This window comes from Anas acuta, chromosome 5 (assembly GCF_963932015.1).
Source record: "Anas acuta chromosome 5, bAnaAcu1.1, whole genome shotgun sequence".
Classification (NCBI taxonomy): domain Eukaryota; kingdom Metazoa; phylum Chordata; class Aves; order Anseriformes; family Anatidae; genus Anas; species Anas acuta.
In genome coordinates this window covers 8,959,127-9,191,789 of record NC_088983.1, presented here as the reverse complement: position 1 = coordinate 9,191,789, position 232,663 = coordinate 8,959,127, and the positions used below count along the sequence as shown (strand labels likewise).

General features: G+C 46.0%; 4 protein-coding genes and 3 long non-coding RNA genes across 23 annotated transcripts; 5 read left to right on the top strand and 2 right to left on the bottom strand.

Moving 5' to 3' along the window:
- Nucleotides 1–14,429: 14,429 nt before the first annotated feature.
- LOC137856820 (uncharacterized) lies at nucleotides 14,430–30,196 on the bottom strand. Of its 2 annotated transcripts, none has more exons than XR_011096814.1 (3): nucleotides 29,896–30,196; nucleotides 17,598–17,724; nucleotides 14,430–16,131 (listed from the first exon to the last, which is right to left on the bottom strand). It is a non-coding gene; the product is annotated as an uncharacterized lncRNA (long non-coding RNA). The 2 variants fall into 2 exon arrangements; XR_011096815.1 differs by lacking the exon at nucleotides 29,896–30,196 and adding an exon at nucleotides 28,282–29,575.
- Nucleotides 29,456–38,583, top strand: ZBTB42 (zinc finger and BTB domain containing 42). 5 transcript variants are annotated; one of them, XM_068682594.1, is made up of 3 exons: nucleotides 29,456–29,980; nucleotides 30,479–30,592; nucleotides 31,312–36,063. In XM_068682594.1, exon 3 carries the CDS (start codon nucleotides 31,326–31,328, stop codon nucleotides 32,751–32,753), a length of 1,428 nt encoding a protein of 475 aa, XP_068538695.1. In that variant the 5' UTR covers nucleotides 29,456–29,980; nucleotides 30,479–30,592; nucleotides 31,312–31,325; the 3' UTR covers nucleotides 32,754–36,063. The 5 variants fall into 5 exon arrangements, 2 of the variants coding, with proteins under 2 accessions (XP_068538695.1, XP_068538696.1); XR_011096813.1 differs by lacking the exons at nucleotides 30,479–30,592; nucleotides 31,312–36,063 and adding exons at nucleotides 36,207–36,342; nucleotides 36,943–38,583 and having other exon boundaries at nucleotides 29,841–29,980; XR_011096811.1 differs by lacking the exons at nucleotides 30,479–30,592; nucleotides 31,312–36,063 and adding exons at nucleotides 36,207–36,342; nucleotides 36,936–38,583 and having other exon boundaries at nucleotides 29,841–29,980.
- Nucleotides 38,584–70,190: 31,607 nt separating this feature from the next.
- Nucleotides 70,191–126,224, top strand: CEP170B (centrosomal protein 170B). 10 transcript variants are annotated; one of them, XM_068682570.1, is made up of 22 exons: nucleotides 70,191–70,314; nucleotides 70,614–70,723; nucleotides 71,365–71,500; nucleotides 82,204–82,293; nucleotides 85,027–85,107; nucleotides 87,625–87,681; nucleotides 89,004–89,142; nucleotides 96,832–96,933; nucleotides 98,062–98,538; nucleotides 100,896–100,958; nucleotides 101,791–102,554; nucleotides 104,608–104,796; nucleotides 104,992–105,100; nucleotides 106,553–108,319; nucleotides 111,628–111,877; nucleotides 114,222–114,381; nucleotides 117,978–118,016; nucleotides 118,568–118,711; nucleotides 119,544–119,632; nucleotides 120,175–120,268; nucleotides 121,271–121,322; nucleotides 122,061–126,224. In XM_068682570.1, exons 3-22 carry the CDS (start codon nucleotides 71,396–71,398, stop codon nucleotides 122,294–122,296), a joined length of 5,007 nt encoding a protein of 1,668 aa, XP_068538671.1. In that variant the 5' UTR covers nucleotides 70,191–70,314; nucleotides 70,614–70,723; nucleotides 71,365–71,395; the 3' UTR covers nucleotides 122,297–126,224. The 10 variants fall into 10 exon arrangements, with proteins under 10 accessions (XP_068538671.1, XP_068538674.1, XP_068538670.1 ...); XM_068682573.1 differs by having other exon boundaries at nucleotides 106,550–108,319; nucleotides 111,733–111,877; XM_068682569.1 differs by having other exon boundaries at nucleotides 106,550–108,319.
- Nucleotides 126,225–128,559: 2,335 nt separating this feature from the next.
- On the top strand, nucleotides 128,560–146,121 carry PLD4 (phospholipase D family member 4). 2 transcript variants are annotated; one of them, XM_068682566.1, is made up of 12 exons: nucleotides 128,560–128,675; nucleotides 130,810–130,982; nucleotides 133,628–133,717; nucleotides 135,517–135,719; nucleotides 136,417–136,600; nucleotides 137,402–137,522; nucleotides 137,906–138,033; nucleotides 138,208–138,408; nucleotides 138,784–138,923; nucleotides 140,565–140,730; nucleotides 142,873–142,969; nucleotides 144,412–146,121. In XM_068682566.1, the coding sequence occupies exons 2-12, from the start codon at nucleotides 130,980–130,982 to the stop codon at nucleotides 144,612–144,614; spliced, it is 1,536 nt and encodes a 511-aa protein (XP_068538667.1). In that variant the 5' UTR covers nucleotides 128,560–128,675; nucleotides 130,810–130,979; the 3' UTR covers nucleotides 144,615–146,121. The 2 variants fall into 2 exon arrangements, with proteins under 2 accessions (XP_068538667.1, XP_068538668.1); XM_068682567.1 differs by lacking the exon at nucleotides 133,628–133,717.
- LOC137856813 (uncharacterized) lies at nucleotides 133,724–135,043 on the top strand. Its single transcript, XR_011096808.1, has 2 exons — nucleotides 133,724–134,899; nucleotides 134,931–135,043. It is a non-coding gene; the product is annotated as an uncharacterized lncRNA (long non-coding RNA).
- A 3,509-nt stretch (nucleotides 146,122–149,630) lies between the features above and the next one.
- AHNAK2 (AHNAK nucleoprotein 2) lies at nucleotides 149,631–222,741 on the bottom strand. Of its 2 annotated transcripts, none has more exons than XM_068682563.1 (7): nucleotides 222,672–222,741; nucleotides 176,775–176,845; nucleotides 175,905–175,994; nucleotides 175,093–175,149; nucleotides 174,358–174,499; nucleotides 173,421–173,602; nucleotides 149,631–172,669 (listed from the first exon to the last, which is right to left on the bottom strand). In XM_068682563.1, exons 1-7 carry the CDS (start codon nucleotides 222,724–222,726, stop codon nucleotides 149,735–149,737), a joined length of 23,532 nt encoding a protein of 7,843 aa, XP_068538664.1. In that variant the 5' UTR covers nucleotides 222,727–222,741; the 3' UTR covers nucleotides 149,631–149,734. The 2 variants fall into 2 exon arrangements, with proteins under 2 accessions (XP_068538664.1, XP_068538666.1); XM_068682565.1 differs by lacking the exon at nucleotides 222,672–222,741 and adding an exon at nucleotides 201,888–202,120.
- On the top strand, nucleotides 215,862–219,322 carry LOC137858146 (uncharacterized). Its single transcript, XR_011097516.1, has 3 exons — nucleotides 215,862–216,028; nucleotides 217,787–217,859; nucleotides 218,048–219,322. It is a non-coding gene; the product is annotated as an uncharacterized lncRNA (long non-coding RNA).
- Nucleotides 222,742–232,663: the final 9,922 nt, after the last annotated feature.

Genomic DNA, 232,663 nt, shown 5'->3' with positions numbered 1-232,663 from the left:
AGCATAATTTTAATGGTATCTGCTTGCACAGAAAAACCTGCTACAGTTTGAATCACCTCATCAAAATTTTATAGTTTGGAAACTTTTAAGGGCAGAAATGGCCATTCCAGTATCATTCTGGGCTGACCTCCCAGCTCCTGCAGCCATAAAATTGCACTTAGTGATGTCTCCATCTGTATTCACACCTCGTGGGTAAAAGAGATGACACTACCATGAACCAAATAAAATCAGAGAAAGAGAGGAAAGGTAAATTCCTATCTTTGGAGCTCTCTTTACTCCAGAGCCATGCTGTGTCTTTGTTTCTGCAGTCAGACACCAGCTGAAAGACAATGGGCTTGTGGAGCAACAACAGGGAGAGGAATTTCTGCTTTATTTATTATACAAGAATCTGTCCTGTGAAAGCAAAGGAAAGCCCCGGTAACACGATACCATGTGGGACAGTGTTGTGTTGGCTGCTTTTGTAGGTGTCCAGTAAGTGCGGATTCTGCTCAGAGCATTTTTGGGTGGGTTGGTTTGTTTTCTTTTTCAGTTTAAGCTTCTCTCCCCTCTAGTTCTTTGGTGTCTAACCAGGTTTGACCTCATACTGCTGCTTGTCCTCAACGTGATTACTGAGGTATTTCCTTCTGCCTGACTTCTTACTGTCACAAAACTCTTGAAAGCTTTTGCTGACCTTTGGCTCCATCTTTGCTGTTTTTGTTAGCCGTGCCTACATTTAGGTTTGTGGCTGTAGCATACTGTGGCCAGAGCGAGTTAGTCTATCCTGCTTTTAGGGGCAGGGCTTCTTTCCAAGCCCAAACCCTCTTCCTCTCCCCCCGGCCTGAAGCTTCCTGTGGGTAACGAGGCGAGACGGCTGGGTCTGCGTGAGCAGTGGTGGCCCTGGAGTTGCCTTCCAGAGCGACCCGGCTGGTGTGGAGGACCCTGTGTCTACACAGATGGTGTGTTGGCAAAGGGCGATGCTTCAGATGAGTTGTAATTGGGTCCCGTGGACTGAATGCCTGGCTGTGGTTGGAGTTCACACGAACTGGAGGACATCTCTGCTGTGGATTAGCTGGAGGGGAGCCCAGCTCATGCGCTCCAAGACCGGCCCACGACATGAACTGAAGCACAATCAATTGCCATGATCTGGAGAATCGCTTTCAAAGTGCGTTCTTGATCCAGCCTAAAATGCTAATGTAGACCCAGCCATTGCAAAGTCTGCTGCTGCATGAACTGAAACTGTCTAGAAATCTAAGAAGGTATCGGGAATGAGAATCAGACACATGCACAAACACCGCCAAATTCAGGCTGAAAACAACCCACTGCTATAAAAAGTTATCCATTTGGCTGTTCCTCACCTCTTGCCATGCTCAGTCCCTAACAACAGTTTTCTCGGTCCCTGAGTCTGCAGGTACTGCCTCGCTGCTCTCCTTCCCATCCCAACCTCAACAGGACAGCTCACACGTTAAACTGGATCCCCCAGGAGCCTGTGCAAAGCAAAACCATCCCTTCGGGGCTGTGTGGGACAGGCTGTCCGTGTGTCCATGCGCAGTGCCTCGCACGGCCGCTGCAGGAGCTTCTCGGTGCCCCTGTGGCATGCGTGCTCCATCTTAAAACCGTAAAGGCAACTGCGAAAGGAAGCCACCTGTTGACCTGTCTTGCAGTCTTTCCTGCCCTCAGGCTCGTCATCTGCATTCGGCTGGAGAACCGTGTTGCCAAAGCTCCTCGCCAGGCCGGAGGGAAGCAGGCCCGCTGTGTTTCTGTGCCGCATGCAGCCTGGCTCTCGCACGGCATTCCCGCTGCAGCCCCTGAGCCTGCCAGGACACGCTGGAAGCCGTAGAAAATGATGTCAGTGCATGGGCAGGGCTTCCTCGCCCCCGATAACATCTCGGCAGATGTCCTCCAGACGTACTCTCGGTTCTTCCCAGGATAGCATCGTTATTTCCCATTTACCGTTCCCCCTTCCACCTTTCATGTCAGCAAAGAAGTGACTTTTTGCTAAAGACTGTTCATATGAAAACATGAAAAGGAGCTTTGCTGCAGTTGTTTTATTTTTTTTATTTACTTTTGAACAGGAAAATGTTGCAATTCAGTAAAACACCAGTACTCAGCCACTTAAAAGCACCTAGGGACCAGACTCCTGAACTTTATGATTTTCCTTTGTTCATTCACCCTCTTCCAAAATAAAACAAGCATTAAACAAAGTTTCTACACTGCATACATTATGCAGGCACCCCAGGGATTCTGTTACCTATAATCCAGCAGGTTTTACTCCCACCTACTGCATCTTGTCCGTGTTTTGAAAATCAGATCTACCCCAGGGTACCCTCCTGGATGCGTAGAGTTCCCCTGAAGTCAGTGGGGGTCTGCTTAAGGACATACCTGCAGAGAGTATCTGTTGTTCTATATTTACACGGTACCCCACATAATAGACACAAAACCTGATTAAAGCTCCAAATGCTACCGCCGTGGAAATCAGTCTTGTTATTGACTGATGACTCAACATGTCTGAATTTAGATGGAAGAGGGCTACTTTCAATTCCCAGCTCTTTTATAGGCTCTCTGCATAACCTAGCCAAGTCATTTAATCTCTGTACCTCAGACATTCCTGTATTTAATACAGACAAAGTCAATAATTGATTAATTCCCTTCCCCCAGCCCTTTCTTTGTTTTTTTTGGGGAGAGGTTCTTCGGGGCAGACACTGCCTCTTGCAAGGTGCCAGGACACCACGAAGTACAAGGTGGCTCTGGCAATGCCGTAAATGATAAAATAATTTGAATGTTCAGTAGCAGCTGTGATTGCCCTAATATTTGTCCTCACAGAATCACTTTTAAATCACACCTGGGACAATTCAGTTCCAGAAGAGGCTCAACATGATCCTGGGGTTATGACAATCACAAAATAACCTGAGCTGCAGCATTTCCTCTAACAAAGTAAGAAAAGGTAAAATGAAAAAGAGGCATCTTTTTTTTTTTTCTTTTCTTTTTTTTTTTTTTAATGTAATGCATATGGATTCCAATCTTAAATAAAATACCATCAGCCACACAGCTTTCCCTCTTCATGAGAACAGCTGTGGAAAGCTATTATTATAATTTGCAAATAATGTTACCCCTTTATGTGTGTCAATGGAGCTTTTTTTTTATGGCATGTCTTCAGCTAGACGGTTTCTTACATAACAGTATTATTCTTTTTTTATTTCAGACAGTTGTTAGGTGATGGTTTTCCATGTATAGGTTCTGTTAATGAATAATCATCAGTTACACAGCTAGTTATCTCTAAAAATAATTAGTATTTTGAAATTGGGAAGATACATCCCAGGTTAGAATATGTACTAGAAGTAAAGCACAGGAGCAAGCACATATCCCTGCAGGTACACCATACAACTCGGGCAGTCTACCATTATTAATACAAATCGCTTCAATTAAAATTGACATGTCAGATAATTAATAGCATGTTGATTGATAAACAAGCCATCGCTCATTTTATCCCGGCGTTTGTTAATTACCTGATGCTGCAGCTGACTGGAGAGGACACACTTCTGCCCTGGGAGCAGAGCTTTTTGTGTGTGCTTTCCAGTTTACCAGTGATTAGCTATACCTGGAAAATAACAGTATTTTTGAGCTATGGGATATGAAGTTTTGCATCTCCCTGCATCACAGCTGGCACACAGTGTGCATTTGTTTGTGCACAATAAGGTAAATACTATCTGCCACATGATGCTATAGAAAATTCTCACTTTCTTTCCTTACTATGTGCATTATTTTTCTTTTTGCTTCTCTCCTGTATTTCCCCCCACACGTTAGACAGCACTGGTAGCCTCCCCTGCAATCTGTAAGAGCGAGCACACTGCGACACTGTTGCAGGGGTTCCCTACAGCAGCGCTTCCCAGTGCCATTGATCAAGCCAGGAGCACTAGTTAAGCAACGCAAGGTTGCTCTAATTCCCTGACTCATCTCCTGTTCCCCCTGGAAATCATAAACGTGGTGCTGGAAACCGAACCGCAGTCCCCTGACTGCAGCAGGACGAAGTAACTTGGATTGCTGAGTCACCACGTTGACCCACATGGCTCAGATTTCTGTTTATAGTTAGCAGGAGTCGAAAATGCTCATTGTAATCTTATCACGGTGGAGGTACTAACTGCACATTCTCCAAAAATGTATTCAGCCTGGCTCTCTGCTTGGGGCTCAGATTCCCCAAGCCACTATTAGCCTAATATTTACAAAAACACATTTCATTTTACCGGCCTTGAGTTATTATGTTCTTGGGGTCCTTTTTTTTATGCATATGTCATCTTAGAGCTAATCAGCATTCTGCTCTTGTACTTGCAACTGCTGAGAAAGTCAGATCTTAAAAAGCCATAACTCCCCGACAATTTCTGCCTGTCAATAGCTCATAGAAGCTGCTTGGATGTAGTAAGTAGTGTGGAGGAAAACCGAAGATCAAATTATTTTCAGGTACGAATTAAATCTCTTTCTTTGAAGCAGCCAATGTGTCTTCTTGCTCTGCAGGGTGAAATTCTCCTTGTTATGTACTGCATGCTTTTACAAATGCTGATATTCTTATGAGCACGCCATCCATTTCTCAACATCTGATAGATAAATGCCTTGCACTACACTTGCATCCCTATGCAGTACTTCTGATACCGTTAGCTAACGAGCCCCACCGTTTTAGATAGAAGCCTTTTGTTCCAGTCTGCAACGTGACAAGGAATGTATTTGACGTGCGCTTGACTGCAGAGACGTGGAAATGCAGAAACGCTCGCATGCTGCAGTTTGTTTATAAAATTGATCTTGACCAGTCAACATAAAATGCATCATGTCAATGCAATTGCCATAATGCTCCTTCATTAGGAAAAATGACTCCTCTTGCACACAGCGCCGGCAGCAGTTGAGTGGGGATGCCTCAGCTGCCCTTTCACACTGGCTAACCCATAAAAGTCAGCTTACAAATCAAAGCAAGAAATGAAAATAGATCAATGTAAATAAAGACGAAGGAGGAAGAGACTCACATCAGAGAAGACACAAATGAAAAGGCATGTGACCGGTTTAAAACACGAATGAGCTTCTGTTAAAGCAGCTCTCTTCAATGACCTTCTTTCCTGCCATGTGACCACTGTAAAGTGAAGGAATGCTAAAATTGCCTTTATTTTCATTTCTGATCTGGCCGTGTTAGCATATAGTTGCTGTATTCATCTATAGCCCCAGTAATCTCACTTTCTGCTGAAGTCAAAGGGAGTTGTTCTCCCAGCCTCCCTCCTGGCTCTCCACACTGCAGCGCAGTGGCTGCCCTTTTAAAACCCCGAGGGCCCGGGGCCAGCCAGCTCCCTGCCCTTATCAGACCCATCTGGGAAGGGAGCGAGCGATTTTAAAGCCAGCAAGGGACTGTGGAAGAAAGCTGGGCTCGGAAAGGTCCTGCTCTGAAGGGCACACCTCTCCCAGAGCCAGGCCCAGGCTGTGCAGAGGGACCTGGTCTCAGGGGTTTTTACCTAACCAAGCCAAATGCCCTAAACCAGGCACGGAGGGGTGCCCAGGTAGCTACCCACATATATAAAACCCTCTCCTTTCTCAAGCTCCACGCTGAGTGGCAGCCCCTGAGCTGGAGGCAGCACTCACGCAGTCGCACCCGGTGCCAAATGCGGCAATATGGTAACTCCTTCCTCGCCCCCCCACCCCCCGCTTACACTTCCAAGAATCACAGAAGAATTTCTGACGTGCTCCAACATTGAACAAAGCAATCTCTGATCTTAAGAACGAAAGAAAAAAAAAAAAGGGTTCAGTTTAATACAGGCAACTGGCAAAGATTCAAACTGCATCTTACTGTAGCCAAAGCAGTTCACCAATCCCGAGGAAGGATGCGAATTTGCAGCTCAAGTCAGATGCCTAATTATTCATTTCTCCTTATCTCGCTTGTAAAATCTCGCCAAGACTGCACCCATCCCTATATCTCTAGGCATGTGAATCCCGCTCCAGAAGAACCGAAGCCTTCAACAGCAGGCCTGCTCCCAAGCCGCCGCGTAACCTCCGCATGCTGACAACACGCACCTGGCCTTGGAACGGTGCTGCCTCTTGCCCGGAGAGGTACCACGCCATCCCCGGCACCTTTAAGGCTCCCCTGGACTGGTCTCACCAGGCAAGAGCGTGCCCTGATGCAGGGATGGTTAAGCAGAGTTACCGGGTGTGACAAATAATGTCATCTTTTTCGCCTCAGGCAGTGCCCGAGATGGAGTAGGCAATCTGTTACTGGCTGCACAGAAGGGGCTTCCTCAAACTGCTGAGGCAAAAAAGAAAGTGAACCGGGGAGAGGGTAAAACATGCAGGTTGTGCCGTGTAAGAATAGGCGTTTCAAACACAGCTTTGCTCCCTGTTCTGTTTTCCTCCCAAATTTGTTCCCCACCCAGCTTCCTCATCTTCCGTTCACTCCCCACCCATCCCTCCTTCCGAGATGCCTTTTGGAGATGCACCACATGCAGGTTTTCTTCTGAGCTTGACTTTGGTCCCACTGACGTCTGTGTCAGTCCTGAAGAAGGACCCGAGAGGACCACATCTGAGTCCCAGAGGAAGGACAATTTGGCTTCTGGCAGGGCATCAATTATAAACCCAAACCAGGATTTTTTTTTACATGCTACCTGCAATTAAGTTGTAACAGTGCCTGGAAGGAGCGACCTGAGTGATGGATAACTCTTGTGTAGGCTTTCCACGGGGACCAGTTTCAGCCAGGTAAGAGTTAGCCCCACTTGGAGAGACTGCTGGCAGCTGTATGGCCTCAGAGAAGTGCTGTGCAAACCACAGGGTTAGCTTCTTAGCATAAGGTGTAAGAGGACACTATGGTTTCCTGCATCATCTCCCACTTCTAGATTTGCTTATACCATATTAATTCTTAAAGTGATTATTACTTCATTACCTTTGGCTTCAAAAAACCTGCAACTTTGGAGCACAGGACAGGTTGAGAATGAAATTTATTTCAGTGCTCTCTCTTTTGGCAGTGGCTTTGTGCATGGTTTGGGCAAGGGATGTTTAAATAAAATTCCAGCTGCCTAATGCAGAACCAGTGATTTATTTTTTTTTTTTAACCTCGCAGACCTTTCTAAACTGCAGCATTTTGCATGATCCTTGAAGAGTGTGTGACACCAAAGCCCCTCTCTGAACAGCCTGGCTGTTGTTTCTCTTACGCTTTAAGACAGAACAGGCATCAGTGACATTGATACATAATTTAGTCACCACCTTCAGGGTACGTTAATTTAGCAAATTCTCTAATTTGCTAGGAATTCGCATAGACGAATTGATGATTAAATAGGCGATTGAACCAAAGAGCCCAAACGGAGCAGTTTGTTGCTAATTTAAATGCCGTCTATGTCTAGACCATTCTCCTTGTTACATTTTAATTGACCTAATTATTTCCAAAACCACTCTTTTTGTCGCTTCTTTAACATTTAGATCGTTCTGTATGGGGGCTGGATGTGGGAGGAGAGCAGTTCTGGTGTATTCCAACAGCAGAGAGTATTTTAAGCAGCAACTTTGGGTAGCAGCAGCAGTCACCGGTTATGAAGCTGCAGGGCATAGAGCTGGCAAGAAGATTGTGGGCTACCTGCTACAACTTCTTCACCACATCCACTTTTACCTTGTCTTACGAATGAGTGCATCCCCAAAGAGATTATTTTGGTAGGATTTCAATGTTGGTGCTCAGGTATTCGACTGAGGTGCTGCAGTTTGGCGAGCTGGTGCCCGCCAGCAGAACCCAGCTGCTACAGCCCTGTGCATGCTTCATCTCCCGTGCACGTGGTGGGCTGGCACTTTAGTTCGTGGTAGTGAAGAGGTCAGGTGTTGGAAGAATAAAAACCAAATGCTGAAACACGGTTCTAGCCCTCTAGGGCATGTATTTTAATATCAGAAAACTGCCCAGGCTTCCTGTCAATATTCTGCCTGGAAAACCCACCACGGTCAGTGGTAAGATATTATATGTAGTTCATCATCTGCCCTAAACACATGCTCATGAATTGAGGCTGAACTGAAAAAGGCTTCTCCTTTCAGCTCCTTTGGCTGCTGAATTATCACCAAAAGCTACATGCAATCATTGGTGGAGCTAGAATGGCCATAATTGTGTTTAACCCTTCTAGACTGCACTGGCAGATATCAATGTGACCAAAGCTGTCTCTTTTTCCCTCTTTTTGAGAGAGAAACTGTGGTGAGGGAAAGAAAATGACTTGTCCCAGGGTCACACACAAAACCAGTGACAGTGCAAACAGGAGAGCCTGGACGGCCCAGCTCCGTGCTTTTAGCTTGAGGCGGCGATGTTTTTAACAGATCTCATACTGTCATCAGCCTGCACCTCGCTGACTTTACCTAAATTATCCCTGGCTCAGTTGTGGTAGTTGTGAGAAGAGAACGAGGCTTAAGATGCATAAAAAGGCATTTTGTTATCCCCGTTGGCTGCTTTGATATTTCTCCGTTTTCTGTAGCTGGAGACATGTCAGTCAGATGCTGTGCCAGATGTCTCCCACAAACTGTCACAGAAAGGCAATAACTGGAGTGAGATAGGGACAAACCCAGCCGCCCAGATGGTGGCCAGCCTGGCCAGCAGAGGCACTGAGCTGCAGCCACTGGGACAAAATGGCTCGAGTGGTGCCCCTGAACCATACTGCTTCCTTCCCTCCCTCCCTAGTGGTCAGGATTTGTTGGCAGGGCCAACTGAACAACCAGCAAGAAATAGCACAAATGTTGTCGATGTGAATGGTCCTGCTCCAAAAAAGCCTCCCTATGTCTTCCATGGTGACGTTTCTCTTCCAAATCAGGAGTGCTGGATGGGTGTTTCCTCTCCAGGGCTACATCTGAATCTGGGGCTTTACAGGACCTCTTCAGCATACAGAGCACTGGGTGTTTTTTGTCAGGCCAGGCCATCAGAAATTGCTGTTTTGTGCTCATTTCTCACATTAAGTACATAAAACCATTGCACAGGCAGCCAAGGCTCACACAGATCCAGCTACACACTGACAAAGCTTCACACATTGCCACTGACCAATGCAGTGGCAGCCAAAAGTCGCATGCTAGATCCAGCAGCCTCCTCCAGAGCTGGTGCACCATCCACAGTTACAGGACTTTTCCCCTCTCCCAAACGCCACATGGCTGGGGTCTCTCCAGCCTGGCACACAGATTTCCTGAATTCACTCTGTTAGGTCAACAGCAGCGCAACAGGGCTTCTCCTTTGATAGAATCATAGAAAAATTAAGGTTGGAAAGGATTCCAAGATCGTCTGGTCCAACCATCACCCTACTACCAACATCACCCACTAAGCCATGTCCCTAAGCACCACGCCCAACCTTTCCTTGAACACCCTCAGGGACGGTGACTCCACCACCTCCCTGGGCAACACGTTCCAATGCCTGACTGCTCTTTCTGAGAAGAAATGTCTCTTACTTGTTTTAACTGTTGAAGAGTAGTACTCTTTGTTCTTTTTTTGTTTGTTTGTTTTAATGTTGAAGAGTAGGGGCATGACGTTTCTCTTTTTCCACTCACCAGTGACATTGCCCGACTGCCAGGACTTTTCAATTATGATGGAGAGAGGTTTGGCAACTCCATCAGCCAGTTCCCTCAGGACCCTGGGATTCATGTCATCAGATCCTGTAGACTTGTACCTGTTCAGATTCACCAGGTGGTCTCAAACCTGCTCTTCATTTACAGTGGGTGGGACTTTGGTCCCCCAGCCTCCATCTACAGGTTCAGGGAAATGAAAGGCTTCGGAAGGCTGTCTACCAGTGCAGACAGGGGCAAAGAAGTTGCTGAGTACCTCAGCCTTCTCCATGTCTGTTGTTACTAATTACTCAGATATACAAACTCACTCCTAATATAAGAAATTAGCCACCTATAATTGCTAACACACTACTATTTTCACCCCTCAGTCTATTTTCACAAATGTTAAAGGCACATGGTGGCCCTTGGGGACTCCTCTTGTCACCCCAGCGCAGCAGCCTGAAGGGAGCTGGGTCCTCTCTTGTGCTCTTCCTCAAGACTCTGTGAAGAAGGGCTGCCATCTCTCGCACAAGGGCTGGCAGATGGGAAAGAAGCACTTACACAACCCCTGAGAATCGGCAAGAGTTGTTTATTGCCGGGACATCCTGCAGGCAGGCCTGCAGGATGTCCATGGTGTTTGGTGGCTCCAGGCTAATGCCTGGGATGGAGCCTGCGTGACAGCGAGTAGGGAGCTCGCCGGGCACCACTGAGAAGCTGGTGGAGTTCCCTGACGGCACGGAGCAGAGACCTGCCGGCGTAGTCCCAGGTCTGATCTGGCTGAGGTGGGTCCACTTCCATGGGTTCCTCCACCTCTCCTTGTGGACCCAGCTCCATGGGCTCCACGGTGTTAGACAGGAGGACGAGCCAGTCCTTGCCTGGGACTGCCCACACAGACTGCCTCCCATCAGGAATATTCTCCGGCCACGGTGCTGCACCAGGGGGTTGCCCAGTTGCACGTGTGGACCCCATACCACTCTCCAGCTCATTTCTAGGCATGAATTCAACGCTGCCGCCTGTTTCAGGGCTGTGGCTGGGTCCCACTTTGCACTCTGGCCGACACGCACGCCTCTGCTCCCCATGGCTCCCCACCTCACGCTGCCGCCTTTGCTCCACGCCACCACTGCACCGCTGGTTAGGCCCAGGCCCCCTGCTGCTGTATGGCTGAGGGGCCGGCCTGTTCCCCGCATCACTGCGGTGCCAATGATACTGATGATACACATCTGTGGGCCGGGCACCAGACATCCCCCAGGCACTGGTGTCTTTCATGCCGGAGGTGCTGTCCCTCTGCCCACGACGCATCCTCCTCTCAACAGCTGCTATCCCTCTCGGTGCTTCCTCAGACCGCTTCGCTGTCCTCACACCGAGAAGGGCTGCCGCTCGCCTTGCTCCTTTCTCTAGCCTTCTTCCTGCCTCAGAGGCTCTCAGAGGCCCGAGTAGCTGAGCAAGTGGCGGGCCTGTGGCAGGGGGCCCCTTCTATAGGCCCCGGGGCAAAGGCGGGGCTGTGGTGGCCACTGTGACCTCAGCCAGCCTCTGTGATGGAGTGTCCCACACGTGGCTAAAGGTGGCCGTGTTGGGAGCAGCCTGGGAGATGCCCTCACGTAGACAAGGAGGAGGGTTGGGGGACGGAGGGCCACTTTTCTGGGGCTGGCTCCCCTGGGCCATTTGGCTTGCCAGAGAGAAAGGCTGTCCCTCGGCCACAGGCACTGCCCTCCACCTCCCATCCTGTGCCCTGGGTTTATTTTTAACACTGTTTTTAGGTAATTTCAGTCTATTCTTTACAGAAAATAACAGAAGCAAGGTGCATCTAATCCCTAATCCCCATGTGTGCTTTGTGCTCTGAGTGAAGAATTCCTTGCTCCCATCACATCACATCTAATCTCCTCTCCATTTGTTCAAAGCCATCGCTCCTTCTTCCATCTCTACACTCCCTGACAGAGTCCCAGTCCAGCTTTCTTTTAGGCCATTTTTATGGGTTAGGTTAAGTGGCAAAACTACAGGGCCTTGAAAATTGCAGCCTCATCTACCTTGTTCCACATCTTCCACAGGACATTTTCCAGCTCCAGCTCTAGCCTCTCCTCAGTAACATAGAATCATAGAAGCATTAAGGGTGGAAAAGACCTCCAAGATCACACACACAGCTGCCTTCCCTCCCTTCCCACCCTTGGATGCCCCAATTCTCGTGGATTTCATCCAAGACATGGTTTAAACATCCTGGTTTGGAGAATTTAAAGATGAAAATCAGTGTTACAGCAGCTATGTCAAAGCAGCTGTCCTTCCAGTGCTCTCTGTGTTATTATTCACTACACCTTTGGAAGTCCCTTAGAAAATTTGTGATTTAGGAAATCTGCTGTCACTTGAAACAATATCCCACATAAACCCTCTAACTGCATCTGTGATCTCTGCTCTGCCCATCACAGAACCTTCTCCATTTTTTAGCACTTTCCTCTTTTCCAGATTTTCTCTGTTAGTCCTGTGCTCATCTGCTATGATCCAATTGCCAAATAAATTGGAGAAGACATTTGTGGATAACTTTTTCTTTTTTTTTTTTTCACTTCAAGCATGAATTTTCATTATTTTTTTTCCTAAATCCTAAGAACTAACATTCTTTTTATGTTCGCACAGTACTTTTCTCTGAAAAAATATTCTGCATGCAATTAAGAACGCTCCAATTCTATACATTTTGTAAATAAAGCCTCCAGACTTATATTTAGATTACAATGATCTCTTGGGCAGGAACTGTCTTTCCAGTCTCTGTGAAGCACACGACACAATAGTAACAATAACAACGATGTCATCTAGCTTGGTTCAGACAGCGAAGATCTATTAGCCGCTATATCTGGATATCCTCTTTTCATGGATGGTGTGTGAAAAACAAAAACAAAACAAAAAAACACTTCTATGAAAATTTCTTACTCAAAAATTTGATTTTCAACAAGGAAAAATATTATTGAGAAATTTCAGTCTCGCTCATTTTGTCATTGTTTTAAACGGAAAACCAGGCACCTAAAATCCCTCACAAAAAGTTCTATTCAAACAAAACTTAGGGGTTTGGCACATTAAGATAAAAAAAACTTAATTTTTGGTTTCAACCCAAAACTGCCAACAACAGAGGACATTTTTTAATTAAAAAATCAAAATATTCTCTTGCTATTCTTTCATTTTTTCAGCAAAAACTGCCGAGCAATATTTTCTTGCCAATTCTAGTGAAAATAACCTCTCTCCTTCTTTTGACAATTTCCTTGGGATTATGCTGCTCTATTTCAAGTTCTTGTTTTCTTTCCTCTACCTTAATGCCAGCATTGGCACTGAAGCTTCCCTTAATGATGACATATGTTCCTCACTCATTCAGAATATGATCTAACTCTTTATATAGAGCATCTGTTTATTTATCTGTGGGACATGTGGCTAGAACATAAACTTGAATGAGCTGTGGGAAAGGCCAATTTTAAATATGAAAATAGACTAACATTGGTATAGTTAAAGACACTTTCAACTCCCTAATTTGATTACTAGTCACAGAAAACGCTTAGACATTCACATGGCAATTAGTATAAACATTATTCTTTCTTCTGGAAAAAAAATATTATCATAGCTAGAGAAGTATACTGACCCACAACTTGAAAATGAATGTCATTTTAAAATTGTCTTTGAGAGCGTGATTCAGAAGTGGTGCTTAATATTCTCAGCTGTCAATAACCATGCACTAATTACTTTCAGTTCTAATGAATATGTATTTATATGCTCAAAGCATAAGCATTGCAAATATCATATGTATTTGACCACAGTTTATGATGATGATATTGTATGATTGCATGTATGTATTCATTATTATTACATGAATATTTTATAGATCGGTGTAAAATGTAATTATACCGTTGCATGTTTACTTAACATTGGTGTCAACAGTTGGATCGAGATCAGCATAAGACAAAGTCATCTTGTCAAAGGGAGCCTAAATTGGAACCTATCTCTGATAGCAGGACCAAAATTTTGGGGATCATAAATTATAGCAATGTTTTCAGGGTATTTGACATTTTCTCCAGATGAAATCCCTTGATAGATTTCTTTTTCAAGTCAAAGGCAAACGTAGGAGAGGGGGCAAAAAGCATGCTTAACTTTCCTGAATGTCTAATCCTAGAAGAATCAGTTTCACCGATATAAGGCATTTACTTATAGAGTGTGATGCAAAGATTTGCAGTTTATTTAAACAGACACATCCAGAGTTCATGCTTTTTCAGGGTAGAGTCCTCAATATAAGAAATCATTGTATCCTGCTGTCAGAAAAAAATAAGATATGGTTTCATTGCATGCTAATGCCTGAACACTCTATTTTATCAGTTGCTTAAAAATCTGCCTTTTGTCTGAAGTGTTGGAAGTTCTCCTTAATCACAACTATCACCAAAAATGAAAGATCAGAGAGAAAATAAACCTCGCTTTCTATTTTTGTCGGTGTTTACTTTGTTCAGTTGTTTGCGTGTTGTGCATAAACCCCTTTCTGTTTCCTCTGTCAAGACAGTTTCTCTTGCAGTTTCACTGTCTTTCTTACAAAGCAAGAAGCAGAGAAAATAAGTTTTAAAAATAGGAAAATATGATTGTAAAACCACAAACTTGTGTTTTGTAAAGAGGAGAGGTAAAGATGGTCAGAGAGAGGTACTGCGCAGAAATCCCTGTAATCTAAGTTTTGAATTGACAAAGTCTTATTAAATATGAAACTCTTCACTTTTATACTCACACTGACCTTGGTATCATAACCAGTGTGCATTTGTGTGTGGGAGACGATTTTGTGATATTATTCAGCTACATGATTTCCTTTTTATCTTGTGATTTCCCATTTTCATCACCTTTCATTTGATGGTATTGCTGCCCAAAATTGTCAATAATAATTTCTGAAATACTCGTATGAGATTCTAAATCATGGAGATTTCAGTTTGTTATTCCTGTAGTGCTGCTTTTTACTTTTTTTTTTTTTTTTTTTTTTTTTTTTAATGATGGGATGCAGGGGAACATGAGGTGGAAATGAAACCATTTCCATGGACAGGTTCACAGACAATGATCCTTTCTGAGCCCCTTAATTATTGTGAAGTGTGTGCTGACGTTTTCCATGAGTTGCTCTTGTAGAAATACAACAGTCTCTGACTGATGTATATTGTTTTGCCGTTTTGCTCAGGGCTTGATGTTTGCTAGCTTTCCCTGTGAATGAGGCAGAACTCAATGTGTTCTGCAAGGCAAAACCTGCTTATGCTACTTCAGGTCCCGTTCCCACGAGTGGTACAGACCCAGTGCATGCATGAATTTCATAGGAGGTGGGCAGCAGGGGCATGGGAAGGGCTTCTGAGGTTCAGAGTGCTGAGAAACCCATAGAGGGAGTCATTTGATGTTAGAAATCTCTTATGACGGTGTGAGTGGTGTGCTTTTTGGAAGAACTGATGGATTTCGGTTGCTTTTGAAGAATGTTTTGGTTTGGAAGATTTCTGGAAAAGGAGGTAGGATTGATCCTTGCTTGAAGTCCTTCTACATCATGTTGGCTGATGAGGTTGAGATGGTTCCCAGGTGTTCAGACCAAAGCCACTAGCCAAGGTGACTGCATGCATGCAGCTTGTGACAACATAATATGCACAGTGCCTGGCACAGGTGCAGCAACACAACCCTCTGCTGAGACATCACCCAGACCCAGTGTCCCCTCTACATCCCTCCAACAGGCCACCAGCCAGCAAAGCCTTGAAAAGTGCTTGGCAGAGAGGTGACAAGAGCCACAAGCTTTCCAGGCACTGCTGGCCTTGGAGTGGTGCAGCACTCTGTGCTTTGTCACATGCGGGCTGCTTTTCTTGGTGCAACAGGTTGATCTCAGCGCTTTGCAGCCTCGCTGGTATCAGCTGCAAAACCACTGCACAGCTAGCACCGTTGTAACCTCAGCTGCTGAGCGCTCGCCTCTTCTTGGTTCTAATTTTCCTATTCTTTTCCCCGTTTCAAATCACAAAGTGTTGTCCTTGGAAAGAACGGTCTTTTTCTCATTGTGCTACTGCTTGTTCGGCAGCTGAATCTTTCCATGATGTTTCCCTGGTGCTTTGCATCTCAGGCACAATACAAAGAAATGAAATGCAATGTGCTCACTCCTTATTATTATGGATTGATGTTGAAAGGAGTGCTGCATGTAAGATTTTAATCAAGAAACTGCAGCAAGTTTATGGGCAATATATATCTCTCTTAATTTGGCCAGCAATGAAAATATGGTTGGCAGGGGAAAAAAAAAGAAAACTTCTCCTCTCTCACCAATGTACTTTCCAACATGAAAAAAGGGATTTTGAATAAAGTGGCAATATGGATGCATTTGAATCTGTGAAATGTGATTCTTAATTGCTCATGATTGTCTCTCAAACAACTGGTAGGTTAACCACGGCAGGCTGACAGTCTGTACTAACTGACAATCAATATTGTTGAAACGCAGAACCTTTGCCTGCAAGACACAAAAACATTTCATTTTCAAACACTACAGGACATCTGCTTCTGGAGAGAAAAAGTTGCTTCTTCTCGGCAATCTGCACCAACTTGTAACTTATTTTTTCTCCTTGCTCGGAGGAAACAAAAGTCTTCTTTATACCGTATCCTTTCCACTAATCTGGCAGCTATCCAGTGTGGGTTTAAACAGATGTTCTGGAAAAAAAAATATGGCATATACAAATGAGATGGAATCCAGCAACTCAGTCATGGATTATTACAGATATAAAATACTAAGGGCTAAATTCTTCCCAGATACACGGTCTCTATAATATTTGGCACTAGATGTAAGAGTAGCACACAAACAAATCATTAATACCCTCATTATAATAATTATTATATATTTAGCACAAAGACCCCAGGCTGGATCAAACCCTTTGCATTAAATACTGTGCAGATGCGCGTTCAGGCTGAGGAGTTTACATTCAAATGGCTGTATGCAGCAAGGACTTAGATATGTAAGTAACTTTACTTTTGCATGTTTGCAGGATTAAGCCCCACGTGATTACACCATTGGCAACTACGGGCATTTCTTACTTTCCATGCTGCAGCCTTTGAATAAATCACGCAGTAATGAATGATTTGATGCTAAAAGGAAAGAATTTGAGTCTTGCTGTGCGTAAGTCTACTAAGCCTAAGGGCTGCCACAGGGTTATGAGCTCAGTGGTAGAAAATATATGGATGTACACACTTCCTAAATATATATTACACACAATGCAATGAAACTGATAAAAATTATCATTTTAGACCTAGGAAGAAACGTTTCCTTGCATATGGGGCAGCCCCACCAATTCTGCTAGCTGAAAAACACCTCCTTGCCTTCTGCTCCTCAGCCACACAATCTGTGCACTGCAGCGTAGCCTAACCCAGGAGCCAAAGCAGAAACCCTGGAATACATCCCCCGGGCTCCTGAAGGGCAACCCCCTCACCCAAGAGCTCCAGTAATGCCACTGGGATGACCTGTAAAAGCAGCTGGGAGGAAGAGCTTGGGTCTGTGATGGGTCAACCAGGAAGCGGGAATGAGGCATTTGGGCAACCTTGGGAGATCCCCCCTCCCCAAAATGCCTTCAGCTTCTACTGGTATCGTAGAGAGAACATGGTCTGATGGGCACAGTAACATCTAAAAGCAGGGGTATCTGCATTGTCAGGGGAGGCCCAGCTCTTCCCACACCTCTGGGCAAACTCCTTGTCTTCCACATCCAGCCTGAGCTCCTTGACTGCCCTTTCTGTTGTACCTGCAATAATGTGCTTTTCTGCAAAGCTTTTTTTTTTTTTTTTTTCTTTTCCATTTTTCTCCAACTACTGTTCTCCTACCCTCACCTTAATTCTTCTGAATGTGAAATGAAGAAATGAATTTGCTTCAAGCACTCTGTTGTCCTTTCAACTAAATGTTCCCCCAGAAATCAAACTCTATTTTTAATTGTCCTGAGCCTGTATAGTAATAAAGGCCCAAACTCCAAGACATAATCTAAAAATTCATTCTTAGAGCATTACAGAGGACATTTGATTACTTGATAAATAATTCTGATTCCTATTGTTGCTACCACTGAACAAAATAAAATGAAAGATGTTGAGGAAATACTAAGGTGAAGATTAGAAGGCATCTGTTTGTCCCCACTTACCTCATTGCTTTTGTTTTTGGTCTCTAACTTCTCATCATTTCATCAGCCTCAGAGAAGTGACAGAGCAATGGAAGCACAGCAAACTCCAGCTTTTCTACCCCCATACTGTTTGAGATGAGAGCTCTCCCTATGGGTCACAATAGAGAAATAATCAGAAAATGTAAATGTGGGAGACAGAGAACTGGACAGGTTTCTTTTTTCCCCTGGACTCAAGGTGAAACACTAAGCTTCAGAAATTTGGTAAGCCCAAGGAGATCAGAAAATTATGATCCAAGAAACATCACAAATGTTCCTGGAAACACTGCTGCAGCTGAAACACAGTTTAAAAAAAAAAACAAACAAACAAAAAAAAAAAACCACAGCCTGCACTTTTCCCATCAGGAGCACGAAAAGTGTGCTCTTCCCTTCTGCTGCCCTTGCTGAAAAATGAAATTTTTGGGTGAGGGCTGCCAGGGGCCAGGCTCACGTGGAGAGCAGGGCTGCTCGCTGCAGGTTTTGCAGTCCCAGGGACAGAGGTCCTGGCACTGGGCAGGTGAAGGTGCCAGCAGTGCCCAGCTGGAATCCACACGTGCTTCAAGCCTCTGCATGTGCTGGTGCACGGCCATGCAAACACAGTTTCGTTGCGTGCTCCTGAGCAATGCTAATCGTTTTAACTGCAGATAAAAGAGCTGAACTGAACACGCAGGCTGGCTGCTGCAGGCTGCCTGGTTCTAGTTACAGGCTCAGGGAACCAAGAGACAGCGCGCAAAGCTGAGCGCAAGCTCTCCGAGTGAGTGAGCAGCTCAGACTTTATGGGTTGTTTGATGACATGTGATTCTCCCTCTATATGAACAACATCTGCAAATACACAGAGAGTCTTTGGAATTGTTTTTGGTTTAAAAGAATTTGTTGTTCAGAGCATCTCAATCAGTCACTCCCCGGCTTGCTGTTTTGGCTCGTCGCAATGTCACGCTTGAGCCTTTCCACACCGCGCCTCGAGACACATCATTTTTATAATAATCAGGTGTTTGCTATACAAGCCTCCAGAGGCAACAGGAGAGACCCCTGATACTATAAGCCTACTGCTGGGGGTTAGAAACTAGGATGATGTTAGAGCAGGCAAAGAAGACAAACTTAAATGAAGGGAAAGACCCATTTTCTGAAGCTCTGCTAGTTACATCCAGATTTCTCAGCAGCAGACACCCCAGCACTAGGTGAGTTCACACATTTCCTGCCCCGTGGCAGTGTGTCCGCATGTCATCCCAGCCATCCCACAGGTTCTTCCAGAACAGCGATGCTTGGTCTTTCTAGGAATGAGCTCAGGCAGAACTGCTGGCTTTTTTTTTTTTTTTTTTTTTTTTTTTCAGAGCAGTCAAGTCACACAAAGGAATTATGAGAATGATAAGAAAAAAAAATAATAATAAAATAAATAAATAAATAAATAAATAAAAAACAGAGATAAATCTACTTCCATCATCTCCACCATACATCTAGGGGTTTTATTATAGACTCTTTCCAGTACTTAAAGGGGGCCTACAGGGAAGTGTAGTGATAGGACAGGGTATAATAATTTTAAACCACAAAGGGTAGGTTTAGATTAGATATAAGGAAGAAATTCTTTACTATGTGTGCAGTGAGGCACTGGCACAGGTTGCCCAGAGTAGCTGTGGATGCCCCATCCCTGGAGGTGCTCAAGGCCAGGCTGGATGGGGCTTTGGGCAGCCTGGTCTGGTGGGAGGTGTCCCTACCCATGGCAGGGGGTTGGAATTAGTTGGTTTTTAAGGTCCTTTCCAACCCAAACCACTCTGATTCTATGATTCTCCAGCTGCCACCAGTAGCAAAGCGACAGCGAGCTTTCTTCCCTATCTTCATCTGGAGCTAATAATATAACAAAGGTCATCCTGGGTGAGACCAAAGGTACACCTAGTCTGGTATCTGCTCTCCAACAAAGAGCAGCAGTGTTATGGAGGGCTGAGTGAAAGAACAGTGTGTGCAAACAGTGACACTTCCTCAGAATATCCTTCACACTGCCAACATGTTGTGGCTTTCTAAGCCAAAAAGAGCGCATTGTGTTTAATGCCGTTTGGTGAGTTTATGGACCGTGACCTTTCCTAGTGGCCCTCATAATCCATGCAGTTTTGGCACCCTAAAGGCGCTGTGCCCAGGAGATCGACACCGTAATTACAGCCTCATAAGGGATTATCTCCTTAAACCATCCTGAACCTGCCATCTTGCTCAATTTATCTGATTTCACTGATTCTTGTACTGGAGGAAAGAGGGAAGGACTGATCTCCCCATACTGATCCACTCCTGCCAGGCCTCCCTGAGGCGACCTGGGCACGCAGGCGGACATCCCACGAGCCCCGACAGCACGTCTGGGATCAGGAATGGCCTTGGAGGCCAGCCCAAAGGCAGTCTGGTGCCAGCAGAGGCCTCAGCAGGCAGCGTGGCTGAATTCACCAGCACCCGTGAGGAGTGTGGGTGCACAGGTGCCAGGCAGGACACGAACACCAGCAGTGTGACAGGCAGGCAGATCGGCCTGCACGCCAGCACTCTCTCTGCGTTTACACAGACAGCAATGATTTGGGTGATCATTTCCCCACAATTTGCCCAGACGTGCCCCTTTTTTCCCTCACAGGCTTTAAGGAAGGACCTGGAGGGCAGCTCCAGGAGTGTGCAGAGGCTGAAGGAGATGGTCCCAGAGAAAATGTGTGGGCCGTGAGAGGCGGCAGGGAGGCACATGCCCGTGTGCACTGGCACCAGGCTGCCTGAGAAGGGAACTAATATCGTTTGTGTGGGATTTTCCTCCCCCTCCCGCAGATCAAAAGGACAGCAGCAATGCAATCTGCTGTTTGTGTAGGAAATGTGTCAGAAGAGGGAAGGAGGGGATACACATGGGAACATCTGCTCTAAGAAGCCACTTGAAAATTAACCCTCTAGGTCCTGAGCCAGCCAGCACCTGCTGGGCATTAAGCACATGAGGAGCCCCGGTCCCACCAGGCCTGCACACGTCTGTGGCACCTTCTGCAAAGTCCCAGAGGAACATCGGGTGCTGAGTGCTGCCGAGGAGCATTTCTTCCTCTGCCTTCCCTAGGAAGGGATGGGGATCACCTCAGAGCCCCTCCTGGTGCTGCTGGGCTGTCATGTACAGGGGTAACTCCACCAGCTGCATTTAGGATGTGGGGAGAGCTGTGCATGGCCAGACTGACTCTCATCCGTGCAGGCACACCTGGACAAGTGAAAGATTTGCAGCTTGGCTCCCTGAGACACTGGTGCGAAGAGCAGACTGGATTTTGTATCTCCTTTATCAGACTTTAAGCACCTAAGCCCTCTGTTTTCCTGCTCTCAGCACCAGCCGAACCTTGCTGTCCACAGCTGGCTGCTGAAGCTTTGCAAGAACTCACTGCAGAAAAATAAAATTGTGGGCAGCGCACTGCAGGTTTTATCTCGTGTCCGTGGCTATTACAGGTGCCCTGGTCACCCACAGCTGCCTCTCATGCCCTTTGTGCAAAACTTTGTCTCGGGGATAAAATATTTGCTGACCTGATTTAGTAACAGCACTGCGCAGAAAAACAAGCACAGCAGAGAAAACAACAACAACAAAAAGGTTGTATCCCTTCTTCCTCCTGTGTACAAAATTAAAAAATCTCACATTGTCCCAGTGCAACCGAGTCGAGCACAAAAGGGAAAAAACAGCCCCGTGTTGTTCTAGGCCAGCCGCCAAGACAACTTGTGCAAGTTTGTGCTGGCAGCAGCGTCCCCGGGCAGAGGGGCTGCGCTGGCGGCCGCCTGCCCTGCTCCCTGCGTCACCTTCCTGCCACCCCCCCGCTGCCCCAAGCCACCCACACGCTTCGACGAGGGGCTCTTCACTTATTTGGCATGTCCAGCAAAGTCCTGAGATTGCCGGGGTGGCACTGCCGTCTCTGTGAAAGTATCAACCTTAGCCCGTTTCTGGAGGCAGTCCAGCAAATCCTTACCCACAGAAATACTTTTACACAAGTATTTCAGTCAACAGGATTCCTTGCATGAGTAAGGGATTGTGGGATTTAGCCATTACACATCTTATTTTTCCAGTAAATAAAATGTACTTTTTTTGGCCTCTCTGAAGAGCTTCACCATTCTTATCCTTTCGCTGCTCTGCCAGGTTTCCCCTATTTCCCCAGAGCATCCTACCACTATAAATACCATTTAACATGCGATTTCTTTGCCATCTCTGCTCCCTATAAATCTCTCCACATTTGCCTGCTTTACCTGTAGAAATGAGTTAAATCAGCAATCTGATCTAGTCGGGAGGTAGACAGAGATTGTTTGGATTTTGGTTTCTGCATCAGAGCCGGTCATCTCGGTATCGATTCTGGAAGAGGAAAGTTCAGGTGTAACCAAACAAAAACCCACATTCCAGTTGTTTTTATCATAACAACTTAAAATGACTTCTGCTTTCTGTTTCCTTCACTACCTTCTCACAAGTCTGGTCTAGATGTGCATTGTCAGAAATCCTCCCCCATATTCATCCCTTAGATGTAGCAGAGAGCTTGGGAGTACCCTGGTGGCAAAGGTATGGTCTGAACATTGCCCTGGACTTGAGCTGGAGGCCACCTCTGCTTCACATGGTCCAGGTGAGTGCTCAGCCATGTGGACTATGGAATTAAAGGCAGACATGAGCAGCAATACATCCTTTTGTGTATGCTGCCGGCCACACAAATTAAAGTCCCAGAGTTATGATAGCCAAAAGGAGATCTGGGTCCACCCTCATGTCTAAGTCTTGAAGACTAGTAAAACCAACAGAGATGGACAAAACACGGGGTTTTGGCACACTGCTACCTCTTTCATAGTCCATTTAGTCTCACTTCTAGTGTAGTCCTATTTTTATTTTTATTTTTTTTTTAAATGAACGTAGAATCATAGAAACAGACTGGTTTGGGTTGGAAGGAACCTTAAAGCCCATCCAGTTCCAAACCCCTGGCACAGGCAGGGACACCTCCCACCAGACCAGGTTGCCCAAAGCCCCATCCAGCTTGGCCTTGAACACTTCCAGGGATGGGGCAGCCACAGCTTCTTGAGCAACCTGTGCCAGTGCCTCACCACCCTCATAGCAAAGAATTTCTTCCTAAATCCTAATCTAAACCTTTGAGTTTCAAGCCTTTACTCCTTGTCCTACCACTACATTCCCTGATGGAGTCCCTCCCCATCTTTTGCCTTTCACATTTCACCTTAATGCCAACTTCTGCAAGACCCCTTGCTCTACAGAATGAAAAATACTGTCACCAGCACCCTTTCCATGACAGTAGTCCATTCATCCCATCCTACTACTGGGTGACATCCTACTAGTGACACCTGCAGATCCCCAAGAGGTGCTTGTCATCCCAGGTTATTTCCTTCCATTTAGGAACTGGTACAGGCTGACCTCCAGTTAAGTGCCGTGCTGAGGGGCTTTGGGAAGCCCCTTTCCCAAATGCTCTATAAGAAGTGTCACCAGGTTTGCCAGACAAGACTGACATTTCACAAAAGGAGCATGTAATAAGCTGGTATTTTTTCACAAAGCTTTGTGCCTTTGCTAACATTCCCATCATCACATACCCTGAGAAATTTAGTTTCCAAGGGCAAACTCCTAAAAACTTTCTGCTCCACTGGAGATCAGGCTCTTCGCTTTGTTGCAGGAGGAATGCAGCAGTGTAACACACTGGGTCTCAAACTGCAGACTGAACTCCTGATATCCTGAAGTTCTGATGTCCTGAAGTCAGGACACAGAGAAACCATGATACAGGAGCAAAATGTTCAGTGTACAAATACCAGACCTGAAACCAAAACTCTTCCACAGGCAGAGGGTCTACCTGCAGCTACATTAAACCTTATTCTCTGTCTTCATGGAGTCCTTTGCCTGTCACTACACCTTCACCTGGGTGCCAAGCGCTCATTTCCCCATAGGCCCAGCCCTGCAACCAGCTTTAAGTATCCAACACCCAGTGAACTCAGCAGCCACCTTCTTAAGCTTAATGTTATTCACCTATCTCAGTGATTCATTAGAGCAGGACCTACACTGAGAATCTAATTAAGACCAAAGTTCCACATTCATTTCCAGAGCAGTAAAAGGCAAGTTATGTAAACTCACAGCAAGTACTTCTTCTTTTACCAGAAGAGCAAGATAAAAGCATAAAACACATCCATAGGCAAAACAGCAAAGGAGGGGAGCGAAGGCTTTGGCAGACAGTACATAAGAGAAGGAAGTCTAGAAAGATACTTTTATTTGCATTTCTTACATTACATGCTCTGGACTTTCCCTCCACCTGGAATACATTAGAAGGAAGTAGAGCGCCCAGTGGGATGGCTACTAGACACCTCTGAGACAACAGCAGCTCTTTTTAACCAGAAAAATCATCTGCTTTGCTCCCCTCATTCTCAGCCTCCCATTTCTCTCTCCCCACTGCCCGGAGGCTGGACTTCTCTCAGAGGTGTGTTTGGCACCCAGGCTCCCAAAGGAGTCAAGCAAAAACTGGGAGCACACCGAGCCCAGCTTCCCTCTGCACACAGTTCCCAGACTTACACCCAAATCCCTCCTGTCCAGTGCTGCTGCTTCCAAAATCCTCATCCCAGCTCCTCTGAGCAGACTAAGGAGAATACAAGTTGAGGCATGGTGAAAAGGAGGACAGATGTCCGTGCATGGGAAAAGAGGGAGTCTTTTAAGGTCTGAGATGGCAGATTTATCAAATGAGGATGCTTCTAGCAACCTGTTCAGACAGCCCTACAGTCTACAACTCAACCCACGTAAGTGAGATGTGTACACCAACTCTGCCTCACAAAGTTCGGGGTAATAGTTGGAGATAAAGTTGGTTTATCCTGGGACAAAGGATTTTCCAAGGAACAGCTGCTGAACTGGCACCCAAACATCACTTGTACTAAGCCTTTTATTCTAGGTTATATTTTTGCTTAGCCAGTGTTTCCATTGTGAGATTTCCCAGATCTAATATAGCAAAACACGTCTGCAATATTTAGCTCTGCTTTCTTTTGGGAGTTACTAAAATAAAGTGCATTGTTAACAGAGTGTATTATTTGCTTACAAACAAAGCAATGCCAATTAAGAACCTCTCTTTTAATAAGATATTTGTAACTCTACACTGGACCCTACAATGCTGCTTAGCTTATCAGAGAACACACCAGCTTCTGATTTAAAGAGTTTTGTCTGGGCCTGGCAAATTTTATGCCCGGTCCCAAAGCAGACACCAATTTGTCTCTTACAAGCCTGTTATTTATGGACTCTCAATGCCATCCTCTATATATCCTGCTACAAATTTCCATGTACCTGCTAATTTATAACAAGGGCAAGATCCCTGGGAAGATTTCCTTCCTAGGGATTGATGGATGGATAAATAAATAAAACAAATATCAAAAAGGAAATAACTTGATTGTATTAGATAATATTAAAGTAAATGGATGTCATGTTCTGAACGTTATGTAAGTAAAGCTGAGCAACACTGAAATATGACTGTCAGGGTGATTAGCAAGGGTGAAAGAGGAAAAAAAAACTCCCAAAGAGGAGAATGTGCCTTATCAATGCCGTGCAAATTTCCTCAACCACTACAAACAAAGAAATGTGCTCCCTATACATGAAAAAAACAATGGATTTTTAAGACTGAAAAAGTACCTTCATTTACAGTTTCTAGAAATCCAAAACACAGCAGATTGTAACAAAACCAAGCAGAAGTTGAGGGTTAGGCGAGCCAAGTGAAACTATGAGAGCTGAATAATGAAGAGGAACCCATCCCCTGGCCGCTGACAGCAGCGATGAGGTACAGGTGCGACAGGCATCGCCTGGCCAGTTCAGGCAGGGATGGTGCTTTTGTAGCAGAGCTGAACATGACCTGTGCAAGAGGTACCTCTGTGGAGTCCTTTGCACCCCTAATGCATCAACCTGGATTGGCCTATCCTTACTGATAGCTGTGTTACAGAAATAATAAGTTAACATGTAATTTATACATGCAGCTTAGGGCTATCAGGAGTGTATTGACTCCATAGGATGATTTGATAAGGCCCTAGCTGCTACAAGAGATAGTCACAAATGGTCCAGTGCATGCAGGGTCTCGCTATCTGGGACAAATCAACAGGACAGCCATAAAACAAATACAATACACATAAGCACACTGCTCAGGAGACTGTCTAAGACATATATTCTGATTAATGTCTGGAATGGCAATAGTGCATGTTATTGCTTCCTTGAGTCCTACATGAGGTGCTAGAAGGGGATCTCAGGGCCGGTGTCACGCTAAGGGTACGTGGTGGAAGGAGGCCCTGCTGTTGTGTCATGAGGCCCAGAAAGGATCCTGGTGGATCATCGGTGATCATGCCTGGCTGTGACTGGATCCAGTCCTAGTCCCAGATCTAGTCAATGGTTTATGCCTAAAGGATTTTGTCTCCTTCTCTGCTTGGGAACAAGAGCGGCCTAGGCCCATTGGCCCTCCGATAACTGGAGGTCTCCTCCTCCAAACCAAGGTTTCTGAATATGAGATCTATACTTTGGGCGAGGTGGGACTAAGTCATTATATCATGTGCCCAACGGCTCTCAACAAGACTTGTTGCACTGTCAGTCAAGAAAAGAGGAGGAGAGGGTGAGGCCAGCGCTGGGTACAGGGACAGGTTGTGCTCCTGGCCTCAGCTGCAACAACACCGGGCCGTGAGGCTTCCTCCTCACCCCAGACATCGCTTAGCTGCTGGAGCTGCCGGGGCCTCATACATGCTGATCGTTCAACTGCAAACCTCCAACATCTGGCCTATGCTTTGGCCAGATGAGCAAGATAAGCATGTCAATCAGCTCACATTCCTGCATGTCAATTAGCTCAGGTTCCTGCTCAAGTCTGGTCTCAGCAATTCTCCGCTGATTTACGGTCACTTGGTATTTTGACACCAACAAGCCTGGCGTTATTCCGCAGAAGGTCATCCCACTTTTCTGTGGCTTGGCAACAAGCAACCCCCTGAAAGCTGACCTTGGGTCTGACTGTCAGGTAAGTGCTGGAATAGATTGCAAACTGGGGGGCATCCACAGATGCCAGTGGCAGCTCCTTCTCTAACACCACAGGGCTCGGCACCCTTTGGGATTAAATTCCTCCCTGTTTCAGAGGAGGTGATGAAGGCTTCAGTCCTGCTGTGTGCATAGGATAAATCAACCTTTGGAAACGTTTGGAAGAACTTCTGCAAATAAACCTTGCTATCACCAATGCACTTAAAACATCTTCAGTACCTGCAGTATTAAACACTGCCTCTCCCTCTGAAATGCGACTGGGCTACCACAAAGAAGATGCCATGAAGAAAGAAAAAAAAAAAAAGAAAGAAAAAAAAAACATAAAAGCACTGAAATCATGTAGGAACAAACACAAAGAGGCTGCTACCCAATAAGGTGCAAGAGAAAACGATTAAATCACATGAAAAACCTGTTGCTACCACTTCTGCATTTGGCCAACGACGAGGGATTGAGAGGCCCCACTTGGTAAATATATACTCTCCTTGGATCAAAGGGGTAAGAATGGAAGCGAGTCCTCAGGCTTTATGGACCTGATCCAGTTGGTTTTTCTACTAATTTCTGTGGGCTTTGGCTGGTGTCCAGGCAGCATAAACAACCAGGACCAGGGCTAGCCCCGCCTGACAAATGAAAGCCCTGCTAGCACCGCCAACTTTTCCTCTCTGCCCTAAACCTGCATTTTCTGCTCAGCTCTACAATGCTACGTGAGCGGCAAGATGCTCGCTGGCACCCAGGAGGGTTTTAACTGAGCCCAGGAGCTCACATCACTGCCAAAGGATGTCTGATACGTCAGCTCCTAACACTTTCCATCAGTCCCTGTTCACGTGCAGCCGTCCTTGCATTTGGCAATAGGATGGGGGTGTTGTCCCCCAGCCCGGACCATGGTCAGAGAGTTTCCTACGGGCTGTGGGGACTGAGCAGCTGCTGCCTGGCTCCTTTCCCTTGGGGAAGTACTGAAAACGGAGCCTCTTCCTAATGGTACTGGAGTCTTTGTCTTGCCGAGGCTATGGGGACAGAGAGATGAAAGCAGGGCATTTGCTTGTGATTTTCTTGCTTTCATGAGAGCCTTCAGAAAGCCAGGAGCTTTCAGAATAAAGTTTCTGGGGCAGTTCTTCCTGTTGCCTTGCCTCGAGTAATCACTCAGGGCTTGTTTACACTAGAGAGTTGTACTACCAGTATTTTATACAACTGCACTGAAATCAGCACAACACCTGTATTGTGTCTATCGCTACCTTGGTGCGAAGGCGAGCCTACTATTTCTGAGGCCTTGAAAAGCAAGCCAACAATGAGCCGAATGGATAAGGGGAGAAAATGAAAATGCTGCCGTGTTTCTTGACACTTCAAACTCGGCAATGACCACAGATGCATTGTGAAATTGTAACTGGTTTACTAAAAATAAAATACGGTTAGATTGTAGATAATTATTCCTAGCTTACAGAACCCAAACAGGAATTGAATCCTTAGTTCTTTTTTCTATTATTATTCTCTTTTTCCTCCCCTTATTATTAAAGGAGAGAGGGAAAAGTGAACAATGTATTACACAAAATAAGGGATTTATGCCAAGCAGCATAATTTGTACAAACACAAGAGACTGCCCAATATTAGTGTACAAAGAGAAACTCTACAAGTCGTCACATCCACACAGAGGGCTTCATGGAAGCTGCACTTGCTTGTTGGAGAAGAAACCGCTTCACTTACAGTGGAGCCTGTGTTGTCTTCAGCACTGTCTTCGGAAGGACAGAGTTCCCATCCCAGGATGGTGTCTGTAATCTGAACAAGCAGCTGACGGTCTCAGTTTTACCAAACAATGATGGATTTAACCCCAGCACCTTTAACTCTCAGTGGAGCTGGGCACCTCTGCATCTGGGCTGGAGTTTCCCAATTTGAACAACACTGATAATGATATTACAGCAGGGCTTTGTGACAGCGCAGTCGCTGACACTCAAAACCCACCCAAATATCCTGGCATTCACTGCCAATTGAATTAAACCATCAAGGTCTGTGAGAGGGAAGTGGCTGTTGGCAAAATAGACACTGAATTCTGTGACAGAGAGCCTGAGGATTAAATATCAAAGAATTAGACCAAATTACTAACAAATATACCAACCGATAAAAGTGATGTTTTTAGGTGCTAATGCCACTACTGGGCATTGGGGAAAAGAAAAAAAAAAGAGATATATATTAAGAAAAAAAGGTGCTCTCCTAGATATTATGATCTAGACAGGCAACCTAGAGGAAGGAAAAGAAAGGAGTTTCTCTGCATTACTTGTTGGAAGCAAGATACTTCTGACCAGAGCCACGCAGGGTGCTTGCAGCAGGGCTCCGATCCTCTCTCTGCTCACCCGAACCCAACAGCGTTGCAAAACTCACCCTTTTCTGTTTAAGCATGGCTAAGACCTTACACAAAAAGAAATATACACGTGATAAAGTCAGCCTGGACCTGGAGCCCCGCTCCAGCGCTCCAGGTCCGAGGCCACCTCCACCTGCCGGGGGACCCAGCCGCGCGTCCGGCTGCAGCCGGGGGGCTCTGGGAGGCTCCCGGCAGGGGTTGGGGAGGAGGGGAAAGCCCCCGTTCCCAGTCCCGATCCCTATCGCGATCCCGGTCCCCAGCAGCTCCAGGGAGCAGCTCCGGGCTGCGGTGCGGGCAGCGGGAGCCGTGCCCGACTTCTCCCCGTTTGCTGGGGCGGGAGATCCGCCACTTTATTTATTTATTTATTTATTTATTTATTTATTTATTTATTATCACTCTAAAAGCTCTCACTTTTGATGGGATTACGGCTAATTAAAATTTAAAATTCAAATCAACTATCGAAAAGGTCATCTCAAAAAAAAATAAATTTAAAAAATAAAAAATAAATCCGCAGGCATCTGGTTGCAAAACTAAAGGTAAAAAGAGGGGGAGCGCACTGCCAGGGCTCCTCGGTCCCGGTCCCCGTCCCCTCTCCGCGCCTGCCCCCGGGGGGTGCGCGCCCCGCTCCGCGGCCGAGTTGGGAGCGGGACGGCGCCGGGGCCAATGCAGCGGCCGGGCGGGGAGGGGAGGAAGGGAGGGGAGAGGAGGAGGAGGAGGAAGAGGAGGGCAGCGGGGAGGAGGAGGAGGAGAAGGAGGAGGAGGAGGAGGGGAGGGCGCAGCCGGCACCGCGCACCGGCCGCCGGGGCTGGCCGGGGCGCCGGGGGGCTATTGTGTGCGCCGGGCGGGGACGCACGCTTGCACACGCGTTCCCCCCCCCGTTTGCACACTCGTTTGCACACTCACCACCAGCACCCCCCCGCGGCTCGGGAGGACAAATATCGCGAGAGCGGCCGGCGACCAACCTGCTCCGCAGCCCCGCCGCGCCGCCGCGCCCGCGGAGCCCCCGCGCAGCGCCCGCATGCAGCCGCGCAGCCCCGCCGCGCCTCGGTGAGTAGCGGGACCCCCCCAAACTGCCCCCGCCTCCCCTTCCCCTGGGAGGACGAGGGGGAAAAACGCTCCCTGCAAAGTTGGGGAGTGCTCCCAGAGGCTTTTTGGGGGTGCTCGAGGGGTAGGGGGGCGCCCCGGAGGGGTTGCGCGGGGTCCCCCCCTCTCCATTTGGTGCGCGGAGCCGGGCGCAGGCGAAGGTCACGGCGGTGCTGCGGGGAGCAACTTTGGGGAGGGAGGTGCGGGGGGGGGGGGCACCGCTGGGAAGGGGGGGGGCGGGCTCGGGGCAAGTTTGTGGGATTTAATCGCGGGCTATAAATGGGGCTGCTGGAACTTTAAAAGGCAGCAAGCTGTGGTTGGCTGGTAGCGAGATTTGGAGTAACATATGGCATTAAAAGGCGCACAGCTGGAGGTAGCATTTCCATCGCAGTGAAGTCAGAGCAGCTGACTCTCCAGCTTGCGGTGTAATTAGCAAACCGAGCACTCCTCCTTCCCTCCCAGCCTCCCTCCCTCCAGCCTCCCTCCCTCCCTCCGCGCCTCGCTCGCACTCGCGCACGCACCCGCGGCCGCTCCGCGCTCCCCCTGCCCGGCTCCGCGCCCCGGCCCCGCGGGAAGGTAAGCGCCCGGCGGGCAGCCCCAGCCCTCCCGCCTCTTATTTTCCTCCTTGCCCTTTAATAACTTCCACGGAAACTTTTTTTCTTTTTTTTTTTTTTTCCGCTTTTTTTTTTTTTAATTTATTTTTTTTTCCCCTTCGTTTTGCATGCGGGGTGCTGCTGCTGCTGCTCTGCCTCCATCCCTGTCCTCCTCCTCCTCCTCCGTGCCTGGGAAAACGCCGCTTCCCCGGAGCGAGCCGCGGCTGTTTTGTTGTGATTCTGTGCATGAGGAGCGGGGATAAAGTTTAAATTGTGTGTGTGTGCGTGACGGGGGTAATGCGCTTTATTAAAAGATGCCCTGAGTTAGCGTCGCTGGGAAGAGCCTGAGAGTTCGTGCTTTTTATTTATTTATTTTTCTTGCCTCTTCTTAATTTCATTAAAGTGCTTAGTGGGAGAAACAAAGGTTGGAGGGGCTGCTGCTTTACTAGCTTTTGTTTACTTACAATCAAGTTTTTCCTGTTCGGAGCAGGTGCGAAAGGATGAGAAGCATGTTGTGTTGTTTTCTTCTTTTTTTTTTTTTCTTCTCCCCCCCTTTAATAAAACTATTACAGACAATTAACAGTAAACGTTATCTCCAAGGCTGTTTCTTTGGCTTGTGTTACCAAAAAGCCGATCTGTTTGTTACAGCTGCTAGGAGGCTTTAGTTTACAGTAGCATTCAAGTTTTTCCTGTTTTGAACAGGTTATGAAGGAAGAATGGAGTTTCCAGACCATAGCCGCCAGTTGCTGCAGTGTCTGAGTCAGCAGCGTCACCAGGGCTTCCTGTGTGACTGTACTGTTTTAGTTGGAGAAGCTCAATTCAGAGCTCACAGAGCCGTTCTTGCCTCTTGCAGTATGTACTTCCATCTTTTCTACAGGGACCAGTTAGACAAAAGGGATATTGTGCATCTGAACAGTGACATTGTCACAGCCCCTGCCTTCAGCCTGCTGCTCGAATTCATGTACGAGGGAAAGCTGGAATTCAACAGTCTCCCGGTGGAAGATGTGCTGGCTGCGGCTAGCTACCTCCACATGTATGACATTGTGAAAGTCTGCAAGGGCAAGTTGAAAGATAAAGAATTATGTCCGGAGGAGAAGATTAATGATGAGGTGGCCGGGTTGGAGAAAGCGGAGCATTTTCTAGACGCCGGAGCACCCCTGGTCCACGAGTTTGACCCAGGAAACAAACAAAAATTCAGCGTTGCAGAATACGACAGAGCGGCAGGCAAAGAAAAGGTCAGCAGTCACCCCGCCTGGTCCTCTGATCATATAAGTGTCAGCTCTGCGCCGACAGAGGCAGAATCGTGCGCCGCAGCAGCTGGAAAAACAAAGGCTAATGTCAATAGTTCCACAGGACCTTTGTCCCAAAGGTCTGTTAACCATACCCTGGCTTCGGGTGATGTGGACTGCGCGCTGGATTTGTCTTTCAAGCCCGTGCCGGGGAGAGATTCCTTACACCCCTCCTATGTCTTTGGACAGCTGGCTTCCGACAGCCAGCAGCAGGGTACCGAGCCACTTGTTAAAGATGAACAAGACTTGCTGTCAGATCAGGAGGACAGCGAAGCCAGGAGTCCAGAGAGTCAGCATTTTGGGAATTCAGCCAAAAGCCTAGTGACAGGGTTAGGACACATGTTCGCGGGGAATGGCAGCTCTCATGCCCGAGAGGAGGATATAGATCAAGACCGAGACGAGAGCGAGGATGACATGGATTCGTCGGACATCTCCTCGGGCGTGCTCGTGCCTCCCGGGCATATCTGCATTTGCCCCCTGTGCAGCAAGGTGTTCCCGAGCCCGCACATCCTTCAGCTGCACCTCAGCTCCCACTTCCGCGACAAGGACGGCTCGCGGACCCGGCTGTCGCCCGACGGCTCGGTGCCCACCTGCACCCTCTGCGGAAAGACTTTCTCCTGCATGTACACCCTCAAGAGACACGAGAGGACTCACTCGGGCGAGAAGCCCTATACCTGCGGCCAGTGCGGAAAGAGCTTCCAGTATTCCCACAACCTCAGCCGCCACGCGGTCGTGCACACCAGGGAGAAGCCCCACGGGTGCAAGTGGTGCGAGAGACGGTTCACGCAGTCGGGGGATTTATACAGACACATCCGCAAATTTCATTGTGGCCTTGTAAAGTCCTTGGTGGTTTGAGACACGTCGTTTCTCTCCTTTCCCCCGCACCCCCCGGCCCTTTTAAAACAGGAAAAAAAAGGCAGCATCTGAATTTTTTTTTTTAATTTTTCCTTTTTCTTTTATTTTGGTGATATTCACTTCAGGTATATGATCTTTAAAAGATGCAGAGGTATACACTCCAGAGGCCTTTTAATGCAATCCTTCCACCTTTCCATCTCCCCCGTCCCCTGCCTCCTTCCCTTCAGGTCTTCTTTTGCGCACCCATGCTACATTATTAATGTGAAATGATCTAAGTAATTCTGCAATGATTTAGCATCTGTTTTCATGCTGGAAGTACTTGCTTCGTGGTCAGGGTGTGTTTTGTGTTTTTTTGTTTTCTTTTTATTTTTAGTTTGAAGAAAGATTGCTTATAAGTAAATTCCGGAGAAATACTTGGATCCCATTAAGCTCCCCTGATGCCGTCTGCGTAGCGCGTAGAAACATCCGAAGAGATGACCGATGGCTTAAATACATTTCAGCGTAGGGAAATTTCTCTGCGTGTATCTCCAGCAGGCTGTAGTCTTATTTCATAGAGCTGGAAGAGACCTCAAATTGGCCCAAAAGATAAAGGGGAAGTGGGGAGAATTTCTGGATACACCTTTGGTACTAGTCACTTTTTGTTGTTGCTGTTGGCTTTTTTTTTTTTTTTTAATTCTATTATGTTGGAATCCTTCTGCAATCAGTCCTGCAATCTGAACGAGAAGTTTTTGCCTCAAGGCTTGCCTTAGTTTCCCTTCCCACCCATGCGCTCGCCCACGGCAGGGCACGGAGCTGCTTGGTGGCTCGAAGGAGCCTGTCCGCAGCAGGCTCTCTCCTCAGCTGCCGAGGGGTGTGCGCTAGCACAGGTCCGAAATCCTGCACTCCGTGAACGTTTGCATCCCACATTGGTGTGCAGGGGTGACCCCACTCCTGGTAGGAAGGTGGCAGCAGGGGGCTGGGGTGGCCCCGGTGATGTGAAGGGGCCAGTGCCCTGGTCTTGCCTTGTCTGGCTGCTGGGATCCCTCTGCTCCAGGCACCCCGTGCTGAGCATCCGAGGAGATGCCCTGCTCGCTGCTTCCTCTGAGAAGTTTGGTGGGAGGCTGCCGTCGGCAGCTCAGGGTTTTCCTTCTTGTTTTTTAAATGAAGTTGGTAATCCCTCTGGGCCCAGGTCCGTGCAATCCCTGCTGCTAAGGGGCAGTTGGAAGAGAAAGCGCTGGAGGGAAAGCGTGGCCCAACTTTTCCCCCCACCCTGCCAAATCACCACCTTTCTCCAGGGAGGTTTTTGGATCTTGGGGTGGTTTTATCTTTCACTTTTTAATTATTATTGTTCGCGTTGTGTTTTTAGTTTTTTTTTTTTTTTTTTTTTTTGTCAACCGAGGCTGCCTGTAACCATAACCAGTTTTACTCCAAACACAGTAACTCAATTACTTGCCTAATAGAGCATCCTTTGGGCTGTGCATGTTGGTAAATATCGGATTATTCCTTTCCAGTCAAATTATCCATTCAGGGTACATGTATGTGGGACTGAAATATAATAATAATATCCGAGTTTTTTTCTGCTGCATTACTGTTGCTTCACTGTCTTATCAGACACTCCTGGATTATTTTTTTTGTGAAACAAGTGTTTATTTTTAAATGAACATGAAGCACTGAGTTTGATTTTTTTTTTTTTTTTAAAGTTGTGCTTAAAATACTGTATTTCATCTTATAAAGAATTGCCTAATGCCTTCCCCCTCTGGTCCAAAACCTGAGCACTACCTACATAAATAATATGGGATTTTTTTTATTTTATTTTGTAAGTACTTCCTCTTAAAAGAAAAAATAGCAAGATTGTTACAGCCTCCTCTTATTCATCTCTTAAACTATGAATGTACATGTAATGTGAAATTTTGCTTCTATTTATAGTTTTGGGTTTTGTTTTCAGTCTAATTTGTCTACTGTAAAATATTTTTGCTGAACCTGTTACATATGGAAGTTGTGGGAGAGTACTGTATCTTGAACATAAGTGGCTTTGGTACTGTGGTCTTATTCTACTTAATCAGCTTTTTCTCTTTTTTTTTCTCCTTTTTGCTGTGATTGGAAATAGCACTGAACAAAATCTACTAAAATTAAGTTATTTTTCTTTCTACTAAAATTAAGTTATTTTTTCTCCTGAAGATACTTGATATAGTATTTATTAGATTTTTTTTTGAAGTGGAATTATTACTGTTAATCTATTTCAAAACTAGTTAATTTACACTTTAAATTTTATAACAACGTTTTTGCATGTTGAACGACATGTAAACAGTTTAATGTAGAGTCAGCATTACTGAAGCTGGTAATTTCTTAATTTTGCATTTTTGTGACACTTTTTGCATTTCAGTCTTCAGTTTCTGTATTTTATTTTTTAATATCATAAAATAGGATGTGCCATAAGACATCGCTAGTGTATGGAGCAGGGAAAAGTTTAAACAAGTTTGTGTCTGATGCTAGTATAGGAATAATTCATTAAACTGATGCTATGAGCATGCTCTGTACTGCAGTGAATATGGGGCGAAAGTTTAAAAAAAAAAAAAAAAAAGACTTTCTCATTCTTTACTACTACATCATAAACACACTGTTCTCATCGTCTGGTATTTGTGTTCCCACTCCTCATAGCTTGAATTTCTAAAGTAAAGACGTTTGCACTTATTTTTGTCCTTAAGGTGACTTTTTTTGGCTCTCTCTCTGTGTCTCCGAGTTGCAATAGCTCTGAGCATGTTTTCAAAGTGGTTCATGGCTCTACAGAGAAGTACTAAAAAACATTGCACACTTCGGCTTGTCTTTTCACAACCTGTCTCACTGTGGGGCAGTGGCCGTCCCGGTAGGGGATGGTCCTGTGCCACATTTTAAACACTGGATTTGTCTTCTACTACAAACAAATACTGTGAAGTTAATGTAAAAAAAAATAAAATAAAAAAAAATCATTGATATTTTTAATTGTTTTTAATCTTGGTGCAGTTCAGATTAAATATGTATATTTAAAGACACTAATTTTTGTGGGAGAGTTTTATAGTATACAGTATGTAGAGAAGCTATTGGAATGGAATATATTTTATAAAAACCTTCTATCACTGTTTTATAGTGAACTATTTTTCCTTCAGTGTTAGCGTAATGCTGTTAGTCTAGATACGACAATCGCAGAAGGAGTGATTTAAGCTACTGTTAGCGCTTAGTTTTGCGTGGAGTTCTGTTTGCAACTGTATTGGTATGTGCTGTAAAATGTGACAATCGTGACCAGGATTGTTGTCTTTATAAATTTACACGAAATAAAATGTGCTAGAGTTGTAAACTTCAGCCTCCTCCTCCCCACTTTAGCAGAAGGGATTGGGGAGGTGTTGGGTTCGTCATTATTGATTACAGGTGGGTGCGCTATTTGTATTTATTTTTTTTTTTTAAGCAGATACTCTAATTTTTATTTATTTTTTTTTTCAGGGCCAGTGGGAATGGTAGACATCTGAGGTGCTGGTACCCAGCTGGACCTAGAGGCGAGCAGCCTGCGTGCACCCAGCTTGGCCAGCAGGGTGGATGGAGGGGGCTCCTTCAGCCCCAAAATCTCCGCGGCCCCAGGGTGAGCTGGGTTCAGCCCCCAGCTCCTGCTGCTTGGCTTCTGTCTTAAAACTTTCCTGACTTCAGCAGGAGCTGGGGGCTGAGGAAGAAAACGTGAGCTGCATGCACCAGCTGCTGCTCAGGGAGGAAAATAAGAATGGTTTTTGCTCCCCCCCATACGACACATCTGGGATTTCTCACTTCTGGTGAGGCAAAGGGTGCTGGTGGGTGACATCGGGCTGCCTCGAGATGGTGCTGCTTTGGGGAAGGACAAATTATAGGTGATGCTGGTGTGGAGGGGCAGCTGTCCATCTGCCCCTCTGCTGTCACGTAGTCACCTCCTCACAATCGTAACAAAATATGAGTGTTTTCCCTGCACTCAGTCATGCTTCCTGCCTCATGCAGCCTGTGCCTCCGTCCCCATCCAGAGGGAGGACAGAAGGCTGCTGGAGACGTGTGTCATTCCTGCAATGTCTGGCTCCCATGCCCTATCCTAAAAACAATACTTTTTTTTTTTTTTTAAAGTATTTCTGCTGATGGTGGGGGGATTTCCCTGCAGCTGTGCATTCACGGCACGCTTTTTTTTTTTTTTTCATTCTTTGCTGCTGCTGGAAGTGGATAGAAGATTGAACCCGCTGTGCCCAAATCTAGGTGCTGCGCTGTGCCAGGGGAGGCAGCAGGCTGTTCTTGGAGGGAGAAAGAGGCGAGCTCAAAGCTAAACCTGCGAAGTGGATGGCTTGCGACTAGGCTATAAATAACCGTGCGTAGATTGAGGAGAGCAGCCCACGTCTACGCTGGCACGAGCATGCTGTGCCCATTTTCTTTGTTGATAGCAATTGCTAATGTGAATTCTGGCACTCCAGATCCCGATGCCTGTTGTTCTGATAACGTAATTAAATCTTTGGAATGTGAAACGTAAAACGCTTTGAGAAGAAACCGAGCTGCAGAGTGGGTGCTGGAGGGGGCTGTGCATGCATGTGGGGGTACCGAGCCAGTGGCTGGATGCCTCCAGGCAGAGGTTCCTGGCTCTCAGGTACATTGGGGATGCTGATCCCCTGTGGGAAAGGGGGTGATGCCAGGGTCATCCACCCTCCTAACCGTGGTCTGCGAGGGCTGGTGTCCTCCAGGAATAAAATGTGCAACAGGCTCCGGGGGCTGGAAAGGGTCAGTGCTACAGATGCCAGCAGCATAGGTCCCTGCCACTCTTGCAAAGCCCAAAAGCCCAGCTCTTATTGGGGTGTGTTGTGAAATGCCCCCCCTTTTTTTAATTTTTTTTAGCTTGTTTTGTAGCACCTTCTGGGGGTGGTTTGGCCTTGGTGTGCATAGGGGTGGCTGTGGATGCCCAGGGACATCTGGCAACGTGTCACCAAATGCCACTGTGGGTCTGAATACCTTGTAGGAAAGGCTTTTTGCTAGCTTGGATGGTCAGGCTTGTGCTGGGACCAAGAGCCTCCCTACAGCCCAGCTTGGTCATGGCACCGTTACCACCTGGCTTCTACGGCTGCCAGCTTTACGTCGTGCCGCCCTGAGCTTTGCTTGCCGGTGAGTATTTTTCTGTGCCTTTTTGCTGAGGAATGCAGGCAGCAGAACATGAAACAGCAGCTGTTATCTGAGGAAATCAATGGCAGGTGTGACCCAGCGAGAACAGCCTATGTAGGACAAAGCTGGGCTCAAGCAAAATGGAGCTGAGCACACGGTACAGTTGGTGTGTGAAAACGCCTCGTCCTGGGAGGAGGAGGAGGACGAATTGTGCTCAGGGCTGCTAGCGACCTGCTCAGGGAACATTTTGTCTCAAACCACTCGGTGTTTTGTGCCGGGAAGGACCTGGCTGGAAGTGTTACAGATTGAGCAACTTTGCACAGAGAGGTGTCTTTCATCACGACACGACGGAGGGATCCTGTCTCTTCGCTTCTTGTACGTGTGGCCGAGGTGGGGACGAGCGGCTGCAGAAGAATGCAGAGCACTTTCCAAGCTCACATCCTCTGTGTATGCACGGTGCGAGCTGCCCTCTTTCTGACTAGCTCTTTTCATCCCAATTTAAAAAAAAAAAAAAAAAAATTGCCAGCCCTGTTTAATGGGAGGGGAGAGCAAACAATTTGGTTATTGTTACCTGTTTCCTGTTTGTTATTCTCTCTCATACAGCTGCACGCTGCTGTACACAGCTGGCTCCTGTGCCCTTTCAACATGATCTGTGGCAGAGAATAAAAGTACTTGCCAGCCTGGCTTTAAAAATAAAATAAAAATAAGGAAATCTGCTAATACAGATGAATGCAGGGCCTTGTACGTGCATCAAAGCGATGGTGCTGCCTGACCCGGTAAGAGGAGGTTGGTGAGGGGATGAAGGCTGGAGCTGCTGCCAGCCCAAGCCCCTGGTGTCCCACACTGTGCCTGGAAATAGGGACGGCTCCAGCTGATGGCTGTACGTGGGCTGCTGGGCTGAGCCAGCAGAGAGGAGTTACCAATCTCAGCTCCATCACGAAGAGCTAGTTGGTGGTGAGTTGGTCTTTATGTCTGTACAGACATCTGACTTGGTGCTGTGGCCCTGTTCAGTCCCATAGCTCACCGTGAGGAGAGTTGGTCCCCAGCCCTCCCCTCCCAAGCTCCCAGCACAGCCTGGCTTCCCCAGTCCTTCCCCACAGCCTCTGGGGGCAGAGGCTTTTTCCCAAGCACTTTTGAAGCAAGGTGCTTTGTAGACCTTGGGACAACATTGCCAGGAAAGGGATGATATCAGACTTCATAACACAGGAATCTGGGGGAAACAGCAGTTCAAATGATGACCTTACCCACAGGTTACTTCTCCCTCGGGATAGCTCAGCCCACACACTAGGTACTTTCTGTTCCCCAACCTTCCTTATCTCTTTTTTTTTTTTTTTTTCCTTCTTTCTGAGCTATCCAGGTGGTGTTAGGAGCCATCTGCTGCAGTGATTCAGCAGAATCCATTTAGCGCTTTCCCAGCGAGGCCAGCATCTGCCAGGCAAGGGGGAGGCCGTGGGGAAGCCCGGCGCATCTGCCGCCGTGTCTGCGGGCGAGGGCTGGGGTCAGCCCCCAACCTCTGCCCCGCGCTGCACGGGTTGCAACCTCCCCTCGGAGCGCAACGAGGAGCGTGCTGCGTCCCGTCGCCACGGCTTGCCTGGCTCGGGCCGAGCGGTTAATTATCAAATGGCTGTTTTGGCTGGGGCCGCGCACGGCAAGAAGCTCCGCTGCACTTTGTGATGTGCTGCGGTGTCTGTCCGGCGCTTGGCAGGCTTCCTGGCTGGCACAGGGCGAGCCAGACAGTGCCATCCTCCCTCCCCAAGGTCACACGGAGGGAGCTTGGACGGGAAAACACAAGCGTGTAAGTAGGCGGTCTCCAAGGTGCAGGAAATAAGGTGCTGGGTTCCCCTGTGGGGCAGCGAGGTGGCTCCAGTCCAGCAGGATTTTGCAGGATGAATCCACCACAGGGTCGGACTCTGCATAAGAGCACGCTTGCAGGAGGGAGAAAGAGCAATCCAAATTCCCTGTTGGATATCACAGATCCACGCAGCCCACTAGGTCAGGTACAGGAGTGTGAGAATAGCTTGACTTCTGCTCCAGGATGGGGGGAGGACGATCGTACAGATAATGTAATGAATTTCGTTAGCGGTGCTGGCTTCCCAGCCTGTTGGTGAGACCCAAGCTAGCACTTGGCAGTGGCTGCCAGCAAATACTGAGTCAGGATGAAAAGTAACTACCTGGCAAGGTGTTTTGAAAGCCTGTACAGGTTTGAGCCTCTGGCAGGAAACATAATAGATCTTGTGTTCAAAAACCCATCACATCTGTGCAATAGGTTATGGCAACAAACACTGAGCAAGGCACGGGGAGGGGTATCTACATTTTTCATGTGCCAGAAGCTGTCTTTATTTCACAGCCGCCCGGTGACATTTGGAGGAGCAGAAGCTTCTCTCCCCCTTAATTTGTAAATCAGATAAAAACATATTACTTTTGGTAGAGCGGGACAAGTTGCAACGACTGGGATTTCAACCCTTCTGATGCCTAATCAGCTGTCAGAAGAAGCTGGTTTCCTTTCAATCATTTCTTTAGCGATGCTCTTGCATGTCAAACAGTTTGGTTTCTAAAAATGTTTTGTAAGCAAACCCTTTCACGCTGCTGTTTTCAATGAGCACATGCAAGGCCCTGAGGGGGGAACTGGAAGAGCCCTTCCCTGGGCATGTGCTTTGTCTTCCCACTCTGGGCAGGGTCAGCTCAGTGTTAGTTTTTCCCAATAAATTTGTGCTTAACCTGCTTGTGGGGTCCTCCTCAAGCTATCTGCCATGGTGTCCACCTGTTTCTTAGCCCGAAAGACTTCTTTCTCCCATTAACATCTAACCCACAGCGAGTGCTGTGATGCTTTTGTCTTTCCACGAGGAGGGAGGCTCTACTGGCAGCGTGACGATGGAGCTGTGAGAATGGTTTATGCGGTGAGCTGACCAACTTATAAATGGACCTAGATGCAGAGTCTTGGGCAAAGCTGCCGAACTGCAGAACAACCTTATCCTAGAGCCACCTGAGTGCCTTGGTTCATGGCAAGTGAAAGACAGGAGGCCCCAGGCCATGAGCTGCTGTCTGGAAGTGGACAACGTGGGAAATGGGTCATGGAGACTGTGCCTGCAGAAGTGATTTGCCTTGTTGTTTTTTTTTTATTATTATTATTTTTATTTTTTTTTTTAAAGTGGCTTTTAAAATGTACAAGGTGAAGGCCATAGGGTTATGTCTGTTCTTCAGCAAACCTGAAGAACATGTGTCTATGTGTCTGCTTGATCAAGAGCAGGCTGTGTTCTCCTGTGGCTTTTGCCTTTGGTAGGATTTTGATCACTTTTTAATGAACACCATTGAATTTTTTAGGGTGAAAAACCAAACATCATTGCCTTCCCTCTCTTGTAACCTTTAAACCGAACCTCCAATTCTAACTTCAGAAATGACCCAATTAGCCGCCTCCTCTTTCCTTGCACTGGAATCTCATTTTCCTTGCACTGAATTGAAAGGAAGGTGTCCTGAGACACCTCACAGCCAGAAGGGGAGCAGAGGCTGGGCTCCACCAGGGGTCACCAACCCTGTAAGACCCCCAGGGCCAAGGCAGGACACCAGCAGCACATGCTAGGGTGGGAGGGCTTCTAGGCTTTGGGGCCTTCAGCTGATGTACGTTAAAAGTATGGTGGAAAAGCTCACTGCTGAAGAGGAATGGATTCAGTAGGGTCGGGGACTTTCAGGAGGCACCTGGCCTTGTAGGTACCCACATCAGGCTGAGGGGAGGTGAGGCAGCAGCATTGCCACCACCGCTGGTCCTGGCCTGGGCAGAGTTTTGTTTCCTGGTGCGTCCCCTACACCTAGGAGACAAACTTTCGGCTCCGTGGCTCTGAGGGAGTGTGGAAAGTTTACTTAAGCTCACTTTTACCTAGGGGGGTGAGTTTCACTCTGCCTGGCAGGCAGTTTGGAGGGAGCACTGCCGATTGCTCGGCTGCCACCCAGTCCCAGCTTCAGCGCTGTGAAACTGGAGCGGTGAAAGCTGTTGGGCACCATGGATCTGGGGGTGGTGCAGTCCCAAGCACCCCATGTTGTCCCATCCATACCGTCTCAAAGCTGGGGAAGGAAAGACGCTGGAGTCAATAATACCTTTTGGTATGATAACCCACGGTAGCAGGGCTTGCTCTTCTCCATCTCCTCCTGCAAAGGCGAGTCTCATCCAAAGAGACAGCAAACGCCAGGGAGCCAGGCTCTGCACCCAGTGGGTGAGGGCAGTTTTAGGGAGGAAGCAAGCAGGGATTGCAGACTTGAACACAAAAGGGGCAATTCTTTGTTTTTTTTTTTGGAGCAATGTACAAGGTTTTGGGCATAGTCTCATCCTAAAATGAAGGTAATAGCCCTGCTTCCTATCGCTCCCGATGGTGATAGAGATGGTTATATTGTTCCCATAGCACTGAGCTCCAGCAGGGCAGAGGCGATGCAATACTTCTCACAGTCAGCAGAATCAGAAACTCTTCTTACCTCTAAAATTAGGCTAAAAACTCACCCGAGACGCTCATCAACAAAAGCCACCTGTTTTTTATTTTTGTGAGTTTGCAGAGGGGCTCGCTTTTGTTTAAGCCTCACTACTAGTAAAACTAGAATTTAAGAGATCAGACAGCACTTTGTTCTACAGTATTTGCAAACATCAAAAGATGCCAAAACTTACTGAGTGCTGCTCTGAAGTACAATGCGAGCACGGTGGCTTTCTTGCGGTGTTTCACTGTGCCTCCAGTAGCATACCAGAAAGCTTTAGCAATGCTTTATTATTCACCTTCAAATAAAAAGTTCTGGCTCTTTGCTTCAATTGTTTAAAACCCAACAAAAATGTCAAATGCTTTCAGAATAAGGAAACCTGGGAGATTTATTTTGGAAAATTATTTTTTGAAGTGTGCCATTTAACATGTATTTATCTGTTTACCTGGTCTTCTGGGTGTGCAGTTTGGCTGCGTGTAGCTGATGGAGCACAGGGGCTATCAGGAATGTAACTACAAACCTGAGTTTTCCCTCAGGACAATCTCCTGCACAGCCATCGTATCTGGATCTCTTAATTCTCATCTCAAGCTGACATATCCAAAATCTTGTTGCTCAAATGTCAGTGCCGGGAGTTTCCCTTGGAGAGCCCATCTCCACATCATGCCCTGGCACGAGCTCCCTTCGCTTTTACAACTGCAACGTGTTCAAGGCTTGTGCAGAAGAGAAATAGATGGAGAGAACAAGCATTGTTACTTGCATCGCTGGCTTTCAGCACTGAAGCCAAAAGCTGTCTGATTCAGTGGGTTTTTAGTTTTGTTATTTTTTAATTTGCAGCCTTGCAAGTGAAAGTCTTCAGGGTTGTCACCTCCCTAGATTTCTATGTGTGGAGGTACCAAATCACAGAAAATGCAGTTATACATAAATGCAGTCATACATCATGCCTGTTTTGCTGGTGGTATCCTGCAAAGCTCTGCCCTGGCAGGTGCTGCCAGGGCAAACTCCAGCGCTGCAGCGAAGGCTCTGCGGGTGCAAAGGCTGCTGAACAGGCTCCGGTGTTGCACAACTTTCAAGCGGGCACAACGGCACCAGCTACCTGCAAGTCTCTCCCACTTCCTTGTGTACTTTGAAACCCCGAGGGAGGGAGAGAGGAAAATGACTGAGCTATTGAGAACAGATGTTGCACAGTAGCAGAGAAACAAATATTTTGTATTTATGCTGCTTCCATTCGAGGGTAATGTTAACAGCAGTGCTTCTGTGTTAACTTTCCCTTTCCTCAGCATAATCCAGCTGCAGAGCAGAGCTGGTTGTTAACACAATTCTGCTTCAGGGGGGTGAGTGGTGAGCTCCTGAATATACTCCATTTGGTTCCTCATTCTGCAAGGCACACTACTTTGCTCCCTCACTTATGTGTCACCTCTTCCCCTGCCTGCTTATTGTGCCCCTGTGAGTGGCAGATTACTTTGCACAAGCAGGAGGGGCACTGCCCAGAAGAACTCTCATTTTTTTTTCAGCTATTTTTTTTTTTCCTCCAGTTTCTGGGTAAGAAGCACCTGGCTCTTGGCACGCTCTGCGGGCAGTTGCGCTGGCAGCGTTTGGAGTTTCCTTTTAGCTTTGTCATGCGGTCATCTGTCAGCTGGCTCCTCGGGCTCCCTTGTTCTCCCATGTGCTGCTTTTTCATGACAAACCTTCTCGTTCAAAGTTTTTGCATAAGGGCTTCAAAAAAAGCACCTTGGGACTGTGATCTCCAAGGCGTTGCTTTGGTTTGCTGCAGAGAGGGACTTTGAGCAAACCTTTGTTTTGCTATAATAATAGTAAGAGGAAAAAAAAGCTGATGAAGTTCCTAGTAGCTCCACGGAGTCTGTTAGTGTCAGCGGACAGGATAATTTACTCAGCCAATTGTTCTGGCTCTGATTATTTACAGTAACCCTAAAAGCATTGCCTCCCTCCCAGGAAGGAAGCACTGGTTGTTTTAAACAGCAAGAAAAGACTTTAAACAAACCAGGGGTAAAATGTGAAATGCAAGCTCTGCTGCTCCTCTTGAAAACAAGCTTGGTTTTGAGAGATCCTCAGCTGAAGTAAAGCCTGCCGGTGCTGGGGATTGTGTCACCGTGCACCATTTCAAAACCTTCCCCCAAGGATATTACTATTCTTTTCTCTGTGTATGAATAAGCCACTTAGAGCGCATAGCTGCTATAGTACAATTTCCTAAGAGGTGCTGGCATCTGGAGAGATTACATTCCACTGGACCCCGCGATGGAAAGAATGAGTTCAGGAACAAAGAACGAAATCCTCCGTTCTGCACTCAGAAATCTGATAGTCGCCAAAGGGCACGGGCTAGCTGGTAGCGTGCCCTCAACCGGACCTTGAAGTTGCCACCCAAAGGGGCTGCTTCATGCCGCCGCTCCCTTTTCCACCAGAAACTGAGCTGCGCCGAACCACCCATAAAATTAAACCCGGAACCGCTCAAGCTGAACTCGTCGGGTGGGAAAACCTCACCGGCGGACTTCGTGCCACTGAAACATGTGGGATGAGCATCCCCGCCATCCTGCCTCCCTTCGCAGCACCGGCGCGCTTCACGCCGCGGTCCTGGCAAGCCCGCGCACAGCGTGGCACCTTGCTCTGCCGAGACACCTCGCGGGGTGGGAGGACGCTGCCGAGCGCCTGGCCGCCCGCCAGCTCGCCTCGAAACGCGCGCACAAGTCGCGGCGTAGCTGCAAAAATGGGAGATCGCCCACTCCCCGCAGTCTGTGCCATCGGCTGTCTGGCAGGATTGACGGTTGTCACTACCGAACGCTGCTGAGCCCGAGCCAAAATCAAATGAGTGGATGTCCTCGTGAGCCGGCTGGGGGGAGAAAAAAAAAAAAAGAAAGAAAATCACTAAAAACCTAAGATTATTTTTTTTTCAGTTTAGAAACTAAACTAGAGAGCCTTGTTCCACTTTATGGTTGCCTGTTTGGGGCTGGGAGCCAGGCAGGGCTGGAGGGTCAGCAGTGCTCAGCTGCCCCTCCTCGGTACTCGTGTGGGGTAGAGCAGACTTGGGCAGGAAGGAGGGGTGTTTCTTCTCATGCTAAGCTGTCCCTTGGACCAGGAAGGGATGTTTAACTACCGGCAGCCCTGATCTTAACAGCTGTGGTGTAACTCTGGCTGTGGCAACAGAGGATAGGCTAATGACCCTTAATGATTTCCCTCTTCCCAAATAGAAAGCCGTGCCTGGGCATGCTCAAAGTGGTGATCTTAGCAGTGGTTATTGCATTGTTGCTGGGCAATAACTGGTTATATCCTACCTGGTCAGAGAGGGGATCAGATTTCTCGAACCTGCATGAGGGGCTGCATGGTGGGACCAAAGGGTTTTCACAAGCATGGTGCTAGAGCCTGGTTTGGGTGGAATGTCTGAACTGAACGAGATCAACACCAGCCAAGCTGAGATCAGGGTTTGGCCTCCTGTAGTCCTAGAGTGGGGTCCATTCACATTTCAATCTCCAAATTCTTCACAAAACAGAGACTGTAAGTGTCTAGACCAGTATTTTTTGAAGTTTGAGAACAACCTGGAGCACGGTGTGCACTGATCTATGCTCTCTCACCTCTTGAAGAAGGAGCAAATAGAAGGAAAGAAAGCAAGAAATTAAAAATGCATTCCTTCTTTTCTCCTATGGAAAACAAACAAACAAACAAACAAACAAACAAACAAAAAAACTTATTTGTCTGCCTGCTACTTCTTTCCTTCCTTCATGTCGTTATGATGCTGAGAAAAAAGTGTTTTCCTTGCCTGTGTCAAGCCCCTCTGTTGGGATGGGTGTGTGGTGGAGCTGCTGCTCTCAGGGCTGGAGCTGGTCCTGACTCACTCCTGTCATTCCCGCTGGTATTTTTTATTTTGGACAGACCTGAACTGTCCAAACAAAATGCATTCAGATCTTAGGGTCACACCAACAAAATGTGATGCTAAAGGTACCTCTGTGCTTGCGTCTGCTGAGGGTAAGTCTCCCGCCTGGTGATGTGGCCTCTCCAGGATGTGTCCTTATGTTTTCTTCCAGTGGAGAAGAGCCAGGCTGGTCCTGGCAGTGAGGGCTGGGATTGCTGTGGCTGGTGCCTGTGGTGGGGCACAAGGAGCACACTTTTTGCAGAATTCACAGCACCTACATTCTCATTCCTGGGGGTATTGGCTTGGCAGATAACAAGAGCACAGCTACTCGTGCTGCAGAAATCAGCGTGCTTGCTGCCTCACTAAGGCACCGAGCACCAGCTGTGTGGTCCCACCTGGTACAAAGCAAGAGCAGCGACCAGCTGGGAGGATGCGACTGCAGCAGCAAGGCTGGGACAGGCATTCCTGCCCTGCAGACCAACGCTTCTTTGGGGCCATACCCTCAGCATCCCCTCCCCAGGCAGGGAGGGCAAACTCCTCTCCCGCAGCAGCTCCTTCCCCGCTCAGCCTGCCAGCCCCGCTGTTCAGATGGGCTGTAAATATTTACAGGAACATCTTGCTGGGCAAACACCACTGTGTCTTATAAACATGAATTACCCGTGTAACTTGAGGTCTCGGCCTGGAGGCTGCCAGCCAGGCTGTTTGAAACGAGCACTTCCCACCTTGCTGAGCAGGAGCAAGGAGTGCTGTGCCCACCTGGGTGGCTGCGTGGAGCCTTCACTGGCCACTTGTTTGCATCCTGTCGAAAATTATCCTTGGTTAGGTTCCTTCTGCCTCCCTTTTCCCCTGTTAGGTCAGATGGTATCTTCGTATTCAGCAGCATAAGAGAAGAAAGAAGATTTAAACCCATTTAACCTTGAATATAGCCATTAGTTAAGCAATTAAAATTAAAGGGTGAGTTAATGGGCAGTGTCAAACATTCGGAGAAACATCTGTTGTAATAGAAGTGTGCCTTTTAGCCGATGAATAATTGATCTAACGCTCTTCAGCACCCAGGTCCAGGCGAGGAGGCAGTGCAGGCACTGCTGGAGCATCTCCAGCCCCTTCCCTGGCTGTGAGCTCCAGGAGAGCAGGAGGACCTGGCCACCACCACTCAGAGGAGCATTAGGAAAGCATCCTGCATTGCAGCTCCTCGGGCAAGGTTGTTCCTCTCAGTTCCTTTGTTTTCCTGGGATCAGACACGTTATTTCAGGTCTAGAGGAACTGATGATCTATTTTTAAGACTTTATTAATGCATGTGTGGATGGATGTGGTGTCTGTCTGGACAGCAGTAGCTGGGGATGTAGATGACTCAAACTGCTTCGGATTGTGTCACCGAGCTAAATTAACTTGCTTTTTGGCAGGCAGCAGATGTGAGTGAACGTCTTCACTAATGCATTGAGGACAACACAGCAAATATTGACCGGGGTAAATAGAGGAAAGCATTTGTCTCTTGACTGTGGCAATGTAAGTAACACTGGAGTTACTTCTGTAACAGCACGATCTCCCTTAGAAAGCTGAGTTTGTGTTGAATCGGGCTCTGTGTGGGATGGAGACTGCCTCCATGGGAGGACTGATGGTTTAACTGACCCACCGCTGGCTGGCAAAGCTCCTCCACAGACCCGCCTTGAAACCGGGACTGATGAGGGCACCCAGGTGACCCCGGCACCAAACTGGGGACACAAAACATTGGTCGTGTGGGATGTGGTAGAAGGAAACACGGGTCACAGGAGGTTCTTGATGCGCTGCTTTCTGTAATGTCTCTTAATCCCTGAAAAATCACACGAGGCAATTCCTCAGAGCCTGTGTGTGCGTGAGCGGTGCAATCAGTGGGGCTGAGCCAAGGTGAGCCCCCCACCCTTGTAGCGAGGTGTCTGAGCTCACCCCTCTTTGTAGAAGGAATGTAGGAGAAAGCAATGGGAAGGAAGCAGAAAAAGCAATAAGAAAGTTCACGTGACGCTATCTCTGAGGTGAATGTTAACAGATGTGGGTGCTTCTCTCGTTCCCAAGCTGCGTCTGGTCGAGGTTTTACCCATCGGGGCACAAAGCAATGATATCCATTTGGGTGTTTGTATGGGAGGAAAGTAGGAAAATCACTTCCACACTTCCAGAGAAACCACTTGTATAAATGTTTGGTTTTCATACACTCGTCCCTCTTTTTTTTTATTTATTTTTTTTTCCCTCAGGCCAATCTGCGGAACTTGAATATATGCAGCGGTTCAGGTTTTGTTTTAAATCAAGTTAATATGTGCTTGCATCATACGCATAAAGAAAGGGAAATAAACCGGGGTGGGAAAATTATCTGTGTGTCTTCAGCTGGTTTTAGCTGACAACAAGCAGAACCTCTAGTTCGCTTTCTTCCCTCGTCTCCCCCTCCGCATGCGAGGGCTGCCTTAGCATCTGCTTGAACTTCTGCTGCTGTTTTCAACTTCTTTTTCTGCTTCTTCAGGCTACAGCAGCTCTTTTCTCAACATAAAATTGTCCCTGGATTATTTTCAAGTGTTTGATGCCTCGCCCCACTTCTACCTTTCACTAGCTCGTCAATATTGTCTTTAATGACACATGAACGCAAACAGACCTTGCTTTTTATGCTGTGTGCGGCAGGCAACAAATTTGGCTTGTTCTGGAGCCCCTGGAGCCTGGTTATATTTAAACAAAATTTTAACTGCTGAGGTTATGGATGTGTATAACTGCCCATCTGAATGTGTGTGGGACGTGTACAAAGAAGAAGTTCATGTTGAACTCGAAGTGGAAGATTTTTAAAAGCAAAGATAACCAAGAGGACGGATGAAGCAGGGAATTTTTTATCCCGGGGGAGTCTTATTTGAGGAAATTGGAGCGGCTGAGCAAGGAGATTGTATTCAAAGCTAGAATTCAGCCAATCCGTCTCTCAATAAAAAGGAGCCATTTTCAAACTTCAATAGCAAAAAAGCCCGCAGAAACACAAAAAATCTCAGAAGGCTGACTTTTGAAATGCGCTTACTTCCATGTTTGGTAATGCTACGGAGCTAAAAGCATATTTTTTCCACCTTACCCCAAAATGCACATTGATATTTCCATCTCAACCACAACTCCAGCATTGTCCCTGCGGTGATATGAGTGACACTGTTTCCATTACAGTAACCTGGTTAAGTTTTCTTGGCCATAAACTCACAAAAGACATCATTGTGCTTTCTTTCACCAAAATTTTGAGTAAAGGATCCGTGAAGAAATTTCTGCTACGCAGTTTAGCTGAGGTTAGCGCCTATTGACTTAAATGGAAGCAGATCTGAGCCTCAGACTGCTGTCCTTCGCACAGCTTCCCAAAACATCCCTTTTTTGTGTGTGATAGCCAGACATTATCCATGCTGACTTCTTATCAGCCCTTCTGTTTACATCTACAGATAATAAATGGGGAGTAACTCCAGCCCAGAGCATCTGTCCACCCTATGCCACGTCTTACCGGGGAAGGGAACAAAGCAGAGGCAGGTTATCCGAGGATGCGGGTATAGAAAAGGCTATGGTACAAAAACAGACTCTATGCATGGGAATATGGAATAGTGGGGAGCTGCCAGCTCATCTGCTCTAAGCTCATCCTGTGCATTGTTACAGCAAGGGATTTGGGTGGCAATGCTTAATTTTTCATTATGTTTTTATTAGGATTATCAGCCAGTCATTGCATCGCTGTGCAGGGAGGAAGGTGAGCAGACCAATGTGCGTGGGGCATCCTCTGCCTCAGTTCTGTTGAGGCAAAACTCAGTGTCCCTGCCCGTGATTTCAGCAAGCCCTTTGGGGCAGGCTCTGCTGCTCCCCCCCTTGCATCTGTGACACCAAATTTCTAGAGCATGCTTCATGGGCAGGAGTGAAGTTGGAAAGCTGGGCTGCGTGCACGGGCGTGCATCCAACCCTTCTGATGCTGGCCCTTCTGCCCAGCACACGTGGGGCTGTGTCATGCCCAGGAGTCACCGGTGTCCTCAGAGCCACCAGCCTGCAGAGGCTTGGGAGGACAAAGAGAAGTTGGGGAAGGAGGAAGAAATCTCCTCTCACTGCACATACAACCTAGAGATGCTGCTGTGGGAAGTCACAGTAGCTGTTGCTTCATTCCCAAGTTTAAAAAAAAAGAAAAAAAAAAAAAAGATTGATTTGGTGTTTTCTTCAGAAAAGCTGTGATGTTAGCAACTACACAGGCAAAATAAAGGAAAACGGCACAACTTCCGATGGCTCGGGTGTTTTCCTCCTGCCAGCAGCTGACAGCTCCGCTCTGCCTGTCATCTGCAAACAAGCTGAGTTACTCACCGTAACAACAGTTGGAGGAATCTGCTTTTTGTAGCCCAGAATTGGGTTTTGGCCTTTCCCTTTTTAGGTAATCTGTTTGGAATTTGTTGGTGTTGGTGCTCAACAGTTGTTTAAGGCTGCTGGCAGCCCGCTGGTCTTCACGGGATGAATCGGTGGTCTTGGGCCCTTTCCAGCTCCGTGCATGGAGCATTGCTTTCCTGTGAGGCAAGGAAAAGGGTGCAGTCAGTGCTAAGAGGCAGAAAATTTAAAACTGATGAAAGGAAATGCTTTTCCACACAATTAACCTTTGGGATTTGTTACCACATGGAGATGCTTGCACCAAGCGTTTAGCACGTCTTCGGGGGAGGAAAGGGTATCTGGGGATTTATATGGGAAACAGATTTTCCAAAGAAAAAGGTTCAAGCTCACATCAGGATTGTGAGGTCCAGAGCAGAAGTTTCAGCTTCAGTCTGAGTGATGTAGGACATCTGTGGATTGCAGCAAGGTCTTGAATTGCAACCTGCAGTCCCAGGTGAGCATCACGACTACCAGTTACATTGGTAATCTGCTTTAATAATTGTTTTTTCTACCACAGGTTCGCTCAGTAGCACGACCTTTCCAAGTGAAGGCATTTCAGCAGCAGTACAGTTAACAGTACCTTCCTCTTTGGGCCTGCACCAGCACCATGAGGCACAGGGTTTGATGGGTCTGTTTATGCATTTCTTAGGGGGTTCACAGAATCACAGAATGGTTTGGGTTGGAAGAAACCTTAAAGATCTCCCAGTTCCAGCTCCCTGCCATGGGCAGGGACACCTCCCACAGACCAGGTTGCCCAAAGCCCCATCCAGCCTGGCCTTGAACACCTCCAGGGATGGGGCACCCACAGCTTCTCTGGGCAACCTGTGCCAGGGCCTCACTGCGCTCATGGAAAGAATATCTACCTTATATCTAATCTACATCTTGACCTAATCTGTTCTGTTTTGGTTAAAGCCCATTACCCTTTGTCCTGAGGTGCCTGGTGGAGGCAAGGAGGCAGCTCCTACCTTGGGCCCCTCACAGATGGCCCATGTTGGTTAGACCTCTGGTTTGCACTTGTGCTGCTCAGGGAATGAGAAATGTTTCACTCTGCCTCCATGGATTTTTGTGAGACAGGTGTGTGTCGCCCTGGGGTGCTGTCCCTGTACATCACCAGCGGCGCAAAATAACCCAAAGCACCTGGTATGCAGCCTTCCTCAAAATGTCCACCCCTCAGGCAGGGTCAAAGCCCAGGAGGTTTTGTGTCTGAAGTAAGGTTTGCTGACAGGAAAGTCAAGGGCGAAGGATGAAGCAAGCCTGGTTCCTTTCTTATGGCCTCACAAGCTCTGGTCCCCTGAAGAGCCACCAGAGCTGGAGTTTCAGCGTGGTATTACCCACATGGCCTCCTCATGTCACCTTGTGTTGAAATTAACATTGCATTTAGTGGTGGTGGGGTTCCTTTCTCTTTTGTTTTGAGAACGCCAGGACTTTTTTTAAAAAATCAACAACAATAAAAATCCCCTTGGGTTTCCCAGCTCCCCCTGAAATGGCAAACCCTTCATCTAAAATCTTTTTTTTTTTTTTCTACTCTTAGTTTAGAGCTCACCTGACAGCCTGCGTTTGCACCCAGGTGTTTCATTACACCAAATTTGTTCCAGTGCATTGCAACTGTTTCCGTACTTAAAATTAGGCAGTTTGATGAAAAGGGGGATTTTAGAGAAATCAGCAGGATCACTCGGGTGATCAGTGTGTGCTCCAACCTTCTGCTGGCCTCCACAAGAGCCCTCTCCTTCTTGGCATCGTGCAGAACCACCCCAGACCTCCTCCTGTCCTTTCTTCCTTGATGCCAGCAATAGCAGTAACAGTAGATGAGGCTTTAGAAATGGTCTTTAAGTGATGTTTGTCCTGTATTCTCTGGCAAAAGTAAGAGTTGGCCTATGTAATGAGTAATGAATAGGCGGTTAGAATAAAATATAAAATAAAATAAAATAAAATAAAATAAAATAAAATAAAATAAAATAAAATAAAATAAATAAATACTGTGCTTGTCTAAGTCTCAGTCTGCATTCATGCAAACTTTAAAACTATATTGAGCAGTAGTGCAGTTACACAGGCAAAAGGGAGAAGGTTTTATCACTGCTTTGTCATTTACATTACACTTTCGTCCCTATGTGAATATTTTTTTCTTATCTTTTCAAAGCCTTGAAACACTTTCTGAGCCTCGAAACACATCTTGCACCGCTGCCGTTTGAGCAGGAGGAAGCCGTTTCTCTCTCACTGATGACCCAAGAGCATCCTCTAGTGTGTATTTAAGGTAATACTTCATGTTCCCTGCCTGTTTGCCTTGAAAAAAAAAAAAATTGATGTCAGGGCAAAGGACCAAAAGCGTTCTTGGAGTTCATGGTAAATGGCAATATAAGATGTTAGCTGAGGAAGCAAAGGCAAACACACAGGGTAAGTGCTTGCTAACACCGAGGGCTGGCTTCAGGAGGAGTTAGCATCACCAGCAACCTTGTGGGGCCAAGCCTTGAGATGGTATGGTTGTGTAGCTCTCAGCTATAAAACACTGAGCATAATTAGGAGCCATCCACTTTATAATGGTGAATGTATTTAAGTGATTGGACGTTTTAAAAATGGAAGAGAAATGTCTTAAAATGAGTTAAAATTCATGGTATGTTCTTACAGGTTACAGTAATGTCTGTGAGGGGTGTGTTTTGACTATGAATGAATTTTGCTAATTAGAAAAGGTAAGGTAAACCACCTTTGAGGTTGTGGGATTCCTTCTTTTGCCATGAAAACCTACTTCACAATTTCGATAACGTTAAGCAACTCTCACGCACTGGGACATTTTTGTTTTCATTGCACTGTGAAAAATGGTGCATAATGAAGAGTGCAGCTAAAGATTTTAAAGTAGCCATTACATGGCTATTATGTGTACCTATGCTATTATGGTATTATATGACACAATTCTAGTCTTCCTGTGCCTTATTTTTTCTCCTTTAAAGTGGAAAAAGGTTAATTTCCCTGCCTCAGAAGGGAATAAACCTATTAAGGGCTGATGAGTGCTCGGCGAAAAGATGATGGGGAGCTGTATAAATATTTCAGGTGGGCCAATAACAACAATACTGCCTTCCAAGGCCCGGACAGGAGAAACGATGCTATATATTCCTTTCCTACCCCACCGTGCCATAGCATTTTGGCTTTCCTCAGCTAGAAAGCAACCCCTCTCCAGTGCTATCATGGATATCATTTATTCTGGCCAGCTCCTTTTGCAGAAAGTCTTCAGAAATCCTGACTCTGTGTGTGTACCCGTGCACTGTGTCCATGAGATCTGGGTGTTTGTTTTGTAGTCACTGCTTTCTGCTAAAAGGGTGCAGCAAAAAACACTGCTGAATGCTTCTGCAGCAAAGGAAGGCAGTGCATATGCTCTGATTTGGATAAGAGCAAATATTAGGGCAAATAATGCACAGCGTTTGTGCACGAACTTGAAACAAGCAAAGAGGAAGGATGAGATCAGGACAGACACAGGTGAGATTAATCTCACCTCAGTGGGATGAAAGGCTTTGAAAGAAACTTTGAAGGGATGAGCAATTATTGCCATGGAAGCAATAGAAAATGAGATAACATCACCCAAAGTCGGCCGTGCCAGCCTAACCTGTTAGCTCTCTTTGATAAGAGAACTGATCTTCCAGATAAGAGGTACAGCATCCACACATTGCCTGCCTGGTTTCCCAGAGCAGTTGATAAAGTGCCATTCAGGAAATTATGCATTAAGGTGGGAATTAGTAGGAGTGCTCTGGTGGGGTAAGGAACTGATCAGGGGAAGGAGAGCAGCAGGGAAGGCACTGGCAGTGGGGGAAAGCTGCTGGGGCTGTTCCTTCAGGAAGAGACTGAGGAACAGTTGTGGGTACGGGTAAAGCTGGAATGTCTTAGTAGAGTATGGATGGCAGGAGAAGAAGGGGATGAAATTCAGTTGCCCTGAGCTTGAACTTCTGCAGTAACAATGGAGCTTCTGCCACGAAACTGGTCCCTGATACTCGGGAAAGACTGAGAAGGAGAAGACCTCAGTGCTTCATCAAGCGCAGGTCCAAGATCTACAGTATGGCATGGCCCTGATGGTGGTGTGTTTGCTCTGAGGATGTAAGGATGGGGATGTATTTCCAGTAAGTATAAGGAAGGACAAAAGCCACGGTACAGATGCTGGTGAGTCTTTGCCTGGGATACTTTGCTCTGTCTGGTCCTTTGTGTGAAAGGAAAGTCAATGTAGGAGGATGCAATGAGAGAGGAGCACTTGAAGCTGGTGTGGCCACAAAAGGGAGCAGCCCTGCTATTGAAGACCTGTTCTGGACTAAAACAATTTTATTTATTTATTTATTTATTTATTTTTATGTGTATTGTGAACTTGGCAATAGCACGGGCAAGGAGTATCCAAGGAGTATCCAGGGTGTGAAGCATCAGTAAGGAAGAGGAGAGATGAGTATTTCCAGTCTGTCATGGTGTATGCTCTTCCACCATCAACTCTTAAGCCAAAGAAATGCAGCTGCCAGGGTCTCTGACCACACTGTGGCATGAGGGCAGTGCACCGGGGAGAGTGACGGGACTGGCTTCTTTCTTCACTGGTGGCAGCAGGACCAGCAGGGCCAGGCTGTCCCATGAGTAGTTTGGGCTGGGAAAAGGACAGTTTCTAACTCTTGGGGCTGGAAAGGTGTCCTTGTAGGGATGAGTACAGGAAAGAGAAGCCCAGAGTAGTTTTCAAGGTAGAGGCTGAGCCGTTTGTTTGTGGGGTTTTGTGTTGTGGTTGCCTGAGGACAACAGAGAACCACGCACAACCTGGGAGGTAGCTTTATAGTGCATGTAAAGAAGTCTACACTAAAAAAGTGAAATGGGGAAGGGAAAAGGACCTGAAATTTGAGAGCATGTGTTTTTCAAGGGAGGAACATAAAATACTGAGCAATAAGAAAAATGAATAAGGTAATTTTGAGTGACTGGTCTGAAAGGAACTGACCATCTGTGTATCCCACAGCAACTGTGACAGTCACAGGAGGGCTCACTTTAAGGCATTCCCTGCTCTTGTTTCACCTCTGTATTGCATCCTACGTGTAATCATTCAGGTGAAGATGCAATTTCCACTTTCGTTTCTGCCTCTTTAATTATACTGGCATCCTATGAGACACAACTCCTCACCCATCTCTATCCTTCACAAAGGCAGAGTTCTCCGTATAAAAGAGATTGTGGCAAGTCTTGTGTTTATTTTTTGGAAGAAAAGATGGCCAGGCGGATATAAGCCGCCTTTACACTGGTGAACTGCATTACAATAAGTTTATTTAGTTTTCAAAAGAATAGAGTTCACATTCTCAAAGATTTTTTGTGGGTTTTGCTTATTTGTTTGATTTAGCACACCCTAGAGTATACAAATATTTATGCATTTTTATTTGAAACTAGTAAATGCGGTGCTCATGTGGTGCCCTGTGCAGAATCAGTGTAAAAACAGCTGAAGAAATCAGAGCAAAAGCAGAAACTTAGCAAGCATATAATACACAAGGGAGCCTTAAAATCCCTTATTTCATTTAGGCACTGTCCAAATGATTTTCTAAATATGGATATCTCTCGATGTGATCAGATATATGGAGGAACAAGTTCACAGCCCATTACAAATCTTGGAGAGGACTGAAACCACAAAACGTTGCGCTCGGTTGACATAATACCTTTTATAGGTGAGGTTGGCAGGGCTACTTCTAGCTTCCTCTCGTGGTGGTTTTGGGAGAACATGTACAGTTTTTTATAAGCACACTTTTTGAATACATTCAAGAGAACTGGTGGGCAAACATCATAGTTTTGAGCTTACTTCTTCTGCTGACTTGTGATTTAATCAGATCACGGAGCTAGACACAGGATAAACAGGTTCAAGCCACACAGAGCTTGAAAACTAAACCAGAAATGTTCGTGTCACCAAGACCGCTCTACGTTTGCCTGTTCAAGCTGCTAGTTCAACTGCAGCCTGAGCTAATGCACTCCTGCCTGCAGCTAGGGTTCTTCTGTGCGTTGTAGGTAAATGTGAACATTGACCATGGACTTGCAGGGCTCATTGCTCACCTCCTGCCCCACTCCTGTGTACCCCGGTAACCTGCTGTAGTCCTGCCTCGGGAGCATAAGATAGCTTTTGGCTTATACCAGCCATAGTTTTGGTGAGGCAGTGTGGGCAGCAGGGGCATTGCAACCACCGTACGTCATGAGTGGCCACAGGTGGGGCTGAAGGATGTGTCACTGGCCCATTAAAATGCCTCTGAACAAATTCTTGATCAAGATTGCAGTGCTGCTGCATAACAGAGGGAAGGGGAGAGGTTGCTGGAGTTATTCATCCAACCCGATGGAAAATCTTGTAGCCCTGCTCTGCATTCCACTGGTCCCTGCTGAGAGCAACAGTGCCTTAGGTGCCCAGCAAAACAGGCATCACATCGGGTGCTGATGCTACCTCTGCCTTTGCATCTCTGCCTTTTGTTTTTCTAACCAGGTTTTGCCATCCCCAGGCCTAGGCCATTTGCCCCATGGCCGATGCAGCAGGGCGGGTGCTGGAGTCACTTCTGTGCCGCTCTTTGCTCCTTGGCTTCTCTCATTTTTGTGGATTTCCATGTCACTTTCCAAACATCCACCCTGTCCTCCAAACTCAGCCTCCCAGCTATGACAGCTCCCTTCAGGTCCCAGATACCCAGAAGCTGCTTTATTCCAGCAAAGGAGATTTGATTTACAAAGGCAATGGTTATGATCAGCGCAGGTGACTGCTGAACTCCTTTTAAGCCTCTCCTTTTCCCTAGAAGGCTTAGCAATCGCAAGATCCTTTGTATTCACCTCCCAGATTTGCTGAGCACAGCGATTGCAGTGGGAAGCTTTCCAGAGCCACATCGCCTCGTGTATGACTCAACTCAGGTGAATCATTAGCACCCTGCGCCAAGAAATCACAGTAATTGCACAGAGGCCTGCAGGAAAACTCAGCACAGGCTGATTTATAACCGCCTCCAAATACACTGAGCCCTTCAAATATAAATCTCCTAAATTCCCCCTATTTTCAAAGGTAACAGGGAGCCCACTGTACTCTGTACCCTACACATTTGGTGTCTCTTCAGAGCAATGCCGTGTGCTCAGCTGTGAAACCCCTTGCCACACAGGCAAATGATAAAAATTATCCAGAGTCCAAGGAGACACCGGGCAAGTTTGAAACAGGAGAGAAACCTGTGGAGAGAAAGCACACAGACGGTTTCTGAGCTGTGAATGGCTGGTCATACTGAGAAGGACAGATTTTTTTTATTATTTTTTTTATTTTTTTTTCTCCGGGCATTGACATGAGCTGTGGCCAGAGCCATGCTGCTGCCTCGCTGGCCTCTTCCTCTTGGGTCTCTTGCTCATCCTGCACTGACTCTGCTGCTTGTGGCTGCCTTTGGTGGTCCCTGGGTACCAAGAACCTGCATAGTGTGAACCGTACTGCAATGAGAGCTATGCAAAGGCTGGTGTGCTGCCCAAAATCCATCTGGCAGTGCTAATTTTAGGTCTAAATTTAGGCTTTGAGTTCCCCTTCCAATAGCAAGGACTGCTGTTCAAACCTCGCTCTGCACATGGGGCGACGCACATCTGTGATAGACCAGGACACAGCATGCAAAAACTTCCCTCGGTCAAGTCAGCATGAGTTTAGCCCTTTGCTTGAACAAGGGGATTTTCTGGACATCACTTACAACTGTATTGCAAAGGAGCAGAGAGGGAAGAGCCCAGTGCAGCAGTCTGGAGTCAGCAAGCCCTCGTTTGCAGCAGCAAATTTATGAATTTTCATGGTATCCATTAGTAGTAAGCTGCAGTTGCCTTGAGACAGATTTTTTGTTAATTAACCTTCTAAATATGCTCTTTTGTTCCTAACTGGTGAATGAATTTGGTGTTCAAAGCCTTTCCCACATGCCCCTACTTTTTCTTTTTCTCTCCCTTCCAGGTTAATGGCTGTGTAATCCTTGGTGGAGAGTAAAACAATTACCAGGAGGCAATGGTGCTAATTACACAGAGCAGAATAAATGCACACGGTCAGCCCCTCTGCTAATATAAATAGACTTCCAGGGATCTATTCTTACTGCATGAGGGTGTTCAAAGCCTCTCTTGCCTTTCTTCCTGCCCCAGAAGTGAAATTTGGAGCCTGAGTTCTCAGGGATGTGAAATCTCACCCTGTAAGGACGATAACATGTCCATGTTTACTTCCCAGCTTTCTATTTTTATGCTGTCCAGCAAAAGCCGTCAGAGCAGAGACGAAGCACTCAGCTGTGCTAAATATTCCCAGCATGACTGTTTTGATGACTGAAACCCATAATCCCAAACTCTGCATCTCGTGCGCTCCCCTGGGTCCCTGAAGCTGCGTCAGCGCACACGGCGCTGGGAGGTTTCCAGGAGGAAACCCATGAGAAGATGTCCCATCTCTGGAGAGCAGAGAGTGTGAGAGGGGGATTTGGGGGTGCTGCACACATGCCAAAGCCAGGCTGCAGGGGAACTGCTCAGACCAACTTGCTTCTGAGTCCAACAACATCATTTGTCATTTCTGCCCAAGCAGGGAGAGAGGTCCCAGGGCTGAGCTCCTGGCCTGGATTTCATATACCTGAGCTGCCATCTGGTTATACAGTGGCATTTTTCCATTTTAGGCCCAGGCCAGGCCAGTTGCAGAGGAGGCAGTGGTACAAACCAGCTTCAGGGAGCATTCCTATGAATCATGACATCACAATTTTTTTAATTGGAGTCTATTTTACACAAGCTGCACAAAGCCCTCACCTTAGAAAATGAAGTTAAGTGGTGTTGGATGCAGTATCAGAACCTGGCTACACTTCTGTTTCCTGGCAAGTCTTCACTGAGAGCTGTATTTTACTTAAGACTTGCCAATTAGTCAGTTCTTAATTCACTTACCTTGGACTTTTATGTTATTAGATATTGCCATGATTTATAGTGAGAGGATTGCATGATTGAACAATCCACAAAAGACAAATAGCTTGCATCTGTTTTGTTGCTGTTATCAACCAAACCAATAATTTAATGAAAAGGGAAAGTCAAGTTTCTTTCAGAAGACTTTTTTTTTTTTTTCTCCATAAACCACGTTGGCCCATGCTATTCACACTGATACTATTTGCTGATTTCTGTATTAGCATTTCATTACTTTGCCCAGAATTGCTAACTGGCTTAAAATTACTTAGTTGCCGTAGTTATTTTTTTAAAGATTTATCCAAATGCAGCATTTCTCCAGTCCTCTGAAATGTCTGCAGTCCTCCAGGATGAAGTGGGAGAGGGGCAGAGATCCTTAGATCCACCCCGGTTCAGCTGTAAGGGTGCCAGTTGCCTGGACCTGGTAAGGTAATAATATTTGTCTCCAGTAATGCTGTTTAATAGCCTCCTTGGTTACTAATGGGATGGAAAGTGCATTGTCCTCATGACATCAGTGCACGATTCTTCTCGTTTCCAAATTCAGAACAAAAATATTTACTGAGCACCTCGGCCCTCTTCACATCATCATCAACAATTTCACCATTCCCATCTAGCAATGTTCATGTAAGCTAGAGCCAAATGCCAGCTTATTCCCTGTTCTGTCTGATGTACTTGTCACCGATTTAGGACCTGATTGTTCAAGACTGCAGCAATATGAAATCCTAAAGGACCTTCGGGGATGAACTCAGCCTCCCTGGATGTCAGTGTCTGTGCTACTGGATGCCAAAATGCCTTCAGAGATTGCAAGGGGCAGTGACTGACACAGCGTATGGTCTGATGGATTTTGTTAACGCTAAAGATGGCTTCAGTTCAAGTTTTAAATTAGTGTGAAAGGCGACAAAGTACTTTCCTTAAGCCAATGGCATTCTTCAATTTATTTTACAACAGCGAGCATTTTTCATGTGGTGTTTTTAAAAGCTGTTTTCTAGGCACCATCCATTCTGAGTGTTTCTAATGTAAAAAATTAACCAGCTGCAGCACCGAGACGGAAGAAAATGGCTTAACTCTGATAACAGAGCCCAGAAATGGCACAGACTGCAAGCCTGCAGAGTGAGGCCGTGCCCAGTGGCCACTGACATCAGCACTTCCGCAGGTAATGACTACGGCCTGTGGCCGGATCCTGTGATTAGGGCTCTGAAGGTACCGCCACCCATTCATGTGGGTGAGGTTACATCATGCTGGCTTCTCTCTTCCTGGACACTCCTGGCACTCGGAGGTTGATGTGCTGGGAGTGCTGTATCTCTCCTCCTGTTCAGTGCACATGCGGCTCCACGTCATATGAGGAATCATACAGTCGGTCTCACCCTCCAATTCCGTCCCTTTTTCTTTAATAAAAACCAAAAAGCATCAATTTAAAGATAGGCTTTTGGGGTGTTGATTTTTGTTTTGGTTTGGTTTTGCTTTTAAGCAGGAAGTGTCATCTCTTGGAAAGCTGTTGTGCCCATTTGTGTTTGCAAAGGCTGAGCTCTGGGGGAGAGGAAGCACGAACCACACTTCTGCCTGGCTTTTTGTCCTTCAGGGTAGAACAAAGAAACCTGGCAAATGAATGGCCAACACACTCATCGGAGTTCAAAATGGTTTCACCTATTAACTGGAAATGTCAAAAGTCCTTTTGTCCCGCCAGTCCACTGCTGCATTGCTCTTTCCTCTGCCTTCAAGTACGTGCAGAAGATATTAGCATAAAGTTTGCTGAATTCACTGTGGAAGGGCACCGTGAGCTCTCTGCGCGGTTAACCTCAGCTCCTCTCCTTGTCCAGACGTGTTCCACGCGGTCAGCTTGCTGCTGAACAGCACATCCTGGGACCAGTCAGACTACACGCTGGAGAATTTCCTATTCATCCTCCCCTAATGTTAATAAGAGGACTTCTAGTAAATGTGATCATTGGAGTAAAAGACATGGCTTAATTTCTTTTTTTGTGCTCAGCTATTACCAGCCATCAAAGAGAGAAATTATAAACACAGTCACCCTTAACTATATCACCATCTCTTGCTCATCCTATCTTTATTGCCTTTATTTTTTAAAGCTTAATGAGGAGTTATCTCCAGTTTCCCTAGGGTCTCAGAGGGATTTGATTTTCATCCTTTCCCGATATACATGAACTTCTGTTGAGTGATGATTTGTATTGTAGGAGTGCTGAGAAGCACGGTGTGTAGCACAGTGTACAGGAGACAGTCCCTGACTCAAAATGCTTGCAGTCTACTTGGGCATCAGAGAGGACAGAAAAGAAAATAGCTGCAAAGTGGGACAACCCTCTTGTCCTGCCTGCTGTTTCCACCTCTCAGTCCTGTATAACACCCAACGATACACTCCTCAGCATCTTTCTTCCTCTCTTTTCATTTTCTTTCACTCCTGCTTTTTTTTTTTTCCTGACAGTCCAGTCTCAATGTAGACCACTTGGACGACCTCTTCATGGCATCTCTGTGCTGCGTTGGCTCCTCTGCTCTCCACCACGTGTTTGAACAGATGCATATGCAAACCCAGGTATTGAGAACCGTCTGATGTTAAAATGCAGATTGGAAAAGATAACCCTTGAGAGTGAATGAGAACTTAAGACAGAATACAGCGCTAATGAATGCCTCTCTATTTAAATTCAACTCACAGCGAGTGGGCGGAAAGCTCTACTACATCTCCTTAAGATCCCAAGAGGAGAAATCTGGCCTACAGCAGCTAGTGGCAAGGCAAAATGTGGCTAGATGTGACTGAGATGGTGACGTGACATGGAGAAGGCTCTGCTCTCTGATGCAGTGGAGAAGATATTCTGCTTGTCCCAGCGCAGAAAGGGTGGCTACAGCTTCTTTAGAGAGATTTAGTAGCATAATCCGTGCTCATTTCTTAGTCGGCTGTTGGGCAGGTGTGAACAGCAGTGATGGGTGTCCCAGTCGTTGTTTTTTTTCCTAGAGGCACTGTTTGCTGGTGTTACCTGCCTCCTCTTCTCCCTGGAACTGGTGCCACAGAGAAACGTGAGCCAGTAAAAAAGAAGAAACCTGCACAAATCTGCTCTGCTCCAAGGACAGGAGAAGTAGTTTGGTTGATGGCTCTACCCACCTCTAAGCCTCCTCTGAGAGCTTCTACACCTTCGATATTAGACCTGTCCAGTGAACTACAACAAGGCCCTGTGCAGTGGACAGATGCAATAAGTTCAGAGTTATTTCTTCTAAAGCTTTTCCTGCAGAAAATGCAATGCATCCCCAAACACGCTGATACTAACAACGCCAGTGAGATGGTGCAGGTATCTCCCAGTGGCACCCATCCCATGTATTGGGTATTGAAAGGGCCCAGAATTTTATTCAACTCCAGAAATATTTCAGCCCGGTGAAACTTGGCAGAGGTGAGAGGTATTCTGGACAATTTAAACAAAGCTGCCTGTGTATGTAGAAACACACTCTTGCTTTATGTTCTGCAGATAACCAACGCTGTGGTACCTCTGGTACTTGGTCAGATGTCAGTTTGCTTTCTTCAATCCATTATCTCACCTACCCACAACATGTTTTCAGGAGCTAGCTTTGCCATCATGAAAATACCCTGGAACTTGCACTCTTGTGTCACCTAGGCTAGCTCACGAGTGCTTAAATGGTACGACAATCTGTGCCCAGCTTACCTTAGTTTGTGTCAGTAGGAATCACTGTTTGCCTGAAACAGATGAAGGTAAAAAAGATAAAATCTTTGGTGAAAAGGACAGCCCTGAGCACGTGTGTGCAGTTAGCTAGCACGCATACTTTGCAGGGTTTTAAGATGATTTAATGAATGTGGAGAGCACGGAAGTTCACACACCTGCTGACTAAAAAAGATTATTCCGAAGTATACTGACGCTTTTATGAATCCATAAAAAAAAAAAAAATTTAAAGTAATTACTTATGAAAGTAATGAATCTGCTACTCCTCCATCTTGAAAATGCTGCTTTGAAGGTCTCCTTCTGGTGACTTTCATTCTTCTGTGGTGCTGCTAATCCAACTGTTTCCCCCAAAGAAAAAAAAATACTGCTCTGATGACTTCTTTTAAAATGCTTGGCAAGCACATAAATCTCCAGCTGATGGCTTGTATGCTATAAATAATTAAAGCTGCCCCCCCCGGTTGACCCTGTGGAAGCAGGCTGGCTCGTCATGACACTTGATGACCTTTTCATCCATATTCACATTATTGTTCCACACCATTCTCAAGTGAAGGAAATGCAATGCTGAAGATCAATACAGCAAAATACAGTTTAAACTTCCACAGGACAGAAAATGGGTGAATCTCCAAGTAAATTATTCCCTGCAGGCCAGTAAATTAAGATCCTTCTTTCCCTGTAAGACCTTCACCTCTACAGTGGATGTTACTGTAGACATATCTTTCAGTTTAAAGGGAACTGTGATTTTTTAAAAAATATATCTGTTAAATATTTCATCAAAGCTTTCCATCTTATTGCTAAAAACTACCGTGCAATAGCACGCAACAAACCGAGAACACAGTTTCAAGCAGAACTGACATTTTCATTAAACATGAATGGTACAACCTAGTATCGGTCAGCAAAGCAAACACTTCTGGCTCTGGATATGTTAAATAACAACGACTCCTCTAGAGATGCAGCGGTCTGTTGTAACCTAAATTCTCCCCTCTCTATTGGCCTTACAAGGCCAACAAGGAAAGTTCAACAATCTTGGTTTTCAGGTAAAATACATTAATTAGATAAAAATGTACAGGAATGTCTTCTTTTTTTCATGAGGTCTCATTCATTCACCTGTTGCCTATTTTCCAAGTCTGGTTTTAACAAGACTCTTAGGCAAGGAAGAAATGTGTGCAGTTGATGAATCAGTGAGCTCCTGCTGAATGGCAATCTCATTTTTCCTTAAACTGATACTTAAATTCAAATCAGAATTTTTATTCCCTTCATAAATATCAATCAAATCACCTCCATGAGCTAAATGTTGAGAAGATTTTCCTACAAAGTCCTGAAATTTATCCAGTGGGAGAAGTTCCATGAAACATCTGAACAAGAAACTCTCGGGACACAACAGTTCAGGATCGTCTGCGTGGAACAGATTCTACCATGGGTGAGCTGCCAAAGTAAACCCCGGGTCTGCAAATGTGCAAGTGCACAAGTGGATTACTAGGGGAAGAGGAAGAAAAAGAAAAACAGAGGTGGTTACTGGAGCAAAACTGCTTACGGAAATCTTGCATCTGTGGTATTCAACCAAATATTCCTGCCTTGCCATTAAAATCATAACCCCAGAGGAATGGGGGAAGGAATTTGTTCATGGTTTGAAGGGCAAGGTACAGCCTTCTGGCCATGCACGCCGCATTGAGTTCTTCAGGCCACATGAAATCACTTTTCTTTTCAAGTATGCTTACATCCTTTTTCATAAGAAACACGCACATACATGAATATTAATCGAAAGAATAAGAGAAAAGAAACCGAAATGGATATGATCTCAAGCTGCCCATTGTTCCCATTCTCCCACACAGGAGTCCTCAAAACCCTGCTGCTTCTCTTATGAAACCAATCAACTTTCCCTGAGAAGCGATTTCTTTAAATGTGATATCGAAACAGCTCCGACTTGCCATAAGGTGATTCCTATTTAAGATGCCACACCACACAACCATGTATCACCTGACCCAATCTCATCAGACAGCACGGCATCATCATTGCTGAGCTGTTGCTAATTAAAAATGCCAAATATAAGATCACTTAAGCATATGCTTTAATTCTTCCACGAAAGTTTTATACCACACAAATCCTAGATGAGACATTCTGACAGTGTTCACACTCCACTCTTTTATTGCACTGATATTTCTTCTTGCCCCCCCCAGAGTTATGAGGGTCGTAAATTGAGTGTAGCTCTATGATTTAAGCTACATAATAAAAAGAAAATAATTTTTGCGGCATAGCAGGGGAATAAAAACAGGATGACTGGAGAAGGCCATGCCGCACATTATGAAAAGAAGTGTTAACGCATATAAGGTTTTATTTTAGTAAATTCCATAGTACTAAAATTAAATGTCATGTTGGTACTTGGGACTGTGTTGTGGGTGAAAAAATACAGGAAAAACTCTCCATCTGCTATAAGGCAAGGAAGCCAAACTGAAGCCATTTTGAGCACTACTACTACGCTCCTGCTAAGAATCTGTCTCTGTAGCTCTTTAATAAATGGGTTAAAAATCCAAGTGTTGTAAAAATCCACCTTTTAGAACCATTCAAATGAGGGGTATGTCCCAGTCAGACTGTATCTCTGCAAACGTTTATCCAAGTGAATAACTGTGCAGATGAATGGTCTTATTGTTTTTCAGTCGACTAGGCAGGATCGGGGCCTGTTGCTGGCTGTAGAGAAGAAGGGAATGTTGGCAAACAGCACAATCGATATATCTGGCAGAGCAAAGGATTGATACTCAGAGAGGAGGAGCAGATTTGCTTTGCTCTTGCTGATACAAATCACGATTCAGCAACATCGTTACGCCAGCATAGCTAAAAGGAAGATAAACATCCATACCCTGACAAACACCCAGCAATTAAAAAATAAATCAACCAATAAGAAACGACAAAAAATCAAGGGAAAGGTTTTTCAAAATGGCACTTGAAAAGCACATATCCAGAAGGTGGATGATATGCATTTTATGGTGAGCCAGCTCCAGCTGATTTCCCAGAATTAGTGATGAAAAGCTTTGGTCATAGGCCCTGTAGGAAAGGGGACTTTCTGTTGGCAGGCAATAGTGCTGTTAGCTGCATCAGGGACACAGGTTCAGACCTGCACTGTCCTCTTGCAAAAGTCCACAGATCCTTGCTGCTCGCCTTAAAAATCAACACGGGAATTCTGATCCAAAGGGAGAACGCTGCAAGCATGGGCCAGGAGCGCATCCAGCTCCCTGCAGCAGGGCCTGAAGAACTGGCCTTGCTGCAATTTCTGCTTTCTGGAAGAGAAAGACAGCACAGGGAGGCAGGATCCATCCAAGTGAAGAAGGGGGTTAAGAAAGCCTGCGTGACCTACTTGTGAACCTTTCCTGATGCATCTCAAAGTCAGTTAGTGAAGAGCAAATGAAATAATTCCGGGCAACAGCGCCTGATGTCTCTTTTTGGAGTGCTTTTGATGCAAAGCAGCCAGGAATTCACAAGCTGCACACGTGCCTGTGATTAAATGTGAATGCAGCTGCGTGTACCTGATTTCAGGCAGCATGCGATGGGTTTCTGTGGCAGAGTTCCCCTATAAATCCTGTATATCTTTACTTACGTGCTACCCACCATATGAATTTCTAAGCAATATTTTTTTTTTCTTTTTTCTTTCCCTTAGCTCCTGCACAGGGAAAGCTGCCATTCTGGGGGAAAGCTGCACAGTGTATCTGGATCAGGCTGTGACCAGCCTGGAACAGAAACCTCTTCTGCAGCAAGATGCAGCAAGCTGCTTCGTGGTCGGGAACTCTGTCAAGTCTCTTTTACGTCAGAGTCTGGCAGAAAGAGCTTGATTTAATTCAGTTGCTCTGGGGATGGTAGGATCTTTGTTTTGAAGCAGAGAGCTGAAGTCGTCCTGGTTCATGATAGCTATGGGCTCAGGGTGTCAGACAAAAGGTGTATCAGTAAAGCAGAGGATTTCTATCCAGATTCAACAGCTGTGGATATAGAAAACTGGTTTTCCTATATGCCCATGACCTGCTGTTATTCTTCTGCCTGGACATTTTATCTCACCTTCACTCTCCTTGTTTATTGGGCATATGAGCACTTTGGGACAGGGACTGGTCCTTACAATGTGCATCTGCACAGTGTATGGCACGATGAACCTCCTGTAACTGGGGTTGTGCAGGTTCACACAGCCAGGGGCATGTCCCTTGCAGTTGAAGGTGACAGCGCTATAGATGAAAATAGAGAGATTTGCATGATAAGCACCCTGTGTTGCAAACTTAGCACATGAGCTAGGTTGTGCTGCTGCTGCTCCCAACTTCTTGAGGTCCTTCCTGGGCCTTCCCTCCTCCCTGCATGCCTGGGTGGCTGCCTCACTGCATGGAGCATCCTTGGTGTGCATGCCCTGAGGCAGTACTTGTTTCCCCAGTGAAACTGGAGGTGGACTGGACACAAGGATTAATGACGTTGTTTGCTAAAAGCACGGAAGAACAGGGGCAATTTAATTGTTGGGATATAGGTAACATCCCCCCTGCTTAAAGAACAGGGCTGAGAGCATGGTAATACTGCTGATGGGAGAACTTTAGAACAGCCACTACAGCCAAATGAAAGCTACACCCAAATGAAAGCTGCTGGATTTTATGTTCAATGTGCAATTTAGCCCAGTCCTGCCCCTGCGTAATAATTCGAGTATCCTCAACGCCTGCCATCATTTAACTTCACTCAATGCCTCTTCTGTCTTTTCTCTTTACCGTCTCTCTTCCATTCCTTTCTCCTTGAAACTCCCCCCCCCAGTTATATTCTCATTTCTAAATCTCTTCTTCAAGTACATCTTTCCCAAGTTGTGTCTGTGCTAATCTGTCACACAGAGATAACCAGAGGTGGTTTAAAGACACTACTAGTATCATATTTTCCAAGGCAGTCGTGTGTCTGGTCAGCCTTTGGTTTAAGCTAGATTTAAGCTAGATTAAGCTAGAGCAGCCCATGTGTTGCAAAGGTTGCCAACAGGGCCTGTTCTGATAGCAAAAAAAAAAAAAAAAAAAAAAAAAAAAGGTGAAAAGCAAAGAACAGCAGTGCAATGACATCTCTTTCCCACAGATACACTCTCTGTGATGGGATTTAGAGACAACAGTGTGACACCAGGCTATTCTTCAACCCCTGCTGCCCACACACTATTTTGGGAGGTGTGAAGAAAAAGGAGAAGGAAGGACTGCCCTTATTAGCTTCTTTATTCCCTTTGGATCACTGGAATAAAATAAGGAGGCTGTAATGCAGCCTAACGTCTTGGCCTAACTGCACCTTGAATCAGGTCAGAAGACACGTGGTGCAAACAGGGACTATTTTTCTTCTCTATAAATAGTGAAGCACTGACTGCTCTGATAAATACACATATATAAGTGAATGGTAAAACCAAGCCTAAGCTAAAGCAATCACTAACCTTTTTATAGTAACTCATAACAAAGATTTGCCTAGATGGCAGGCTTGTATAAAGAAGTAAATTATCCTACTTCCTTCCAGCAGTATAGAGATATTCTACAGAGCAGACTCTCTAGATGTAGTTCTGAGAGATGTGAATTTTATTTATAAAAACCTAAACTATAGGTCAGTTAAATTGATAATAAAACACGACTCAACTACAGAATGAATTGGAAACTAGGGTGGAAGTCCATTTTTATTTATCAAGGTTTTAAACTACTTTATGCCAGTGGTCAACGCAAAAGCCTTTAAATTGCCGCAGAAGTGAGCACCGGTCACCCCGTCCTCCTGCCTGGCACCCCAGGGACGCGGTGTGCAGCAAGGGTGTGGTGCTCCTCTCCGAGGAGATAGCAAGAGCATTCCAATAAAACACAAATGCTGCAGTCTCAGCCAGCTTTTAAGCCTTTGAAGATAATCACACCTTGAAATTGCCCCGAGACATGATGTATTTGCCAGAGAAGGACTCAAATGTTGATTAAAGAAGGCAATAATACTAGTAATTAAATACTAATGAAGTCCTACTGCTCTTCAGAAAGAGGAGGGCAGGTTTTTTTACCCCCTTCTGGTTCTGCTCTTGCTCACTTTAATGATTCTGTGATTTTACTTTGTCCTCCCTGGTTCTCAGGCCTTGCAGGGGATGGCCCTTCCTACTCGTATGTTCAGAGGACCAGTCCCACTGCCATCCCTGCTGGAGGCCAGGAGTAAGTCCATGGAGTGATGCTGAGGTAGGATTGACCTCAGTAATCAATGTACTGCACCTATGGTTTCTGTGTCATCAGACATTATCGAGGAAAACACTGAAGCCAAAATTCTAAAAGACAGCACTTAAGACATCTAGGGAAGCTCCTGCAGGTGACTGAGAAATTATATTCAGAAATACACATGGAGCATATAAATGCAAAGACACCTTTTTGAGCTGGAAGATAAGCCTGGGGAAATATCACTGTGATCTTGCCATCTTTTTTATGTTCTTTTCTTAGCAGCCCATGCCAGCTGGAGTCAGAGAGCCAGTGTGTAGCTGTTGCTGCCTCCAGTTCCAGTGAGAAAAGAAGTGGTTATAGCGCTTCACACTTGGTACTCTTCAGTAATTTCCTAGTTACCTGCCCTACGAGAGGACCTGAGGAAGGCATGCTGAGGACCTTTTCAACCTAAACCCGGCGGAGGATGTGGGAGAAAAGGCTGGTGACAGGAACCCAGTGATTGTGGAGGTAGTGGCTCCTGCCCTATGACCTCGGGCTCGCCTGTTTGGCCTGGAAAGGCCGGGGACAACCTCATCTGTGTCAGGGAGGTGTCACCAAGCCCCATTTGTGTTCCACGAACCCCTTTGAGAGCCTGAAATGAAGGGCACCATACAAGATCACGACGTTTATGTTGTTTTTACACTCAGACCACCGCCCAGAAGCCCACCAGGCTCTCAGGCTCACACCTGCTGCCTGGGGCTTCACAGGGTGATAAGATTTTGGGGCCAAAAGCGCCGAAACACCCCAAAAGCCTGTGGAGAAGAAAGGCTGGGGGCACACGAGGCTTTATGAGGAGGTTGCGGGGGGCACCCAGGAGGGGTGGGGGCAGCGTGGGGAGCCCCGGGGGCGGCGTGGGGAGCCCGGGGGACCCTCGGGGACCCTTGGGGACGGTGCTTGGGGAAAAATGGAGCAGGGCCGGGTGCCTTGGGGCCGCCTCCTGACGTCGGGAACCTGCCGTGCGCGGGGGCGGAGCGGGGCGGGCGGAGCCGGCTGAGGGGCGAGGCGCCCGGCCTGCCGCCGCGCCGGGGCCCGAGCAGGTAGGGCGGTGGTGGGGACCGAGGGGGGGGACCGTGGGGAAAGCCCCCCGGTGGGACCCCGAGCAGGCAGCGGGGAGCAGGGCGAGGCGGCCGCCCGCTGCTGGGAGGCCCCGGCCTTTTTGCCCAGGTGCTTTGTTGGGGGGCGACCGCTCTTCGTTCCCCCCCCCCCCGTCCCCAGGCTCCGCAGCCCGGTGCTGCTGGGGGGGAGGAGGGCTGGGAGCCGCCTGCGGAGCGCAGTGCGGGAGCGGCCCCGCAGCCCCTCAGCCCTTTCTTCTTCTTCTTCGTCTTCCCTCCCTCAGGCCGAGACGGGAGGAGAAAATGCGAGATTGCGAGAGGAGGAGGAGGAGGAGGAGGAGAGCCAGCAGGGCTGCGCCCCGCGCCGCCGGCCCGTAGCAGCGCCAGCAGCCAGGTGTGGCCGCGGGGGGACGGGGGGAAAGGGTCCGTGGGCCAGGAGCCCCCCCCCGGGGTCTGCCGCTCCCTCCCGTCCTGTGCAGCGCTTTATTTGCGGGTCTTTATTCCTGTGTTTTTCCCGGATCGCGTAGGGGGGGGGGGTTATGGGGTTGTCTGCCTGCAGGTGGGGCTGAGTTGTCTGCTGGGAGAGCTCCTGGGGGGTTGCTGGGGGCTCAGCCCCGCTCCCGATGCCCCCCTCCGGGTTCTCTGAGGATGGGGGAGGCGGGAGCTGTGCTGGCAGCCCGGAAATGTTCTGGAAAAGATCTACGCTTTTGCCTTTTTTTTTTTTTTTGACTGTATTCAACCATTGGATTCAGCAGCTTACTTCGTTTCTGAGATAACGAGCCTTTTCTCAACCCCCCCCAATCGTACCCTGCTGTGGGTGTGCTTCCAGGGCTCCTACCTGTGGCAGGTCCGGGGCCGTGCCTCACCCCTGCTCCTTGCCACAAAAAAATTTAATGTGAACACAGTGCAAGGAGCAGCACGGGGTCCCACGGCTCAGGAAAAATTGGGAACTCTAGCTATGCACTGCTATACTTACATACATCGTTAATAACTCACTCTGTGCCCCTTAATTTTATTTTAATTTTTCATGTTCAGGATGTGTAGAGATTAAGTGCCAAGCGCCAAAATGAGCGTGACTTCGTGGTTCTTGGTGAGCAGCACTGGCATTCGCCACCGGCTCCCTCGGGAGATGATATTTGTTGGCAGAGATGACTGTGAACTGATGCTCCAGGTAATGTGGCTTTTTTGTTACCCGATTCTGAAGATGTTTTAGGTGTGAACGTAGTGCTGGGATCTGTAGAGATAGCTCGTGCTTTCTTCAAATGACATCTTTTAAAACAAACTTCCTCTTTTATGTCAAGTCTGCGGTTCCCACAAAGACTTCATATGTTCATGAAAGTGCAAGTGAGGTTTCTTCCGAAAAGCTATGTCATCAGATGGGCAGGAGCTGTGCTGGTGGGAGATTAATCAAATCGAATAGATTACCTATCTTGATGCTGCTGGAAGTATTAAACATAGACATACAATTCTGTCCTGATCTGCAAGTGATTAAACTACTGTTTTTGTAGCATCTGATTTAGAGGTTAGCAGCATTTTGTTTGCCTGTTTTTCCCTTTACTCTGTTTGATTACATTGTCAGTGCTTGTACCCCTCATTTATTTATTTTTGTGTGGCTGGTTGGTTTGTGTATGTATGTATTTATTTTTGTCATGGTAGGAAACACCGATTTTTAGCAGAGTAATGCCCACATAGTGGGCAAACTTGCAGCTTGCATTAGTGCTGTCCATACCAGGGTGTCTCGTTGCTGGATGTAATCCAACGTTTCTGAAGTGTTGACTGTGGTCTGATGTTTGACAGAGTAATGTAATGGATGTCACTCCAAACAAATTGAACTGGAATTTTGCAAAGAGCTGACAAGAGCAGTTTAGCTCAGGACTTTATGGAAGCTTAGAATTCAATTAGTGTTTCTGCTAGATACATGTGTGAATACCAAAATGCCAAAAAAAAAAAAAAAAGTTCGACTGCACCCACCTGCTCCCCTTTTGCCTGTTTAGAAACGTGGCAGAAGATTCTCGGGGTCATCCATAAAGCCCACGTGCCCATAGATGTCAACATTAGGAAGCTGCATATGCAATGGGGCCTTCCTCCTCTGTAGATTTCAGTGCTAGTGTGGTAACAGCCATCTCCTAAATGCTTTGCTAATGTTCTTCCAGGCAGGCTGCGTTTGTAGCTACGGCAGAGATTTTATAAGATGTGTTAGCAGGAGGTCTGTTTGGGGGGTAGGAGCTCTTATTGTACAAGCTGTACTTGGAAGACAGTTGGTTAAGGTGTTATCTGGCTGTAATAAAATGTTAGTGTCCACAAAAGGAGAGCTTGCAGTGTTTGTACTGCTCGGCTAGCTAGAAGTGAATGAAATGGCATTGCTGCAGTGCTAGGGTTTGAAGCATGCTCTGGTTCGACAGCAGGTCGCTTGTTTGGGTTTTCTCGTGAATTACGCTATCATTTGTTTCATGTTCCTACATGTCTGGCTGATGAGATATGTAATGGTGAGACATTAAAAATGTCCTAATATTTTCCGTCTGTGTTTGCTCAAACCCCTGATTGCTGTATTCCCCTTCGACTTAAAGGGAGAAAATGCATACAGTGTTCTTGATTTTTCTAAAATGGCCTGAGCTTTAGGGTGCCCATCTTAATATGTTTGGAAGGTACTTGAGGGTTTTTTCATGGTCAGGGTTCAGCACTGCGAGAATCCCAAGTCTCAAGTTGTGCACCTGAACATACAAGTGCCCAAGTATCAGTCATCCTTAAAGTGTGTTGCTTATTCCTCTGGTTATTCAAGGGATTAATTGGGCAGTGTGGATTGTGAACCACTCCGTACCGCGTGGAGTGTTTCATGCTTCTTTGCAAGTCTCAGCTGGCTTCTCAGTGTTGCATGTGGACCAGCAGCCCTGTGACGCTGTACGTTTGTCATGCTCTTTTCTACAAGGTAAACAAATTGGGATTCCTGGAGGAGTCAGCAGTATCTGAGAGGGATGCAGTTGTACCTGGGGGCTTGTAGGTAGTGATGGCTCAAAACCTTAATTTTTCAGACTGAAGGCTCTGGGTTGTTGGTAAAATCCAGCTGTTTCTGCTCAGGGGCTATATTAATATATCAGTTTATTGTCTCCAGTAATAAAGCTTTTTCTAAGATCATGTGAATGGTCTCATTTTGAACAGCACAGCACATTATTTTCCTAGCCATTTGCTTATAAAGATATTTGCCAGAGCTAACTTGGGCTGCAAACGACATGACTGTAGTAAGGCTCAGTGCAGAAGGGAGGCTGCAAGCTCACACTTGATATCCAAGCAAAGTTGCGTGTGAGCAGATGGAGGATGAGATCTAAAAATAGATGGTTTTTTTGCTTCTGTGACTGTCCATGTCACAAAATTGTTGTGCATACTGGCACAGTCATTTGTCTTGGGGAAAGATAAGGAGCAGGGAGGTTATCAGAGCAGATGGACAGAGCTCTGGGGGCAGAGTTTGTACCTGTAATACTCCTGCAGTGTTGACACTGAAACTGTGTGTTGTGTTCACTGCACAGTTAGTTTGTATATGTATATTTCAAGCAATTGGCATTTAATCCTCTCAAGTGCACAATTGGGAACAGACTGGCATTGTCTGGGGGGAGAACTGGATGACCTGGTCATTGTTTTTCATCTCTAAGATTATTTCTGCTTCGTGATTTCATTGTGATACAGTTTGTGGTCCCCTGCTGAGACCTTGTGTGTTAGTGCACAAACATACAGCACAGAGATAAGCTGTCCTTGTCCTGGAGAGCTTGCAGTCTTGCCTTTCACATTTTACACTTCTAGGAGTGTCTTGTCTTTAGACATTTTCTTGGCTGCCTTGCCTGAAGGTATCGGATCCCTAAACAGCAAAAAATGTCTTTGTCACCGAACAATCAAGCCTTAGTTTCGCCTGTGTTTGCTTACTTCATACAGGTACTAGATTTGCTTTATGGTTAACAAAGAGGATAAGAAAACCATAGTCTTCAAGCTTTTTAAGTAGGTTTGATAGTGGGGAAACAACCTGCCTTGTAATCCTCTATATCTACTAAGAGGATTAGAAATATTTTAAATATTTTAACAGCATTGTAAAGCTCCTGGTACAAGAAAATGTGAGATTTACGTTGGGTTTGAACGTTAGGGTTTGGGAGACAATGCCGTGCAGTGCAGTTTGGTGTGTGCACAGTGTTAAACATAGCAAGGGCTCCATTCTGCCTTGTTTCTGATAACAGTACTTGATTCCCTTTGTACTCATTGGCTCCCTTCAGATAAGGCAACAGCAGGAGTGTGGACATCCGGACCTTCACTGATGTGCACTAGCATGTTTTTATATGAAGCTTGATGGTGGTAGGAAATAGTTCTCTGAATGTGTTTACTTTTTTTTACTTTCCACCCAGGACTAAGATTTTATTTTTTTATTGTGTTGACACTGTAGAACAGAGTAGCTTCCTCCCCCACCAACATTTTTCCTGGGAAACATAATTGCCATTTTTATCAGCTTTGATCACTTGGTTAACGTGATGGGTATTTACTCAGGGTACATAAACATTTTGCAGATTCCAAAATTTCACTTAACCATTAAAACCTTCTGCTCTGCCCCTAAACAGAGCATCTTTGCAATTTGTGCTATGTGTAAATATTTAACAAAAAGGAAAGCAGCAGCATGATTTCCTTGTTTTTGTTTAAAGAGAGGGATATTTAATGGAAAAATTGAGAAAGCAAAATGTTTAACCAGTTCTCTCTCCCTCGACTGTTTCCCTCCCTGTAGGGCAGTGGCTTGGGCATGCCCTTGTCCTGCACTGTGGGTTCGTACACGTGAGTGTGAGTTACAGGAGAGGTAGGTGCAGATGGCCTGATGCTCTCTGGTTTAGGTGTGGCCTTTGTTCTGCCTGTCAGTTCAGACAGCTTGGCACTTCCTATTGTGAGCCTCTGCTTTCAGTTGCTTATAATTCTGCTTAACTCTCACTGGTTGAGAGGTGAGGTTATGTTCCAGGTCTCTGTTTCAGGCAGCGTGCTCTGGAAGAGATCAGCTCCCTTCTGCAGTCTTCTAGGAGAACAAGACTGAGGAAAATGCTGTTCTTTTCATGTAAACTACTCGGAAGTATGTTTAACCCGTTCTTTGAAGTTCTGGTGCTGTAGGGCCGGGGGGTGATGTTTTTCAGGAGGGAGCTCCCAGGTCAGAGGTGATTGATTAGTCTTCCGTCAAGAACCTAAATGCCTTTGGCTGTGTTCCAGACCTTTGAACACAGTTGAAGTTTGCGTGCAAGCAGCAGGGACTGATGAGAGGCTGTGGGTTTTGGTAACATCACATCTGGGAGTGACGCTGGTGAGGGGATGGGTTGGAGGACAGAGCTGTCGTGGGTCGGGCAAGCAGGAGGTAGGTGTGAGGATGCACAGGAGTGGAGTTTAGAAACAAGAACAGCTGTGATGGATTAAATCAAGGTGCATGTACCTGATGTCCTGACTCACAGTGGTCAAAGCAGCTGTCGAGGAAAGCTGCTGGAGTACTTGCTCAACCTCCTACAAGGAGTGGTGGAAGTAGGGCACTCAGTGTGTGCTGCTGCTGAACAGCATCTCCCTGAGGCCCCAAGTGGACTCGAGACTTGTTTTCATTCTGGTGTCAGCAAATAACTGTGAAAGCTACTAGCCAAGCATCTGTCACTGGTCCATATGGGACGTCGCATGCTGCTTATGGTATCAATTAGTTCAAGTATGTTCAGCTCACGGGCCCCTACCACAAGTCCGTTTTGCTGGCAAGTTGAATAAACGGTCACTTGATACTGCTTGGATAGACGTTTTCCTTTTTTTTTTAGCTTGTTTTGGTAAAAAGCTAGGCAATTACAAGCATCCTGGGCACTGAAAGAACATTCCTACAGCTGCCAAGTCCGGTGTTTATGGCTGCAGAGCAGTGCGAGGGCCGCCCGTGTGATCCTGCTTCTGCCCCTGCGTACGTGGGTGTGGAGATGCGATCTGTCACCATGTCAGTACCAGAGGTTTTCTACCATCCGAGATCTGTTCCCTGTTTGGTACTCAGGGTGTGTGGTGCACCCTGCAAACGATGGGGTGCGTTGTGAGCTCTGTGTGCGTGGGGCTGGCGGTCAAATTAAGGTTTCGTTGACCTGCCGTATCCTGCCTTCCCTGGGCTGTAGCTAATGACACGATGTCTCTGCAGTGTGGTTGGGTGAGTGTTTACATAAACAGGTGGGAGTAGATGTGGCGCGGTTTGCCTGTGCCAGCAGGAAGAAGGTGGCACGAACTCGGGAGATGTTTTTCCTGATGTTTCCAGGTGAATTTGCTGCTGTGCAGCAGCCGTATCCCTCCCTTACTAAAATATTTTCTGCACTGGGAGCTCCCTGTAGAAGTGATGGGGGACCCCATATCCTCCAGCCTCCCTCTCAGTGGAGGCACAGGGGTGGAGAGGGAAGCTGCAGGCAGGGCAGGGCCGTGCCCTGCTCGTGCTGTTCTGCTGCAGTTATCTGGAGGGTGTAAACCAGCACCTAAGCCAGTCCCTGGGCGTTAGAAAGCACAGCGATCCCAGGCCATTCATTCATCAGGTGTCACAAGGGAAGAAGGTGTCTCGCAGGCAGGAGGGAAAGGACCTAGCCTTGGGAAGGCTCGGCTGTCGGGCAGGCAGCGCTTCCAGGTGCTTGGGCAGCAGCTGTGGGAGGGATGCACGTCCCGTATTTCCAGCCCTGGTGGTGTTTGCTTGGCTCTTCCCTCTCCTGTTGTTTTCTCTCAACGTAAAGCTGGTGGAGGAAGCGTTGGTGCAGGAGGCTGGGGGCATGGCAGGACTGGGAGGGGAGGTCAGTGCTGGGGGCAGCACAGGGACAGGAGGCTTTGGGACAGCAGCCAGGGACTGTGAGAGCTGGTGAGGAGCTGGAGGGAGGGTTTGGCCCTCCTGGGGGTGGGCAGGGGTGAAAGGGACCCTGTCCATGTCAGGGGCTGACTTGTACTCCATGGCCTTGATCCAGGCAGCAGCACGGCTCAGCTGTGCTGTGAGCATGCAGGCTGCTCTCCCACCAGAGGTGATGCTCGCACATTTCCCCTCTGCTGTGATACACAATGAAGGGGAAGCCAGCCCATCTGTGGGCTGCCTGGTCCCTGCCTCTGGGGAGAACCTGCCCCTGGGTCATTTGAGCCTGTCTTCCACTGCTGGGAAGAGGAACGAGCAAGCAAAAACCCATTCTAGCCCAAAATAATGGGTTAAATTGTTATGAGGACTATGCCAGCCTCCAAATCCCTGTGCCAAGCTGTGGGGATTAGAGTTTCATTTTCCCAGGGGATTTCTTTCTTTTGTTTGGTGCCTTATTTTTGCGTGAATACTCAGGCCCTGGTCCTGCCACGGATCTGCTTAGTGTGTCTGTGATTATGACAGCAGCAATCTGCAGCTCGGAAACTGCAACGTGAGGTCGGCTCCAGCATCGAGGTGGCTGCACGTGCTGAAGAGACGTCGGTGTGCTTGTGCAGAATCGTGCAGAAAGCAGCACGGGCCCCTGGAAGCAGTCAGTCTGCGAGGGCAGCTCATTGCAACCAGCCTGAGGCAGGACGGAGCGTTCACAGATCACCGCTGTTCTGGAAAAGCTCTGAAATGGCCGAGATGCTGAACTCTTATGAAATGCATCGTGGTGAAAGAGGGAGACCCAGTGGCTATCGCTGTCATGAAATATTACCCAGGGTTTTACTTTTGAGGAGCTAAAACCACGCTTGAGGCCAGCGCGTGAGGATATTTTGTTGTTGTTTGTTTTAAGTTGGCTCTGTGTGTCTTCCTCCCAAAGTGGGGCACTGGGAGAGGTTTGTATTTCCTTACTGGGACACTGGTGCAGAGCACATCACTGGCAGAAATGTAACCTGTTCAACGTGGAAAATATTCAAGCGAGTGTTTATTGCGTGCTGCCACCAGAATGCTGCAGCTATCTTGTGCCAGACGTGCACAACAGACTGCAGCTAGGAACAGGGAAACTGCTCTTGTTTGTTTATTTTATCTCCAGTACCATGATGCCTCACAGCGCTGGCGGGGCTGAGGTCCAAATCTCAACCCTGAGCAGTAGGTTTTTGCCCATGGTGATTCTGCTGGGGGAAAAAAACAGCATCTGTATCCACGTAGACAGCTGAGCTGCATCTGCTCCCCGACCCTGTGGGGAAACGCAGGCTGTCTTGCTGTATTTTTTCATCCTGCCTTCCTAAGCAGGTCTTGTTTCCCTGTGGATTATGCTTGCTGTCTCTCTGCAGCTCCTGGTTTCATCGTGTGTACCCTGCTGTATGTAGCAGACCCGTCCCCAAACACAAGGCTGTAAGTGATGTTCCCTTTGCAGCACACATAGCTGATGAGATATTTACTTCGTTGGAGACTCCTGCACACTTTTCAAGCTGCTTTTGCTGTTGCAGTGCTAAGCAGGGCCTTTTGCCAATGGGATGTATGCAGTTGTGAGGATCAGAAGCAGGCTGCCTGGCTGCACGTCTCCCTGGGGGCCGATGCAGGCTGTTGGTACAGGTTTGGGGCTGGCAGACCAGGAGGTGCCATTCCTACCAAGGGTTTGGAGGTGCCTCCTGTTTAATGTCATCTTGGAGGAAAGTGTAACTGTAAAACACCTCCGTCTCCAGATACGTGCAGCATGTGCCTTTCGTCTACTAGGTATTTAAAACATGATGCACTGGAGGTAGTGTGAGGGAGAAGCGGGACAGCCTTATATTAGGAAGTGATTTGAATGTCTGGAAATGCAAGCCCTGGGTGAGTTTAGTGTAGAAACAAATCTGTGACCGTGTTCTCCCCTCGGAGAAGCGTAAATGTTGTTAATCAGAAGAGCACACGCTGTGTTTTCCTGAGAACTGTTTTCCTTTGATAACAAGCCTAGTGTTGGGATGCGGTGAGAGCGCTGCTGTTTGGGTCCAAGCAGAACCAGAATGAGTCTTGCCGTACTGAGGAGTGCTGCTCTCCCTGCTGCAAGTGCTTTTCTGGCGAAATGGAGCCACTGCTGGGGTGTGCTGGTTATTTTCTGCGTTTGACATTTGTGTATAGGCACTTCAGCTGTGTTATTTTTTTAATATATAAACACTTTATTGTTATCACACATTCATTTTGTGTTATTTTTGCCCGACTTGCACCAGCATTTTCTGTCCAAACATGTGGATCAGCATTGCCTTTTGCTGTGGAGGCTGCGATTGAGCACAAGCAAGGCTCGCTGTCTGGTGCAAAAGTGTTTTTGAACAAAGGAGTCCTCTTCTTCTTGGGATTCAGTCACCTTCACTGCAGTTTTTCAATTTATAGCTGCCTAAAATCCTCCCGGTGGAGTTGCAGACCTCTGGCAGGTCTGCACCCGTGGGCTGCTCTGTAACGTGCACAAACTCAGGTTTCCCAACTTGCTGTCCGTGATTTAAGGGTTCATTCATGGGAAACCTCTGCCTTTATTGACTAAGTGACTTCACCAGGTCTGTGCTTGTGCCCTCGTCTCTTGGCACCCTGGTGGCTGCTCAGGCTCTGTTTGGAAGTGGGGTTTGGGCATCCTGCTCCTCTCCGGGAAAAAAAGCACCACCAGCCTCTGGGTGGCTGCTGCTGCTGCAGGGAAGAGCAGCTTCTTGCAGATGTGGCTGGTGTTGAACTAAACCACACCTTGGTGCTCGAGAGGGACCTTTGGCAAGTCTGCATCAAAATAAACGAGGTGCAATTTTTGTTATTTTAAGTTGAGTTTCCTTGGAGACAGGCCCTTAGGAACTCCCGCTGCAAGTGCTTGTGATGTTTGCTGTTTTAACACAAATAAAACTGAGAAAATTCATCTCCTCTCCAAAAAAAAGATGAGATTTCACGGAAGTATGATCTGTGTAACGGTTTGCCACGTTCCTAACACGCTCTTTAAAGAGATGCTAGGAGGTTTCAGGACCACGGCACAAATACAGCGTATCATTTTACCTGCTTTTGCAAAGGGCAGTCTTGAACACAGCTGAAACTTGTTTGAAAGATGGGAAGTTTTGGCATAAATCAGTTCCTTTGGTGACCTCTGCTTTTATATAGGGGAATATTATGGTGCTAGAGTATATCTCTGTCCCTGTGGGATGACCCTTGTCTGGCTTGGGACCCCGGGATAGTCAGCTGTTGTAAAATTCAGCAGTCCAAAGGCTGTGGTAACTTGCATCCGGGTCAGATCTAGGGCAAACTGAATTTGTAGGAGACAGCTGGTTCCCTGAAGTAAGCCTCTTTTTAAATGGCCTGCGGCTTGGTACAAGGTAAAATCTACAGCAGTTTTTTCTCTGTGCGAACTCTCTTTTTGGGGTGGAAGACCTTCTGACGTTGGAAGTGGACTAAAGGGATTGTTATGCCTTTAAATTCAGTTAACCTTTCAGTGAGTTTCTGAGGCATGCCTTAAAAAGCTAAAGCAAGCACTGCTGTACCTATTCAGCACTCCCTCCCATCCCACTCGGAACGGTGATGTCCAGGATTTTGGGTAGCTGAAGGACACGGCAATGCCCTGTGTCTGCATCCGTGCAGTGAAGGCAGCACCCCTGTGCGTTTTTGTCTGAGTCCTGCAGGATGTGATGTGGTTATAAACGTGCATCACTGGTGAAAGGGGGGATTTCTACCCGTGCTGTGGGCAGGAATGGTCTCCCCCCCTCTGTTGTATAAGTAAGGTGCAGGGAGCCCTCCTAGGAGCCCAGCCTTCTGGGACCTGATGTTTATTAGCTGTTGGGATATTACCAACTTGCTTCACATTGCCATGGGAAGAAGAAATTCCTGCTAATGCTTAATTGTTTGTCAGGAAAGACTTCTGTTTTCATCAAGGAATTCCCCTGTAAGAGTCTTTGCCCCTGCATGCCCGCGAGGAAGTATGTCATGGCTTACTGAGAGCGCTGCTGTGGAAACCTGCCTGTTTGCACCTGGGGAAAGGGAAGGACTTATCTTTCACTGAGAACTTCTTGGTTGATGCCCAGGACGAGGAGGATGCACGGGGCTTAGCTTGGCTCGTCTCCCTGCTTTGGTAGCGTGCCCTACCCTTCCCTGGGCTGAGGTACCAGGGAGGTTTCAGCAACACATGCAGATCGCTGATGGATTGAGTGAGTAGTGCCAGTGAGTGCTTCAAGCCAAGATGCAGACAGTCTGGTGTCTTCATAGCTGTGACACTTATGCTGGGTTTCAAAACTGCTCAGAGGTTTTGATGTTTGTGCCTTGAAATGGTCTGACAGCACTTCTCCAGAAGTGTCATACTCTGTTTTGAAGACAAGATGTATTTGGTGCATGTGCATCATGACAAAGCCATTGGGACCACATCAGTCCTAATCAGTGTCCTCAAAGTTAGCTTTAAATTTCATTTTTTCTAGTTGCTTTCTCATCCCAAGTTAACTAACCTCTCTCCAAGCTGGAAAGCATTAGGGTTTAAGCCAATTCCAGCACACGGTCCTGGGAACAGTATGCATCATGAACAAGTTTGGTTTGCAACTTAAGGAAACTGTATATATATTTTCCCCTTTGAAAGATAGGAAGAAATTCTCCCAAATAGAAAGTCCCTGGTGATGAGGCCACCAGCTTCAGCTGGTGAAAATGGAGCTCTTCCAGTTCACGCAGGCTGAGATGATGCCCCCAGGCTTTCTATTTGACTGGTTTGGTTTTCAATGTGCATTTATATAACTTACTGAAATACTGGCATAGTCTTGACAGCTTTCCATGACTCTTTTTTTCATGTAAATAGCGAATTATCTTCAGTGAACTGTTTACACCAACCATGGAAGCGTTTACTGTGTGTTCTTCGGTTATTTATAGTAGCAATAATATTTAATCTTTCCTGCTTTTTTCCCTTTCTCCCCCTGCCTCCTATCAAGTTAGTTTCATGTCTAAATGCTGCTTTGATTAACAGTGTCTCTTCTGCCTGGCTGCTCTCACGCTCTTTGTGCTTTCGTTGCCAGTCCCGCAGTGTGGATAAGCAGCACGCTGTGATCAACTACGACAAGGAGAAAGATGAGCACTGGGTGAAGGATCTCGGGAGCTTAAACGGCGTAAGTAGCAAACCTCCCTGCTGACAGAGGTGAACATGCGGCGTGCTGAGTCTGCAAGTACTTGTGCATATATTTTACTGCTAGGCCCTTCTGGGGTCTCACTGCAGCCATTTGCATGAATTAAGCTAAAGGTACAAAACATTTGCAAGACCTGAGACAAAGATCACGCAACATCTTAGAAGAGGAAAGCTTTAGTCAATATTGCATTTTTTTTTCCCCTTTTCTTCTTGGTGCCCTTGCAGAGCTCTTCAAGGCTCACAAAACCATGGCACCTCTTAGAAAAGGGCAGGAAATAAATTCAGTCTTGTTTTGGGGATGTTAACATTAAACTGGTGAAGATTCTGGAGCAGCTGTTCAGTATAAGCAGGGTGACCTTTTAGCAATTCAGTTGTCGGTGTGTGGAGTGATTTATGGGATGATGAGCCTTTTTATTTCTTTGGGGAGAAACTATTTTAAACCTCCTCTTTCTGACAATAAAATTTGCTATTCCACCTGCCTTGATTTGTGTTAAGACTGGGGGATAATCTGAGCCTACCTGAGTCTTAACCCTTGCTGTGCTCCTGAAGGAGGCAGTAATGTTAGGCAGCTTGGTGAGGCTTTGCCCACCTGAATTCTGTGGTTATTAAGTACACCATGATAGTTAAAACTAACCTAATGTCATAGCATGCCTCTTCTCAGCTGCTTTTACATACCAGTGAAGTTATTCCTCTTCTGAAACAGGCCTAAGCTAGATTCACGTAATTGTGTTCAGTGTTTGTATGTTCACGGAATTTTACTGCCATCATTGTTTTGGGTTTAGAAACAGCAGCCCTCTGTTGTTGCAACCACAAAAACACTGGATGAACCCAGAAACTTGTATAAAAGCACATGCTAAAGCAGGCAACAAACTTTCTGCCTCTTCTGGCATCTGAAAACAGCTAGAATGAGTGTTAATCCTCCTCAGCCTAATAGCTGAAAGCAGGATTGAATCCTGCTGAAATGTCAGGATTTCTGGTAACTGGTCTGGGCTGTGTTGGGATTCCTGATTCAAAAATCAGAGATATAAATTGCAGCTGAAAATTCTGCCTGCGGAAAGGGAAGGCTTGTATCATTACTTTTCTTTCTTCATAGGCTAATGAATTTATAGCATTTTAGTAATAGGCTTGCGCTCAAGGGGGGTGGTGGATTAAAAGCAGTTATGGCAGTGCCTGTCTACTATGGTGGGTCAAACAGACTTCTGTGGGAGAAGGTGGCTGTGGCCAAACTGAATTTAATTAGTAAATATCCTTAGTTGGAAGTTTAGGTGAAATTTAAGACATCCCTCTTGGGGACCTTGATTTAAATTCACTTTTCAGCATTTCTTTTTGGTTTATATTTATTTCATGCCTTTATCAACAATGCATTATATGACTTTGTGTAATCTAATTCATATTATTTCCAAAATGTTTTGAATTGTTTTAACACTGCGGTCTCCAAGTGTCTTTTGATTTTGAAGATAGCATGTCTATTTGTAACAAGCAGTTTCCATGGGTTATTTTACTTTAAGTGGCCACAGTCAAATAGGTAACAACATCAAAATGGATTTTCTTGCAAACTTCTGTTTTGCAGAAAATTCAGCAAATTTTTTTTGTTGTTGCTGCAGATCTGACTGTGGAATTTTAAATATTAAAAGTTTTCATGCAAATAGAAATTGCGTGTTTTTTAACCAGCTTTACTGCTTTTATTCTGAAATGAAAGGCCTCTTCTCCAGCTCTTCTGTAAATTGCCAGGCAGCTGGGGGCTGTTGTCTGCTGAGCTTCTAGCTTCCTGTTGTAGCACTTATTTTTTCCCCTCTGGTTTTACCATGGGTGCTTGGCTTGGCCCAGATGAGAAAACAAAAGGAGAAAACCGTGCCTCAGTGGTGAAAGCATGTCAGTTCACTTTGTAGCACAGTTTTGATTCTTTAAACCGGAAGAATTTTGGAAGCTGGAAGCGTATGGAGGCTGTGGAGACCCAGCAGTGACTTCCAGGTCTGTAAGGCTGGGCAAATCCTTCCCTGTAAGATCAGGTAACTCCTGGTGCCTGTGACAGCCCAGGTAAATCCAGCAGCACATGGGCTTTCAGGACACTGGAGTGCACGAGATTGCAGGCATCTGAGACATCCGAGGCATTTGTTCACAGCTCTGAAGTGCATTCTTTTTACCTTTATAAGGACAATTTAGTTTCTTTGGGCCTCAATTAAATATCTGGAGCATAGGAAAAAATGAGCATGTGAGCCTCTGGAGCAAGAGGCCTGTTGTGCTGATAATGGTGTCTTGGACAACGGCACCTCAGGCTCTGTGGTGATTCCACACAAAATGCTTATTTTCCTGTGTGTCTTTACTTCCAGTTCACTTTGTGATAGGCTTTACTTGTTAAATTACCTGGCCTAGGGCTGGTGTGAGCCTTGTTTGACACCCAGCGGAGAGCTGGTACCCAGCTCCATAACTGGAGCAGGAATTGCCGCAGCTTTACTGCTGCCCTCACCCTTTGTAAAGGGAGGAGGAGAGCTGAGAGTGGAATTGGGGTGCTGGAGCTATCCTACTTTTGGTGGTTTACAGGGGGCCTGGCTGACAGGCCGGGCTGCTGTGAGCTGCTGCACCCCATGCGTGTGGCACCACGGGCAGGTGGGCCTGGGTGTGCTCCAGGAGCCCTATCCCAAAGAGATGCCTCGCCTCAATATACCCTCTGTCAAAACCCTCTGTTAAAACCCACTCCTGTGCTTCTTCCCTGTAGACGTTCGTCAATGACGTGAGGATTCCTGACCAGAAGTACATCACCCTAAAACTGAACGATGTCATTCGCTTCGGCTACGATATCCTTCCCATCTTCAGACACTGGCTTTGGGTTTTGTGCTGTTTGCTGCACGGAGGGTTAACAGTCCCAATTGTGGCTAATGACTAAGGGTGTTTGTTTGGCCTCCTGGAGCCATTGGATGGCTCATCAGCTTTTGTTTCTCTGCCATGGATCTGATTCAGAACAGATTAATCAAGATACCTGCTGCCTTCATTGGACTTTGAATCAGGCCCTGCGCTGGCAGCAGTGACCGCAGAGGTGCCAGCCACATCACTGTCTAAGGAAGGGTTGTGGGGTTTTTTCTTCCTATTTGGGATTGCTGGGTGGCAGCTGTCACTGGTACCAGCCTGGGAGCAAACATGTTTCATATGCTTTTGTAAAAACTTACTTTTTAAAAAAAAAAAATCATCTGATATAAGTATTTTTGTCATTCATTTTGCCCAACTGTTTGCTTGCAGGCAATTTGCAGGTCTTTGGCACGCTTAGCTCTGGGGACTTGTGGTCAGACCCTTGACTCTATATTGATTGATGCTTGCTCCTGCAAATTGCTTCTGCCACAAAATGCAAGAGTAAAGCTTTCTTTAGCAATAGAAAATTTCCCTTCCATCTGGGGAGGCCAGGTTGCTGTTACCGCTTGGTTTACAGAGGCACATCCCACTAGGGTTTGCTAAAATACTTTTACCTTCATCCCTTTCCTTCTCATCCTGGTGCGGCTCTTTGGCTGGCTGCTGTAGATCTACAGAGGTAAGTAGAAGCTCCTACTGCTGCCTTTTCTTAACACCATCAAATCCTTTTTCAGAACAGCACTCTCAGTTGCTTCGAACTGCTAAACTTTCCCTGCTCAGGCTGAATTAAGAAGTCACAAATATTTTCTCCAGGTTTCTTGTTTTATTTGTGAGAAATTTTGGTTGAAACAACCCAGACATTTCTGAAAATGGAAGCAGGGAGAAAAGGTTGGCTGGCAAACTCTTGTGTGTCCTTGGCCCCAAGGCCACATTCTTGTGCCCTTCATCGTCCCCATGATATATATGATATTTATAAATAACAAATCCTTGCTTCATGGTGGTAGGTTTTTTTTTTAAAGGGAGGTAGTTGCTAAATCTTTTTGGACAACAACCATAAAGATACACCTCAGAAGAGACAGATTATTTGCTTTTAAAGCATGATTTGGAAAGGGTGCAGCTCATGAAGGTTCAGGCATAAATGGGGGAAAGTCCTGAGTCGCCCCTTGCTGAGTGCTGCCCAGCACATAATTAGGTAGGGTCATAGGGTCTTGTCATGGCAGGTGGCATCTCAGCATGCACCTGGCGAGGCATGCTAAAGGCAGCCTCTGTTCTAGCTTTTCTTGACTTTGCAGCTTTGCAAATGTTTTTTTTGATGGAAGTGGCCGTGTGTCTTCTGGTCTCTGGATGTGTGGGGAAACTCATCGTTTTGCTTTAATTCCAGTCGAGCAGAGGCATAAGCCAGGGCCAAGAGCTTGGATAGGTTTTAGTGGCCGTGATACAGGTTTAAACTTTTTATAGAAAGTAATTCTGAGCATTAAGCAGCTGAGTTAAGTGCTTAGTCCTGCAGCCCTTACATGGATATTCATGTGAAATGAATAATTGCATTTATGAATTGTAGAATTTATTGCCCTCAACAGGAAAACTTCTGAGAATGTAGGTTTTAGACGTGGCTCTTCACTTTGGCAGGATGGCTGTAGCAGTTAAAATCTCTTCCTCTCCTTTGGTGCCACCCTTTTTAGCAGTGCTTTGTGCCCGCCGTGTGGATGGCAGCATCTCCCCGTGGCCTCTGAGTCAGCTGTGCTCAATTGCATAAGAGCGTTTGTCTCTTTTCCATTTACAGCTTCACTTACAGACTGTGTGGAGTTTCCCTGCTATGCCAGTATCTCTTAGTTTATTTTTAGTTTAACATTTTCCATCTTTCCTTTTTCCTCCCTTTTGCTCTGCACTGCCCTGATTGGGTTGCTCATGATGGTATTGCCAGCTGCTTCCTTTGTTTTTTTTCCCCGCAGCATTGCTGGGGATTATTGCCTAGGCTCAAATATACCAAATGCCTCCCTTCCGAAGAGGTCACAGCAGCTCATGACCTGATTTACTTTTCATCCAGGAAACTGCAGTGGCTGAAAAGCCTTGCCTCATCCTGACTGTGCGAGACTGCTCCGTCCTGGCCAGGATGCTGCGGGCAGAGAGCGGTCAGGCAGGAGCTGAGAGGAGCAGGGTGCGAGTTGAGTCAGGGTTCTGGTTGCTCCCTCATCCCGCACCAACCTGCTGGTGCTCTCCAGAGCTTCTCCTTCCCCTCTCCTGTTGTGTGCCACTCTTCAGTTGGCACAGGTCCCGCTATCAGATGTGGGTTACCCTCTGTTGAAAAACACGTATGGCAAAGACTGGGATGGTACGCAGCGAGGGTGGCTTTCAGTGCCCCGTGCATTTTCAGTGTCACTGTTTTTATGATCTTGTTTTCTTTTAGTAGTGACTAAGTGCTAGATTTCTTTCTGCATCTGATTCCTGTGCTGTTTCCTTAACAAGTTCTGTACATTCGAATATGTATGTCCTGGAGCAAATTCAACACAAAGTCCCAGAAGAAGCATTAAAGGTAAGGGGGTGCAGGTGCAATTTTTTTTTTTCAGTGCACTAGTAGTGGTCAAGCAGCCTAAAGTGTTAAAATACTCTTGATGTCAGTGAAATGATCCACAATGTTATGCTGTGCTTGGATTGAGATTTAACAAAACCTTCCTTTGAGGAGAGAGACATTTCCTGGCTATCTCTGCTCTGATCTCTCTTATCCCTCCACTAACATGTAGATCAAGTTATTTATGATTTTATGACTGCCAACAAAAAAGGTTACTAAAGCTGTACTGTATTAAAGAACAGTCAGCACATTAACTTCTGGGTGAAGCAGAACACAATTTGTTCTCTTCCAGAAGTGGAACATGGTTGCTTTTCTCCATGCCTAGTGACTGTAGGCCAGATCCATCACATTTCTGTTAGGTTGACATTCACGTTTATTCCTGTCACCTCATCTTTGCCTTCAAGCTCCCCATTTTTCCTTACCAAGAGGTCCTCTTATGAGCCAGGTGTTTTTTAAACAAAGAGTTCAATACAGGGTATAAAATATTCAAACATCTTCTAATTTAAGGCAGAAGAACAACCCCCTCTAGGCAGGAACGCTGCCCTTGTTCGGCTGAGGGTTCAGGTTATCAGTGCCAAGCATCCATCACCTGTTGGCCAGCAGATGCTGTCGCCTTAGCCCTGGTTCCAGTTCTAGGACTTGGATAGGATCAGAAGTATAACAGCCAGGATTGGGTAAATGATTCATTGAATTTACTCAGGGGTAACCCGAATGGGTACACCCTTTTATTAATTTACTTGTAATAAAGCCACTTTTAATGAGTCCATTTACTAGGCCCCAAGTTAATAATGGAGTCTGTTCTAAGGCAGGCTCATCACTCTCCTGGCTGATGAGAGGGTTTGGAGAGAAATAATTAAAATATATTTTAATTGCTTTTTCTGAAAGATTGAGATAATGCAGATGAAAGCCTAGAAAGAATTTATAATGTTACTTTACAACAAAGGGGATTCCAGGATTTGAATCCTGAACAGAAAATGGCATCAGTTCTGATTGTTCTCAGTTTACTCCTTAAAGGGTTTGCTAATTTTGCAGGGCTGTGTCACAGTGACCTTCTCATGTGCTGTAATTGTCACTTACTGTCTTCCAAATGAGGTATTTGAAAGCCTCTCAAGTGGCATTTCTGCTGCTCTCTAGCCTCTACTTAGATGTGTTTTCCTTCTGTCACAGAGCATAGCCACAGTGTTTGCCTTTTCACGATGCATTTGCGGGGTGGGTGGTTGGTTATCTGCCATGGGCTGCCACGCACATCTCACGGGCACCCTGCAACTGTCCTCATGTCCCTGCAGCATGAGAAGTACACCAGCCAGCTCCAGATGAATTTCAAAGGCACGACAATGAAGAGGGCGGAGCAGCCCATGGAGCACGGTGTCTACACTGAGTCCCAGCAAGCGAAGCTGGAGAAAGGAGAGAGGAAACCCATTACAGGTACTTGCTCAGAAACCAGTTGTTCGAGATCCAGCAGAGTCAAAGCGCTGCTTGATCCCTGCATTGGGTCAGAACGAAGTGTGCCATGGGTTATGTACAAGGAGGGGGTCATCTTTTTAAACCTCTGAGCATTTCAGATTCTCAGTTTTTGGAGATTCAGCCTCCCAGGAAAAAAAAAAAAAAAGAAATTGGCATGATGGTTCATGCATGCCTTGTCACTGTGCAAATGCTAGAGAACCTGTGGGCTGAGCAGGTTTGGTAAGTTCTTTGGCACCTGTCTGGTCTATTTTTATTTTCCTAATCATGAGCTGGTGTTTGAACAGAGATGGTGACTCACCATGGAAGATGCATGGCTGCTGCGGCGTGGTACTGGCAGCCAGGCAAAGCGGTACCAAGGGATTTGTTCCAAAATGCCATGTATGGTCTTAAATTACTGTATTTCCAAACACCCCATGATGTGGGGCTGAAACTGACTGCTGAACTGGGAGGCGTTTGTATCAGGTTCATTGTTAACCTGGCTTCAGAACTTTTCCATTTGAAAAATTCCTGTTTCTCTGCCCTCTGCTACCTTCCTCATGTTCATACCTGCCTGTTCCCCACCGTGGTGGGCCAGGACTTCCCCAACAGTCTTATCTGAGCTTCCTACCTCCTGTACATACTACCGTGGCATGTATTCTCCCTGCTCTGTTCACATAGCAGTTGGTGGCCTTCTCGAGCTTGATGATACACAAAAAGAGGAAGAAATATGATATTAAAGCATCCTGATGGCTAAAGACTGCCCGTGGCAGTCTTGTTCTCCAGGATGGCAGAGCGATGGGAAGCTGTAGGTGTAGCAGAGGCAGCCCATCTGCACAGTGGGCCTGTTGGAGGCAGGAGAAAGGTGAGTGGAGGGAAGATGATGGGCAAGTAAGAGTGAGACTGCATCTTGGGAGGGGTGACTGAGACGTAGACACAGCAGCTTTCTAGAAATGCGTGCAACTTTGGGTAAATCCATTAAGGTTTTCTGATACCTAATTGGAGTGGGTTGGCTGACCTTAATCTCCTCTGTATTGTCTTTGTGAAAATCCCTCTAAGCTGGCGTAGCACACTAAAACAAGGTAATGTTTCTCTGCCATATTTTTGCTTCTGTTCTTGTTGCCTCCACTTGTGCATGGAGGTGGTATGTGTGCCTGACTGCTGTTCCCTGGGCTGCAAAACCCTTCTTCCTGTGGATTTAGTGCTTTTGTGGGTCACCCCCTCCCATGGATGGGGCATTTGGGTCTTTACCTCACAAGCGTGGAGTTAAAGGGATGAAGTTGGGGATTAGCTGTGATACCATGGAGGGTGAAATGAGGTGAACTGCACTGGGGAGAGCTCTCAGCTGAGCTGCGAGGGGTGCTGGGCTCTTGGGAGGTGTTGCCTGTAACTGGTCTGCGAGGCCCAGGTGGAACCAGTTTGTGTTTCCCTGCCTGGCTGTGTGAATATTCTCATTTTTATTCTTTCCACCTGCTTGGTTTTAACCTACACAGCGTAGTGGTTGGTATCTGGAAAATCTTCCGAGTCAGGAGACACTAGAGCAAGGTGCCCCTTCTCTCAGCAAGCAGTTCACAGACCTGCATTACGTCTCTGTCACTGTTTGTGGTCATAGACCACAGCTCAAAGGTTAAAAAAGTAAGAATAAAAGCTGTCAGTACGTGCTGGGGGCCAGTGGTGGTGCATGCTACATGCAGTGGGGCTGATGGACCCGTGTGAGAAGTTGGTGGTGCACTAAGCCACAGGAAGATGGAGAAGTTCAGGATATTTTTTTGGAAGCATTTTGCTGGGTTGGACTGGAGCCTGTGGAAGGAGGCTGAGCATTAAATCAGCGCCTCGCTCTCCAGAGAGCATCTCCATCACGTGAGCAGAATGATCAGCGGGTTCCCTTTTGGTCTGTGATGTGACTAATTCACCTTGTCTGCAGCTGCACGCATGCACAGATTTTTTTTCCTCTGGTGCTTGGAGGAGTGGCAGCAATTTCAATGATCAGTGGAAAGAAGAATGTGGGGTTCTTACGGGGAGGGGGCTTGCTTAGTGGCAGCAAAAAGAGGCTTTGGGGAAAAGAGCTGTTTTGCTAAGCCTGTAGGTATTTAGGAATTTGCATTGACTAATTAAAGCAAGGTCTGGGGCGACAAAAAGCCTTTAGAAGGATCGCTTCCCAGGGCTGGCTGGAAGAGAGGCAGAGGCAATGCAAGCTTTCAGGGAAGAGGTTTAACAAAACAATGCGAACAATTAGAGCTGCTTAGAAATGGGAGGAGGTGAGGGGTTGAGGATAAAGAGATCCAGCCGAGGGAATTGAAAACAGCTCAGCCCTTTATTATTCGTCGTGCTGTGGAAGGGGCAGCGTTTCGGTTTGTGCTGCCTGTAAGCAAAAAACTATCAGTCTTTGGGAAATGTGTTTCAAGGCAAGGAGCTTGGTAAGACCTGTGGGTTACATATTGGTATGAAGAAGAGAAGTGCCCACAGTTCAGCTGGTTAATGCTAAAAATAGCCATCAGCTCGCATGCTTAAAGCCTCAAGTCATGGGGAGGCCAGGTACAGCCTGAAGCGGAGCAGATTTTAATGCTGTCACGCTCCCCATCTGTTGCTACCTGAGTTGAGGTAGTGGATGAGATAAGCTACTTTGTGGTCTTCTCAACACATCATTAATCCTCAGGCTGATCTGAATTTATTATTATTTTTTTTTAAAGCCCTCCCAGGCTGATGGCAGTAGATAATGCTGAAGCTGATGACTAACCTCTGAATAAGTGCTGCGGGCCTGAGTTTCCATGCGGGGAGGCTGCCCGCAGCTTCCAGCTGAAACGGGCATCCCCAACTGCAGGAGCAGGACTTGAGTCTCTCCCGGGATCCCTGAAACAGGGTTTCTTGCCGGGTTGGTGCTGGTGTAATTGCAGAGTGCTGTGAGCAGCCGACTTGCAAGTCGTGTCCGTGTCCGGTGCTGAGGTCAGCAGGCAGCGTGGAGGGAGGCAGCGGGAGTTGTGCCGAGTTGTGGAGTGGTTTCCATGGTCCTTGGCTGCTTTCCCCATGAGATCATGGTAATAGCTACTTAGACACACAGCCCTGCTCTAGCCTTTAATTTAGGAGAGCAGAGGTGGTGTATCTGCTTTTCATCTGCGCTGGTTTGGTGGTACCTGCAGCATGTTAAAAGTTTCGCTGTGTAATTGGTACAAATAAATTTGTGATTATCAGCCTGATTTGAAAGCCTCCAGGATTTGTGTGTGCTCACAGCAGGCACAAAAGACCAGGGTTTAGGTTCACGTGCACACAAAATAAACACTGTGGTGAAGAGCCAAAGAGTTGCTTTGTGTTTATCCCTGCTAGGTTTTAATTCTGTGTTTTGGAGAGGAAGAAAAAAGCAGAGACATCAGAAATCAGTTTAGAATGTTTTAAAAGCTAGATCACCTTTTTTTTTTCCTTTCTCCTCCCCCCTCTGCCATAGGCAGCCTACTCTGCATCTTCTGAAGACGGACACTTTGGTTATTAATAATGAATCAAAAATGGGTTGACTTCGAGCAAGCTGGATTTCTCATGCTGTTGTTATGCCTTGCTGTAGACAGCTTCAAAGCTGCTTGTGCTTCTGTCAGCAAAGAAATGTGCTGCTGCTGTCCGTCTCTCTCTCGTGACTGTTTGAAGCTCTGCAGGGACTCAGGCACTGCTCAGCCCTCGGTCCTGTCCCAGCCAGGCAGCCTGGAGGAGAGCCACCTTCAAAGGAGATCAGACCCCTCTGTCGTGAGAGCTGCCTGCTCCTCGTGGAAGCTGCTCTGCCCACTTGCTGATAGAGCAGCATTAACGCAGACTTCCCCCCTTTCCCTTTCATCACCTGTACTGTATTTTTGGTCCTGCTGTTGTTCTGTGTGATTCACTTCTCCCTAAATACACCCCTTGTACTGAAACATCTCATTTTCTCTCGTGGTGCCTCTCCTTCGGATGATCAATAGCCGGGTATTCATTTAGCAGGCCACGTTCTTGTCAGACTCGTTAAACAAATGGACATCCCTTGTTTTGAGCTAAAGCAGCCTTCATTATTTTTTTTGTGTGTGAGAGCCCCAAAGACTGAAATCCAGGAGCAGAACATGTGCGTGTCAGTGGTCTTCCCTGTACTACGCTGTCACCCATAGCTCAGTGTTTATCTGCCTGAACGCTTGTGCTGACCTCGATTCAGTTATCTAAAAAGGATGGTTTGCAGGTTGTCTGCCTGAATTGATGAGCCAAGAAATATGCCTAAATGAATTGGCACCATCTGGCCAGCCTGGCACGGAGTCCAGAGAGGTGGTAACGAGCTGCCATCAATGGGAGGAAGTCTCATGTCATTAAAATGCCTGTTTGTTAGTTCTCCTCCTTGTTCCTTGCTTCGCTGCTGACTCGAACAAACCCCGAGCCTCTGATCCTCCAGGAGCTTCCAGCTGACACCGCAGTGAGCAGGCAGGTTGTGGCTTCAGAGCAGGGCGCGTGGCTCAGCACACTGCCAGATGTGCTGCTCTGGATGCTGCTGGCCCAGGCTGAGGTTTGCTACCCAAAATACATCCCAGCTGGTGAGGAGCTGAGCCCCCTGGCAAAAAATGTGTGTGTGTGTAGCTGCTACCTGGCCTGCTGCTGTCACAGCCATCTGTTTGAGCTGCCTTCCTCTCACCTCCTCCCCCTCTTCTACCCAGCATTATGGCACTAGAGCTGCAGTGGCTGTCAGGGTGGTTGTGCTGGTGGGTTAGAAGGGGCTGCAGTTTTTGACACGAGCAGGGCAGCGAATTCATGTCGCTGGTCTGGAGTCACGGAGATTTTACCCTGGCTCAGGATCTGGCCGCTGTCAGCGGGAGCTGAAAATGAGGGTGTCGGTGCAACTTGATAATGTTATTTAAAATGCAAATTAACATGAAGGCTCAGTGGAAACATTAATTGCTCTTAAAATATTGAAACTGGCCCCAAATAGCGAGATACTGACTCCTCGGCTTCCCATCTGTGCTTTTTGCAGTCTTCCAAATGAAGTCGTAGTTCCCTGTGGGGGCTGGGAGAGGGAGGGAATGAAAGCTAACCCGTAGAAGTGAAGTGATGGGCTGCACTGGGCACACGCTGGTACAGACTGCTGCAGGTGGGGCCGTGGGAGCTCCCTGCTGTTTCAGATGGCCCTGGGGAGGGCAGGAGGGACCTTCTGCGATGGGGCTGCTCCTACTGTGGTGGCCCCGGGTCCATGCGCTCTGCTCAACCCGATGCAGTGCTCCTTGAGGAACCCTTGGTTTTGGCTTTCTGCTGGCTTTTGTCAGAGGGGGAATTGAGGGAATTCCCAAGCACCTATTAGGGCTTTTAGGTTAGTGGGGGAAATTTAGAAGGCAGAGGTACTGACTCATTGCTCTTCATGAATTTTATTCTTTTTATTTTTTTCCTTTTTGCTTTCATTGCAGTCCCAAAGCTCCTCATCAACAGAAGAGCCTGACCAAAGTTGACTTGATTTTGCCTTTTCCCCTGTAGCAGAAAAGCTCATGTGTCCTGTAGGCAGGCAGGACACAGCTCAGGGCAGGAGCAGCTGCTGGGAAGGTTTGTCCTGCAGGATGGATGTGAGCTCCCTCAGCTTCTGCCCCTTGGGAAGTGGACTTTTCTTGGAACAGCTAGCTGAAAGCTTCTAGCCTAGGAGCCCTTTAGGATCCTGGAGAGGGGCTGGGATGTCCTGGAGAGATGGGCTGTAACGAAGCACCTCGTTCCAAGCTGTGAGCAGTAACAGCACCCATGCTTGGGAAAGGTGCTGCCTGGGCAAGAGTGTGAGCCTGCCCTTGGGTTTCATCTGCAGCAGTGCACATTTCATCGCCGTAGTACGTTCAGGATTTGGTCCTCTAGCACCTGAAAATAAATCAGAGTTGAGCTGGTCGGAATTGGTCACAGTAATCTGAGACAAGTGTCCAAAACCTCAGGGTTGAGCCCTTCACGGTGCTGGTGGCCATCTCTTGCAGCGTGGATGTGACCAAACCCTACCTTTGGGTTCCTCTCTTATTTGACAGTTTTTTGAGCAGGTTGTTACTATTTTTTTCCCCTTGTCTTTGAGTAGCTTACCAATCCTCGGTTGTGACACACATTGCTTCGCAATTCCAATTTATTCGTGGTGAAAAATGCTTCCTCCTTTGAACGTTCAAAGGCTGCCTGCATAATGGCAGGACAATTTATCTTCCGCGCACTCTAGGCAGAAAGGAGAGTAATACTTTCAGCCTCTTTTGATCCTCGGTGTGAAGGGAAGCAGCATGCTTCATTTTGAAGCACGAAAATGTCTTGAAAAGGCCTTGTGGACTGTGTCTGTAAAGCAAAATTTTTACCTAAGATAACAAATAAATGTATATATGTATGGAACTATTCTACAACAAAACAAAAAACTGAAACAGTGGCCGTTAGATCTGTGTACCTTTAGAAACAACAACATAAAATTGGGCTTCTTTTTTTCTTTGACTCTTAAATCCCCTTCCTTCTCTCCATTTCCCTTATGACAGCAACTGCTCTCTGTCCTGGCCCTGTTACAGCAGGGAATGCGAAATTGCAGGGCTGTTTGAAGGCTGCTTTGCAGAGGGCAGCGTGTGGCTATAAAACCCCAAGCTGAGCAGCAGCTGGCGGTAGAAGCCCAGCTGTGGCTGGAGCTGGATTTTGAGACATGTCTGGCGAGGTGTGTGCCGATGGCTGGGCTGGGTAGAGGAGAAGCAGCTCCTGAAACCGGGCTGTTAACCTCAGCCCCTGACCCGGGCTTGCGTCTCTGTCGCCTTGAGATGAAAGAACAAAAGCTACTTTATTTGCCTCTCATCAACTATTATAAAAACATAAACTAATGACTGTTAACACAGGTAAATTGAGCTTTTTTTTTTTTTTACTTGAAACACAAACAGCAGCAGCCCAAGGCGCTGCCAAAATGCCATCTTGTTCTGTGGGAGAAAAAATAAGAAGAGTGAATCAGTTCCTTTGGGTACCTGTTGCAATGGAGCCCTCATCTTTCAGTGAGTGCACTGGGAGTAGAGAAAATTATTGAAGTCTGGCTCTTGTAGAGGGTTTCTTCATGTAAAGAAACCCTCCTGCAGTGACTGTGGGATCCCCTTGCTTTTGCTGTTGAGAATAAGAGTTTACTTCTACTTTATGTATCTATAATGAGACAGTATTACCATTTTCCCTAAATTTGTAACTCTTCAAGAATTTCCTGCTGTAGGATATGTGTCATTTAGAGTGGGAGTAGTGAATAGTTGGAAAAGATTCCTGGCCTCCTGACATCCAAGCTTGTGGTGGGGCAAGAAAGGGCAGAGCTAAAGTTTTCCCAGTTAAGATGATAATAAAGCTCTGATTTTTTTTTTTTCACCTGAATTGCAGGTGAGTTGCTAGTAATTTTGTGGTTGGTGTTCTGTAGCCTTGTCCTGGAAAATCTTCCCCTTTCTGTAAATGGTGACGAGTCTGGAAGGGGTAAAAAGACAGTATTTGGGAAACACAGCTATAAAAGACAGGGAATGGAAGTGAAGTCAGCATCTTGTAGCTGGGTGTAAGCAGGGAAAGGAAAAAAAAATGAATTATTCTGTATAACTTGCTATGATTACGACTGCAATGTAACAGGTACAGAATCTCATCTGACCCTGCTATTTTTCCCCTTTTGGCATGCGGTTGACTTCTGTGAACCTTATGAATTGATATTTTCTGTGTCAAAGTAGTTGTTTATCTTCTTCCTAGAGACCAATACTTATCGCACCCCTCTTTATGGGCAGCCTTCCTGGTGGGGGGAAGATGATGCAAATAACAAGGAGGACAGAAGGCAGGAGGAACATTATTCAGGTAAGGGAGGTGAACTTGTGGGACAGAGAAGGGGGGAGAGAGAGACAATTTCTGCGTGTTTTTTATCTTTCTTGTGTGAAGTCATCCTGCTTCAAGGCTTTAATTACCACTTTTTTGTGCTTGTTGTATTTGCACATTGCTCTGTGTAGACTGCTGCCAATGAAACCAGAGTAAGGGAAAATTAAAATGTTTCCACTAAAACAAGTGAAGGTTAAAACCAGCAGTTGTGGAGTAATTCAGTATGTATGAGAAAGGCCTCGCGAAGCTTGTTTGAGACCCACGTTATGAAGCAATGTTCTATATGTGGTCGTATGCATCCCACCTGAATAAACTATTCAGAGTGAGTCCATCTGCTGCGAATTTCCTAAGAGGCACTTGACTGGATTGGATTGATGCAGAAGCTCTCAGTTTTTCACCTCATCATGCTTGGAAGCCATTTAGCCTCACCACTCCTCTTGTTGTGAATCCATATGCTTGGAAGATGCCTATTTTTATATTTATATTTGTGCAGTAATGCTATCAAACATGCTTTCCTGCACAAAGATGAGCTTTACTTCAATGTACATCTGTTTTCTGACAGAGCGGGGTTGTGATTAGCAGCCCTCCCAAGAGGCTGAAATAAGGTAAGTGACCCTCTAGCCAAGAGGTTTGGGCACTACTGAAAAATGTGTTTGTAGCCCTGTTGACGTTACTGAATTCAGCACTGATCCAGCAAACACGTGCCTGTGATTAGTTTTGCACTCTCAAGCTTTTCCTTTGAACTGGAGAAAGTGGAGCAGGTGTGCGTGTAAGTGAATTCAGCAGAGTGAAACTGGATAGCTTCCTGCCACATCAGCCCAGCATACAGAAACCTCAAAATGCCACCAGCCGCGTAGGTTCTGCCAAAATATACAATGTGTGCACATGTGCTCAGCTCTTTAGGGAACAGTGAAAGAAGGAGCAAAGTGTATATGACAAATAGTAATCAGACTGCAACAGTGCTTGCACATGCATTTCAGTGATGAGGCCAGAGTACAAAGCTGTCTAAAACAGAACTTGTACTTTTTCTTTAATTCATTTTAGATATTTCAGTTAATATTTGTGAATTTAAGGCTTTCTTTTTTTTTCTTTTTTCTTTTCCTTTTGTAGATAGATCAAAAGAGATAGCCCAACATGAAGAAGAACTCAATGGCAATATTTCTGCTTATAGAGATTCCCAAGAACAGTCGGTGTTTGCTTTCCGGAGAGAGCCAAGTTACTTTGAAATCCCAACTAAAGAATTTCAGCAGCCATCAAAATCTCCAGAAACCCAGGTCCATGAGATCCCGACAAAGGATATCGATGCTATAGTAGCTCCGGTTGTACAGAGCCATGCCTCTTTCACTATTGAATTTGACGACGGTACCCCTGGTAAAATAAAGATAAAAGATCATGTAACGAAATTTTCACTCCGACAGAGAAGACCTTACAGCAAGGAGCCAGCTCACACAGAAGTGATGTCAGCAGAGAGCAAGGTGGCTGACTGGCTCGTGCAGAATGACCCCAGCCTGATGAGGCGGCAGTCTCCAGGAGACGATGTGTACAGTACCAAGAGTGACCTGCCGGTTCATGTGAGGACGCTTAAAGGTGAGTGAATGTCTTGTCCTGTGGGCAGTGTTTGTTGTTGGCTGTGCAAATGCACCACACTAAAGGGGGAAAATCCTTCTCCTGTCAGGGAGAACTGCACTTACTTATCTCTGCTCTAAATTTGCAAGATGAAGAGTATTTCTTTAATTACTGTTAATGGTTTTGAACCCAGCGAGTAGGCTCTTCGCCCAGCCCTGCAGTCATATGTGGTGCTGGCCTGGGGGCTCTGATCTGGTTCCTCCACATCCATATCCCTATCTTGGCATTAGCAGTGATTGAAAAAAGGGTTTTGATTTTTAAATGTTCAGTCATTTCCATGTGTCCAGGCAGGCTGGTAAACATGGGCATTACAGGGGATTTTCTTCTCCTGGCTTCTCCTAGCTGAAGAAGTGAGTTTTCTATTTAGCTGCAGTCCAGAAGATGTTAAGAGTGATCTTCATGGGTACAATGATCAGAGGTCACGGCACGGTGATTGGTGATAGAATTGAGATACGCGTGATCAACAGTGGAAGAAATAGTTGTATCTTTGGAAGAAGATTTCTTCTCTTAAACTAAAGCATCTCAGAATTCCTGGTCTGTTCAAAAATTCCAGGTTTTGTGGACCTGGTTCCTGTTAACTGTGGCACTATGAGGAATTCTTTGGAGATTTTTAAACGCAGTTTGTAACCTAATTCTTAGTGCAGCTGGTGGGAGTCACTTGATTCTCACGACTTTAAATATATTTTTGCATGATCTGAGTGGAAGTCTTCAAAAGACGTTTAGATGTAGAGCTTAGGGATATGGTTTAGTGGGGACTGTTAGTGTTAGGTCAGAGGTTGGACTCGATGATCTTGAGGTCTCTTCCAACCTAGAAATTCTGTGATTCTGTGAGTTTGCTTGGATGCTTCTCTTGGGCTGTGCACAAAATAGTGAGGAGAAGACCACAGATTACTTGCTGCCTTTGTATTCAGAGGCTTTGCAGGTGCTGGAAGAGCTGCTATTGCAAACTGCAAATTAAGTTATATTGGACATTAGTAGACAGATCTGTACTTGAGATCCTTCTTAAGAGAGCAATACTTTGTTTTTCCTCAAAGGAATATTTGCTCAGTCCATGTTGGAAAAATCCTTTTAATGTGAAGAGTTTTATGTATTATGCCTCCAGCTTGCTGTTTTGTGTGTGTGGTTTTGAGAAACCCCTATGGTCAAGAAAGTTTCACATAACTAGACATGGGGTTTGACGTGACATGGAAATTAAACTCTTTTGCTGTCATTGTTTCTAGTTATTCCCAATATGGGAACATTGAGGTGGCCTGCAGGGGTACTTCAGGTCCTCTTTTCAGTCTACTGTGGCGATGTGGTAGAAGTTGGCGGTGTTGGGTTTTGTGTGTGGGGTTTCTTTTTTTTTTTTTTTTTTTTTTTTTTTTTTTTTTTAAGTGAGATTATGGATTTTGTTGACTTGTTGTCAGGGATTCAGATGTGTTTCAGTAGTTCTGCTCTTTCCTCCTGGAGAAAACCAGTGTGTTAGGCAGCAGCTGCTCATCCGAAAGGTTTCCTGAGCAATGCACAGAGGGTACTAGACTGCCTGCACTCACCTCTCTGCAGTCTGTGAGGCATGGAAAGATGCTGAAGTAATTTCATGCATAATTTGCATATCAAAAAATCAACTGTTTGGCCATTTGATTAAAAAATACAGTGTTGGTGGCCTGAGGAGTTCAGCCACCTCTGCTTTGGCAGAGGGTGGCATGTCATTTATCTGTGGTGGCTGTGTAACGTGTTCTTCTTGCGGGGCTGATTTTGAAGATGCCTTAGAGGGAGGCTACAGCTGGCTGCGTACCAGGTTCGGGTCTTAGGATCACAGACACCATTGGGGTTCTCATTAGCAACATCTATTCCCTTTCAGGAACACCTTGGTGAATGTAAAGCCTGGTACTGAGACCAGAGAGTTCAGGTCTTAGCTGCTCGAGGGGATGTGCATGGTGTTCTGCTGGGGCATCCATAGGCACAGTGTTTTTCCTTGCATCCTCAGTTTGCATGCAGCAGAGTTCCTCGCCAAGACCCTTTAATTGAAGAACTTTTCCCTTTCAAGGACGCAGCTTATCAGCCCTCGGGGCGCAATGCAAAGTCTGCTGGCTTTCTTCAGCAAGGTGTTAGGAGCCTCCTCCGAGGACTGACTCCTGGGTTGGATGGTTCTTGTATTAAATTCTAATCTTTCACGGTTAACTCGAGGTAATAAATGGTCTTCACCCCTGTGCCTGGAGAACTTGCAAAGTAGGTTTGAGCAGTTTTCCCTTCAAACACGTGGTATTTTAGCCAGTATATCTTGCTGCATATTACAGTCTAGAGCGCAGAGACCTCTTTCCCCGTTCTCCCGATGACAGGTTCCCGGTCGTTGACTGAATCAAGTTGTGTGCCTTCACACCCGTTTCCTTCTCCAAAAAAAGGTTTGTTTGTTTTTTTGTTTGTTTTACTTTCACTTAATCTCTGAGAGTCCTGAGCTAAGGTGCTGAGGGGCAGAGAGCATCACTGATACAAAGGGAAGGCTGTAAAGTTGGTTGTCAGTAAAAAATAAGCATAAGCTTACTCTAAGCTTTGTGAACTCTACATAATAATTCAACATTTGCTTGGCTGGTGGTAGGACGGTATGGCTTCTGGGCTGTCACGGTGTGATTCTGAAATCTTCAGGAAAGTGAAGAACCCTGCAAGTTCACTTTGCCAGTTAAATGCTGTTTCATTCCCCGTTGTAGAGAGGGGTAACGTGGGTGCTTGGAGGTGCATGCGCTGGTAACACACTGCTCGTGGCTTCTTCATCACGGGGATTTGTTTCCTTGGGACGTGGCGCACAGGGTTCCTTTGTAGATTCTGCGGAGAGATTTCTCCTGTGTAACAGAACAAAATAAGGTGATCTCATAGTACGGTAACTGGGCAGAACGGTAAAATAATGGCATTGCATGTATTTAAATGGCAAGAAGGAAATAAACAACACCTCACGTATCAAAAACAATCTGTGTTACAAAATCAAGACCCCTTGGGGTTGAAATGATTAATTTTTAACAATTTGATAGCCAGCCAGCTGCGTAAAGTGGGATTTGGAGACGGACTCCTTCTTTTTTCCCCCTGAAGGGATACAATCCCAGTAGCACAGTAGGTGTCTTTGGAGTTGTTTATTTCCTGTAGGATCTGTTTCTTTTCACTGAAAAGATATAATTCAGTTGGTGGGCAATGGCAGGGCCACAGAACCTGAGAATGTAAGTCAAATGCACGACTTGTTTCCAGGCAATAGGCACGAGGACGGGACGCAGAGCGACTCGGAAGACCCCGTGGCACCGAAGGCGGAGAAGGAGCCGACGACGGGCAGCGAGCGGGCGGTGGAGCAAACCAAGCTGCAGCGCCAGATGAGGCGTGACCCCCACGAGATGCTGCACAACAAGCAGGCGTTCGTCATCGAGTTCTTTGAGGACACGCCGCGGAAGAAGCGGTCGCAGTCCTTCACGCACAGCGCTCACTCCTCCCAGAGCGACACCGATCCGGGGCTGAAGACCAAGGTCGAGAAGCGCAAGAACGTGCTGCCGGCCGAGAAGCAGGGCAATGCGGTGCCTCCATCCCACGCAGGGACACAGGCAGGGAAACCCAATAACAGCTCCTCGGGGACCCAAAGAGCTAGCTCCTTCAAAAGAGAGAAGACGGAGGATCGGATCAGCTCGTCATCGTCCTCCACTTCCAGAGCATCAGGCAAAACCTACGGGAGCGTTGGGAGGAAGTCTAAAATGGCTCAGGATTTTATGGCTGAGTACCTGCGGGAGACTGCTCAGTCGGGGAAAGCAGGGGCTGAGAAACCAGCACCCCAGCCCATGCCGGCAGCTCCACGTGTGGTTATATCATCAGAGCCGGAGTCTGCCTCCACTCCACCTCCGGAGGTAAAGTCAGCCCAGGGCAGGAGGAACGACGAGGAAGATAGCGTGAGCGAGACGGGCACATACACCATCGAGACGGAGTCACAGGATAAAGAGGTGGAGGAAGCACGAAAAATGATAGATCAGGTAAATGCTGCTTGCTTTTCTGGGCTTGGCCAGAGAGCTAGGGGCTGAAAGCTTTGTTCTGCAGCTGATGACGAAGGGTCTAACTCTAACTTCATTAGCTGCTGCCATCTTAAATCGGGTGCAGAGGGGGGTTGTGGTTGGTGTGGGAAGTCGTCCTGGCTGAGTTGTGTTAAGGATAGGTGTCAGCAAACTGTGAGGCTGGTCTTAAGAACAATAGCAAGAAAATAACCCAAACAATACAAATGACAAAAACAACAAAAAAAGTCAAATATGAGAAAGCAAGGTAAGCCCTCAGCAAAAAAACTTTCCAAAATGAGACTTGGATGGTCAGGTGCAAGTGGGCTCTCCATGAGTTTAGAGGGAAGGGCAGCAGCAGAACAAAGATCAGGCTGGTCCTGCTGAGTGCCATGGCTGGGAGCAGCTCTGCTCTCCAGGACTAGAGCTATTCACAAGCCTCTGCCTCCTGCCTTCCTCCCCTATTGTAGAATAGGGGAGCTGCACCCCGTCGCTGGCACTGCATCCTGTGGCAGGGTGAGGGAAACACAACCACGGGCTGGTGTCCTTCATCGTTCACAAGCCCTGGTGGTAGGTGGTGTGCAGTTTTGCTTGGCTAGAAGGCAGTGCTGGCTGGCAGGGCAAGCGGCAGCTGGTTGAGATAGTGAAGGGTGTGGTCTAGGGCAGAGGCAATCCTAGATGGATCTGTGCTTGTTTGGATTTTGCAAAGTGAATGATAGCCTTACCAAAAAAAAAAAAAAATGAGGGTGAGGCTTAAAAATGCCCCACCCAGCCAGGCAACCCCAGGGCAAACCAAAGTTTGGCTGATCTTCAGGTTTAACTTTCATCTGCGGTCTATTAGGAAAACAAAACTGGCAAGTTGCTGTGAACATTTAGTGAACCGTGGGCAGGAGGATGGTGAGATTTAAAGGAGGCCTTAATTGAACCTGGCTTTAGAGCTTTATGTACAGTGCTCTGTGGGCCTCGATCTAGCTTCCCTCGTTTGTTTGGTTATTACACTTCTTCCTTACATCTTGTTTGAAATGCGATCGGAAGCTTTCAGGGCAGGGTGTTTCAGCCACAGCAAGGCCCTAGTCCTAATATTAGATGCTTTATTGCTCTGGTGGGGAAATATGAGCAAAAATACCACAAAAGAAAAACAGTTTCTGGGGAGTAGTCTTGGCAGGCATGTGCCCAGGTCAGGCAGGCTGCTCAAATTCTACTCTTGGCTGTGCTGTAGACTTGGTGCAGCATAGACCTGCCACTTGGGAAATAACTCACCAGAACTCTGTATTTCTGTCCAGGAAGGAAGATGATTTGAATTTTGGATTTGCTGAGGTTCTGGGGTGTTTGCTTTTTGTTCCTCTGCCACTATACACACGCTATTTTTTAAGGGAAGTGAGAGCTGAGAACTTCAGGCTGTCACTGTCCAAACTTAGGTACCCTCCATGGTCTCCTTTTCTCCTGAGCTACTTGCAGTCAGTCGAGGGAAACGAGCCTTTCTGAGGCATGGATCCTGCTTACTCCCCTAGGAAAGCTTGCTCACCTCCAGAGGGAAGCTGGCCAGATAGCTTAAACACTTGTCTCAGAGATTCATCCATTCCCAGCTCCTTCCATAGCTGTGCAAGGCTGCTTTGCTCAGCCCAGTCACTGCTGCAGTCTATGAAAGACCCTGGAGATGGAGCTTTCCCAGTTGTGTTTTTTTTTTTTTTTCCTGCTTCATGAATTAGCTGGTGAATAGATTTCCTGACACTCATCCTAAATTTCTCAGGGCTGAAAAGGGGCTCAGTCAGTGAAAGTTACTACTCTTAAAGGCAATGCACCAAAATAATGCAGATGAGAGAAAAGGTGGGTGTGAGTGGGATTGTATGAATAAGTTTATTTTAAACTGGAGTAGAGAATAAATGATTTAGTTAATTTGTATGGAATGATTGGCAAGTGTTTCTGGCCCTTTGGGATCGTAGTTTGTGTGTGAATAATGCTTTGTAGATTTGCATTTGGGGCTAATATTTTTTTTCTTTTTCCCCTTTTAATCTTTCCCACCCCATCATCTTTTCAGGTTTTTGGTGTTCTCGAGTCACCTGAATTTTCCAGAATCTCCTCAGTCTTTCGACCAGTAATAAAAGGTGAAAAAGACGACTCTGGTTCTCATCAGCATTTAATCAGTGAAAACGGCACTAGTCAGAAGTCACCCTTGCTCCAGGCGTTTGCCTCAAAAGCTGTGAGTGGGTCTCAGGCTGACATGCAGGTACGGGCAGTCCGGGTGGATTTGTTGGGAGGGTGGAGGTGTGGGTGGGTTTTCTGGAAGCATGGAAAGGTGATGTGTGGATTGCTTTCCATCTCAAGGAGACTGGGTGATGTGGATATGAGTGGAGAGATTTTGTGCCTAAGATTTGTTTTTACAAACTGCCTTTCTGACACCACCTTCCCCACCTTGTTGTAGATGTCTGCAGCAGCTCAGGGCAGTCAGAAGTGGGTGTCGAGGTGGGCGAGCCTTGCTGACAGTTACTCTGACTCTGGATCTGTTTCTGGGCAAGCTGACGGAGGTACAGGTAAGTCTCAACCTGACATTTACCTTTTGAAGGTGCCTGAATCTAAATCAGGATGATATGAAAAGCAGGAATTATGGGCTTCTGTGTGTCTGGCTGTGGCTTATGTTCTGTTTTAGCTGATGTATTTGTGGGTGGGAAGGGCAGGGTGAATTGTTCCCAGTGGAGCAAAGGTTTGAGAGCACCTCTGGTTTGCATTTCAGAGTCATCCAAGTTCTTCAGTGTTGTATTTGATATGACTAAAGGGCACCTGGGCAGCAGAAAGATTGTAAGGGCCTTGGGTGTTAACTAGCCCTAAGTAACTCCTTAGACTGCCTAATGATGCCGGAAAAAAAAAAACCCTCTGCAAGTTATCTTGGAGCATAGTTGCTGACTGGTGCTTTTTTTGGGGGATGCTTCTCCTGTGCCTGGCTATGCTGAGAATTTTAGGCTGTTCTGGAGTTTGTTGACAGGTTTGAAATCTGGAGATTAGCATAGAAATCTAGGAATGGAGAAGGGAAAGGGAGTGGGAGGAGATTAGGTTCCCATCACAGCTAGGAAGACAGCTTACAAACCCCCAGGTCCTGCTGATATGTGAGAAGGTGATAACAGGGCTTTGTTGGCTTTTAGAAATGCTTTTGCCCTTTTTTGTTCAGAAATATTTGTCATTACCTTCATGCCATCAACAGCTAGAGACAGACTGAGTAAAGCTTAAAAGAAACCTTTGTTTTGGAGGTTACTGCCACTGTTTTCACACCATGCGAGAAAACGACTCCCAGAGCATTTGAAATATTACCATAGCCATCCAACCAGTTATCCTGGTATTTAAAGGTGGTATCAGATAAGAGGCCCTGACCAGCAGGGGATAAATAAGAGCACTCTTTCTGTGAAGTGTGATCATGCTGAGGAGCACCCACGCTGGGGCAGTGAGAGCTCTAATTCAGTTTCTTCATTATTAGCATCTTTCTTCTGAGGCTTTGCTGTAGGATACAATCAAATGGGAACTTTGTAAGAAACATCAGCAGCGTTGTGTAGAATGGCACTGAAAACGCTGCATCGCTGCAGTGGTTTTGCTTGATGGCTTTTCACATCCTTCCTGAGGTCTGATTTTTATGGTAGATTGATGCCAGCAAATTCATAGTATGGCCTCTAAACATATGTGATTGTACTGAGAGGTAGATTATCAGAGAATGTCCAAGTAGGATTTCAGATTCAGAGGAAAGGTGTTGAGCCTTCTGATCCAGCAAAGGAATTAAGTTTACTTTGGGTTTCTGTATTGGTAAACCTAAAGGGACTGAGCAGGAGTCTGGCCCAAATATGATGTTCATGTTAAACACAAGCTTTAGTTCTGCACGCATTTTTTTCAGTGCTTTTGTGGACTTGCACTTCGCATGATTAAGCTCTTAGTTGTTCGGGAAAAAAAGGCAATGTAGTTGTACAACATTTGACTTGTATCCACTTAACTCCCTTCAGAAGGCGGTGTAGCCACAAAACCTGGGGAACCAGAAAACGCTGTGCCCTTGAGAACGAGACGCCTTCTTCCCCAGCTCCCACCGAGTGATAAATCGGACAGCCCCACGCCCACGGTCCTGGTCTGCCAGGAGGCCTACTCCGAGGTTACAAAGAGAACCGTCGTGAAGGACCACTGCGTGGAAGCCTATGGTGATCCCAGCAGCCGCCTCTTCATCCAGGAAGACTTGGATCCAGACAGCCTCAGTGATGCCAGCAGATCCGACGATGGCTTCAGCTCGGAAAAAAGCAGGAAGTACAAAGAGAACAATAAAATGCTAGATCAGACAGGAGAAGACACAAAGTCAGAGAGCCGGCAGCAAGGAGCCCCCCGTGTTACAAATATGAGAGCTGTAAGTGAGGCAGTTTCTACTTCATTCTACATTGGAGATGACAGCAGTGATGTGGGGATTGCCTCCAAGCTCTGTCTGAGCATGGCCCACGCTCGAGCAGACAAAGACGGCAAGGATCAGGAGTTTTCCTTCAAGGCTGCTGGCACACCTGTTCCTGGAAAGCCACCGGTCAAAGACGTCAGTGCTTACATTAATGCAGCAGGAAAAATGGTTATTTCCCTTCACCAGAGTCCTCAAGATCAGGAAAATACAGCAGGGAAGGAAACATCATCTTTTGTTAGGCAGGAAAGCTTTACCAAAGATAAATCAAGCGGCGGCGTTCCTCAAAATAAACTTCCACATATTTCAAGTCACCCTCTGCTTAAAGATTTAGAGGCCGTTCGGTCAACCCGCATGGACTTTGGTCAGGACACTCATCTTCTCCTTAAGGATACTGAAACTGCCTTGGCAGCGCTGGAAGCCAAATTTCTTGGTCAAAACCAACAGCTGGAGGCCTCGGAAACTGCTGGTCAGCTGGAGGACTCCTTGTCTGGCGACTCCGACGTGGACACAGCCAGCACGGTCAGCTTGGTGAGTGGCAAAAATGTCCCCACGAGCGCCCCGAAACGCAAAGCGGTGGCGAGCTTGCAGAAGGAGAAATCTTCCTCCACGCCGTCCATCCAGGACCAGTGCGGGCAGCCGAGCGCGCGGGACCGGCTGACGGAGAAGAGGAAGGCCCACGTGCCAGAGGCGCCGAGGTGCGTGGAGGCCACCAAGCGCTTCCAGATGAAGCGGAGCGCCGGGACACGGGGGTCGCTGGACTTCACGGATGATGAGAGAAGCTCGAGCCTGCCCTACTTGCCCGTCCCAGACGCGGTCGTGTCTGACCACGAGCACTCGGTAACGCGGCCGGTTCCCAGAAGGAAGCCCTTCCCTCAGGCTGCCAAGGAGGAGCACAGCAAAGCGACGCCGAACGTGCAGAAGATCCAGCAAGTTCTCACCCGCTCCAACAGTCTGTCCACCCCGCGGCCCACCAGGGCCTCCAAGCTCCGTCGCGCCCGGCTGGGCGACGCTTCGGACAACGAGTGCGTCGATGCCGAGAAGACGGCCTCCAACCACGAAGCCACCGCGCCGGGCTCCAAGCAGTCCACGGAGACCAAAAAGCTCTCCCGGCTCGACATCCTCGCCATGCCGAGGAAGCGGGCGGGTTCCTTCACGGTGCCCAGTGACTCTGAAACCGCGCAGTCGAGGTCGGCGTTTTCGGGCCGGAGCGTGGAGTCCTATCGGAAGACGGGCGTTGCGGAGGTCAGAGCCGCAGCGAGGAAAACGGCGGCCGCTGCCTCCGCCAAGCAGCCTTTCAGCAGGACCCGCTCAAGCAGTGTCAAGTATTCTTCCACGTCCAGTAAGTGCTCGGGCTTTTGTTTTTCCTGTGTTGCCTTCTTTCTGATTTACAGGCCGGACACGGTTGCCAGCAGTTGGTATTTCAACTAATTCAAGTCCTGCATTGGTGAGTACAACGCTCTGCATTCATGACAGTGATGGAGGGGCGAGGGTGATGTTTCCTGTGCAACAGGACTTGGAGGCAGCAGAGCATCTCCCATACCCAGGGAGATGCTGCTGTGGTGTTGCCTGTGAGGGTACCACAAATAGCTTTTTTTATTTTTTTTAGCTCCTCCCCTTTCTTTTTTTTTTTTGAGCAGCCGGTTGCCATCTAGCAGGAGAATGTTAGCCTTTTTTTTTTTTTGTTTGTCTGTTTCTGTTAAAAAGGTAGAATTTCATGCCTTTCCAGTTCTGTTCTGCTTTTCTCTGACGTCTAAAACTCAGAGTTTTCTCCAAGAATGGCTCTAATGGTACTGATGGCAACTAATGTCCACGGTGGCAGGTTTGAAGGCACGTGAAACAGGAAAGCAAATTAAGTCCCTGTGTTTTAAAGGCTGTTCTCTTGTTCTTGCTGTAAATGCAAGCATGGAGCTAGACACTACATTTTGATTGCCCCAAGAGGTTCCCTCTGCTGTGTTTTTTGATTTACTCTTGCCATGGGTAAGGTACGGTTATGCTGCCTGTGGGGAGAAGGTTCAGGAGCTGTCTTGCTCTCTAGCTGTACACTTAGCAGCCTGTTACAAACAGACCCTCACAATATCAACACTTGTCATGGTTAAAACAGCCTTTAATTAAGAGGTGGGGACAGTGCAGATGACAGCTCTGGTATGGTAATTGGCAACCAGACTGTCCCAGATAGTGCTTACGCCTTCACTCGAAGACCTGGTCTATGCCCAGGCTACTTGACCTACCATGAATGTGCCCAAGCAGGGCTGTTTGCGTTGTTTTTTAGGAAGGATGGGAGGCTAAAGGGACAGGAAGAACTGCTTTGGTTGAGTTTCTCAGGCCTGTTGAGAGGGTTGCTGTTTTGAGCAGATCCGTGTTTTTGTAGAGGCTCTTAAAGAGTTTCGGATGTGTCCTGTTCGTGTCCTTTCATACAATTGAAATAATTATCCTTCTTGCACTATTCCTTTTTATTGCATGCTAAAAATGTTATTTGCTGCTTGTTTTGATTTTGGATTGTTTTAGCACATCCAGCTTCCCTTTATTTCAATGACTTTTTCCTTGCACTATTGTATATGCATGTAAATCAGAATGTAAATTAGCTACCAAGTGTGTAGAGTGGCTCTCTTGCCTTTTTCGAGATGATTCTGTTATTGACTTTGTGTTAATCAATAACAAATTTGGATCAGTACGATGTGGTCCAGGTTTTACGAACAGGAGGTACTCTTCACACCCCCCTGCCTTTGGACCACAAACTTCAAATCATTTGGAGAAAAATGATAAGAGCTGGCCAGTTCTTGTTCTCAAATGAATTGGTTTTTGATTTGTAGAGCTTTGTAGTAGCACGCTAACACCTCTCCTTGGGCATAGTTGCAGCACATGATGCTAATCCTTTCTTTGAATTAGCTGCTCTTAAAATACTAACCTCCTAATTCCTTGATAGGATTGTGGACCTTGCACAAGCTCTAAGTAGACCAGTTGTACTTCCTCGTGCTTCGTAGTGCTGTAGCGGGTGTGTGATGCATGTTCCTATACTAATGTTACAGACATTGTGAACGAGCACCCAGCACCTCGTTCCTGGGACAAAACCAAAACGTTGATAAACTGAATGGTCGCACTGTGCCATCGAGGTGTTTTTGAGCACAATACAATAACCATTGAGAACACTGGGTGTCAGGCCCTGGGAGTAAGGAGGCAGATGGGGCTGATTTATTCAAGGATTTCTTGAAGCATTTAGCTAACCACGGTGGTTTCCAACCATCCCAGTGGGAGAAAGTCAATCTTGCTAACGGAGGAACAGAATGAATATCTGGCCTCTTGACAAGAAATGCCAGTGGCTTGTCAGGCATCTGAGGTAACTTCATGTGAAAAGTGCAGATAACGTCAGGATAATCCAAGGTACCAATTCTGAAAGAGAAGGGCTGGTATTCCCCTGCCCTTCTGTGTACGTGACTTGTTTACTCAGTGTAACTTGAATGATACTGAGAGGCTAGATTCTGATCGCCCTTGGTGTGCAGGGATGGAAAATCAGGCCCTTAGTTTTGAAGTCCCTGTTCAGTCACGGGGTGATCTCTTGATTTGAAACCCATGCTTAAAAAAAAAAAAAACAAAACAAAAACAACCTCTCTGCTGGAGGAATATGAGCTGATTTATTTTTTCCATATATACATGTATTTCTAATCCTGAGCCATGACCTGTGAATAGCTGAGACGACAATGTATAGGAACGTTTTTTTTTCTCTATGTAGTAACTGTCTAGTTTCTATCTCCATCTTATATGCCAAATTCATTATTTTTGTTTGCATGATCACGATGCTGGCTTAATTTGCTTTCAGTGGTTTAGCATTATTATAACCTTGGTAGCAGAGTGAAGCTTTTAGGTGCTGTAATTCTCAATAACGTGGCCAGCTTTGTGTTTGGTGGGTCTTCATCCTCCAGGCAGGGATGGAAGGAATGAAGCATTGTGCAGAGAGTGCCATGAAACAGCACGCTCCGGGAGCCCAGTTTTCAAATCCGGGGGTCGATACCAGCACATCTCAGTGCTTCCCATGCAACGAGGACCTGGGTGGTTGCAGAAGTGGCGGGGACAAGCGGGCAGCCTCTGACTTCAGGGGCTGAATCTGGTCCTGACAGCCTGCTGGTGTGAATGCTTTCTTGTAGAGTGTCAGTGACAGGGAGCTGTGAGGCAGGAGGTGGAGTGTGGACTCTTACAAATAAAACCAAGTACCATCATCTCTGCTTCACTCAAAAAAACCCTTCCTTTTGCTTGTACTTGAAACTAATTGGTAAGGTGTCTGCAAGCTTGAAAATTGGGCTCTCTTCAGAGAAGGATTTCTGTGGGACTGTGAGGAGTCTGAAGCGTGTGCTACTTATACACAGAGCTTCTGTGCATGGAAAGCTAACTCTGTGGTAATAATTTAATACTTTGGAGCTGTTAAGAGTCATTTTGGTTTTGCATTGGAATTTCCCACTCCAAATTTGTGTAGCGGATGTGAGCCACAGAAGTGCTCAGCTTTGAAATCAGCTCCAAGAATGTGCTGTTAAACTTGAAATCTGCACAGAAACTCTCCTTCCCTTGTGTTCCTGGGCTAGTGTTGTGTTACCTTTTTGCCCTGTTGTAGTCCCTCTTCACTTTCCTTTGGTCTGAAACCAATTCATTTTTTATAAGCATCAAGGCGGAGACCGCAGGGTTCAGATTACACTTCCACTTCGGAGGAGGAATATGGCTCAAATCACAGCTCCCCTAAACACAAACGCTCCCATACTTCAACAGCCACACAGACGCCGAGGATGCGTGGCTCTGGGCTGGGCAAGCAGAAACACAACGGCAGAGAAACAGATGATGACGAGGAGTTTGACGACCACCCTGACCCCTACAACTTCATGGCGCAAACAGCAGAGATAGCAGAAATAGCCAGGTGAGGAGGTGGGCAGCAGTGGGTGCTTTTCCTTGGTGTTCAAACCCAGGTGTGAAGGTGGAAAGAGAGGCACACTCCCCTGCTGTCTGTGTCCCCCACTTCCCTTCATGCCTGAGCATCACTGTGTTTTCCTGAAGCTTTACAGCCTGTGCCAGTGCTGGTTGTACCTTTTGTCTAGAAAACACCAAGGTGCAGGGAAGCTGGGTTGTTTCTGGGCTCGTTTCTTATTTCAGCTGTGGACAGGTATCTTCTTTTAGCTTTAAATCTGTCAAAGCGTTTATCTATCTTTGCTTGTCGCCGCGTTCTGCTGGAAGGTGCTCTGTGCACAGACCAGTTCATGTAAACTGTCCTAATTCTCCTACAGAGGAAATCAAATGGATCAGCAAACAGCCAGATGTAAACTGCCTGAAGCCGGTGAGGTAGCAGTAAGCAGTCGCTGCAGGGCAGAAACCTCTTTGGCTGGCACAATTGAATCCAGACAAGAAAACCTGTCTGTGCCCTGTATATAAATGAGTCGTTGCTGAGCTCGATGTCTGTGGATACGGAAGCTATTGTGTACTGGTGGTCCTGTGGTTGCCTGGAGGACTTTGGCAGTAAAGCAAATAGTTTCTTTTTTTAAACAGTGGCGTTTGAGGTTTGACATCTCTAATATGCGACTGTGTTATGCCAACTTTCCAGAAATACTGGTCTTCCATCGTGCTGGCCATACTTGAAATAATTTCGACGTAGGAAGCTGTCTTGGTGTGCTCCGGGTCAGCGTTTCCACGTCAGACCTATCGCTTGCTGCACAGATCTCAAAAAGCTCCCTTTCCTGAACACTGCTGGCAGCCTGTAGAAAATGTGCCAGCCCTCAAACCAAGCTGCTTTACCTGTGCTGTAAGAAGTGTGTGAGGGGGGGAAACGTTGATTTCCCTCGTAGCAGCGTCCCTACCCCGGGAGAGCACTCAGGCACGCAGGAGCTATAAATAAGTGATTGCATCAGCCTCGTCTGGCTCGGCACGCTGCAGAACTCGGTCACATAGTCTGCTTCTAATTGCTGCTCTGATTTCCGTTGCTGCTCCCAAATTAACTGGGAGGGGTTTAAAGTAGTCGGAGAGAGTTAAAAGGGAAAATGCCACTTGTTTACAGCAAGGGAATCGCACGGTGTGGGCATTCGGTGACAGCTCTATCCGAAACCAGCACGGGTGGGAGCACCTTCGGCAGGCAGATCCAACTACTTTTTATTAATTCAATTACACATTTTCTTTCTGAGGAAATGTTTTGACGAACTGATGCTTTATTTTATTTATTTATTTTTTTTCCCAAGTAAAGAAGATGTCTTTCAGATGAAGTTAGCTAACTGAAAGACTTTTTTCTAAGCTCTTCTTTAAAATTATCACAACGGCTACTTTTGGTCAGACATTACTTTTTAGTCTCTACTGCTAACAATCCAGAGACTCACAAACTGGTTTCAAGATCTAGAGCAAGCAGAGCAAAGTTCTGCAGTCACTGAGTCTTAACTGGAGACTGTAAGGGGGCTTCAAGTTTCTTGTTTCTTCTTGTTTCTGAAAATCAGATCACCCCAAGGTATGCCGTGCGTAACCCTGGTCACCCCTCATCCCTTTTGGAGATGATGAAGGCATATTTTGATTTGTAAACCATGAGGGAGAGGGAAAGAGCTTGAGGTTTTTATTCTTTATGTAATAAAGAATACAGTTTTTGGCTTTCTAGGAGAGCTCTAGCCGTGTTGTAGAACATCACACTGTGATAATTTCCATAAGGCACAAAAGCTTACTTTTCTTTTTTTTTTCATGGTGGAGGAATGCTTTCGTTGTTGCTTTTTAGTTTAATAGTTTAAAGAGAAAAATAAAAGCCTGGAAATAAGCCACGAATATAATAGTAGCCAGTGGATTTGTTAATCCCATTTTCCTTCTTTGTGCTTTTTAGGTGAAAGCAAAAGTCCCAAGAAGAAGTGACCATGTTCTTCTATTTCAAAGATAAAATAAAATAGAATGGTTGGGGAACAAGAACATTAAACTTCTTTATGGATCATCTCCAACACTTTTTGATAATGTGTACTAACTAGAATTTGTTTTTAATTTAATCTCTGCTTTGAAGCTGGGTATAGGAGAGAAGTGGATTTAATTTGTTGCTCTTGCGTGTAGCCAGAGCATTTCCCCATTGCCGTGCCAAGGCACCCCAAAGCTTTCCCTAGCTTCTGCAGAGATTGTAATTCATACAGACTTTCTTTGGTCACCAGTAAGAAAAGTATTTTTCAGATGCTTTTTTAATATATATACTTGTTATGAATATGAGGCTTGTTGTATCATGTCCTAACGGCTGTGCTTCATGCCCTGTGCTTCAGACTAAGCCAAACCTTGGTGAAGGATGTGGCCATCCTTGCTCGAGAGATCCATGATGTTGCTGGAGATGGGGACTCACAGAGTTCCTCAGGGACGGGACCAAGCACCTCCCTCAGCTCTGTGCCCAACACTCCTGCTTCTACCATATCGGCGAGAGAAGAGGTAAGATCCCAAACGGCAGAAATCCCGGCCTCTGAATGCTAGCAGGTGTGTGGGGCATGGCTGTAGTGGGAGATCAGGGCAGCATCCTTGGGTTCTGCAGCATTACAAACCCTTGCCATCCTAAAAAAAAATAACAGGAGCAGATTGACTGCAGTCTGTTTAGGGCGCTCTTTATTTTTATTTTTTTATATTGAAACCAGGCAGGTTGCACTTTTGTTGGGGACATCGTTACAGCATCTCCAGGAAGCAGAAAGGCCCTAATGTCAAAATGTTAGATTCCTAAGGACCCAACAGCCTCTAGTGGGACACTTGTCCCCAAGGAGCTGGATGGGGTAGGTGTGCAATGCTCCTGGGCTGGGAAGCCTGAGCCTCCCTCCTCCTTCCAGCATTCTGAAATGCTGTGCAGGGGTTTCTTAAGTCCCTTCCCTATACCTGTGTGTCAGCAGGCCAGGGCAGGGACTCTGCTCTGCAGCCAGTGGAGTGGTTGAGGATGGAGGACTTTATAAAATTTGTCTCACCAGTGCAGCAGCTCAGGGACTCAGCCCAAACTCAGCAGCAAGGTGCCCAGGAGGATCCAGCTGCTAAAGTAAAATTGCCTTCGCTGCTATTTAAATGCAAACTCCCTCCAGTCTATGACCAGCATGGGGTTAAAATATATCTTTCCTTTTATTTGCTGTTCACCTGGGCCTCTTGGTCCTTTGTTGTCTTTGTTAGGAGAATTGCATGTCTGTCCTAAACAGGATTCAAAGCTGAGGCCAAACCTGCTGCCCTGCTAGGAGAGGATTTGAAGGCCCCATGACCTGACCCTGCTGTGTTCATTGCTGAAGGTGCAAAGCAGAAGCTTAGGGAGGTTACTGGAAGATGAGGTGTGCGGGGCTGTGCTTGTGTTAAATAAACCCTGGTCAGCTGCAGCCTGCTCAGGGAAGGGTTTTCTGCTAGGGGCCATTTGGCTTTGAGCCACAGTGTGCAAACATTTCACAATAACTTCAGGCTCCAAGATGGTGTTTTATTGCTTTGTTTCCATGCAAATGCCACACCTGCAGAACTGCCTTTTGTGCTGCTCTGTTGAGCAGTTAAGGTGGCGGATCTGCCTTACTTCTGACTTGCAAACAAGACGTTTGCTGTGGCTTGGTAATGACCAGCACCCACTTCCTTCCAGCAGGAAGCACACCTACTTTGCTGCGGTGCCACTGAAGGGTGCGGCCCTAAGTCAGCACCTACAGAAGGTTGTTCCCTGCTGCTGGGTAGCACGGAGGAGCAGTGATGCCTACAAAACGCAGAGACTGAGGGTGCTGTGAAAAAGCCTGGCCTTCAGAGCACCTCGTAGTGATGCTGAATGACTTGCCAGGACTTCTCAGACCCTGGCTAATTGAGGAGTTCTCCCTGACATGATTTTGCAGGGCTGTGTTGTGCTGTAGGTAATGCTCAGGAGCAGTGATTCAGGACTCCAAGCAGGCAGGAGGGAGCAAAATTACAAACATGTGCGCTGTTCTGGGGGTCCTGCTCCAGCCTGGTTGCAGTGAGAAGGGCCTTGCCTCATAGGCAGTGGTGCGGGAGGATCCTGTCCTTCATCTGCTTTTGGCACCTTTGGTGTGCTCAGCCAGTGTTGGCTGAAACCCCAGTAAAGGCTTTTAACTGGATTCCCTCCCAGTAGGGCTGGATAACAGCGACTGCAGCACGGCCAGCGGCTGGGAGGCTGTTCAGGTAGACCCAGAATGCTGCCATGCATTGGTGGAGCTGCCTCGTGATAGCCAGGAGCAGGTTAAATCAGCAGGACTTCGTGCTGCTGAGGTGTCAACTAAATCCTGAATAGCTTGGGATCCTGAACTGTGCATCCTGGGGGTCGTGTTGTGGCTGGGAGTAACAGGACTGATGCGGGGTGTAGTAAATACACATCACATCTCTGGGACTGGTCTTGGAATCAGCAGGCATGGTCTGGGTGCTGCTGAACCTGGGCTAAAAGAATTACTTTTAGCTTAACACAGGGAAGCTGCTTGGAAATCTCAAGATCAGCGTGTGTGGTACTAAGCACTGTGAAGTTTGTGGTTATTAAACAACTTTATGGTGAATATTCCTGGAAAGGACACAGAGATTAGACTTTTACTATAGTAGCAAAAGTAATTTATTAGAAACATCTGCTAACAGTAACTGTGTGAATGAGCAATGGTTGCTGTGCGTGACCATCTCTCTCATACAGCTCTGGTTCCTGCAGTGCTGTTGTGCCATCCTGCCAGCCCTTGGTTTGGTGCTGCTAAATATTTGCACCTACTCTAAGAAACTGGGTGAAAAATGCAGGGAAAAAGTGCCAACACTGGATTCACTTCTGAGGGTTCAGCACCTTAGCAGAAGCTTTGCTTTGGACCTGTGTGTGCTGCAGCACTTCTCAGCCTCCAACAAATTGCATTTTAAATTGCTTTTGTTACAGAGCTTGGCTAAGAGCAAAAACTGGGCGTGTTCTCTTAAAAGTTAAGACGGAGCCTTAGATTTAAACCTTATCCTTCACGTTCTGCCCTTCAGGTCCGAGAGTTGGTTTGGATATTAGCCTGGGAGGGTTTCAGTTCCCCGGTGCACGTTCAGGGTGTTTTTTGTTTGTAGTCCTCAACTGTGCAGTATGAGAGAACCCAGGTTCCTGGAGTACTGAGCTGAGCCCTGCTGCAAGCAAGGGTGAAACCTTCATGATTCCTGTTTACCGAAGTCCCAGGTTGTTTGGGATGCCTTGGGTTGTGTGTGTGTAGGTGTTGCACGGGGAGTCAAGTGGGTCAGCCCAAATCACTGGACACTTCTGCAAGGCTTAGTTCTGCACAAAATTATTTGGTTGGCTTTCTTTTTTTGTTGTTGTTGTTAATGATATAGCAAAAAAATATATATATCCCAGTTATATTTATGAAGTTGCTGTCTGTGATTCTGTGATTTTAATGTACTCAGTATGACTGTTGGTGTGATGAGAGGAGGTGCTTAGGATGTGACAGAACAGAAAGCATGAGAAGGAAGCAGGTTGTGTATGACCATCTCCTGCTGGTGGTGGAGCAGATGCAGCTCCTACAGCTGGTTGTGCCGAGACCTGCTGGACTACAGGAATATCTCGTTCCCTTCTGACACTGTTTCACTGCTGCAGCCAGCCTTAACTCACTGTTTCTGCACTTCACAAAAGGATGCTTAAAAAAACAAAGCTTATTAGCTAAACATTTTGGCTGTTGTGCACCCATAGCATAATGTCTCATGCCTTCTGCCTGTGCATAACCCAGCTGCTACTGCATAGAGTTTGGGAAGCCTGGACCCTGGATGGCACACGGCTTCCTCACGAAGCTGAGTGCTGTTGCCAACCCCAGAGCCTCCTGTGCTCGGAGAGCTGTGGGATTTCACTCAGCACTTTTTGAAGTAACTGGGGAGCTCCCTGAGACCACCTCTGCAGAACTGGTGGGTGACCAGCACCTCCGTGGGCTTCAGTGCATGCTGAAGGGGGTGGGCAGCGAGTGCTGGTCCTCAGGAATGTGCTTTGGGGAATGTCACCCCAAAATAACGATGTGTGTGTTCTTTGATACTTGCTGTCACAGTCATTCAGTAGCATTGATCTCTTTGTTTCTGTTTTAACACAGATTGCTCGTAGATCTTTTCGGCTGGCATATCCATCTCAGGTGCACTTTCCATCCCATTATTTTTGTATTCCTGTCTTGTCACTGTTACTTTCCTCACCTTCTTTTAGAGGTTTTTTGGCTGTCAATCAAACAAACAGGAGTAGCTGTCTTGCTGTTTCTGTTCTTCCTGTTAATTGTCTGCATTATCGGTGGTTTTGGATTTCTTTTTCATCTCTTCCATGTGTTATTAAATGTTTTCTGATTAATTTTAGTGTCACTTTAATGTTACATTGGTATATTAAAACATAAGATACAAGGAAACAGGGCCTTTTGAGTTCTAGCCCATAAAAGGCTAAGATGTACTGTTCAGTGACACATTTAAGTCTCAAGATTATAAAGTGGAACAGCCCCACTAAGTTTCGTAGGATGACTCCAGTGGGCAGATACTTGGGGTCTGGTAATTTGCTTAGGAACCCATACCTGTCTGAACAAGACTTGAATGAATCAGTGTTCCTCTGGGGCTTGCCTGAAAATCTGCCATACCTGCAGTGAGTGCCTGTGTGCCTCCTTCCCTACTCATTTTTAATGACTCATTACTCATTATTTCCAAGTTGGTGCAGCACATTCCAGAAGCAAGTCTGAACTACCAGAAAGTGCCTCCGGGATCAGTGGAACTGAAGGATTTTGACCAAAATATGAACGATAATAGAGAAGAGGATCCATCAAAAAAAACAAGGACAAGAAACCGTGAGGAGGCAGGCCACCCTTTTCTTTACTTTCTAACTTTACATATGACATTACTTGGTTGCAGTGTGCATGTCTGTATAGAAAGCGTTAAAGAAGTGAAAAAAAAGGAACAGAACATCACCCTTTTAGCCCACAGTAACTGGAAGTTTCCTCTCCTGTGTAAAGCATCTGAGGCTTGATCGCTGGGGAGGAGGCATTCAGTGTCAGCCCACTTTGGCTATTTCACTTGCTCTTGTAAATAAAAACACAAATGTCTCAACTTTGAAATGTGCAGCATTGGTGGTTTAATGACAAGAAATCACGTCAGAAGACTTAGCTGCCCTTAACCAGTAATGGCACTGTACTTTTCTGCAGTGGGCGTGCTGGTCTGAGCTGTCTGTGGAGCAGTCGTGGCATATGGCATATAGTCTGTATATGCCTGGTTGAATATCAAGATACATGACCGTGAAAGTGGCCTGAAATGTCTCTCATAAATCACTTAGGATGTTTTGTTTTGTGTGTGTATGTGCACACATGCTTGGTTTTGGGGGTGACGGTACCTATCAAGCTTGTGAAGTCTTACAGAAATGTTTAAGCAGTTATGTGACTTCAAATAACTCTGTCTTCCTCAACTCTTCTAGAAAAATAAAAGGACCAAAGCCAACAACTGCACAGGTTACTGTTAATCTTTCTGCCAAAGTGCTACAACAAAGCTGTATGCTATCTTAATCTCCCTTGAGCTTCATATATCATCCATATAGCTGAAGATATCTCAGTGGGGATTGTTTACTCTTGAAAAAAAAAAAGTATTTTTTCCTCTTTTGATAAAAATTTCTTTATCTGATTTGCCTTTTATTTTAGGTAATCTTTGACAACCTGATGTTGAACCCAGTGTCCCAGTTATCACATACAATCCGTGAAAATACAGAAAACCTAGCTGAAAAAATGAAGTAAGTAACTTTTTGTCCCTGGCCTGAAATGTTGACTGGCTCTTTGTGGAAGATAATACATTGTCATCTTCAAAAGTCTTATTATCAAGAGGTAGGGAATCGGTGTAGTAAATGGGGTATGGAGTGAACGAGAGATAATATGGTCTCTTGCCATCTCTTTTCTCATATATTTGGCCTCTGGAATTTTAGTGATGGATTTAGAATATCTGTTAGTCAATTAACTTTGAAACGCTGCCTGTGGAAAGAGAGAAAAAAAAATTATTCCTACTGGTGGATTTTGTTCTCTTTCCTCCCATGTCCCAAGGCTCTAGGAAAGCCCACAGATCACCAGGTCTTGTGCAAGCTCTTCAAAGCCTGTTGTTGCTCTAGAAGCCATCAGGTAGAGAAGGACTTTGGAATGTTCCTAAATCAGCTGAAAGCAGCTTTGTCCTGTCACTAATCCATTAATCTCCTTTGTTGCCACATCTTGTGATAATTAAGTCTTTTAAACAATCAGCTTTTCGATGGCAATTTTAAGACCTGTTCCACTCTTTGTGCTGCAGGATTCTGTTTCAAAACTCAGAGAGGACCTGGGAGGAGATGGAGGCCAAAATTAACTCAGAAAATGAAGTGCCAATTCTGAAGACATCAAACAAGGTAAGACATGGAAAAAGTAAACTACTGAAGGCTTTTGTCCATTGAAAGCTTTGTGAGAAACTGACCTAAGTTCTGGCCCGCCTCAAATCAATTTCTGAATTTACTAGTCCATTTGCATGTGTTGAACTGCTGTTTTCTGTTGCTGCTTTAGGTGTGACAAGGTGAGTTCTTTCAGCCGTTGTGGTACTGTCACTTTCACCAAAATTTTCTCCTCTGCCTTAGTAATTCATCTTTAGATGCTCAGTCCCGTAGCAGCTGTTCAAGTGCAGGATCTTTAGGCTTCATTTAAACATCTTCCAAAGCATCGCCTACCATGTAGTTGCCACATCTTTAGTTGAAGATAGGTCTTTCTCCTGGATGTTCGTTTTTTTCCCTACCTGTTGCAATTTGTCAACAGGACAATAACAAAAGCCTCATCTGTAGGGTGGTGTTTGTACTACATAACTTCTTACTGTCATTTATTGGGACTATCAGCAGGGATTTAAGTACAGTAATGGACTCTGGCTAATGCTACGAGTATGTATAACTGTGCAGGCCCTGTGTCTAACGACTCAGTGCTACAACAGTGTATCTGTGGCCAATTACTTTGTTTAGTCTAGGAGTTGTTTGCAAATATCTTTTTGAGCGTGGTGTTAAAGGGGTGTGAAAGAGCCTTTGTGTAGTTAGTGTCCGGCTACATGGACAGTTAATCTAGTTGACATTTCAAAGCTAATAAACCATTGTAGCTATAAACTGGGTGGTGTAGTAGCACTTGGGAAAATGAGGCAGAGCAGAGGTTGCATGTGCTGACCTAGATAGAGATCACAGAATCATCTTGGTTGAAGAAGACCTTCAAGATCATCAAGTCAAAGCATAATGCTATATTAGTCTTTTCTGTTAAATAACCAGGTTTGGAACTGACTTTGAATATTCTTGATGGGAAAAGGAAGGGAGAGTAGGACTGGATTTCTGCATAAGTTGAGTAGCTTGTTTAAATCTCCCTTCTGATGCTTTTATTTCTAGGAAATCAGTTCTATCCTGAAGGAGCTCAGGAGAGTTCAAAAACAGCTTGAAGGTTGGTCATTTGAAATGTTTGTTTTGTCTTTCCTATGCCAGTAAACTGTACAAAATAAAATAATGTGGCTTGATTGACAACTTAAAACTGCGAAAGGATGCAGAAGTTGAGTTTGCATGGTGCTTTTTGAGTGCATGTGGAAGGAACAGTAGATTCATCTTGTACTGCCAATTTTTCTGTTAAATGTTGACTTTTGAAATGTAGAAGCTGTAGCTGTGGAAATGCTTTGTTTGTGGTAATTAGTATATTCACATAAGATGCACTGGCAAAGGTCTGTTCTGCTGAAATAATACTTAGCAGCTCTTCCAGCCAGTGAGCTGTGCTTTGCTTTTGGACTACGTGTCCATGTTGGCTTGAATCTTTCACGTAGAGCTCTGTGCAACAGAGAAGGTACAGCAATCTCAGTGGATGTTTCTTGCATCATCTGGAAGCTTAAGAACAATATGTGAAAGCATACAGGGATCGCTTCAGGCTCCTGCTAAATGCTTGTCATTTTTCTGCTGTAGTTTGTTGTGTTAAATTTAACCAGAAAGTTGAGTGTCCTTGTAAACTCAGACTGGGAGAGGTTTTGCTTATTAAAGCTGCTTAGGCCTGAAGGTACTGAGGGGGAAAAAATAACATGATTAAATGAACACAAGTACGGCCTACAGTTTTGTGGCCTTCAAAACGAAGGCAAGTAACTTCTTTAAACAACTCCGAGTTCTGCTAATATGTCTGTGTATGCCTCTTTTTCTCCAGTTATAAATGCTATCATTGACCCTACTGGAAACTTGGATGTAGTTGCCAGTAACAAAGCATCTGCTGCTGCTAAACAATCCACAGCCACTAAAGTCAGGACTGCTAACGCATCTGGGTCCACACTGGAGACGTTGTCCCCAGCACAGATGAGAAACTACACGCAGAAATCGAACTGTGGCTCTTCTAGTTTGCAAGATTCGAATTTCATTCCAGATGGAGAGAAATACGTGATCTGATGAAATATTTTGTATTGCTATCATACTGTAATCTACTGTCGCGTTAGTATTGTATGTGAGTGGTTTGTGGACAGTTTGTGTGGAGCAGTTGTTTAGATTGCTAACATGTTGCACAAAAAAAAGAAAATCTGTGCTGTGAGGGTGAATGGCAAGTCTGTGTATGCCTTTTAAACAAGACTAGCACTGTGGAGCAGCACATATTCAGCATAGAGGCAAAACGACTTTTAACGAGTTACTCACTTATTCTTCCAGTGTGCCATAAGAAAACAGGCTTTGCATACCCTCCATTCAGTACTGCCGAAGCTAAAGTGTTCTTGCATTGGCCTGTTTATAATTATTCAGTTATAATGAGGCACAGGTTTAAGAAAAAAACACGCAACACTTTTTGGTACTGTATTTGCTTTGGTTTTGTTTATTTTTGTTTTTTTTTTTATTTGTACAAGTGAGCATTGCAGCTCTGTTGGAATCAATGTGCAAATCCAGCAGAACGATGGTGCAATATAATGGGTTTCTCAGAGGAACTCTTGCTACAGTTCTGTAATCAGCAGTCTTAAAAAGGTGATCACACTGAAGTTGTACATATATCTTTTTTTTTTTTTTTTTTTTTTTTTAGTTCAGAAAACAAAAGAAGGCAGAGCAAACCCGTGTTGTTTTCTCTTGGGAAAGTGTAAAAGTTAATGCTGGTGTGAATGTAAAGATTTCTAATACAGTTACTGTTTTTGGTGTTTCAGGCCCAAAGTTTGGTGTAGGTACAAAAAAAAATAATCAAATTTTACAGTTTAGCTTGCCAAATTTTTGGTACAGTTGCTATCTTTAATCTTTTTATGAACTATTCAGTCTTTTTGCAATGAACTAGAAATACTCCTGGCTGGGCCAACAACTATGATGTTTGATTTAGCTAATTGCTAAGAAAAACATCTGTTCCAGTGGCTTGCATAATAAACTTAATGACACAGTTGCTGTTCACTTGATGGCACTCAAAAAATAACAGCGTAAGTGTAGCTCCTCCTTTATGGTTAGTTCTCCTATAATTTTTTTTTCAATGCAAAAGTGCTTGAAAACAACGGCTCTGTGGTGTTTTTAGAAACTACCCACCAGTGTCAAGCACTTCATATATCTGGGATTTTTGTCTGGATTTTATTTTTGGTAGTTATAGTCCCAGAAACACTACTATGTGCAGTTGCACTAAGCAATTTCTTGTTTAAAAAACATTGCATTTTTTATTCTGCCTTTCAGTTAAGCTGCAAAACCTGAAATTTCTGTTGCTCTAAAAACAAAAGGTTTGGTTTTGCAGAGGACCTCTTTCAGATGTGTTTGCTCCCAGTTTTTTCCATCTCGTATTGATTCCTTTTTCATTCTTCCTGGTCCATTAACAGTAATCAGGTAGAGAAATCCTTCCATGGTCGTGGAGGATACATTTGCTGGGAAAGGTGAGCAGATGAGTTCCACTTTGCCCTCATACAGTGTGTAATTTAACTAGTGAAATGGTATCCCAAGCTTGACTGCTTCTTGTGTGCCGACTTTATATTTTGGGTGGGTAGTGGATTCCTTAGTTAGCTTCAGTAGTTACCTGAGCTTTTCTGCTAGAATGTTGTGAAAGTGGGAACCAGTTAAAAATAACTTAAATAAGTAGGGATGCTCACAAAGTGTTTAGTCTTACTAGCAAAGAGCATGAGTGCTTTCCTGGTGAAGCCAGTGGGAGCTTTCTATCAATTTCAGCAGAAACAGGATCGGTCTCAAAATGGGAATATGCCAGCAGGTCGTTAATTTGAGCGTGCAGGATGCTGGCTGGCAAACAATAGGTTCAAATATCCTTCCAATATCTCCAGTAGGTTATAACTCATCTGCTTATGTGGAGATGCGCTTCCATGAGGAAATCTGCTGAACTTCACACAGATGAATGCAGAATAATAATAATAAAAAAAAAATGCCCGTGATGCTCTTCTGCCTGTAATATACGCACTATCTGAATGTGTTGATTCACTTGTTTACTCTGATCTGTCTTTCCTTGAAATACCTGACTGTGTCTGTGATGACTATCATAAGTGGTGGTTTGTTCCTGACGTATGAAACATTTTCCCAAGCCCTCCTTTGTTAGGGCTTGATATGACCAGGTGCTACCCCAACTCACTAGGAGTTGAAGGACCTTCACAGATGAGGTATTGCTGTTAGTTTTGGTTTTGCTGTAGAGACACGTGAATTACTCAGACATCTGACTCTTACTGTTTGTTATCCACATTTCCACATCTTCGTGGCTACGCTCTAGTGGATTTTTTTTCTCTACAACATGTCCTCAAATTGACTTCTGATTGTTTTCACTTGAAAATTGCTTGACTCTTCCATCTTCCATGAACACATCAGGAATGGATTTTCTTCCTTGATTGCTTTGTTCTGAATTTGAGAGCGCACCCGCAGACACCTTACATCAATTAAGCCAACCCACAAAATACGGTACCTCTTCGAGTGACTAATAAGGATGCAGCAGTCCGTGCCTGCTCATAACTTGGACGTGTGTGAGAAGGGCTGGGGGGGAGATGCACAGCTTGGTTTATTTGTGACTCAGCCAAAATACAAAACGCTTCTGTGTCCTGACGCAGCGTTCGTGCTTGGATCTTCGCGTTTAAAACAGTCTTGTTAGTCAGCGAGGAAACACAACATAATTTTTTCTTGTGTTCACCGTTTCTGAAGTTCACCCCATTTGTACTTGTCTGCTCCAGATACGCCAAAGAGCTAGCCACTTGAGTAACTCCTCTGTTAATTTTCAGTCTTACACGCGGTACTGTGTGCATCCATGCCTCCGTGACTGCAGGGTGAGCGTGCCAGGTGTCTTGTTGGCCTGGGACCGGTGTGCAGGATGCCTTTTGGCTTCGGTGGGCTGTGGATGGGCCTCACATTGAGCTTGGTAGGGGTGACGCTGACCTGTGGGTCATTCTCATACCGTTTTGCTTTCACATGTTTTGTATTTGACTAAAGAAATGTAATGAAGGGTGGGATTTTCCAAGGCTTAGGGAAGCGAGCGCTTAGGCCCTTGTGGATTTCCATGCAATCTGGGTGCCTGATGCCTTGAGCATCTTTCAAAATCCCAGCCCTCAGTTCTTCCACTATACTTGAAAACCATGTTCTCAGTTCAGCGCTTTCAAATGTAAAAACCTGTTACTCTGTGCTGGGATGAATGTAAATTCCTGGGAGAATGTGTATGAGCTTTGTGAGCGAGGACAACAATTGTACCTACAGTGAGGTCATGTCGTGGTCGTGCTCCAGGAGAAAAGAACGTCTGCATCATCTTTGAGTAATATTTTAGTAAAGGTAAACCTAGTGGAATGTTTACATACAGCCTACTGAAAAAAAAAAAAAAAAAGAATTAAAAAGAAAAAAAGGAAGAAAAACTGTAAGGTAGTTAAGTGCAAGATTCTACTAGTTTTTTTCTTGTTTTGCAGATCACAGTCGCTATTTTTGAAGTTTGGTAAATGTGTATAACTTTTGCAAAGACCAGACAGAACTACCTGTTCACTTTTGATGTGCCCCATGCTGAATTGTGCCTATTTCACTATCTGCTGTTGTTATGCTGCTGATTCCGCTGTTCTGAACTGTTCACTGGATCATTCCATTTGCATGCAACACAAATGCAAGCTGAGCTGTTTGAGAGTAAAGCTGAAACACATTTGTATAACTTGAACTGATTAATGACTTTCTCTTTTCCACACCCTCTGGAAATGCTGTGTATAATTTTGATTTGTTTCTCCTACCTTGATTTTTTTTTCTGCTTTTTTTAATGGTAATTTATTTTTGTTTGGATTATAGGCAGTATCTGTACATTTTGTTCCAAGGTGATATTGTGGACGTCTTTAAAAAATAAAATAAATTGTTATTTTATATAATTTTATCATAAAGTTGCTCTAATAAATCATTCTTATATCATGTGACAATACGATTCTGGAATTTTGTGTGTTAATTTGTTGAGAGTAAGTGCTCAGTGGACTAAATTTTCCAACTACCTGTTTACTTTGGTGTTAATAAGCACAGCGTAACGAAAGACTTGCCAGCAACTGAAGACATAACAGTGCAGCTGGATCCTTTCTGGTGCCACCTCTGGCTGGGGCAGGTCCTTCTCTAGCCGTACAGGAGTCCCCTCTGCCCTGCTCTGGGATTGAAGTCTGCAAGTCCCCGTCACCTGAGGGTGGTCTTACCTCTTACTTCTGTATGGTGATATGTAATTTAATTTTGCTACTGTTTTATCTCATTGCCATGATTAACAGTGGTGTTTTAAAACGTTAAATCCAGCCTGGGTATGATCATGCCCTAGCAGGTGATCATAGAAAACTACTTGTACTCACTCTTTTGCCCTCATTTTATATATGTTGGATTTTTACATTTATTATGAATGTAAATGAATTATGATTTTTTTTTCACTACATCACTGTCTTCTATTCTTCCTGGAGTTTTGTCTGACCTTTGCATCTTTCTTGGCACTTTAGAAACAGTATTAATTCATTCTTTCCTTCTGCACAGCCTTCAGGTGCCTGCAGCTTCACCTGCCCTGCTCAGTGCTGAGCTGGACTTTGGCTCCATGTCTCTGCGTTAGCACAGCTTCTCTAGGAAGTACAACACCAGCACAGTAGTTCAATAGCAGATAAGAACATTGCATGGTTTCCAACAAGAACTAAAGTGCAGAGAAAGGAATAAAAAAAATTTAGGACCCAACCAGGCTCGCTGAGTGACTTCCCCTTCCCTGAAGACTTTTGCATTAGATCCTTGAACACTTATGACACCTTTGTACTTAGAGTTAAGAGTTTTAGGAAAGGGGGTTATTTAAATAAAAATAAAAATCTGCCTTATAAGAAGCTTTCTCAAGCTTTTCTATTTAAGTCTGTCTGCTGTGTCAGCAGAGAAGGTTTCCCTGTTCTCTAAACCACAGGCCTGAGTTGCACATAGTATTACCTCTCTGCAGGCTTCCCCAACAGGATGGGGTGGTATTTGTGTTTGGATGCTATGCAAAGTGCTCTTTGGAAATCAATAGTGCATCCACTTCACCAGTTTGTGAACACTGACTGAACAGAACTCAGAGGTAGTGGAACTGTGGCCAAACATTTGCATCATGATGAAAGCTGCTATCTGGCACAATTTAAAAATAAGTGATAGAAGGCAAATGTGCCGATCTCTGCGCATCTTCCTGCTGCGTGTTCAGCTGAAATCCTGCTTGGCTCTTTAGCTTGGCTCTCCTGGGAAACAGAGAGCTTGATTTTTCCACATGAGCATAGAAAGGAATATAAAAAAGTCTTCCTAGGAGTAGGGTTTGCAGGACCCTTTGTTACAGTTAAAGTTTGTTGAACAACCAGAGACAAGTTGTGATGTAAAGACTTGAACAACTACCACCAGACATTCTTTCCTGTTTTTTGTTGTTATTTTTTTCCTCCTCTTAAGTAAAATCACTAAAAATACCGTACTTGCCAAAAGAATTAGTGCCAGAAAAGGCTTAGTCAGCAGTAACTCTATTACATGTGTCAACAACCGACCTGTAGGAGCAAAAGGAAAGGGAAAAATAAAAGTGACACCCACGGGTCACAGAAAGACAGAACACACTGAAGTTGTTCCTAATCCTTGTAGGTCATATTTCCTAGGTGCAACTGGAGGGCATGTGCCATGAAGGAGAAGTGACAAAACTGAGACAGGAAAGTCCTCTCTGAAAGAGCAAACAGAGCTATGCAAATCACTGATTTATTTTTTTTTTAAATAAGCTCTTCCAATCAAAATACAGCTAACTAGCACTGAGTTTTAGATTAAAAAACAACAACAGCAACAAAAAACATATTCCAAGTATGTCACATATGAAATTTTCTAAGTCTAAGGTTCATACTCCAATATATTTATTGAACTTTTAAAACAGTTGAAATTGAGTAAATCTTTAACAACATTTTCAAACAGAAAGCCAAACTTTGATTTAAACAGAAATTTTCTCTAGGCTTTTCAGCTGAATCAGTTCCCCGTTCTTGACCTGAAATGACATTTTCTTTCAGCTACTTTGAGCGTCACAGTCTTTTGGCACAAAGTATAGATCGAGCATTTTCCTTCTCCAGCGTAAGGCCTCTGGCTGTTTGTGCTTGCCATCCTGCTGCTGGCTGTTGGCGTCCGGAGCCCGGCAGCTTGGTCCTCATGAAAATGAAAGCGTAATTCTGTAGTAATCTCTGCAGTGATAGTGACGCTCCTGTCTATTATTAGCTCTCCGAGACGAGAACATGTTAAACCGACAGTTTCTTCTTAGCAAACCTCCCACATATAAAGATCTTTCGCTCTGTCTTGTAATACACGTTTCTGACAAACTGGAGACCAAGCATGGCTGTAAAGAGAGTGTGCTAACTGGAGAGTGGCATCCAACTGTAAGGTGAGAGATTTATTTACTCTGCGTGGGGGAAGGCAGCAAGTCAGCAGCTGGCAGAAGGAGCCTCTTCTGAGAAACAGAAGTGGAGGAAGAAAGCAGATTTTTGTTTGCCCTGAAATTTGCCAGTCTTCCCCTCCCCGTTATGTAAGTGGGTCACACAAACCATTTTCCTTCTCCCCACAAACCCACTTCCATCCTTAGACGCTCACCACTACAACACTGCTGGTAAGGGCAGAAATGTGTGTTTGATGCTGGGCTGCTGTGTGGGATCAGATAAGCAGAGGGAAAACAGCCCTTTGCAGGCTGGAAAGGGGGAGGATGAGGAGATAAATCAGAGCTGTAAGTGCTTAGAGAGCTGCCAAGGGGGAGGAGAAAAATGATTCAATTTTCTGGAAGCATCCTTTGGGAACAGCAGTCTCTGGAAACCAGCATCTTTGTACCACCTCGAGTTGACTGCTCACAACCTCTGGCACAGCAGAAGTCATTTCAGAGAACCCTGGCTTGAGACTGTGCTGTGTGCTTCCAAGTTTAAAGAATAGGTCTTAAATCGTGGGGGAGATCTGCAGAGGAGAGCAGCGTGTGTGCGGAGGTTGAGCTTGTGCTGCTGGAGCGTTGCTGGTCCTGTGATACAGTCCAGCCTCTCTTAGTCTGAACTAAACTGGTGATACTGGAGCAATGACTCCTTAGCTGTGTGGAGCCAGGAGGTTGTTGTTAGCTCCTGCTTACAGACTTTTCTTTAATACATCCAGGATGTATTAATACAGTCATGAAGAAGTATGATGTAGCACTACCTTAGCATTAAAGCTGAGGTAAAAAAAAGCAGAGAAAAGTCCTGAACTTCATACAAATATGCTGCTTCTTGTGAGGTGAAATCCTGAAGCCCATGAAATCCATGGGAGCTTTGGTTATTTACGTCAGCATAGTTTATGCCAGAATTTCAGTCCAGTGTACAAACAGAGCGAGGCAGCTTATTGCTAAGCTTGCTCACACGTGCATCGCACACACTGACTTGAACCCATCACACACTTGGCTGCTGCGATGTGTAATTTGGATGCTCAGCCTCTGAAGTCACTGGAGGAACAGGGGCACTTCCAGAGCAATTTGGACCTTTAGCATGGCTGCTCACTGGAGTTGCCTCTTCTCTCTGAGTGCAGACAAAGGCTAGGTCATGCAGGATCCTGTCTGCAGCTTTCTGGTAACTTGAGGCTAAAGGGGTGGCAGTAGCCTTCACCTGAACCCAGCCCAGATTTAATGGAGACTTAAGATGTTCCTGGTGATGGGTAATCTGTGTAGAGCAGTACATTCAGGAGTGAGCTGTCTGGTCACACAGGCTTCATATCAACTCCATGACCTTTTTTATCACATTTGGCCTCCTTTTAGTAACTGCTCTGTTGGTCCCAGGGAAAGCAGAAGATTCATAATACCATTATCTTCCCAGAGAAAGGCCTCTTTCTGCTATACCTGACCTATCCTCTGGCTCCTATTTTTTCCATCTACATTCACTGTAGAGTGACCTCCCTCAGATGCCAAAGCAGGGAACTGCATTCTTCAGTTCAACAGGATCGAGGGACTGCCTGGAGAATTACAGCAAAGTGGCTACCTGGGTGGTATTGACTTTGTAAAACCTTTGGATTTTTGCAGGAGACATGATTTCTTAGAAGCTGCCTCAAACTCAACGTTGCACGTAACCTTCACCTTCAACAATTTCTCATCAAATTCCAATTAGATTTTATTTATGAAAGCTCTAAGATGTATTATTTCAAAGGAGCTAGCTTGCTCTTTTACATATATCCAAGGTCAACTGAGCAGAAGAGTTTGATAAGCAATAGGAGCTGGGTAGAGAGGTGGTATTGAAGGGTTTGCTCCTAAGTTTGAAATGAAGTTTCTGATGGGCTGACAATGAAGCAGTGAGAATATTGCCATGTCCCAGGCACAAACAGCACCAGAAGCTGAGTAATTCTTTCAAGCAGTGTCTTCTTGTGCTGAGCTAGGCAATAAACTTACATCAGTGAACACCATGAGAATTTAGTCGTTCAACAGAGTTTGAATTGTGGGAAGTTATGCCAGATAGGTGGAGATCAGGTTCTGGAACCTAAGAATTGAGCAGCAACAGCTAGATGGCAACTTGTCTCTGTAGTATTCATTGTGGAACTCGGTGCTTAAGAGGAAGTACTCAGCAGGAGGAGGAAGAAAACAGAAGAACCTGAAATAAATCTACTGGTGAAAAGCGTGTGCACCGTCTCCTCTCTGTGTAGTTGGGAGTAACATCAGACTACAGAAGCACATCCACACAGGAGGTCTCCCAGGATGGTAAGTACACTGACGAGCTTTTGAGGGTGCTGGGAGTAGTAATGGCGAGGTAAATGCACTTAGTTCATTTGAGACCCTTTAAACGTCTTGTGGGGAAGATTTTCTAGCCTGAAAAGTCTCACCCTTGTATTTGAAATCCAAGATCTGAAACAGTTTGACCCTGAGGGAGAAAAGAAGTAACAAGTATTATTTTGGGGTGCAGGGAGAAAGCAACCTGATGCAATAAACAGCCTCCTGTGTGTACTGTGTAGATTGGGGTATTAGCTTGTGATCCAGTCTGTGAAGCAATGCTAAGTGCTTGCATTTATTACTCTTGGATGAACTTTAGCCATTGAAATTGGCAACCGGTGAAGCACTGAAAGCTAGAGGAAGCCATAGCTAATTACTGACCTGCTACAATACCATTATTAAGAATTCTGCTTGCCTGTGATGTTTTCTTTCTTGCTGAAATGAACCTCAAAGTGGTGCCCTTCCCCCCACTCTGTCCCTATATATTTTAGTACATTTCTCATGACCTCTCTATAGCAGCTGGGAATCACCGTATTAGTCACAAATATCAAGGAGGACTTCATTTGAACCAAATGACAGATGACTATTATGGCACGTATGAGATATGTTAACTCTTATTTTAAGAGAAATGTTGCTTTTTGAAGCCATTTTGTTGCTGTAGCAGAAAAAGGGAAGTGAAACGAATCATTTCTCACAAGCTCCATCCTTCTGAAGCCATCACACGACTGTCAGCACACCTACAGCTGCAGTGTCCTACCAAGATGCTACCTGAGCCACAAAATGTGTCGTGGGGAGCACTTTAGCTCTGGGGGTCAGACGGACAAGATGGCACGTCCTGTGCTCAGGTTTGGTGTCGAGAACCACCTGGGCAGCCAGAGGAGCCTGTTTGTTACCAGACAGCCCAGCTGGTTGGGACAGCTGCTGCCGAAGCAGGGAGCTGTGCAGCGGGGCCTGCAACCTCAGTGGGCTTTCCCTGGCTGAGGCTGAAGGGCTGCTGCTGTTGTTTTTCTGTTACCTTTCTCATCCTCTTTTAAAATCATTTTGCCTCAGTTTCTTAGCCAACTCCTTAGCCTCTTCTGCCTTGCTGTCTCTTCATTTTCTTCCTACTAACTTTCCTGGCTCAGCGTTCAATCCAGACTTGTGTTGCTATCACACAGCTTTGTCACACAGCTGTGTGTTGTATCCCCCTCTCTGCTTGGACTGTAAGCTCTTTAGGGTGAGACACCACGTCTTTGTACTGGGCTTAAAACACAAACTGGGATCTCAAGGTCACAACGACCTGCACATGACCCTCACTATATTCCCCAAGTCAGTGTTTCAGGCTCAGCTCCCTTGTCTCCCAAGACATCCTCCATCTCTTCTGTTCAATCCCACTAGTTATTGTTAGTTGGATCCCATGAGAAGCCTTTGGGGCTATGGCCATGCTGCATCCAAGTCCTGCCAGCACCGTGCAGCCACAGTGCAGCGAGGTGCAGGGAGGGCCAAATGCATGGCCATGCTGCCTTGCTGGTGTGGGAGGGCAGACAGCATCAGCCCCTGCAGTTCAGGTAACAATAGCTGTGAACATATGGTAAGATGGACAGGACAAGCCTGGCAGGATCCTTTCTACCTAAAACTAGCTTGAGTATGACCACCAGCAGAGCAACTGAATATCTGATATCATAACAGCATGTTCATCCATCAGGCTACAAATGCCCGGTGGCTCAGGGATAGGAAGCAGCAGTCTGGGGACTGGACAGGTGGTGATATCATCTGGTATCACTTTTTGAAATCCACCATACCCCAGGATGTGCTTCTTGCTTCTGAGCATGAAACATGACAGCTGATTCCTAAGGGCAAGTTCACCTCTGGTGTCAGTGCAGTGATAGCATGCAGGGACGATTCATAACTCATTAGGCGTGTGTGAAGTGCTTGGTTTGGGCATTTAAGAAGGCAGAATAGGCAAGTGGCCAGCTTACCCCTGCCCCACCATCTGCTTTGAGTTTGGACATACTTTGGTATTTGCTCTTGTGGCTGCCTCTGCTGGTGATAAGGCAGAATCCTGTCTGAATCCTGTCTGAAGAGGAAAATAAGTTAACTTAATTCCTAGCATCATGCTTGCAATAACAGAGGAGTCTAGATTTTGGCCTAATCTGGCCCAAGTCCTATTAACAGAGTCCTTTCTGGAAGAGACAGAAGCACTGAAAATGGCTCAAATGCATAGGGAGAGAGCAAGGGCCTAACAGAGTCACACACGTGATGAGATTGGTGCTGTACATTATCACCCATGGTTTCTGCACTTAGTTATTGCTTGATGGCAAATGTGCTAGCCTGCAACAGGACAAAAGTGGGGGCTGGAGGATAACTTGAAGAGGCGGTGATGCAGTTGTTTACACATTAATTACTGCAGTGACTTTTGTGTGTAGACAGCACCAGGGAAAATCTGCAGGAGACTGTCTCCCTCTCTCACACGTTGGAATCTGTTAATGTCACTCAAGATCCATAACACAGAGAGAACGTTGCACAGATCTGTACTTAAATCTCCGAGCACTATATAAAGCAATGGCAGTGACCTGCTTTTTTACGCTGTTACTGGCTTTCTGCAAACGTTGCCACAACACTTTATTTTCCCTCTTGCATACATTTCTGTTTTTCAGATTGTGAAAAAAGCATTAGGAACATCCCTGATGGTTAACAAGTCTTCCAACACAAAATTAAGCGTGAACAATCAAAAAGACGTCAAAATGGTAATTATTGGGATACACTACCTTTGCTTACAAGAGCTGAGATTACACTGACATTTCTGAAAAGATATAACAGATCAAGAAGAATGATTTTATTGCCTCCTTTAGAAACCTGTGTAGGTTTTAATCCTGTTTGTAAGCAAGTGAGTGACAAAACCCTCATTGATTTATCCAGTAGGCTGATCAAACCTTGCCGAGAGGGACAAACCTGGAGCCTAATCCTGCAGCCTTCACTCAGGACAGTGAATCTTGCTCATGCAAATAGCCTCACTTCTTTCATTAACCCAGAGGCTAGTGAGTGCCAAATAAGTAAATGGAATTTGTATTTCTTCTGCTGATGTAAATCAGCACTGATTGAAGTCAGTTTCTATGGACATCCTATATTCCATATAATGCAAGAAGAATTTGGTCCATATAACATGGTGAAATTCTTCCCAAGACCTCACCACTTTCCCCTTACTTTGTGAGGTCTTGTGTGTGTTGTCTGACACTGGGCTGACTGTCATTCAGGCTTAGTCTCACCATAGCAAGCTTCTGGAATCACTTGATTTATTTAGCATGCTTGGATCACCTGGCATCACAGCATGGTGACAGCCAAGATGTGACTTGGAAATAGACCTTTTACCTGAGAAATGCCTTCTAAAACCTGCATGATGTTTAAGTCTTGCAGGCATGTTCCCAGGATGAAATTCAGAATTGTTAAAAATTGGTAGGATTTTCTTTGTCATCAACAAGAGTGAGAACAAGCCAGTGGGAATAAAATTAAGTAGATAGTTTAAAAGCATTTTTCTCATTCTAGGTCAAATCACTCTCTGAAATTGATGGCAGCACTGTAAATCTTGAGAAAAGCATAGAAAATGAAAAGTAAGAGATTTTATCCACATAGAAACCGAAATAGATGCTTTCAGAAGATGCTGGCTTCTACTCAATTTTCATACGTACCATTTTGGGAGTTCACATTTATAGCTACAGCCACTCGACTGCTGCCAGACTCACTTCTCCTGTCTGGAGGTCCAAATGCTCAGCTCTGGATTGCACATTGCTTGCCATGGGGTGGTGGGTGCTCCCAGCTCCCAACACCGCCAGAGGGAGCCAGCCAAATTTTCTCACTGCTGGGGGAACATCGATTTGCTCTGGTGTCTGTCTTCTCCTTAAGAGTACAGTACATAGAGCCTGGTGCTTTATGTTTCAGCATCTGAGTGGATGGACTACAGAGCTGAGTATATGAGGTAGCCAGGCTGTGGACTTTTTTTTTTTTTTTTCCAATCCACCTTCAGGAAAAAAAAAAAAAAAGAAGAAGTAAAAGAAGTACAGAAAAAGGGAAATGAAGCCAATTCACCACACTAACATGTCACAAAATGTCTTTCTGTTTCTCCTTATGGTACTAGTAGGCTTGATACCACAGTTAATTTTGTGTTGTGGGCTTTCTTTCTTTGTTTTTGGTGGAAATTTTGTTGGACGTTCATTTCTCCTGTACTAAAATAATAATCAATGTCAAACTAATCATAAGGCTTGGGGGAAAAAATAAGCTTTTTTTTTTTTTTTTTTTTTCCTTGACAAAATAAAACAAAACTAAAATCACGGTCCTCACATAAGCCAACATATTAGCCTCATGTAAGCCCACATATTTGGACCATGGTCCTCACTTTAAGTGATGTATCTAAGAAAACCGACTGCCAGTAGCTGAAAGCAGAGCTACTGTTGAATGGCTTTGATTTACCTGCAACAGGTAGTTATCCATTAGCTGATATATCAGTGACTTGGCGAGTGCTTAAATCTTACCCTGTTGGATTCTGTTCTAGTATCAATTCTCAGGGGCAATTTTGATGCTTGGTTTTGTTGCCCTGATGGCTGTTTACTTCATGAGAACATCCAGCACAGTTGATCCTAAGGGAGAAACTGTTGTCAGCATTTACCGAGAGGTGGAAGAAGAAGAACTTCATGGAGACTTCCAGATACCCACGATAACTGAGGAGGGCACCAATAGATCTAATGATTCCTGCAGGTAATTCAGGCCTGATGGCTCATGGAGAATTAATCACCAGGTGGAGAAATAGCTACAATGCTGACAGCATCTACATGGATTTTGCTGCTTTCTCACTGTGGAATAGCTGATAAAGTACCACTAACTGGGGAAGAGTAGGGGTGTTGTTTGGGCACAGGGTCATTAGTCATTATTCCCCTAGTAGAAGGGGTGATAGGGGCAATATCACAGCTCCACTGCTGTCCTGTGCTGGTAGGTACAGCACAACTCTGTAGCTGCCCCAGCACCTACAAACACCCCCTTGGCAGCAGAATGGGAGGCAGCAGGGTGAGCAGCAGACAAAGCGTCCCTACACTGAGATCACCTCTCCCAGATGCCACAGGGGGCAGTGGGTTTTGGTCTCTGGGAAAGGTCTTTGGAGGGTGCCAAAGTGCCACCCAGCCCCAGGGGATAGCTTTTGTCCTCATCTTTAGGATGGTAAAAATCAAAGCTCAGAATGGCTACTGAGAAGCCATTCTGATGGATATGGGAGGAAAAATGTACATGTATTCTTGACTATAAAAGCTGGGGATAGAGAGTACTCTCAGCTCGTTTTTCCAACTCAGCTTGTTTGGTGTTGGCACTGACATTCAGAACGATCAGCTGTGCAGTGTGACAGGTGCTTGGTTTCCTGCTGGGTCACAGTTGCTTGCTTCACAATATACAATTGCACTTGCAGATTTGAACTTGTGGAAAATGTTCCTTATGACTTACCTTTTGAGGTAAATACCACTGCAGCCAAACCCTTGTACCAAGCCTGGATAAGTCTCCTCGATATAGCCCAGGAAAATATTCATGTGGCTTCTTATTATTGGTCTCTTACTGGGAAAGATATCAACGTCAATGATTCCTCTTCAGAGCAGGTAGGAGAAAATCAATGACAAGCACATCTGGGGTTGTACATCTCATGTCCACGGGGCAGACTGACTGTATGGCTTATCTCTAAGAAACATCGCTTAACTCACATAAACCCACAACAGTTTTTTATGCCGGTCTGAAGCAGCAGAGCAGTTTTCCTCCTCCAGTCAAGCTAGACTTCATGTGGGCTCTGTCCACATCTCTGAATACTTCCATGCTGTGTTTTAAGAGCAGCCTCGAGGTCAGTCTCAAGGTGTGACCTGTCACCCTGTGTGACCCGTGGTGTCTCCCTGGCTCCAGTGCTAAGAGCAGATAACACAGGCCAGTGCACAGGCTCACCCTGAGAACATCTGTCATGTTTAATTGCTCCTTGGTGCAGTTTTGGCCTATGGCAATTGGCAATTTCCCAAGCAATCCTGAGCAGGGTATGGGGGACAGTACAGGCTGGGGACTGCTCTAATACAGGCAAAAATGGACAAGACCACCCTGCTTCAGGCACGTAGAGAGTTTACCACATGTCAGGAATGGTGCTGTTTGAGATCTGGGCCAAAGAGCTGACACTGAACTGCTTTTTACTGTGGGCATAGCCACTGCCTCCCTCCTGAGTCACCTTCCTCAGCCTCTTCAGGGGCTCCCTGTCCCTTCCTCCCAGGTGCTGGTGTGAGTTGACTCAGTCCTCAGCATGAGAGGAAATAAAAGTGGCAGATGTGAGGCTGAGCCCTACCTCGGTTAAAGGGACAGCCCAGTCTGAGTCTCTGCTAATCATGTAGTAAAACATGATAAATAACAAAAAACATATCACGTAGGGTGAAGATATTCTGAAGAGGTTTGAAAGATTACTTGCGGAGAATGTCTCTGTGTATATTGCAACAAGTATGCCAACTTTGTCTACGAATTCAACTGACCTTGAGCTTTTAGAAAATAAAGGTAATTTTCTCACCTCAGTATTGATCTCTGAAGTTTGGTATTGCTTAAAGGCAAGATAAATTGGCCTCTGAGGCCTATTCTGGCATGGTGCTTACATGGTCCTGAGCTTGAAGTCATACTGTTCATAGGATAAGCACTGAATATTCACTACTTCACAATTTCTGTGTATTTTGCCATGACCTCAAGGATTTTTCTTCAAGTTCATGTTTTGTATATTTTTGCAAATTATTGTATTTCCAGGAACTGGTGCTTGTGAGTTTGGTAGCCATTGCTGGCCACAAGCATTAAACATCCAGCCATGCTCTGGCTGTCAGGGGAACAGTACACTATACCACCTCCATGGTGTATCTAAACTTATTTCTCCCTTCCCTGTCTTTCTTTAGGGGCTCATGTAAAGAAAATTAATTTTGAACATTTGACAGGAGGAGTTCTGCATAGCAAATTCTGGATTGTAGATATGAAACACGTATATATTGGTAGTGCAAATATGGACTGGAGATCTTTATCTCAGGTAAGCTCTGCTATTGTGTATTCAAACACCTTGGGTAAAATTAATGTCCAAGCATATAACAGAAAAAATCCTAATGACATAAAAATATTGACTGAAAGGGACAAACAGCAAAGAACCCCTGATGCTGGAGGTGGCTCTTTGCTGGGGCTGTGACATAGTGTGCTCTCTTTGCAGGTGAAAGAGTTTGGTGCTGTGATATACAACTGCAGCTGCTTAGCCAAAGACCTATGGAAAACATTTAGTACTTACTGGGATCTTGGACATGCTAATGCTACCATCCCATCCCCTTGGCCTCGAAACTATTCTACCCACATTAACCACAGTCATCCTCTGGAAGTAGAATTTAATGGAACCTTGACAAAAGCCTACTTTTCTGTAAGTAGGTTTTAAAATAACAAGATGAATTATAAACTATGTTTAAGCTTTGACCAGAAAAGTTTCTTCAGTGCTTGTTAGCTACTGCAACTCTAGCTAGATAATAATTTATTCAACAGGTTTCTCTGGAACTACTTAAGGAATAAGGGTCACCACGGCTTGGGCTATCAGGTTGTATGGCAAGGACAGTGTGCAGGTCTCCTGTGGGCTTAATATCTTAATAAGTATTTGACTCACTGGGCCTGAGAAACAGTAGTGTTGCACCTCATATGCTTTGTTCTACTGTAATTAAAACTGAATAGACTTGAATGTGAACGAATCACAGTCTGATAAAAGAACGATGAAATCACTGACCTGCACGCTTTCTTCTGACAGGCTTCTCCTCCTGCATTTTGTCCAGAAGGCCGCACTCATGACCTCTTTGCTATTATCAGTGTTATCAGTGCGGCACATAAATTTGTCTATATTTCTGTTATGGAATATTTCCCTACCAGCCGTTTTGTTCACCCAGAAAGGTATGATTTTAATCCTGACCAAATCAGTTGACTGTCTAGGTTGCTTCTGTATCATCTTGGGCTATTTAAAGGGAAAATGTAATATTTCCTCCCCTGCTCCAACCAGAAAGGAAATCATTCAGCTTTCTTGAATACCAAGAACTGAGGCTTTGCTCCACAATCAGTGGCTGCCTCATTGACTGTGCAATTACTGACTAGATCAAGAGCTCAGAGGATTTTCAGTTTCTATGTAGTACAGTTGAACCTCTGGTTTCCTCATCTCCCGCTCTTTACTATGAATACATTCACAGAAAGTCTCTTCCCCGCCTTAGGAATGGAAGTGCTAATTCTCCTCATTCTTCATCTGAAGCCTTAATCCTCCATTTGTGACATCTAGGGCCTGATCTGATGCAAGCAGGAGTTTGAAAGGCGAGGGGAAGCGGCACTAGGCCTCAGGCTATCTCCACAGCAACCAGCTGTAGGGCGATGAATTGGGGCTGATTAGTTCAGGTTAGGTTCTTCCAGCAGCTGAGGCACAGGGAACAAAGCAGCTGTCTTAATGCCCCAGTGTTAATCAACTAGAAACCAATACATTGAAAACATGGAAACTGTTCAAAAACAGCATTCCTAAATAGCATGTTTTTCCAAGCTTTTCAGGATCTACAAGTAAGTTTCAGACGGTCAGCCTGAGTCTGAAAGCACACAGCTGCTCTGGTTGTGATAGGAAGATGTGCGAGGGAGGATTTGAGAATTCAGGCTTTGTACAATGGATCAAAAGGAATAAGCTAGGGAAATTAATTCATCATTGCTCATGGGACTGTGAGTGAGTGCTGGACCTCTCTGCATCAGCCATCCTGTCTGTGTAAGCGACCCTTGCCTTCCTCTGTGCAGCACTTGTTATGTCTACGAAATGAAAGCCACATGAGAGTTTGGAGTTACTAGTCCTGGGCTGCACATTGCCCAGCTCTTTGTGTTATATAGTTAGGAGCAGGATGTTAAATACTCTTCCCTAAGCTACTGCCAACACAAATGTCAAGAAAACTGACAGGCTCCGTGTTTAGGGGAGCACAGCTATGTTTGTTACCTTAGGGGCACACAGCATACTGAAGAGAGCAAGAAGGAATGGGGCAGCAGAGAGACCATGTTGGCTGATGGCGCAGGACCACTGCAGATCCTAGAAATAGCCTTCAGGTCCCTGAAATGGCCACATTCTGCAAAACATCTCTTAGGCTTTCCTCTGGGCTCTGCCCTGTCCTTTTTATGTTGTGCTGTATGATCTTGCTTTACATTGGAGTTCCTATTGTCATGTTTAGTTTCCTAAGGAAATGAGCACAATGTACACACATTCTATGCGTGTACGTGTATACATGCACTTTACTAAGTTTATTTTTTTTAAAAATATATATATATATATATATATATACATACCAATTCCAACTAAATTTGAGAGACTGGATCTCTCTAAACAAATTGTGAAGAGACCTGGCTGAGTAGAAGGCAGACATCTAAGCATACCTTCAGTGAAGGCATGACTGCCGGTCCTAGTAGTCAATAGCGATTCCATTTGTGCACAGCATCACTTTTGTTCTCAGTTTATTTTCAAAGTTTTCTAGAGAGTCATTTCAAAAATTCTCTTCTCTCCACCCACTTTATTTTCTCTAGATACTGGCCAACCATTGACAATGCTCTGAGACGTGTGGCTTTCAACTACAGAGTACAAATTCGGCTTCTGGTCAGCTGCTGGACCCACTCTGACCCAGCCATGCTCCACTACCTGAGGTCCCTGAGTGCTCTCAACAACCCACATACCCACATCAGTGTCAACGTGGTATGATAAGAAACCTGATTTTGAAAAGACAGTTTTGAGGATATGGTCTCCAGACTGACTTTTGTGTCTAAGCTGTCAGCTGCATGTGCAAATATAAGGCTTTAGAGAAGCAGATTGTTTCCACTGGTGTGCTAAGTTTCAGGTCCTTCAGGAAATAAGGTCCAAATGATAACCTTTGAGGAAGGTTAATGCAAACCACTGGTGATATCAAGGGATGTGCCTAGCTACAGCATTTGTGATGTTAGCAATGCAATCATTTTTGCTGAGCACCATGACAGTAACAGTTCAAATTATGCTTATTGTTCTTCTTATGACCCTTTTCTGTATGCAGTATCTCAGATGGGTCTATCTAGAATTAGCAGAATCATTAAGGTTTGAAAAGACCTCCAAGATCATCTAGTCCAACCATCACCCTACTACCAATATCACCCACTAAGCCGTGTCCCTAAGCACCACGTCCAACTTTTCCTTAAACACCCCCGGGGACGGTGACTGCACCACCTCCATGGGCAACCCATTCCAATGCCTAACCACTCTTCCTAAGAAGAAATGTCTCCTAATTTCCAACCTGAATCTCCTTTGTTGCAACTTGAGGCCATTCCATCTGGTCCTATCACTAGTTACCTGCGAGAAGAGGTCGACTCCCAGCTCCCCACACCTTCCTTTCAGGTAGCTGTAGAGAGCAATAAGGTTTTCCCTGAGCCTCCTCTTCTCCAGACTAAACAACCCCAGTGCCCTCAGCCGCTCCCCATAGGACTTGTGCTCCAGGCCCTTCACCAGCTCCGTAGCCCTTCTCTGGACATGCCCTAGGGCCTTGATGTCCTTCTTGTCTTTCTTGTCCTTCTTGAGGAGACCAAAACTGAACACAGTACTTGAGGTGCGACCTCACCAGAGCAGAGCACAGGGGGACGACCACCTCCCTGGCCCTGCTGGCCGCACTATTCCTGCTATAACCAGGATGCCGTTGGCCTTCTTGGCCACCTGGACACACTGCCAGCTCGTGTCCAGGCAAGGATCAACCAGCACCCCCAGATTCTTTTCCTCTGCACAGCTTTTCAGCCAATCTGCCCCAAGCCTGTAGCGCTGCATGGGGTGGTTGTGGCCAAGGTGCAGGACACAGCCCTTAGCCATGTTGAACCTCATCCCATTGGCATCTGCCCATCAGCCCATCCTGTCCAGGTCCCTCTGCAGGGTCTTCCTACCCTCCAGCAGATCAACAACTTGGTGTCATCTGCAAACTTATTGAGGGTGTACTCAATTCTCTCATCCAAGTCATCAATAACGATATTAAGGAGGATTGGCCCCAACACCAACTCCTGGAGAACACCAATAGTTGCCAGCTGGATTTAACTCCATGTTAAATGGAGTTAAACTGACCCACTATCATTTTATTTTATTTTATTTTATTTTATTTTATTTTATTTTATTTTATTTTATTTTATTTTATTTTATTTTATTTTATTTTACTTTATTTTATTTTATTTTCAGTTGAGAGCTTTTCTATTTGCCTATATAAATGGATCCATTTTTTTTTTCAGCAATGAATATTACACAGAGTCCACAGACAATAGAATGGAAAACACAGAGTAGGGGATGATGTGGAAGCTCCCAACATGATGCAGTTATCAGGAAAAAAAGGCAGTAACAGATGTAAGGTGGAATTGTTTTTACTGGGAAAAAGGAAAAAAAAAAAGATCAGAAATGTAGATTTAGTAAGATTTGACACAAAAAGTTAGGCATTATTGTTGTCTACAGTACTCCTTGTGTCTGTGATCAGCCCATTTTAGCACGAAATAAGAGCAGCAATCAGTGGTAAATGCAGATCTATTAAACAGCTGCCTAAAACTGCATTTAATTGTCTGCCCTGTAATGATAATAGCTGTGCCTCTAATGGAACATTGTGAAGCAAACATCCTTATCTGATTTCAATTGCTTATCCAATTTTATGTATAGTAGAAGTACTATTTGTTAGTTTTCTTGGATAAAAGTAAAATCTCTTTTATGGTACACTTAATAGCAGTGTGTGTAATATTATTTCTGTAGTTTAATATTGCTTGAAAATATAGAAAATCTGCATTGTCAAATTACTCAGTCTGATCCTCACCTGGTATTTCTATCTATGTTTTAATTTCTCCCATCCAGAAACTCTTCATTGTTCCAGTTTTTAACCACACAAATATTCCTTATGCAAGAGTGAATCACAACAAATATATGGTCACTGATAAATCAGCCTATATTGGTACGTATTCCATTATTACAAACATTTTTAGTATCTTCAAATCTATAGGGCTGAGAATGAGATAGGATGGGCTGCAATATCAAAAAAAAAAAAAAGCTAATTTTGCCGTGTAAAGTAGATAAACATATCAAAATACACATCTTTTTCAGAATATCTTCCCTGGGCATAGAAGCAGAGATGCAAAGGGGAGAAAATAATGTAGGTCAGGTTCAGTAGGAGATTATCTCATATGATTGTGAACCATTAAGAATGGAGTGTGACAAGTCAGAGTGCATAGTTTGTGACAAGCACAGTGGGAATTTCACAGACTGTGTGCTCAGAATGATGCAGTGATAGCTAATGCTCTAGTACATTATCGTGCTTTACTAAAAATAAATTGCTGGGAGGATTTAATTCCATATAGTTTGTTGAACAGAATTCTAGGCATTGAAATAAGGAAATAAGGAAACTCTAGTGTCAATTGCTGCTCAGTTCCTGAAAGTCAGGATGGTGTTTATTTTTCTTGCTCTTTTACGAGGATCCCTCTAAAAAGGAAAGGGGCCTGTCATTTCAGTCAGTTCATCCTCCAAGCAATACAAACCAGCAAATATCCTGACCTTCCAAAGGACTGAAGACTTGCAGCTCCAATTGCTTTTAATAGAACCTGTTTCTTACCATGTTGTCTTTTGAAGATAGGTATGCAAATAAGTTGTTTTCATGACAAAGCACCTTCTAGAATTGATAGTAGATTTTTCTGCTAAGGCAAGCACCAGAAAAAAATGCTAAGTGCTAAAATATGTATTTTTTCATAATGTTTGCTTTTCTGAATGCTGGTGGCTTTGGAGAGAGCCCTAGGCAACATTTACAGCCAGATTCCCAACTTTTGCCTGGTTTAAAAGCAGGCTTTGCATTTTGAGCTCAGAACAGCTCCTGAGGATTTAATCTAGGATCCAGTTTCTCCTCTTATTTTCCTTTAACAAGTGAAGACCCACTCTGAAGCTCATTTGTTGCTAGTCCTTTGCTTCTGATAGTATACAAAGTGCTTGAGGTTATTTTACTGGTAGCATACTGCCTCATAGATAAAGAGAGAATTAAGTACATTGAAGATTCTCCTCTTCTCTATGCAGAAACCCGTATCAAACACCAGCTTTAGCCCCCTCATAATACCCAAATGCTGCGCTCTGTTCCCATATTTATTCAAGCAGATGCACACATCTCTGCCACACACTAAGAAATCAGATTGCTGTGAAGCTTCAGAGTGGCAGTTAACACTGTCTTTCCAAAACTTGAGGTCTGGAATAAGAAAGAGGTGACCTGATTTTTGTTGCTCAGTTAGCCCTAATGAGATTTGCAGTTGTACAGCAAATCAGCAAAGCAAGGCAATGTATACTTAACAAGTCCAGAGATCAAACAAAACATTGGAAAATGAATGTTTTCTAATTAGCTCCTTTTCCACTACACAGGGACTTCCAATTGGTCAGAAGATTACTTCACTAACACAGCTGGTGTGGGACTAATTATCAAGCAGAATTCAACCAACCTGCGAAGAAGGCCTATCCAGGAACAATTAAAAACCCTTTTTGAACGTGACTGGAATTCCAAATATTCAGTGAATCTAGAAGATGTGCAAGGACAGAAAGACTGTAACTGGAGAGACAGTCTCTGAAGTGAACTGAAGTATGCATTTAAAATAGAAAGAAAAATATATATTAATCTTGTTCCCTGTGCAAAACAGGGAGCTTTCTGTTTTATGTCTTTGTCAGATAAATTTATTATTTGTGGTATCCATGCTGCCTGATGATGTTAGAACTTCTCATAGTTGAGTCTACCTGCCTACTCATTAGTCAGTGTGTGACATTTTCTTTGCTGTGTATGATTACCCCATCTCAGAGTTAATGAAACGCATGCAGTATGATAAGACAAGCTGTCTGATATTAAAGCAAACATGGAAGACATAACCAGATCTGAATACATCGGAGAAGCAGGTCATTATTGCTGTGCTGTCTTAGGATGCTATATATTCAACCCTAATATTCCACTAACAGTGTTTTCTTACATGTGTTTAAAAATAAAGTTCTGTCTACTATAACGTTTGAGTACTGCAAGTAATCACCTACAGCAGCAAGGGAAGATATTTGAAAGCATTTAGGCATTAGAGGTACAAGGAAGCACCTGTATTTAAATGTTGAGGCTAATCACTGGAGTTAAATACCTAGGATTTAAATCTTGGGATCAGCTTCCAGCTCAGCTGGCCTGGATTGCGCGTCTGGTGTGCTTGGATATCTGTGCATTGGCCTCCTGCAGTAAGCAAGATGGGGGCCAAGCTGTGATGAGAGGTGGAGCTGAACTAGGACTGAGATTCCTTGGACTGTTTAATCCATCACTACAGGCCACCGTTTGTCATTAATAAGGCATATTTTTTAAGACATGTAGTTATATCTACTGATCACACTGTATATTCACATACATGTTAACATACCGAGGAGATACAGTTGCTTGCAATGCACTCCTCTCCCATTTATTTTTTAGAGTCTGCTTAAAATTTTGAGATTTCCATTCACTAATTAAAATTTCTTGCACAGTAGAATTTCCCAGTTCGGGTTTTCATTAGCTTCACAGGTTTCTCAACCTGTACCAAGAAATGCATCTGGCCATACAATGTATTAATAATTGTGTGCAGGAAAAACATCTGGATGGATTTTTCCCAATACAAGCAGCACACGTGAATGGTGGGAGAATTTGAAAAGCTTTTTGAGAAGTTAATGTGTTCATGAACATCAACGAAGCTACTTTCTGTAGAGCAATGCTCTCCTCTAGATGGCACTCGAAGCTACGTTTTCACTTTTTTTCCAAGGCAAGTTTAGCAGGAAAAGGAAGAAAACTTTTTCTTCCCCTTTTGAGCTCCAATCAGACAGTAACGGTAAGTTGTTTAGTGGGGCAAAGTCTCTGGGCAGGTTGTGAAGCTTGTATCTTGGTAATACAAGAATCCTCTGGGATAAGGTTCAACTTATAAAGGAAAAAATGATGCCTTCAAGGGTGCTATTTTATTTCCTGCCATCACCTGTTTGTTTGTTTTTTTTAGTTGTTTGTTTGTTTGTTTGTTTTTGCTTTGTTTTCCTCCACATACAAAGGAGGGCTTTGCAATTAAGGCAATGAACTGGATTTCAGATGAACTTGGGTGTAGTTTCCTTTTTTTTTTATAAGTCTTTTGGGGCCTCTTGGTAGCTACACGTTATTTGTACTCTATTACAAAGGTAAAACATGGTGTAAATTATAACCTGGCCTTGCATCTCTCAGTATTTTCCATGTGTGAGACAGGGATAGTGATAGTCCTTATCAACCCATCTATTGCTTGTCTCTTTCATTCAGATCGTGATTTCCTCAAGGTAAGGATTTTCCCAAGTGTAATTCATTATTGCACTTCACAATTCATTAATTATTATGTGTTAGGCTTGGATGGATTTTTCTAGTTTGGAGGTCAACTAAGCCCTGGCCACAGACAGTTCAGATATTGCTCAGTGCTGGTCTACTTGGGTGGGCCTAGGCAAAATTCCTGGCTTGGGTCTTGAGCATGGTAGTCTGCTAGACCCAGCTCCTCTCACCTACCTGTGATGAAGTACATCTTTAGCTAACTGACCTGCCTTTATTTGAGAGGATTTCATGTAGAGCTTCTGCCCTGCTGTCCCAGCAAGTTTCTGAGGACACTTGGCTCGGTGCAAGGCCTTGTGGCTATAGCACTGCTGACAGCCATGCAGATGATAGCCATGCAGTACCTAGCAGGCTCCATAGCTTTATGCGTTTGGACAAGACAACAAAGTTACCTGAACTCATGCATTAGACATCAGCTTCATCCCAAAGCTTTTCTATTATCTGTTTCTGATCCTAATTTTTTGATAGTTATAAATTTTTCAACAACTGCTGGCTCTTTCATCAGGGGCACTGGCTCCTTGGCCTCTGTGTTTTCTCGTTCAGGATTAACTTTGGCTGTCTTGCCTTTGGGATATCAGAGGTCATACTTCAAATAGGAGACATGAAAAAGATGCAGAGTGACTTTTTTACACGGGCAGGTAGTGATAGGAGAAGGGGGAGTGGTTTTAAACTAAAAGTGAGGAATTTAGTCTAGAGGTTAGGAGGAAATTCTTCACTCAGAGGGTGGTGAGGCACTGGCACAGGTTGCTCAGAGAAGCTGTGGATGCCCCATCCCTAGAGGTGCTCACAGCCAGGCTGGATGGAGCTTTGGGCAGCCTGGTCTGGTGGGAGGTGTCCCTGCCCCTAGCACGGGGTTGGAACTGGGTGATCTTTAAGGTCCATTCCAACCCAAACCATTCTGTGATTCTATGTTTCTAGGAAATATAACAGCAAAATAGCCAGCTAATAGTCATGTATTTATGTCCCAACAATGAAGGATACTGGGGTGGGGGAGAAGGAACAGCGACATACATGTCCTTTTAATGTATTTATAGCTCCCTTTCCATGCCAAATTGTAGTTATAGGTTTGTGTGGCTGGAGACTGCACATAGATGTTTAGCTGAACAGCCCAATTTTCCAGCATTAAAAAATGAACAGCAGTATCCCAAGAAACCTACCATAGTTAAGGAAACAGCCTGAGAGTCAAAAAATAGGTGGGGTCAGAAACACAGGAGCCTGTTGACAAGATGTCAGTGTTTTTGCAGACTTGTGTCTGTACTCCTTGCACTCTTTTAAGCTCTGTCCTTAGCTATTCCTGCACTCAGACCATTGGGAAATACTTTGTTAACATGGTTGTTTTTTTCCTAACCTTCACTTTCACCAAGCTGACAGTAGCCTATTGGAGAAAGGTTTTATTGCTGCTTCTTTTCTCTATTGTTCTTTCCTCATCTACTTCATTCAACTTTTAATAACATAATAGAGAGTATTGCTCTGTGGTCATTGCTGTCTCAGAGCTCAGTTTTAATTGACCTCATTCTTTCACCATCATGACAGACTCCTAGAGGTGGTACTGTCAAGGTGGATTTCTTTCTGTGTGCCTAAGTTAAGGGACACTACCTGAGAAACTTTTTACGTGAAGGCTGCCTTTCAGGCAGATGAGAACTGCTGTTACAATGGGATGTCCTTTATTACATATATTTTTCTGTTCTCAGTTTTTCTGGCGTGATCACAATGCTCTTCTTCAGTCCTCGTATATGTTGTCTGATGTGGTAACTTCGAGTCTTTTCAACAATGACACATAAACTTAGGGAAACTTTGGGGAAATGCTGCATGATCCACATACAGGCCTACTACTTACGTCAACAGTCTCTTCAGAGATAATATGAGGAACACAGGCTTCCAGAAGGTCTGTAGAATATTTAAGACTACCATGAAGATGCAGACATGGAGAATATCTTGAGCTACAAATGGTTACACAAACAAGTACACTTCCATGATAACTCAATTTCTAAATGTTTTGCTATGTCTGCATTCCCTGTATGAAGTAGAATATAGAGATAGATAAGACAGGATGAGAAAAGGATGAGAAAAGACAGGATGAAAAAAAATAAAGATGCATGACTGCACATGCAAATTGTAAAACTTGGGATTGTAATGGGTGAAAAGTCTCAGATTAATTTGTAACCACTGCCATCATATTTAGAAACTGTACTGCCATTAAGCAGTCACTGAGGAGCATAGAGTGGGATACAATCAAACCTGCAAATCAAACCTGGGGTTTTCAGCTGCAGTTTTCAGAACTAGAAAATGCTAATGGCACTATCAGTAATTCATGGTACTTGTTTTATTTTTCATATGGTGAGTTTATTGTGAATTAAGAATACAGACAGTGTTTTAATGATACATATGAAGGCTGTCACATATGCACTCTGGTTTTGGCTGTGCACTTTAGAGAAGCATTAATATAAACAGAGGTAAATAATTATATACATCTCCTTTCCCAGAAAATCTTTGAAGCAATTCCACCAAAGTGTGGCAGATCATTCTGTGCATTTATCTATCCAGTAAATATACACATAAAAATTTATTTATCCAAATTTTTATAATTATTCTTTACCACCATGTTTTATTTTGGTACCTTAAAATGTGAAATATTTTTTTGGTCTTGAATTTATTTATTTGTTGATTTATTTTTGACCTTTTAAGGCTAAATATGACCCACCACAGTAATCAAAAATGAGAAGAGAGGAAGGGGTAAAGACTTAGTCTCTCTACACTAGTATTTTGTTTTCATTTTGCATTTTTAAATGACTGTGGAATATATGCATTACCTTAGCTGAAATAAAGAAGAATAGTTTAGTAAGAAAGCAAAAATAGGTCAGAAATGTCCAAAATCTAAACAGGTAAGTATAATTCTCATAGTACTAGTTTATACTCTGTTTGCAAATAATCTATAATCTAATCATAACTGGCATTGTTTTGAGAAGCATATTTAACAAGTTTGTATGTTGTCATTGAGTGTTTTCAATAGTTTACTTTCATGGTTCGGGTATCTTCTAAGACTTTACTAAAACTATGAACTTCCCTGTACTTGTAGTAGTTGTTGCCTTCGGGGCAGATTTGGATAAAATAGTATTTTTATTACTGCACAGTACAGCACATTCATGTGTCTGAAGATTTAGATGTGGTAAATCCTGTTCAGTCAATAGATTTCATAAATATCAACTTTGAGTTTCGTTCAATTTTTGACTACTGGAAAATCAGGAAAACATTGTTTCTTTTTTTCTCTTTCTCTCTTTTTTTTTTCTCTCTCTCTCTTTTTCTTTTTTCTGTATAGATTATTTTATTTTCACTGAGGGTGTTGAGAGAAGACAATCTTCATTTGGTTGTCTCTCCAGAAATATTAGATTGGCTATCTTTTTCTTCCTCCAACAAGATTAGTTCAGTCCTTGCTGAAGATGTAACTATAGTTCGAGACACTGGAACATTAGATGAGGTCCCATCAATTTCAACTTTTTCACCCTCTGTTGTTTCTTTGGGTGATAAGGTTTCTTGTGCATCGAAAAATACTTCAGGTTTATCTGATGGGCTATCTTCATCTGAGATTCTTCTCTCTTTATGACCTATCTCTTCTTTGTCAACGGTCTTAGCTTTTTTGGAAGGAGACGAGAAACCAAGCTTGGGAAATCTAAACCATCCAGTTTTTTCTGTTTGCTTAGAAGAATCACTAACAGATGTGTCACTTGGTTTCATATCTTCTGGTTTCATTTCTTCTATTTTTTTTACTTCTGTTTTTGAATCTGAGCTTGTTTCATCACCAGAAGATGAAAAGCCAATATTTGGAAGCCAAAATTTGAATCTTCCAGGAGATCTTTTACTATCAGTCTTTTCTTTTTCATTAGTTATGTATTTTTCCTCGTCTTCTAGAGCTTCAGCTACATCCTCATCTTTAGAGAGAGGAGCTGTGGTTATTTCCTCTGGTGACTTGTCAGGATGACTCTCCTCAGGTTTACCAGAGGGCTCTACTTCAACAGCAAATGTTTTTAACTTTGGCAAACCTATCACTCTACTAGATCCTTCAGTCTCAGTGTGAGGTTTATCACATGGTTTAATCTCAGCACTGCCAGGCCTCTGTACATCTGCTCCAAAGCTTTTACCAGAACATTCCATTGATGCATCTTCCACTGAAGATGGCTCCTGGACTAACACTTCTAAATCACTGTGTGATTCAGGCAACTTCACCTTGAGCAATGAGAATCCCAAGGTAGCAGTTTTAACTTCAGATGAAAGAATCTCTGATTCTTTCACTATCTCAGTAGTATAAATTTCACACCTTTCAATAGCAACATGTTCAGGTTCTACTATCTCACTCACTTCTTGGCCTTCTACATATGACCAATGAATGTCTTGCCCTGCATTTGAAAGGGAGGAATCTATGGTAGCAGTCATCTGTGCTGTTTTAATGTCAGGTTCAGTCAGAGTTAGAATTTTGCTCTTTGCTTTTTGAATATTGCCCTCTAGAGTCTCTGGAGTTTCTTCAGGGACAGCAGAACTTGCTTGCAGATGCACCACTTCAATGTCAGAAATAGTTCTTTTTTGATCCAGTACTACTTTTGACACTGAAACATCAGCTTCAGTTGGGAGAGCTTTGAAAGTGAATCTTGGTATTTTTAGCTTGGGAATTTTTATATTTACTTCCAGGCCATCTTGTGATTTGTCCATCGTTTCCTCTGTTATTCTAGCAGATGAGTCCATCTGATCTCGAGTTGGACTTGTCAGGCCAATGGATCCTTCCAATTTCTGAAACTGCATTTCTGCTGTGCCTATTTCAGTTTCAGACACTGAAATGGCTTCTGACTTTGGCAAATTGATATCATCTTTTAAACCCTTTACTTCTGAGTGCAACACTCCGAACTTTGGAATCTTAAACTTGTATGCTTTAATTTTACTTGTTTCTGCTCTGTCTTCTACTTGCTCTTCCACATTTGCAGACATGTCCTTTTCAACACTTTTTTTCACTTGAAATTTCATTTCAGGATCTACTCTGGCAATTTTAACATCCATTTTCACACCTGGAACTTCTACCTTTATATCTTCCAGCTTAGCTACAACATTTGTTGTAGACCATTCACACGAGGGCCATTTTAACTCACTGTCTTTTCCTATAATTTTCATCTCACCTGTCTTTATCTTTCCTGTACTAATCACTGCCCCTTGATTTTGAATGTCTAGCTCTCCCTTTGAAAGACTAACATCTGCTCTGTCCTGTGTTCCGTCCAGAGTAACTTCAGCTGATGATGTTTTAAATTCTGCACTTGAAGCCTCTAGTTCAGTGGTACTTTCAGTCTTTGGGATCTCTGTATCCTGTGATTTGACTTTATGCTCTTGAAGAGACAGAGTGCACATAGGGAGCTTACTTGGTGAACTGCTGTCTCTGTCAATTTTTGAAACACTTATTTCTGGTTTAGTTAATTCTGTTGAAGACACTACGAATTCTGAAGTGTGCATTTTTTGTCCTTCAGCACCACGCTTAACTATGTCTGCATATGTTTCAGTTTTTGGAATATTCACTCTACTATCTGTACTTTCTGCAGATAATGAAATATCTCCTTCCATCTTTGGCAAGCTAACACCAGAACCCTTCACAGATTCTCCGAATTTTTGAATCCCTTCTTTTCCAATAGTAATTTCAGCAACTGCATGTGGTAATGAGAAGTTATCTTCAGGAATACTTGTTTCAGTGTGTTCTTTGGAAGAGGGAATGCCTGCCTGAGTTTTTTCCAGACTTCTTTCAACATCAGCATCACCTTTTTTTTCCTTTGAGGATGTCCGGCCAAATGCAGGTATTCTGAATTTTGGCATTTTAAACCATCCCTGTTGTTCTTCAGTCTGAACTTCTTCAGCTTTAATTTCATGTTCTTCTTTTAATTTGACTTCTTTCTCCTCAGGGCTCTCAATATCTTCCTCTGTCATTGATTTAGACACTGCCTTGGGGCTTATGTCTACCTTTGGAGCTTCAGTGCCAGCTGTCAGAACTTGAGGTGTTTTTGCTTTACAAGCATAAATCCCTAATCCAGGATCTGGTGTATCAGATGTAAATTCTGATGCTGGCACTCCCACAGCAATGTCAGCAATTTCTGTTGTCATTTTTAGCTGGGGTAGCTCAGCTTCTATTTTTGGAGAGCTGATCTCTGACTCTGGGCCTTTCCCTTTTGTCAGGGAGATTCCAAACTTTGGCTTCTGGAATTTGGGCATTTTAATCTTCCCATCAGGACCTTCCACTTTCATCCTTCTTTCATCCATAACTAATGATCCTTCAGTTGCTGTTTCAGGGCTCCTCAGTTCAATTGCAGTATCTCCTTTGGAGTACTTAATACCCGTTTTTTGAATGAAATCATCATCAGAACTTGGTTTTAGGACAACCTGTTGAAAACTCCCCTCTGAGGCAGGCACAGCAGCATCAATCTTTGCTGAGATGACTCCCTTGTCAGTCTGGGAGGCTCCAGTTTCTGTTTTGGAAAACTCCAACGTGGAGATCTTAACTGCAGCTGGTTTTATGCTGATTTGTGCCCCTTCTTCTGTCCTTTTGGAATGACTTCTTTCTATATCAGGTATCTGTATTGAATCATCTCCATCTTTTTGTGTTTTAGGAATAGTAGCACCAGCTTCAACTTTTGGTGAGTGTGTCTGCGATTTGGGAACCTTGATCTTGGAAAGTGAAATTTTAGGCATGACAAACTGAGGCTTTTTAATTGGACTTTTCTGTTCATCTTTTCCTGCAGATATTTCTAGATCAAGGGCTGGCCTAGGATCTTGATCATCACTTGCAGTTCCTCCCACTTCAGTGTCTGTTCTGCCTGACTTTGCAGCAAGTTTATTATCTTCCAAAATTGCTCCAGAATCTGGCTTAACAGTTGTTTCCTTCTTTGGTGACCAATTGAAGGATGGAAGTTTGAATTTTGGCATTTTGAAATGTCCTTCTTTCTCTTCTCCATCTCCATCTGCACGCTTTATTTCCTCTTTATTTTTTAGTGCTGTATCTGAATCCTGAATATCGCTGTCTGTCTTTGGGATAGAAATGTCACCTGATGGGAGGTGAACATCAACTTCTGGTGCCTTATTGTCAGCTTTGGTTGTTTTGAATTTAGGGCTGGATGTTTCTGTTCCTGCACCACATTCCACCTCCAAATTTGGTGCTTCCATGGCAACATCAGCTATTTCTATCATTGCTTTTAGTTGGGGAACCATGGCTTCTGATTTGGATTGGCTGACCTCCTTTTCTGACCCTTTTCCTTTAGAATGTGTCATGCCAAACTTTGGCATTTGGAATTTAGACAATTTTGTTTTCCCTTCAGAACCTTCAGCTTTTATTTCTACACCCCCCACAGCAATTTCACTTTCAGTACTTGTCTCAGAACTCTTCACCTCAAAGGAGCCTTTAGCTATCATCTTAGTATCTGAGGTAGAGAGGCTGGTATCATCAACAGCTGATTTCAATGTTAAGCCATCCTGTTCACATACAGGAAGTATGACCTCACCTGTAGGCATGCTAATATCCACCTCTATTTTGGGAGTTTTGACTTCTGGTTTGGAAAATTCCAAAGTTGGAACACTAACTTTTGGCATTTTTACACCCATTTCTGCCCTTTCTCCACTACTCCTTTTCTCAGATTCCTGTACTGAAACATCTCCGTCTTTTTCTTGCTTGGGGTCACATACATCAGTTTCTAGTACGGGCAGAGAGACCTGGACTTTTTGACCTTTCACTTTAGGGAGTGATATCTTTGGCATGATAAATTGGGACTTCTTGTTTTTTCCCTTTTCACCATCTTTTTCTGTTTCTGTATCCAATTCCATATGAAGGTGTTGATTCTCAGGGATAATTAGTGTTAACTTAGATTCTGTGTCTCCAGATGAAATGGACACATTGGATTCTTCCAGATGTCCCTCAGCTTCAGAAGGAGGAATAGCTTCTTTCTTTGGGGACCAACTAAATGAAGGTAGTTTGAATTTTGACATTTTAAATTTGCTTTCTTTCTCCTCCGTGTCCTTCTCTCCTGAAATTAATTCCTGTTCTGTCTTGCACTTTGGACCATGGATTTCCATTTCTAATTCTGGCATAGCATCTTCTGTTGATGGGAGACTGACATCCAACTTCGCTGCATCAGTAACACATTCGGGTGAAGGCTTTTGTAACTTTAGACTTAATTCCGCATCAGGAATCTGAGATGGATATTCAATATCAATATCAAACATATCAGATGTTGTCTTTTCCTTATCAATTTCAGATTCCACTTTGGAAACAACGTCACTTTCTGATGGCTTTCCCTTAGACCAAGAAATTCCGAACTTTGGTTTTCGGAATTTAGGTATTTTAACTGTATATTCTGTGTGTGCAAGAGATATTTCAGCAGTTGGTGTTTTCATTCCTGACTTCATAATTCCTTCCTCCCAAGAACCATCTTCATTCAAAATTTCAAAATCTGATTCAGATTCTCCAATATTCATTTGATATTTAGTAAGAGTAACATCCCCCTTTAATAAAGGTGAATCCTGCTCAAATTTAGAAGAACTAATATCAACCTTAGAGAAACCCAAACTAGGAATTCTAAACTTGCTACTTTTGGGAGCATTATCTCCCTTAACATCAGAAAACAAATTAGAATCAAGACGACCTGAAATCACAGCAGGAGATTCCTCTGTTACAGAATAACAACTAGATTCTGATTCAGAAACTTCCATAACAGACTTACTCTGTAGATGCTGCTTAGTACTTTTAGGAAGGGAAACCTTAGGAATTCTAAACAAAGAAGATTTAGTTTTAGTAACAGCCTCCTCCTTAACAGAAGTTGTACCTAATCCAACATCAATACCAGCCACTTGGATCTCGGCGCTGGGCAGGGTCACCTCAACGTCGGCGGCTCCCGAGGGCGCCGTCACTTGGGGCTCCTTGAGGCTCACGTCCACATCGGCGGCCACGGTGCCCTTGGCCTCTCTGCTGCTGGACCAGCCAAAGGAAGGCATGCCGAACTTGGGCATTTTGAACTTGCCGTCCTTGGCCTTCGTGGCCTCCTTCTCTGGGGCTTTTGCTTCCCCTTCGAGGGCGAGCGCCGCCTCGGGTGCCTGCAGCTCGACGCTGGCCTTTGGAAGGGTGACGTCGACAGAGGGCAGGCTGATGTCCACCTTGGGAGCTTTGATGTCAGCTTTGGGCATTTTGAGGGAGGGCTTTTCGAGCTTCCAGCCAGCCCCTTCGGTCTTGTCACCGGCAACGTCAGCTTTGAGGCCCAGTGCAGGGCCTTCCCCTGCCACCGTCACAGTGCCGGAGGGCAGGTCAACCTCAGCGGTGGGCAGGCTGACCTCGCCTTTGGGCCCTTCCGCCTTGGGCGCCGACACTCCGAATTTGGGCTTGTCGAACTTGGGCATCTTAAACTTCCCTTTGAGGCCCGTGGCTTCCAGCTCAGCTCCGTCGAGCGAGCCTTCGGCGGAGGGCACTTTCACGTCTACCTCGGGTGCCTGGAGGTCAAGGGAGCCTTCCACGGAGGGCAGCTTGATGTCGGGCGCCGAGATGCTGATGTCGACGGCGCCGGCCTTGACCTCTGCCTCTGGCAGGCTGGCCTCGACTTTGGGCAGGCTGACGTCCGCCTCGACTTTGGGAGCCTTGACGGTCGGCTTGGAGAAGGCCACGCTGGGCACCTTGACTTTTGGCATGTGTATTTTCATGCCGCTGCCCTCCACTTTGCCGGCAGCCACGTCCAGGCTGCCTTCGGCGTCGGGGCCCTGCAGGGTGAGCTCGCCCTCCGGGAGTTCAGCCTGGGCTTTGGGCACGGAGATCTCGCCCTTTGGCAGGCTGACCTGCACGTGGGGCGCTTTGACTTTGGGCAGCTTGACGCTGGGCATCTTGACGTCGGGCATTTTGAACCGGCCTTTCTCCCCGTCTCCGCCGGCGGCTGTCTCGATGGTCACCTCGACGCCGGGAGCTTGGATCTCGGCGCCGGGCAGGGTCACCTCAACGTCGGCGGCTCCCGAGGGCGCCGTCACTTGGGGCTCCTTGAGGCTCACGTCCACATCGGCGGCCACGGTGCCCTTGGCCTCTCTGCTGCTGGACCAGCCAAAGGAAGGCATGCCGAACTTGGGCATTTTGAACTTGCCGTCCTTGGCCTTCGTGGCCTCCTTCTCTGGGGCTTTTGCTTCCCCTTCGAGGGCGAGCGCCGCCTCGGGTGCCTGCAGCTCGACGCTGGCCTTTGGAAGGGTGACGTCGACGGAGGGCAGGCTGATGTCCACCTTGGGAGCTTTGATGTCAGCTTTGGGCATTTTGAGGGAGGGCTTTTCGAGCTTCCAGCCAGCCCCTTCGGTCTTGGCACCGGCAACGTCAGCTTTGAGGCCCAGTGCAGGGCCTTCCCCTGCCACCGTCACAGTGCCGGAGGGCAGGTCAACCTCAGCGGTGGGCAGGCTGACCTCGCCTTCGGGCCCTTCCGCCTTGGGCGTCGACACTCCGAATTTGGGCTTGTCGAACTTGGGCATCTTAAACTTCCCTTTGAGGCCCGTGGCTTCCAGCTCGGCTCCGTCGAGCGAGCCTTCGGCGGAGGGCACTTTCACGTCTACCTCGGGTGCCTGGAGGTCAAGGGAGCCTTCCACGGAGGGCAGCTTGATGTCGGGCGCCGAGATGCTGATGTCGACGGCGCCGGCCTTGACCTCTGCCTCTGGCAGGCTGGCCTCGACTTTGGGCAGGCTGACGTCCGCCTCGACTTTGGGAGCCTTGACGGTCGGCTTGGAGAAGGCCACGCTGGGCACCTTGACTTTTGGCATGTGTATTTTCATGCCGCTGCCCTCCACTTTGCCGGCAGCCACGTCCAGGCTGCCTTCGGCGTCGGGGCCCTGCAGGGTGAGCTCGCCCTCCGGGAGTTCGGCCTGGGCTTTGGGCACGGAGATCTCGCCCTTTGGCAGGCTGACCTGCACGTGGGGCGCTTTGACTTTGGGCAGCTTGACGCTGGGCATCTTGACGTCGGGCATTTTGAACCGGCCTTTCTCCCCGTCTCCGCCGGCGGCTGTCTCGATGGTCACCTCGACGCCGGGAGCTTGGATCTCGGCGCCGGGCAGGGTCACCTCAACGTCGGCGGCTCCCGAGGGCGCCGTCACTTGGGGCTCCTTGAGGCTCACGTCCACATCGGCGGCCACGGTGCCCTTGGCCTCTCTGCTGCTGGACCAGCCAAAGGAAGGCATGCCGAACTTGGGCATTTTGAACTTGCCGTCCTTGGCCTTCGTGGCCTCCTTCTCTGGGGCTTTTGCTTCCCCTTCGAGGGCGAGCGCCGCCTCGGGTGCCTGCAGCTCGACGCTGGCCTTTGGAAGGGTGACGTCGACGGAGGGCAGGCTGATGTCCACCTTGGGAGCTTTGATGTCAGCTTTGGGCATTTTGAGGGAGGGCTTTTCGAGCTTCCAGCCAGCCCCTTCGGTCTTGGCACCGGCAACGTCAGCTTTGAGGCCCAGTGCAGGGCCTTCCCCTGCCACCGTCACAGTGCCGGAGGGCAGGTCAACCTCAGCGGTGGGCAGGCTGACCTCGCCTTCGGGCCCTTCCGCCTTGGGCGCCGACACTCCGAATTTGGGCTTGTCGAACTTGGGCATCTTAAACTTCCCTTTGAGGCCCGTGGCTTCCAGCTCGGCTCCGTCGAGCGAGCCTTCGGCGGAGGGCACTTTCACGTCTATCTCGGGTGCCTGGAGGTCAAGGGAGCCTTCCACGGAGGGCAGCTTGATGTCGGGCGCCGAGATGCTGATGTCGACGGCGCCGGCCTTGACCTCTGCCTCTGGCAGGCTGGCCTCGACTTTGGGCAGGCTGACGTCCGCCTCGACTTTGGGAGCCTTGACGGTCGGCTTGGAGAAGGCCACGCTGGGCACCTTGACTTTTGGCATGTGTATTTTCATGCCGCTGCCCTCCACTTTGCCGGCAGCCACGTCCAGGCTGCCTTCGGCGTCGGGGCCCTGCAGGGTGAGCTCGCCCTCCGGGAGTTCGGCCTGGGCTTTGGGCACGGAGATCTCGCCCTTTGGCAGGCTGACCTGCACGTGGGGCGCTTTGACTTTGGGCAGCTTGACGCTGGGCATCTTGACGTCGGGCATTTTGAACCGGCCTTTCTCCCCGTCTCCGCCGGCGGCTGTCTCGATGGTCACCTCGACGCCGGGAGCTTGGATCTCGGCGCCGGGCAGGGTCACCTCAACGTCGGCGGCTCCCGAGGGCGCCGTCACTTGGGGCTCCTTGAGGCTCACGTCCACATCGGCGGCCACGGTGCCCTTGGCCTCTCTGCTGCTGGACCAGCCAAAGGAAGGCATGCCGAACTTGGGCATTTTGAACTTGCCGTCCGTGGCCTTCGTGGCCTCCTTCTCTGGGGCTTTTGCTTCCCCTTCGAGGGCGAGCGCCGCCTCGGGTGCCTGCAGCTCGACGCTGGCCTTTGGAAGGGTGACGTCGACGGAGGGCAGGCTGATGTCCACCTTGGGAGCTTTGATGTCAGCTTTGGGCATTTTGAGGGAGGGCTTTTCGAGCTTCCAGCCAGCCCCTTCGGTCTTGGCACCGGCAACGTCAGCTTTGAGGCCCAGTGCAGGGCCTTCCCCTGCCACCGTCACAGTGCCGGAGGGCAGGTCAACCTCAGCGGTGGGCAGGCTGACCTCGCCTTCGGGCCCTTCCGCCTTGGGCGCCGACACTCCGAATTTGGGCTTGTCGAACTTGGGCATCTTAAACTTCCCTTTGAGGCCCGTGGCTTCCAGCTCGGCTCCGTCGAGCGAGCCTTCGGCGGAGGGCACTTTCACATCTATCTCGGGTGCCTGGAGGTCAAGGGAGCCTTCCACGGAGGGCAGCTTGATGTCGGGCACCGAGATGCTGATGTCGACGGCGCCGGCCTTGACCTCTGCCTCTGGCAGGCTGGCCTCGACTTTGGGCAGGCTGACGTCCGCCTCGACTTTGGGAGCCTTGACGGTCGGCTTGGAGAAGGCCACGCTGGGCACCTTGACTTTTGGCATGTGTATTTTCATGCCGCTGCCCTCCACTTTGCCGGCAGCCACGTCCAGGCTGCCTTCGGCGTCGGGGCCCTGCAGGGTGAGCTCGCCCTCCGGGAGTTCGGCCTGGGCTTTGGGCACGGAGATCTCGCCCTTTGGCAGGCTGACCTGCACGTGGGGCGCTTTGACTTTGGGCAGCTTGACGCTGGGCATCTTGACGTCGGGCATTTTGAACCGGCCTTTCTCCCCGTCTCCGCCGGCGGCTGTCTCGATGGTCACCTCGACGCCGGGAGCTTGGATCTCGGCGCCGGGCAGGGTCACCTCAACGTCGGCGGCTCCCGAGGGCGCCGTCACTTGGGGCTCCTTGAGGCTCACGTCCACATCGGCGGCCACGGTGCCCTTGGCCTCTCTGCTGCTGGACCAGCCAAAGGAAGGCATGCCGAACTTGGGCATTTTGAACTTGCCGTCCTTGGCCTTCGTGGCCTCCTTCTCTGGGGCTTTTGCTTCCCCTTCGAGGGCGAGCGCCGCCTCGGGTGCCTGCAGCTCGACGCTGGCCTTTGGAAGGGTGACGTCGACGGAGGGCAGGCTGATGTCCACCTTGGGAGCTTTGATGTCAGCTTTGGGCATTTTGAGGGAGGGCTTTTCGAGCTTCCAGCCAGCCCCTTCGGTCTTGGCACCGGCAACGTCAGCTTTGAGGCCCAGTGCAGGGCCTTCCCCTGCCACCGTCACAGTGCCGGAGGGCAGGTCAACCTCAGCGGTGGGCAGGCTGACCTCGCCTTCGGGCCCTTCCGCCTTGGGCGCCGACACTCCGAATTTGGGCTTGTCGAACTTGGGCATCTTAAACTTCCCTTTGAGGCCCGTGGCTTCCAGCTCGGCTCCGTCGAGCGAGCCTTCGGCGGAGGGCACTTTCACGTCTATCTCGGGTGCCTGGAGGTCAAGGGAGCCTTCCACGGAGGGCAGCTTGATGTCGGGCGCCGAGATGCTGATGTCGACGGCGCCGGCCTTGACCTCTGCCTCTGGCAGGCTGGCCTCGACTTTGGGCAGGCTGACGTCCGCCTCGACTTTGGGAGCCTTGACGGTCGGCTTGGAGAAGGCCACGCTGGGCACCTTGACTTTTGGCATGTGTATTTTCATGCCGCTGCCCTCCACTTTGCCGGCAGCCACGTCCAGGCTGCCTTCGGCGTCGGGGCCCTGCAGGGTGAGCTCGCCCTCCGGGAGTTCGGCCTGGGCTTTGGGCACGGAGATCTCGCCCTTTGGCAGGCTGACCTGCACGTGGGGCGCTTTGACTTTGGGCAGCTTGACGCTGGGCATCTTGACGTCGGGCATTTTGAACCGGCCTTTCTCCCCGTCTCCGCCGGCGGCTGTCTCGATGGTCACCTCGACGCCGGGAGCTTGGATCTCGGCGCCGGGCAGGGTCACCTCAACGTCGGCGGCTCCCGAGGGCGCCGTCACTTGGGGCTCCTTGAGGCTCACGTCCACATCGGCGGCCACGGTGCCCTTGGCCTCTCTGCTGCTGGACCAGCCAAAGGAAGGCATGCCGAACTTGGGCATTTTGAACTTGCCGTCCTTGGCCTTCGTGGCCTCCTTCTCTGGGGCTTTTGCTTCCCCTTCGAGGGCGAGCGCCGCCTCGGGTGCCTGCAGCTCGACGCTGGCCTTTGGAAGGGTGACGTCGACGGAGGGCAGGCTGATGTCCACCTTGGGAGCTTTGATGTCAGCTTTGGGCATTTTGAGGGAGGGCTTTTCGAGCTTCCAGCCAGCCCCTTCGGTCTTGGCACCGGCAACGTCAGCTTTGAGGCCCAGTGCAGCGCCTTCCCCTGCCACCGTCACAGTGCCGGAGGGCAGGTCAACCTCAGCGGTGGGCAGGCTGACCTCGCCTTTGGGCCCTTCCGCCTTGGGCGCCGACACTCCGAATTTGGGCTTGTCGAACTTGGGCATCTTAAACTTCCCTTTGAGGCCCGTGGCTTCCAGCTCGGCTCCGTCGAGCGAGCCTTCGGCGGAGGGCATTTTCACGTCTACCTCGGGTGCCTGGAGGTCAAGGGAGCCTTCCACGGAGGGCAGCTTGATGTCGGGCGCCGAGATGCTGATGTCGACGGCGCCGGCCTTGACCTCTGCCTCTGGCAGGCTGGCCTCGACTTTGGGCAGGCTGACGTCCGCCTCGACTTTGGGAGCCTTGACGGTCGGCTTGGAGAAGGCCACGCTGGGCACCTTGACTTTTGGCATGTGTATTTTCATGCCGCTGCCCTCCACTTTGCCGGCAGCCACGTCCAGGCTGCCTTCGGCGTCGGGGCCCTGCAGGGTGAGCTCGCCCTCCGGGAGTTCGGCCTGGGCTTTGGGCACGGAGATCTCGCCCTTTGGCAGGCTGACCTGCACGTGGGGCGCTTTGACTTTGGGCAGCTTGACGCTGGGCATCTTGACGTCGGGCATTTTGAACCGGCCTTTCTCCCCGTCTCCGCCGGCGGCTGTCTCGATGGTCACCTCGACGCCGGGAGCTTGGATCTCGGCGCCGGGCAGGGTCACCTCAACGTCGGCGGCTCCCGAGGGCGCCGTCACTTGGGGCTCCTTGAGGCTCACGTCCACATCGGCGGCCACGGTGCCCTTGGCCTCTCTGCTGCTGGACCAGCCAAAGGAAGGCATGCCGAACTTGGGCATTTTGAACTTGCCGTCCTTGGCCTTCGTGGCCTCCTTCTCTGGGGCTTTTGCTTCCCCTTCGAGGGCGAGCGCCGCCTCGGGTGCCTGCAGCTCGACGCTGGCCTTTGGAAGGGTGACGTCGACGGAGGGCAGGCTGATGTCCACCTTGGGAGCTTTGATGTCAGCTTTGGGCATTTTGAGGGAGGGCTTTTCGAGCTTCCAGCCAGCCCCTTCGGTCTTGGCACCGGCAACGTCAGCTTTGAGGCCCAGTGCAGGGCCTTCCCCTGCCACCGTCACAGTGCCGGAGGGCAGGTCATCCTCAGCGGTGGGCAGGCTGACCTCGCCTTCGGGCCCTTCCGCCTTGGGCGTCGACACTCCGAATTTGGGCTTGTCGAACTTGGGCATCTTAAACTTCCCTTTGAGGCCCGTGGCTTCCAGCTCGGCTCTGTCGAGCGAGCCTTCGGCGGAGGGCATTTTCACGTCTACCTCGGGTGCCTGGAGGTCAAGGGAGCCTTCCACGGAGGGCAGCTTGATGTCGGGCGCCGAGATGCTGATGTCGACGGCGCCGGCCTTGACCTCTGCCTCTGGCAGGCTGGCCTCGACTTTGGGCAGGCTGACGTCCGCCTCGACTTTGGGAGCCTGGACGGTCGGCTTGGAGAAGGCCACGCTGGGCACCTTGACTTTTGGCATGTGTATTTTCATGCCGCTGCCCTCCACTTTGCCGGCAGCCACGTCCAGGCTGCCTTCGGCGTCGGGGCCCTGCAGGGTGAGCTCGCCCTCCGGGAGTTCGGCCTGGGCTTTGGGCACGGAGATCTCGCCCTTTGGCAGGCTGACCTGCACGTGGGGCGCTTTGACTTTGGGCAGCTTGACGCTGGGCATCTTGACGTCGGGCATTTTGAACCGGCCTTTCTCCCCGTCTCCGCCGGCGGCTGTCTCGATGGTCACCTCGACGCCGGGAGCTTGGATCTCGGCGCCGGGCAGGGTCACCTCAACGTCGGCGGCTCCCGAGGGCGCCGTCACTTGGGGCTCCTTGAGGCTCACGTCCACATCGGCGGCCACGGTGCCCTTGGCCTCTCTGCTGCTGGACCAGCCAAAGGAAGGCATGCCGAACTTGGGCATTTTGAACTTGCCGTCCTTGGCCTTCGTGGCCTCCTTCTCTGGAGCTTTTGCTTCCCCTTCGAGGGCGAGCACCGCCTCGGGTGCCTGCAGCTCGACGCTGGCCTTTGGAAGGGTGACGTCGACGGAGGGCAGGCTGATGTCCACCTTGGGAGCTTTGATGTCAGCTTTGGGCATTTTGAGGGAGGGCTTTTCGAGCTTCCAGCCAGCCCCTTCGGTCTTGTCACCGGCAACGTCAGCTTTGAGGCCCAGTGCAGGGCCTTCCCCTGCCACCGTCACAGTGCCGGAGGGCAGGTCAACCTCAGCGGTGGGCAGGCTGACCTCGCCTTCGGGCCCTTCCGCCTTGGGCGCCGACACTCCGAATTTGGGCTTGTCGAACTTGGGCATCTTAAACTTCCCTTTGAGGCCCGTGGCTTCCAGCTCGGCTCCGTCGAGCGAGCCTTCGGCGGAGGGCACTTTCACGTCTACCTCGGGTGCCTGGAGGTCAAGGGAGCCTTCCACGGAGGGCAGCTTGATGTCGGGCGCCGAGATGCTGATGTCGACGGCGCCGGCCTTGACCTCTGCCTCTGGCAGGCTGGCCTCGACTTTGGGCAGGCTGACGTCCGCCTCGACTTTGGGAGCCTTGACGGTCGGCTTGGAGAAGGCCACGCTGGGCACCTTGACTTTTGGCATGTGTATTTTCATGCCGCTGCCCTCCACTTTGCCGGCAGCCACGTCCAGGCTGCCTTCGGCGTCGGGGCCCTGCAGGGTGAGCTCGCCCTCCGGGAGTTCGGCCTGGGCTTTGGGCACGGAGATCTCGCCCTTTGGCAGGCTGACCTGCACGTGGGGCGCTTTGACTTTGGGCAGCTTGACGCTGGGCATCTTGACGTCGGGCATTTTGAACCGGCCTTTCTCCCCGTCTCCGCCGGCGGCTGTCTCGATGGTCACCTCGACGCCGGGAGCTTGGATCTCGGCGCCGGGCAGGGTCACCTCAGCGTCGGCGGCTCCCGAGGGCGCCGTCACTTGGGGCTCCTTGAGGCTCACGTCCACATCGGCGGCCACGGTGCCCTTGGCCTCTCTGCTGCTGGACCAGCCAAAGGAAGGCATGCCGAACTTGGGCATTTTGAACTTGCCGTCCTTGGCCTTCGTGGCCTCCTTCTCTGGGGCTTTTGCTTCCCCTTCGAGGGCGAGCGCCGCCTCGGGTGCCTGCAGCTCGACGCTGGCCTTTGGAAGGGTGACGTCGACGGAGGGCAGGCTGATGTCCACCTTGGGAGCTTTGATGTCAGCTTTGGGCATTTTGAGGGAGGGCTTTTCGAGCTTCCAGCCAGCCCCTTCGGTCTTGGCACCGGCAACGTCAGCTTTGAGGCCCAGTGCAGGGCCTTCCCCTGCCACCGTCACAGTGCCGGAGGGCAGGTCAACCTCAGCGGTGGGCAGGCTGACCTCGCCTTCGGGCCCTTCCGCCTTGGGCGCCGACACTCCGAATTTGGGCTTGTCGAACTTGGGCATCTTAAACTTCCCTTTGAGGCCCGTGGCTTCCAGCTCGGCTCCGTCGAGCGAGCCTTCGGCGGAGGGCACTTTCACGTCTACCTCGGGTGCCTGGAGGTCAAGGGAGCCTTCCACGGAGGGCAGCTTGATGTCGGGCGCCGAGATGCTGATGTCGACGGCGCCGGCCTTGACCTCTGCCTCTGGCAGGCTGGCCTCGACTTTGGGCAGGCTGACGTCCGCCTCGACTTTGGGAGCCTGGACGGTCGGCTTGGAGAAGGCCACGCTGGGCACCTTGACTTTTGGCATGTGTATTTTCATGCCGCTGCCCTCCACTTTGCTGGCAGCCACGTCCAGGCTGCCTTCGGCGTCGGGGCCCTGCAGGGTGAGCTCGCCCTCCGGGAGTTCGGCCTGGGCTTTGGGCACGGAGATCTCGCCCTTTGGCAGGCTGACCTGCACGTGGGGCGCTTTGACTTTGGGCAGCTTGACGCTGGGCATCTTGACGTCGGGCATTTTGAACCGGCCTTTCTCCCCGTCTCCGCCGGCGGCTGTCTCGATGGTCACCTCGACGCCGGGAGCTTGGATCTCGGCGCCGGGCAGGGTCACCTCAACGTCGGCGGCTCCCGAGGGCGCCGTCACTTGGGGCTCCTTGAGGCTCACGTCCACATCGGCGGCCACGGTGCCCTTGGCCTCTCTGCTGCTGGACCAGCCAAAGGAAGGCATGCCGAACTTGGGCATTTTGAACTTGCCGTCCTTGGCCTTCGTGGCCTCCTTCTCTGGGGCTTTTGCTTCCCCTTCGAGGGCGAGCGCCGCCTCGGGTGCCTGCAGCTCGACGCTGGCCTTTGGAAGGGTGACGTCGACGGAGGGCAGGCTGATGTCCACCTTGGGAGCTTTGATGTCAGCTTTGGGCATTTTGAGGGAGGGCTTTTCGAGCTTCCAGCCAGCCCCTTCGGTCTTGGCACCGGCAACGTCAGCTTTGAGGCCCAGTGCAGGGCCTTCCCCTGCCACCGTCACAGTGCCGGAGGGCAGGTCAACCTCAGCGGTGGGCAGGCTGACCTCACCTTCGGGCCCTTCCGCCTTGGGCGCCGACACTCCGAATTTGGGCTTGTCGAACTTGGGCATCTTAAACTTCCCTTTGAGGCCCGTGGCTTCCAGCTCGGCTCCGTCGAGCGAGCCTTCGGCGGAGGGCACTTTCACGTCTACCTCGGGTGCCTGGAGGTCAAGGGAGCCTTCCACGGAGGGCAGCTTGATGTCGGGTGCCGAGATGCTGATGTCGACGGCGCCGGCCTTGACCTCTGCCTCTGGCAGGCTGGCCTCGACTTTGGGCAGGCTGACGTCCGCCTCGACTTTGGGAGCCTGGACGGTCGGCTTGGAGAAGGCCACGCTGGGCACCTTGACTTTTGGCATGTGTATTTTCATGCCGCTGCCCTCCACTTTGCCGGCAGCCACGTCCAGGCTGCCTTCGGCGTCGGGGCCCTGCAGGGTGAGCTCGCCCTCCGGGAGTTCGGCCTGGGCTTTGGGCATGGAGATCTCGCCCTTTGGCAGGCTGACCTGCACGTGGGGCGCTTTGACTTTGGGCAGCTTGACGCTGGGCATCTTGACGTCGGGCATTTTGAACCGGCATTTCTCCCCATCTCCGCCGGCGGCTGTCTCGATGGTCACCTCGACGCCGGGAGCTTGGATCTCGGCGCCGGGCAGGGTCACCTCAACGTCGGCGGCTCCCGAGGGCGCCGTCACTTGGGGCTCCTTGAGGCTCACGTCCACATCGGCGGCCACGGTGCCCTTGGCCTCTCTGCTGCTGGACCAGCCAAAGGAAGGCATGCCGAACTTGGGCATTTTGAACTTGCCGTCCTTGGCCTTCGTGGCCTCCTTCTCTGGGGCTTTTGCTTCCCCTTCGAGGGCAAGCGCCGCCTCGGGTGCCTGCAGCTCGACGCTGGCCTTTGGAAGGGTGACGTCGACGGAGGGCAGGCTGATGTCCACCTTGGGAGCTTTGATGTCAGCTTTGGGCATTTTGAGGGAGGGCTTTTCGAGCTTCCAGCCAGCCCCTTCGGTCTTGGCACCGGCAACGTCAGCTTTGAGGCCCAGTGCAGGGCCTTCCCCTGCCACCGTCACAGTGCCGGAGGGCAGGTCAACCTCAGCGGTGGGCAGGCTGACCTCGCCTTCGGGCCCTTCCGCCTTGGGCGCCGACACTCCGAATTTGGGCTTGTCGAACTTGGGCATCTTAAACTTCCCTTTGAGGCCCGTGGCTTCCAGCTCGGCTCCGTCGAGCGAGCCTTCGGCGGAGGGCACTTTCACGTCTACCTCGGGTGCCTGGAGGTCAAGGGAGCCTTCCACGGAGGGCAGCTTGATGTCGGGCGCCGAGATGCTGATGTCGACGGCGCCGGCCTTGACCTCTGCCTCTGGCAGGCTGGCCTCGACTTTGGGCAGGCTGACGTCCGCCTCGACTTTGGGAGCCTTGACGGTCGGCTTGGAGAAGGCCACGCTGGGCACCTTGACTTTTGGCATGTGTATTTTCATGCCGCTGCCCTCCACTTTGCCGGCAGCCACGTCCAGGCTGCCTTCGGCGTCGGGGCCCTGCGGGTTGAGCTCGCCCTCCGGGAGTTCGGCCTGGGCTTTGGGCACGGAGATCTCGCCCTTTGGCAGGCTGACCTGCACGTGGGGCGCTTTGACTTTGGGCGGCTTGACGCTGGGCATCTTGACGTCGGGCATTTTGAACCGGCCTTTCTCCCCGTCTCCGCCGGCGGCTGTCTCGATGGTCACCTCGACGCCGGGAGCTTGGATCTCGGCGCCGGGCAGGGTCACCTCAACGTCGGCGGCTCCCGAGGGCGCCGTCACTTGGGGCTCCTTGAGGCTCACGTCCACATCGGCGGCCACGGTGCCCTTGGCCTCTCTGCTGCTGGACCAGCCAAAGGAAGGCATGCCGAACTTGGGCATTTTGAACTTGCCGTCCTTGGCCTTCGTGGCCTCCTTCTCTGGGGCTTTTGCTTCCCCTTCGAGGGCGAGCGCCGCCTCGGGTGCCTGCAGCTCGACGCTGGCCTTTGGAAGGGTGACGTCGACGGAGGGCAGGCTGATGTCCACCTTGGGAGCTTTGATGTCAGCTTTGGGCATTTTGAGGGAGGGCTTTTCGAGCTTCCAGCCAGCCCCTTCGGTCTTGGCACCGGCAACGTCAGCTTTGAGGCCCAGTGCAGGGCCTTCCCCTGCCACCGTCACAGTGCCGGAGGGCAGGTCAACCTCAGCGGTGGGCAGGCTGACCTCGCCTTCGGGCCCTTCCGCCTTGGGCGCCGACACTCCGAATTTGGGCTTGTCGAACTTGGGCATCTTAAACTTCCCTTTGAGGCCCGTGGCTTCCAGCTCGGCTCTGTCGAGCGAGCCTTCGGCGGAGGGCACTTTCACGTCTACCTCGGGTGCCTGGAGGTCAAGGGAGCCTTCCACGGAGGGCAGCTTGATGTCGGGCGCCGAGATGCTGATGTCGACGGCGCCGGCCTTGACCTCTGCCTCTGGCAGGCTGGCCTCGACTTTGGGCAGGCTGACGTCCGCCTCGACTTTGGGAGCCTTGACGGTCGGCTTGGAGAAGGCCACGCTGGGCACCTTGACTTTTGGCATGTGTATTTTCATGCCGCTGCCCTCCACTTTGCTGGCAGCCACGTCCAGGCTGCCTTCGGCGTCGGGGCCCTGCAGGGTGAGCTCGCCCTCCGGGAGTTCGGCCTGGGCTTTGGGTACGGAGATCTCGCCCTTTGGCAGGCTGACCTGCACGTGGGGCGCTTTGACTTTGGGCAGCTTGACGCTGGGCATCTTGACGTCGGGCATTTTGAACCGGCCTTTCTCCCCGTCTCCGCCGGCGGCTGTCTCGATGGTCACCTTGACGCCGGGAGCTTGGATCTCGGCGCCGGGCAGGGTCACCTCAACGTCGGCGGCTCCCGAGGGCGCCGTCACTTGGGGCTCCTTGAGGCTCACGTCCACATCGGCGGCCACGGTGCCCTTGGCCTCTCTGCTGCTGGACCAGCCAAAGGAAGGCATGCCGAACTTGGGCATTTTGAACTTGCCGTCCTTGGCCTTCGTGGCCTCCTTCTCTGGGGCTTTTGCTTCCCCTTCGAGGGCGAGCGCCGCCTCGGGTGCCTGCAGCTCGACGCTGGCCTTTGGAAGGGTGACGTCGACGGAGGGCAGGCTGATGTCCACCTTGGGAGCTTTGATGTCAGCTTTGGGCATTTTGAGGGAGGGCTTTTCGAGCTTCCAGCCAGCCCCTTCGGTCTTGGCACCGGCAACGTCAGCTTTGAGGCCCAGTGCAGGGCCTTCCCCTGCCACCGTCACAGTGCCGGAGGGCAGGTCAACCTCAGCGGTGGGCAGGCTGACCTCGCCTTCGGGCCCTTCCGCCTTGGGCGCCGACACTCCGAATTTGGGCTTGTCGAACTTGGGCATCTTAAACTTCCCTTTGAGGCCCGTGGCTTCCAGCTCGGCTCTGTCGAGCGAGCCTTCGGCGGAGGGCACTTTCACGTCTACCTCGGGTGCCTGGAGGTCAAGGGAGCCTTCCACGGAGGGCAGCTTGATGTCGGGCGCCGAGATGCTGATGTCGACGGCGCCGGCCTTGACCTCTGCCTCTGGCAGGCTGGCCTCGACTTTGGGCAGGCTGACGTCCGCCTCGACTTTGGGAGCCTTGACGGTCGGCTTGGAGAAGGCCACGCTGGGCACCTTGACTTTTGGCATGTGTATTTTCATGCCGCTGCCCTCCACTTTGCTGGCAGCCACGTCCAGGCTGCCTTCGGCGTCGGGGCCCTGCAGGGTGAGCTCGCCCTCCGGGAGTTCGGCCTGGGCTTTGGGTACGGAGATCTCGCCCTTTGGCAGGCTGACCTGCACGTGGGGCGCTTTGACTTTGGGCAGCTTGACGCTGGGCATCTTGACGTCGGGCATTTTGAACCGGCCTTTCTCCCCGTCTCCGCCGGCGGCTGTCTCGATGGTCACCTTGACGCCGGGAGCTTGGATCTCGGCGCCGGGCAGGGTCACCTCAACGTCGGCGGCTCCCGAGGGCGCCGTCACTTGGGGCTCCTTGAGGCTCACATCCACATCGGCGGCCACGGTGCCCTTGGCCTCTCTGCTGCTGGACCAGCCAAAGGAAGGCATGCCGAACTTGGGCATTTTGAACTTGCCGTCCTTGGCCTTCGTGGCCTCCTTCTCTGGGGCTTTTGCTTCCCCTTCGAGGGCGAGCGCCGCCTCGGGTGCCTGCAGCTCGACGCTGGCCTTTGGAAGGGTGACGTCGACGGAGGGCAGGCTGATGTCCACCTTGGGAGCTTTGATGTCAGCTTTGGGCATTTTGAGGGAGGGCTTTTCGAGCTTCCAGCCAGCCCCTTCGGTCTTGGCACCGGCAACGTCAGCTTTGAGGCCCAGTGCAGGGCCTTCCCCTGCCACCGTCACAGTGCCGGAGGGCAGGTCAACCTCAGCGGTGGGCAGGCTGACCTCGCCTTCGGGCCCTTCCGCCTTGGGCGCCGACACTCCGAATTTGGGCTTGTCGAACTTGGGCATCTTAAACTTCCCTTTGAGGCCCGTGGCTTCCAGCTCGGCTCCGTCGAGCGAGCCTTCGGCGGAGGGCACTTTCACGTCTACCTCGGGTGCCTGGAGGTCAAGGGAGCCTTCCACGGAGGGCAGCTTGATGTCGGGCGCCGAGATGCTGATGTCGACGGCGCCGGCCTTGACCTCTGCCTCTGGCAGGCTGGCCTCGACTTTGGGCAGGCTGACGTCCGCCTCGACTTTGGGAGCCTGGACGCTGGGCATCTTGACGTCGGGCATTTTGAACCGGCCTTTCTCCCTGTCTCCGCTGGCAGCTGTCTCGATGGTCACCTCGACGCCGGGAGCTTCGATTTCGGCGCCGGGCAGGGTCACCGCAACATCAGCGGCTTCCAAGGACTCCGTCACTTGGGGCTCCTTGAGGCTCACGTCCACATCGGCGGCCACGGTGCCCTTGGCCTCTCTGCTGCTGGACCAGCCAAAGGAAGGCATGCCGAACTTGGGCATTTTGAACTTGCCGTCCTTGGCCTTCGTGGCCTCCTTCTCTGGGGCTTTTGCTTCCCCTTCGAGGGCAAGTGCCTCCTCTGGTTCCTTCAGGTCGATGCTGACCTTTGGAAGGGTGACGTCGACGGAGGGCAGGCTGATGTCCACCTTAGGAGCTTTGGTGTCAGCTTTGAGGGAGGGTTTTTTCTCCATAACTTCCTGTGCTGTCATTGTAACTGTGGTTTTTCCTTTTTTTGTTTCTGAAATTTCATTTTCTGAATATTTTACATTGGTTTTGTATTTTGTTATTTCTATATTTTCTGTTGGAATGTCTGTGTTTTGTTTAAATAATCCCTTTTTTGTTAATTTTATCTTTTTTTCTTTCATTTTTATTTCTCTTTCATCTTTTGTTGTTCCTATTTGAGTGATAGTTTCTTCTTTTTTCTTGGTCGGTGTACTGGTTTCACCCATTTTTACTTCTTCGTCAGGTTTTATAGGCTGTATTTGTCCTGTTGTTTTTTCCAAATGAATGTCTGGTAATGACTCTTTTATATGTTGCTTTTTTAGTGTTGGCAATTCATCTCCTAGTGTGTGTTCAATATTTTTCTCACTTATTTTTTCTTTGGCTATTCCTATTTCCATTTCAGCATTTGGAAATGTCGTATCTTCTCCTGATACTCTCATTTCCATTTTTGCTCCTTCTTTTAGGGATGGCATCTTTGCTTCCTTGTCCTTTAACTGACTGTAAGGTTCCCCTGTCTCATCCTTTGCGGTTGCCCAGGTAAATGTAGGCAATTTAAACTTTGGTAGTCTGAATTTGCTTTCTTTTCCTTCTGTATCCTTTTCACCTGTCTTCATGCCACTGTCCATCTTCAAGTCTTTATCACTCATGGGCATATCATCCTCTGTCTGTGCCTTTTTAACAATATCATCTGATTCAACTGTGCTGTCTTCTCTTGATATTTTAATGTCAGCTTTAGGTATTTTGGCAATTTTGAATGATGGTATTTGCATTTTCAAAGTAGATTCTTCTGATTCAGCATCAGATATGTGAGTTTTCACTTCTAACTTCCTGCCTACCTCTGTAATTTCATCAGCTGTTGTTTCTGGTACAGAACATGGAATATCACTTTCTGGTTTGGTTAAAGCGTTCTCAGTCTCTGGCTCTTTTCTTTTGGGCACTGAAATTTCAGATTTTGTTTTCGGAATTTTTAGTATTTGTGTGTCATCTTCCATTTGCTTTTCTTCTGTTTCCAGTATTTCAGGTGTGTGTAATTCTGCTTTAGCAGTGCCTATTTCTAGACCTCTTACCTGTATGGATCCTTTTGCTGCATGATCCATTATGTCTATGTTAATTCCAGATTCTGCTTCTGTTTTATCAGCTGTTCCTTTCTGTTTCTTTTTCCGTGATTTTGATGAGGCTTGTGGTAGTTGTTTAGTTGGACTTTCTTTCAGATCTGCTGCTTCTGAACTGGGCTTCAGTACCTGTGTTGTTATAGCTGGTCCTTCAGGTACAGTAAGCTTCAGTGCTGATTTCTTTTCCTTTTCTGTTTTAATGCTTATTTCAACTTCAGGGCATTTTTTTTCATGAGTGGGAATACCGTTTTTCATATCTTTTAAGTCTTTTGTTAAAGTTTCATGTAACTCCTCTGTTTTCATTTCATAAGCAGGAGATGTGGTATATTCAACAGTCAGTATTTCAGGACTTTCCATGCTGATATCTTCTTTATGTATCTTTTGTCTTTCAGATAACAGTGTAGCTTTTATTTCTTTTTTTTGCTTGTCTTGAGATTCTCCTTTGGATCTGTGCATTTTGAATCCAATACTAGGGAACTTCAGTTTCTTTTGGCTTCCTTTTTTTTCTTTAATATGAACTTCTTGTTGAAATTGAGACTCTGTGTCTGTGCTTGTAGGGGAAATATCCTGTATAGCAGGCTCATATGCATCAGATGTACTATGAGATCTTCTGTGTCCCAATATCTTTTTATTTTTAATTGACTGGAATTTTGGCCATGACAATCTGTCTTTTTTAGGTCTCTTGCTTCTTCCTACCCTTTGGTTTACAATTAATGTTTCCCTGTCTTCTTCTGAAATAGTTTTTCCTGAAATATGCAGCGTTTCTTCAGGAATGCTTTCACTGAGTTCTTTTTCCTGAAAGAACAAATATAGTTAGTAGATTAAGAGTTAACTAAACATAGATGCAAGACAAAAAATATAGACAATAAAATATATACTATAAAATATGTAGGGAATTGAGCTTTGTATTCACATTATCTGGTTCTTACGTTAAAAAATCCTGAAAATGGAGGATGTAATTCAGGCAGAAATTATATAAAATAAATAGATTGTATGACAGCAATGTGTGGACTTGTGAAAGTCTACCATCGTTGCAAAACATCTCTCTGTATTGCTGTATAAATACATGTATATATGAAGAAAAAAGATGCAAAAATAATTTTGAATGTGGTGAAGACCTGTGAGCAGATCCTGTCTATGGAGATATCAGGGATTAAACATATTTTTATGATAATATTTCATTGCTGAGTTTTTGAAAAAAATATTTACTGGTATCTTACACTTTGAAAATATTGAACATAAATATTAGAGTTTACCTGAGCTCATTCAATCAGTGAACTTAATAACAGAAACAGCTCTGACTCACTAGAGAAGAATGTTTTTCTACCCTAAATCAAGACTGTGTTTTTATCCAAAATCTATAGTCTTGCCCAGAATGTTTATAAGGATGCAAATATTGTGTGGGATTTTTTTTATTCTAATGAATATTCATATTAGTAAGAAGATGTTTTAAGAAGAAAAGCACTGTATTTTCTAATCAATATTTCCACATAGCATGTTGCTACAGTGTTATACAAGCTTTGTAAATTAATCAAGTAACTAGTACCTGACTTAATCTTTCCTTTTTGTACTGGGCTGTAGAGTGAATATGTTCCAGCTCTTCTTTCCCAGCAATTTTTCTTTTGAGGCTGAACTGGACTCTGTATGGCTCAGAATATTGAAGAATCTTAAGTGCATCTTCATATTTGATGTTATCAAAAAATATTGTGGCACTTAGAAGCTGATCACCTGCAAAAAGAATCAGACATCATGTCAATTAGTTTGTATTTTCTTGTGATTTTTCAGAATCTGCTGAATTAATGTTCATACAAGAGAAAAATATTTAACAACTACTATTGATTTACAATATAAAATTATGTTTACGGACTAGAATTACAGAATAGTTAAGGTTGAAGGGACCACTGGAGATCATCTAGTCCAACCACTCTGCTTAGGGCAGGGTTAATGACAGCACCTTGCTTCAGTCTGTGCGCAGTCAGGTTTTGAATATTTCCAAGGGTGGTGACTCCATAACTTCTCTGGACAATCTGTTTCAGGATCTGACCACCCTGACAGTAACAGTTTTTTCTTATATTTTTTTAGACTTTGGACTTCTGTTCTTGATTAAATCAGTATTTACCATAGTTTTGTGGCAGAATATTTTGTAGAAGAATCAAAGGCAGGTTCTTTGTGAATGTAATAATGAGTTGTTTTTTCTTTCCATTTTAATTGTGTATATACTACTTTCTATATAACCTTTTCACTATTCCAGTTAAAATTTGATTTTTTTAATGGTATACAAAACAATTCACATATTGTTAATAATTAAGAAACTTATTTTGGAAATTATTAATATGGAAAGGTCATAATATTAGTTGGCTTGGCATCTTCTATTTCTATTATCTAAACAGATGACAGATCAGGCAGGTATCTATATACACAGAGATATATGCCTGATTATTATAAAACTTAAAAAAAAAATAAATTAGAAAATAAGACTGTACCTTCTCTCAGACTAAATACTTTTGAAGCAGGAGACTCCTTAAGTACTTTTTTAATAAATATTCCTTCATCTCCTCCACCTGTCACGCTAAAACCACTAGCACCAGCTTCCACTTCTGTTTTCAAGGTCACTTCCATTGTCTCCTAGATGTAGAAAAAGGTTTGAATTTATGATTACTCATTTGTATTAAAGTATTTAAGATTGTACAATGAGAAAAGCGAGAGTTCTCAGGTGTATTTTCAGTAGCTTAAGAAAGATTATCTAAAGCAGAGAATGTACTTGTTCAGTGTGGGTCAAGTCTGTTCTAAATTAAATTAAGCACATGTGTTAGGTCCTTGCTGCATCAGGGCCACAGGGAAAATAGATTATAATCTGAATATGTGAAACATATGGAATTTTATAGGGCTGAAAGTCTGCATTTTCTGTGAAGCTGTTAGGCACCTGAAATAGAGTCAACAGGCCAGAAAAGTCAGAATAAGAGTCAATACTGTACTATACTGAAACCAGAGAAGACTAAAGAATGTTGAAAAGAATAACAGAAGGACCACAAATAGGGCAAGTAAGTTTTTATACCTGCTTGTGCCCCAGTGAACAATTTTTGAAGTTCCTGGCCAAACCAAGTCTAAAGTGATTCTTTGCCCATTTGTCCTTCCTGTCTACCCATCCACATCTGCATAACAGACTTCACTGTTTTGCAAACCATACACCTAAAACTATTGAGTGTTTTTAGACTGACCTGTGGATGACTCTGTTTTGATTTGTCTGTAGAATATTTTTTGTTTTCTTCTTGAAGCTGAAAAATAAATTTCAATTGTTCAGTGTTAATATTTAGTTCTGTTCTAAAGTTCAACAAAATGCTTGATTTAGACCAAGAACTGAGGCTGACTTTACTGGCAACATAGTTAAATTTGGGATATACAAGTAAAATGTACAGTGTTAATGATTTAACTACATAATTCCCAGTAATAAATTAGATGCAGGGCCTCCCTGACTTGTACCAAAATTTGAAGGAAATGAATGCCAGAGAGCAGTTGCATCAAGACATTGAGATCTTTTCTCAAGTAGCATATTTCTCATGCTTTCATCTTTGTGAACAGCACACGTTTTTCATTTATTTGATTTCAGCATCAACTTCAAAACATTGACTACTTAACATGAGTGTGCTAATTAATTTTTTACTTTTGAATAATGAATAGATACGGGTACTTTTGAAATATGTATTAGATTCAAGTAAGTTAAATATTTTAACTAGGAAAAGTGTTATCATTTTTTGATACCTTGTGCCCTAGGTACCTTAAAAATGAAGTCAAAAGCTTTTTTTTTTTTTTTTTGCCAAGAAAAAAGAACACAACCAACAACAAATCAATTAAAACAAAACAAAAACAAACAAACAAACAAACATCAATGAACATGACCCTTAATGAACATGGCAGGGAGGGAGACAACACATCATTGTATATGGCATTTGAGCCTTGGCTTGTTGTAGGGGCTGAAGTACTTTCAATCAATCTGATAAAGCCATGCTGCTATGAAACTTCAGTGTCTTGCCTTTAAATATTCTTCTTCTATGGAATATTCATAAACTGGAGAGGAACCCTGTGGCCTTGGACGGATGTCTTCTACTGCCACTTCATTAACCTGAGGAAAAGAAATGAGTGGTGGAGAAGGCACAACCATGGTTAAGCAGTGACACAATTTTTTAGGAGAGATTTTCATATTAGGCACAGTCTCTTTCTGTGTACACATCTTTTATTAGCAACGGTGAATGCAGAATAATGAATAGCTCTTTCCTTTGGTCAACAACGAACATAATGCTCATTTAAGGATGCTATTCAAGAACACAAGTGACAGACTCCAGAGCGACAACAGTGCTGGTAGAGTGACTGTGGTTTTCTTTACAAACTGTATGCATCAATGGGCTAAACAGACTGAAAATACTAACAGATCAGTTAGTGACAACTGAAAAAGGCTATAACACTGCCATACTCTGCTTTATTTGCAAGGTTAAACTTTGCATCTTGCAACTTCAGACTTTATTGCCATCTATAAACAAGCAAATCATGGGAGAGTCCCACAACGAGCTTTGCTGACAATCGTCAGACTGTGGGAAACCAGCAAAAACTTTAAAGAAATGTAATTGTAGTGAACAATCATGTCCTATTTTGCTAGGTCTTGGTATTAAACTCATGCTGGTGAATCATGGTAAACAGCAGATCACACTATGTTGAAGCATCATTCTGGCTTTTGAGCTGGCGGACTAATCCCAAGCAGAAATACCACAAGCTACAGTATTTCTGATGTGGAGAAGAATCACAAGCAAGACCCCACTATAAAAAAATAATTAAAAAAAAAAATAAAAATTGAAGATCCCAATTTCACAATGTATTTTAAAACAACAACAGCAAACCAACAACTCACAGAATCTTCATCTTCTGCATCAGCATCAGCATCTCCTGGAGGCTCTGCCGGTCTCAGCTGTCGTCCAGAACCTGAAAGCAGCACACAGGTTGTGGGTGTCTGTGTGAGCCTTGCAAAGCACAGAGCAGCGAGCTTCCAAACTGAAGCAACCCCGAGCAGCACTCCTGGAAAAAGCGCGCAGCCAGCAGCAGGAAGGCCTGCTTTTGCTCAAATTCTTTATCTCAGATCACATTAGGGTGATTTTTCCAAAAATACCAGACATGTTCGTATCCAGAAACATAAAGGCTTTTGCAAAATAAAATGAAAAAATCAAAGAAGGAAAAAGAAGAACTAGAAGATGGCCTGACTTTTTGCTTATTGATTACCAAGGGGGCGCAAGGTAGGCCTGGCAGGGTTTTGGCAGTGGGGTTGCAGGGTGGTCTCTGTGAGAGAAGAGTGCGACTGTCCTATGACAGATGCAGCTGGTACCAGCTGGTTCCAGTCAGTGCCTGATGGTTCCAGCTGGTTCCAGCTGGTTCCAGATGGCTTGGTAAGGCACAGGACATATCCACTCCCTGCAATGCTAACCCGATCAGAGGAGTTTCTGGCACCTCTGTGAAAGCAAGTTTAAGAAACCGGTAAACACCAAGAAAGAAGGAACAATGCTAGAGGAGGAGGAAGAAGCAGAAGAACACACCAGAGCAGGAGGAGAGAGGAGACACGGGGAGCAGGAGAAACACCAAAGCAAAATTGCAGCTTGAGTAGGAGCTGAAGCAAAAAGCTGAGCAGGCACGGAAAGCAGGTTTGATTCTGATGGGTAGAGGAACCCACACTGGAGCAGCTGAGTGTGAAACAAGGAGCTGAAAAAGAAAAGCAGCTCAATCTGCTGACCCCTACCTCCCACACAGCCCCTGGCCTCCCTGAGGTGAGGGGACTGGAGACCAGAATTTGTCTGGAGGGGAGCTGAGATGTTTTTCCCAAGTGTGTTTTTTTTTTTGTTGTTGTTGATGGTGGTTGTTTTTTTCTTTCTTTTTTTCTTCTTTTTCTTTTTTAATATCATAATGCAATTAGAAGTTTAAAAGTTTGCTAACTGGCAATATATTAAAGTGATTGAAATTCCCCACCTAGAAACTTTTCCTTGACTGTGATAGAGGTCTTAAGGGAGTAAGCATCATGAAGTTTTGATAGTCATAAAGACTCTGCTTTTATGGTTTTTAAAAGAATTCAGGGCAGAGAGGAGAAGGAATGAAGGAGAAGGGCCGTTTGAAAATATGATTCTTTTGAAATGTCTGAAGTTGAGCAACAAAGAATGAAAACAGCATGAATATATTATCTTTTTTAGTGATCTGGGTTTAGCCAGTAGATGACAGTGTGGCCGAGTTACACATTCCCTGATGCACAGGATATTCTAATACATACATAAGTCTTGTCCTGATGATTAGACCTCTTTCCTGTCTCCATGACATATTGTTTTCAAGGCATCAGGCTGTCTCTCTCTCTCTCAGGACCAATTCTGCATAGTTTTGGCTCTCCTAAACATATCCCCTGGCTTAAAAATATGCTTGAACACTAGAGAAGACAGCCACAAGCAAAATTGTGTGATTTGTTCATTGTCTACTTTAAATGAAGAATTCTTGGCTGGAAAATGACATTTTTGACTTTGGATATTGCATGCTGTGTGTGCAGACAAGCTGGCATGTCTTCTGTATGCATGCAATCACTCTACAAGTTGCCAAGCTCTTGTTAAAATGGCTGTGATTTTGATAGCCTTTTTACATAGTTTGCGGATCTCCTACATTTCTTTTTTTTTTCCTAGACTTTTTTTTTTTTTCTTCTACATATGATATTATTTACTATAGGCAGGGTCATAAAAGATCTGTGCCATGCGATCAGTGATGGACCACTTCAATAAGATGAATGGTGATAATGTGCTTCCAGTGGGAATGTCCCATGTCAGTCTGGGGGCCAAATTTCCAAACTTGACTGAACAGAGGACACCTTACCCATGTGTACATCTTCTTAATCATCTCTCCTATGGTATTTTAGCTCCAGAGAATTAGGATCAACTTAGAATGTAGTGGGACTGACAGACCTTGCCTCCTTTAGTATTCACAGGACTAGTCGTGACCCCTACGATGGACAATTCCAGAAAATGGTTTTAATGCAGGCCCTAATTCAGATTAAAGACCTAAATATAATGTTTTGATTTTTTTTTCTTCCAAAAGCTCTAGCATTTGCAATTTTCAGAAACTCGATAAAATTGGAAAATGAGCATTTATATGTGTATTTATATGAACCTGGTTTTAGGCATTTCTACTTGAAATTTCTGGAATTCATTCATGAAACTCTTTACCACATTTATTTTAATGAGTATCATATGGGGAGAAGAGCTGCAGGACTGAGGTTTGATTGTTTAATTTGCTTAGTGCTTCTAAATATTCAGGTGCCAACAGCAAATTTTATGGCTATTACTAAAATTCCAAGAAATTGTAAGGACTTAGGCTTGTGGCATTGCCGTATTTTTCACTTGGGAAAATCCCACCCACGAGCTTTGAAGTCCAGTAGAATGACTTAACAGAATAGTACTTGGATTGCTAGAGCTTTTGCACTTTAGTGCAGCACTTTAAGGCTAGTTACAGCATTGATCCCTGGTGGCTGCCAATGATTTGCTACTGGAAAACTAAAAGGAAAGAATTATCTGGGAGGATTTTTGGACTGGTTCACTGCTGTTTCTCTTATTTTACTCTGGTGTAACTTTAGTGACATTTTAGCTGTCTAGAACAGGAGCAATGCAAGTATGAGGTTCTCCATGCTAGGGGCTTATAGAATCATTTAGGTTGGAACAGACCTCTAAGATCATCCAGTCCAACCATTAACGTAGCACTGCCAAGTCCACCATTAAACTATGTCACTAAGCACTACATCTAAATGTTTTTGAAGTCCTCCAGGGATGTTGACTCAACTTGGTAGCCTGTTCCAATACTTCACAACCTTTTAAGTAAAGAAGTTTCTCCTATTATCCAACCTAAACATCCCCTGGAGCAACTTGAGGCCATTTCCCCTCATCTTATCACTTGGTGCTTGGGAGAAGAGCCTGATCCCCACCTCACTATTTCCTCCTTTCAGGACATAGTAGAATGCATAGATCTCCTTTGTAGTTCTCCTTTGTAGGTCTCCCCTGAGCCACCTTTTCTCCAGGCTAAACAACTGCAGCTCCCTCAGCTGGTCCTCATAAGCCATGTTTGCTAGACCCTTCACCAGCTTCATAGCCCTTCTTTGGATGTGCATTAGCACTTTGATGTCCTCGTAGTGAGGGGCCCAAAACTGAACACAGTATTCAAGGTGTGGCCTCACAGGAGCTGAGCACAGAGGGACAATCACTTCCCTAGTGCTGCTGGCCACACTATTTCTCATACAAGCCAGGATGCTCTTGGCCTTCTTGGCCACCTGAGCACATTCCTGGCTCGTGTTCAGACAGCTGTCAACCAATACCCTAAGGTCCCTTTTCACAAGGCAGCTTTCCAGCCACTCCTTCTATAGTGTATCATGGGGTTGTTGTGCCCCAAGTGCAGGACCCAGCACCTAGACTAACGGTCTACGCTAGCTTGAATGTCCCTGTATAGTTTGCAAAGTTGATTTATCTTGCCATCCAGCAGGGCATATCCTATAGGTTCTAACAGAGGAAAAACTCTAAAAAAACAGTTACTTTAAACTAAGTATACAAAGAATGATTAGGTGACCAGTACCTTCACAATCTTCCTGTTACTAAGACTGTGCTATCCCTAAAACCCAAGAGAATTAGATCATCACTTTCTGCAATGAGACCTGAACACTTACTTCATATCAGGATGCCATTTTAAAACAACAAATTACACTGCTAAATATTGTTCAGTGTGGTGGGTAAAAGCCTCTTTTTTACCCACCTCATCTTGTGTAGGAAGGGAAAGAGTCCTCCTGTGAAAGCCCTTACTAAACTGCTACCTCTCTTAAATGGTAATAGCAGGATGCTTTCCTACAAAAAGGAGCAACGAACTACAGGGCAAATGGAGATGCAGCTGAGATTACACGGAGGGACATCAGCTACATAAATGACCTCCCTTCCCAAAGCTTCACAATTAGGGCCTTTGCAACCATCTGATTTCCCCAGACTCCATGTGCTTGTATATTAGTTCTCCTCTCTACAATAGTCAACCTATATCATCAAAAACTTCTTGTACCCCTCATTCCCACTGTAGAGTAGGTCTAAGATTTGCTTTAGATTTTTTCCCTAAAAGCAATATCTATAAAAGAGGGGAATTACAGTACATTGATGAATTCCATTTTCAGCAAAGCCTTCTTTTTGTTTATAAAAGACTGTGCCAGTAAACTATAATTTATATGCATGTCATTCTCATGCCCCAAATAGTAACGATGCCAACATTTTATAGGTTTTAACTTTTTTTTATATAAATCCTGGACAACCAGTGCTTTGTTCAAAATGTTTTCATAAACAAGATGGAATTTACATCAGTGACTACTTCTAATAGCCAGTGAACTGACTTCAGAACAAGGGAATTTTTTGAAAGTAGGCAGTAGGAGTTACATAGAATGGAACATTTTCATATCATATGACTGAAAATTGTGTTTGCTTTCTAAAATACATTTTAAAATTATTATTATCTTTAATCTAGTAACCCAGCTGGGCAGTTTTGGTAAAACTGTAAAAATGTAAAACCAATACTTTTTTGGTGTGCACATTCTGTGGATAACAGTTTCAAAAAAAAAGAAAAAAAAGAGAAACTATAATCAATTTATATATGACAGTGTTATCTAATTCAAGGTAATTGGGTATTAATGTATTGTATAAACTGAACAGAAACCCAACTTTAACTGTGCCACTGGTGTATAAATTTACCGTAATCTGAGTGCTTTAAAATCAAATTAGGAATAAAACAGCAAATGACAATAGCGGACATGATTATCTTCCTTTCTCTGCTCTTCTTAAATTTGAGCTTTCTGCCTCTTAAGATTTCATAGTACAGATATGTTTGCATATGAATGTAGTGAATTTAAGAAGTCTGTTCATACTTTTTAAGTATACAGTTTTTCTTTGCATCAAGTCCTTAAACATTAGATTTCCTGCCAAAAGTGGCTTTGTTTTGTTTTGCTTTATTTATTTATTTCTGTGGAAGAGAACTATAATGCTGCTGTTGTCTTGTTTTCCCCGGGATTTTAATGTAGATTTGTTAAAATCAAGAGAAGTAGCAATTGTTGCAATGCACATATATTTGACAAAGATTAAATGCTTATTCTCAAGTAGTATTGTCACCAGAGAAGGTTTCCTCTTGCCATGTACTGACTAGCATGAATTATCCAACTTCATTTCAACACTGGATTTCTCTTAAATAGACAGAAACCTGAGCTGTGGTAAACATAAATCTTTAGCTGAAAACTTGTATGTTTTGCTCACTCATTTATTATTGTTTGTTAACTTATGAAATCCACAAAACTGTGCCTTTTCTTTACTAGGATTTTGTTAATTACCATTTCTTAGCTGCAATAAGAAACAGAGTTCTGTTTGTCCATTATTGATCTGGTCATGTGGAAATTAATAGCTTTGAGTCCATACTGAGTTAGAGGACTCGTGCTTAGATGTGCACAAGGCTGAGACATCTTTAGATCAGGTCTCTTCTGGCAATGCAAAGCATACCCTGGGCACAGAACTTTATTAGCATTATTAACAAGGAGAAGGAGGAGTGAATAATTGTGTGACAAACAACAACAATAATAATTTACTATCAGTATCATCGTTGGCACTCTGTTTAACCCAGCAAATAACTTATACAAGTATGTCAGCAGTTTCATGGGGCTCCCTCATGTGTTTAATATCACATTTTGTTATAAATAATGTTGTGCATCGCTGCTATCATTCAGACCTTCAGCTGGCATCAAGACCCCTCTGCCAAGGCAGTACCTGCAGCCATTGGGTGCCCACACCTGCAGACCTGTCTGTCCCTTGTGCCCTCAGCCCCCCTGTCCCAGCCCTGTTGCCTCTCATGCATACGCTGCTGGTCACTGCTAATGCACTGCTCCAGAATTGCTCCTGTTTTATTTTAAATTGAATCCCTTTCTCAAAATTGGTAGTGTGCCCTTCCTTTTTATTTATTTTTTATTCATTTATTTTTTTAATTTCCTATTGCTTGTTTTCACTCACTTGTAGGTATCACAATTTCTTGGATTCCTTCTCTTCCCTCAGAGCTCTCACAGCCTCCTGAGCAGTGCTGCTATGAAGGCCCATAACCCCTTCTGATTCACTTCTCATATTTGAAATAGGGAATATTTAGAATATTTAGAATATTCAGAATCGTAGGTCCCAGTTCAGGAAAGCACTTGATAACAGGAACACTATGCACATGCTTGGCATTTAACATGGCCTCTCAAGAGCAATTTTTCTGATAGGTAAGTTCACCTGACTTTAGTTTACTAAGAGAAAATTTTCACTTTGAGCTAACAGGAAAAAAGGCAGTAATTCAAACATTTTACTTTTTCTTTGGCCTCCTCAGAGCTTTCCATATGTGGTTCTATTTTGTTTCCATCTCCATCCATAGCCTTAATTATTTTGATGGTTTATTAAATTAATGCATACATCTTGCACTGAATTCTTTGGATTTCTGAGGATATCCCAGGAGACTGAAGACTGATGAACAAATGTAGATCAACTAGCTGATTAAGATGTCATTTCAACTAGGCAGTGTCATCAAGTATATAAGCTATTGCATTCTTGTTTTAGTTTCCTTAAAGCTCTAATGGCTGAAAAACAGCCTAAATCAGATTTTTATTTTTTTTAAGCCCTCACAGACAAAATTATAATGATCACAAAAAGACCATCTTTTCTATCTCAGCTACCATTTTCTGCAAATGAACATGATTTTTTGGCACTTCAAAAAATATTTTCACAATTTTCCAAAATCAGCTGTGCTAAAGATCTCTGAGCCCCAAAGATTGATTGTGTTCTCTCACTGCATGAGGGGCTTGGCTAGGTCAGTTCAGAGCAACCATCCCCACCATCCAAATCCTCCTGGGCAATTTGGAGGAAGAGTCACGTTCTTCCAAGCAAGCAGTGCTGTCTGTGAGGAAAATGACCCTGCAAGCATCACTTGGTGAAGATCAGAACCTGAATGAAACTGCATATAAACTCCTCTATGTGTGCACCATGCTCCTTAAGGAAGCTGCCACAAGGCATTGCCAGTAAGCAGCCCTGACAATGCTGGGGAAAAGCATCAGCTGAAAACTGAGAGGTCCATTTTCTACAGAAATTTCCTAGTGCATTTCAGAGAGCTGGTTTCATTCCATTGTCCTGCGAGATCCCCTGGGCCGAGAGTTACAGCAACTGCTGGGCAGGGCCCCGGGGCACGGCAGGACCGCAGCGGGAATGCCGCGGCTGTCACTCTATCCGGGCAGGATCCGTGGCAGTGGGGAGATGCGGGCGCAGTGTCACGGAGGAGGCTGTAACATTACAGGAATGTAATGTTACTTCACTTGAACCCCTGCCAGCGAGACAGCAGGGTCACCCGCTCGCTCCACCTAGACAAACTAGCTTGTCAGCTCCGAAATGAACTACTGCCAGTGGAAAAAGCAGCCGTTCTGCCTCAGAAAAAGTGATGCAGTGGGGAATATTGCCCCCCAGTTTTTGTGTTTCCCCTCTGCCCTGGGCTGGGAGAGGGATCCTCCCCACCAAGCCCTGAAATTCTTGTTTCCCTAACTGCTTCTGCGAAGACAAAAGGCCTAGCCTGTGGAATGGCAATACAGAGGCTGCATGCAGCTAGAGGGGTGTAACAGGCCATGCTGTCTGCAGGATGCTATCAGAACCAGTCAGGCCTGTGTCTGAGCTCTACTCCCGCCTTTGTTTTGTATCTGGTTTGGTAATGCCCCCTGGCTGCACTCTGTCACTTGGCTGCATACTTGTGCCGTGATGAATGTAACGCGGCCTTCGAGGCGAAAGCCGGGCCTCGTAGCACAGCGGAGCTGGAGGAGCGGCTACTCCCAAATAACCAATGTGTGAATAGTTTCCTTCCATTCAAGGCATGAACAAGATGTTTTGATTCAATGCCTTGGTATGTTAAGCTGCCCTTGTCGGCAGTTAGAGTACTTCATTAAAAGCCTTCAAATCATTTCATCTCGAAACCCTCTGAAACCAGAAAATATACGTGAGTTACAATCATCCATCTCCTCTCCTGGCCAGAGAGCTGTTTGTGAACTTAGCTCCTGCTTTTATCAAAGGCAACAGGCCTCTGCTCTCCAAAGTACGTCCAAGTAGAGAAACATTTAGGGAGTTAAGGTTTCTTACACCCCAGACTGGGCTCTGTAGGATTTTATACAGCATTTTCTACAGGTTGGCTAATATCAGGGAAGATGTGGAAGAGCACTGGCATCTAAGAACAGATATAAACACTACCATAAAAAGAGAAACTAGCAGCCCCCAGATGAAAAGGGGAGCGAATGGCTTTCCTGTGAGTGTGTGTTTATTGATAAGCTCTGTCCACAGATTTAAAACTATTGAAAGCATGCCTGCTCACACTTTGCAACAAGAGCAAAGCCTTTCATGATACCGATCAGAAAGGAGCTCTTTATTTTTACAGACGTGCATCTTTCCTCTGATGGTAAAGGTAAACTTAATAGAATCCATACGGCATTTCAGACCATCAGAATAAAAGCACCCTGGTGGGGCTCCACACAGACTTTCTCAGCTTAAGTCATATTTAAGCAATAAAATCACAGGGGATTTTTACTTCCAAGCATTTTTTTTTTTGAATTGCCAATTTGAAGTTTCACAGATCCTGAGTTAATGAGTTTCATCCAACTATCACCATTTTTCAAGTACTTGGCTGAAAATTACTGCTACGCATTTACAGTAGTTCTTGTGATCTATATAGGAAATGTAATCTAGACAGATCCACACAAATCTTCTGATGCTAGAATAAAATATTTACTAAAATATTTTAATAGTCCAATATTTCACCTAGTACTGAAAAAAGAGCAATGTTTTATAGGAGTAACACAGTATTTGAAAATAAGCTCTCTACCAAAGTTTATTGTGACAACATCATTAGGATGATGTCCAAAAGAGACAGCAAAAGCAGGCAGCTATCTGAATTTTTCCCTCCTGATTTCTCCTTTGTTGTGCTGGCTAAAATACAGTTACAAATGGCAGGGTTAAAAAAGCAGCTGGAAAATGCTCATGGCACCGCCCAGACAACTTGAGGGTCAGTGCTGTTTCTCCCTGACCAAATGTCCTGTCTCAGAAGTAAAAGTTTTTCATTATCTCTGTAGTTTTAGTCTAATGGTTGCCTGGAGGGTAGGTGTAATGTCCTGGTCCATGTCTCTGTGTTTGCTTGTTGTAGGCAGGAATTTTCCTCTCTCTCAGGTTTTACGTGACAGAAGGGGTTTTCAGTGTGTGTTTTACTTCCTGCATGAATTCTCACAGTGTTCTGGTGTGTAATTATTGTGATGCTAATATGACAATAGGAGCCTGTCTGATAATTATCAGTTAGAACCTTTCTCCAGGACTACAGTGCCTCTATTCTCACAGTGTCAATAAGGGAGGGGCATCACTTTTTAGCAGTCATTATTATTTACATCCCAGCTCCTGGGCTGAACAAAAATTGCTTATGACCCTTGTGAAAGGGGCAAGTGTGGTTTAGAGATTCATAGCCAAATAAAGAAATAAAGACTGGTTTAATCCATTGTGATCCTCAACAGTTTTATCTCCTGGGACTCTCAACAATTTTATCTCTTGGGATATACTGCTTTGACTTGCAACTGAGTCATTACTAGTGCTGTAAATACCCGTATGGCTACCCAGCTAAAATCTGCCAGGGTGTCACTGTCTGGATTTCAGGAAGGGTTTCAAGGACATGTTGCAAGTGAAATGCTCTCACTGGCTTACCCACTTCAGAAATCCTTGTAGGAACTACTCTGCAGGTATTTGGTTATCCAATATACTGATTAGGTATGTTGCAGCTTTTTTCCCTCTGAAATCAACTCCTCCACCTATATAACAAATTTACTCAGTGAAAGTGAATGCAAAGCTGCTGCCTTCTCGCAGGCGGCTCTCTTCTTACTGTCCTCCCTGCTAGATAGCTGTGAATTCAGCTCTTATCATGGCCTGCCTAGAAGCGGAGGCAGGTGGGTGCCTATTGCAGATAAGGCCCATAAAGCTCACACAAATTAACTTTCCCACATTCCTTCTCCTTGCTGATTCATCCCCCCAAGAATCCAAGCTTCTCCCGGAGCAGATTGCCTGCTCCATTGCCAAAGCACAGCCCTGGCCAGACTTAGAAATGATCAAACAAATATTTATCAAAAATCATCATTCCGTCTTGATTGGCAGCCCTGGAGACTGAATTTCTCTGGCTGCAGAGTAAGTATTGCTTGAGAAGTAGTGGCTGTAACCCCAAGCAGTCTCTTAAGGCAGCTCAGTGCTGACCCAGAGAGGTTTCAATGGGTAGCAATGTAAGCTGACTGTCCCCTTTGCTGCTACATTAAAGGAGGATGTTAATTTGTGGCGCTTTTGGTAGAGTTCATGTTTATCCCTTAAGAATAAGTCTGAGAAAGTCTACTAACACTATGTGAAAAGCCCAAAGCAACTGATACAGACTTTATATATATGCCACTTACCACTCCAAATCAGAAACAGATTTTTTCAACCCAAACCGCTCTTCAAAACAGTTTTTAAAAAAATCCTCACCATAATCAATGTGCAGAAAAAAAAATGCATTTATATTTATACATAGTTCAGGCTAAAGATTCTTATGGTCTAGGAAGACTTATTTCTCTTTACTCCACTGATAAAATTCAGTGCAAAATTAAGTGCCCAGATGTAGCAATATTAATGGAGTGATGTTACTGTGCATGTCTCTCTGGTATGCTGGGTATAGCCCCTCTCAAAACAGGAATGAAGAAAAAACCTCGTAGCTTTTCCACAACCTTTTATGGGGGGTTTAATATAAATAACTGCCCTTGGAAACAGGTTTTCAGTTTGAGAGAAAGTTCCCTGAGCAACTTGTTTGGTTGTAAATCACCACAGAAAAAAATATCTTTTAAGCTTTAAAATTCCTTAATGTATATGTAATACCAGAGATATGGGAAAAAGGTGACAGAAAATTCTTATGGGAAAATATTTTACATCAAAGATAAAGTTAGCAGTTCCTTCATTCTGTTAAGATAAAAATCTTTTCTGTCAATAAACAGTGATGGTAGCAAAATAGTATTTGGCACAGCTCAATTTCCCTTGTTTTTATGTAGTGCAAGAGAGTCCCTTTAAAAATTAAGGAGAATTTCTAGATGCAAACTGTGGGTTTACAAAAGCACAAAAGCTCATTTACAGATAAATTAATCCATTGATTTGATTTAATAAATTAATTAGTATAGTTCTGTTCGCATCAGTGTAGTTCAAGTCTGAAAAAAATCAACTACAGGCTGGGTTTTCAGCCCAAAGAGGTCAGATTTCAAAAGAATTAATCAGGTGACCTACCAAATTCTTTGTAAAAATGTTATCCCATTGTTTTGGTTCCTTGGTATTCAATTCTTTTTTGAAAGACTCTCCCTAGCAGAGGTGTACCCAAATCCTATCTTGCCCCGGTATATTCTAAGCTTCAGTTTGATAACTGTCCTCATTTACAAATCAAATTTGTGAACTTAATCTGTACTCTTTGAAATCAGAAATAATCAAATATATGAGGGTGAAAAACATCAGAATTGCAAGTGTGTCGAGTTATGGAAGGAGAAGCTGAAAATAACAAGCTTTCTTTGTATTTTATTGTTGAAGAAAAAAAAAAAAAAAAGTGAATCTTTCTGCATGAGTTTTAAATGATTCAGTGCTCACTTTCCTCCTCAGCACCATCTAGCCAACCAGTGAGATGCCCAAAAATAACAAATTAGTGTGCTTGCTTAATAGATTAGAGGAAAACACAATTTAGTTAAGGAAGTAGATTTCATTTTTATGTTTCATAGAGGTTAGTTAAAATGACAGGGAGAAAACATTTTTAAAAGACTCTTTGCTACAGTTCTGGATGTCTTTTTGATTAAAGACTCAAATAGTGAGAGAATAACTGTACTTCGGTTCATCCATGTAGTAACTGGTGAATTAATTGAGATGGGTGGAGTTGTTTGAAAGCAATAAGAAAACTATTTCTTGAGTTTATCACCCTTGCGTCTGATTCATAACAGTTGCAAACATTCAGAGACCTTCTGTAATAAGAAAATAATGATATCTTATGGAAATGAGTAATTGTTTCTTTATCATAATGGTCTACTTACGCATAGGTCAAATGTATTTTAATTGAGTTAAAACAGGATGTGTTCTTTTTGAAGGCACATGTTAATTTTTTATTTATTTATTGATGAATAGCTGTTCTAGATTCAGACTAATGTTATAAGGGAGATTAAATTACATTTTGAATGTAATTGAACCAGCAGCCTTGCACCAATACAAAGCTGGTATAAGGAAAAGGAAGACCCTAGGGCTTTGGTTACATTCTTTGAGATCTACTGCAATAGGTGGAGCTGATTCTTTTCTCAGTTAGATTCTTTGGAGTCATTTGCATCCGTGCAACAAGAGAACAATCCAGTGGCTTGTCCTCACTTTGCAGAATGCCAATGACCACCTCAATTTGCAGAGCTGTGGAGAGTTTGAGTACAAGATGTTAGAATGGGAGGCATCTGAAGATGACCCTCAGTTCATCACTAGGTTTTTCTGCAGTTTTTTCAAACCATACTTTAAATTCAATAGTGTTTTATTAATTATGCTCTCTTGCACTCTGCCTCATGCAATAGCCCCAGTGAGGACTCTGCTTTCTGTGAGCTGCAGTTGATCACATATGACAGAGAGGATGCTGCTCTCCCCCAGAAAGTTACATTTGTCATCCTCTTGCCATCACCATATACAGCTTACAGTCAGTGATGCCAGAAAAGGAGAACAATTCCTGCCTTGAAACCACAAAGTGGAATAATTTTCATTTTACTGTAAACATCAAAAGCTTCATCACTATCTTACTCCAGCATTTTTAAATGCTGCAGTACCTAAGTCCTCTGTAAACTGGGATGTCAATAACATTTTAGCAGTGAATGAAATATTTGCTTTATATTGTGCTGTTGGAGTTGGATTTGACAGCACTCTGTAACTGCAACTCTGAGTGCATTTTTTTTTTCATTACAAGTGCTCTGAACACCACTCAATCACCCTTCAAATACTCTTTTGACGTAAGTCTGTCCCTTTTTGACTAAGGGAGAAAAGGAAATAGCAAAGTGTTTTGGCTGATCTCTGAAGAAGACAAGCAGCCAGAGCACTCCTGTTTTGAAAGAAACAAAGTGCTTGGCATCTTTCAATGCACGGCACGATGCAACTGTGCATGGATGGGAGAAGGGCAAACACACCTCTTCTACACCAGGTAAATCTGCTACGGTAAGATGATCTCAGAAGGTTTTGAAAATACACCAGGGCATGCATCTCAAGAGCTCAGAACCCAGGACAAGCAATGAATGCTATGCCAAGCACAGTGAACAGGGCCAAGGTTAAAATTTCGTGTCTCCTGGGAGGTGTTCTGCTGCTGCTGGGTTCAGTTAGGGAAAAGAGCTCTTTCCTTTTTGGAACAGAGCTTGGGCAACACTTTGTGCTAGGTCTTGTTCTTGCTCCCTGGATTTGAAGGCCCATTCTCAGAGGGCCTGTGTATGTGCACATGCAAGGCACAGGTTGTTGCTGCAGGCTTACCCTCTGCAGCCGGAATCACTGGCCAAGTTAAAAACTTCTGGACTGGTATTAGCATTGTGTGTAGGTACAAGAGGACTCTGGGGGGTTTGTTACTCTTATCGCTTGGACACATGCGGATATTATTCATGAGTTAGTTACTCTGCAGACATCTGCAGCAGGGAAGGTCACAATCGCTTCTACAGCCACATGCCTGAAGAGAGGGGTCTGAAAAAGTATCCGAACAGTTTCTAAGGAAGTTTCAGCTCTCCTTGCTGAACAGTGCCAGCCCAGGGATACTGGAAAACACATTTTTCATGCATGTGTTTTGCATTAAATACAGCTGTCAGAAAAGAGGAGGGCTCATGTTCCTGAAAAGGTGCGGCAAAGAGAAGACAAATGGTTGGAATAAAGCCTTGACAAGAATGTGCCTGCTTTGCCTAGGCAATAATCACCACTCCTACAGACCCTTCGGGGCAACCTTTAAACAAGCTGGCTCGGGGACTAGTAGCTGTCTGGCTGTGGGATTTCAGTGACTGCTGTACAAACCCAGCCAACTCCCCAGCTCCTCCCCATCCCCATGCCGGCCGGATAGACACTGGCCCTGCACAAACTGCACCTTCCCCGTGCTGCATCGGCACATCTGGAGGGAGATTATCTTCAGCTGAGCCTGGCTCTCCCTGCCATGCTGCAGATAATGATTTCCAAGTGTGTTGGCAGCAAGCTGAAACCATCTCCCACGGTCTGATAATGCTTACCTCTAATCGTTTTGCTACAGTAAAATTACGGAGGTGAGAGCAGCAATGGCAAAGCGACTGTTTATTTGCTTGATGATAATTTTCCTCTTATTCAATAGATTTAGTTTTGGATTTTTTCCCCTGATCTAAATGCACATTCTGAAGGAGTGCAGCTGGATTTACACCAGTGCAATACCAGAATTGGGCTCGTGATCCTCAAATGTCAACAACAATTAACAGATTTTCTTATTTCACTGTAATATAAATAAAGCTTATATTCAGCAATAATGGTTTAACTAGGATGCAGTTGTGTGGCAGCAGTGTACCACATAAATTAAGCTAACTCTGGGTAATATCACAAAAAAATATGTGTTTATAGCTTCATGCCAGTTTCTGACTAATGCTTTTGTTTGTTGCTATAGCAAACCACACATGAATCTGATAGCCAAAAGCATGTTTATGACTAACCTTAGCTCTCTGGGGATTGAAAATATGGAATCAAAAAAAAAACCTCACAACACAATGTGAGTAGAACATGATAGGAAACACCTTTTTTGGCACAAGTTACTATGAACATTAAAAGTGAAGAACATCAAGAGTGGAAAACATTAGGAAATGGGAACTGTGGGAATAACTGGCTTTAACTCACAGCAAGTCAAATGCAGCTTTTATTTCACGTTGCAGAGTTATCTGTGCAGCACTAGAGTACATTGCAGAAAGACCTGGCTGGGTGTTAAGGGATGGATCTAAGCCTCTGAAGTCTGGACAAGCTTTGAGTCACACTGCAAAACATTCAGATCACTTTACTCAAAATCATTTTTACGCTTGCCTTGACACCTAAGACACTGGTATTCACGTAATTAATTTCTATTACGATTTATGCATCAGGAGTTTCCAAGAACCTGTCCCAAGACTGACACCTCATTAGGCTGTACAAACACACAGTGAAGAGCAATGCCATCCCAACGCACTTTTTGGCAAATGATTGGGGAGATCCAAAGGGAGAGGAGGGTGGATGGAGAGGGAGTGGGAAGCACAGACAGAGGCAATGGGACTGCACCACCCACCAAACCACAGGCTGAACCCAGGGGTCTTGCACCCCAGCTCACTTGTCTGATTCAGATTACCAAGATTGTTACCATGCAAAGAATAACTCCTATCTACCCTGTAGAGGAGGCAAAATCAATAGTTAATAGTTGATTCCTAATCTAAGATAGCATACAACAAAGCTACAAAGTATTATTCTTAATAACCTTCCTCTTTAATGGGTAAAAATAATAAAGGGGAATATTGCTGTATAGTGAATAGAGACAGAAACGATCAGTGTTTTCTATTGATGTGGATTACAGTAGCTCTAGACTGTATATTGCATATTTATTCACAGATTTTTCTGTGAGTAAAGACATAGTTATCATAATTCATGGCAAGTTCTTCCCAACACTCCGCAGAGAGTTGTGAGATCACATACAGCTTTGTGGGGAGGGTGGCCTGACCAAGCTGTGGAGTTCTGGCTGTTTGCAAGAGGGTGTTCATGAAAGCTGTCTGGACCTGTCAGTAGGGTAAACAAGATAGTATCATAAATGGAAGCCTGCAAAAAGATGTAGGACTCAGATGGTACCTGCTGGTCATTTAGTACCACGGGATCAAATCTTGAAGTACTCAGATTTCATTCTGTGCATACTCAAGCACAACATCCATGGGCCTCAATGAAACTGATACAGGGCATGCTGCATCTTGTTCATCGTGTAATTCAGGCTAATACAGTCCGAGATCAGCTTGGATCCCATCTCGTGGTATCCAGCTGAGTACACAGCGTTGCACACAGTAATCAAGCCTCCATCTTTGTTAGAATAAATACTTTTAGGAAAAAAAATGCAAGCATTTACAAAATGTTTGGCCATGAGTTCAATCTATGTATTCAGCAAGTAGCATGAGACATAAAAGTGTTGTACAAAGTGAAAACCAAGTCAAATAGGATTTCAGCTATAGCCTAAATATCACTCTTTTAGCTGAAAATGTACCTTAGAGAGAGAAAAAAAAAAAAAAAAAAAGGAAAAAAAAAAGTTGTCAGGCTTCCTGTGACCTTGGGAACCTGGAAACAGTTTTTGCTACTGGAAGCACCATATGGAGACTGTATCAAAACAGCTACCCCAATTCCTGTGCCTTACCCCAAAAACAAGTGCCTTTCCCAGGGAACAGTGTAGTAAATGAGGTAAGAGATGGTTAAGTATATGTGAAGGAGGCTGAAAACCCTACTCTCTGAATGACTTTCCCATCTGTAGTAACAAAGGCTCTGATTTCTAGTACCTATGGGTAGATCTTTACACAGGTGCAGTGCTCTGTAGTGAGCCCTTTAGGTCTCCAAGAGCACAGCTACCCCTCCTGCACATTTTGGGATGCCGATCACCAGACAGCATTGCCTGCTATACTGTGTGTGGATATGCCAGCTCAGGTCACGGTCACCAAGGAAGTCCCTGCACCTGCCCAGAGTGCTGTGTGAAAGCGGGTGAGCTCTCCCTGCCTCGCAGAAAGTGAGGTAGCAAAGCAAAAAAAGCAACTTGAACCAAGTCAGAAAGCAAGCTGGCAGCAGAGCCAGCAGTAAACACAACCCAGATGTCCTGGATTCCACCTCCTCCCTGCACCACGCTGCCTCTCTCAGCTCAATTTTGAAAGGAAATGTTTTACATTTACTCATCCCTCCTCTTCCTTTGTCAATAGAAATTAAAGCAGGCATCTGACTGCCTAAGTCTTGAATACTCTGATGGTTTCCAAGGCTTGCGGTGAAGTTAGCCAACATTTCTATTGAATCCAGCCCTAATGGACAACCAAAAGTGATTTCTCTGCCAGCTAGCCTATCAGTGCAAAACTCATCTAAGCACTTATTACTTTGATACAGATATGCATTGTATGTATATATATATTATATTATATATATATAGTATATATTTTGCAAAGAACCACTAACTGCAAAAATGCTATTGTTGCAACTCAGCCAGTGAATAGATGGATCTACCACTAAAAAAAAAAAAAAAAAAAAAAAAGCTGCATCATGATTTTTGTAAGTATAGGTTTAAAACAAGGCTCTGTACCTCTGCACTGTGTTGAAAGGTAGGAGGGTCTGACAGGATGATTCTTATATTGAACCCACTGAGGTCTGCCTAAGGACTGGTGGTTAATTTGTATTAATTTTCTGTAAATTATTTTTTTAACAGAGTTTCCCAGTATTTAATATTTGCTCACTGAACTATCTGTGGTGTCTGTGGAGGGCCACTTCCATGTATTTTCCAAAAGCAATGGAATCTCTTTTCAATGTAAATAAGTCATGTCCTGTCAGCAGAGCATCCTTACTGCTGTCAGCCCTATGTGAGTCCAGGTCTCTGAGCAGGTGAACTCACTCTTACTTGTTTGTTTTTTTTTCACCCTTAAGGTAAAAGCCACTCCATTTTCCTGCCTGTAATAAAACTTCTGCTGGGGGCTGTAGGTGTTGGGCTGCTTTTGCCATAACTCCACTGGTGGGGATGCTGGAGGAGCTGCACAGAAGTGGGGCATTATATGTTGTGTCCAATTCTCCTCCAAACACCCGAGGGGCATGACAGTGGGAAGAAAAATGTTAGCAGCTGCAGATTGCCTAAAATGCTAAACTTCTCTTTGCAGAACTCCCTCTTTTTTCCTGACTAGAAAAAAAATCTAAATTTTCACAGCAAGATTTTGCATTCGGGTCTGCACGCACAGGTCTCTGCCCCTCTGCAGGACAGCGGCAGGATTGCCCACACGTATGAAGATCACTGTGTTTACGCTCGGATGTATGGTGAGCTGCTGCTTCGAGCACTTTGCATGCACCCGCTTGCTGGATAACTGCGTCCACAGCTTTGCTCCAACCAGCAGGGATTTATTATGGCATAATTTCTGGGATCTTCTAGACAATGAGGCAAACCAAAACACAGCCCAAAAAAAGCCTGCCTTCCTTCTCTGTAAGGCCATTCTTCCACTATTTCCTCATTCCTGCCACCCCTGTTTCGCTCGACCAGCTTGACACAAAGCTTGCAAGTCCTCTGGGGCATGTCCTGGTGGGTAGCTATATATCACTTAACGTGGTGTGAGCCTTAACCTGCCGTCAGGCTGCAGCAACAACAAAAGATGGGAATAAATCTTGACAAACGAGGCTGGATTTGTGGCATTTTTGTGAAACAATAGCAAGTTTGTCAGATTTGGCTCTGCTTTCATCCCAGAGGTGTTTCCCTGCAAGACCCCTTTAGAGAAGTGTCAGTCCTTCTCCCTCCTCAAAGCTCCTGCAGCCAGGTTAAGGAACTGCTCCAGCTTGGCAATTCCCAGCTCCCTTCACCTCAGCGTGCAGGCCCTGGCTGGCCAAGGACGTATTTTCTACTGTGTCCAAGAGCCAAAACCTTATCACAGTCCATCTCTGTCTCCTCACAGGAATAGACCTAGCAGAGGAGTTAGCATGGTCTGCTTGTGCTGGGGTGACAGCCAGCTCCTGTTTTGGATTAGAGGATGATGGTTTTCCTTCCCTCCCCATCCCTTATCAGGCATTTAAAAGAGAAGGATTCATGGGAAGGACAAAACGCTCACTTTCATGGCTTTTTATACCTCTTCTCCAAAATTGTTGGGTTTCTTTCCCTTCCTTTTGCTTCTGTCCCTGCTCCGGAGTTGTCTTTGCCTCCATCCCTATAGCACAAAAGGTTTGCAGGCACCTTTAGGTGGTCGTGCTGGGGCACTAGTGGTGGGCTGTGTCTTTTTGCTGGGCTATCTTCTCTCATTGCTGCCAGGCAGAATGACCCTGCAGATGTCTGCCTGCAAAGGACCTCAAGGTGTGCCTGTCACAAGCTTCCTTCATTGGTGCTGTATGAATTTAAACATGTATTCAGAAAGAGCTCCAGAAACTGAGAGTAGAAAAAAAAAAAAAAAAAGTTGGTTTTGTTTTTTTTTGAGGGGGAAGCACAAGGGAGAGCTCCAGGGCAAGCGTGCTGTGGAAAGTTTGCTTGTGATCTCCTCACCACGAGACCCAGGGATGATCTGTTATCACATGGACCGAGCACCCTGTTTTCTTTCTAAGAAACAAGCTGGTGTATTTAGGAGATTACATTAATTCTCGGGGTAATTTGCAAGTGCTGTGTTTATTCTCTGGACTTTAAGGTTTATTTGGAAAGGGTAAGGCTTATATCTTTGTTGGCGAAGCATACTGTGTATACATTATAATTATGCAATTAATGCCTTAATCTCTGGGATGAACTTTCCTGGCATAATGCAGTACAGTTATACAAAGGCTTCTCTTTAATCTCCGAGGAAGGATATTTTTTAAAAGAAAAATATGATTTCTCCTGCTATCTCTACCCAACCCATTTCATTCACAGATTCCTGCTAGGCTGACTGAAGCAGCTGTTAAATCCACTGAGGACATAAAATCCAAATATAGATCTAAATAATGGTACCATTAATAAATGTGTTCCTTTCATAACAGGTCTGTGGGGGTTCTGCTTCCATCCAGCTCTGTAAATCACTGAAGTAACTGAAATGTCCCCCATAAATACTTTCAAAAGTCTGTTTTACACCACTCAGAGAGTCAATAATTTTCTAGTCCAACACTTGCCCCAAAAGCAGGGAGCAACAGCAAAGCCTATGAAAATATTGCCCTTCACTACCACTCCAGCAGTCTGTTCATAGGAAGCATGATGAGTAAGTTACCCTCACAACTGCATGCATTATTTACCTTTGTAGTCATCCATCACCACGAGTATAAAACCTACATGTAGTCATTCTCATGAGGAAATGCCCAGTTTGCCTCCTAAACGGGCTCTGACTAACTGGTTACTTTAATTAGGCACTGAGTTGTCTGAGCTGTGTGTTGCGCAAGTATTTTTTTCTCATAATCAAGCCCATTATGTGAAAAAGTCAACGTCAAGGAGTGCGAGAACACAGTTCATGTAAAAATCAATGCAACCTTTCACTAAAACATAAATCAGATCCACTTTGGCATATATGAAAATATTTGAGGAATGTTTAATGACATTTTTGCATTCTTGTACGTTTTCTCCTTTCAGCTGATTTTAGAAGCAGGAATAGGATAGGGAAAGCTCAGCTCACACCGGGAAATACCAGTGATCAAAACCACTAGCTTTCTCGTGATACTTTCACAACTCTCCAACTCATATACCTTCTGACAAGCACACAGACATTTCAAACAGTCAAAAAAAAACAACCTTTTGGATTCTTATCTGACCTGAGGGTGAGCTGTTAACCTCTTTGAGGTTCATCAAAAACTGTTTTCTAACTACTTTTCAAAATAAAAATGCCTAATACCACTTAGACCTTTTTCCCTTCAGATTATAATGTCATCAGTTAATGTAGTTCTTGCTATGTAGAAGAATTATTACCCCATTTTTCATCAAATTGTAGTTTTCACTCCTGCAAGCATGTCCTTTGAGCTTCTCATTCAAGCTGAAATTTCAATTGTTGAATTCACTCCTCCAAATAATTCTGCTAAAGGTTGATCTTTGGACTAAAATGAAAATGATGTGTCAGGGAAAAGAAAAATTCTTGTGTGTACTTATTTTGAATGACAAATTATGACTGACTGAGAATCAAAAGTCTGAGTGCTGGGGCAAACCACGCAGCAAGCAAGGGGAGAGGTGACCTGTGGAAAGCTGAATGGCATTAGTTTTCTAGGGCTGGAGTATGAGGATACTTAGGAAAAACAGGAATGATTGGGCTGGTAAAATGTGTGAGCATCCAGGACTCCCTGCATGGTGGAAGATTTTGTATCAATACTCATTTATAAGGCTAATTAGCTAGGACTTGTTGCAGAAATGGGAAGAAAGGCATGCAGTTTGCACCTTTGCTTTTTGGTGCTGGGAGGCTGAGCTGCAAACATAGCACTTGTCAAGGGGAGGGAGCTGAGAGGTCGCCGGGCAGGTAGAAAGGTATTTAAAATCAGATGGCTGTGAGGATAACAGCTGCTCCCCTGACTCTGCAAATATCAGACACAGTCCACTGCTATCAAAATCAAGTGGTGTTTGTTCTCTTAACTACAGAGCAGAAATAACATTTGCCCAGCAGTGAAGAACAGTTACTATGACTTTGGAGTCTCGAAAATTATCAGTGGGCTTGGAAATCATATAAACCTTATCTCCTTGTTTGTGTTTTTGAAAAACAGATAACTTTGCCCTCTGAAGGCTCTGCTATCTTTATTGGGCAGATGAAGTGGACAGGCTTGGTGCCTGCTCTTCTTCAGGCGCTTGCATTCCTGCTCCGTGGAATTCCACTGGGATTTGGGCTGTTCCCACAACCTGGGACTGGCTCCCTGCAGAGCTGCTGTCCCTGCGCCATGGGAGCAGATGGGGCCTCCAGTGGCCACCTTGGCTTATTACTTCTGTGCCACAAGAACCTTAAAGTATTGTAACTCGTTCCAGATTCTTAGGCCAAATTTCAATGGTGAACCTGTGGCCTCCCTTTCTCCAATAGCAAACTATAGGCCCATGCTCTGCAGTAAGGCAGTTGTTGCTTCCAGATATTTAGCTACCTACAGCCTCCGTACAGAATGTAAAAATGTTGATAAGAAGTATTCAGCATGTGAAAGGTCCTCTCCTAGCATGAAGTTTTGTTCCTCTCTATAAAAGAATGTATTCCAGCCTCAACCTTAAAATTCCAACCAAATTAGTGAACACATGGATTTAGCAATTTTCCCTAGCTGCAGGTCATCTGGAGATTCATTCTTGAAACAAGAGCTTTGTCCTGATCTCTGTCACCTGTGTACAGATAGCAGCCTCTTCCTGGCAGGGCCTGATCTTAGCTCTGAAGGGAGCTCGGGGCGCTGCTCCACCGCTTGGCGTTGGAGGGCATCGCCTGCTGGTTGATCACTAGTTGCAGCTAAGGGAAGCAGGAAGGGCAGCAGCTGTCAGGTGATGTTGTCAGGAAAAGTTTTTTAGTGTACAAGGGCTCAAGGATGTGGCAAAGTGCCTGCAAGTAAAAGCCTGCCTGCCCCTGCTTGGTCTCAGAGTGGCGGTGCGGAGGGGCTGGTGGGGAGATCTTTTGTATCTGGCTGGTCTGGATTGACTGAACCTGCAGCATGGAGCCCAGAAACAAGGCAAGATGGGCTTCCAGAGCTGGAAAGCTGATTTTTCTACTCCCTGATGCTGGGAACATTTTGGAATGTGACAATAGCTAGATGTAGAAAACAGATTACATCTTTTTCCTCGAATATTTGCCCAGAATATAGTAACTGTCACACCTCTATGATAAACTAGCTTATATTCTGATTATTCTCTTGATGTGAAGAATCATAGAACAAAACCTTATGTGTATCCCTTGATATCTCACACTTCTGTAGGATGAACTAGCTTCCCAGTAGAAAGCTGAAGGAAAATTAAAACCAACCCTCTGTGCAACTTGAGAGGTTCAGACCAAGGCAATGCACATTTCTGTGGTGTTACAACAGACACGATACCTTAGCATGATCCTGATGCCATACGTCCTACCCCTGCTACAACACTGGGAGCGATAAGGAAAGCCCTGGTGAAGTTCCCAGCCTTGCTCCTGGAGAAGGGTGCCTCCAGCCTGGCCTCCTCGCGCCGAGCTCGGGGTGCTGAACCCACTGAAGTCAGCAGGAGGTTAACTCGGATCAGAGCTATTCCCCTGACCATGTATTACAGGCAGTTGGATTTTGTTTCAGTGATGAGCTTCAAGTACAGCCAAAAGCGAACAGAGGCACGTTGACCTCATAGCTGCGAATGCAGACTGAGCGTCCAAGACAATTAAAAGCATAAAACACGCGCCATCTCCAAATCCCTGGCAGATCAGTGCTAGAAGTTACCACTGCCCTGTCTGCCTGAGAAGACTTTAACGCTCTCTGCATAGGAGGTTGGAAGGCAGCCATCCCCAATGAATTACTTACAAGCTTTGACTAGAGTCAGAGTTGGAGATTTACACAAGCCTCGTAATCTAATAGTAGAGTTTACTTTATGAGAGTGCCACACCAAAGATAGTAAAATGCAATTTTAGCTAACAAATCTACATGCTTCCACAGAAAAGCTCCAGCCATCACGGAACATGTCAGCACTGCTGAGGGCCTCACACAGATTTATAGTTTTCAGTTTATGGTTGAAGAGTTATTGTTAACTCCATTGTTATAGGCTTACTGTAATTAAAAGCTCCAGTCACACTTATCATTTTAACCATAACTAATAAAACCCAACGCATTCTGAGATGTGATGTGTTTTCCTGTGCTGCTAAACATCTGAAACCTCTTCATGCCGGACTTTCGACCTACGTTAGGATAGATTTTGGAAGTAAATTGTCATTATTTTCCTGTAATTTGCTTGGATCCACAAAATTCCTTTCAGTTTTGCTTTACTGTAGTAAAACACATAGCAAGGCAATGCTTAGAAGTTTTCCCTTGTGCGTGCAACAGGTGATCATAAGCAAAGTCCTGTACCTCCTTAAGAGCCACCTTTCAACTTTCTGTGTTTCTTGTTTCGTAACTTGCAAGTAAGAATGGTTATTTTTGTTGCAGAGGGATAGACCTTTGGTATTTTGTCATATGAATAACGCTTTTTCTATTTTCTCTCAAAACTTCAAGAACACATACTTTTTTGGGGGGGGTCTTTCTACAGGTGGCTACAGATACAAATCCTACCTCAGATCATCTGAACTCATATTTTTGGAAACTTATTAAGGTGTATGGATGAGGCAGAGAACCTAGACAGGTGGAGAGGAAGATGTTAGCTATTTCCCAGCATTTTGCCAACTAGTCTCAGCAGCCTTGCAGTGAAGACGTACAGGATCCCAATTCTACTGACAGGGTTATGGATATCTGTCATCTAATTCTTCAAGGTTGATCTTAGTCTCAGATACCACTAACATACAGAGCTCCTAATACAAAGTGAGTATATTATGATGATATGAATATATATATTGCAAATGGTATTTATCAAGATATAATATCCACGATATATTATATCCTCTTGAAGAAACACAGATACTATAAAAATCTGAATATAACCATGGGGAAAGCACACAGAAAACTCACATGCATCAGAAACCAACTTCACTTTGACAGTTTGCACCTTGCAACTCGTTGCAGCAATTGGGACTATAGCTCTTTGTACTACAAAGAGTTTCCCTATGTTTGAGATCATACGATGGGTTAAGTATACAGAGGGAGGAAGTCAGAAAAACAACGTGCGTGATCTGGAATAGAGATTACTGAATGGAGGGGTGTGTATAGGACGGAGAATCAACATGCCTCTGAAAGCTTCGGGAGGCATAGTGCCCAAATTTGAAACCCCTGCATTAAAAAAGCAGAGCAGAAACTCTGGGTGGGCGGCACGTATTCGTTCATCCCTGACCGTACGTATGCAAGAAAGAGGCAAAACTGCACGCCAGGTGGGATGCACCTCGGCTGAAGTTCTCACCAGGTTTTTCCCCAGTAGTAACGCTTAACCTGCTACATTTGCAGGTTTTTCTTATTAGGTAGAGCAGCAGGGAGCATTACAACTTTATTAGCAGAATGCCCAGCTTCTACATCAAAGGACACCAAGTGCACACGCCCACATCCCATTGCAATTTTTAAAGCCCATCTACTGCAAACTTGTGCAGTCTGCATCAAAGATAAAAAAGAAAGAAAGAGAGAGATTTGAAAAAAAAAATAATAAAAAGACTTACCAAAAATAACTGAAGTTCTCTAAAGTTGCCCTGAAGTTGAAATAGCCCAGAACACCAGTGCAGAGCCTGCCTTAAACTCTCTCTCTCTCTTTCCCACTCCCCCCTCTCTCTCCAGCAATTGGAAGGAGGGCTGTGCAGAAATTCAGCAAACAATTTTCCTTCTATGTCGACCGGGGCGTTCCTCCACGGGCAGAAAGGGGATGGCTAAGCCTGGGTGAGGCTTGTTGCTATCCCCAAGCCAAAGAGCGCTGTCGCAGATTACACAGCCCATGAAATCCAATCCCTTTCTCTACTCAGGCAACAGCTGTACAGCTTCAGCTGAGGCAGGAGCAGCGCATAGACCCTGGGCTTGTTCCCGATCGAGTTTTCCATGCTGGGGGAGGCAGAGGAACGGGGGTGCAGTGGTTTCTGCAGGCTCCGTGGCTTCTCCCTGCTCGGTGCCTACAGCCGCAGGCACGAGCGCATGCAGGGTGGAGGTACGGGGCAATTTCCTCATGACCGAAAGTATATGGGATGTGGGCGCCCGTGCAAAACAAACATCTCTTTTCCTGAAATTCATTCCCAGCCCTGCTTCAGGACATAAGCAGGCAATTAACAATATATGTATTAGTAAATCCTCAGGCAAGCATGCACACAGACAGGATGCAGTCTGTCACAACAGCGTGGTTCAAACGGGTTTCAAGGCTGCTCAGGTGGCCTCTTTAAGTTCATTTTTTTTGGTGTCACTTTTTGCCAACAGTTTGATTCTTTGCAAAAAAGCCTGAACTCTGCACTGACAGACCTTGCACCACGTTAAGCGCTGTGGTGGCTGGCAGCTTGGGGTGCTGATGTGCTTAGCACTGCCTTTGCAGCATGTCCTGATACCAAGACGAGGAGAAAGCTGCTTTTGGCTAAAACTCCCAGCCCCTCCTCTCACCTGTCACTATTTCTCCACCCCCTGCAAAGAAAAGAAATTCATAGTACAGCTGATTCTTCCCTCCCTGAGGAATTCCTCTGGCCCTCTGATCCCTCTTCCCTGACGCTTCCAAAAATCACAGCAAGAGATCTCAGTTGGGGCTTCCTTGTTTCACAAAAATGTTTGCCTGCTTGTTTGCATGCTGTCAGACAGGTGAGAGGTGAGCGAGGGTGCAAAACACAAACAGCACACAAGCAGCCCTGGGAGTGCCCTGCAATTGCTCCGGCTGCTTTGCCAATGCACCGGAGCAGAACATGAGCAGGTAAAATCCAGGCCAGCCAAAGGGACCCCTGTGTCCAAACAACAGCCTCCCTTCATGGCACCGCAGATGTGCTGGGGATTTCTCTGCTATGGGCTCTGAGTATGTTTCAGGGTCTCAAATTCTGTGGATGCCCTATATTAGGACCTAACTTCAGAACGGGAGCACCCTGTTTCTACAGCGGGCATGTGGAAATTTGGCAGTGAAATCTGAGGGCATGGCTCTGCTTCCATCCTGGGTGTGTGCGTAACGCAAGCACTTTGCAAAAGTGGGTCTAACAGAACCACAGCATTTGTATTAAAGCCAACTCTGGAATGAATTTTGTGCAAATAATGGACACTATTATATCTGATTATATATTAATTACATAAGTCACATATATAGTGTAATTAATAAATACTACATATAATTATACCTAATTAATATACACAATTTGTCTGCCTATGAATAGTGCCTTATAAAATGTGCATATCAATTACACAATTATATCATATACAAAGTATAATATGCAATATGCAATTGTATATAGTATATATAATCATGTATAATTAATACAAATATTATGTGAGGCACTGCCCAGTTCACCACCCATTACACAGTTTTTTCTCATGAGGGTGGCACCCACACCCATGACAGAGGACTGGAGGCCTCCTGAGCTGCAGTCGGCAGTAGGAAAGGCAGCAAACTGTGTCAGGTGAGGAATGGATCAAGGCGTCTCCAATGCTTAGATCATTTTTTGGCTTGCTCTGCAGCTATCCCCATTTCTATTCTCAGTCCTTGGGACTACACCGAGGTCCAGCCTTTCTGAACCATCTTTCAACATCATCCTGACAAACAGTATGTATTTTTAGAAACAGACGTGCAAAACAAGGAGCCCAGCCCAACACCACGGTTCCATGCAGAGACAGCCCGCTTGGATGCAGAAATCTGGCTGCCACCTCGAGAACCGGCGGTACAACCAGCAGCGCTCCAGCCAGGCACAGACCCTGTGTAATGGCAACAGTGTGCTCCGTCCTCAACCTATGCTTTATTTAAACCCTTTGTTGAATATATTGATGGGTGTTGCTTCGATCTTTCCAGAATTTTTTAAAGCCCGCATGAGACAAACCCATGGCTAAGTTGAGTGAAGCCAACTATTTTTTCCGTAAATGTGGAAGAAGTTATTATGTTCTTTTTTAAGGTATTGGGAAATCTACGTTCATTGTCCCTGGGTTTTTTCCAGTTTTAGCTCAGAACTGAATGCATAAGCCCTGACATCTGAGCAGTGCCACGCTGCTATAACTCTGCTGAGTGCAGCTGATATAGGGGAGATGTACACCCACATAACTCAAAGCCTAAAATCTTCCCTCTTGCCAATCAATAGAGGATCCATTTGGTAGAGTTCTGTGACTATCAAAGTACTTTAATGCTATTTGCCTGACATGAATGCACAATACTCACTTAATTTATCTTTAAAAAAATCAGTGGGATAGCACAATGTTTATCAAATCAATTACTTGTCTACTGAGCTATTAAAAAGACTACACCTAGATGGTTATTTCCAGTTCCCCAAATGATTCCAGGACAACAGAGCTGAATAATTCAGTGGGCATACTCCAGGTAACTCTTCTTGTTTCCTATTCTTGACAGACATCTAAATATTAAGAAACTATCTGAGTTTGGTGAGGCAATACTGAAAGTTCCTCTCAGCTCTATTGCCTTGCCAGACAGTGGAATTATATCTTGCATTTCTCTGTTTCACCTCTCCCACCCTTTCCCAGCTCCCTGCATTACAACTTTGTTTTCTTTCCTCAGTTCAGAGGTAAGGCTGAGAGTACACAATGGAATGACACAAACTTGCTGTTATTATTGTTATTGACATCCTGACCTCTGAATAGACTGGTATTAGGCCTGTGCATAAGGGTGTGTTGCTTTTGTAATTGAGAAAAAAAAAAAAAAAGAGGAAAAACAACTGGAATTTTATTCTGTTTTCTTTGGTGCAAAGAGAGGGAGATGAAGTGTTTGCTGAGACTGTAGTAAAGCATGCTCTGAAACAAAAATTCATGTTCTTTATTGTGGAGGATGTAAGGGTGACCATTTCTATTATTTTTCCTTTTTAACAATTATAAATATTTAGAGAGTTGGGGGAAAAGTCACAAACTTTCACCTGAAGATAAGACTGGGTCACAGAGATCAGTTACTGGAAGCGATTTCAGCCCAACTCAGAAATGACTTAAAAATTGTGGATCTCAGGCTTAAATAGAAATGGGCTGCCAGAAGGAAGAAGCATTGAAGAAGAAAAAAAAGAAGGGAAAACCAAGCTCAGTATGAATGGAAGGTATAGAGGAGCAGATGGAAGTGAATATCAGACCAACCATAGGAGGCATGAATAGCCGGCTGTGGAGGGATCTGGCCACCAACTCTCAGATCAAGCCCAGAGGAAGATAAATATCACATCAGTCACCAATTTGCTGACATCTCCTATGCTTTGTCTCCCACAACTCTACATTTTGCTAAGACAAAGAAATTTATATATTTTATAATCTTGTAGTTTGAACTAAAAAGGAATGTTAGCCAGCCACACAGACTTCCTCTGAATTTCTTCTTTTCTGTGATACATAAGCTATTAATTTGATTGATTTGCTTCAACACTTCTTTGCATAAAACTCATCCAGCTGCAGGTGGGCATATAACCTCAAAAACTGAAAGACAGCCAGGTATGGAAATGAAGTTTCATCACTGCCTCTTTTAAGAAGCCTTAGAGCTGGACTCAAAGGCCTCATTCTGAAGCTGGTCAATTCAAACGAATTCGGCCTCCCCAAAAAAGTGAATGGGTGTCATTCACGTATCTTGTAACCTAACTGGATTCAGTCCTCCAAATAGGTTAGACCTGTGTTCTTTACACGCTTTTCATCTCAGAATTTGTTTAAAAGAGGCTTCAGAGTCTACCTGCTCTTGGTGGGCTCTACCAACACTACTTGCATGTTGCACTGACAACAAGCTGGAAACTTTACCATTTCTTGTAGCGATAGGTTTCTTCTTTGTAAAGATAAACAAATGTGAACTCCACAGTATCTAGTGAGGGAGAAGGAAAAGCCAAATTCGGGCTAAAAGCCAAAAAAAAAAAAAAAAAAAAAAAAAAGAAGAAGAAGAAGAATTGTGCATTTTCAGAAAGTCAAATGTACTCTTCTGGGATTCCTAAATACATATTTTTTCACTTTAGTGGTTAATATTCTTGCTTATTAGAAAAAAAAGAAAAAAAGCTAAATAAAAATGCTGATCTACAACCAGCATTAAAAAAAACAACAACAACTCACTAACAACAAAGAAAGCATTATTTAGAAATGAAACAAAATGAGACGTTTCCATGACCAATCCTTTCATGAACAGGAGGAGAAGAAAAAGGAAACCAATTCACTCTGGACTTCTTTTACTTTGTCCTGGGGCATATGCTCCATCTCCCTTTGTCCTCCAAATGAATTTCCACCAGCCCTGACAGTGCTGGCATTGACCTTGTGCAGCCAAAATAGCCTGGACAGAACGAACCAGAAAAAAGGAGCCAGGCACACCAAAGGCCAATGCAGCCATGGACCTGGGGGAAAACTGCTATAATTAGCAAGGCCTGTGCAGGAACTGAAGAAAACCATAGTCCTGGTGGACTTGCTGCCTTCCTGCCCACATCAGCTGCGTATTTGCTCATACGGAGCAGAGCAGAGCCGTTGCCTGCAGAGGTCCTCACCCAGCCTGGGCTGGTGGGTCACCCAACAGTCCATGTTCTCCTCTACAACAGGAGATCCATCTCCAGACTGCTTGCTGTAAAGGGTTTTAATTAAAGATTAATATTTACTCCGTATTCCCCCCAGCCATCTCATTCCTTCCTCTCCGTTGTGTTCAATTCCCCTCTCAACCAGGGTTCAGAGCTGGCTGACCCTGGACCTTTATTATTTTACTATTTTGAAACTTGCAGTATTGGCCAGAAGGCAGAACCAGGAGTGTCCCTGAAAAGTGAAAATTAGTGACAAACAGCTGACAACATGAGAACAAAAGCATATTTTCAAGCTGGACAGATAGGTGTTATTACCCACAAATAACCTGATTGCACCAGGTGGCAATGCTCAAGAATCTGAAAAAGGAATTATTTGAAATGAATTATTTCTTTTCCTGCAATGTCATTAGACTGCCTTAAGCCCTTTTCTTTTATCACCAGCTTAAATCGGTCATTTTTCTTCAGTTCAGAGACGGGGGGGAAGAGGGACTAAAACCTGCCAAACTGTAAATGCAACATTAACAAGTTCTGTATTTTCAATTGACAATGTACTGAGTCAGGTATTTCTGAAGGGAAACGTACTAAAAAAATCTTTGTGGGATATTTGATGTATTCAATCAAGACACTTTTTTCTCTCAGATTGGAAGTTACAAGGAAGTTGCACTGGTGTTTCTAGATCTGGTGTGAGAAGCAGACTGATAAAAATAAAGTGTAAACATTTCATGCGATAGTTCACATGCTATTGGAAAAGCAAAGTTTTCAGCTGTTGTAGCAAAACACAATTTGGTTGCTTCACTATGCTGTTTTTGGCTCCTTTCATTTTTACCAGGCGTTCTATTGAAGGATATAAACTCGCTTTTTGTTGGAGCTTGTGCGGTCAGGGCTTATGACAAAGGCTTTTTGCAGCTGTGGAAATGATTCTAAGTGAATTCTCCCTTGTGCTTTTTTTTTCTTTTTTTTTCTTTCTTTCTTTTTTGATTTTTTTTTTTTCCCCTAAGCCTTAAAAAACTGCTTAAACAAAACAAAACAAAAAAATCTTAAAATAAAAAAGAACTGGCAAATGATCTCACTGTGTGCCCTGGGGTTTCCATGGCATTTAGCAAGCAACCACGGATGAGTACATTTGCTGAAGTGGAGCAGATAAAGCAGTAACTGGGAGTGGGACTGGAACAATCACCTCCCTGGCCGGGGGCTCCCTGTGAAGCATGCCCTGGGTGCTGGAGGGATGAAAATGTCCTCTGGGGCTTTGTGGTGCCCCTTTCATCTTGATTGGAAAGAGCTGTGTGTGGGGTGGCATGTTTCTTCCAGTTAATTCTTTCTCAGATTGTTTTAACCCCGGTGCTTGCACAGATGCTGCCTCTTAAATTACTTGTGCCCAATGTCATGCCCTGATCTGTGGACAGGAGCTGAGGACATGGTCCTGAGGATGCCCAGGTGAATGGCAAAAACAGGGGAAACTCCCTCAAACTGCCCAGCGCCAGCTCCCTTCGTCTTAATTACACAAACTGTCCACCTCCAGGCCATTTTGCCCCACTGCTGCCGGTGTTAAATGAGGGTTTAATGGACACAGGGGTGTGCTGTGTGCCTGTGGCTGGTACCAGCCTCCATGGAAAATGAGGGTCAGCACTGCCGCGATGCCATGCCGCGGTGCGTGTTGTTGGCTGCGGCAGAGGAGGGACTCGGCGGTGACAATGGGGACACTGTTCGTGGTCAGAGGCTGGCAGTGTGGCAGGATTTACTTCTCAGTGAAGTGAGCCGCTTAGCTGGTATCAAGTGTCTGTTTGTTAAGTCGAGTGATGGGGCAGATCCAAGCATTAGAGGGCTTTGTTTCAAATAAACCACTCACTGCGCTGTGCTGGCTTACGCTGCGTAAACAACATCCACGGGAGATGGAAATTCATTTGGCTAATTCATTGTGAGGCTACGAGGTCTCCTGCTTTCTTACAGAGATGAAGATGATTTCCCAAAAAGCAGAAAAATCACCTCAAAGACCTACATCCCAATGTACACGGGTCTTGGGAAGGCCCACAGAATTTCTGCCACTTCCAGTAACATCCCTGGTGGAGACAGAATTCCCTCATAGGGGGGAAAGGCGGAAGGGTAAATAAAATCAGGTAACTTGCAAACTTATCTGACACCAGTAGTTCAGCTTTTTCAACTGAACCAGCTCGCAGGTGCCCCAGAAGGGAAACCTGTGGGATGTGGCAGCCAGGAGGGCACAAGGACAGGCTGCTGGTTCCCTGTTGGCTTCACCCTCTGTGCAAGGTTGCAGTCAACTCTTTGGCCATTGAGAGCATCCAATTCCTCCTAGCATCTCGGTGCTTTTTAGCTCTGGGCCTTTCCATTCCACATTCACTGTCAATGAAGCTGTGAAGGGTTCCCCTCTGAAAGGCATCCTCCTCCCCAGGGCTATACGCTACATAAAGCAGCCCTGGTACTGCTGACGTGCTGCAAAAACCTTTCCCACCACAGCGCTGGTGCCTTTGAGTTCAGCTGCCAAGCGCTTGCTTGAACGAACAAACCTTATGTGCAATAACTAATTCCCCCTAATTTGATAACGATGCTAATGGCAAACAAAGTTACAGTTCAGTCCTGCACAGCACGCAGGGCTGTGTTGGCTCTGGCTGCATTTGTCCCTAGGTAGGAATTGCTGAAATGAGAGTAAATAACTCATCGTGTTTTAGAAGTGTTATATATATATATATATATATATATATATATATATATATATATATATATTACGGACATTCAGCCACAGAAGTGTTCTCATTTTCTGGTGCAAACAGAGTGAACACGGACTAACAAGAAAGGCTACAAAGCCTGCAATGGCCCAGAGGTGGGAAGAGGAGAAGAGCACTTTCTCCAGGAGTGTGGCAAACCAGGTGCTGCCAGCAATGAGCTGGATCCCTTCCACCAGCTGCCATCCCACAAGAGTACTTATCTTTCTGGTATTTCTTTACTTGTGAAGATTTTTTTATTATTATTTCTAAGTATTTGGGGAGTAGGAGGATAATTGAATTTCAATGATTTTTCCAAAATGTTCATTAAAATATATGGAAAACCAAATCAAAAAGTACCAATAGTTTATCTTTTTCTATATATTTTTTCTTCAAATTGTTATTGATCTAAAATTATTTTATTAATTAAAAGAATGCCAAGAGGTACCTAGGTTGGACAGTGAAAAAGCAGAACCGCAAAAAAGAAGAGAAAGGGGATGTTGCTTTGCTTTTTCCTACATCGTGTTGAGTCAGCCTAATTACATGGCTGCTTTGTTTAAACACCTTTCTTTAAAATGTGAAAAAGTTTCCTTAATTTTTTTTTTAATTTAAAATGAGTACTTCTGTGCATAAACAGGCGAGACAGAAATTATTGGGGGATATATTTTTTTTTAATTTATTTTTCAGCCACTGACAGGTTCTTGCTCAAGGAATTAAAACAGGTGCCTGTGGCCCTGCTGGCAGCTGCAGCATCCTGCATGGAGCAGCCCCGCATGCTCCCCGGCTGGGTGTGTGAGCAGTGGGGGTGACTCAGGGAACAAGAAGCTGTTCCCACTTCATGCTACATCAACACAATTCATCCTCTGCTGACAGCATCCTGTGTATGGAGAGGTTCCGTTAAGCGGCACTCACCCTATAGATTTCCAAACTCAAGATCCTGGTTTCAGGAAACTATTGTTTTCCAAATATTCAGCAAATGCACAACAGAGGAAGGTGTGTGATAAGGAAACAGAAGGGCAGAACTGTAATTAGCATCTGTCCTGTGCTTCAGTCTGATCTGTCACTCCTTAATGAAGGTCTTTGGGTGCATGGAGAGAGGCACGTCAGCCTTCAAGCAGCATCCACACAAGATAGGGATGCTGAATGTGCCTGTATCCAGCACAGGTCCCTCAGGCAAAGCAGCGGGGGCTCAGTCCCCAGGACTGCCTGTGAACAAAGCACGGCTGGGTCACCACAGCGGGTGCAGCAGAGGCATCCTCAGCCCCTCACGCAGCACAACAGAGCTCAGTGACGCTGCCTTATTTATTTGGATCCGACGAAAGTTTACCCAGGCATTTACTTACAGCAATAGAAGGGCTCGGCGCCTGGTGATAAACTGCTGCCTGAAGCCCATTTCCATCTGTAATTGTTAGCACAGCTGATGATTGTCCCTCGGTTCACGAAATCACCCGTTATTCTGGGCTCTGCTTCATGACTCAGCTCCTGAGAGCTATTTCGAGTGGTAGAGGGGACAAGCTGCCAGGCTGGCATCCCCTTCTGCTGGCTGGGTGGAAATAGGATGTGGCTTCGCACGACACGGTGTTTTATCTGCCCCGACAAAAGAAGTGTGTTCCTGCTCTGCGAGCCGTCTGAAGGGATTACGCTGACTGAAGCCATAATCGTATGCTCTGATATTGTTAATGTATTATAAATGGTCCATTATTCATCCGCATGAGGAAAGCCAGAGGAATGGAAAATTAAAATGCGAAACTAGCGAGCACAAAAAAACGAGCGAGTGATTCATGCTGTGTGGAAAATGGGCCTCACTGGGTGTAGGTCGGTGGTGCTGTTGAAGTAAGTCCTGCATCAGGGGCTAATAATTTAGCTCATTCACAGCAACATTTGTCTCCCTCTCAGTCCTGAAAAATGCACGAGTAAAAACAGCACACAGAGCCTCCGTGAGACTTGGTCCTCCTGCTCTGTTCCCTCGTGCCCTTCAGCCCCCCCTGATGGCAGAGGGATCTTCTCCCCAGAAGCCTTTGGAGGCAATGGGAAGTCAACTACCTGAAAATTCAGAACTGGCAAGGATTGAAGGAGTGAAACATCCCGAATGCCCAATTAGCCAGCTTTATTATCATATCACGTGTGGTCTCTGTGAAAATCTAGCCACATCTTGCAAGCTCAGAGACCATCAAAAAGATGCTGCATGTGTACGCTCTATAATCAGGTTATTAGAAACCCATGAGGAGGTTCCTAATGTGAGTCACGCTATCCAGGAAGATAGGAGCAGTCAATTCACTGTTAAACAGGAGCAGGAGCCCAGTGCAAAATCAGCAAATCCAGGCAACCGTGGATATGGCAGACAAGTTTGAACAGTGTTTTATTTACAGTCTCACAAATGCCTAAAATTCAGCAGAGCTGCAGATCTAACTCTACACTGATTTGAAGGAAGGAGGTGCCACTGACAGCTTCGAAGATTTATTTGCACTTTGTTGCACCCACCCAACTTTTCTGTAAACTTGGAGGGAGGGGGACCAAGGGCTGTGAGATGGAGGAGCAACAGCATGGTTGAAATGGTCTTGGGCAACTGCATGGAAGAGACGCCTTCAGGAGATCTTACAAGGCAGCTTGGAAAAGAGATTAGATTCAGGTACAGCGTTAATCTCTCTTTTTTTTTAGTTTACATTTTTTTTAATCCAGGGGAGCTTTTGACTTCTAGCGACAGAACAAGTTACAGCAGAGCAGCACTGCAGAACAGCCCTTGGGGTGTCTACAAAGCAGAACAGGTTTGGGAATCTGTAGCATAGGCCCACTGTCATCACCCAGTGATATGCAAAAATGGAAAAGTCACCCTGCCAGAAGTTACCTGGAGCCTTAACAGCCAAACAATCCATGAATTGTAAGAAACAGACATTTTATAAAAACCAAACTGACCAGGCAACAGGCAGAGCAGGAAGAGTAGTGATGGTAACACTGCTGGAGTGTGTGCATCCTGATAACAGCACCGTGATACACAGCAGTCTGATGCAGCCTTTCCTTCCCAGGCACTGTAAGATTCCCTTACCTATCTACCTTAGTGCAATGGTCCTGCTTCTTTTTTTTCTCTCTCTCTCTCTTTTTTTTTTTTTTTCCCCACTTAAAAATTCTCTGATTCTGGCCAGAACATGTCCCTGCAAAGAATACCCATCTCCTGGGGCAGAATGGGTTGGCAGCAAGTCAGCCCCTGCTTGGGAACAACCCTGCAGATTGCAGAGCTGGAGAGAGGAGACAGTGGACAAAAGCCATGGCAGACATCACTGCAATAGCTGCTGGAGAGATGAGGTGAAGATACAGGTGGGACCTAGATAAAGATTGGGTGAGAAGAGAACATCTTCACCTGGATTGAATGAGGAGCAAGGTGGAAACCTCCTGAGCCCTTGGAGTGCAGAAGAAGTTGGAATTTATTGTGTGGAGCAAGGAGGGAAGAAGTCGAGGAGAACTGGGTCTCTTGGGAATTAGTCCTCCTAGGTGTATGGCTAAGATTTGCCCCTCATGCATTTTCTGCCCACCACACTGACATTTTCACAAATTGTCTAGTGCACAACTTCTTGGGGAAGAGCCTGGATGAAGATTTTGAACATGTATTAATAGTAAGTATAGAAATTGGACTGTAAAATCTCACATGGTCAAACAACACAATTCCAGTTTTGACCATGAGTGCTCATAGCACAAGTTAAGACAGACCAAAGTAGAGAGGAGTCACAGCTGGAGCTATCAAAACTACTGTTATTTCCCTGGAAAGCGTGGAAATCTCTGGCTGCTCATCAAAGCTGCTCAGCAAATAATTTTCAGCCATGGGAGCTTTCAGCTTTTAGGTGGCACTCTGCCAGTAGAAAGCAAGGTGGTGCACATCAAAAATATAGTTAATTTTGACTGCACCTGTTGACCCTGACCCTGTGGCAGATGGAACATGTCGTGCATTTCATAATGCGTAAATAGTGTGTGACCCCAGGCTGCAGGACTGTCCATAGCATGATCCACTGAAAGTCCACCTCTTCTCCTGTACCTACACATCTGACAAGGCAGATGGAATCTGGTCTTGAACCCTTTTCTTCTTTCTGGGGATCCCACAGCCTTTGTATCCTTTTATCTTTAGTTTAAATCAGCATTGTTTCAATTTAATTCAAGAATAGAGATGTCCCCCAGGTTTAGGCTCACACGTGAAGTGTAAAGCTCTGCACATCTCATCAGCGATCACAAGCAGTGAAGGATGGAGTGCAGCTAGCAGGAATGAGGTTGCACTTACAAGTCTTATTTGCACTTACAAGTTTATACACCAAGTCACGCCTTTCCTGTAACCTGCAGGCTGTGTGAGCTGTGTGTGCTCCAGGCCTGGAGGGTGTCGGGCTGTGTGCTGAGAGCCAGCGTGGGCAGATGCCTGGATTAGGGCTTTTCCATGGTCCTTTGAAGTACCCATACATGACGAGCAGCACAAACTACTGGTGAATTGACACCCTCAAGCAAGGACAGACTTTTATTCTGAAAAAAAACTACTTAAATCCAATCTGCTGCTGTGTAATGTATACGCCAGAGGGACAAAATATGGTGTAAAATAAGATCTCAGCGAGCTGCGATCCAGCTTACATATTTGGCCTGCTTAATCCAAGGATGAAAATAATTACACAGTCAGTCTAAGCAATCCCAGAAGGATCTGAGCATATGAAATATGGTCATCGCGATGAGCGGAAGGAAGGGAGAGCTACACCAGTTTCAGTTCCCCTTGGCTTCCTTCTACTCGTGTGTGAATTTGGCCCAGAAAACTGTCTGGCATTGGGGCTGGTGATCATTCATCCCTTCTATTTGCACAAGAATGTGGGAAGGGCTTAGAAAAAGCTCCTCTTCTCCCATCTGGGGGCCTGGGTGGGTGCCAGTTAAGATTCATAACCATTTCAAGAAGCTCCTTGCCACTCTCTATTTTGCAGGCGCTTGTGAAGAAAGCAAACATACATGCCACAGCAGCACGTAGGTTGCTCCGTCAGGATGGGGGGGGATCCGACTTTCTGCAGTTTGTCATAACAGCAGTGGCAGGAGAAGGAAAATAAAACCAGCTTATCATCCTAGCACGCATCCAGCCCTGGCAGCTGGGGGAAACGAAAGCGAAGAGATGTAAGGCACAGGTGGAAGCGCTGGATGCAGCGTGTGCTCGGAGGAGCAAGGAGGTCACTGGAGCCCTGTGTGATGGTGAGGAGAAAAGCCAGCGCCTACCTGGGTGCCACGGGCAGCTCTCCGTCCCCGTCTCCCCGCTGACAGCCGTCCCCGCCGTGATGAATGAGGTGCTTCGGGTCATTCATGGGCCCCGGTCCCCGGGGTGGGGCAGATTTGGCCCCAAACCCCGCCTCGCATCATGTGAGCCACTCGTGGCCAGGGCTTCCCAAAGCCAACTCCCTTTGCTCCCTTTGCCCGCGTTCCTGCAAGCCTTCGTGAGCTTCTCCGCATGCCGGGCGGCAAACAGCAGCCAGCCCGCCTTGCCTTTGAGCCCTCGCCAGGGCTTTGTTTGTTTTCTCTTCTGTTCAAAACATTCCTTGTGTCTCCCTGCCTCGCTTAATTAGCTCCAATGCTCAGCTTCTCCTGTTTTTAAGCAGTGCCTAAACACCAGCCGGCCAGATGTAGGGAGGCTTCTGTACGGCTGTGCTGGACAGGGAAGGTGCCACTCTGCCTGTCCCCACTGAGGGTGATGGGTTCGTCCCCACAGTGATGAACCTGGAAGCAGCAGTAGGGAAGACGTGGTGGTTTGGGGTTAACGACCAGAGTAGGGCTGGTGCCTCGGTCTTGCAGTGCCCTGCAGCCCACACTACCACATTTTTGTTCTCTGAATTGAGGAAACTTCTTAACCACACCTGCAATTGAAGGAGGGGTGGCAAGGGCACAAAGGGAGGATGACACTGCAGATGAGGGAATGCCTCCAAGGGGTCCTCAGCAGCCAGGAAGGGTGGGAAGCCTGAAAAAGAGGCATATGGGGAACGGGAGGAACCCCCCTGGGACGGCTGGGGAGGAGAGGTGAGGAGAAAGACAGAAAGGTCGTGCACAAGCAGGTAGGTCAGAAAGAAAAGTGGCCTTGGATATTTGGAGCAGTCCCATCAGATGGACCTCCAAGATGTGTTTTAGAGGTCTGAGTGAGCTGGACTATTCTCATATCCCCATCACTTGCTTATCTTTACCTATCACAGTGCAGTCTGTCCAGGGGTTAAAACTGCAGTTTTCGACCATGTGGCAGTCTGTTGTAATCCATCTCTATTACATAACCCAGCAAATATTCTGCTAAAGTTCAGTTATATTGCAGGGCTGGTGATGGCAAGGATCAGATTCTCCTTTACAACTTCTTCCCCTTTGGAAATCAGGGCAGTGACACGCAAGTGACAGCTATTCCTCTGCTCGCCAAGTCCAGTGAGCAGGCAGAGGCGCCGTGTTCACCCTCCCACCGGGCATGTTCTGCTCATCGAGGAGCAGGTTGGCATTTATCCTTCCTCTACTCACTCCCGCTTTGGGACAGGGCAGGGATTAGAGTGTATGAGACAAGCACGGCACAGGTCGAACAAAGAAATGGGAGCAGTGTAGAGGGGAGGTGAGTTATCCTTAGGCTGAGTTAGGTGGAGTCCAGCTGCTCTTGTGCTGTTTCAGTAAGGTCACTCTGGAGTAAGAGCGGACACAAGGAGGAAGGGAGGATGACAAGAAAAATCCTGTTATTTAGCTTCCTCCTGAGATGTTTTATAGGTTGCTTGACATATAATTTCATGATTTTTCATGGAAAAGCTTTTCTAGGATGTTTTTGTCCTCCTCCCTTTAATGCTACTGCTGCCTTTGTGGTGATGCGGGACCTGTGCAGCACTCCAAGTCTCATATTTTTTCCTGCTCCTCCTCATCTGTGTAGGGACTGGAGCCCAACCCTGCTTCTCTCTTCTCATTAGGATTCCTGGCCTTTCTCTGTAATACAGACAGCAGCTGCTGAAGGCTCAGAAACTCTGAACGTTCATCCAGATCCCCAATTGCTCTGTATTTTAGAACAGCTTGGGTTCCAGCTCCTTCACACTTGGCTGCTCAGTCTCACCTTCTTCACCTTTTTCCATACATCCTGTTCTAGTCCTTTTTGTTTTCCTAATCATTGCTTTATTCTAAATGTACTAAGGCTTTTTGTGGCCCAACTACCTCTTCCAGTTATGCTAGCGTGAATCTGGAGTAAATCTGCAGGTGTAATTGGGATTGTAAGATAGGAGATGAGTATACATTCCAGCAGCTGGAGCCAAAACCAATGCCACCACCGTCAGCATCTTTCTTGCTGTTGTTCCTAATATCAAAGAGAGTCTGTAGCCTGGGAATGATGATATGAATCATCAGACTTGCACAACGTCCCTACTTCTACCATCTCCAGATACTTTACAGCCATTAATTAAATATAGGAGCCCAATAAAGAGGAGGGTATTCATTTTCAGGGTGAGGCACTAAGAAGGCAGCAATGTTCTCAAAGGCACATATCAAGGGTCCAGCCTTGCTTTGTGGTGAAGTCCCCCATCGATTATATTAACTCACAGTCAGCAATAGGAGTCAGCAGAACAGTCCCCATATCTTGTCTCTGTGCTGCCAGAACATTGATCCCCTGGGAAAATGGGTGCCACAGAAATGCTAAATTTTCTCTATGTAATACAGAAAAAAAAAAAAAAAAAGATAAGCTGTATCGAATTTTGGGTCAGTAGAAGAATCCTTTCCTGTTATTATGTTAAATAGTGGCAGTAGAGACCTTTACGAAACAGAAACTGTACTCTCAAAAGAGAATTTCTGGGGCAAACCACCCCATGTAGTAGCATTGGCTTCACTGAGGGCTCTCACATTTCCTCTCCCAAGTAGTGGCAGCAAGATTTGCGCTATCCCAAGAGTGTGGAGTGGTTTCACCCCTTTCATGCTAGTGCTGAGTCTCAATGGGAGTTCCTGACGTTGATCATCAGTCCAATATGAGTGCTGCTTCCGTGTGACCAGACTTTGAAAACAAACGTGTAGGGAACCTGGCCTGTTCTGTATTCATGCACATCCACAGCACGTCTTCTGCAGGACGTTAAGGCATGCTGCTTCGTGCTGCATGTCACGAACTTTAAAAAAAGAATAGAGAATGAGTTTGGAAAAAAATCCTAGGTTATACAGTGCATCTACCTTCTGTGCCCTATGAAAATGGTGAAGCATATAAGGCTGTTCTCTTTATTTCTTTTTGGTGCCTAGGTGGGCTCTCACAGTGAACACATCCAGTGGGCCATCCCACCTGTGCATTTCATAAGAAAAATTCCATGTTGAGGTGAGATAGAAAGCTCTGTGGTGGTGAAGGGGAGGTGAAGCAGTTTTGTGTCTTTTCTTTTACGTATTCTATGAGTGCAGCATTGAGCACATGCTATAATTTACAATGACCTTGCCAGCATAAATTTACTAATATTTCACCCACAATAATTTTACCAACTGGACACTTTTTTTTTTTTTTTTTTCCAGCCTGTTCTGGCAGAGGAACTCACACAGATAGAAATCTGATGGTGCAATTGTACTAAAGAAAACCCTGCAAGCACAGCCAGGACTAATTACTCTAACCTCAGACCTGGCTGCTGTCCACACGACGAGGCTCTGTGCCGGCACATGGACTAGCAGAGTTTGTAGAGGAACAAACTGATGGAGAAACAGGAATGAAAGGCTACACTTGTGCAACCTTTATGGCCCCAAAAATACTTCAACATACAATGAAGATGTTATGCCAGTAAGTTTTGGTCTGTAGATGCTACTATTTAGTAAGCCCATAGGGTTAAGCCTAGAAAAATGAGGATCTTGAAGGCATTTTAAAATTCATCTGTATCTTGTAACCACGCAAAATTATGTAATTGCCTGTGCTGATGTAAAGACGTGGATGTAACCTTGAGACATGGCTATTCCTTTGGTATTTGACAGATTGGTGGTGATCGTTTTCCAGAATGAATGGACTCCAGAGTGGGTTGAACAGGGTGGAGGAAGCTCCCTTGTAAGGGGGAACAGCTCCAGGTGCCTTTTCTGTGGCAGCAACACTGAGAGCTCCCCCCTCCTCTGCCCCTCCTCAACACCACCTCATCCCCAAAGGTGTGCACTATGTGGGAGCAGGGTGAAAATAGCCCTCTGGCAACCTCACTGCCAGCCAAAATCCCATGGGGATACCACATCACTAAATATCACAGCCCCGAGCATCCCAGGGATTCAGGCTACCAGAGGTGACTGTGGTGGGGATGGGGTGTTGATGGGGACAATGGGACACGGTATCCAGGCTTCTTCTGCAGCCGCTCCTTTGTATGGACAAGCGCATCCCTGCTGTTTGTCTTGGCAGTGAGTCCTCACATCGAACCGAGGGTGTCATTTATCCTCAGCATCAACAGCCCCCACCAGAGTGAGCAGCAAGAGCTGGCAGGGGGCTCCCTCTGGCCTTTGCTTCACATTCCTCCACCTCTCACACAATAACAAGGGTCCTGCAGAAGAGACCTCTGCCAATCCTCTGCCTCTTCCTTGTAGTTTTGAAATGCACCAGTCAAGAAAAATCATGTTTTTCAGCCGGTTTTGGTTTGCTCCCAGGGCATGTCCGTTCCTCTCGTGAATCAGAAGCGGTGGCAAACACAACGTGCTGTGCCTCTATCGGGTACATACCATCCCCATTCCTCGCTGTTCAATGGAGAACAGCAGCACGGTTTATTGCCCTGTGGATGGACAAAGAGAGCCTTGTTCCCTGTGGGACTCTGTCATGCTGATGTTTCTTTTCCACTTGGCGCTTCTGTGTCACCAAAAGAGCCGGTGCGCACCCATTGGACACAGAAGTGCGAATTTAATAACCAGAAATAAAAACTCGTGAGATGGCTCTAGGGAGGGAGAACAGAGAGAAGCCAGAGGGATGCAATTTACTGCGCCTGATTCACCGTGCTGGCAGGGAGCTCTCCACCAGAGCCAAGTGAATCAGATCCTCTTTCAGCCTCTGCTGGCACCGCAGTTATTTTGGTGTCACCATGGATAGAAGGAGCTTACATTTGGGAAGCTTTTTTAGACAGACAGTGTGTTTAGACACTCTGACGTGTGCCCTGAAACTGAAATGGCCTGAGTCATTCTAACATTACACTGGTGAAATAAGTGAAAAAATAGGGAAAATCAATTAGGGTGGGATGTCAGGTCAGAGCCTCTCCTGAGAGCCAGGGAGGTTGCTCCTTGCCCACGTTGGGAGCCTGGCTCCTGCAGGTGTTGTTTATCTCTCTCATTTAATGGGGCTGGAGTAGACGCTGTTGCAGCTCGTAGACAAATATCTTGAGAAAATTTCTAAGAAAAAATGCAGCTCCGCTGGCATTTTGCTTTGGGTCCTTTAAATCTGTGTGCCGCATTCAGCAGCTCTTAAAACAGAATGGACACCCAGCCCTCAAAGTGCCTTTAGCATCACAGATATAATAGCAGAGAAGAAGGGATTTATTCGAGCTGTTAATGTTTTCTGAATGTCTCAGCTTGCAACGGCGTCCTGCCCATGGATTTTCACAGCCCTGACCCATATCATGAGTGCTCATGTGCTGTTCTCACACAGCGCAAAAATGAATCTGGCACCTGAGAAGCAGCAACTTTATGGTCCAAATGCCAATTCAGCAAACTCCAAAAGTGCGTATCTTGTTTTGACCCCATGCTCCAGTCCTGTGGCCATCAGGGGGCCATAAGGAGGCCGTACAAACCTCCTCAAGTGTCTCACTGAGCTGAGTCTTTTAAAGAGTGTCATCACTTTCTGGGAGATCAGGCCAAGCCCCAGACAAGATAAAATGCAAGCGTAGAAAATGTTTGTGCTAGAAAGACCTTTATATTTTAGGATTTGGCCAATTGCCACAGTTTGCTGATGCAGACACTCTCTTCTACTTATTTGTTGTTCTGACTCAAAAGTTATCCATGGAAAACATTGTCTCGGTGTTCATCAACAACTGCAAAATGCTCCCGGCATCCTCCAGATGTCAGGTCTGAGTGCAAGCTTGTGCTTGCCCGGCTAATAAGGAAAACTAGCAAATTTTTGTTTATCTGTTTCCCACCTGTATTATCATGACAGTCAGCTAATGCAAGGGCAGATGAACATAGCCAGCAGAGATTGCAGCTTATGAAACGAGCCTATTTTTAACAAGCTTCCCTTCCATGCTGCGGAGGAAACAAGGGATTTAATATGCGCTTCTTGATGTGGGATTCACTCTGTGGGTTTCCCCACCCTTTTTCAGATGAGCCTGCCTCATCGCCAGGCTAAAACCCCTTCTACCTTTCTCCTGGACTTGGCAGGCTTTCCCAAACACACATCACATGCTCCAGGCAGCCAGCCAGCCTACCTGTCTGAGAAAAACAGACCTGCTTTTCCCTGCCGCACCCTGACCTCTGAGGATGATAACCCGCTGGCAAGAAATATCAGCAATAACTGTTTGGAAAACAGATGCCTGTCAAGTTTCGCATGCAACCGGCTTTCCCTGCTGCCTCCCTTCCCAGCCTGGCCCTCAACGGCCACCAGGATGCTCCCCTTGCCCGTGACCCACCACAGCATCTTTTCACACCGCTGGAAAACTGGTACCGGAGAGATCCCAACCCGTGTTCATGGCATGGGAGCATGACGTTTCCTGAGCAACAAATACCCAAACCTTTTTGCTAATTGCTGGGGAAAGCCTGGAGGGTGGCGATGTGGAGCGCTCTGCTAGTGTTAAGCTTTTATTTGTTTCTATCAGGTAGCACCTAGAAGTCCCAACAACACGTCTCTGATGTGGAATATAGCAAAACCCATTAAAATAATTTATTTCCTAAATAATAAACCTGTGCAGGCAGAGAATCAATAGGAAAATGAAGCTGAAAGAAAATCTTTCCCCCAAAACTTACATTGAGTATATTTTGAGAAAATCAAATGAAATTGCTGTCTGGGCGTAGCACTAAAATATTTGCTATGATCTTGCATCAATTCAATTACCTAATCTAAACACCAGGTAAGCAGCAGAGGATTGTGTTGTATCTTTTCGATGGGTGGAGAGAAATGACTTATTCCTTGAGTTGGCTCCCTCATGTCAACAAGGCAATTCAAGCAGCAAGATGCTACTTTGTCTACTGGGAGTCTGGCAAGCAATCTATGACTTTCCATTGTTGTGGAAAATATAATCCTAAATTATTTACTACAGAAAAGCAGAAGTAATCAGGCATATTTAAAAAAACACTCTCCACTTTTAGTCTATCAAAATGTTTACCCACTGTATTTTGTAGATAACAACTTCTTCAACCAGAATAAATAGCGAGCAAATTTATTGCAGAATGTAAATAAACATAGATTTGGTATGTTTTAGGAAAAAAAAAAAAAAAGGTACTGTAGAAATTTCAGATTCTTGGCATTTTTGCAGACACAACCTTAAGACTTCTAGTTGCTTATTTTAAAACAGGATAATCTGTGCATAAACTAAGGAACAGATTTTTAATTTATTTATATGCTTCTGCCAGCTAAGAACTGGTTTTCGTTACTCTCTTGACTCATTCCTGCAATCATCACTGTTCTGTTTCAGCAATATTTTACATTTGAATGTATATATTTTCCCCTTTAAAAGAGGGGTTAGGTTTCTAATTTCCTTCTGCTCTGCAGTAGGGAAACACAAAGAAAAAAAAACCTTCTTCCAGAGTGCTGTATTGTTCAGCCAACAGATTGAATACAGAACATCGGACACGTTGAATTTGCAAACACACACTATGCAGCACAGCTTTTAGCTATTGTAAATGCCAGGTAGATTATATCATGCACCATATCCTGCCAGTCACTTCCTAATCACTATGAGAAATGAAGGGCAAGCATGTGAATTAAGGCATGCAATCTGAAACAGTTAATTTAGACACAATTGAATTTAATTTGTATACAAAGTCAAAGGCTTCCCCAAGCTTAGCTTCAACATAATGTAGGCACCGAGGAAAGTTTAGAGGAGGCTTTTCTTAACACTATTTTTCCTTATCTGATTCATGCAGCATCAGAGAAAGCCACACCCTAGAAGCTGCAGGGTTTGCCTCGGCGGTTGATTCGCAGCTAGCAGAGCACAGAAAAGCAGAAGCAGAATACAGAAAAGTATAGAAAATGTAAGCCCACCACTGGCTGGAGATCCTGGCCAGTTAGGAAGAACTAGATGAAAGCAGTCACACATCTTGGTAGATTATGGTGGTACAGCAATAACAAGAGAGGAAAACTTTGTCTTTGCAGAGGATCCCAGTGCAGAATCAGTCCCAATCCAGAGGAGGAGACGGAGACTTTGTGACTCTGTGCTGCAGGAAAAGTGCAGCTAGACTGAAACTAAATGCTGACACACTCCTTAGCCTCTCCGTGAATATACATCCTCGGATGCCAACCAGATTATTCCGGGCTGCCCTGCATTGCATTATGCCTGACTGATCACTGCTTGCAGAGCTGGAGCTTCAGGTCATTGCAGAGAGAGAACAGGAGTGATGTGGATGTTCCTAGCCGAGCCTGAAGACACTCAGGGAGATTGATGAAGGATACCCGGGCTGCCCGATTGGCTGCTGCGCTCCCCGAGCTCGAGTTGAGAGGGCAAACAGAGAGAGCGCAGCAGCCTCCCAGGGACGGAGAGAGCCAGGAGAGCCCCGGGGGGACAGGAGCCAGAAACGGCAGGGCGAGTTCCTGCACGCTTTCCTGGGAGAAAGCAGGGAGGTGGGCAAGGAAGGGGAGTGGATCCCTGGATTTTTCCCTCCTGGGAGGCAGGGCCCGATCCAAAGCCCCCCAAAGCCAGTAGAAGGGATCCCACTCACCTGCTAGTGCTTAAAAATCACACGCTTTAAGTCTGTTCTCCCAGCAAAGGAAGGGGCTTGGGACCCAGCCTGAGAATGAGCTTCATCTCATTTTCCAACCCAAATTTCTGAGGATGGAAAAGAGCAAGATATAAGTTATATGAAACTCTTTAGCACTGCACTTATTAAAATGCTCAGTCATTTATGCAAATGCAAATCAGGCAAAGAAATCCCTAAACCCCTCCATGCTTTTCATTAGTAATTCTTATAAAACATTGAAATTGTGCTGCCCATTCCACATGCAACCAGCCCAGGGCCAGAAACTGCTGCTGTGTGAGAATGTGCACTAGGTCTGCTCCAGTGCCCACTGAGATTAGTGAGACCAGCCTTCCTGATCCTGGTGGGAGCTGAGGATAAAAGTCAGCAACCAGTGCAAGCCAAGAAGTGAGTATTGCTAAGGGCAGGGAATGTGCCTGTACTGGCACCCCTGTTTCCTATTAGTGACTACTGCAGTGGTATTGGTAAGGAAAATGGGACAGGAAGGGGCTTCAAAGCTTCCTGATAGAGCTGGATGGTAGGGAGTGCCCCTACCACTGGCATTTCATGGGCAGGGAGGTGCACATGTGACTGCACTGCTTCTGGCACTCAGGTTAGCTCATACCCAGTCCCCAAGTCATCTTAATGGGCATAATCCCCATGACATCAGTTTGCTGGTCCCAGCCAGGACTGGGGGGATTCAGTGCCTCGAAGAGCACAGGAGTGGTGACTCCCACCAGAAGTGGGGTATGTGGACTTCTGAGGGCAGGGTTCAACTCCCATGACTCCAAACATCTACAGAGTAAATGTCTGCACCCTGTGCCCTGCTGCAGCCAAAGCACTATAGTCATCCAACCCTATGTTGGTGTTAAGAGACTGTGTCATTGACTTTATTGTCTGTACACACCTCAGTGCCTACAGTCTCACCTCCATGGCTGTAAAACCTTGACTCCTTGACCTGCCCAGAGGGTCCAAATGCCAAGAGGTACCTACACTGCAGGCACTTACAGTCAGGTGAGAGGAATTCCACCCAAGGTGTTTGCGGGACTGTAGATGCCCGATGCAGGGGATCACAAGACAGGACTGAAGTTGTGTTAAATACACCAGCCCAGATGAACCAGCTGTCACAGTGCTGGGCCAGGGCCTGTGCCAGACACAGCCTCTGCTCTAGGAAGGGAGTGCAAGGTCACAACTCTTGCTTGTGTGGGTCAACAATGCTCTGCCTCTGCGTGTCCCTCACACCTACCTGGATCTCAACAGAGCTTGAGAAGAGGATATTTACCATCTCAGCACAGTCCATTGAGGCACCATGTGGGTAGGAGTGTTAGTAGCAGTTAATAAATATAATAGTTATATACAACAGTTAATAGTTGTGTAACAGTTAATAAATATTTTGCTAGAGTATTTATATTCTGCTACCTATGCCTGATGGCATAAATCCCTGGATGACAGGGCTAGACCAAAGCCCTACCACTTGTCACAGATTGAGTATGGGGCAGATGAATAAGAACATAGAGAGAAGTGACTCAGGGATTTTCTGTGCGCATGGGATGTGCTTTCTCTGTATTTACGGAACCAGCTGATCAGGAGAGTGGTGTGGCATCTGACAACTGAATTATTCTTAGTGCAGCACAGGAATTAAAAATACATGTGTCGTTTCCTACTGTTGACAGGCCTTTACAAATTATGCTTTTGAACATAGTAAAATATTCAGTGAAGATGAGAACAGTTCCAGTAAAAATGCACACACAGGCATGCGCACTCATGCACACACACACAGAAAGTAGAGCAGCTCAGCTGGAAGATTCTCCTTATTTACTCATTTCAGCCATGAGATTTCACCTACAAAGCCAAAATACTTCTTAGAACAGGTCCTTTTTTGGTTAGTTTTGTTTTTGCCTGTAATATCAGTAGTGAATTCCCATAGAAAGCAGAAACTTTGCGGTGTCAGAAATGCCCCAATACGTCACCATCTGGCCCAGGAAGCAGCAAGGCAGGACCTGGAAGAGATCCATAGTCGGGAACTAGATTGAAATGAAGTTTGGGGGTTTGAAGCATGACATGTGCAGAAATTAGTCCAGCACTGTGCTGCCAAACACCCCAGCTCTCTGTTTGGGCTGCTGTCTAATGCTGAACACACACACACACACACACACACACACACACACTCTGGAGGCACCTCATTTTTGTTGCCCAAGAGATTGGATCTGCTCTGGCATGTACCCACAGCTGCCTGGTGGGAGCAGCTCAGTCTTCCTGCACTCCTGTGCCTCCTCAGCCCCTGGATCTCTGATGGATCTCCAGAGATGTTAGGTGTCCTTGGAGTATGCATACTAGAAGATTTGGGCTTCTCAGCCTGGTGTGGTTTAGGGTGGTGCCCAGTTTTACAATAGCACTCCAGTGTATGGAGCACTCTGCTGGAATGCTGATAGTCCAGGCACAACTCCCTCTCTGTTTTGCGAGGGTTTGGATCCACACCTTTCATACCTCAGAAGAACCAGATACATGAATAAATGGCAGAACTAGGTCTGGAAAGCATTGTCTCTTGGGGCCTGCACTTGCAGGGACTCTCCGTGAGCCACAGCCTCCTCCAGGCCACATCCACCTTCTCCACCGGCCTGCAGCGTGGAGATCTGCTCCATGTGGGACCCATGGGCTGCAGGGGACAGCCTGCTCCACCAGGGGCCTCTGCACAGGCCACAGGGGAACTTCTGTTAGTGTTAGGTCAGAGGTTGGACTCGATGATCTTGAGGTCTTTTCCAACTTAGACAATTCTGATTCTCCGTGCCTGGAGCACCTCCTGCCCTCCTGCTGCACTGACCTTGGGTCTGAAGGGATGGCTCCCTCACATTTTCTCAGTCCTCACTCTCCCAGCTGCTGTGGCACAGCAGGACTTTTTTCCCCCCTTTCTTAAATATGTCTCACAGAAGCGCAAACAACTTCAATTATTGGCTCATCTCTGGCCAGAACTGTTTCCCTTTTGAGCCATCCGAAACTGGCCCTTATCTAAATGGGGCAGAGAGGCTCACAGAAGCCACCCTTGCAGCCCCCTGCTACCAAAACCTTTCCATGTAAACTCAATACAGCCCATCCTCCCTCAGCCCTTCCCAGCCTTCCTGCTGGTCTCCAGAAGTATTTTCAACCTGTGAATACAGCTTAGGCTAGATTTTTCTGAGCATGTCCTTTCTCTGTAAAACCCAAATGCCTCAGCCTCTGAAGATGTCCTCCCTCCATTGTTCATTATATCTAACCAGGTGGAGATGCCCTCAGGGCTAGCAGCTGGGTCTGATGGCAAATGTGTCATGGAAACATAGACAGATGACAGAAGAATAGGGAAAAGCAATTGCAATGTGCTAACTCTCCCCTCAGGGGCTGTGAATGAGAACAAGATAAAAAAAGACAATAGCAGGCCTTTCCTGTGACATTTTGTACCCAGAAGAGTTGCACCAGGAGAAGAGAAGCCCCTGGTGCAAGTGCCCCATGGGTTGTAGGATGGGAAAACTGCCTGTCCCAGGGCCTTTTTCCATCTGCTGCTCTGTGTCCCTTTGCTGCTTGTCATGACTCTGCTTCATGAGACCAGGCTGAGTTGGCGGTGGCATGATAGAGCTGTGAGGCTGGACCAGATCACCAGTGGAGCAATGTCACAGAGTGAGGCAATGTCATCACATTTCAGAAGAAGGTTGGTGGTGTGATATTTCTGGACCCTCTGCTTCCCACTGAGTCTAAAAAGTACTGGAGTGAGGTACCGGGAGAGTATGTTTGTGTGAATAAAAGAGGGAACAACTGAAATGTCTTTAATTTTTTTTAAGAGGGACAGGTGCAGTATAAGTTCATTTTCAACATACGGTGAGTGGAATGAGAATTCACCTTCAAAGAGAGATTCTGCCCCTGTCTTCAGTGCCAGGCCTTGCAGATGCACACATCTCTCCCATCGCTGAACAGGGAGCATGGAGGGCAGGTTCAGTCCAGATGTGCCATTTCATTGCATACGTATGCATGCACAGTGCTGATCCAGCCCCTTCAGAGACTCTGAGATGTCTTCATGGGGCTGGCAGAGCCAACACAGTACCTGGGGGAAACCTGTCTGCTTCCAGAGTGGCCAGCTGAGGCAAGGCAGGCTCACTGAATGTCTCAGATAGCATCACCTGCCTGAATTTGGCCAACTGAACCTAGCCAAGAAGGTCTAACCTCCATATTGTTAAAGCCAGGTCAACATAACTGTTCTGGATCTTGACCAACTGAATAACTGGTAGACTGGAATTACTCTGTGCTGAGTATTTATTTTTCTACATACATTCCTATTTATTTGGCTTGATTTCCTCTTTCCCTTGCAATTCAGCTTTTCTAAATACTGAGGCACCTGTAAAGATGGCTCTTCTAGGGAGCTTGTGTTCCTATTCTCTCTGTATGTGTTTATTGGATAGCAAAGGTAATTGGGGCTTCCTCTTAGAAACTTCCCTCTCTGGCTGTATGACTTAGCTCATTTCATGAGTAAGGCTTTTCCAGCATGATTTATTTATTTACCTGGCACACCACGTTCCCTCTGCATTGTTCAAGGAGGGCAGCCCATGCAGGAGCACAATGGCAGGGCGAGAGTAGGGTATGGAGGAACCAGGCTGGCTGCAGCACACCTGAGTTCCTCCCACAGCTGGCTCATGGGCAGCTGCACAATGAGGCCATGATCCCATCAAAAATAGAAGGACTAGAAGAGAATTTGGGCTGGAAATCTACTGGAGGTATCCTGAGCAATTTCTCCAAGTTTTGGCTATATCAGCCCTCAGCACATCTGAATGCTAATGTGTTTGAATGACATTGCCATGGGTCAGCAACAGTATGTACAGGGGAAGGAATTCCAGCTGTCCTCTTGCTGTGCAGCTTTCATACCACTGAAAGGTTAATGGGGCCGAATGCCTCCCTGATCCTCGAAGACGTGGGGAAAACACGGGGATCACAGTTAGTCCTTTGAAACTTAGAGCTGGAGGAAGGCTGATCAGCCGCTGGCATCTGTTCTCAGCAGGGCCAGCTGCGTGAGCCTTGCAGTGTCTTCTCTAGTGCTCCAGCTGCTCTCCAATGGCATGTTTCTTAAGTGGGAGAAGCTCCTTCGTTTCCCCAAGACCGGATGGCACTGTCACTCTGAATTTTAACTTCCCAGGTTGCACAACTGTCTGCCAGCCTCTGTTCTGACATTCCAACCTGCATTTGCACTCTAGCAGCCAAATGAATACCCTTGCTCTTGTAAAAACCTGAATCCCTCTCTCCTCCTTCCCTTCTTCATTGCTTTCAAAGAGAGGGTTCCTCCATTCTTTAGCACTGCTTCTCAATTGCTATTTGGTGGCCAGAAGGTGTTGCTACTGCATGTGAGAATATGGAAAATGGCTGGCATAAGATTTTTTTCACCAAGATCTACTGGGACCAGTAGGCAACTGCATTATCCTGGGAGATGTGCACTCTGCCATGCCCAAGAGAAAGCCCAGCAAGTCCTGCCCCAGCCTCCCCCACCTCATCAATGGGCTCCTGAAGTGCAACTAGTCATATTGCTAGGTCTCTTTTGCTTAGATTTATGGTCTGGCAAGCTCAGCTATTTGCGATGCTGCAAGATGGCTTGCTGCAACCTCTCCTGAATTACCTGTCATCTTATTAATCATATCAACCTCTGTGCATTTTCTATGTTTTTTGTTTTGTTTTGTTTAACTTTCTAGACTATAAGGCGTTTTAGTTTATGTGGCATGGACAAGTTCCAGTGACTTCTCACACCTGACTTTTCTGATGTGGGATCTGCTGAGTTACCCAATCTTCTCTGCTGGTAACATCCAGAGAGTCACTTCTCCAGGGTAAAAATGTGCTTAGGGAGGTGCTCTGATCTCAGATGCACAAACCTTTTCTGGCACAAATGCAATGTGAAAGTAAGGTAACAAAGTTCTCAGGAGCCAAATGGATGTTATTCATTTCTGTCATCCTGTAGTCTTGCTGCTTTAAGCAATACTTCAAGAAAAGAACAGAGAACTTAGAAGCAAGTTTAGAAGTTGCCTGAAACTGTGCCTACAGTACCTCCAGGCATGCAAATCTCATAATTGTGCACAGAAAAAATAGATAAAAATATCAAAAAAAAAAAAAAAAGCCTGAAATAAAAAGACCTGCCTAATTTCCCCCTTCCCTCCTTTCGAAATATGCCTGTGATTTGTTCAGCTGCTGGAGCTGTGCACATGAAGTATCCAAAGTGCACTGGTGAGTCACCACGTGGTCCCTGCTGCAGCCCCTTTGATGCCAAAGCAGCCCAGGAGCACTGGCCTTTAGCCTGCACAGTCCAGATGCATGAAAAAAAAAACTGAACTTTTCTAAGAAAATGTGGGCCAGCTGCTGTGTTCTCTCTAGCTTGACATCTTTTTAAGGTCTCAGTTAGCTGGGGCCTCACTGCTTTGCTGGGCTGACTGAAAAATCACGTCTTGATTTTCAAGACATATAGGTCTTGATTTTCAAAGATCTTTTCCTTTTCTTTATGTGCACATATCTGATGTATGCATGAGTTTGTATTAGTGCATCACTGTCCAGTGAGTCTCTGTAGGGTCCTGTTTTGATGTCCTGACTTGGCCACCCCTTAAGGCCAGGCTCCTCTGACCAGCTGTTCGAAGCCATGGAGGCACTGGACTACTCCATATAGTTCAGCATCTGATGCACACTGACAGAGGTGTGACCGAGACTTTTAGAGACTGTCCGTCTGTGGTTATTATTTGTAAAGACCTTGGCTTTTACTGCTGACAAAGATGGGCTGTCTGTGCCTCAATTTGGGGGAGATTTTCTATTATTGCATTCAATGCATTTGCAGGAGTTCTCTTTATGGTTTTAGCCTTAGCCTCCTGATAAGTCTCTAAGCAGAGATCAAGGCTTAGACAGAAAATATTTCACTGCCTTAAACCATGGAAAAGACCTAGGCCAAGTTTACTCTCTTGGACTGTCATCAAACACAAATGTGCAATACAGATATTCTTTATAAAATATATTCATTTTCAGGCCTCTTTATTTATTTATTTATTTATTTGTTTTTATTTTTTAGGCAACCCAGAAAGACTCTTTTAGTTAGTGTTCTAAGGTTCATTAAGATATATCTGAATGTTTCTGAGTGAAATCTATCAACCTCAAATATATGAAACCTTTCATTTTTATAAGAATATACGAGCACACTCTGACTTGTCCAGTTATGAGCACGGCTCATTTTTTTCCTTCTGTCTCAGGTGTTTGAGTCCCAGAAAATCAATTACAGAAAATTCTTCCACACGGAGACATTTTTCATCATTATTTTCCTTGGGCTATGACGAGGTATTGTAAGCTTGGGAAAATGCCCGTGGTAATCTAAAGCCTGCCAGTTTTCTCTAGATCTATTTCCCAATCTCCTCTTCCTAGCTTAAGAGAAAACATCAGTGCAGAAAGACTTCTTCCTCCAGAGTGGTTGGATCAATGCTGCTCCATTAGCCAGCCAAAAAGTAATGATCTGCTAGCTACCTGGGTGACATGCATTACCCTTACAGATAAAAAAGGGAGGAATGAAAAAGGATTTAGATGCTGCAGGGCTCAGTATTTCAGGGTTTTAGCCCATGTGTTTCCCTATCCAGATCTGATCTGAGTCCTGTGCAGTGCCTAGGAAGAGCAAGACATGGAGAGTTGGATTCACCAAATCAAACAAGGTTCAGTCACGTAAGTTATGCTGCAGAAAACGGCAAAGGATTAGCAGGGACCTGCAAAGAGATACAGGCACTTAGCTCTGAGCTGCAGAGGTACCGGCTTACACCTTAGTTTTGTAGACATTGAAAGTTCAACATGCAACCGTGGGCGACATGGACATGAAACCCATGGAGATTGTGTCCAAGTCACCCTTTTGTCACAAAACACAGCTAGGGAGGTGCCCTTTTCTCTTTGCATGCAATGGCTCGGTGTTTGGAGGACTCTTCAGGTAGGCAAGAAGCTGAAGAGCAATTCCCTCCATTTCCTAGAAGAGGGCACCTGAAGGTTGCTTCTCCCACTGTACAAGAGCCTTTTGTAAGCATTGGCTATGCTTCAGAGAACTGCCACAGTAGAGAAGAGATGCATTGCCCTACATAAAACTGTTCAAACTAATCTCTTGCATATCTGGGAAAATTCATTAACTGGTGGGTGCCTCTTATTCTGTGTGTTGCCAGAGGCCCTGCTCCAGAGCTTGCTGGCTTGGAGGATGCTTGCTTTGTAAAGCCCATCGTGACTCATCTCTGCAAACTCATCTGCCACATGAGAAAAGCCTTTTAACCCCAGGATCTCGTGTGTTGCTGAAATCTGCCCAGTACATCTTTGCTAACAGGTCTTCTCTGTCTACTGCAGATTTATGTGTAACACTTGGCCTTTGTTGCATCTGCTCTTTCTTTCTCTCAGCCTCATCCATGCCAAGATCATTCCCCCAATTTCCTGAGGTTGGCTTTGTGGATAAAAGCCTTTAACTTTTATGGAGATGACTTCATAACAAGTGGCTGACAATCCTTCTGGCCATCTCCTTCCCCCGCCATTTGGGTTCCCAAGGGGGCCACTCAGGAGGTGACAATGAATTAAGAGCCTTTGGAGTGTTAGCAGACTGATGTGCTCTGGTACTGGCTTGGCAAATGCACGTTTTGTGCAGCTGCAGCCATTCCCCAGTAAGCAGGCAGGGAAGGGTGATGGCTTTGTTTGGCCGTGTTTGCACTTTATGCTCAACCTGGACTATCAGGTGGCAAGAAGCACCCAGCAGGCCAGATAAAAAGTGCCCTAGTGAACAAAATGGTGGTGAAAGTTCATATTTGAGTTGGGCTGACACTAAATCCCCACTGGTGGCTGGACTGGGATGGGACCTCGGGCAGGGCTGGGTCCTTTACTTGTTGCTCCCTCTGCCAGCACCTAATATGTGGCATGGGCTAGGAGCTGCTCATGATTTCTACTCTTTGCCTCTGGACGGGAGTCTCACGGCTCTCCAGATGACGCTGCTTCATAAACAAAAACATTCGCTCAGTTCCTCTATCATTTCCTGAGCAGGCGCATTCGTCTCCATCCCACTTGTGGCTGACAGCCAGTGCCTGGATCCATGCAGGAAATCTGCCTTGAACAATACGTGAGAGCTGCCAAGAATGCATTGCTGTTCCCCACAGGCACCAGCAGACAACATTATAATTACTTATCCTCGGGAGATCGCCTTGCGCATGGTGTTTCTTCTCAAAAAAAGCCCAGCACTTTCATATTGCACAGTAGCTCTGGAAGAGAGGAGGAACAGTGTCTGGGGCTGTTATTAGACCCAGATAGCAGAGAGGTGCT

Bases quoted from the DNA above. Each gene is read 5' to 3' on its own strand.
- ZBTB42 (XM_068682594.1), top strand. From the start codon at position 31,326: ATGGAGTTTCCAGACCATAGCCGCCAGTTGCTGCAGTGTCTGAGTCAG.
- CEP170B (XM_068682569.1), top strand. From the start codon at position 71,396: ATGAGCGTGACTTCGTGGTTCTTGGTGAGCAGCACTGGCATTCGCCAC. The intron at 98,539-100,895 runs GTGAGTGAATGT...TCCCGATGACAG, and splicing joins TCATGTGAGGACGCTTAAAG to GTTCCCGGTCGTTGACTGAA. The intron at 104,797-104,991 runs GTACGGGCAGTC...ACCTTGTTGTAG, and splicing joins GGTCTCAGGCTGACATGCAG to ATGTCTGCAGCAGCTCAGGG.
- PLD4 (XM_068682566.1), top strand. The intron at 136,601-137,401 runs GTAGGAGAAAAT...CATATCACGTAG, and splicing joins ATGATTCCTCTTCAGAGCAG to GGTGAAGATATTCTGAAGAG. The intron at 138,409-138,783 runs GTAAGTAGGTTT...TTCTTCTGACAG, and splicing joins TGACAAAAGCCTACTTTTCT to GCTTCTCCTCCTGCATTTTG.
- AHNAK2 (XM_068682563.1), bottom strand. From the start codon at position 222,726: ATGTGTGACTGCTTTCATCTAGTTCTTCCTAACTGGCCAGGATCTCCA. The intron at 176,846-222,671 runs GTGGGCTTACAT...TGCTGCTTTCAG, and splicing joins GCCAGGATCTCCAGCCAGTG to GTTCTGGACGACAGCTGAGA. The intron at 172,670-173,420 runs GTACTAGTTACT...TTGTTCTTTCAG, and splicing joins AAAAGGAAAGATTAAGTCAG to GAAAAAGAACTCAGTGAAAG.